Source organism: Manis pentadactyla, chromosome 17 (assembly GCF_030020395.1).
Source record: "Manis pentadactyla isolate mManPen7 chromosome 17, mManPen7.hap1, whole genome shotgun sequence".
Classification (NCBI taxonomy): domain Eukaryota; kingdom Metazoa; phylum Chordata; class Mammalia; order Pholidota; family Manidae; genus Manis; species Manis pentadactyla.
The window spans coordinates 34,602,436-34,890,793 of NC_080035.1; the positions used below are offsets into that span (position 1 = coordinate 34,602,436).

At 39.1% G+C, this 288,358-nt stretch overlaps 1 long non-coding RNA gene across 1 annotated transcript; it reads left to right on the forward strand.

Annotated features, from left to right (window-relative positions):
• Nucleotides 1-56,330: 56,330 nt before the first annotated feature.
• LOC130681389 (uncharacterized) lies at nucleotides 56,331-196,556 on the forward strand. Its single transcript, XR_008994513.1, has 5 exons — nucleotides 56,331-56,591; nucleotides 82,658-82,758; nucleotides 118,778-118,914; nucleotides 124,691-124,766; nucleotides 196,466-196,556. It is a non-coding gene; the product is annotated as an uncharacterized LOC130681389 (long non-coding RNA).
• Nucleotides 196,557-288,358: the final 91,802 nt, after the last annotated feature.

Consider the following 288,358-nt stretch of genomic DNA (forward strand, 5'->3'; position numbering starts at 1 on the left):
CATTTAATTGCTAGTGTGAGGCCTTCTGGAGCTCTCTTTCCTTTTGATGAAGTGATTTACAATATTTCAGAGAGTGGCTTCTTTATCAATTTATATCTTGAAGTGAGAATAACAAGAAGCAGTTTCTATAGTCAGCTTGTGATGAACATGAAGTAGCGTAAGAAGCAAACTTTTTAATTTTAAAGAAATACTGGGGATGTTTGTTACTGCAGTGCAACTTAGCCTATCCTGCCTGAAGCAGTAGCTCTGTCCTCTTCAAATCCATGGAGATAATTTTTAGTATTCTACTGTTAGGAACTGAGGTGCAGTTTGAGAAGTACTGCTTTATGGCATCTAGCTTAGTGCCCTTTTTCTATTAGATGTTCAATTAATGTTTCTAGAAGAGAATTAATTCTAGAATGGCTTAAATGTGACCTTTTCTGAAGTTGGGACGATATGTTTTGGCTTTTCTATTGATTACAAATGAACTGTGATACATTTTATTTCTACTTTTTCCTTCACAAATGGTGAATGCTATTTTTGGAATACACATAATCACAATCCAACACGTATCCTAATACTATTTCAAATTCATGTACCAGAGTCTTTTTCTAAGTTTATGTTATGAATACCTGACAAATTCTTAGTGCATTTAAATGTATTTCCTTCTCCATAACAGAGATGTCATGCTTCCAACTCTGTGAGAAACATACAAAATGACTACCAGTGGTTGTATGCGTTTCACATATATTACAATGTCTGTGTTTGATGCTAATCTTTTCCTGACCAGGTTTAAGAGAGGTCTAAGTGAATGCTTATAAATTTAAGTCAGTGTTAGAGAGCAGTAAAAATCAAGTAAGGAACAAGTAGATTTTAATAAGACAGGTTTTTATTGCTATAAAACTACTCTATGCCTAACACACCCTAAAAATCATTGCACTAGCCAACTATGGGACTCATAAAGAACTGCAAACACTTATACTGAACTACAGCAAATCCTCTGATTAACAATGCTGAGACAGGTCATAAGATTTCCCAGGGCTGGCCAAGTTCTCCTTCAGCATAAGTAAAGGTTCTCTCCTTGTCTGGGTTTGCTAGGTTTGGCCCCTGAGAGTTGAACACCCTGTATTGATTTTGTTTGCGGGTTTGTTGATTCATTCATTGATGGAAGGCAAATTCAAGTTTTAAAGGCATATCTTTCCAGTTAAGTATGACAAGAATTTCTAACTTGGAATAAGTGTAAACTCTGTTAAGGTATTAGTGTGTGCATTTTCCGTATTGCTTAAATAGTCAGGTTCTTATAAATGCCTTTTGAAAGAGTGCTTCAGTAATAAAGATACACTAGTATGGAGAAATATCTCACTTAACCTTCAACTTAAACTTGTATGTACAATTTTGATTATAGGTATGGTTGTTTTGGAGTACTACTATTTGTTTTATTTCAAGGCTAGAATTTGATTCAGAAGGAAGTGTCCATTTTTATTTACTTGGAATACTGATTCAATAAATATTTGACTGATACTTTCTCCAACAAGTTTTCTGTTTCATTATATCCATATGCTGATTAATCAGATCAATTTTATGTACACACTTTTTTTTCTCTTTCTTTCCTTCTACATATATACACACCTAGTCCAAGTAACAGAAATGGAGATGATTTTAACTTAATTGTATTAGTAGTAAATGGTGTATGTACTAATAAGACATATTCATACCAGTGTCTTCAGGAAACCCAGATTTTTTCAAATGTTTGAATCCTCTATTTTTTGTGGTATAGAACTGTTCTTTTATAATGGGTGCTATCTCATTCATCAAAAAGATATTATAAAGCCTCTTGAAGGCCAAGACTACATCTCATCAATTTCATAGCCTGTGATATAGAATTTCAGACACTTAATAAATATATATTTTCATTAAATAGAATATTTCAACATTTTCTCATGAAGCTCATTTAAGTGACACATAATACACTAACTTTAAAATTAAACTACAGTGCATTATATGTCATTAAAGTGATTTAAAAATAAAATCAAGCTTTCATAATTTCCATAAGCTCTGTATTTTCATTGATATTTCTCATCATTATTAAAGAGAACACAAAGTGGTGTTCATAGTGTCTAGAAATTAATTGAAGAATAGTTCCTCTTCTGTAGCAGAGACTGTGAGGGTAGGGAGCGTGGAAGTGGTTCATCCTGGGTGAGGAAATAAGCAGTGCGATGTCTGTGGAGAACTTAAACAATTCAAAACCAACTAAACATCAGTCTGCTTTTCTTAGACCACACACCAGCATTTCTAAACAATGTCAGTGATCATTGACTCCTTCCCACTGGGGTGCACTCCTTCAAAGCCTTCCCCAAACCCAGTCTTGGTATGCCTGTGTTTTGGACCACAGTTTTTTCAAGGTAAATAGTTTATTATTTTATAGAGGTTAAGTATTTCAGTGCTCTACCATTTTTGTAAGAAGAATTCTGTAGACTCTTTAATGTTCTTTAGTTTCAAAGTCATCTCAAGGAAAGAAAAACTTTTGTCTTCATTTGGTGATGATAAAGAACAGCCATTTGCTGTGATTCTGGGCTCAACAAGTTGAGGGAGTTTTTTGGGGTGGCTTTTTGAGAGGTAATTCAGCCCTCAAAAACTTCAAAAGACTTTTGAGTGTCTTCTCTGATCCCTGCACCGATCTTCTCTTCTCTGTGTGCCTTACTGTAAATGTAGGCAACTGTACTCGGCAATTAAAGATAAGTGGAGGTAGTGGGCTAGAACTGGGTTTCTGTCCACAAAGAACACGTACCTGAGTAATGAAGGTATCAACACATCATTTTTATAGTTCTCATAATGTGTTTGCTTAGCACATCACGAATTATTCACAGCATGTGATTTCACTTCATTGAAATGTTAAGGGAACAATCATAATAAATTTTCTCTTTTTCTCTCACAATTGCTCCATCATTTAGTATCCCTTTTAATATTTTAATAAGTATGTATGAAAACTTAAAGCAACCAAGAACAAGGTGATTGAAATACATTTACCCTGCATCTGTTTATAAAGGCAGTGTTTTATTGTAGAAAAATCTTGACTCTAGATCCAATATTTACTAATAATGTGGGAATTTTCAGCAAGGCAATTGACACCATAGAGGTCGCATTTCTTGGTTTGAAAAGGAAAAATTATAGCAGTTAATATAACCCCCCTGTGGGGCTGTTGTGAAGAGGAAGGGAACAATGTATATGAAATGAATGAAAATTCTAAACCAAGGTTGGCAAACTCAAAAGTCTACAGGGGCCAGCAGATGACACAAATGTGTGCATCAGGCTCAGTGTAACAAAAAGGCCAGTGGGTATATGGTAGGGCTGAAGAGTGTGGCCCATGACTATAGCAATAGCTCAAATGTGCTTATTTATACTGTAAAGTATGCCAACCAAGCAAAGCAGTCTGAATATTACTGGTTGTGACTTTAATTCAAGAGCTTAATACAGATGTGGGGGCATATTTATAGGGATATGTATTATGCCCATTTCCTGAAATGAAAAGAAACAGAATTCGTCATTGAATGTGCTTACGTAGCAGTGGAAGAGATTTAGATTAAATATTAGAGAAAAGTTACAAAATACTTCAAAATTATATCATCCACTTATCAGATTGGAATACAAATACGGTCACAGAATCCCAACATGTCTTATTGGCAGCTCTTTATTGTCCTCTTAAGTCTTCCTCATTGTCTAATCCCTGAGAGGTACCCCAGGAGAGAGAATGATCAGGAACTGCTGTTCTGGCTTTTCACTATGTTTTGGTTGGTATCCCATGTTATTATTGTACACAGTAAAGTACTGTTGGATACCATGTGCAGTAAAGTCCTGCATAGTCAGGTCAACATTTATCTGTTGGCTGTTCTGCCATGTGCTGGCTTGCTTTAAGACCTCTAAAAGTCATAGCAATGCCCTATTGTTGGTGGGCAGGTTTTAGCTATTGTTTTTCACATACAAACTCAGCTCTTTTTCTTCCCATGTGCAATTCTGGGTTGGTGCAAAGATTCCAACAAAGACCTGAATGGAACAAATGAGCAGTAACAAAAAAAAGAAAAACAATGGATGAGAATGAAAACGTCATGTATAAGATAAGGCAGAACAAACTTGAAAAGAAAAAGGATAGGGGTGGAGTGATGACAGAGAATATGATTACTATATAACTTAAATACTGGTTACTTTTGGGGGATTAGCATAATTAGAACAGAAACCAATAATCAAAGATAAAATGGAAGAAAAGTTTTCTCAGCTAAAATAAGTATTGGTGTAGAAATTGAAAACTTTTACAGTATCCTACACAAAATTATTGAAAATAGTTTCATATCTAGAAACTCTTGCAACATTTAAAAGGATCATTTACATCTTGGGTAAGTAAAATATTCACATAATAAAAATTCAAAAGGTATGAAAGTGTTTGTGGAGAAAAGTCTGAGGCCTATCCCTGTCTCCTCACTTTTTGTACCAATGTCAGCATTCTACACACACTGTTTTTTCTGTGCTTTTGCACTCTTTTTTTCTTATTAGCATATACTAAAGAGTGTTCCATATTTCCCAATGAATGAGCTTGTTCCTTCTTAATCCTTCTTTTTTGCAATTACTATGTAATTGGCTTTATCTTTCCTGTAATCAGCACCGCTAGCTCAAAGTCAGTAAACCCATTCATATGTTCAAAACTTTTAAAAAGGTTATAAGTCCCTCTTAATCATGAGTAGACAATCAAGGATTACTACATATTGAAATAATCCTTCTGACATGAAAAAAAAGCACCAATAGACAAATAAACAGACAAATAAAAATAAGCAACTTGGAGGAAATGGAGATTATTCATGAAGAAGAAAAAAACTAAAAAATGTATAGCATTTATAAATTTAGAAAGACAGGGGAGGCAAAATGCATCCACAAAATAATAATCACATGATATAGAAATGTAACAATCTAGCTAGAAGAAGAACAGAAGTCTCCAAGAGGGATGTTTAAAAGGGATTGGCTTTCTGGAATACTCTACTGGAGTCCATTGGAATGTGTTTGACACAAATGAACTTGGCTCTAAGTAAAAGGAAATTTAAAAAAAAAGAAAGAAAAGAAAAAAGAAAAACAAAGCATTTACTAACTCCAGGGAAGAAAAAAGAAAACATGATAATATGTTAAAATGATCAGCTGTGAATAATGTTTGCATGGTTTTAATTATATATAATGATCAACATTATATTAATTTGAAGATGCAGAGGGCATTGTAGAGGCCGAAAGATACTCCAGAAATACAAAGCTAACAATATGAAGATGGCATATATTTGAACAATTGTCCTTCCTAATGATCAAATTCCCATAGAGAAATTAAAAATTCAAAAATTGCACCTTTTTCTAGTTGGACTCCATAAACAAAGCAAAATAAAAAACTCCAAAAGAGTCAAATATATCTTTCATATCTGTGAATTAGAAATACAAAGAAATCAAAGTCCTTGTTAATTTCATATTCTCCTCAGCTCTAGCCTGGAGGGTTCCAGGGTAGGAATCCAGCTCCATTCACAGCCCAACTGAGGCTCTTTCCGTAGGTTTGCCATGGGATTTCTTTAAGACCTTAGAAATGAATTCAGTTCAAGGCCAAGTCTCTGATCCATGCCTCACATTTAAGATTCTAAATAGTTACCAATCCATGAGATTCAGCACAGTTCTGGCCTCACACAAATGTGTAAAATAAGCAGTGCACAGACTCAAAATCGGTCACTCCGGGAAAAACTGCTCTTAAGTATCCTTCTCTTCGGATTGCCAAAGACCAGAGCAAAGCTGAGGGTATTACAATAAAGAAAATATTATTGGTTTTATTTTCAACATTGCAGGGGGATCAACTAATTTATGTGGATTATCTGGAATTATAACCTAAAACCTAAAATCAGTTGAGAGAAATTTTCATGAAGATCTGGTGAATACATAAGCCAAAGGAAACCTGCTCGGTGGCTCCTCTCTTAAGGAGGGATGTTTGAGACACTGTTCTTGGAAAAGTTAGATTTGCCTTCCTGGTCCCCATGTTTGTTTCAGCTTGACAGTCTCCTCAGCAGATATCTGAACTGAAGCCACTGCTGTTGTTCCTGAAGCTTCTGCCCCTGGGACCTGGTTAGGAAAATGACTTCTGCCTCAAGATGCTCTCTTTCCTCTGCTTTTGAATATTGTGGGTTGCATGTAGTATTTTTTTTACTGTATCATTTCCCACAACGGTAGGATAAGCCTCTCTGGTTTTCTTTCCTCTCTTCTCTTTCATTCCATCCAGAAAGGTCCAGCTGAATTCAGAAACTGAGCTACTACACATCTTTCCTGTTTTTTTTTTCAGAATTTCCAGTCACTACACCCAAATGTTGAGGTTTTTAGGGGCCCTGCCTAAATTATGAATCAACTGAGACATAAGTCAGCAGAGGACAGGGGGAGCACCAATATTACCTTTATTGCTGAAAAGTTTAAACTGGATATCATTTAGTTTCCTAAGGCTGCTATAAGAAAGTATTACAAGCTGAGTAGCTTAAAATAACAGAAATGTGTTATTTCACTGTTTTGGAAGCTAGAAATATGAAGTTAAGCTGTCGGCAGGGCCATGTTGCCTCTGAAGACTGTATGGGAGAATTCTTGCCTCTTCTAGCTTTTGGTGTTTGCTGGCAATTTTTGGTATTCCTTGGCTTATAGATGCATTACTCCAATTTCTGTCTCCATGGTCACATGGCCATCTTCCTGCATGTCTCTTCTCTTATAAGCACACAAGCTATACTAGATTTGGGTCTACTCTAATGACCTCAACTTAGTTATATCTGCAAAGACCATATTTCCAAGTAAGGTCATATTCATAGGTACTGAGGGTCAAGACTTCAACATATCTTTGGGGGGCACACAAGTCAAGCCATAACAATCAGTTTGAGTGACAGCCAAGTGGACCCCCTACTAAAGTAAATGTGGAAAAGTTGCCTTTACAGTCACAGTGCTCTACTTTGGGACAGGGCTGTCCATGTCAAGTACTACATACAGCATGGGAAGCACAGAGGGGCTCTTATTTCATTGGCTAAATTAACACTCAAGAAGGAAAAGCATGGAGCACAGCTGAGCATGCCAATTATTTTGCAACAGACTAACTTGAGCCACTCTCCTTTTCTAGCGGGATGACAGTAAAGAGTGGAGAGAGACCAGGAGAATTTACATGGAGGGAAACATTAGGAGTGGGTCAGAAGCCTTCCCTCCACACAAATGCCAAAAGTAAATTTGGAAAGGAAAGCCATAAAATGTAAAACAATGATAATTTCATAACAATAACTTGACTCTGAAATTCTGGATTATATTAAGAAGAATAGGAAGTCATGAAGGAATTTCTCGTCTTGTATTGGTGAACTCAAACTTAACATCATTCTTAACTTTGATAACCAGAGAAATACACATTTTTAAACTGAAATCTAGTCATTATAAGAATTAAGCCATTGGGTGTAGACCTTCTAAAAAAACTCTAAAGAAGGTAAAAATAAACAAAGCGCACAGTTCTTGTATTATAGAATAATAACAAAACATCCAAGATATAGGAAGCATCAAAAGGATTTACAAACAAGATTTTAAAAGATTAAACACGTTTGTTTTATCAGTAAATATAAATGATTTAATGACTTCATTAGGTGTCCAAAATACTCAGTTAATTAAAGCACAAAATAACAATGATCAAAGGTTGATCAACAAATAAAACAAAAAAGAAAACAAAGATAACGTATTTTACACAACAGAATCACAAAGATTAAGTTTATACTGCTGAATAACAATGGAGAAGTGTGTATGAAAAGAAACTTTACTAATAAGAGGAAAAATTAACAGAAATGATAACATAATCTCTCTACCTCCCCAGAACCTCCTTCCTGTCCCTTACTCCCAAAAATAGGGCATACAGAACCTTAACAATGTAATTAATTAGGATGAACTGATAATTACATAGTACATAAAATATACTATAATTCTTTTCAGATGTTTATGGAATACTTCCAAAAGTTGATCATATATTCATTCATATTCATATACAACATGCCCTAATAATGAATGGACCACATTCTCTGACTGCAAGGTAACAAGCCAGAAATAAATAGCAAAATTTAAAACAAAACTAAACCCTTTCCAAAATATTTAGAAACATTTCTCAAATCACCACTCAAATTATTACAGTCTGAGTAAAAAATAGTGAATATGAGCCTATTTGGGAAATTGGATGGTGCTAAACTCCTACTCTGAAGCAAATCCATAGTCCTGCATTATGTGACAAGAAAAGAAGGAAATTTATTTTTGTTCAACTTATGTGGGAGAAAAAGAACCATGAAACAAAAATTAAAGAAACAAAATCAAAATACTCTGGAGAAAAAGATTATTATTCTAACACTGAATATGTCTAGTTACTAAAAATAATTAAGAATCTAAAAATGAGACAGTAGAATTGACAAACAATTTTACTTACTACTCATCTTTATTCTACTAGTATTTTTTAAATAAGATTCCATTGTGTGACCTCTGAGAGTATATTCCCCTAGTTAGAAGATGGGTTCTGGAGCAAAAAGGAAAGGACAAGGTAGTTATGTTTTAGGGGTAGATATGGTCATTTGCAGGGTAGATAGCATTTCTGGTAGTCAATCTAGTCATTATCTATTGTAGGGAATGTGATCCAGAAATCTCTTGCATTGCTGAATGATGTGTTCTCCCCTACTTCCCAGCTTTATTAAAGTATAATTGACAAGTAAAGTTGTATATATTTAAAGTGTATGCCATGATGATCTCATTTATGTATTCATTGAGAAATGTTACCACAATAAAGTTATTTAACACATCCATCACCTCACAGTGTTAGCTACCTTTTTCTGTTGTTGTGAGAATACTTAAGGTCTATTTTCTTAGCAGATTTCAAGTATACAATATGGTATTATTAACTAAGTCACCATTCTGTATATTAGATCCTCAGAACTTACTCATCTTACAATTGAAAGATTGTACCGTTTAATCAACATCCTCCCATTCCCCACCCCCAAACCCTGGCAACTACCATTCTATTCCATTTCTATGAGTTCAACTTTTTGTTTTATTTTATTTTTAGATTCCAGATATATGTGATACCATATAGTATTAGTCTTTCTCTGTTTGGCTTATTTCACCTAGCATAATGCTCTCCAGTTTCATCCATGTTATCACAAATGACAGGATTTCCTTCCTTTTTATGACTGAATAATATTTCAATGTATGTGTATACCACTATTTCTTTATCCACTCACCTGTTAACAGACCCTTAGACTGTTTCTGTGGCTTTGGCTATGGTGAGTACTGCTGCAATGAACTTGGGGGTGCAGATAATTCTTTGGGATACTGATTTTACTTCCTTCAGCTGTACCAGAAGTGGGATTGCTGGATCATATGGTAGCTCTCTTTTTAATTTTTTGAGAAACCTCCATACTGTTTTCCATAATGGCTACACAAATTTGCATTCTCATCAACAGTGAACAAGGGTTCCCTTTCTCCACATCTTCACCAACATTGTGCTAACTCATATCTTTTTGATAACAGCCATTCTAACATGTGTTTTTGATTTGCATTTCCCTGATGATTAATGATATTGAGTATCTTGAAAAGATGTGCTTCAAATATTGAAAATACTTCACTGGAATTCTAAAACAAAAAAGACTAAGAAAACTTGAAAACAATGGCAAATTTCATTTTATGTTCACATTCCTAGTGATCAGCACTCCGTGTGCTGTAACTAATTATTGAATGAAGACCTCTTCAGAGTATGTTTATTTATTTCTCAAACAAAGGAATAAATACAAGTATGGAGAAAAGACAAGTGACAGTATAAAACAGGGAAGAACTTTGAATGGAAAGAGGCACAAAGGATCTTTTGGAGATGAAAATTTTCTGTATCTTGATCTGGCTGGTGGTTACAAGATGTACATATAGGTTAAAACTGCTTGGACTGCACTAAAGGTTTGTACATTTTACTGTATGTACATTATACCTCAAAGGTAAAAACAAACGAGAAAAGCTGAGTGTGTGAGAAAAAGCTTATTCTTGGGAATGTTTGACCAATTTTTGCTTTTTGCTTCTTTTCTCTTAGTAAGCAAAGTGCTTTAATTTTTGTGTGTGTGTGTGCATATAAAGGTTATATTGAAATCAAGATGAGGCACTGGAAAATACAAAAGACTTGTTTCTCTGAGTGTTTTTTTTTATATCATTAATGTACAATTACTTGAACAACATTATGGTTACTAGACTCCCCCTATTATCATCAAGTCCCCCCAAAATACCCCATTACAGTCACTGACCATCAGCACAGCAGGATGCTATAGAATCATTACTTGTCTTCTCTGTATAAACTGCCTTTCCCGTTTGTCCCCCCATGATTTTATGTGTGCTAATCGTAATACCCTGTTTTCCTCCTTATCCCTCCCTTCCCACCCACCCTCCCCAGTCCCTTTCCTTTTGGTAACTGTTAGTCCTTTCTTGGGTTCTGTGAGTCTGCTGCTGTTTTTGTTCCTTCAGTTTTTTCTTTGTTCTTATTCTCCACAGATGAGTGAAATCATTTGATACTTGTCTTTCTCCGCCTGGCTTATTTCACTGAACATAATACCCTTTAGATCCATCCATGTTGTTGCAAATGGTAGGATTTTTTCTTCTTATGGCTGAATAATATTCCATTGTGTATATGTACATCTTCTTTATCCATTCATCCACTGATGGACATTTAGGTTGCTTCCATTTCTTGGCTATTGTAAATAGTGCTGCAATAAACATAGGGGTGCATATGTCTTTTTCAAGTTGGGCTGCTGCCTTCTTAGGGTAAATTCTTAGAAGTGGGATTCCTGGGTCAAATGGTATTTCTATTTTGAGCTTTTTGAGGAACCTCCATACTGCTTTCCACAATGGTTGAACTAGTTTGCATTCCCACCAGCAGTGTAGGAGGGTTCCCCTTTCTCCACATCCTTGCCAACATTTGTTGTTGTTTGTCTTTTGGATGGTGGCCATCCTTACTGGTGTGAGGTGATATCTCATGGTGGTTTTAATTTGCATTTATCTGATGACTAGCGATGTGGAGCATCTTTTCCTGTGCCTGTTGGCCATCTGAATTTCTTCTTTGAAGAAGTGTCTGTTCAGATTCTCTGCCTATTTTTTAATTGGCTTATCTGCTTTTTGTTTGTTGAGATGGGTGAGCTCTTTATATAATTTGGATGTCAACCCCTTATCAGATATGTCATTTATGAATATATTCTCCCATAGTGTAGGATGCCTTTTATTCTACTGATGGTATCCTATGCTGTACAGAAGCTTTTCAGTTTGATATAGTCCCACTTGTTCATTTTTGCTTTTGTTTTCCTGCCCGGGGAGATATGTTCAAATGGTACTTCTATTTTGAGTTTTTTTGAGGAAGCTACATACTGCAAGAAGTTGCTCATGTTTATATCCAAGAGACTTTAGCCTATATTTTTTTCTAAGAGTTTTATGGTTTCATGACTTACACTCAGGTCTTTGATCCATTTTGAGTTTACTTTTGTGTATGGTGTTAGAAAATAATCCAGTTTCATCCTCTTACATGTAGCTGTCCAGTTTTGCCAACACCAGCTGTTGAAGGGGCTGTCATTTCCCCATTGTATGTCCATGGCTCCTTTATCATATATTAATTGACCACATATAATTGGGTTTATATCTGGGCTCTCTATTCTGTTCCACTGGTATGTGTGTCTGTTCTTATTCCAGTACCAAATTGTCTTGATTACTGTGGCTTTGTAGTAGAGCTTCAAGTCAGGGAGTGTAATTTCCCCTGCTTTATTCTTCCTTCTCAGGATTGCTTTGGCTATTTGGGGTCTTTTGTGGTTCCATATGAATTTTAGAACTATTTGCTCTAATTTATTGAAGAATGCTGTAGGTATTTTGATAGGGATTGCATTGAATTTGTAGATTGCTTTAGGCAGGATGGCCATTTTGACGATATTAATTCTTCCTAGCCAAGAGCATGGGATGAATTTCCATTTGTTAGTGTCCTCTTTAATTACTCTTTAAGATTTTCTTGTAGTTTTCAGGGTATAGGTCTTTCACTTACTTGGTTAGGTTTATTCCTAAGTATTTTATTCTTTTTGATGCAATTGTGAATGGAATTGTTTTCCTGATTTCTCTTTCTGCTAGTTCATTGTTAGTGTATAGGAATGCAACAGATTTCTGTGTGTTGATTTTGTATCCCACAACTTTGCTGAATTCAGATATTAGATCTAGTAGTTTTGGAGTGGATTCTTTAGGGTTTTTTCTGTACAATATCATGTCATCTGCAAACAGGGACAGTTTGACTTCTTCCTTACCAATCTGGATGCCTTTTATTTCTTTGTGTTGTCTGATTGCCGTGGCTAGGACCTCCAGTACTATGTTGAATAGAAGTGGGGAGAGTGGGCATCCTTGTCTTGTTCCCGATCTTAAAGGAAAAGCTTTCAGCTTCTTGGTGTTAAGTATAATGTTGGCTGTGGGTTTGTGATATATGGCCTTTATTATGTTGAGGTACTTGCCCTCTATATCCATTTTGTGGAGAGTTTTTATCATGAATGGATGTTGAATTTTATCGAATGCTTTTTCAGCATCTGTGGAGATGATCATGTGTTTTTTGTCCTTCTTTTTTGTTGATGTAGTGGTGATATTGATGGATTTTTAAATATTGTACCATCCTCGCATCCCTGGGATGAAACCCACTTGATCAAGATGGCTGATCTTTTTTATGTATTTTTGAGTTTGGTTTTCTAATATTTTGTTAGGTATTTTTGCATCTATGTTCATCAGGGATATTGGTCTGTAATTTTCTTTTTTTGTGGTGTCTTTGCCTGGTTTTGGTATTAGAGTGATGTTTGCCTTGTAGAATGAGTTTGGGAGTATTCCCTCCTCTTCTACTTTTTAGAAAACTTTAATGAGGATAGGTATTAGGTCTTCACTAAATGTTTGATAAAATTCAGCAGTGAAACCATCTGATCCAGGTATTTTGTTCTTAGGTAGTTTTTTGATTATCAGTTCAATCTCTTTGCTGGTAATTGTTCTATTCAGATTTTCTGTTTCTTCCTTATTCAGCCTTGGAAGGTTGTATTTTTCTAGAAAGTTGTCCATTTCTTCTAGGTTATCCAGTTTATTACAGTATAATTTTTCATAGGATTCTCTAATAATTCTTTGTATTTCTGTGGTGTCCATAGTGATTTTTCCTTTCTCATTTCTGATTCTGTTTATGTGTGTAGACTCTCTTTTTTTCTTATAAGTCTGGGTAGGGGTTTATTTATTTTGTTTATTTTCTCAAAGGACCAGCTCCTGCTTTCATTGATTATTTCTGTTGTTTTATTCTTCTCAATTTTATTTATTTCTGCTTTAATCTTTATTATGTCCCTCCTTCTACTGATTTTGGGCCTCATTTGTTCTTCCTTTTCTAGTTTCATTAATTGTGAGTTTAGACTGTTCATTTGGGATTGTTCTTCTTTCCTGAGGTAGGCCTATATTGCAATATATTTCCCTCAGCATGGCTTTTGCTGTGTCCCACAGATTTTGTGTTTAATTATTGTTGTCATTTGTCTCCATATATTGCTTGATCTCTGTTTTTGTGTGGTCATTGATCCATTGATTATTTAGGAGCATTTTATTAAGCCTCTATGTGTTTGTGGGCTTTTTTGTTTTCTTTGTGTAATTTATTTCTAGTGAGGGATCTGAGAAGCTGGTTGGTACAATTTCAACCTTTTTGAATTTACTGAGGTTCTTTTTGTGGCCTAGTATATGATCTATTCTTGAAAATGTTCCATGTGCACTTGAGAAGAATATGTATCCTGTTGCTTTCGGATGGAGTGTTCTGTAGATGTCTGTTAGGTCCATCTATTCTAATACATTGTTCAGTGCCTCTGTCTCTTTACTTATTTTCTGTCTGTTTGATGTGTCCTTTGGAGTGAGTGGTGTGTTGAAGTCTCCTAAAATGAGTGCATTGCATTCTATTTCCCCCTTTAATTCTGTTAGTATTTGTTTCACATGTGTAGGTGATCCTGTGTTGGGTGCATAGTTATTCATAATAGTTATATCCTCTTATTGGGCCGACCCCTTTATCATTATGTAATGTCCTCCTTTGTCTCTTGTTACTTTCTTTGTTCTGAAGTCTATTTTGTCTGATACAAGTACTGCAACTAAGTGCTTTAAATTTGATTCAGTTTTGATGTAGAATAGATACAGTACTTATGTGAAATTAGTATAGGTGTCTTTTCCAAATAGTATATAATTGTTATCACTGGCAGTTTTGACAATAAGTGAAGGGTAAATAATCAAAGTCATGCTCTCTTTTTTAATCTTACAAATTATTCCCTTACACAAGAAGCAATCAAGCTGTGTTGAAAACAGAGAATACATCTAATCAATTTTCTAGACACTTGTTTTAGTTATATTTCTGTAATTCCTTTAATACTAGAAGCTCCTTGAGTCATATTTATGAGAAATATATAAAGAGCAGAAATTAAGGCTTTAAGTGACTTGAACAGGGTGATATTTTTTTCTCTAGATGTGGCTACTTTACACTCTTTGTCAATTGTGAGTACATTTAAATCATCTCTTGAAAGAGATGTAACAGATCTATAGTTTACTTATAGAGGACTCAGATTTTTCATCTGTTTCTCATCTGTAAGGTCCAGTTATCATTTGGAGGCAGCAGCATAAGCTGAGAAACGTTTTTCCTGTGGTCAAACTAGATTTCAATCACATTTGTCAAGTCTTAGAAACTGACTTGCACTTTGGCTGTGGGATGTGTGGAGCTGCCTGTACCCCTGCTCAGCCCTTCGGTATGGGGTTTTCCTTCGAGCACAGGGACCCAACCGAGCTGTGCCAACACAGAATATCTGTTAAGGTTTTTTAACTATGGACCTGATCTGCTGAAAGGTAATTTTTCTGTTTTGAAAGGGTATGTTGGTGAAAGCAGGAGGACAGGAATGGTACAAAATGATTTCTTAAAATTAAATAGCAAAGACAATCTCTGGCTATTAATCAAAGCATTCCAAACTTAGAATCCACTTATCGAGTGAGTATAAAAAGAAAATCCCTAAGATGATTACCTCAAATTGTGGACAAAAAATTGTCCAGCATGTTTAAACACACACGAGTTTAATTGTGGCATTAATGTGCTCTTGTGAAGGCAAAAGCATTTTTCTACTAAGAAATTTAATGTACTTCATGCCCTTGGTGGTCATTCCTGACACTTCGCTAATTCACTTATTTTACCTTGATCAAAACTCAGCTCTCCTTTACTTCTTGCACTAGGATCCATTTGAATAACCGCACTTGAGAGTTTTCTAATCCTCCAAAAGATGAATATCAATGATGTCATCATTTTTACTTTACAGATTCAACACTTTCTACTGTGTCTGTCAAAGTAGAAAATAAACCAACTGTATCTATCAAGGAGATTAGAGAAGCTATTTCCATATTGGGAAAGTTGTTGGACTAGCCTTCCAAGATCATTTCAGACTCTAAAATTTTAGTGCTGGGTACTCTTTTGCCCTAAAATAACCAACCAATAAAGGCAAGGCTGTTGCCTGAGTATCTTTCAGGCATTTCCCTTCCTGTCTTTCTAATCCTCAAAACAATGTAGTAAGGTTGGTATTCTTAGCCCTGTTCTACAAATGGAGTCATGGAGACTCAGAGAGTTCCCTTTAACTAGTTCGTGTACTGTTTATCTGACATCTAGAACTAGATCAGTCTGATTCTGGAGTCTATATTCTTTTTGTTGCACTTGCACTGGGCACTGGAAGGATTCTGTGAAACCACAGTGGTGTGGAAAGATATATTTTTCCATTATTTTGTTATTCTCTTTTATGACATGGTTTATAACATGGTTAATGCAAAAAGCAAGGCTAGCTTGTGTTTAAGGACTTCCTCTCTTCTCACCCACAGGCTGCTCCCCTGTTTCCTCTCATGACCTATGATTCAGTGAGGCTCCCATTTTTTATGATGTTGATATCCTAGTTTCTAGTGTTATTGGTTTTCTGAGCAGCAACAAGAGTCAGGAAATAGCCAACCTACGATGAAATGTCTGCATGTGAGTGGGTTCCTGAAGAGCACAAAGGGACCATGGTACCTTAGTGAGGAGTCCAGGTAGCACTGTCCTGCCCTTTCTCTCATGGGCTCAACCTGTGCCCTCTTTGCTAAATTATGTCCAAATGCCTCATTGGCCCCACATGTGTCTCAGTTGGGACCACCTTGTTTTCTGCCTCACACCTGGGAGCAACTGGGCTCATAGGTAACTGATCATCATAAAATAACGTAGGTGGAGGTGATATTGGGCTTGAGGACACCATAGTTCCAAGACTCTAATTCTCTTTTTCCTGATGGCAAACAGACAATGCAGATTTTTCACAAACAAACCCAAACAATCAACAAACAAGCAAACAACAACAAAAAAACCCTATAGACCATGGAAACAACCTATGATATCTTTGCAAAGGAAAAAGATTTTGATATCTTTACAAAATAAAAAAAGCAAGCAAGCAAGAAAGAAAAATGTATGATATCTTTGCAAAGGGTATCTTTCAACAGTATGGAAAGGGCACAGAGATTTCTGAGTCAGGTAGGCCAGTCTATATTTGAACCATAGTTCCCATTTATCATTTTATAATCTCAGGCAACTCGTTTACCCTCTCTGAATCTTTGTTCTTTATCTGTGGGGATAATAATTTTGACCCTATAAGGCTGTGAGGAAAAGTGAGATCTATATATCACGCACCTAATGGGAGGCATGGCAGTGACTCTTCAGTATACCCTGGCTTCTCCTCACCCTCCCTCATGGGACCTCTGGCTTTTCTAGGGAGAGGTCATTTTAGAAGGCGAAAGGCTCCTTTCTTCTTATTCATTTAGGGGCATCTAATAGCCTTTGGCTTTTAAGAATCTTGAATTGTTCATTTTGTATGAGCTTGTAAAAATAACTTAGCAATTCAGGAAACAATTACAAAAGGATAATCTAGACTCTACAATGACTGTAGTGGAAAAAGAATAGAATGAAAACACAAGAGAAAAGGCAAGGAGAATGCTGTATGCATTATTTACAAACAGGAACACTTTCTACACACAAACTCCAGGAACCTCATTACTTTGCAAACTGTATATTCTTCTCAAGTATAGGGCAATGTAAGTTAATGATGCGATCTATTCATCCTGCCATGTTTTATTTATGTTTTCTTCAACAGTGAAATGAATAGTCAAAAACAATGCCCTGCTTATTCTGTGAGCAAGAGGAGGTAAGGGAGGTGTGCTGTGTGTGTGTGTGTGCGTGTGCACATGTGCACATGAATTCTCCCCACGATTTAGGAGACACAGTGATTTTAACCAATCTAACCACAGATTTATTTTTAAAACATCTTAATCATATTTAGAAGCGATGCCTAATATTAAGCACAGCAAATGGCAAAAACTCTGTGGGTCTCTCCAAAGATCGACACCGTTCCTTTCTTGCTTCAGTCTGATCACCTCTGGGGAATGTGCTGTTCCTTGGAATGAATCAGCCCTGTACGAAAAAAGAGAGGTTGCAAAGTTTAGGACGTGGAAAATATGTGGAATTTGCTCTTGAATAATGATTTGTATTTTTCTTTTGCAATAAATATGACCAATGACCCAGATAGGAGAATGGCAAATTACTTAATGAATCAAGCTTCAGAAATGTAAAAACACTTCATAGTGAAAATGAAAGGCATAATGGTAGGAAGCTAAGTAAACAAATATAATGCTCCTTGTATCTGTAGATGTACATTTACAAATTCCAAAGCTCTGACTGGGAAAGGGGTTAGTGTAGTGATATCAGTGTTCTCAGTTTCCATTGCTCATTGAATTGTTTTTCTGAATTTGCGAACAGATGATGTTCCACGTAGACTTTCCTTACACATCTGGGGGTCACTTGGCTGGGAGGATGTGCCATTCGGGTGGGACTGATTTAGCAGCCCTGCAGCCCTGACAATCATTTACCTGCATGCAAGGCGATTACGCCCTAACTGTCTCAGGTCTTTCAAAGTAAATCATTTCCAAATCTGTAACAGCCCATGTAGAAATTCTTTTTTTTTTTCTTTCTCAGTTGTATATTTAAACTGCAGTCCGTGTGAAGCTGTCCTGGACTGCTGACCATTCTCTTAATTTGTGAACTGGGATTTGTTTCCAAACCTTAAAGAAGAGGAGAAGTTGCCTTTATAAAGGGGTGAGGAGGAAGAGGAGGCAAAGCTGTGAATGCTCAAATTCTGGCCAGTGTAGAGCTGCATCTTTGTGGAGCCAGCTCTGGAAACATTTTTGCCTTTTAAAAGAGTTGGCAGCTCTTTACCTTGAGGTGGATGGTATCACCAGGTTGGCAACTTTGGGAAAGTCACAGCATTCTTTAAAAACAAGGGATTGAATTAGATAATATTATTAGAGCTGTTCCAGTCCCAAGACACCAGGAGAGCAAAAAGAAAAAAAAGGAATTTCAAGGGCGAGAAAATCTTTTTAAAAAAAGAGTTATTTAGATGGCAAAAAGAAAAATGGCATTACTTTCCTCCCTGAGTAAATTGTAGTAGATAGGAGATTAACCTGGGTTATTTGATGGCTGGATCTACAGTTGTGGCTTTCCTCCATGCCAACATTTCTTAAATATTAGCATGCATAAGAATCACCTGAGAAGCTATAAAAAGACAGTCACACTGTAGGGTATTGGTTCAGGAGGTTAAGGGTCCAGGAATCTGCATTTTAAAGACATTCCAGGAAATTCTGATGCAGGAATCACTAAAAGTTGCAGTATGCTCAAGGGAAAGGGTGAAAGCTTTCTGGGATTTAGAGGAGGTTATCCAGCTAGAAGGAGGGAGGGGCATCTAATAGTGTATCTCTGCTTAGTGATTCAATCTCTGGCCTTTATGTTGCAGGTGGGGAATGTACACTATTCCTCATGTGGGTTGAGGTTGAATCACTGCCAAAGGCTACTGGTCAGTTTCAACTAAAAGCAACAAATAAACAAGCCCATTGAAAAGATAACTATTTGAGAAGAAAACAGTTCTAGTATCCAAGCAACTAGTAGACAGTAAGGGAATTGATAACAAGCATGAGAATAGGAAAGAATTCTTACCAAATTTCCAAAATGTGCTAGGTGCTTTGCATATATTATCTCCTTACAACAATTTATGAACAAGGCATTAGTCCTAATGTAAATGAAGAACCCGAGGCTGATAGACTCAGTAATTCTCAGCCTGACTGCCCATTGGAGTCTCCTGGGGTCAGGGTAGGAGGAGGGAACTTTGAAAAATTATCTGTCGTGGCCCACACCCCCAGAGATTCTGACATCATTGGCTGGGGATACCTTTGTAAGTGACCAAGAAACGCTACTGTGCAGCCGGGGCTCAGCACCAGGTATAAGCAAAGTTCATGGGATTATTATGATTTCCAAATGAGCATTCACAATGCACCTCCCTCCACCTATTCTGGGAACAATTCTCCCTTCTGGCCGGAACCTCCAAGGTGAGATTGTTGCAGGAAGATCTATGTTAAAAATGTGCTCAGGTCACAGAAACAAAATCTTGAAGGAAAATTTTGCATAATGTAACATGTTATTTGGTTATTATTATGATCCTGAGGGGTCTGTATTATTATTATGACCCTCCCTATCCATGAGGAAACTGGGGTCTGGGTTGTTTGTAACTTTAACACTCTCAGGGACAAAAATTAGCATTAAACTGAAGATATCAGAGTCTTCAGAGGGTACCAAATTCTTTGGAGAATACCATTCTTCTTAGAAGTTACCTTGAGTGATTGCCATCTAAGTAACAATGGTTTTACTACCCCCAGGAGTTGGGAATTATCTGTCTTCAAAGACTTTCTGAAAGAAAATGAAATCTTCAACGTATTTACTGACCCTATTGCAAAGTCATTTAACCTCCTGAAAGTCTTAGCTTTCATGATTGTTAAATAGACGCAATGACATCAAACGTATTTAGAGTTGCCATGGTGATAAATAAATACGTTTTAAATGCTCTTGGGAAAGAAATTACCTTTTACAAAAGGAAGAAAAACAAGTCTTTCCACCTGTATAGAACACTAATATTAGTATTATAGTGACACCTTAACAATAAAATAAGTAATAATTAACAATTTTCAATATTTTAAAATTACGACTAAAATAATAAGAGCAGCATTCATTTATGTGGCATTACACACTTTTTCTCCATAAGTTTCTAGTGTCTTTTTAATGCATTTAGTCCTACTGTAAATGCACCAGTTTGAGGAAAGGTTAGTAAAGTTTTCAGGCAGGGGACAGGTGAGAAGAGGACGTCCAAATAAAGGGATCAGCATATTCAAGGAATGAAACTAGTACCGGGTGACTAGAGTGTTGGGTGTATATGACTGTGAGAGAGGACATGAAGCTAGAAAGGTCAGCAGAGGGAGATCATAAAGGGCATCCCATGCCAAAGAAAGAATTTAGAAAGAATTTTGAACTTTTTCTTCTAGATCTGCACTGTCCAATACAGTAGCCAGTAGCCACATGTGGCTATTGAGCACTGGAAATGTAGTTAGTCCAAATTAAAATATGTTGTAAGTAAATGTAAGTAAAATAAACAGTAATTTTCAAAAGGTCTGGAAAATAAGTGTAATATCCAATTAATAATTTTATGTTGATTACATATTGAAAAGTAATGTTTTGTATACTTTGGATTAAGTAAAGCACACCATTAAAATTATTTTCACCTGTTTCTTTTCACTTTTTAAAAATGTATCTTCTTGAAAATTTAAAATTATGTATATGGCTAGCTTTCTATTTCTGTTGGCCAGGGCTGCCCTAAATCAGGTCAGCAGTAAAACCTGTAGGCCAGTGCTCTGTTTTGAAGACCAATGAGCTAAGAAGGTTTTTACATTTTCAGAAAATTGCTTTAGAAGAAGGAAGAGGAGAAGAGACAAAAACTGCACAAGAATTAAAAGCCTCAAAAATTTACTATTTGGCTCTTTACCAAAACAATGTGCTGACCGCTGCTCTAGATTCTTGCCACTGTAACAGTGTTCTATGGAGCAGGAGCCTTGGCATCACCCAAAGCTTGTTAGAAATGCATAACCTCAAACTCTACCCTAGATTTCCTGCATCAGAATATGCATTTCAATGAATGATCCCTAGGTGATTCATATGCACGTGAAAAATGGCAGGCACGAGGGCCGATGATAATCAATGAAAGATATTAAAGGAAGAGAGCAAAGGGTCTATTTTCCCTTTTGCACTTAGAGTAAGTCAAATTATCTAAGTCCTTTGTGCTATTTTTGTTGAGAGTATAGATAAATATTTGATTTTTCTAAGGGGAATGTCTTCTAAGAACCCCAGTGGATGCCTGAAACCATGGATAATGCTGAACCTTATGTATTCATAATACTGAGCTGCTCCTGTGACATATACCTGCAGACTGCAGGGAGGAAAGCTCAAATTCACTATTACTGATTATTAACCTCTGCTGTATGCAAAGTGTGGTCCATGTAAAAATAACAGACACAAGCTCTGCCCTCTCCAATTCCTCATGATAAGCTGTGTATAAAACAGCTTTGCTGTAAGAAGTATTGGGAAATAACTCTTTAGCAATCACATTACCTTTATTCATTTTATTTTTTTCAGAAAGACTGTTTTCTCTGACAGTCATTTGTCTTCGTTTGTCTGACCTGTGTGAAAGTCCGTAAGCCAGCTTTTGTAAGGAGGCACAGCGTAAAACTAAAACAAAGCAAAACAAACGAAACAAAGCTGTCTTTTGAGAAATAATCTCCAAGGCCTTTTCTGTGCCTCCTTGAATTCTTTCAGATTATTCATTTTTTTTCTCGCCACAGTGTTCTTAATTTTGGTTGGAAGGATAACTTCAAATATAATGCTAAGAAAAAAACTATCATTATTTAAAAATTTCAGTGGGGTGGTTTTCTGCCTACTTCTGCCGCAGCATACAGTGGGACTGTTTGCCACAGGTGGGCCTGGTGACAGAAATAACATGATGTCCTTAGGTCCCACCACTTTGGTGCAAAAAACTCAAAGTGAACATAAATCACTTAAATGATGAATCCCAGTCCTTTTTTTTTTTTTTTATCGTTTTCATACTTATGAAAAGGCTGTGGATTTGTAGCATGTAAGAGAAGATGATTTTACTTTGTTGGAATAATTCAAACATCTGCTGCCTACTTTGAATAGATGCTGATTTATGTGCCTGTACAAACTTGATATCTGCAAAACCGACTAGCAATGTAACATTTTGAAATTGTATTCACTCTTTGCTTTAGGGAGCTCCAGAACCTAGGAAGTGACTAATGATATTGCATGAGATAGATTAACTTAATTCTTTCATCATCAATTTTTGTTTGTGGCTACATGGTAACAACCATAAAAATAGAGACTAAATGCTTATTGCTTGGAGCAGTTGTACTTTCCTGCTGCATAGCAGTAAGATGTAGCTATGCTCCTTAATTTAAAGAAAGCCTATATCCTCCAGGAACATCATGATGATTCAGCAACTTAATCTTATGCAAGGAAAGCAAAAACAAGTAGAATATTCAGTTTTTGACTTAGCATGGTGTGGATGGAGGGATGCCCCAAACAAGCCAACTGAAGCCTTAAACTTGATGGAACATCTTAATGAAGAGCTATCTATAATATTGGAAGGATGCGTGTTAGCATGATCGGTACTGTTTTATCTTGACAGTTTAAGAGAGAAATTCTTCACTCTTTCTTCTTGCCTGCTATCCTTTACATTCTTTCCCCTTGGAAAAGGATATTATTTTCCTTATGTTGCTAACTCTAATAACCTGTGCTTAAGTGCTGAAGATTTTCATTCCCACTGTAGATCTATTTCTCATATTATTTTCCAAATCTAATGTTTCATAGTATCTCAAAGGAGCAGGGTTTGCAAGTCATTGTACTTTTTTCATCAAAATAGCCACAGTTTCTCCCATCCTTTTCCCCATTTGTCACTCTTTCTTCCATTCTTTGCTTTCTCATTCTGAGGAGACTCACATGGACTATCTTTAGTTAGGGAACAATTGAAGTCTGATTTCATAAGCCGATTACTGTGGGACCAGATGACAGAAGGACCTCTCAAAGGGCACACTTAATACAGGAAGTGAGGTTAATGATTCAGTAGGCGAAACTCTTACTTCTGACTCATTGTACCACCCAATAAAATGTTAAGTTCACAATGGAGATTTAGCAAATGTTTGTTGACTGATTACTATACCACTGATAAATCCTAAATATAAGGAAAATGTCATGTAGAAATCATCTATTTCAGGTCTGAAGATTAGGTAATAGAAGCACCAAGAAATCAAGACATGTCTGATATAATAAGTGAAGGAGTTTGTGGTGGAAACATTTCTATAACTGGCTCTGTTTTCTGTCCCTGCAGGTTTTCCCTTCACCTCTACCTTTCTCATCTTTGAAAAATGTACATTATGTCACTGTGTATACTTATCTTTGAAAGTCTTCTTAGATGGTTTTTGGAACAAGGCAGCAAAGAAGAGTAAGTCCTAAGCAGGTACCAAACTTTAGATTCAGAAATATGCCTCTGCCACCTGACTACATTGAGAACACAAATCGGAGGCCAAGTTTCATGTAGCTGATCAGAAACTGTGTGGTAATCTGTAATAACCAGTTCAGTCTGTCAAACACAAAACCAAATCTGCTATTGTGCAGAGGTTTTCAATTATGCTGGCAGCCTTAGAGAAGTAGTCCATTCTGTAAAACATACTCTCTGAATGACCTTGTGTGATCTAGTAGTGGATCTTAAACTTTCAGGAGGTCTGGGATGTCATGAGAATGCACATGTATATATACCTACCCACAATACTTGACAGCCAATTTCAGCAAGTTTATAAATCCCTGAATCCATTTGAGGACTTTCCACAGTACCATGACCTATAGAGTAAGAATCTGGTAGAGAACCTGTGTGCATATCTACTCTTGTTGGTTCATTTGCCGTTTTTTTTTGGAGGAGTGGAGTTGGGACCAAGTTATCTAATCTTTAAATTTGTTTTATGAAATCTTAGTGGAAAAATTATTTCCTTTCAAAGTAGAGAATAAGTTTTTAAATTGGAGTATTGCTGGTATACAATGTCATGTTGGTTTCAAATATACAGCACAGTGGTTCAACAGTTACTCATATTATTAAATCCTCACCCCCTCTAGGGCTGTTACTATCTGTCAGCATGGTAAGATGATACAGGGTCATTGACTATATTCTCCATGCTTCAAATTACAGGATAAAGTTTTAAAAATTTGTGACTGCCATTACACAGATTTAATTTTCCTGCTAGAACTTAGAGATGTTGTCTTATATTGGATGTGATTCCTAAAGGTAGACTCCTGCTATCAAAGAGGCATCATGATCATTGAAATTCTTTCTACTTCCAGAAAGGAGAAAGGACTTCCATCAGGAGTCAGCAAACCAAAGCAGGATGCCAAATGGGTCCTACTGCCTCTCTTTTGTAAATACAAGTTTACTGGCGGAGAGCTGCATCCACTTGTTATTGCCTGTGGCTGCCTTTGTGCTGGAGCAGAGCTGAATAGTTGCTACAGAGACTGTAAAGGCAGCAAAACCTAAAATATAAATGTCTGGCCTTTTACAGAAAAGGTTTACCTACCACAATCCTGTGTCATTCTAATTGAAATCATCTCAACCTCAGTGCCACTGACCTTTCAGGCCAGACACTCTTTCTTGTGGAGCCCGTCTTGTGCACTGAAGGATGTTTAGAAGCCTCTTTGTCTCTCTCTACTCACTAGATGCCAGAAGACCTCTCACTCCACCACAGTAGTGACAATCAAAAAGGCCTCCAGATATTCCCAATCGTCCTAGTTAAGAACCAGTATACTAACTAGATAGGTCTGTCTTCTTGGCTAGACGGGTGAGGAGTCTGTACCTTCTCCATGGTTTAAAGATCTCTTGCATTAGGAAACTTTCCACTAGAGTATTCTTTCTTTCAAAGAAGTGATCTATTCTGCTGTCCTGTTAGTTTATCTCTCTGCTTTCAGATTTTAAAAGGGGTAGAATATTACTGATCTCCATCTCTTGACTAAAAATACCTTAAAAAACCTCGTGCTTCATAAGAAGTCACTTCTGCCCTCATTATCATTAAGTGCTACCATGATTTCAAGCCCAAATAAATGGAATAATTTTAATTTTCTACTACAGGAAAAGTTGTAGTTGTGAAAATGCAAGATACTGTCACTATTATTAGTTTATTATTAGTTTCCCCTCTGATATAGCTTGAGGCCAGTGTGTAGAACTATCTGCATTAAGAAATTTAGTGAATGAGAAAGATAGTATCTCAATCAGAACTCAGTTCTCTCTGAGAATGTGAACCTGCTCCCCTTTCTAAACTCTTCAATTAGCTGATTCTGTTTCTCTATAAGTATTATGACCATATTATATTACAAGTATTTTTCTTTTCACATCATAACTTATTTAGCCTTATATATATGAAATCCCTAATGCTTCTCTACCATTTAAAAAAAAAGTGGCTTAACAGAGAAACTTGCTTTAAGGATTTTCTCTTAAAAGTTGACATCTAAAAATTTTGTCTTTATTTTTAGTTAGGCAAACAGGATTATAATTTTAGCCATCTAAATAATATTGTTGAAACTAATGGCCTGTGTGCTTCTCTACGTAGATGTTATCTTTTAATATTTATCTTAAGCAGATATGGGTGAATTGGTTTTATGAAAAAAACCTTGTAGGAATCAGGCAAGAAATATTTATTTCCTCCACAAAGTCTAATCTAAGGTAGATAACATTTACACAAAGAAAATGAAGCTATTTCATCACTTCAGAATGAAGTGACATGATTTATCCCTGCAAGTATATATTTTAACCACCTCCCTCCCCGGCCCCCCATAGATTATTGAGAAAATGAAACTTAGTGATTAGGGCTAAATATTAATTATTTAGAGGACTAAGAAGTGAGTTAAAAATCAACTAGTTAACTCCTATACTCTAATGATCTGCAATTATGTTTTCTGACCTTTACCTGATGAGGTAGATAGGAGGACCTCATGTGCTGAAGGTTTGTTCCATACATGCAACTGTGACATTGCCACGGATCCGAGCAAAATGTTGTTTCTTGGGCATTGCCCAAGTTGTCATTACCATTATGCAACCTTAATGTTTTCCATATAGTTTAAATTAGAGAAACATCAGAGTTTAGTCAAGCTCCTGTAAAAAACCCAACAGATCATTTATGGTTGTATTAAAATTTTTTGTCAGAAAAAAAATATACATATATATATTCCTTTCTTATCTGGATATATAAGAAATAACTTTGCAAGTGTCAGGAAAACAAACATTAACAATGTTTTCTCCGATGTGAATGCCAAAGTGATCAAAATTCCTCTGACATGCAAGTTGGAAATGTGTAATGTTTTCTTTATTTCATCTTCAGTGATACAAGGTGGTCTCCTTTTTCTTCTGTTCAACAATCAAGTTTCCAGAGCCGGAAACTATTACCCTTTCATACTTGGGTTGATAGTCACTCTGACCTCTTTACACAAAGAGTGAAAAAAAAATCAATCCAAACCCACAAATCAGTGTTTTTATTTTGTAGAAAAACAAAGTTTTTTTTTTCCACAAAGGGGGTCAAAAAAAAAGAAAAAAGAAAAGAAAAGAAAAGAAACCACAGCAAGCAAATGTTTTGTGATTCACATTGCATGCTATTCGCAGTTACGGTGGTTATTATCCAATTATATGTGGTTTCTCCTGTATCGTCTTGTCTGTGTATTTTACGGGTGTCATTTTGTTTATTTTTGCTTTGATTATTTTAGAATTAATACAACATATAGTATGTCTGAGTGCACCAGTTAATTTCAGGCCCAATCTTGTCAATCTCCACACCCATTTTGCATAAAAGCTTCCCCAGATCAGATAAATCATGTTTGACGACTTGCATGAATATGGTTACTTGAAGGAAGTTCTAACATTCCTCTTTCCTTCTTTTCTTCCAGTTGCTTTATTTATATTCCCCACTCACATAATCAAAAATTATTTGGGTCATCATAGTATGCCAGGTGTTTTCACATGGTCTCATTTCTTTCATAGGTCAGTTCTGTCGTGTCAGTGTATTTATTCCCATTTTACAGATTAGGAAACTACAGCTCTAGGGAGGTGGAGTTATCCAAGATTACATAGCTCATAAGTAGGCCTTTATAATCTGGTAATTCTCTGCAAAGTATATTTGTTTATCAACTCAAGTAGTCATATTTGTGCATTTAAGTGATGAAAATAAAACAGGTTCATAAATGAGCTTTAGTGTTCCCCAACTGAGCCACTGTGAAGGAGAACCGTAAGGTGAAATGATTTGTTGTGCCTCAGAGTAAGAGCATACATTTCTTAATTCTTTGGTTGTTTATTATTCAAGACAATGCAGCAATAGCCTGGAAAGTGAAATATTTGATCAGTCAAAAAAATGTTTCTATGTGATGTTGTTGTGGCTTTCCCTGATCTTCAGAGATATTTTGACTCTGCAGAGTCCATGACCATAGGCCAGCCTATCTCTGGCCCTGAGGTTCTCCAGCTTCCTTCTGTGTCCTTTCTTTATGCAACAGATGAAGAGACTAATTAAGTATGTGGCATTTTGCTTAATTTTGGGTAAGCTGCATTGGATTTCTTTAAAATACTACAGCCATTTAATTTTTTTATTGTTTAAAATATACTTAACACTCAATTTACTACTTTAGCCATTTTTAAGTACCCAATTCAATGGAATTAAGTGCATTCACAATGTTGTGCAACCCCCACCACCATCTAGTTACAGAACTTTTTCATCATCTCAAATAAAAATTCTATACCCATTAAAGGGTACTCCCTATTCCCATCTCCCTGCAGCATCTGGTAACCTGCATTCTGTTCTCTGTCAATATGAATTTGACTCTGTTAGGTACCCTATATAAGTAGAATCATATAAATATCACCTTTTGTAGCCAGCTTGTTTCACCTAGCATTATGTTTTCAGGATTCATCCATGTGTAGCATGCATCAGAATTCCATTACTTTTTAAGGTGGAATATTTCGTTATAGTAAATCATATTTTGTTTATTCATTTATCAATGGACATCTTTTGGCTACAGTTCCTGAATAATTCTGCTATGAACGTTGGTGTACAGGTGTTTGTTTGAGTCCCTGCTTTCAATTCCCTTGGGTATATACCCAGAAGTGGAATGGCTGAATCATATAGTAATTCTTTAACTTTTTGAGGATCCTCTGAACTGTTTTCACAATAGTTGTACTATTTTACATCTTGTTGACAATGGACAAGGGTTCTCGTTATTCCATATCCTCACCAATACTTGTCTTTTCTTTTCTGTCTTTTTATCTTCTTATTTTTTTACAATAGACATCTGATAATGTGTCTTCAAATTTTTAATGAAACATTTTCCATGACTTAAAATAAAAATATACCCGTAGATTTCTAGACCCACTTATTTTAAATAATGTACTCTCCCAATTTGCATCTTTTGTTTCTGAGTATATGCTAAGGGCTTATTGGGAGAATTTTCTGGGGAGCTACATGTTTTAAAGTATTGAGCCTATCCAGTCTAATCAAATATAACCTTGAACCCCCTGGAGTTAATTTATATAGTTCATGACAATCTAATCTTTGGGTACTAGGCATAAATTGTATACACTGTTAGAACACTTTTTGGGAAATAAAAATAGCACTACCTTTTGAAGTGTAAAATTCTGGAGTTAAGTAAAGATAGACAAACTGCTGATTTTTTTCAGGCAAATCAAATTTCACTGTCCTTCTTAAATTACAACCAGATATGGAAGATCATAAAAACAATCAGCAACAGCCTTTATAATTATGCAGAAATGTAATGCAAGGAATGTCATCCATCCTCACCCAGAAACAGGCCTGAAATAAAATAAATGTTGGTAGAATTGCTCCTCTGGCCTCCCCTGCATGTACCTTCCTCCCCAGTAATTTGTGAATAGGGAAAAGCAAACAAGGTTTTTTGGTAAAATGTCCAAAGAAAACCAAAGGTAATAATGGTTTCCTTCTCATTACACCTAGGTTTGAGGAAACTGTGCTAAGAAAAATGTTCTGACTATAATGATGCTGTTTTCATCATACTATATGTTTTTTAAAAAATGGAGTTTTTAGCAAACAATGTCTATGACTTTTTACCTTATTCACCTAAGTTGCATAGAAAAACTCTTGTTTAAAAGCATAAAAAAGTTGAAGTGAAAATAAATTCTTGTTTGACTCACTTGCAAGAAGGTATTGAAGCTTAGACTTGGAGTTTTCTTGATTTCCTAAGTGGAGGGCCACATGTAACAGATGTTGGGCCAAGGTTGTTTTATATTAGAGACTTTCTAATGTTTTTATGAGTCATAATGATTTTGAAATTTCTGTAATACCATTTTCTCCACCTTAGGAAGAAATCTGCAATAGAGACAGAACTTTAAGTAGTAAGATATAGTACTTGCTTTCTCCAATAATTGAAATTCAAGTATCAATTTGTCTGGGCATTGCATATATACATCAAGTCCTTACCAGGATTTCATGATAACCCCAGCTAACACAGAGCCTGGTGTGTGGTAATAGTATATGTGGGAGTGAAAACTTAATTTAGGCCTAGAAGTTGAGGAAGGGAAAACAGTACTTTCCAGGCTGTAATGATAGGCAGAGGGCAGCATTTGGGGAGCGTCTGGGACTGGGGAGTGATTCCGCAAAGACTGAGTTGAAGGAAGGGCATTCATAGGCACTGCTTCGGGGTTAGTATTAGAGTTGATACCTTCAGCAAAGACTGTTTTTCCTCATCAGTTTTTTCTGACCCAGCTCCACTACCCAAGTTTCCTAGTCTGATGTATATGCTCCCTCCTTTGCTCCTCTGTCATACCTGTACATTCCCTGTCATGACACCCAGTTTACTGCCCTCCAGGCGCAGGTCCTGTGGGGCAAAGGTAACCTTTGGAGTAGCACGTTTCTCCTCCAGAGCATTCTATGGCCCCACTTCTCAGCCACCACTGCACAGTGGATAAAATGATTGATTCTGCAGTAGGTGGATATATTAAATGCATCTAAGAATAGATCTGTCATTGGACACCTGAGATATCAAAGACTGTGGCTGGCCATAGGCATTTCATCACAGTTACTAAACCTCTCACACAGTCTTGGGCTAGTACTCCTGGAGGTTTGTGCAGTGGCGACAAAGGTGGGGAAGAAGTTGCTCCAGCATTGAGATGTTTTTTTCTTGTGTGAAAAAGAAGGAAGTCTTGAATTACTTGGCTCTACAGCTTGTTAGCTTTATTATCTCCATTTCTTCATAGGTATTTTGCTCTTGTTGAAATTTCATTTGGAATTCTTTGCAGTTCCATACCATTTCTGTCAGGGTTGTCAGATGACATGCATTGTATTTCCTATATCCTTGTATCCATGTGACTTTCTCAACTGACCCTGTACATTGGTGACCTGGCAGACAGCCTTAGCAGAAGGATGCTGAGTTTGGAACATCAGGTGTCATCTAATGGCCTCCCGCTTGAAGTATCATCTTCTAGACTACGCCCCTTCATAATAAAAAGTCTTTAGAGAGAGATTATGCTCAGAAATATGCTATTTTAATGAATAGTCTTTAAGGTATAGCCATATGGCCATTTTAATCAAATAGAGTCACTAAGATAAGGCATATTCCACTGAGAATATGAGGGACACAGCTAATTAGGTATGGCCCATTTCTGTGGTACTTGCCATGTGAACATCTGCCAGGTCCAGACTGCTGTACAAGATGATCTTAAGGCTATTAATAATAGTAATGGAAGATACTTACTTAATGCTCACCGTATTGCACACTATGCTAAATGATTTATAGGTCAATGTCATTTGGTCCTTTCAATACTTTATATGGCAAGTACTATTTTCATCCTCATTTTACAGAAGGGGGAACTGAGACACAATAAGGTTAAGGAGCTTGTCCATGGTCAAGCATGTAGTTAGAAACATAGCCGGGCATTGAACCCTGATTCCTGGCCATGTCCTTACTGTAATACTGTGTTCCTGGGTACAGCTGTGCTGCGGCTTCTGTCCCTCTTTATCTCACCTGCTTCCATGCTCTGTTCACTTTAATCTGTGAACTGAGCTAAATCCGACCTTCTTTATATCAGATACCATAGAAACTCTCCCCATAGCTACAAGCAGCAGACTTTCATCTAAAAGGAAGAAGGTTAAATTTTTGCCAAGATGAATGTGTATAAACTTGTAAAATAAGTTTATTAGGTGAAAGGCTCTCTGTAAACCCATGGTCTTTTTTCTTCAATTTTCAGTATTTAAAGTTTATTCGTTTCTACAAAAGACTTAATTGTATAGTTTTAAAATGGATAATGTGTTTTTTTTAATTTTAATTTTAATTTTTATTTTTTTAGATAATTATTTTTTATTGAAGGGTAGTTGACACACAGTATTACATTACATTAGTTTCAAGTGTACAACACAGTGATAAAACCTTTATATACATAATTCTAGGTTCCAGCTATCACCCTACCAAGCTGTTACAATATCTTGACTATATTCCTTATGCTATACATTACATCCCGGTTACTTATTTATTTTACCATTGGAAGTCTGTCCTTTTTTTTTTTTTTTTTGTGAGGGCATCTCTCATATTTATTGATCAAATGGTTGTTAACGACAATAAAATTCTGTATAGGGGAGTCAATGCTCAATGCACAATCATTAATCCACCCCAAGCCTAATTTTCGTCAGTCTCCAATCTTCTGAGGCATAACAAACAAGTTCTTACATGGAGAACAAATTCTTACATAATGAATAAGTTACATAGTGAACAGTACAAGGGCAGTCATCACAGAAACTTTCGGTTTTGCTCATGCATTATGAACTATAAACAGTCAGTTCAAATATGAATACTCATTTGGTTTTTATACTTGATTTATATGTGGATACCACATTTCTCTCTTTATTATTATTATTTTTAATAAAATGCTGAAGTGGTAGGTAGATACAAGATAAAGGTAGAAAACATAGTTTAGTGTTGTAAGAGAGCAAATGTAGATGATCAGGTGTGTGCCTGTAGACTATGTGTTAATCCAAGCTAGACAAGGGCCATAAAACGTCCACGTATGCAGAAGATTTCTCTCAGAACAGGGGGGGTGAGGTTCTAAGCCTCACCTCTGTTGATCCCCAATTTCTCATCTGATGACCGCCCTGTGACTGTGCCTGTCTTAGGTTGTTCCTCCCTTGAGGAATCTTACCTGTCTCTGGCTAACCAGTCATCTTCCGGGGCCATACAGGGAAATGTAAAGTTGGTAAGTGAGAGAGAAGCCTTATTGTTTGAAATGGTTAGCTTTTTATTTCTTTGCATATTTATGCCCTGTAGCTTCTATGCCCAGCATTTGTCTTGAGGTATCTTTACCACTTGGAAGAATTATGATACTCGGTAAATTTGATATGAGGCATGAATTCTATTTAAGGGTTGTAATTAGGAAGGAAGAAGAAAAGCTATAGAAGTAGCAGGCGGAAGAAAACATGGGAAGATTGATTATTTCTTTGACATATCTTCTTGTAGAGTAACTTCAGCATGTATAGGTTTTAAGCTACTACTTAAATTGCACACACACATTAACATAATAGGAGTATAGTTACATAACCAAAGCATATCTGTAATTACCAGCCATCTCCAGTGAAACCAAGAAAACCAGTCAGGCACCCCAGGCACCCGTGAAAACCTATCCATGATATGGTGGACACCGTCCAACCAAACTTGAACAGTCTGAGAGACATCAGACAAATCAAAACAACCCATTCCTGGGGAATGTTCACATCCCTTATGTTCTTTTAACAGTAAATAGTCTGTAGTTGTAAAATTTTGGAGCGCTACAATTTGCACTTCTCCTAATTCTTGGTTGAGTTCCAACAGTATAGATCCAGTCAAATTTGTTGTTTTACTGTATGCACAGGCCAGCTTAGATATCTCCTTCATTCCCATGGCAAGTCCAGGAACCGGTGGGATGAGTGCATCTACAGCTGTAGCAGTGCGTGGATCTTTGTTGGGGTTTTTTGATGATCATCTTCTGGCATGAGTCTTCCAGAGAGTGCTGATGTTGGAAGTTCTCTTTCATATCGTATCTTAGTTCATTTTCGGGGTAGCCCAATTAGGTTTTGATCTTCTGTATAAACGCAAACAGACCCTTTGCCTACACTTTTATATGCCCTTTATACGCTTGTGTAGAACTCATTGGAGGTTACCACACAGGAACTGCCCTTTTTTATTTTGTTTTGTTTTGTTTTTGGTATCACTAATCTACACTTACATGAAGAATATTATGTTTACTAGGCTCTCCCCTATACCAGGTCTCCCCTATAAACCCCTTTACAGTCACTGTCCATCAGCATAGCAAAATGTTGTAGAATCACTACTTGCCTTCTCTGTGTTGTACAGCCCTCCCTTTTCTCCTACCCCCCCATGCATGTTAATCTTAATACCCCCCTACTTCTCCCCCCCCTTATCCCTCCCTACCCACCCATCCTCCCCAGTCCCTTTCCCTTTGGTACCTGTTAGTCCATTCTTGAGTTCTGTGATTCTGGTGCTGTTTTGTTCCTTCAGTTTTTCCTTTGTTCTTGTATTCCACAGATAAATGAAATCATTTGGTATTTCTCTTTCTCCGCTTGGCTTGTTTCACTGAGCATAATACCCTCCAGCTCCATCCATGTTGCTGCAAATGATTGGATTTGCCCTTTTCTTATGGCTGAGTAGTATTCCATTGTGCATATGTACCACATCTTCTTTATCCATTCATCTATTGATGGACATTTAGGTTGCTTCCAATTCTTGGCTATTGTAAATAGTGCTGCGATAAACATAGGGGTGCACTGATCTTTCTCATACTTGATTGCTGCATTCTTAGGGTAAATTCCTAGGAGTGCAATTCCTGGGTCAAATGGTAAGTCTGTTTTGAGCATTTTGATGTACCTCCATACTGCTTTCCACAATGGTTGAACTAACTTACATTCCCACCAGCAGTGTAGGAGGGTTCCCCTTTCTCCACAGCCTCACCAACATTTGTTGTTGTTTGTCTTTTGGATGGCAGCCATCCTTACTGGTGTGAGGTGATACCTCATTGTAGTTTTAATTTGCATTTCTCTGATAATTAGCGATGTGGAGCATCTTTTCATGTGTCTGTTGGCCATCTGTATTTCTTTTTTGGAGAACTGTCTGTTCAGTTCCACTGCCCATTTTTTAATTGGGTTATTTGTTTTTTGTTTGTTGAGGCATGTGAGCTCTTTATATATTCTGGACATCAAGCCTTTATCGGATGTGTCATTTTCAAATATATTCTCCCATACTGTAGGGTTCCTTTTTGTTCTATTGATGGTGTCTTTTGCTGTACAGAAGCTTTTCAGCTTAATATAGTCCCACTTACTCATTTTTGCTGTTGTTTTCCTTGCCCGAGGAGATATGTTCAAGAAGAGGTCACTCATGTTTATGTCTAAGAGGTTTTTGCCTATGTTTCTTCCAAGAGTTTAATGGTTTCATGACTTACTTTCAGATCTTTGATCCATTTTGAGTTTACTTTTGTATATGGGGTTAGACAATGGTCCAGTTTCATTCTCCTACATGTAGCTGTCCAGTTTTGCCAGCACCACCTGTTGAAGAGACTGTCATTTCGCCATTGTATGTCCATGGCTCCTTTATCAAATATTAATTGACCATATATGTCTGGGTTAATGTCTGGATTCTCTAGTCTGTTTCATTGGTCTGTGGCTCTGCTCTTGTGCCAGTACCAAACTGTCTTGATTACTATGGCTTTATAGTAGAGCTTGAAGTTGGGGAGTGAGATCCCCCCTACTTTATTCTTCTCTCTCAGGATTGCTTTGGCTATTTGGGGTCTTTGGTGTTTCCATATGAATTTTTGAATTATTTGTTCCAGTTCATTGAAGAATGTTGCTGGTAGTTTCATAGGGATTGCATCAAATCTGTGTATTGCTTTGGGCAGGATGGCCATTTTGATGATATTAATTCTTCCTAGCCACGAGCATGGGATGAGTTTCCATCTGTTAGTGTCCCCTTTAATTTCTCTTAAGAGTGACTTGTAGTTTTCAGAGTATAAGTCTTTCACTTCTTTGGTTAGGTTTATTCCTAGGTATTTTATTTTTTTTGATGCAATTGTGAATGGAGTTTTTTTCCTGATTTCTCTTTCTGTTGGTTCATTGTTAGTATATAGGAAAGCCACAGATTTCTGTGTGTTGATTTTGTATCCTGCAACTTTGCTGTATTCTGATATCAGTTCTAGTAGTTTTGGGGTGGAGTCTTTAGGGTTTTTTATGTACAGTATCATGTCATCTGCAAATAGTGACAGTTTAACTTCTTCTTTACCAATCTGGATTCCTTGTATTTCTTTGTTTTGTCTGATTGCCGTGGCTAGGACCTCCAGTACTATGTTAAATAACAGTGGGGAGAGTGGGCATCCCTGTCTAGTTCCCGATCTCAGAGGAAATGCTTTCAGCTTCTCGCTGTTCAATATAATGTTGGCTGTCGGTTTATCATAGATGGCCTTTATTATGTTGAGGTACTTGCCCTCTATTCCCATTTTGCTGAGAGTTTTTAACATGAATGGATGTTGAACTTTGTCAAATGCTTTTTCAGCATCTATGGAGATGATCATGTGGTTTTTGTCTTTCTTTTTGTTGATGTGGTGGATGATGTTGATGGACTTTCGAATGTTGTACCATCCTTGCATCCCTGGGATGAATCCCACTTGGTCATGGTGTATGATCCTTTTGATGTATTTTTGAATTCGGTTTGCTAATATTTTGTTGAGTATTTTTGCATCTACATTCATCAGGGATATTGGTCTGTAGTTTTCTTTTTTGGTGGGGTCTTTGCCTGGTTTTGGTATTAGGGTGATGTTAGCTTCATAGAATGAGTTTGGGAGTATCCCCTCCTCCTCTATTTTTTGGAAAACTTTAAGGAGAATGGGTATTATGTCTTCCCTGTATGTCTGATAAAATTCCGAGGTAAATCCATCTAGCCCAGGGGTTTTGTTCTTCGGTAGTTTTTTTATTACCGCTTCAATTTCGTTGCTGGTAATTGGTCTGTTTAGATTTTCTGTTTCTTCCTGGGTCAATCTTGGAAGGTTGTGTTTTTCTAGGAAGTTGTCCATTTCTCCTAGGTTTCCCAGCTTGTTAGCATATAGGTTTTCATAGTATTCTCTAATAATTCTTTGCATATCCGTGGGGTCCGTCGTGATTTTTCCTTTCTCGTTTCTGATACTGTTGATTTGTGTTGACTCTCTTTTCTTCTTAATAAGAGGCTTATCTATTTTGTTTATTTTCTCGAAGAACCAGCTCTTGGTTTCATTGATTTTTGCTATTGTTTTATTCTTCTCAATTTTATTTATTTCTTCTCTGATCTTTATTATGTCCCTCCTTCTGCTGACCTAAGGCCTCATCTGTTCTTCTTTTTCCAATTTCAATAATTGTGACATTAGACCATTCATTTGGGATTGCTCTTCCTTTTTTAAATATGCTTGGATTGCTATATACTTTCCTCTTAAGACTGCTTTTGCTGTGTCCCACAGAAGTTGGGGCTTAGTGTTGTTGTTGTCATTTGTTTCCATATATTGCTGGATCTCCATTTTGATTTGGTAATTGATCCATTGATTATTTAGGAGCGTGTTGTTAAGCCTCCATGTGTTTGTGAGCCTCTTTGCTTTATTTGTACAGTTTATTTCTAGTTTTATGCCTTTGTGGTCTGAAAAGTTGGTTGGTAGGATTTCAATCTTTTGGAATTTTCTGAGGCTCTTTTTGTGGCCTAGTATGTGGTCTGTTCTGGAGAATGTTCCATGTGCACTTGAGAAGAATGTATATCCTGTTGCTTTTGGATGTAGAGTTCTGTAGATGTCTATTAGGTCCATCTGCTCTACTGTGTTGTTCAGTGCTTCCGTGTCCTTACTTATTTTCTGCCCAGTGGATCTATCCTTTGGGGTGAGTGGTGTGTTGAAGTCTCCTAGAATGAATGCATTGCAGCCTATATCCCCCTTTAGTTCTGTTAGTATTTGTTTCACATATGCTGGTGCTCCTGTGTTGGGTGCATATATATTTAGAATGGTTATATCCTCTTGTTTGACTGAGCCCTTTATCATGGATAATGTGTTTTTAACCTAATAAAAAGTTAACAAAGAACTTCACAATTCTTTGTTTAGAAGGAAATATAGCTTAAATAGTGACCTATTTTTCTGGAAAAGAGTAGGTGTAAACAGAGTTATTTTAACTATTTCCTTCAGGATAGGATTGCATTAATTATAAATTCGTTTTGGCTTTAGAATATAGCTGTCAAGTCAGGAAAAAACAGAGAAAAAATGGGCAGAAATAATAAAAATAAGTGTCTCTCAATATCTATCTCCAAGTCCATCTCTATCTGTATATCCGTAAGTAGAATAATGGTCATCATTGCAATGTTGCTGCCTCATCAATCTGATAAGTCTTAAGAGAAGGGTATGTTTTCCTTTGGTTTTCTTTCTGGCAGTCATGACATTGATAAAATAGGGGAAGGCTGAGTTTGCTTTTGAGAAATTACTAACTGTGTGAAAGTGAATATTGACCATCGCTGTGATCTGTAGGAATTCCATTCAAATTTGTTTGCCAGTGGAGAATATAGTCAATGATTCTAAAACATCTTTCTACATTGATAGATAGTAACTGCCCTGGACGTGGTGAGGATTTAATAATACGGGTTTTAAACCACTGTGTTTTACATTTGAAACTAGTATAAGATTGTAGATCAGTGATACTTTGATTTAAAATGTTTGTTTGCAGGAATATCTGATAATCTGGCCCTTGGTTGCCTGATTATATAAGCTATGAACATAAGCTGTACCATTTTCCTCTCTCCCCAGTTGCATTTGGGATCCTTTGGAATTAAAATGATTGTAGTATTGTCTTCTAATTGATTTAAAAACTTCCTGCTTCATCTTTGGTAATGTTCCTCTTCCATTTCTCATATTACTTCTTTTCCAGAGTAATCATCTACCATTCTAATCTATATATTCTATATATCTGTTCAGCTGTCTTGAGCTACTCATCATTTCCAGAATCAACCACACGCTTCCATTATTCCACCTTCTCTACCTTGGAAAATAACCCAATTTTACTTCCTTTGCCAAGTATCATAAAACTTCCCATGTTGTCTTTCCATTCTCTGTGTCCCTATGATAGTTTAATCAAATTCTTATTAGGAACTTCTGCTTTCAGATGAGATTTGCTCTTTTGTGCGACACAACCAAAAAAGGACAAAATACACAAGACCACACTTTTCAAGACACTGAATATTGAGCAAGTAATGACAGTGATTCCTTAGAGACAAGAAACAAATGAGATGAGCCTATGATCGTCCCATCATACTGCCTTGAGACTGTTTTCAGGCTGTTGAAAAGGGAGGGAGAACCAAGGTGGAGCCCATATGACTTCCTGAGTTGAGGACACATCATTGAGAGTCAGGGACACCATGTGGCTGGAGTTCTCAGCACAGAAGAGTAATCAGAGAGGAGAGACCTGCACAAAGGGAGAATTCCAGAGCCCTACAAAGGATCTCCCATGAGTATGCATCTGAGTACTGATTGGGAAATGACTTGAAGCTTGGGGAAGAACTACCTGAAAGGATTAGAGGTGACAGTGCATTAAGCTTACATGGGACAGAGAATAGTACTTGTTCCATTAGCCAGAGTGGAGAACCTCATGATTCATGGAAGATTAGGTAGAATACACAAAAAGGCCTCCCATCATATTGATGAATAATTAGTCTTAGACTGAGCACCACTCCAAGCCCACATAACAAATCTTAAAAGAAAATTTGAGAGGGGCAAACTGTGTCCTAGAAGAAAGCTCAGGGATGTTTATAGGAAAACAAAAATGTCAAACTAGGTAATATCTTCACAATATCTACCAGTATCAATAACAGAAAGCCCTCTGGAAAACCACTCAAACACTTGAAAACTAAAGAACACACTTGTAATGTGGGTAAAAGAAATCAAAAGGAAACTGAATGAAAATGCAAACATGGCACGTCAAAATTCATTGGATGACACTAAAGCAGGGTTTAGGGGAAAATTATAGCACTAACTACTTATTTTAGAAAAGAAGAAAGGTCTGAAATCAATGATCTCAGCTTCCACCTTAAGAAACTAGAAAAACAAGAGCAGATTATGCATACAATAAGTAGAAGAAAAGAAATACTAAAGATCAGAGTAGAAATAAATGATCTAGAAAACAGAAAAACAACAGAGAATATCACTCAAACCCAGAGCTTTTTTTAGATAAAAAATTTCAATAAATCTCTAGTCACGCTGATCAGAAAAAAGAAGAGATGACATAAATTACTAATATCAGGAAGGAGAAAGATAACATTAGTAGAGATTTTAGATATTAGTAGGAATATAATAAATAACTTTGTCAATAAATTTAACAATTTAGGTGAAACATATAAATTCCTTCAATGACACAAACTACCAAAGCTCACTGAGGAAGAAATAGTTAAACTGAATAATTTTATATAGATTTTTAAAAATTGAAATTGTTTATAGTTAACCCCCCAACTACAAAGAAAAATAATAGGCCTGGATGGCTTCATTGGCATATTCCACCAAATATTTAAGAAAGAATACTAGTTCTACACAAAGTCATTCAGAAAATTGCAGAGGAGTGAATATTTCCCAACTCATTTTATGAGGCCAGCTTATCCTGATTTCCAAAACCAGACAGGCGTTATGTAAGAACTAGAGACTAGATCTCTCATGAACATATATGCAAAATTGCCCCCCTTTTTTCTTCTTTACACAGACTATTTTGTCGACTTTCAATAGATTACTGTGAGGTTGCTGCTTTGCTACATACCAAATGAAACCCCAAAACCCCAACCTGGAAGCTTGTGTCTAGGAATGGTTCAGCACCAGGTTCCCCACACACGTGTGTTGCCTGACAGGCGACAGGGAGAGCCCCTTTCTGGTTATGCTGTTTCCCATGAGGAGCATCTCCCCACCAGCCTGGTCCCACTTTGGGTGGGGCCTGCCAGGCCAAGTGGGGTGTGGCTGGCAGTCCAGAGGATTGGCTATCCAAGGCCAACCTAGGCTCTGCCCAGTTGTAACAAAATGCAAGAATTCTAAACAAAATTTTAGCAAATCAAATAATACATCATAACCAAGTGAGGTTTATCCCAGGAATGCAAGGTTGACTTAATATTCAAAAATCAATCAATGTAACACATCATATTAAAACTTAAAAAGAAAAGGCATATGACTGTTAAAATGAATGAAGGAAAAACATTGGACAAAATCCAACACCCATTCTTAACAAAACTCTCAACAAATTAAAAATAAAAGGGAACTTCAACTTTTTATTAAAAGAGCATCTACAAAATCCTTACAGCTAACATCATATTTAACAGTGAGAGACTGAATAATTTTCTCCTAAGATCAGGAACCAGACAGAAGGATGACTATTTTTGTGACATTGCTTTTATGACTTATATTCAATATTGTGTTGGAGGTTCTCATCAGTGCAATAAAGTAAGAGAAAAATAAAGAGCATCCTGACTGGAAAGGAAGAAATAAAACTGTTTTTATTCACAGATGACATGATTGTCTATGTAGAAGATCCAGTGGCAGATTCGATGAATAAGCTACCAGAACCAATAAGTGAGTTTAGCAAGGTTAAAGGATAAAAGATTAACATATAAACATCAATTTTTACTTCTGTATGATTTTATTTCTATGTAATAGAAACAACAAGAAATCAGAAATTGAAATAAAAAAGATACTATTTAAAACAGTATAATGACTGAATGTTTGTGTCCCCCACAAATTCATATGCTGAAACCCTTATCCCGATGTGATATCACAGGTAAGGTCTTTGGGATGTAATTAGGTCTTGAAGATGGAACCTTTGTGAATGAGATTCGTACCCTTATAAGTAGAGGTCAAAGAACTAGCTAGCTTTTTTCCCTACATGTGAAGACACAGCAAGAAGATGGTTCTCTGTGGTAAACCAGGAAGAGGCCACTCCCAAGGCTTAATTATGACACAAGGCTGGAGACTTGACTGTACCCTTAGGACAGTGAAGGTGTATTGCTGGTCTTGCCAGGTGAAAGTGAACTGCTTTCGGTGGTCTTCACTAACAGGTATTGAGAAAAAAGCACCTGTCAGAGCCATAGCTGCATATCAGGTACCAGGAAATGTGTTAACCTGCTCAAGCAATGAAACCACATATGGTACACAGTAGCTGCAATTACAGTCTCTACCTGGTCAAGCTTATTATAGTTCACTGTCATTCTCCAAGATCGTTCTGTCTTCTGTGCAAACAGGTGACTTGAATGGGGATTGGTTGGGAAATCACCACCTGTGCATCTTCCAAGTCCTTGATGGTGTTACCAACCTCTCCTACAATCTCTCTAGGAATGCAATATTGCTTTTGGTTTACTCTTTTCCTAGGTAGAGGCAGTTATTGGCTTCTTCTTGGCCTTTCTCACTATAGTAACCCTCACTCCATAGGTCAGGGAACCGATACGGGGATTCTGACAGCTGCTAACTCTATCTACTCCAATTATATGTTCTGAAATGAGGAAATAATCACAGGATGGTTTCAGAGATCCACTGGACCTACTGTGAGATAGACCTGAGCTAAAGCACAACTGATTTGACCTCTTATGAGCCTCTTTGGGTGGTGGGCCACAGTGATGTTTTGGGTCTTTTGGAATCAGGGTCTGTTCAGAGCCAGTGTCCAGTATTCCCCCTAAGGCACAGTCCCTTGATAAAAGGCTCTAGGTCCCTTGGGGAAGGCTGAGAAAAAAGTTAATGTGTAAATTTTTGTCAGTGTACCTTGGTCCTTCTGTAAGGTGTTCTGGGGGTGTAAACTGGCTCAAGTCTGGGAACTGATTGAGAGGCTGTGACTCTTTGGTTTTATAATTTGGATTACACTTTTGTTCACTTGACCTGAAACTTTTCTGCTCATACAAACTGAGGAAGAATTGAGTCGGCTTCCTACCTACTTCACTTCTAGAAACACCATGATCAACTAGCCAAGGCCAAAGACATGCTCAAGTCAGACTACCCTGTTCGCTGCTTAGACTCTGCTGTCTGTCATGGTGACTGCACCTGTCCTGCCATTTGGCCCCTTACTCCCATTGCATTTAGGTTTCCCAATTCAGTGACTGCGGTCTCTAAGGTCTGGCTTAGAGAAAAGAGTGACCACAGAGCTCTTCAAGGATGCCAGGGTTCCCCACACAAATTTATTTGTCACAGTTGTGGTAAATGGTATGTTTTCTAGGTTCAGGAGGGGAGAGTAGGCCTTAAATGACAAATCCATTCTAACATTCCAACCTTCCTGAGCCTTTGAATTCCTTCCTCTTTATTTAACCAAGGCAGGCTGGGCATTCTTAATTCTCTCACTGTGGGCCACATTTTGGCCCATGTTTCAGCCAAACAACTGTACCGTTTAGAAGCCTTCCTAACTCCCTGAGCTGCAACTCTAAATGCAGAATCTAAATGTAGTGAGCCCATATCAATAAATTTAACCAATCCAACTTTATATTCCTTCCACCATTATCTCACACCCTCAATGTTCATTCCCACACATGTTCTTCAGCTTTCTGTTTGTATCAATTAGAAAACTCAAGTAGTTTTTTTGGACTATAGCTCACCTGCTGATGGGTCACACTTTGTAGCTCACCTCTAGGGGTCTGCTATGACTTAAGTCTACTTACAGGTCTAGAGAAAAGAAGAGTGGTATGGGTGGGTTCTGAAGAGAATTAGGATTGTCCTTTATGGCAACTGCCTCAGAAGAGTCCATTAGTTTCTTCAGGCGATGCAGGGTTGATCCTCTCAGACAGGGGTGAGGGGGCCACTACCAGGGAGATGGGGAGGGCCCTGCCATTGGGGGTGGGAAAGCTGCTTCCACAAAGAAGACTCATCAGAATTTAGGGGCTCAGTGACCCCAGCTTTGTCAGGGTGTTCCCACACATCCCCACCCCAGTTTACAGAATCCCATTCTTTCCCAATCAATGCCCTCAGTTTAACAGTAGACACCCTGTGAGGCTGGGAGTTCAACTTGCATGTGATTCAGCCAGTCACAGAGAAGATTCTGCGATCGATTTTCAGCCATCTTCATCCTGTGGCTTCAGGGGATGAAGTTCTCTTGAGGGCATGCACAGACGTTTTCAAGTCATTTATGCAATGCTTAAGCTGGGAATTTGAATCTCTGAGCTTAACGTTTTCTTTCACCACTTTGTCCACTGATACGAGGAGCAACCAGGCACTCTCATTATATTTGTTAGTTTTCCAAAAATGTTCAAAAGTGTCATATACATAGTTACTTAGCTCCTTGTTTCTTACATGTGGTTGATTTGGAATATCCAATGGAGGTGTTTTATGTATCTGTACTGCCAGATCACTCCATGTATAATCAGTGCTTTCTTTACTACTAGAAATAGAGTAATTAGCATCTTTAAATCGAATCTGATTAGAGAGTCAATTCCAGAAATGCTAGAAACAATTTAAAAACTCATCCTTAAAATACCTAAAACTACTTTTGGTACCCAAACTGTAAGTCTGGGTTTTCCAGAAGGACAGAACCAATAGGGTGTGAGTGGAGAGGGAGAGGGTGAGAGAGAGAGAGAGAGAGAGAGAGAGAGAGAGAGAGAGAGAGAGAGAGAGAAATTATAAGTAACTGGTTCATGCAGTTGTGGAGGCTGAAATGTCTCAAGACCTGTAGTTGGCTTGCTGGAGACCCAGGAGAGCTGCTGGTATCGATCCATTCTGAATCTGAAGGCCCGAAAAGCAGGACAGCCAATGGTGTAAGTTGCAGTCTGAGTCTGACTCCAAAGGCAGGCAAAGACTGCTGTTCCAGTTCAAAGAGATAAAGAGGAATTCTTTCTTATTTGTGGAAGGGTCAGCCTTTTTGCTCTACTCAGGCCTCCAAGTGACTGGGCGAGAACCACCTACCCTAGGGAGGGCTATCTGCTTTACTCAGTCTGTGGATTCAAATGTTAGTCTCATTCAAAAACTCCCTCACAGATATACCCAGAATAACATTTGACCAAATATCCAGGCACTCTGTGGCCCAGTCAAGTTGACACAAAAATTAACCATCACAGATGGTGAGAGTTAAACTTGTCGTTGGACCATGAGATGGAAGCTACCTGTTAAAGCTGGCAGAGCCCTTAGATGCAAGATCCTGGATTCTCAGGACACTGGAGCAGACATGCTAGTCCTGGAAGCTTGCATGGGGATTCTTACATGAGGAAACTATATTTATAGCTTGTTTAAACCATTCTTATTTTGTCTTTTGGTACAGCCTTTTAACTAACACCTCAATTATATTTTGCCTTTTTGGTTCTTGAATATTTGGGCTCTGTTTGGAGGAATTCAGAGAGAAGGGAAAATATTAAGTTCTTTTGGAAATGTTGTAGATCTTTTTTCTTATATGTGACAATATTAGGGTTGAAGTTATGGATAAAAAAGAAAACTGTGGGAAAAAGGCCTATGTTTTCTTTATAGTCTTTTAGACAGTCTGTAAGGGTATTTTGCTAAATACATAATAGAATGTGACACATGGGCGGCATTCTGTAATTCCTTGATCATTCCTTCTTAAACTGATGAGAAAGCAGCTACAGGAGCACCACGTTGTGGTCCTTGAGCCGATTCAGGCTCTGCCTTGGAGATGAAATATTTATTCTGAGTAATCTTACCTAACAGTGTTGAGTTTACATGTGTGTTTACATTTTATTAGGCATGTACTGATCTGACTTGTTTGAGTTTTATTGGCACTTACAACTAAGAGATGATCACTGATTCATGAGAGCAGAATTTTAGGTGATTCATTCAATTCATTAATCAAAATGATTATTTCAGCAATCATTTCCATCAGAGAACCAGCACCTAACTTCTCTTATTTAAGGGTCCCTGAATTACTTGGTATTAAGCTACTTAAATATTTATAGTTATTGAAGTATAATTTACATAAAAATAGAATGTATACACCTTGGGTGTTTCAGTGCCAAGAGTTTTGACTGTTGTATAAATCTATGTAACCTTTATCTATGTCCCAGAGAATGAAGTGGAAGGAAGGCTGCAGACATTACTTAGAGGGCATTGCTTGAATTAAAATGGTGGGGCTTGTGAGAGGGGACTTGAATTAAGAGAGATTTCAGAGTGATTGCTTCAGGCTTTGGTGAATGGTTGTCAGTGATGAGGAAGAAAAGTAACTTGAAGATTTCTTCCAGATTTCTTGTTTAAGCAACTGGCCATATGGTATACTATTTCCTGAGCTTGTGAGTTCTCAGTAGACTATATGTGACTGTGTATGTATATGTGTGTGCATGCATGGTGGGAAATGTTGTGGGAAATGCTGTGGGAAAGCATAAATGGGAATGTTGATTTCAAATTTTGACATAAAGATTTTTTTTGGTGTTTACAGGACATTCAAAAGCTAATGTCCATAAGACACATGTCTGGAGCTCAGGATGGAAAGAACTTGACTGGAGATATAAATTTGCTCATATCAGCAAATAAATGGTTATTGAAAGATGGCCATGAGTGAATTGCCTATAAAGAGGTACAAAGCTCTTGGGAATAATTAGTATATTGTTTCCTAAAGTGGGTTCCTTGGTGGACTAGTTCGATTAGATAGGTTGAATTAAATTACTTTGTGGTCAAAAAACTTCATAAAATGCATCCAATAGTAAGTACCCTTCCCTTGAAAATGTATAAGCACCCTATTGGCTCAAAGATCAGGAAGTCCGGCAGTATCAAAATATGTTTCACTTTTCATAATGCTGTGTTTGCCAAACACCCCCAACTGTCATATAAAACTGAATCCTACCAGTCTTGTGCCTTCTGGTTTCACCCTGTGGATGACCCACATCCAACCAACTTTGCCCTGGGCAATTGGAGTTCTGCTTCACCTTTCACTCACAGCAGGGTGCAACAGCCTTTGTGCACAGAGTTGCAATACAATCAAGTATTTTTGTTTGCTGAATGCTTACCATCATACTTAAAGCAAATTCTAGGTACCCAACCCAACATATACACTCATTTTAAGTCAGTTTATAATTTGATGTTGGTATTACTGTTTGAATGCTAAGATAACTAAAATTTTGCTTTTTGTAGTATTATAGTGGAAGACACTAAATCATTTAAAGATGGTTCTGAATATAGTTAATATCTTTCTTTCCTTCTTGCCTGTTATATTTATGGCTTTGAAAAGACTGTAGCAGCAGGATGTTTGCTAAACCTTTGCAAAGGTGCAATGAACCCAGGCTGTGAAGATGGGCAGTGCTTATTCAATCAAACAGGATGGATATTTTATAGTTTAACAAGGGAAAAGGCATCCACATATGGTGTTTTACAATAAAATTAACTGGATTATTCTTATCTATTCCATAGGCTCATAGAGTGCCTTTATGCTGCTGGTCTCCAATGTTGTCAGGCTCTCTTAGCTAAGTATTGGGCCTAACTTTCTCCAAAGAACTCGTGTTCAGATATTTTTCTCAATTCAGAAATTCAGTCAAGTATCATGTCACCTTGATGGTCTTCTCTTTGTTTTCAAATCTAGTGGGTCACCAATTCAGTTGGTCTGAATTGCTTTTGCACCTCTGGGCTCCACCTCACCCTCCTAGGAGAGATTGTGTTGAGGCAGATCACCATCTCTCACCGGGGTTGTTGCAATACCATTTATCTGGTTTCTCTGCCTTTATTCTCTCTCTCTCAGTCCCTCTCCTGCCTCCACCCTTCTGCTAGGTTATCTTTGCAAAACATAGATCAAATCAAGTACTTCTGCTTTAAAATCTTTAAAGACCATCTATAGGAGACACCTAATCTTTGAATGGATGAGAAATCCTAATCTGATTTCATGTCCTTTCTTAATCTTATCTCCTACTTCATTCTACAGCAACTACAGAACTTTTCCCAGACATAATATGGGTTTCTGATCTCTGTCCCTATGCTTTGTTCCCATTCCCTAGGTCCTTGCTTAGAATCCCTTTCACCATCTTCACTGCCTTCCTTCCCATTAAATGTACTCATTACATTCAGACTTCTGCAAATGGAAGGAATAATTTTTCCCATTCTATTACAGAATTAGTCACATTCTAAAAACTAAGTGCATATGTGTACCTCTTGCGAGCTTCTCAAGCAGGGTGGGCAAATTTTTTTCTGTAGAGGACTTTGCAAGCCGAATCATGTTTGTGTGAACTACTCAAGCATCCAAGTGCTGAAGAATCCATAGATAAAATGTAAAACAATGAGTATGGTTGTGCTCCTATTAAACTTTACAGACAAAAATTTGAATTTCGTATAATTTCGCATCATGAAGTATTTTTCTTCTTTTGATTTTTTTTTCTCTCAACCATTAAAAAATATAGAAACTATTCATAGCTTGTGGACCTTAACAGGCTTGGCCCATGGGCTGTAGTTTGCTAACCCTGTTCTAAATGGTAGGGCTATTTCACATTTATTTTCATACAAGGCTGGCTGCTAACTGGCACTGAATGAATGTTTGCTAAAATGAATCATATGGAGACCAGTGATTTTCATTTTATCTTATCTCTTATCACAAACTGCAGTGGTATGATAGAGTAACATTTTTTTAATTAACTGAAGATTAACTAGAAAACCATTTTAAAATTGTAACCTTTGTTTAAAAAACCTTTCCATAGTATGTTATTCCAATGTTCTGCCCTAGTAAGTACAGTTTAGTGAATACATTTAATGATTATCTTGCAGTGCCCCCAGGTTATGATTAAAGATAAGAATTCTCATTGTGCAGCCCAGTAAGTGTAGATACAGAAGGTATAGCTAATTGAACCCTGAATGCATAGAGACTGGGATTTACTCTAGAAATTGCCTTTTTGATTCAGTGGTTAAATCTCTGCTATACACTTGTTTCCTAGTGACCTCTTTTCTCTGCAAAGTGGGGCATAAGAATCAAAACTAAGCTAACAGAATTAATTACTGAAAGGTTATTAGTCGGGTTCCAGTTCACTGCTCCCTATACAGGGCACTCTGAACACTGGTGTCATTGATTTTTTTCTGTCTTTTCTTCTTACCCTGTCACACAAAGAAGTTAAAAGTGCCATGTTGGTTGCAGAGAAAACATTGAAAGCAAGCAAGTTAGTAACACTGATGTGAGGAAAAAGTCGTAGGTATCTTTGGCGGTGATACCTTTGGCTTTGATGATCTAGTCGAGGTTTTCCTTTAATTAGAGTGCCCAAATGGAAACGCAGAAGAGTCTAATCCCGGACATTCTAAGAAACTCTCCAGGCGGCAAAAACAGAGAGTCTCGTGATTTCTTCCACCCAAAGTTCCCCTGGACACATTCCTTTCTTCTTTCTACTCATGGTAGATTCTCTACCTTAGTTTTTAGCATGGTGCAGGGGAAAAAGCACTCATTTGGATCAGAGGGACTGGAGTCCCTATCTTTGTTCCATAAATTCTTAAATATATGCTAATATTAATAGTTATTCCATAAAATTACAAAGACATTTAATAGTATAATGTTGGATAGTATCTCACATATGGAATGCTCAGGAGGCATGTGCTCCCTCTACCTGCCTACTTAAGCATCTAATATAGAACAATAACATAACTCTGAGTTACAGTTCACTTTTCTGTCTATTGAGAGACGGTCTGGTGTCGTCAATCCGTTCTGCTGAAACAGTCATTATTTCTACTTTCAGAGATACAACCATTTCACAAACACAACCAAGAGGTAAGAAGGCATTAATCACCTTGGCCTCAGTCAGTCATGTCCTTCTAGTCTAGATGTCTGTAGTTAAGGGCTATTCTTGAGAGAGGTGTCTTTGGGAGAGATGGATTTGACTGACAAACCCTGGTAAGATAAATTAAGGGAAAGGAAATTGTAGGCAGAGACCAGCTCGAGCTCTGCTGCTCTGCAGCTCTTCCCGACTAAAGGCCCTGAGTGTGAATATTGGCACTAGGGTGGTCACCCAGGTAATGTGTTCCGAGAGGCTTCAGGGAGGACCTTCTGGCAAAATCTTTTGTCCTAAGTGCTATTGTATTTGAAATTTCATCAGAATTCAATCTTTTGGGTTAAGAAGTACCCTTAAACATTTTCCTTCTTTGCTCTATTCATTCAAGCATCATGTATTGGGCATAATGATGTACTCATGAGTCCTAGGTATGGTAATAAAAGAAAACAAAACTGTCAGCTATTAAGATGTTCATAGTCTATTGAAGGTAACAGAAAAATGATAATGACAATAACAGCTAACATATTCCATGTGCTGGACACTGTGCAAGCAGGGTGGGGGACGGAAATGGGGTCTGGAGGGAGGATCAGTGCCCAGCTCTGAGTTTTCTGAACTAACAATTGAGGGAACACTGAGTGGTGCTTCTCTCAGTCTGTTAGACTATCACCTTGTCCTTTCTTTAGAGCATAATTTTGTCTTTAAAGCTTTCACTTGGCAGGAATCTGATTCATCAAGGAAGATAGAACTCTGTGTTTGCATGCTTCAAGGCAGAGTTAAAGTCTACTTTGGCAAGCCTTACAAGGAAAGAGAGAAAAGAAAATAAGAGCCATAAATCATCTGGAGGCCAGAATATAGGATTAAAGATACTCGATCCATTTCAGAAAGGACCTCTGCTAGCATGCGTTTACCTAGTGACCCTTCATTCTCCTATCAGATCCTCTCTTTAGGTCCTCCCACTTCATCTGCTTTAGGGAAGTGATCTCTTCTGTCAGGGGCTGCCGAGGGGAAAGATGAGTCTCCAGTAAGGCTTACTCCTCAGTACCCTTCTGAGGGTCCTTGTTCTTAGGCAGTGTCCACTTGGAGAATTTCACGTTTATGTTTATGTGACAGCCTGTCTTCAGAAATAATAAACATTGGTAACCGAACCCTTGTTAGTTTGTGGTAAACAGAGAAGGATGGCGTGATTCCCGTCTGGGAACTAATCTGCTCCCCTTCACATGACTAATTTAAGTTGTGTATTCACAAAGACTTGGTGAGAATCAGATTTTAAGGGAACATATGTTTCATGAAATTGGACAAGTTTTAAAAACCTAAGCTTTCAGATTTGTGTTCTGCACCATCTGAACTTTAATGAACTTTTCTTCCTTTTTAGATAGGCTAAGAAGAGTGCTACACCTCATCATGAGTCACCTAGGTAATTATTACCTGTTGTTTTTGTAATAAAATGCTCCTGATCAAATCTATCAGGTCCATGTCACTCTTTACATTACTAAGAAAGAAACAATTTATATATGCCAAATTACCCTTAAAGACCAAAGAGAAAAAAATGGTCGTAATTTGTTTTTAAACTTAATGATACTCTGTGTCAAGAAATACTATAGGGAAACTTCAGAGAGTATAATGAGCTTTACTTCTCACATACAGAAGGCCGTCCTACCTTAATGCTAGTTATCAGTGTCCATGTGGAGATGAAGTAATTTGAAAAAGAATGAACACTTTGGAGCCTCCCCTAACCCTTTACGTTAGAGCTTGAATTCAGTTAAAGGCAGCCCTCAAAGAGTCGCTGTCCGTTCTTTGTTTTCAATTCAAACTACTTACCCAGACAGAAGAAAGAAGGAAACGAGCATTTATTTAGCTTGGGTTTCCAGCTACAGTGTTTCTGGTGTAATGATGCATGTACCAAGAACTTAGCATACTGTGAATAAATATTTGTTGACTGAATAAATAAGTAATTAGCCGATGGCAAAGTATTCTCTTTGATTGCTGGGACCAGGGGAGCCTTTCAGGTGCATTCACCTATTGTTCCCTGGTGTTGATACTGATAACAATGGGGGAAGTTCCCCTGGGCCTTCCATGGGTGGCTTCTCTGGTGCCCTCGCATCTTCCTGCACGCTGTGGCGAACTGATCACAGCAGTGATCATAGCTGGAAATAGAGGGCCAAGAGTCGGAACTGTAATCTTTCTGGGACTCTAAACTGCCTGTGCTGGTCTATGGGCCAGAAGTCTCCAGTTCCTCCTCTCCTCCTCCCAAAGTTTCCCATATCCACTGGAAATTTGACTTCAGAGTTGTGTTTGAGAGCATTTGGCTTGGTTTCAAAATAGACATTAGCAATCAGTATTATAGCCATTTGTTTACAGTTTATGTGATCAGAACAGCATAGGTCAGAGCCATTAAGTAGCCAAATAGTCTTCATATCGTGCATGTGGAACTCTTGGAGTTTAGTCACCTTCTTTACTTGTATAAACCACAAAGACAAAGGCTAATCCTGAATGGTTCAGTTCATCCATGATAGACCCCTGAGAAGTGAGCCTTGGTTTCAGATATGTTTAAGTAAGCCAGGGAGATTGGTTGACGGCATGTCCTGTGGATCTGTTGAGTAAAGAGTGAATTCATGTGTCTGAGGTGTATTCGGTTACTTCAGGTCAAAGAGATTTGCATGAGAAATTTGTGCACCTGGAAATATAAATTGCATGCTGAATAATTGCATGTGTGGTAAAGGAAGTTTTATTAAGGCCTCAGGGAAGATTGGATTTAGAGGCTACACATGCCAGGCCCAGTGAGGAGCAAGCTCAGGGGCTAGTTGAAAGGGATTACAATCTGAGTTTAGAGCAGGTGGGCATTCAGATTCACAGCAATGCCTTGTATGGCGGTACCAGGCTTTAGAGCTGAGAAATGCCTCTGAGCTAAAACAGCAGCAGCAGAAACCTAGGGCTCCTCTTTTTTATATGGAATATAGTTTTTCTTTTTAACTTCTTGTGGGGAAGATGAAGCCTGAGAAATCTAAGAAAAGTTTCAGTAGTTATGCTCAGGAAACCTGGCAAGATGAAGGGTGAGTGAGTAAGGTGGTTTCGGTGTAAACCGTAGTGAGTGCTCAGCACTCTTTGGCAGGGCTGTTTGGTAGGATCGTCACACCCTTCCCAGGAGAGAAGCTTGGGGCTGAAAGATAAAGGGCATTACAGGTCAAAGGTTAACTGTGCTAATGTATTTATTTGGGAAAGTATACCAAAGCCCTTATTAACCTTGGCCTTTGAAGACTGGGTTGTCTGTCGCTCACTTTCATGATCGCATTTTCATCTAAAAATGTTTTTAAGCAGTAGTCCTGTATCAAAAAACGGAATCTATGTACCTCAGGTAGAAACATGTCGAACTGCACAGTCCCTGTAATACTATGTACACTGGCAGCTTCTTTGGTTAGATACCTATCATGTGAGCTATTCTTTTGTTCCTATAAATTTAGTTACTATTTCAGGAGGGAAGGTAATTTATTTGAAAAAAAAATGGGGTGGAGGGAATGTTCTCTATTATTTAAAAGAAGAAAAATCCTCTTTAGAAATTAAGCTCTGGGCTCTCTACTCTTTTAGGGGAATACTTACTACCTGAAAAATAATGCTAGGTGTCTTTTAGTCTTACGGTGGTTTAGCAACAAACCATTATTGTTTGCAGACCGATTCTTTTGTGAGAAGGCAAGCTGCCTTAATGACAGTTTAAGCAATAACAATCCGTGATATAGTACTTACCTGGATGTAGCAACGACTGTGCTCTAAGCCAAGAAGCAGCAGGAAAAAAAAAGTCAGTATCTTGTGCGTGAGAAGCTTGTAGATACCCTGAGGTGACTTCATATAATTCTAAAATAGCAGGTAGCTTCTTGCATAGCTAATCGAGGCATCAGCGCCTGGAGCAAGTGGAGGTGGCTGACAGCGTACTTTGGTTTCATATGCATTCAGCTCTTTTTGAGTGATATGAGCTTAATTCATATTCTAGTTTCTATACTAAAAGTTTATGTGCTCTGATTTGGCAAAAATCTTCCCCCTTAACCTGACAGCTCTGTGCTTTGATAAAGCTGCTGATCTTAACGTCTTACTTGTATTTGTTCACTATATGTGGTGAGAAAGTGTACAGCTGAATAAAGGGAAGAGGAGTTTTTTTTTAAGCATTTGAATTGTACCCCCTTCCATTTCTCTTCATTGCTTAGCAAAGGATGCAGGGGACTCTTCTGAACTCCTTGAAATACTCATGGTAAGCAAGTGGAAGGAGCTCACTTGGAAAGGAGTCATAAAGTAGGCAGGTCATTTCTGGAGAGAGCAGACCCTTTGTCAGAGCGAAGGTCACAGGGTGACATGCTTAGACAGTTTAAAATGCCAGTGTCTTGAGGTTTTCCAAAGAAAGTCTAACATCAGCAGATGGCTTTGGTTTTCATTATATCCACCCAAGATCTGAGCTACCTTTTAGGCTCTGTGAATCCCTCTGGTTTAGGACACAGAGGAAACAGTTTCTTGTAGACCTTTGACCACTTGCTAGGCAGTCAGTGGCATGAGGCAGGTCTGCCTTACAGAACAGAGGGTTCCAAACAGCGTTCATTTCTTCGGTGCTCAGGAACTACAAGTGGAAACTCCACATGCGAAGAGCCCATAATTTTACTCTAATAGATATTTAGCAGCTTGAATGAAATAACAAGGAATACATTTACTCAGGCACCATCCTGGAGGAATTGGTGGGTATTTTACATTCCACTGTGAAAGGAAAAACATATTTTTTATACTCTCCCAAGATATATGAATATTTTGGTATGCAAAGTGATAATGCATACCATACTTTAAAAATTGAACCACATTCTGTTTGGCCAAAGGGATTTACTGCCATCAATATAATGCAGACCAGTCAATCACGTTGACTTTTTCTTCCAAGTCAGTTCATTAGAGCTCACCCAGGCAGCTACTTGCTTTTTTGCCTTGTTTGTTCACATGCTGCCTGATTTTCTTGTGCAAGAATCAACACATGTCTGTGTGGTCCTTTCAATCCCTGGACACCAGCACTCAGGGATGGTTTACGGTCCCAGGAGTTTTCCTTTCTAACCACTCGGAGTGCCATGGGTCTAAGCAGAATTTATTATCCTTCCCTACTTCCAGTCTTATACTTCTCCAAGTCACAGCCCTGAGTCTTCTTTTGATCCTGATGTATCCATTCTGTGCCCTCCGTCCACGACGCTTGTCTTCATGCAGCACATCTGTATTTCTAGGCTGAACTATTGCCATGTGGACAGGACTCTAGTACAATGGTCACCCTGGCTAAGCACTCAGGCTCCGCAGTTAGAATAGCCTGGGGTCAAAGCCTGCCCGTGCACTTAGTGTATGACTTCTGCCACTACCCAGCTGTAATGAGGGAATGACAATAAGAGCGTGCAAGAACGGTACTTAAATAGGAGCATTCAAATGACATACTTAGCCTGGTGCTTGGAAACTGAGTGCTCAATAAATGTTAGTTATTATGAGTATCCACTGATCTTCCTGCCTCGCTACCTCACCTTCCAACAATCAGTAGAGCTGTCTTCCGTTCACCTGGAATAGATCAAGTAGCTGCACTCCTCAGATATACCAGGTCATTGCTAGTCCTGATGGCTGAGGTTTGCATGCACTCAAAGCCATTCCTGCCATATGTACTTCACACCCAAGTCTTCTCTGTGCCCTTCATCCCAGCCCTACCAGATGCTGGCCCTGCCCAGTCCACCCTCACACCTCTTTGCCTTTGGTCATGCTCCACCTGGAATGTCACTTCTTTCTCTGCTACTTGTTCAAATTTAATTTATCCCTCCAGGCCCTATGCACATACTACCTCCAGGAAACCTTTTTTTATCTAAATATATTTTGAAGCCTTCCCCAGCCATCTAGTTAGAACTGATTACTCTTTTGGCCAGAGTCTCAGAGCACTTTTCTTGTACCTCCTGTTAGACTTGCCCAATTGTGTTTTATAACAGAGTTGGTTGCTCATATCTGTCTCCATTGGGGGATTCTAAACAACTTCAGGGCAAGAACTGTGGCTTTTAAAAAATCTCAGTGTCCACATAGGGCTTTATTCTTACTATGCAAGTGATACATGTTTCAGAATTGAATCAAACTTAGGTAACATGGATAGCTTCTAGATAACTGTAAGTGGGCTGGAATTGCTGGTCTGGGTACATTTATTAGAAAATTTAGGTAAGTGTGGGTCTCCTGACATAAAGAGTACAGTACAGTGAAAGGCACAGGGCTTCCCAATCTCTTTGACAGTTGTCAGCCTAGGGAGACCTCACCTGTCCCAGACCCTTGACAAGAGACAGTGGATGGGATGTGAGCTGGTGGGCAAGAGTCATCTTTCACTTGAATTTACAGTGGAGAGCTTCGGGGTCAGGAGTTTCCTTCTCTACTAAGAGGGCAGAGATAGGGAAAGCTAGTTCTGCTTGGCACACAGTCCTGAAATGTGGCTCTTGGCCACACTGTGGTGAGATCTGGGCAGGGAGTATTGAGATTCATCCCTGGATTACAAGAGGTTGACATTTCATGGAAAGCCTGATTCCAGCATTGAGGAGGACACTCTGTCATTAAATAAAAAAGTTCACTAGCTGTTGCAGATGGGAAAGGTGCCCAGAGTGTCTGGGTTGAGGATGCCACTCGTCCGGGGAAACCTCTCCTCCCCTTCTTTACTGATTGCAGAGTTGCAGCTGGGACGTGGCTGTTAACTCGGGACTGCAGTTCCCAGCTCCCTCTACAGCTGGGTTTTAGGCAAAGAAATGTGCTCAAAATTTTTGTGTGCAACTTCTCACTCATTTCCTGAGGGAACGACTCTGGCACTGCATCTTCCCTTTCCTTCTCTTCCTACTGGCTGGGATGGAGGCCATTAAACTGACCTTGGGAGCCGTTCGTTGAGGCGGCGGTGGCGGCGGCGCCTTGTCACCCGACTCTCCCTGCGCACCAGCGGGGAGCAGAGCGGAACGTGCCAGCCGCCGCCCTGCCTTTGCCAGCAGCTCTTAGGTAGGTTCCTCAGGAGCCTTGCCTCTCCCATCCATATAAATCTACCATCAAACACTTACTGAACACCGACTGTGTGTTAGGCTCTCATATGGTGGCAGAGTAAACACACGAATGAGTGATGCTTAGTCTCTGTCTTCAAGGAGTTTATAGTTAGTTGGACAAAGCACATCGGAATAAAATTAAGTGTACAGGGATGCTATCACTCAGACCACAGGCAAGATACGTTGGAGGTTACGGGAGGAGAGATGCCTGCAGGCGGCGGCGAGCCAGGCAGTCTCATGGAGATGAGCCTTGAGAAATTTCTGAGGAAGGCTTTCGGGACGGGCAAGTGCAGTGTGTGTTTTGAGGTTGGGGGAGGCGATAGTGGAGCGGCCAGTTCGGGCGAAGGAAGCAATTTGTTTGCATCAGGGAGTAGCAGTAGCTCCTCCGAAAAGTTGTTGGCATGTGACAGCCGAGTGCAGAGCCCCGAGCGCCGGGCAGCCTTGGGTTGGGCTCTTCCCGGCAGCCAGTGCGGGCAGGAGTGGCGTCACTGTGCGCCTGCGCGAACCTTGCGTCGGCGCGCAGTAACCCAGGCCGCCTTGTTTGTTCTCAGATCTGTTGTCCTGGCGTCTTGTAGGAAGCTGAGAAATCTGGCTGTGCCTCCAAGATACAGTTTTCCTACATACAGTTGGTTTGTGTACCAAGGGCCTGAGGCCATTGCACAAACTTCAGAGGAACAAATACGTGGCTGGTTGGTCACTGGTTCCTCCCTTTCCTTTGAACCCCACCTCTAAAACAAACTTCCTCTCATCTTCCTAGTGTCCCGCTTTCTACTCCAGTGATTTCTCGTTACACCTGTCTTTGTGTAAGTACTTCCTTTAAAAAATGCAAGTAAACGTTGCATGTTTAATCTCATTCTTCTTACCTCACTAACTGGCATTTTGTTGATATCCCTAAGAAGTCATGTTCAGACACGGTTCCTCGGCAGTTAACCTTGTTTGTTTTTATTTATCAACCACCTAGCAACACAGTCTTTAACGGATCCCTCCTTAACAATTGGTACTGTACATGCATTTCTCCAGTATTGTGTAGATTTTTCCAGCTACACATGAACTTCTTTTCCAACCAGTGTCAATTAACTCAAAACGTGAGAAAGTCAGGCTCATGGAAAATTTACTTCTAGGTGTTTTTGCCTTATCTCCAAAGAGTTAGGCTTCTGTGGTCTTGAAAGGGCAGAAGTTTAGATGAAGCAGCATTTGATTGCAGCTGCCAGAATCTCAGTCATAGCTTTCAACTTGGGTGGGCTAGCATTAACTCTGACATGCTTCTTCAACATGTGAGGGTAGAAGGCCAAGATACTGGAATAGTATTCCGTGACCCTTTGTCCAAGAGTGACTTTTCTTAATTATTGAATCAGATGTAGGAGAAGATGGTGGAAAAATGAGTGGAAACCTTCTCAGATGTTTGAATGGGGTGAGACATTATTACTGTCAATATGATGGAAAATGTTGTATAACTCATTTTAACATTGCAGAAAATCAGGAATAGAGACTCCTTTTGGGCTATTGAGAAGAATTCTCAACTTGTAAATTTTGCCCTCTTGATAACTTTTTTTTTTTGGTATCATTAATATACAATTATATGAGCAACGTTGTGGTTACTAGATTTCCCCCATTATCAAGTCCCCACCACATACTTCATTACAGTCACTGTCCATCAGTGTAGTAAGATGCTATAGAATCACTACTTGTCTTCACTGTATTGTGCAGCCCTCCCCGTGCCCCCCTCCATTATACATGCTAATCGTAATGCTCCCTTTTCCCCTTATCCTTCCCTTCCCACCCATCCTCCCCAGTCACTTTCCCTTTGGTAACTGTTAGTCCGTTCTTGGGTTGTGTGAGTCTGCTGCTGTTTTGTTCCTTCAGTTTTTGATTTGTTCTTATACTCCATAGATGAGTGAAATCATTTGGTACCTGTCTTTCTCGGCCTGGCTTATTTCACTGAGCATAATACCCTTTAGTTCCATCCATGTTGTTGCAAATGGTAGGATTTTTTTTCTTCTTATGGCTGATTAATATTCCATTGTGTATATGTACCACACTTTCTTTATCCATTCATCTACTGATGGACACTTAGGTTGTGTCTATTTCTTGTCTGTTGTAAATAGTGCTGCGATAAACATAGGGGTGCATTTGTCTTTTTGAAACTGGGCTCTTGCATTCTGAGGGTAAATTCCTAGGAGTGGAATTCCTGGGTCAAATGGTATTTCTATTTTTAGTTTTTTGAGGAACCTCCATACTACTTTGCACAATGCTTGAACTAATTTACATTCCCACCAGCAGTGTAGGAGGATTCCCTTTTCTCCACATCCTTGCCAACATTTGTTGTTGTTTGTCTTTTGGATGGTGGCCATCCTAACTGGTGTGAGGTGATATCTCAGTGTGGTTTTAATGTGCATTTTTCTGATGATTAGTGATGTGGAGCATCTGTGTCTGTTGGCCATCTGAATTTCTTCTTTGGAGAACTGTCTGTTGAGATCCTCTGCCCATTTTTTAATTGGATTATTTTGTTGAGGTGAGTGAGCTCTTTGTGTATTTTGGATGTCAATCCTTTATTGGACATATCATTTATGAACATATTCTCCCATACTGTAGGATGCCTTTTTGTTCTACTGATGGTGTCCTTTGCTGTACGGAAGCTTTTAGTTTGATATAGTTCCACTTGTTCATTTTTGCTTTTGTTTCCCTCACCCATGGAAATATGTTCGTGAAGAAGTTGTTCATGTTTATATTCAAGAGAGTTTTGCCTATGTTTTCTTCTAAGAGTTTTATGGTTTCATGACTTACATTCAGGTCTTTGATCCATTTCGAGTTTACTTTTGTGTATGGAGTTAGACAGTAATTCAGTTTTATTCTCTTACATGTAGCTGTCCAGTTTTGCCAACAGCAGTTGTTGAAGAGGCTGTCATTTCCCCATTGTATATCCATGGCTCCTTTATCATACATTAATTGACCATATATGCTTGGGTTAATATCTAGACTCTCTATTCTGTTCCATTGATATGTAGGTCTGTTCTTGTGCCAGTACCAAACTGTCTTGATTACTGTGGCTTTGTAGTAGAGCTTGAAATTGGGAAGCGAGATCCCCCCTGCTTTGTTCTTCCTTCTCAGGATTGCTTTGGCTATTTGGGGTCTTTGGTGGTTCCATATGAATTTTAGAACTATTTGTTCCAGTTTGTTGAAGAATGCTGTCAGTATTTTGATAGGGATTGCATTGAATCTCTAGATTGCTTTAGGCAGGATGGCCATTTTGACAATATTAATTCTTCCTAGCCAAGAGCATGGGATGAATTTCCATTTATTAGTGTCCTCTTTAATTACTCTTAAGAGTGTCTTGTAGTTTTCAGGGTATAGGTCTTTCCTTCCTTGGTTAGGTTTATTCCTAGGTATTTTATACTTTTTGATGTAATTGTGAATGGAATTTTTTCCTGATCTCTCTTTCTGCTAGTTCATCATTAGTGTATAGGAATGCAACAGATTTATGTGTATTAATTTTGTATCCCACAACTTTGCTGAATTCAGATATTAGTTCTAGTGGTTTTGGAGTGGATTCTTTAGAGTTTTTTATGTATAATATCATGTCATCTGCAAACAGTGATAGTTTAACTTCTTCCTTACCAATCTGGATGCTTTTTATTTCTTTGTGTTGTCTGATTGCTATGGCTAGGACCACCAGTACTATGTTGGATAAAAGTGGGCACATCCTTGTCTTGTTCCTGATCTTAGAGGAAAAGCTTTCAGCTTCTTGCTGTTAAGTACGATATTGGCTGTGGGTTTGTCATGTATGACCTTTATTATGTGGAGGTACTTGCCCTCTATATACCCATTCTGTTGAAAGTTTTTATCATGAATGGATGTTAAATTTTGTCAAATGCTTTTTCAGCATCTGTGGAAATGATTGTGTGGTTTTGTCCTTCTTTTTGTTGATTTGGTGGACAATGTTGATGGATTTTCAAATGTTGTACCATCCTTGCATCCTTGGGATGAATCCCACTTGGTCATGGTGTATGATCCTCTTGATGTATTTTTGAATTTGGTTTACTAATATTTTGTTGAGTATTTTTGCATCTCTGTTCATCAGGGATATTGGTCTGTAGTTTTCTTTTTTTTCGTCGTGTCTTTGGTTTTGGCATTAGAGTGATGCTGGCTTCATAGAATGAGTTGAAAGTATTCCCTCCTCTTCTATTTTTTGGAAAACTTTAAGGAGAAAGGGTATTATGTCTTCTCTAAATGTCTGATAAAATTTAGCGGTGAATTTAGGCCTGGGAGTTTTGTTCTTGCATAGTTTTTTTACTACTGCTTCAATTTCGTTGCTGGTAATTGATCTGTTTAGATTTTCTGTTTCTTCCTGGGTCAGTCTTGGAAGATTGTATTTTTCAAGAAAGTTGTCCATTTCTTCTGATCCAGCTTGTTAGCATATAGATTTTCATAGTATTCTCTAATAATTCTTTGTATTTCTGTGGTGTCTGTCATGATTTTTCCTTTCTCATTTTGATTCTGTTTATGTGTGTAGATTCTCTTTTTCTCTTAGTAAGTCTGACTAAGGGTTTATCTATTTTGATTATTTTCTTGAAGAACCAGCTCTTGGTTTCATTGATTTTTTTCTATTGTTTTATTCTTCTCAATTTTATTTATTTCTTCTCTTATCTTTATTATGTCCCTCCTTCTGCTGACTTTGGGCCTTATTTGTTCTTCTTTTTCCAGTTTCAATAATTGTGACTTTAGACTATTCATTTGGGATCGTTCTTTCTTCTTTAGATAGTCCCAGATTGCTATATACTTTCCTCTTAGAACTGCCTTCACTACATCCCACAGAAGTTGGGGATTGTGCTGTTGTTTTCATTTGTCTTCATATATTGCTTGAGCTCTGTTTTAATTTGATCATTGATCCATTGATTATTTAGGGGCACTTTGTTAAGCCTCCATGTGTTTGTGAGCCTTTTTGTTTTCTTTGTACAATTTATTTCTAGTTTTATACCTTTGTGATCTGAGAAATTGGTTGGTACAATTTCAATCTTTTTGAATTTACTGAGGCTCTTTTTGTGGCCTAGTATACGGTCTATTCTGGAAAATGTTCCATGTGCATTTGGGAAGAATGTGTATACTGCTGCTTTTGGGTGTAGAGTTCTGTAGATGTCTGTTAGGTCCATCTGTTCTAATATGTTGTTCAGTGCCTCTGTGTCCTTACTTACTGTCTGGTTGATCTGTCCTTTGGAGTGAGTGGTGTGTTGAAGTTTCCTAAAATGAATGCATTGCATTCTATTTCCTCCTTTAATTCTGTTACTATTTGTTTGACATACGTAGGTGGTCCTGTATTCTGTGCACAGATATTTATAATGGTTATATCCTCTTATTGGACTGACCCCTTTATCATTATGGAATGTCCTTCTTTGTCTCTTATTACTTTGTTTGTTTTGAAGTCTATTTTGTCTGATACTAGTATTGCAACAAGTGCTTTTTTCTCCCTATTGTTTGTATGAAATATTATTTTCCATCCCTTCACTTTTAGTCTGTGTATGCCTTTGGATTTGAAGTTAGTCTCTTGTAGGCAGCATACAGATGGGTCTTGCCTTTTTGTCCATTCTGTTACTCTGTGTCTTTTGATTGGTCCATTTACATTTAGGGTGATTATCGATAGATATGTACTTACTGCCTTTGCAGGCTTTGGATTCGTGGTCACCAAAGGTTCAAGGGAAGCTTTTTTATTATCTAACCATCTAACTTAACTCACTAGTTATGCTATTATAAACACAGTCTGATGATTCTTTATTTCCCTTCACTCTTTATATGTTAGGTGTTTTATTCTGTACTCTTTCTGTTTCCCTTGACTGATTTTGTGGAAAGTTGATTTTATTTTGCATTTTGTTAGTATTTGGTTGGTCTATTTTCTTTGCTGTGGTTTTATTTTCTCTGGTACCTTCTATTTAGCCTTAAGCATACTTCTCTAGAGCACTCCCTTTGCAATACATTGTAGAGATGGTTTGTGGGAGGTAAATTCCCTCAACTTGTGCTTATCTGGGAATTGTTTAATCCCTCCTTCTAATTTAAATGTTAATCTTGCTTCAAGGCCCTTCTGTTTCATTAATGTATTCATTAAATGTATTCTTGATTCAAGGCCCTTCTGTTTCATTGCATTGAATATATCATGCCTTTCCCTTCTGGCCTGTAAGGTTTCTACTCAGAAGTCTGTTTATAGACTGATAGGTTTTCCTTTGTAGGTGATCTTTTTTCTCTCTCTGGCTGCTTTTAATACTCTGTCCTGTCTTTGATCTTTGCCATTTTAGTTATTATATGTCTTGGTGTTGTCCTCTGTGGGTCCCTTGTGTTAGGAGATCTGTGGAGTTCCATGGTCTGAGAGACTATTTCCTTCCTCAGCTCAGGGAAGTTCTCAGCAATTATTTCTTTAAAGACTTTCTATCCCTTTGTCTCTCTCTCCTTCTTCTTGTACCCCTATAATGCGAATATTGTTCTGTTTGGATTGGTCACACAGTTCTCTCAATATTCTTTCATTCCTAGAGATCCTTTTATCTCTCTCTGCCTCAGCTTCTCTGTATTCCTTTTCTATGATTTCTATTCCATTAACAGTCTCTTCCACCTCATCCTTTCTGCTCTTAAATCCTTCCTTTTGTTTCATTTCTGTTATCTCCCTCCTGAATTCATCCCTTAGCTCTTGAATATTTCTCTGTAGCTCCATCAGCATGCTTATGACTTTTATTTGAATTCTTTTTCAGAAAGATTGGTGATTTCAGTCTCACTAAGCCCTCTCTCTGGTGTTTGAGGGACTTTGGACTGAACAAGTTTCTTCTGCCTTTTCATGGCAATGGGAGTGGTTGCTGGTGAGTGGCACATGTGTCAGCTGGGAGAACAAAGTCCCTTCCTGCTTTCCGGTCGCCTTGCCTGTCTCTGCTGTCTGTGCTGGTCAACTGTACACAGGTAGCAGCTTCTGGGTTAATCCCCTAAGCTTCCGTGTGTGGGGCAGCCCTCGGGATGCCCTAGGGCCCTCGCGGGGGTCGCAGGCAAGTGGCTTGTGTTCAGCCTCGAGAACAGAGCCCCTTCATGCTTCCCAGACTCTGTACCGGTCTCTGCAGTCTGTGCCAGCCAACTGTGCGCAGGGAGCATCCTTTGGGTTAATCCCCTAAGCTGCCGTGGGCAGGGCAGCCCTCAGGATGGCCTAGGGCACTAGCTGGGTTGCCGCCTAGCAGTGCGTGTTCTGCCATGAGAACAAAGCCTCTTTGTGCCTCCCGGAGTCTGTGCCCATCTCCACTGTCTGTGCTGGTCAACCGTGCATGGGGAGCAGCCTCTGGGTCTAGGCCAGTTAGCTGTGCACAGGGAGAAGCCTCTGTGCTAAGCTGTGTTGTTGCTGCAGGCGGTGTTACTTCCCAGCTGTTCAGCAGCAATGGCAGGTCAGCTGATTTGCTTGCATTGCCACCCAGGGTGTTAGGGCACCTGAAGTTCCTTAAAGTTCCCAGGCTGCTGGGCTGAGTGTGTGAGGTCAATTTTGTCCACCTGTTAAACCCTTGTCCCTTTAAGACTTTTAAAGCACCTGTTTTTCTTTTGTCCCAGGGCAGCTGGCTGTGGGAACCTGTTTGCAGTCTCAATCTCGGACCTTGCTTTTCTGCTCCAATATCCAGTGCACCATGCAGTGTGTGCCTGTGCTCCTGGGACAGGTTATTTAGCAGTTCTGTGCTTCCACTCCCTCCCCACTCTGATTCCCCTCCTCCTGCTGGTGAGCTGGGGTAGGGGGAGTGCTCGGGTCCTGCCGGGTCACGGCTTTGTATCCTACCCTTTTCCGTGAGATGTTGGGCTCTTACAGATGTAGCCTGGCTTGTGTACTGTATCTTCCAGTCACTCTTAGGAATAGTTGTATTTGCTGTATTTTCAAAATATATATGGTTTTGGGAGGAGATTTCTGTCACCCTGAAAAATCTTGATAACTTCTTAAGTTCTAAAATACTCTGTGGCTTTAACCAACAGAATTGTGGACAATAGTGTTGTAATTTAGCTTCTATTTATCATATTCTGGCAAGTTGTGTTAAAACTGGTCATGATATTGTATTCTTTAGCTTCTATCTTTACAAGAGTGTGGCTATACTTTAGGGAAGTGAGCCATACTGGAGCTAGCATCCCTGAGATGCTTGCGGAAATGTTTGGAGTGAATAGAATGACCATTTGTTTATCTCAATCCACACATGGCTTTGCTGGGGATTTCCTACCACTCCCTGGCAGTTGCAGTTTCTTCCTTTAGTTTCTCCCCATCTTTTGTTCCCCAACATTACTTTTCTTAGTTTCTACATATTCTTGTGTTTGTTTTTAAAGCTAATGGTTGCACCTGGAGGAAAATAGGGAATGACCAATTATGGAAATATAATTTCTTTTTGGAGAGACAAAAATTTTCTAAAAGTGACTGGTGATGGCTACATGACTCCAAATATACAAAAAGTCATTGACTTGTGTACTTTAAGTATGTGAATTTCTTGAGCACCTGGTTGAGCCAGATTTGGCTTAGGCCTGGGATCAGTGGTAAGTAAAATTAAGTTCCCTGTCCTCAAGGGATTGACATTCTAGTGATGGGCATAAGTACTAAATAATTTAAAAACGATTTCATTTAGTAACAAATATTCAAAAGAATGTTTAAAGAGAAAAATATTGTAGATAATTTATTTTTATTTAAGATGGAATCTTCAGGAGAGAGCTCTGAGCAGGTAACATATCAGGGAAACCTAAACGATAGGGGAAAAACCCAGATCTGTGAAGACTTGGAGCAAGAGCATGCCAGGCAGAGGAAGCATGTAGGGTAAAGTTCTAGTCTGGCTGTAGCACAGCAGGGGTCTCATCATTGCAGGTTTTGTAGGGCAAGGCAAAGCCTTTGTGTTTTGTAATTAAGATGGGCAGTCATTGGAAGATCTTAAATAAAGGTATGCTGTCATTTGATTTCCACTTTCAAAAGACTTCGGAGACTAGTCAGAGGCTGTTGCAGTGTCCTAGGTAGGATATGATGTTTGTTTATACAATGATGAGATTAGTGGAGATATAAGAAGTGGATGATTTTTGAGGTATAGCCTGTGTTTGTCTTTTATATTTTCTTGCACAGTGTGGCATACACAACAGATACTTGATTGAGTGAATGAACCTTTGGAGAGGGCCATTAGGGGAGATATATCTAATCAACAATGAAAGGTTAATGATGCATTGACCTTTGGGGTGCCATGACATACTGACTTTTGAATTTACCAGTAGTTGTTGAGTTCATGAAGGATGCTACTATACACTGTAGCCTAGACTTGTAATATTAGTTAGAGGTAGTAGGAGGTTATTCTTATTCTTCTGTATTTCACTGTCATCACAATGCAATACTTTAAAGATTTCATTTGAAGTTAGAGATTTTATGCAATGGAGAAACCAGAGTGGCTTTACTTTTAAGGTAATCACTTTTCTATACTTTGATATCTTCTTATCATTGCCTCCATTTGTCCTGGTGATATTTGTTGAGTTATAAACACCTTTTAAAAAAATCAAACCTGGAATATAGGGGATCAGTATCACCATAACAATCCACATTAGGGAATGGAAATGGAAACCGTGAGATGTAAGGCCTATTCTCTGCATGATCCATCTCATTATTGAAGATATAAGGAAGCCATAGGAGTTGCTGAGAATCAATTTCTGTATTTAGATTTCTGGTTTGCTAGAAATTACCGGCATCACAATAGGCCTACGCTTCTCTTCTGGGAAGCAGCAGGCTTGGAAGGGAAGGAACATGTTCTTTAAATATCAGTTTGTATCCTGGTTCAGCTGCTTACTAATTGCAAGAGCTTGGGCAAAACACCTCAATTCTGGGCTTGGTGTCTTCACCTGCAATATGGTGGTAGTAATCCACTGCTTTAAAAAATAACTACTTTTGAGTATTATTTACATGGGAGATTACTTATATAAGGTAACTCAAAGCTTGGTCTCTCTACTTCCTCTCTTTTCTTTTCTGGGGAAGTAGTTGGCAAGTATAACTTTACTGCTTACCAATATTGCAATTGTCATGAGAACATAGAAGGGTGAGAGTTCTGTGCTGAAGGCCCGCCATAGTGCTAAGTTGGGTGCCGAGGCCTGGCTTCCCTTTAAGGCATTCAGGGAGAGCTGAGAGTAGCCAAGGATTAAGTGATCTGACAGGTTTCTGTGATTATGCCAGAGTCTCAACCAATGGTAAAGATACACAACCCGGGAGAAATAAGAGTGAAAGCTGGCTATATTATATGTGCATTTGGATGAAAGCTACTGAGCGGGGAAAAGCACCGACTCTCCATTCAGATGCAAGTGTTTGACTTGGTTACATTTTGTTTCCTCTCCAAACTGGCACTTTATTTTCAGCCATCAAGTAAAGAGCAACCATTTGATTTTGTAATGTAAAAACTATTATTGCCCTTAGGAAAAGGATTACTGAACTTTCTGTACCTAGTGTTTATGCCTTTAATAAGCGCAGTGTTTCCAAGAGAATTGAATGCCTTTTTGTACTATGATGTTTTTCTCCCACTGCTTCTGAGTTTTGTACCTTAATGTCTGGGTAACTTGTTTTTATAAAGTGACAGAAAGCTGACAGACAGTAGGAATTTGTTCTCTGTCCTGTGGAGATGGGCAAATCCCTAAAGAGTATGTTGATTTCCTGCCAGAGACTTTGCTGTGAGCCAGGCACCTTTCTTTCCTAAGGAGAAGGTTTATAGAGGGCAATAATGTTCATGGGAAATACCAGACTCCGATACCACTGTGTTAGCAAGCAGCACTGCATATTGGAGGTTCAGCCACCTACATGTGAGAAGGCTTACCTGTGCTAACATTTAATGGAGCTCTACAGTTTACGTATAATATTGCCTTTCATTCCAACTATGGCATGAGAAAGGGCAATGGCATAAAATACCTAGTACTCTCCAAGACATTAAAGGCCAAAGCATGAGGAGGGAGAATTTCATGTGGAGAGATGAGGCTGGAGAGAAAAGCGGGAGTCAAATAGCAAAGTGCTTTGTGTGCCAACCTCAAAGGTTTACATTTCATTGTAAAGAAACTTCAGTAGGATAAGGGGCAACCATGGGAGGTTCGTAAGCCAGGAAATGGTATTTTCAGACATATATTTTAGGAAGGTCCCTCTTGGGGCTTTGTTTGATGGGGAAGTTTGTTTTAAGGATGAAACCTGATGGCAGGGAGACCAAATGGATAGTTGTGGAGAAATTCCAGTGAAGAAAGAGGAAATCTTGAAGTAAGGCCATGGTAGTGGGCAGAGAGCGATTAGGACAGGTTTAGGTGAATGAATGAAGAAACAGTGGTAATGAAATAATGGCAATTGGAAGATATGGTTAAGTCACTTGTTTGGTTAGACTATTTCTTAGTCAGTCAATTGATTAGATTGTGTTGAAAGAAACATTTCTATAGTTGGTTTCAACAACAAGATGGTAGCATAGGAGATACCACCCTTCATCTCCCTACAAAGAAAAAACAACCATTAGGTAGCTAGCCACAAATGGAAATAGCCCTAAGGAGGGCTCAAGGGTCTGGCTAAGAATGCATTGGCAACATAATGGAGCAAAAAATGTAGGCTAGCCACACAGAAAGAATCACTGGGAGGTCCACTTAGCTGAGCTATGTGGAGACAGCTGAGAACCAAGAAGGGGGTGGGAGTCAGTATCTGCCACACAGCAGGTGCCCTCATGGTCCCAGGTGCCTGCTCTGTAAAGGCCCCTGGCAGCCTTTGACATGGAAGACCTCAGCCGCCCCCACAGCAGCCAGACTCCCCACAGCTTTCACAGAGGAGAAGCTGGAACTTCTTTAGCACAGCCCCCAGTGGCCTCTCCTCAAAGGACATGGGCACTTTGGCCGCTGACATAGCCAACAACCCCTGCTGTCACAGACTTCCCGGAGAGGGAGATGCTGCTGTGTGTCCCACAGAAGGAGCTGCTCTTCTGCCACTCTGGGACCAGGGCTGCCTCCCCAAACCTGGTGCACATGCAGCACCCCAGAGCCACAGCTGCCCTGTGAGCATCCCCATTTCAAACTGTGACTCTGTCACTGCTTCTTGTGCACAGACGCTGCAGGGCCTTCAGCCGCTCTGCATTCCCCTTGCCTTGGTGTTAGAGCTAATGTTGCTGCAGGTGAGCTGGCGCCCCGGCCCCTGGAGCCAGTGTTGCTCCATGAGTGCTTGTGCTCCAAACCCCAGCTCTGGGGCTGCTCTGTGGGTACAGTGCATCAGACACTAGTGCCCCCACCACTGCTAGGGCGTCTGTGAGCCAGACACAGCACCAAGAGGGGTCCCCTTGGCCATGACATCTCCTGTGGGAGATAAAGATTGAATTGTTCCTAGCAGCCTTTATAAAGAAAGACCACTTGCCACTGCTGAGGAACCCAGCAGTCTTAGCCACGGAAGACCCCTGCAGTCATACCGACACTGCTATCAGCTGACCCTTCTGAACAGAGACAACACCACTGGGCCTTCCACAGATCAAAATGGCCACAACCCACTCAGTCAGCTCCTCTGCATCCTCTCACCGGTGAAGGTCTCTACCCACCAACACCAGTCCATAAAGTTGGGAAGAGGTAACTGCCCCCCAAATGTGTAGACATCAGCACAAGGTTACATGACAAATCAAGGAAACAAACATCACCAAAGGAACAAAGTAAGTTTTCAGTAACTGACCTCAAAGAAGTAGAACCTATTTGTTTGAAGGAAGCTCAGTGTTTGAAGAAAGCTCAATGAACTACAAAAGAACACAGATATTTGACCCAAAAGCAAAGGCAACAAAAGCAAAAATAAACAAGTGGGAAGGAAGACACCAAATAAACTTCTGCACTGCAAAAGAAATAGTTAACAGAATGAAGAGGGAACCTATGGAATGGGAGAAAATATTTGCAAACCATGTATCAGATAAGGGATTAATGTCCAAAATATATAAGAAACTCATACAATGCAAAAGTAAAAAAATAAATAATCATATTTAAAAGTTGGAAGAGGACCTGAAAGATACTTTTTCAAAGGAGACATACAAAGTGGCTAACAGGTACATGAAAAGATGCTCATCAGTAATCATGAGGTAAATGCAAGTGAAAACCGCAATGAGATATCACTGCGTACTTGTTAGAATGGCTATAATCAAGGATATGGAGAAAAGGCTACCTTAGTGTACTGTTGGTGGGACTGTACATTGGTGCAGCCACTTTGGAAAACAATACAGAGTTCCTCAAAAAGTGAAAAGTAGAACTACCGTCTGGTCTAGCAATTGCACTACTGGGTGTATATCTGAAGCAAATGAGATGATTATCTCAAATCAGTATCTGCACTCCCCCATTCACTGCAGCATTATTCACAATAGCCAAAGCATGGAAAGGACTTAAGTATACACTGATGGATGAATGGATAAAGAAATATGGTATAAAATGGAATACTTTCTAGCCACATAAATGAAGGAAAACCTGCCATTTAGAAATCTGTGATGTGGATGAATGTGGAGGGCATTATGTTAAATGATAGAAGCCAGACAGAAAGAGAAATGCTCCACACTATCACTTATATGTGGAATTAAAAAAAAAAAGTTGAACTCTCAGAAACACAGAATAGAAGGGGGGGTTGCCGATGGCTGATGGGTGGGGGAAATGGGGAGATGTTGGTAAAGGGTGCAATTGTTCAGTAATAAGATAAATAACATCTGAGGATCTAATATATAGCATAGTGACCATAGTTAATAATACTGTATTGTGTGCTTGAAATTTTCTGAGAAAGTAGATCTTCAACATTCTCACCACACACACAAAAAGTAACTGCAGGAGGTGATAGATGTGTTAATTGTCTGTGGTGATCATTTCACAATGTATACATATATCAAATTGTCATGTTGTGGACTTTAAATAAATACAATTGTACGGGATATAAAATTAATACACAGGAATCTGTTGCATTCCTATACACCAACGATGAACTAGCAGAAAGAGAAATCAGGAAAACAGTTCCATTCACAGTTGCATCAAAAAGAATAAAATACCTAGGAATAAACCTAACCAAGGAAGTGAAAGACCTATACTCTGAAAACTACAAGACACTCATGAGAGAAATTTAAGAAGATACCAATAAATGGAAACACATCCTGTGCTCATGGATAGGAAGAATTAATATTGTCAAAATGGCCATCTGCCTAAAGCAATCTACAGATTCAGTACAATCCCTATCAAAATGTATTCTTCAATGAACTAGAGCAAATCGTTCTAAAATTCATATGGAACCACAAAAGACCCCAAATAGCCAAAGCAATCCTGAGAAGGAAGAATAAAGCAGAGGGGATCTCGCTCCCCAACTTCAAGCTCTACTACAAAGCCACAGTAATCAAGACAATTTGATATTGGTGCAAGAACAGAACCATAGACCAATGGAACAGACGAGAGCCTTGATATAAACCCAACCATATATGATCAATTAATATATGATAAAGGAGCCATGGACATACAATGGGGAAACGACAAGCCTCTTCAACAGCTGGTGTTGGCAAAACTGGAAAGCTACATGCAAGAGAATGAAACTGGATTATTGTTTAACCCCATACACAAAAGTAAACTCAAAATGGATCAAAGAACTGAATGTAAGTCATGAAACCTTAAAACTCTTAGAAGACAACATAGGCGAAAATCTCCTGAATATAAGCATGAGCAACTTCTTCCTGAACACATCTCCTTGAGCCAAGGAAACAAAAGCAAAATGAACACATGGGACTACATCAAACTAAAAAGCTTCTGTATGGCAAAGAACACCATCAACAGAACAAAAAGACATCCTACAGTATGGGAGAATATATTTGTAAATAACATATCCGACAAGGGGTTAACATCCAAAATATATAAAGAGCTCATATGCCTTAACACCCAAAAAACAAATAACCCTATTAAAAAATGGGCAAAGGATATGAAGAGACTTTTCCAAAGAAGAAATTCAGATGGCCAACAGACACAGGAAAAGATGCTCCACATCACAATCATCAGGGAAATGCAAATTAAAACCACAGTGAGATAACACCTCACACCAGTAAGGATGGCCAGCATTAAAAAGACTAAGAACAACGAATGCTGGCAAGGATGCGGTGAAAGGAGAACCCTCCTACACTGCTGGTGGGAATGTAAGCTAGTTCAACCATTGTGAAAAGCAATATGGAGGTTCCTCAAAAAACTAAAAATAGGAATACCATTTGACCTGGGAATCCCACTCCTTGGAATTTACCCAAAGAATACAACTTCTCAGATTCAGAAAGACCTATGCACCCCTATGTTTATTACAGCACTATTTACAATAGCCAAGATATGGAAGCAACCTAAGTGTCCATCAGTAGATGAATGGATAAAGAAGGTGTGGTACATATACACAATGGAATACTATTCAGCCATAAGAAAGAAACAAATTCTACCATTTGCAACAACATGGATGGAGCTGGAGGACATTATGCTCAGTGAAATAAGCCAGGTGGAGAAAGACAAGTGCCAAATAATTTCCCTCATTTGTGGAGTATAACAACAAAGCAAAACTGAAGGAACAAAAAATAGCAGCAGACTCAGAGACTCCAAGAATGAACTAGTGGTTACCAAAGAGGAGGGGTGTGGGAGGGTGGGTCAGGAGGGAGGGAGATGGGGATTGAAGAGTATTATGTTTAGTACACATGGTGTGGGGGATCACGGGGAAAACAGTGTAGCACAGAGAAGGCAAACAGTGAATCTGTGGCATCCTACTACACTGATGCACAGTGCCTGCATTGGGGTTGGGTGGGGACTTGATAATATGGGTAAATGTAGTAACCACATGGTTTTTTCATGTGAAACCTTCATAAGAGTGTGTATCAATAATACCTTAATAAAATAAATAAATAAATAAATAAATACAGTTGTATTTGTCAATTTACCATAAATCTGGAAAGAAAAGAAACATTTTAATGTAATATTTATCAAGAGTTTCCCTTTGGTTGTGGACACTCTGTAGCCCCTAGACAAAGCTGCTTTGCCATTCACCTCTAAAACACTGCTTCAGTGACCATCAGAATTGCTTTTTAGGAGATTCTCCATGGAAATATCAAATTTTATTAAAACCAACCAAAGAAAAATTAAGAGAGATAAAATGTGTATTTATTTTACTTCCACTGTTTGATCCCCTGAATCATAATGATTTCTTTTAGCTCAGAACATTTTTAATGCTTGAAATAGAGTTCATCTCATTGGTTACTTTCATATCAGGAAATAAAGGAGGAGATTTAAATGGAAAGATTCAATACTCGTAGTACATTTTCTAAATTATAAAATTTATAGGATATTAAAATAGATCTGGTAGGCTTGGCGTGGAATTGTATATATTCTGGATGTTTTTTTACCTTGTATCCTCTTTAGGAAGTATTTACACTTCCTACTTTACACCCTCTTGAGCCACTAAATTGCAAATGCAGGAGCCATGTAGCATATGAAGAACACAGACTGCTCGTGGACATGGGGAGATGTTAGTCAAAGGGTACAAAGGTTCAGTTTTATGGAATGAATAAGGTTTGGAGAGCTAATATATAGTATGGAGTCTATAGTTAATAGTATTGTATTATATACTTGAAATTTGCCAAGAGTTGATTATAAATGTTCTCACCACACACACAGACACACACATACACAAACGTAACTATGTGAGGTGATAGATATGTTAATTAACTTAATTGTGGTTACCATTTCATAATTCTTCATATATCAAAACATCATGCTGTGTACCTTAAATATACACCATTTAATTTCTTTAGTATGCCTCAGTAAAGCTGGGGGAAAAAAGCACTAACATCATCAGAGGCTACATTATGTACCATAAATGCCTGACAGAATGCATAACTGCATGTGAATAAATCACAAAAGTAACAATAAATTTTAAAGGAAAAAAATAACATAGACTGGCACACAAATGGTAGGCATTAAACAAAAGCATATCATTATCCACATAATAAGTATGTGCTGTGCGCAAATTATTGGGTCAGGGTGGTAGAAGGTGAGAGGTGGGTCCAAAAACATACAAGAAAAATTCCTTTACTTAACAATGTAGTTGATGAGACAATGCACATCGATGTACATTATTTGATTGACTAGTGTGGAATAGCAACACAAGACCACATTACAAGCCACCTGTGGTTGAGAACCAAATGAATGATGGTGACAGTAAATGTCCGAGAGGGAAAGAAAGTTCTGTGGACTCAAGTGGTCTAGGATGGGCCCCAGGAGAGTCTGTGCAGGTGAGGAGGAAGAGGAACACACAAAGGTAGGTGCATGCCACTTACGTTTTTAAGGAAAGGGAAAAATGGAGAATTGCAGTCTGAAAAGTAGATTGGCATTCAAGGTAAAGACAATACATCCTAGGTATTAAGAGCCACTTTTGGGTCTCAGGTTCAAATCCAAAAACAGTTACCTACTCACTATTTTTCTTTGACAAGAAAGCATCTTTGTAATCCTCAATTTCTTCACCTATAAAATATAGCTAATTATTCCTTAGAGGTGTGTGTGTGTGTGTGTGTATATTAAATGACACAATGCATAAAGTGCTTAGTAGTGATGCTTAGTAAATGGCAAATTAAGGAATGTGAGCTGTGTGTCCATACGTAACCAGTGTTCTGATATGGACAGTGACATAATGAAAAACTTCCATAAGAATGTATGATAGGATAATGATGTAAAAGATGGACAGGAGAGGGCTGGAGCTATGAGCAAGGAGAGTGCTAAGGAAGCTATTGTATTAAACCTAGCATGAATAATTGACTGTCCAAACTATGATGGTGATAATAGGGATAAAAACAACAATGGGAGGTTAAATTTAAGGGATTTTGTGCAGAAAGAAAATAGGACTTTGTGACTGATTGAATACAGGTAAGGGAGTAAAGGAAAGAAGAAATCTGCAATTCTGATTCTGAAATTTTGAAATCCTGTGATTTAGAATATGGTGATCCTATTAGTGCAGAAGTGTGAAGGGTCAGCCAGTCTTTAGAGAAGTAGGGTGGAGTTTAGTTTTAGATGTATTGTTCTATAGGCAGGATGTAAAATAAAGTTGTTGAGGTACCGTTAGGCCCAGAGGGCAGAGGCTACACCTGGGAGAACCTCATCTTTGGCGAGTGAGCGAAGAGGGCAGGTAAAGACTGGCAGGTGCAGAAGGAGAAACCAAGGGATGTCATAGCAATACCCTATGGGGAAGGGAGCTTCCAGCTTGGGGTGCAAGGTCAAAGCTGTGGTTGGCACACAAAGTTGCCTGAGGAATATACCAAGGCCACTGACTTTACAAAGAGGCTATTTCAGAAATGTGTGGGTTGAAGAGAGACCAGGATTGGAAGAGATGGTGGCAGGAGGGGTAGACGTTTCGTGTGTGTGTGTATGGAGGGGAGTGTAGAAAATTTTGAGAGCAAAAAGAAGTGAAATGAGGGCAGCAGGTGGGCAGGTGGGCTTTCAAGATGCCTTCTGGATGCCTGAAGAGACAGATCTATTCATTGGGGCACTTAAACATGCTAAAGGGGCAGAGATTCAGAGAAGTAAGTTCCTAGAGCGAAAGATGATAGAATGGAAAGAAGGCGAGGAACTGGGATATCTCAGCCTACTAGATAAGAAGGTAGGAAAAAGTGATAGATAAAGAAACAAGAATTTTTCAATTGGAACTTGCATTGACCTTGAAAAATGAGATTTGGAAGTGTCTCCAAGTTGGGACCTTTTGAGAAAGCAGGAGCCAATGAAAAGAAACTGAAGGAAGTTTTTTAAGGAAAGAATCAGGGTATTTTGGCCATCTTTAGGATAATAGAAGAACAACAAACATCGTGTCAATATTGCGGAGTGGATAAAAGCATGCTCAACTAAAGAACTATAATAAACTGTCATAATTCATTAAGACATCAGCACCTTGTTGTAGAATTTTTAAATAAATTAATGAGGGCCATGGCAAATTCAAGGTAGAGGGGTAAGAGGGAAAGAGACTGCTTTCAGTGATGGATGGTGCTGTCTTGTGAAGGCAGGAAAACTGACACTTTCTGATCATGTGGAACTATGAGAAATCAAGAAACAAAACACAGTGAGATGCAACAGCTTAGAGTGTTTTGACGTCAGCCAGAAGCAGAGGGATTGCCTGGAAAGAATATTGAAATAAACCGTGGAAGTGATCCAGAGAATAATAAACTGCTATTTTCAAGCCACCCAATTAGAAAGTGACATGACAGCATATAAACAGGCAATATGTCAGCATTTTATCACCAAACATCCTAAGCTGACAACCCAACTAACTGAACAAAATGTTATAGAGTGGGACAGGCCATTGTGAAGGGAAACTGCTCTGAAGCCAAAATAAATACTATTACATGTGGCATTTCAGAATGGCGAGGCTTCAAGAGAATATCAGGTAAAATAACCCTTACTAATAATGAATGAGAAGAGAGAAATACCCTGGGATGATAAAGACAAATAAAAGAACGTGGAATTTAAATCAATAGTGGTTTAAGAGCATGCACTGCATCTCAAGAAACCTGTCATCTATGCAGTCTTTGTGCCTGAAGGTCCAAATCCGTAACTGGCAGTAGGATTTATTTCCTCTGCCTTACATGTCAGCCAGGCCCTATGCAATAATTTCCCCATTTACAAAGGAACAGAGTTGAAATGGTGATGATTAAGGTTGTACTAGTTTTGAAGTCCTGTAATAGTTGGTATTTAGGCACATATTCTCATGAAAGAATTTGAACACTATCAGGTATCAGAAAGCACATTTCTTTAGAAATCAGGAGAATCAGAAGTCTTGGATCCTAGTGTTGGCTCTGTGTGGCTGTGTGGCTTACGAGTCACTTGACTTCTCTGCATCCCAAGTTCCCTAGGTAAGGTAACTAAGAGAGGTTAAGTGCTCAGTAAGATCTTTATTAAGTTTTTAAAAATCTATGTTTCTAGAAGGTGGGGCACCACACTACTGGCAGCCTAAATAATCAGGTTGTTTTTGCCAAATAACACTAGGTACAGAAACAACTAGGCTGTGGGTGACAGAGCCCTTCTAGAAAGCAAGGAGTTCCTATGAGAGGGGATCACGTGCCCAGTGCAAAAGCACATAGATGGTATTAAAACTGTAGGACTGAAGAAGGTGACTTAGGGAGTGAATGTAGATAGAGGCAAGGTCCCAAGATTGAGTCCAACTGCTTGACCTCCAAGATGGTAAGGACCTCACAAGGGAGGCTGAGAGCAGCCTGTGAGGGTGTAAGGAGAGCTAACAAAAAAATAAGTCCCGGAGGCCAAGGAATGAAAACATGTTATAGAGGAGGCACTGATCAATGTTGCCAAATACTGTTGATTAAAGAAGATAGGGTTGAGAAGGTCCATTGGTTTTGGCAATGTGGGGGGTCACTTGCGACATTGATAAGGCCGGTTTCATGTAGCAGTGGGGCTGAAGGCCTAAGTAAGTTCAAGAAAGAATGGGAGAAAATTAAGCTAGCAAGCACAGAAGCCCTTCCAGTGAGTTTTTCAGTAAAGGGAAGAACAACTGAAGAGAGATGTAAGGTCAGCAAGTTTTTATTTTATTGTTCAGTGGGGATGGGAATATGCAGTAGAACAGAAAAAAATGATGATACAGTCTCTATTGAAGAAATAACTAAACAAAGGAATTTCAGATTGCAGCAAGGACTGTGAAGAAACTAAATGCTGTGGGCTCCAGAGAAACACTGGGATCTTACTTTAGTTTGAGTTGAGATCTGAGATTTTTTAATGTCATGGGGTGGGGTGGGGAGAGATTAGCAAGGGAAATAGGTAGTTCAAGTGACCCAGTTCCCCTTGTAACATTTGGGGTGTAGGGATAGAGGCCTGTGTAGCTATAATAAGTGAACAACACAGATAACTGGTGCTGAAGTGTGGGCAGGTCCCAGATGAGATTTTATTGTAAGTACAAAGTGAAGTCTCTGGAGGATTTTAAACAGGAGAAAGTTTTAATATGATCATTAATAACATTTTAAATAATGATTTTATCATCTTGCATTTTCAAAATACTTTATGGTTTGTAAGTGCTGAATGTCATAAATGGAGGTTCTCAAGAGTTTGAATTATTCACCTAAGGTCTTAGTACAGACCCAAGCGCCAAGCTCAGTGGAAGTTCAGAAGACAGACTCAATCCTCATTCTAACCACTTGCAAAGCCAGTGATTTTTTCCCCACCACTCTGCAGTCAGCTAGTTTCACCTTCTGTTCATACTCCTCACACTCAAATCTGTCCCATCACTACCTCTTCTTAACAGAAACTCTTGTAATGCTGTCCCATTGCTCTTTTCTTTGATTTTTGAACACATCAGGATTAACCCCAAGCACAGAAGAGACTTGAGGAGACTTGTTTTTAACAACATATTTATTTTTATTGGTAAACAAAAAAATTCAATATTTCAAGCAGAATGGATTAAGAACTGTGTTATATGTGACTGGGTTAGTAGAGATGGATATATTTTATTTATATCAATAAGATCTATGATTGAAACACATGAATTGTATTTCAAAAGCCTGTAGTATAGGTCTTCACTTTATTAAATTGTCTGGTTAATTTGCCAGGCATTTTGATCATTAGTGTTTGGCATAATTCAGTGAGCAAAAGGATCTTCTTAAATTTTTGAAACTGAGAAAGGACTTCCAAATTAAAGACTCTATTTTAATTGATGTATAGTTGAGAAAAAAATTGCTTATTAATTTTTTAGATTTCTGTTTGGAATTAGTTGCATATGTTTTGTTTTGAAATACCAAAAGCATTTCTATACAATAAAGTGTGAAGATAAATATCACCTTCAGGTCTTCACTGAAGTAAAGGGCTGATCTGGTAGGTGAAATTGCCATCTATGTGATGTAGGGACAACGTAGGATTTACCTGTAAGGTGGAAGTTAGAGAGTCAGTGGCTGAAAATGTTCTGTTGGCTCAAATGACCCAAACCCATTAAGATGTCCCCAAATTGAAGAGCTGAGAAATCTAGGTCATCACCATCTCTACCATGGAAATGGTCCTACCTAAATCAGACTTCCCTAATACTTCGTTTCCAGTCAGCTGCAGCCACAGAGAAACAGTGTTACTATTATGACTATTAATTGCAGAAATGGTTAAGTTGTTGGAGATTTATTGCCGGATATGATCATCTGTATCAAATCATTCAGTTTACCTGCAGAGATTATTGAAACTTTATTTTGGTGTGGGCCATAAAATAGATGCAGCACAGAATTCATCCTCGATGTAATTTTTATCACCTGTATAGGAATTAAATCGTTCCTTTTGTGTTTAAAAGCCTGACATCAAGAGGCAAACGAACCTTACTGCTTTACTTGTTAAGAGAGCTGAGTAGTGCACAGCTACAGCCTTTACTGTTCAAAGATTACAAAACTAAGGAACACTTTTACAGTAGGTCAAATTGTTAGATCACAATTTTACACCACTAAATCCTAGTAATGGAAAAAATAACCTGTCAGGAAATCTACAAATGATTCAACAGCAGGTTAAGACTTGGAAACAAAAAGAATTGCATAGTACCCACCTATAATTAGGCAGATAAAAAATTAAGTTTTTTTCATTCAGTATTTATTCAGTTCAATTCAAAGGTAATAATGGAGAGGCAATCACATACAAAGCACTGCATTAGGTACCAGTAGAGGGGCACAGATGACATATGGTCCCTGTTCTCAAGGAGTCTGTAGTCTATCTAGTAGGGAGATAGGCAAGTACACAGTGAAGTTAAACATAGGCCTGGCTGTAACAAGTGCTATGTGATATGGTACTATAGAAGAAAGTGCCTTTAATTTGCCTGGAGGATTCAGGGAGCCTCACAGAGGGGAACGGTGAGTAGAAACTTCTACAGGCAGAGAAAATAAAGGGCATTCTGAGTAGAGGAGTGATATGATGGAGAGTATTTAAGTTTGGACGGAACTGGAGTCTTGCTGACGAAAGGAGCTATGTGGGGGATGGGTTGGAGATGGAAGAGGCTGGAGCTGAGGAGGCCATTCTGAAAGCCAGTGAAGACGTGACGGCGGAGACCAAAGTACAGTATTGCCGGTGGGAATGGGCAAGGGTCAGAGGACTTGTGATTCTCCCTTGATCATGTCCTTTTTTTGTGCCTGAAATTACCTCCTTGGGGCTTTCTGCTCATCCTTCAAAAGTCAGCTCCAATAAACACTTGCAGAAGCCTTGCTCCACTATCCTAGATGGCATATGTGTCTCCATCCTTGGTGCCTCCACAGCCTTTGGATCAAACCACACTTGGAGTTTTTAGAGACTACATTGCATGTGAGCAGCAGATTGGGAAGAGAGCTCCATTTCGGATCCATTGTTGGCAAGGGTAGTTTGAGGGGGAGGTGGGCAGCAGGCAGCTGGAGTCCCCGTCTGCGGCTCAGGACAAGTATAGGGTTTAAGGTAAATTTGGGAAGAATTTCCATAAAATGGCCATAGAGTTAGGTAAAACTTAGGGAAAAGAATAAAGACCCAGTTTAGTACATGTAGAATTCCAGAAGTCTGCAAGATATTCATATTTTATTTTTTAATCTCAGTACAAGCCATGGACTTACGTATTGATGAACTTACAATCTAGAAATGTATAACCAAAAATGAAGTATGTTATTTGCTGCAGGCTCAAGGTTTTTATTACGGAAATTTAAGACATGATAATTGAAAGCATTATTAATAAAAAATAAAACCTTTTCTAAAAAATTCTAGATGTCAATATTTTAATAAGATAATTGAATGCCTCGTTGAGGCATATACAACTTAGGAAGCATAGGTTACAATTAATAGCAGAAAGATGCTCCTTATGTGAACATCAACAATTAACTTTCAAATGTACTGAATAAATCCTGTTATAAGATAAACCCAGATGTGTGTGGAAAGTACTATCTTCCACCCAATGTCACATGACTAAGTCAGCTCAGGAAAAGGGCAAAGATTAATGTAAAATGATAGTCTGGAAGACACGGTGAGTATATGGAAGAAAAATTGTGAAGCCTCACAACTTACTAAAAGTTACAATTTAAAGAAAAAAATATATAGAACGTATTCTGCTGCCAGTTCTGTTGGGGAAGCTGTTCAGACATGACTTTTTCTAAAAAAAAAAAAAAAGCTGTGTTTTTGCTTTTGTGACTTGCTGTTCCAAGTACTGACATGTTTGGAGTTAGGATCTCTTTCCATGTTGAATTCTATGTAAGAGGTGAGAGAAGGAAGGTTCTGGGGAAACGAAGATATAAATCAGATCCTACAATAGAGGAAAGGAAGACGAGAGAGTGAAAAATGAAACCTGGAAAAGAAAAACTCATTCACAAAGTTCAAGAAGCTAATACTATTGGGAACAAAGGGCCGAGGGCCACTCAGGTACTAAAGGAGTGAGCACAGAGGCAGAAGGCTATTTGGAAAAGAAAACAGTGCAAGTGGCTGCTAGAAAAACAAAAGTAGACAGAAAGCAGGTAACAGCGTCCAAGGGGATGTTACTGTTAGACAGTTCCCACCCGTATTCATGGAATGTATTAATCTCTTGGCGTGATGAGGAAGATAGCAAAAAACACTAAGAAAATTTTTAAAAGGCACAGGTACAAACAGAGAATTTGATTATGTGAAGATTGGAGGTGGTCAAAGGAAAAGAAGCAGCTGGGGTGAGCAAGAGAGACTAGTTGAAAATAGAGCAATGGGCTTAAATGGTGGTTGTGTTGGGCTTCCTTTTGTTTTAGCCTGGTTGACATCACAGACCATTCACCGAAGGCTGTCACGTAGCCTCAGAGGAACCGAGATGGCCTGAAAAGAAGACCAAGCAAACTGCCTTAAATAAGAAATTACAACTTAAAATATAGAGCAAATTTAATGAAAATCAGCCATTGTAGCATGCCTCAGCAATGGCCCTCAGAATTTTTCCACTGGACACACGTGGTTGAGAATGTTCACATATTCTACAATCATGAGAGTATATGACTTCCAGCAGATTCATTGTAATTTCACCTCGTTCTCACCCACTCAAAAACCGATCAAAGAACAAACAAGAACGGGTGACTCTGAGTCCCCTCTCATTTAGATGGCTCCCTCCAATGCATGAGCCAGAAGGCAAGAGAAAGAAGGTCCAGAGCTGCGGGTTAAGGGATGAAGTGCTATCAGGGAAATGGACGGGGGGCTTTTGTGTCTCAGCTGCTTCAGGATGAGAAAGGGAAGGGCCCTTTGAGACCCTGGACTCATGAGAACCTCTGATGAAGAAATTGGTCAAAGAAATGACTCTTGGCAAGTAAAAAATTTGGTAAAAAGAAAAACCTTGGGTGGGGGTGAGGAGCTGAAAACTGGGGAGGATTGAAAAGATGGAGAGAGTAGGATCAGAAAGCCAGGCGGTGCTTCAGCGAAGAAATGGTGAAGAGCGAGGGAAGCTGACGCGGGGAGGGGGCTTTGCGCAGAGGTGGGACAGTGTGCCGGTCTGTCAGCTTACCCCTGTTGGGTGGAGAGCAGTCATCCCCCAAGATCTAGGGGCCAGACCAGGTCCTGAGGGCCGGTTGCAGGGGGCTCCGTGAAAGCAGTCTTTTTGTTCTCTGGGCGACAGAGAACCCCCACCCAAGGTTTTTCTTTTTACCAAATTTTTTACTTGCCAAGAGTCATTTCTTTGACCAATTTCTTCATCAGGGGGCTCCATGAAAGCAGTCTTTTTGTTCTCTGGACGACAGACCAGTGGGTCAGATACACCAGTTTCCCCCCACTCTGTTCCTTTTCTTCAGTTCATGAAAGCTTCATGGGCAATGTGTATTTTTAAGTTTTTAAGCACCACTCAATCAGAAGGGATTTTCCACAAGGACTTACAAAAATGCAGATTACACTGTAGAAATGCTTTTCAGCCAATAAAAGTCCTGTTTTACTGAGCAAATTTCTTTATGATGTTTAACTTTAGTAATCAGGTCCTGATTCCGAGAAGTGAAATTTGGTGGAATGAGAAGTAAAAACAACATGCAAAGAGAAAACCCCAAGATAGCCATTTAAAACCCCACAATCAGACCTTGTTTGTGTGATATGGACTCAAAGCTTTCTCTTAAAAAAAGCAAGCGATTAAGAAAATACTTTGAGAACCTAATAACAGGTCCCTGAAACCTGAGATCCACCTCTCATCTTTCTAACTCTTGGGAACGTAGTTAGTAAGAATGTATGTTTTTAATACACTGATTCTTAGCAACAAAGTTGTTCTCTAATTAGTACAAAACTTGAATAATGCCTTGCCTATTATTGTGCACAGCACATAACATTCGGCAACTTGTTCTGGCAGATTCGTTTACATATGTCACTGCTGTACCTGTAATTTAGTTTAATGCCGGGTCAGTGTGCCAAATGTGTGTGTCTGTGTGTTTTTAAAGCTTTTCCAACAGTTCCATGGGGCTTCCCTGTAATAACTGAAACAGTGTCTATATTAGGAAACCATAATCAGTCAAAGTGACTGTCTCTTGCAGGTATCCACAATATTCCTCATTCACACTAGGGCATTGAGTGGCTCACTTTTTAGGGAATTATTTAAATTATCTTAAACAAGGGGAAATACTGGCTGAAGGTGTCGTCAGTGAGATGTCCATACTTTTGCCAAGAAAGGTGCTATCTTTTAAGTGAATTAATTCAAAATAAAAGCAGAGGACTTCAAATAAACTTATGAGATCCTCTCAGATGGTTAATTTGTAGGAAATATCAGCTGCAGATGATCTGACAAATCTTTGATTTTCATTTTCCTAATTTCTCACATCATGGCATACAGTTTTCTGATCTAGGGAATCATTTCTTGGCAGAGAAATCAAGTTTTTCCCATGTGCCCAATGTGCCCAAAAGGAGGATGTCTGAAAAAGAATGCATGGGAAGCCCTTTCTGCATCAATGTCAAAGTCAGCTTGTCTCCACAGGTGTTGCTGCTAGAAGCTTCAGAGGAACAAGGACTCCAAAAACACACGAGGTAACCTCAGCTCACAACTCTTCAAGCCACTCTCCTCTCTCCTGCTGAACTGTGAGTAGGAAGTGTGTTGTTTATTCCCTCACTCCACACCAGATTTAAATGGGCAGATAGCAGCTGGATTTTAAAAGTTCTTCATCATGACTTAAGTCCCTAAGATTTAGGGTATTTTATTTGTCTGAATGTCTAACCAGTATAAACCTTAACCATCGATATTAAAATGGAGAATTCCTTCCTTTGGTTTTCACAAGCATAACATACATAATCCTTTATCTCTGGCAAAGCTATTAGCTTTTTGGCCTTTGGCTGGTCGATGTATACAGTATCTATCGTTATTGCATGCAAGTGTTCTCAACTGACTTGCAAACCCTTTGATCAAACCAGCTAAACTTGATTTTCCAGATTATTCAAGAGACAAGACACACATCTTTCAGCTTTACAAGTCCTGGCAAGCCATCAGGACCCCATGCTCCCCACTCCCTTCAACAGAATCAAAGGTAAACAGGGAGCAGGTTCTCATTTAAATATGTAGCATTGGGATCTTGCCTCAGTGTAGCGGCAGAAGAAAAACAACAAAGTAAGAAAAAGGTTTCCTTGGCAAGGATGCCAAACTAAATAATGACACCCAAAGCAAAAACATGCTTCACTGAAACTAAACTTTAGTCAATTCAGCCTGCTTAAAACAAAGCTTTTTTTGTGATTTCAAAAGTGAACATTGTACTTTGCCCTGGCAGCCATTTCTGTGTTTTTGAATGATCCAATTATGCATAAATCCCCGGCCTACAGGCCTTTCAGCACCTCAATCCCGTGAATGATTTGAAAACATGACTGAAAATTTCTACATACAGTGCTGCCCTATTCTTCCTCTTAACCTTTTGAAAGATACACTTCAAATGACAATGTTTTGACATACATTGTCACCGTGTATTCTCTCTCTCTCTTTTTTATTACTTGGGAAATATTTGTAGGAGATCAAGGTCTCTACTTCCTGTTCCCTGGAAGCTCACGTTCTTCGTCACCTTGTCAAACATTTCTTGCTTCGTTGATGCCACCGTCCGATTGACTTCACTGAGGCAGAATTATTTGAATTGCCATACTTGTTTGCCTTTGTAATTTGTGCAGTTTGTAGTACAGAAGCAACAAACAAAAATCAGAGATTATTTTGTGTTTTTTAAAAAATAATTGAGCCACCATGTCAAGGACTTTATTTGAACACTGACTTGCATCTTGGTGGGTGAGTTGCTGAGGAGACTAACCGAGTATGGACGGAATATGTCTGAGGACACACCGTGGCTCAGAAGGGGTTAAAGGGGGCACTTTGTCAGCCCTACTTCTCTTTGGAGGAGTTCAGAATTAGCTGTGCTGGCACAGCCTTTGTGGAAAGCACCCTTGTAGAGGTGACAGTTTTGGTACATGCTGAACTAGGGCATAACGCAATTGTTGGTTAACTTTGTTCTTTCTAAAATTCGGGTGATAGCCCTATCGTTTGGGCTACATTTCTAAATTTGCCATCACATTCCATGCCTCAGGAATTTGTACTCCTGTTAACAGGATGCTCTTCTTACTTCTCCCTACAGCCTCATCTGGTGGCTGTCTGTTAACTCTTGTTCGGCTCTGCGAGCTCTGCAGGGCAAGTGGACTGAGGGTTGCCTCTCCCACGGGGACCATGCCAGTGTGAGTGACAGGTGTGGTGAAGCCAGGAATTATGCTTTCCAGGGCTGACCCTCCTAAGAGCCTGCAGAGATTGCAAGGCAGTTTCTCCCCTAGTCGCCCCAAAGTCCCCAGGGGAGCCATACGTCGATCTCTTAAAGCCAACTCTAGGATAGGGTAAGTCCACAAACCGTCATGGGACTTCCCGGAAAAGTTACTGTTGCCAAGACCACGCTTTAAGAAGAGCAGATAACTATATTTAGAGAGAGAAAATTCTTGTGGCTCTCAGCAGCTGCTGACACTTGTTGCTTACTCTGTTCTTGTGTGTACGTGTAGAACTGCGCTCTTCCTGTTTTTTTCTCCTACCCGTCTGACAGCTTGTTCTCAGTCTCCTTTGCTTTTTCTCCTCATTCTAGATGTTCCAGCTAGGTAACATTATCTACTAGTAAAGTTTCAATTGCCTACTATGTAGTGATTCTCAAATCTAAATCTCAAAGCAACCCTGCTCATTATAGTTTCAGAGTCATCTATCCAACTAATTACTAGACAGTTCTTGGATGTCCCCCAGATACATCAAACTCAACTTGTCCAGAACTGTCATCATACACACCCCCTTCTGTCCTGTGACCTATAACCTACGTGTCAGTGACTAGCGTCACCTTTGCCACATTTGTTCAAGCCATAAACCCAGGAGTCCTTCTGATTCTCCCCCTTCCCTTACTTTGCACATGCAGTCAAGCCAGGCCCTATTGATTCCACCTCCCAAATCTCTTAGATCTGCCCATTTCACTCTGTCCCCTCCGGCATTCTCAGTGCACAGCTCCACACCATTTCCTGCCTGGATTATTAGCTGGGTTCCTTGCCCTCAGCCTTAGAGAATGACCTTTTTAAACTATAACCAACCTGCTAACTCCTGCCTTGAAGTTATCAATGGCTTCCCCTTGCTGTTAGGATAAAAGCTAAGTCTTTTAACATAGCTTACAAAGTCTGTATGTTCCTGGACTCTGCATGCCCCCATGGCTTTACCTCTTCACCCTTCACCTCTTGAATGCCATACTTCAGATCCTCTCTTTTACTTTTCCATCTCCCTTCATTCTGTTTGTTGCATTTTGCCTGGTTATGTTGCTCCTCTGTAAACATGGACGAAGCCAGTCGACCTTGAAGTCTTTGGAGGTGGCTGTGTCTAGGAATCCTCTAATGTTTCAGCTCTTCTATTGCCCTTATACCCTCCTACACATCATAATGTTTATCTCTGTCTATATGATCTCTTTAGGAGATTCTGTTTTTCACTCTCCCTCCACTGTGAGGACACTGACTTGCCAAATGTCCAATATATAGTAGGTAGTTAATAAATATCTGGAAAAAACACAAAGGAATACATCAAAACAGGGCCCATCTGTACCAGCAGGTCCTGACTCACTGGGTGAGACAAGTACGTCTCCTTCATTCCTGAATCCAGTGCTAGTAGAAACGTATTTAATTGAACAGAGAGGAAGTGAAGGAAATGTTAGGGCTTTGAGGATTCTCAGAGATCATCCTCATTCTCTAAATGGAATAACAAAGGCCCATAGAGGGTAAGTCACTTGATTACCCTTCCATAAGGTGACTTCTGTATGCTCTGTCCCAGTATCCTCTTTTCTCAGGCTTTAAATTTTTGCCCCTTTGAAATGTATGAAATAGGAACCCATTTTTTAGTTTGTTTTAATGTGCATTTCCCTGACTACTACTGATTTGAGCATGTTTCTAGTATTTATTGGCCAAGTGGGGTTTTTTCTTTATTCAGTTGCCTATTTATATCATTTGTCCATTTTTTATTGGATTACTTTTTTCTTATATATTTTTAGGAGTTCTTTATATATTCTGCATACTAATTCTAAGTCATCTATGTGACTTGTAAGGCCCAGTAAATTCAAAGATATGTATAATCTGTGACCCAGTAATTCCATACTTAGGCTTACACCCTTTGGAGAAACTCTTGTATGTGGTGAAAGAAACGTTTAAGAGGATTGGTCTTGTGGGGCTATTTGTAAAGGCACAGACCTGGAAATAGCCTAAATGTACATTCAGTAAATAAACGAGTCATTAAATTATGGTCTGTTCACATAATGGAAAAAGAAGCTTTAGTGAATGCACTGGCTCTTCTTGTTAACATAGATTATGTCTGAAAATTTGTTCACTGAAAAAAAGCAAATAAATCAACATAACAACATTCCATACATATAAATTTAACAATGCCACAAAACAATTCTAAGTAATGTTTATAAGCATATACATATAAGGTCAAAATACAAGATACGATGCAGAATAGTGCTGTCTTCTAGGGAAGAAAACTGGGTAAAAATAGGATGTTCCACTGGATCTACAACACATTTCTTTATTAAAAGAGGTTTTTAGAAAATACAGTAAAATGAACACATGTTAATTCAGAGTGTGGCTAAATGGATGCCTGTTGATTATTCTCTATATTGTGTATGTTTGAAATATTTCTTAATTGAAGAAAAAAATGGCAACAAACCTTCTTGCAGACGAAAGTGACAGAATACGTACATCTGTGAGGCCTGGTGAAATGGGATGCATCCTTGAGGATTTTGGAGAAGCAGCAAAGGCTTCTCGTAATGGAAGAAGGTTCTGGAGAAAGGGGTGGTAGAAGAAAGGCGGACCGTGAATACCTTCCTACCTGACCCACAGCTGGATGGAGTTGTAGGCCTAGGAGCATTATAATTTCTGCAAGGAAAAAACATATCAGTGAGAGTAGTAATGTTTGAGTAAACCTTTACAACCCTTTTATACAAATAGATTGTAGGAGCTGAAAAGGAACCCAAAGGTCATCTACTCTAGCACCTTCATTTTCATCACAGAAAAACGAGGCCCAGAGAAGTTACACTGTAAAGAAAAGGCAGGGCATTTTGAAGAAGGATATTGGGATATAATTTATTCAATCATTCAATATATTTACATTGAATATATTTATATCACTGATCTGTTTCGCGTATATATCTATATATTTATTTATATTGGGTGACTTCTTAATTGATGTGACAGCTAATTATACTATAGAGTTAGTAGGTTTGAAAGAGTGGTAGAGGATAGATACATTTTAATTAGGAGGTAGGGGTATTGTTTTGGCTAGTGGGACCTAACAATGTAGACTTTTGGACATCAAACTGATAATACCAGGGGGTTGGTTACCTGTATAATGGTGTGGTTACAATGGAGAGACACAGGACATTGTAGGGAGACACTGGTATTTATCTCACGATCCTGGATACATCCTGCTTGCTAGCTGATCAATATCATGCTGGATCCCTCTAGCTCTTATGGCTCCAATAAAGACTATCTCATTTTCTAGCCCAGGGCCAAGAGATAACTGTGAGGTCCTTCCAGGAGACTCCACAAAAGGTGACCTAGGAAGGCACCATCATCAAGGTGGATCACTATGATTTTTCTCAGGGACTTTTTTCTGTTGTGGGCAGGGTAGTCTTGGGAAGCACCAGTGACAGCCATCTTTGTCTCAGTGAAATCTACCTGAGGCTCACTATCAGTTCCAACCCTAGGTAAAGGTAAAGGAGGCAACCTGAACCACTCTGTCCAAATGAGCTCATCCATCTGCAATGCCAGTATAATTGACTTCACATTCCCCCACTTAGATATACTGGTCTATGGACACCAAAGGGGCTTGATGTCTCCTTTAACATGAAAATATGGGGATGGTCAAAGAAGAGGTTCCTCTGAAGGTACCTCCAGGAGCTTTTTCCACAGCATATCAATACTATAACCACTACTATGGTGAATCAGATTAGCTAATTGAATTTTAAAAGGAATAGGGAGCTCTGTCCTAAAGGGGCGAGATACAAGACTGGCAGGTTTCAGCATGTTGATGATAGGCTAGGCCAAATAAAAAACATCATAACCTTAAACTTCTTGGTCAACTCCTACTCAGACATCTTCAGACATCTTCAGGTTAGGCCCCTGTATTTTACATGTTCTCAGAACTCTGCATTTTCCTTTGTAGCTCTTATCAGTATTTTAATTAAATATTCAATTGAGTAGTATGTGTCTAATGTTTGTCTATCTAGGGAGACTATAAACTCTATGAAAACAGGGCTCACATCTTACTGTTTGCAATATCCTGGAGCCCTTGCCTGGTGTCTAGTTTATAATAGGTATTCAAAACATTCTTGTTGAATATATAAGTGATTAAGTGGGTGAATGGATGAGTGTCGGAAAGAAAATAAGTGAATGAGGGGTGAAAGAATTAATGGATGGTATTGCTGGAGCAGCAGGAACAAAACTAAAGAGGGTAGGCACTAAGGCAGCCTTGAATGGGGCCCTGTCCAACAAGTAATCAAGTTGAGGTGGGGCAAGGAGCAACAAATGTTTTAGGGGCAGGAAGAAAAAAATCCCTGAGTAGTGGCCGTACCAAGAACCTGTTTCAGAGAATAAAGGAAATTAGTTGTCCCTGGAAGTATTCCAGGGTCAAATTTGACGTATTTCTTTATTTTTCCTGGGTTGGCCACATCAGAATGCTCTAAGTGATTACTGCAGTGTCACCCGACAACCTCAAAAGACAGTGATATCTAAAGAAGGACCATGAGAATGTTTCTTTAAATATAGATTTAGTCATTATGGAGTTTGTAGGTTTTGGACCCTGGTAATCCACAAAATCTTAACACAATAGTTCCTTGTAACTGGCATTGTCTTTTATGATTTAATTGGACTATCCATTCATGTGATGACTCAGGACATAAAGGCATTGCACAAATATGAAATATTATTGCTACACCATAACCATTTGATTCCTCATGACTTACCTTAAAGAACAATATATTCACTTCCACTTTCCCATAACATTTAAATCTTGGCTCATGAGATTCCTGGAATAGAGAGTACAAAAAAATTGAGAAGAACATAGAATTCAGTTGTCTATGTGATCTAGCTACCCCTGTTTACCTGATATCTACATCAGTCAAAATACGGAAGTCTTACATGAGGCAAAATATTTTGTCTTGGTTTCGGGGTTGATGGATAGAGATATGGGTTTCATGGTGACCATCACTGATCCTTACTTTAAAGACTGGTACTTCAATTAATTTATTGGCTCAGAATAAACTTAAAACCCTGTGTTAATATTGCTTCTTTTAGACATATTACATGCACTTACAGGTGAAAGCAGTAGTTACAATCAGGCTTGGTTTCAATGTACTGCTTCTGTAACATGGAGATACAGTGTTCTCCAAAAATATAACTTCCTTGGCCTCCTTTTGTGTGAATTGAATGTGTATATAGCAATGTGAACACTCTCCTTTTTTTTGGGAACAGACAATGATTTAATTTTTTAAACATTAACAGGCTACTTTTAAAAGCATTTTTAGGTTTTCAGAAAAATTTTTAGGTTTCAGCAGAAGGTACAGAGTTTCCATTACTTTCTCTCCCCTCTACTCCTCAGTTTCCCTTATTATTAACATCTTACATTAGTGTACATGTTTACAATTGATGGACCAATATTGATATATCATTATTAAATAAAGGCCATAGTTTACATTAGGTCTCATTCTTTGTGTTACCAGTTCTATGGGTTTTAATTCATGTCTAATGCCATGTATCCACCATTACAGAAAATACAGAATAGTTTCACTACCCTAAAAATTTCCTGTGCTCTGTCTATTTACTCTTCCTTCCCTCCACAAAACCCCTCAATTATTTAACATTATTAGGAGTAGAATCACATTCTTCTAATAGCAACATAGAGTAATTCTAGAAACATGATAAAAACTAAAGGAGCATATATAATATTTTATTCTCACTCTGTTATTATTTTCATCTTATTACTCCAAGTTCTGCTTTTGAATGGATAATAAGAATTTAATTTCTCAGAAAGCTTATCAATTAATTCTTTTCATCTATTTTTGTCTCTAATGTTGAACCCCTCCCCCCACACAAAAAGGACTTGCCTGGAATAAGAATAGAAATTTTCTTCCTTCCTTCGCTTTCTCTTTTGTTAAAGCTGAAAGGCACAAAATTGTACATGGTTCATTGGTGAGTTCAATTACCTCTATCCCCAAGTTGTCAAAATCATCATGCACCCCTATCAGTAACACCATCTTCAGCATCACCATCACCATCATCAAGAATCTTTATTAAACACCTACGTGTGTGTGATACTCTTAGGCTTGACCTATCAGAAGGAACAATTTGAGAGTCATTCCCTGGATCCCTGAGACTTGCCAGAGCTTTCCCTGCCTACTACAGGGTACTAGGATTAGGGAAATGTTACACTTGGCATCAACAAGCAGTCAGGCTTAGAGCCCTGGAATGGATTCCCTTTCTCCCAACATTGCTGTACTATGTTGTAGAATTAAAGGATGTATAAAAGATGGCAGAGGCAGCATCTCTTTATTCTTGATCAAAAGAATAGGAATGTCCCACCTCTGTAGCAACTGAAGTCTCTGAAGAATAGCGTGCCTAAGTCATATGAATACTATATTACCTTAGATAGCATTCATAGAATCCAACGTGTTCTCTAGAGCATGGTACTTAATTGTTTTTCTTATTAGTTCAAAAGTAAATCCTGTTGGATACATTGCCAGGGCTACTCCTCTAATTAATAAAGACTGTGTTGAGTTTAAAAACAACTAACTCTTTTCATGTTCAGGTTACTTTTAGTAGCTTTTATAAATGATTACCTTCCTCCACATCAGAGGTGTCTTATGACTAAAGAACAAGACAGCCCCCATGATGCTCTTTAACAATGACTCTTATGTTTCTTTTGGTAAACTCATAATGATAATTACACTCTGCAACAGATGGAGTGCCTTCCATCAAGGACCTCAGTGCACCTTACAAATGTCGTGAGTCATCAAAGCCCTTCTATAATGGAGGTTAAGTTATCCATGGTCACAATTTTAGAGTTAAAAAAGCACAGAGGAGGTGTTTTTGTTTTTTAAGGTAGAATATGTTTTAGTCCAAAGATTTAGTCATCATTTAAGAAGGCAGAGAAACTCAATGAGTATTTACTGAATGAAACAAAATGAATATAAATGAATGAAATGGCCTATCAACAAGATTTGGTTAACCTGGCAGTGAACACCTGGACCATATTAATCATTTTTAAGGTTAATGAATTGATCAGAAATTATCTACTGCTAATGAATGAATCTTCACAATGATTAGTGCAGAAAATGGCAATTTAACCATCATAATGATAGAGAAAATCTAGAAAATAGAAATAGCCAATTTAGTAATGTTGATACAGACACATTGAAATTTAGAGCTAAAAGATTCCAGAGATTGTTTAGTCAAGCACTTTCATATTTCAGATAAGAAAATTGTGCATGAAATCATTGAGCTTTTAAAACCTTAACGTAATTTCCTTATACTTTCTCCTGTTTCAGAAGGGGTTTGATTTGCCTCACTCAGCTAGTTAGTGGTATCGCTACGTAGAATCTAGGCTCCTGATGCTCAGTGGTCCATCTTCCCACCAAATTCCATTTTGAAAATTTTTCATGGGTGCCTTTTTATATTCTATTATAGGACTCAATGGATGTAAAAATTGTAAGGAGGTCACTTTTGTTGATCTTCCTCTTTTAATCAGTAAAGAATCCAGTATTCAGGGAATTTAAGGAAATTGCTCAAGGTCCTATGAAGAGTTACTGGAAAACAAAGATCTGGAATCTCTTCTTTTCCCTTTTCTTTTACTATTTCAGAATCATATTTGATCTATTAATCAGACTCCCGGTAACTAAAACCACCAATATAATTTTGTCTTGACTTTTCTGAAATCCTCTTTTACTAAATACAAATGAAAAATAAGCTAATGTTGAGGATTTTAAATTGAAAAAAAAATGTCCATGTCATTAGGTCAGTAGTAATCAAGTTTCCACCCATTTTTTACATTCTAAGCCTGTGAATCCAGACATTGATGACTATTATTTCTCAAAAGGACACTGAGGTCCTGAAGATTCCAAAGTGCTTACTGAATTTTCAGAGACTCAACTATCTCCATCAAGGTTTCAAGGTTGTGTATTTTTATTTATGATGAAAATTGGCAACCACAGGTAAAATGTGTGGCAACCCTGGTTGAACAAAAACATCTAATTAAAACAACACATTGATTCTTAATCATCCTCATTAATTAAGAATTTCTAGCATTTTTATGTGTTTTAAGCTTGTATCATCTCTTTGATTAAATGGGCATCACAAAATAAAACAGAAGAGTGCTTGACTGAGTTTTCAAGATGGCTTTTTCTCTTCTCTTAGATAGCCTTCCTTCCTGTAGAAGTTGTCACACCATCATACACTTTGGATTGTTTCATCAATTCTTTTTGAAAGAAAAAATTCTGCAGTGAAGCATCCATATCAAATAAATCTTGAATGTAACAATACTTCCATTTGTATGGTGGTTGTAAGTGAAGAAAATGGGATATTCTTCAGAGATCACTGTGAGCTAGTGAAATAGACCAGTCCTATTATTGAGATGAAAAAGGTGAGGACTGGGGGCAGTGATCAAAGACTTTCTTGGAGTCATATAGTTACCAAGTCATCACAGGCCCTGCTGTGTCCTCAGCTTCAGGCACAGCTGACCTAAGGAGGGTGTACTGGGCTCTGCTGCTGAAAACGCTCACTCCTGGCTTTCCTTGCTGCTCCTGATATTTATTCTGCTGCCTTGTCATCTTGTTTCCTTGACACACGTAAGCTCACCATATGAAAATGATTCCCTGCTATTATTTGCATAGGAAATTAACCATAGCGCTCTCCATTACTCTGTTTATCTCTCAGTGCATACTAGGGTCTTTGAAAGGTTATAAATGGAATTTGTACTGTGGGTTGAATATTAATAAGATAAGGAGAAGAAACAAGTTTCTCCTTTCCTTTAAAGCCCCGAACTGACCCTGTGAGCAGGAAGATCAGCTCACATGGGTAGGCCTAGTTGTTCTACCTCTACACCCACTTCCCCTTAGAGGAATTACTTCAAGACAGTTTGGATATTCTAAGTAAAACAGTCAATAAATCAACATCCTCTATTTAGTTAAATGCTTTGTTCTATTAGAACAATGAAATTTTAACATGCAGCTCTTCTTTTTATTTTCTTTCTGAAGTAAATGGTTAGCAATGACATTGAGCACAAGAAGCAAAGCATTTCTAGCATTTATAAGTATAGATGTCTGTTTCTGTAGACTTTTTCCTCTGGCAGGCTGTTACCTTCCTTTCCTTGTTTGAGCGGTTAACTTCAGTGTAAACGAGGCAAGGGATCATAGAAAAATAGTCTAGGCTTAGGTGGAAATGACGAATAAAAGGAGAACACTGAGGTGGCAAAGTTGAGACTATGCAAATATTTCCCTTTTCTTCCCAGAGCTGATTGATAGGTAAACCCAGAGGCAAAGTTTTAATCACTGGTTATCACACTTTGTGCTCTTACATCTTCTACGATCTGAAAATACCGAAGTATTTAACAGTAGTTGAAATGGAATCCTCTTAACATCTTTTTGAATTACATAGATGGCTTGAATTATAGGCTTCATTTGTTAGAGAAAGAAATAGTGATATTAATGTTTATTACCTGAACCCCAAAACATTGGTAGACTAACTAGTAACTGGAAGTCTAACTTCAAGTTCTTTACCTAAGAATTTGAATTCAGGTCAGTGCAACAAACAAGGAGTTCTCAACCACGTGCCATCACCAGGCTAGTTAAAAATTGTAGGATAGGTGAGAAAAGAGAATAGGACTTAAATCAAGGTTAGTTTTCAGGCCACTGATTTTGGCTTTTAAAATTGTGATTATTTAGTTATATACTTTTCAATATATTGTGTATTGTACTTAGAAAAAAGAGTGTAGAGAGCAATGTGATGTCCAGTAAGTCCTCAGATAATGGGAATGGAGTAACTTAGTTATCCCTAATTGGAATAAAATTCAACATTACTTATAATATAATAAAAATTTACAAATTTTCCAAAGCTCCTGAAAATTACTATAACTTCTAAGAGCTAGTCTATCAATGATAATAACTGAATCTTTATCATATGCAAAGCATGGTCCCAGGTGCTGAGAGGATCCAGAAATAAGAATCCAAGGAATTACTCTGAGCAGTATTGACCACTAGGTGCCAACATGGAGTATGTGCTGTGGAGCCGTAATGTCTTTTACCAATGACATCATTTTTCTGTATTATCCGATCAATAGCTTTGGCTTATACAGCCTCCCACTTTTAGTACAATCTGTAGAACTTGGCCATTGACTGTTTTTCACTGAATCCTTTTAACATCCTTGTGATTAAAGCAGTGCAGTTATTACTGTCTCCATTTTATAGACAACAAGCTGAAGTTCTTGAGAAGTTAAGTCAATTGTTCAAACTCAAGCAAAGTCTCCTGGCTGCCCCATTCATTTTCTTTTCATGCAACTTCCCTGCCTAAGGAAGGACTATTTGAGCTTTTCAGCAAAATGTTGAAAGACGCATGATGCATTTTTTTCAGTAAAACTTGCTCTAATTAAAATATTTTATTATAACATTATGAAGAAAAGAAGGAAAAACACATCTCATCTCTCACCCAGTTTCTAGATAATCTTCTATGCTCATATAAAATTTTTAAAATGAGTTCAGATGCCTTGTGTCTAATAAATGTTGATGATTGTCATTACTAACTGTATGAATGAATTATAAAAGAATTTTACCCTTCCTTGTGACACATATTCTCTGCCTTTCATCATTTATTTATTACATTTCCTATTTTCTGAATGAAGTCTTAATGGTTTAGTGGTAAAATCATGCCTGATTCACCTTTATTTTAAATCTCCTAGGCACTTAACACTGCTCACTGAGCAGAGTATGTGCTCAATAAACATTTGTCGGATGAATAAATGGTTACCTGCACTGGGAAAAATAATACAGGAACACATTATTGACAGTAGATTATATACTCACTGAGCACCCTGACGGCTGTGGCTGGATCTTTTTCTATTGCTAGTGGAATAGCATAACTGAAAGCCTGACTTCCAATTCTGGGCTGCATATTTCTTCTGCAGTAGCTACTTGGTTCTGCATAGGTACTCCAAAAATGTCTGTGGGATGAAGAGAGTAAGGAAAGGCAGAAAGAGAGAGAGCAAGTGAATTAAGCATCATGCTCATGCTTAACAATTGTGCATGTCTGAGGGCCAGGAAGAGCCCTGTGTCTTACCTAGATCGTATCATTTATTCCCCTCTATAATTCCATAAGGTAGATCCAGTCTGTTATCCCTATTTAACAAAACCGAAGCACAGAGAAAGCAATGCGTCCAGGCTCACATAGTTGAGGAAGTGGTAGAAGCAGGATTCAAACCCAGTGATCTTTATCATTGCCCTATACTGGCTTTTGATACAGCCATGCAGTATATAGCACAGGAGGAAAGAAGAGAAGGGTTACTAGCAGAGCATTAGTGGCAACCAACATACTATGTGGAGGAAGCACTGAGAAAAATCCCCAAATCCTATGGCCAGGAATAATTTTTCCTGATTCACTTAATTTCATCTAATGTCTCTGGACTCCCTAATCTGCTAAGTGGGTCTAATTATTCTAGAACTGCTTTACTCAGCGTTGTAAATTTATGTGAACACAGTTTGAATTGAATGAGGTAAAAAGTGCTGTGACTATGTACGCTGAAGATTTTGAGAGCTCATATACAGGGCATGGTGTGTTTTATCTGTTATTCGCAACAAATCTTGATGTAACAAGTACAATTAACTGTATTTAGCTATGAGAGTCATCAAAATAAGCATTATTAGACTCTGTATAGATTCCTTACAAATGCAGTTTGATAAAATATGAAAAAGTTTAATATTATCAGACTTTTTATAAAGTCTTACAATGGAGCATGGATGGAGTCTCGGCTTAATATCTGACCCATTCGGCATTACCCGGCTACCTCACAACAGTGTTGAGGTAGGTGGCAGGGCAGGGGGTACATAGTTAATCAGAGGAAAGAGCTCCACCTACTGATCAGCAGTACCACTTCCTACCACACCCTTGGAAGTGAACCTAATACAAAGTGTTAGGAACACGACTCTACCCTCCCCATCACACACACGGACAAACGCACAAACCATATCATTTATTGAATATTTATTATTTGTCAGGCAATTGAAAGTTATTTCCATTAATCCTAATGACAACTCGAGCAGCTGGGGTTAAAAGCAGACCCTGAATCTGCCATTTTCTAGGGGTGTGGCCTCAGGCAGTTAACTTAATCTCTCTGGATCTCCATTTCTCCATCTGTAAAACAAGGTCTGTAATAACTTCTGTCTCACTGGGTTGTTACGAGGATTAAGTCAGTCTGTGTTTGTAATGAGCTTACAGATATGCTTGACATATAATAGGTATTTGTGAGATAGATTTAAAAAAAGAAAAGAATGGATGAGAAAGCTGAAGTTTACAAAAGTTTGTCACAGAACTCTTCGATAGGCAGTGAGGAGTTGAATGCGGATTGGCTGTACCTCCAGTGCCCATTCTCTTTAGCACTAAGCTATGCTGCCTCTTGGTATGTGACTATATGATGGAAATACAAACTAAAGGCACCAAGGAGGACATGTGTTTGGGTTCTTATTTACTGATGATGATTTGATATTTCAATTAAATCGAGTTTAGCCTTTTCCATCTTATTTTTTCTATCCCTATCTTGGATTTCTAATCATTCTCCAATTCCTTAGCTTCATCCAATTGTTGTGGCAAGAATTGTCATGAAAAATAGCAGTAATTCCCCCAGATTATGATGATCATGGAGCATTTCTCTTTTTACTTTCCCTATAATTTTGAGAGCCATTCCTAAGCATCTCCCTGCTACTGTTTACAAATTTCTTATTTCAAGGTTCTGTCTCAACACGATTTTAAAGTCACTATTCAACTTCTGATACGAAGATGTGCAGTGCTAATGATAATTTGTCCACTCTCTTGAAGCTGCTCATGGGAATGTTGACAGAGGTCATCAAGAAAAGACTTGGTGCTTATTATAAAATTAAATTGGCACCAGCTGCTGAGTCAATGACTTCAGACTCATTGGAAGAATCCGGGATTTAGGTTGAAGGGTGGGACACAGTGTGTTGGTTTGCCTGATGATTCCAACTAAGAGAGGCAAATAGGCTAAAGGGAAGAGGAAATGTTAGAGGACTTCTCTGAGCACTACCAACACCAAAATGAAGATGACTAGGAGACAGAGCCATAGGAAGGCCAGCAGCAGTTTCTTTTCTTCCCTAAATCAAAATATTAGAAGGTATAGTCACAATTTAATGATGTGTGAGATGGGATACTACATATTTGGGAAAATTATTGGAGATATATTACAGCATTTTAAAGTATGCTTGGGTCTCTCTATATTTTATATGGGATTTACAAATTTGTTAAGTATCCAGGGAGAAACAAAGATAATTAAAATGTTGGGAAATAGAATAGATGAAGAAAAATTAAAGGACTGTGGGGAATTTCATCTGGGGGAAAAAAGCAATTAGGGATAACTGAAGTGTTTTCAAGTCTATGGAATGTTATTCATTAAAGAACCAAGTATTTGTTCTCAGTGTCAATAGAGACAAGAAATAGAGGCCTAAGTTGTTGTAAGAAAGCTTATGTTTACATGCAATAAAGAACTTCTTGATTAAACTCTAGAACTTACTAGGGAGGGAAACTGTGGGTCTATTCTTCAGGAAATCTTTAAGAGTTGAGGAGGTAAACCTTGGGTAATCTGATGTGGTGTTGGGTTAAACAGAAGGCTTAACTGGAATTTCTTTAGGTCTCATCTAGTACTCAAATGCCATGATTACATAAATATGAATTTGTACACAGAACAGGAAGAGAAACAGACAGAACAATCAGGCATGACCCATTTAGCAATGTGATTGCTACTCCTGAGCAAAGATTTTGGAAACCTCTGTTTTGACGCAGATTTACAATGTTATAGCCAAAATCTGGTGAACAACTTGGAAGTTCCAGGTCAGGCACTCATTTTTTTAGCCTTATGGATAGGGTCACCTTGAGTAGCAAAGGATATATCAGCACTTTCCATTTGTGCAGAAATTTGTGACTACTTTGTGTGTGCATGTGTGTGTGTATATGTGTGTGTGTGTTTCTGTATATCTAAAAGATAATGTTATAATAAATACAACATTTTAGATAAACTTGTTTGAGGTAGACACACTTCATCAATTACTTTTTGATAGTTTTTAAATGGTAGATCTTAAGTTGAAATTAAAAGCTGATGTTCATATCTGGAAGTGATGGTGAGGTGTACCGCAAGATTTTGGAAATAAAGTTACCCTTATTTACATTTTTGTTAACTTTCCTTAAAGTTGAAATTGGAACATTCTTACACAGTGGGTATGATTAGACATCTGTCTATGGTGAATGGAGACTTTGGGAACAAGTAACACTTCAATCAAGGTCAACTGAGGAGGAATGTCAGAAAGGAGAGGCTTCCTGCGGTTGTAACTTTATAACTCAGTATGTGGACATGTAAACATTTGCTACCTATCCTGTCTTGGGAAAAGCCTCTGTAAATATAACCAGACTCATTAACAGTGGAGTCGCAGAAGCCAAAATTCTCAGAGGAGACTTGGTAGGACTCTTCTGAGTTGGCTGAGTGTCTCATGCTACCTGGATTCCCAGTCCTCGTGTTCTGATTGCATCCATGCTCACCAAACCACTTTCAGATGATTAGCTTTCCACATCGCTGGATGACAGGAGAAAGTGTATTGATCTGCTAACTCAGTCATTCCAACCTTCCCGACAGTTAAATTTTTCATTGTAAATGACTTATAAATCAGTCCCTTTAAACTGAATCAATGTTAAATCTACTCAGGAGAGATGACTCACTGTTAACATGCTGATATTAGTGGTCTGAGTCTGTAGGTTTCATACCCTGCTATATTCACTAAGGTAAATGCAAACATGTAGGGATTCGAGCAATCTCTCCCCCCTCACCCCCTCATTATTTACCTTTCTCAAACTGAAACAAAAATATAATCTAACAATATTTTCATGCAAGTGACTATCCTCCAGTTCATACAGAAGAGAGCTCCCTCACTGGTCCTGGAGGGTGGAAGTGAGGAGACTGGGTTAAGACTCAGGGGAAGGAGGGCACTTAGAGACTCTCGGGCTGTCTAGCAAGTAGGATAATTCTCATGCCAGAACTGTGGTGCGATAGATGACTCACAAGTTCAGCAGGCATATTTATCAGACACTTGTACCTCAACTGTTTTGAAATAGAATAGCCCCAGTATTTACTCAGTCATAGGTCAGCCCTTTTCAGCATGCTTTCTGCTTCTCCAGTAGAATGGCTTTGTCTAGATGACTGGGAACTACATGGTGCCATCTATCATAAAACTGCACAGACACATGTGTATTGGTTTCAGATGGTTGTGGATTTCCTGACTTGCACGAGCACTCTAGTGAATCTCACTACCACACTGCCTCTGGCTGTGACCTTATCAGATTTCATAAGCTAAATAGGCCTTGGCTGAGGCAGTTTGTGAATGGCAGTGCTCCAAGGAAAACCAGGTGCTACAGGAAGTGGAATTGGTGATTCAGTCAGGTGCATTCTTTCTTATGATTCAGGCTGACCCACTAACTCATCACTGTGAGTGGGCACTGTGCTCTCAGGGGTGCTTGTGAATAAGATGTATGGTAAAGGTCTTAATCACTGTGGTGACCAAAGAGCTTTCAGAGAAAATGCTCTATGCAATGGCTTTGGAATTTCAAAATGGAGGAATCGATTTTATTGTGGTAATAACAGTTAATGGTCATACCATTTTAGGCATGTGATATGTTCTACTTACTATCTTTACCCAACGTTAAAATGTAGAATATGGTTTTAAGTACTCATGGCATTTTGCTTCAGATCTAGTTATTCACCTGGCAGTGAGAATATTTATTCTTGTTTACTTTTCTGAGTTTGTTAAATCTTTAGATTTTAAATCAATATATATAAGTGAGGTAACTTGTTTATTTCATCTCTTTATGCTCTCTTTAGGATCTAGAAAGGACTAATAAATAGAAGCAAACAAATTAATAAATAAGAAAACTGAGGCAAGAAGAAAATGCAGCTGAAAAAGTAAGGCAGGATGGGAGTGAGAAAACAGATGTGTGTGTGTGTGTATATATATATATGTATGCATGTGTATGTGTGTGTGTATATACATCAAAGTATCTTATAGCATATATTATAGCTAACCTATAATATACAATGTAACAAAACAATTCTTGCCAAATTCGGGGTAATGATTAAACTCTTGCTCTTTGCCACAAGACAGATCTGGGTACACATCTTGGCTCTGCCATTTACTAGCTATGTCACTTTGGGCACACTACTTGGTATCTACACTATAAAATGGATATAATACTACATCAAAGAGTTACTCATGAGTATTAAAGAAGTTAGCAATCTTCTGTGGCATCTTTAGCATGATGCCTTCACACAGTAAGATTTATCAAATGGTAACTTTTTATTATAATAATAATTATTATATTAATTCCCATAAACTTATGATTGAATGGAAGAGTTCCCAGTTTTTTTTTTCTTAACAGCTTTATTGAGATCCAGTTGCCTTTTAAAAACACATATCCTTTTGAAGATTGGAAGAGACATGAGTCCAGCAATCCATGAAGCATAGGACATCATTCGAGTCTGTTTTCTTCTTAAGCACAGAGCAGGATCTCTCAAGGGCACCCCTGACTGGCCTTTAGGGCTATATCCAGGTTTCTGCGAGACTTCAGGTGTCTCCTTGTCACTTTCAGCTTTTCAAGGGCTGTACCTGTGACGACTCAAGATATTGATGGTCAACACAGGAATCAGATGACAATCTATTTGTTAATTTTATAGGCAATGTAAGTTTGTAGGGACTGTCGTTTTCTGGTTCGTCTTCACTCTGAGGTAACCAGGAGATAACTTGGTTGCCTCTCATTGGCCATGGCCTGAAGAAAATGGGATCTTCCTGGGGCTTTGGTAAAGACTGTGTACAGCCTTCAGAGATTCTCACCTAATTCTTCTGTCTGTCCTGTCTTATTGCGGAGCTGTCCTGGATTCATGGCCACAGGCACAACCATCTAGTTATTTAGAGTGAAACTTTGATCTTGAAATGTAAGAGTCATCTTAATGAAGCTGAAGTTGCCTTGGGCAGGTCATGGCTCACTACACGTTTGGGGAAATAGAAATCTGCTAAGGAAAGTACAAACAAAAAGGTCAGAAACTGATGACAGGAAAGGAGGAAGGGGTCCTCACTATCTTTTCTACAGATATTTTATGACATTAGGGAAAAAAATAGTCTAAGTACCATTTATTTCTTGAGGGTGTCCATTGTGAGGAAAAGAAATTATCCTTTGAAAGCATCTTTTTAGGCACCTCATACTTTCTTTCCAACATTTCTTCATAAAATCAAGTAATTAAAACTTACATATAATTCATGTAAATTGAACATCAGCAGAACATTTTATCTGAAAACAAGTCAGTCATATTTGCGGTGACAATGTATGTTCATATTCTAGAAATGAGCTCATCAAGCACTCTTTGTGTCTTCCCAGCATCTTGAGCCTTTGCCCCTAACAGATATTCAATTAAGAAGGGTAAAGTGAATTGCTAAAATAACATTTCCATACTGGACTTATTTTTCCTAGTATATTCTCACTTGAGTAAATTCAGATCTTACATTTCAAACTTTTCTATGGCCTCTGAACTTGTTATCTTCTCAAATTACTAAATATTACTTTTGATCGGCTTGGAGTCAAAGGTAGGTTCAAATTCCCAGTTCAAGAACTGACTAGCTGTGTAACTTTAAGCAGGTCATCTCATCTTTGTAATCCTAAATTTCCTCATCTGTAAACTGAGTATTAATACTAAGGTTGTGGAGATTAATACATGTCAATTGCTCAGTGTACTGCCTAACACAATTCATGTTAGCTACTATTACATTACAGTCATCATTTGTTCAGTGTTAAATGTTGACTTCAAAAATCAATTTAAAGGATGTGAGTGTACAATTTACCAAAGGAAAAATTCAAAAGGCACATAAACTTATGAAGAAATGTTCAAATTTATAAACAATTAGATAAATACAAATTAAACACCAGTAGATAATTTTTTACTATAGGATTGGAAAAGGCTACTGAAAACTATAATATTCTCTTTAGGCAAAAGTATAGTCAAACAGGCAGACCTAAGAGTGAAACTGAAACTGAAAATTGGTGTCACCTTTTAGGAAGGCACCTTAATATGTCTGAGGGATTTTAGAAGTTTTTGTACTCTTTGACCCTATAATTGGATATGTCCCTTAAAAAGGTAGTCAGTGAGGCTGTCAAAGATTGTTATTAAAGTATTATATATAATGATAAATGTGAAGCTAATGTGTGAAAATAGATGAATGGTAATATATACCAATGGAATATTGTGAAGTTTTAAAATACCATTGATCCTTGAACAACACGGGCTAGGGCTGCTGACCCCCATGCAGTCAAAAACCCATGCATAATTTTTGACTCCCCAAAAACTTGACTACTAATAGCCTGCTGTTGACTGGAAGGCTCACCAATAACAAACAGTTGATTAAAACATATTTTATATATGTATTACATATTCTATTATACTGTAAGAAAAAGAAAAGAAATTTTCAAATTGTCTTAAATCTCCAAAATATTTTCCAATATATTTATTGAAAAAAAATCTGCATAGATGTGGACCTGTGCAGTTCAAACTTGTGTTGTTCAAGGATCAACTGCAGTGTTCTCAAAGAACACTTAAGGTTAGTAAAAATACTTCTATGATGTTACAAAACTGAATAAAGTATATGATCTCATTTTGTTACTAACATGTTTTATATACATGTATTAGTAATGTCTTTTAGATATTTCCACAGGGATAACCAATAGGCATCTCAAACCTGACCTGTCTATATCCAGATAGTTTTATTCCCAGCCACCAATAGTTAAGTCTCTCTTCTAATTTTCCTCATCTCAATAGAAGGAAATTCCATCCTTACAGTTCTTCAGGTGGATTGGTTCTGAACACTCTCTCATACCCACAGCTGATCCAACAGTAAACGCATTCACCTCTCCTTTCAAGCGATCCTCAATCTAACCATTTACCACCATCTCCAGCTGCTGCTTTTCTGGTGGGAGCCTCTTTCACCACTGGCTACATCAGTATGGAGATCTTTTAACTGGGGTTCTTGTATCAGCCTGTCTGCCCATTGTGCTTTTTTTTCAGTACAGTAGCCAGAGTGAGCCTTAAAATTTGTCCAGTCATGTTACTCCATTGCTTAAAGCCACCAAGTAAAAGCTAGATCTGTGTGTCAGCCTGCCAGAGGCCTTCCTGATTGGCATTTCTGTGCTCTTTTGGAACTTATTCTGTACCACTCTTCTCAAACTTTTCATTTTGGCCATGATAGCCCCTTGTGTTCCTAATACCCTCCAGACACCCTTCCTTCCCACCAGGCTTTCCCACCTCCTTTTATACCTCCTGCATGGATCTGTGTGGCTAGTGCCATTGCTTCCTCTAGGGCTTTGCTTATGAGCCATCTTTCCATGTGACTAGTCATGTTAAAAGACCCCCAAGCCTTACCCCAATCTCTTTACTCCTTTAGATAGCCTTGAAAATAGCACTTACCACCAATGACTCACTTATACTTTCCTTGTTCACTCTTTCTTCCCCGTAGAATGTAAACTCCCTGAGAAATGGCAACTTTTTCTTTTTGCTCACTATTGGAGCTCTATTACTTAGAACAGTGCCTGGCTTATTTGTTAAATAAATTAACAAATTGACAAATGGGTGATATATCTAGATAAGTCTGATGCTTTTTATTTCCTTGTTTATACACTTCTATACTTACATTTTTAAAAAAGTTTTTTTCCTACTCTTACTATCAAAAAAAGCCCACTATAAATGTTATTCTTTTTATTTTTAACTTGGTAATTGGTGGTATTAAAGGGCTAATATTACATGATCTTCCAGTCTTTTCTATATTTTGTCTTGCATTGAGCACTATAAAGTCCAAATCAACTTGATAAAGGGTGAAGTTCTTTTCCTTTCATTAGCTCTTATTTTCTCTTTTTCGTAGCATCATTGAAAAATATTATACAGGCATACCTCATTTTATTGTGCTTCGCTATATAGTGCTTTGTAGATAATGCACTTCTTACAAGTTGAAAATTACCTTGCATCAAACATTTCTTATCAGTGCCATTTTTCTAAAAACTTTCCTCATTTCATGTCTCTGTATCACATTTTGGTAATTTTCACAAAATTTTGAATTTTTCATTATTATTATGTTTGTTATGGTAATCTGTGATCAGCAGTCATTGATGTCATTACTGTAATTGTTTTTGGGTTTCATGAACTGCAACCATGTAAGGTGGCAAATTTCATTAATAAATGTGTGTGTTCTGACTGCTGCACCCACTGGGTGTTCCCCTCTCTCCCTCCTCAGGCCTCCCTATTCTCTGAGAGACAACAATATTGAAATTAGGTCAGTTAACAACACTACAATGGTCTCTAAATATTCAACAGAAATGAAGAATTACAGTTCCTCATTTTAAATTAAAATATAGGAATGATTAAGTTTAGTGAGGAAGGCATATCAAAAGCTAAGACGGGCTGAAAATAGGCCTCTTGTGCCAGTTAACCAAGTTGTGAATGCAAAGGAAAAGTTCTTGAAGGAGATTAAAAATGCTTTCCCAGTGAATATGAATGATAAGAAACTGGAACAACCTTATTGCTGATGTGGAGAAGGTTTTAGTGGTCTGGATAAAGGATCCAGCCAACTGTAACATTCCCTTAAGCCAAAACCTAACCCAGAGCAAGGCTCTAACTCTCTTCAATTCTGTGAAGGATGAGATTGGTGAGGAAGCTGCAGAAGAAAGGTTTGAAGATAGCAGAGGTTGGTTCATTAGGTTTTAAGGAAAGAAGCTGTCTCCACAATAGACGTGCACGGTGAAGCAGCAAGTGCTGATGTACAAGCTGCAGCAAGTTATCCAGAAGCTCTAGCTTAGACCAGTAATTAAGGTGGCTACACTCAACAACGGATTCTCAATGTAGATAGAACAGCCTACTATTGGAAGATGATGTCATCTAGGACTTTCATAGCCAGGGAGAAGTCAATACCTGGCTTCAAAGCTTCAGTGGACAGGCCAATTCTCTTGTTATGGGGTAATACCTAGTTATAGCTGGTGATTTTAAGTTGAAGCCAGTACTCATAGACCATTCTCAAAATCTTATGGCCCATAAGAATTATGCTATATCTACTCTGTGCTCTATAAATGGAACAACAAAGCCTGGATGACAGCATATCTGCTTACAACATGATTTGTTGAATATTTTAAGCCCACTGTTGAGACCTGCTGCCCAAAAATAAAGATTTCTTCCAAATTATAACTGCACATTGACAATGTACTTCATCACCCAAGAGCTTACTGAAGAAATACATTTTGTAAGGCTGTAGCTGCCACAGACAGTGATTCCACTGATGGATCTGGGCAAAATAAATTGAAAACCTTCTGGAAAGGATTCTCCATTCTAGATGTCATTAAGAACATTCATAATTCATGGGAAGAGGTAAAAGTACCAACATACACAGGAGTTTGGAAGAAGTTGATTCCAACCCTCATGGATTACTTTGAGGGGTTTAAGACTTCAGTGCAGGAAGTAACTGCAGATGTAGTAGAAATAGCAAAAGGAGAATTAGAAGTGGGGCATGAAGATGAGCCTGAATTGCTGCAATCTCATGATACAACTTGAAGGAATGACGAGTTGCTTCTTATGGATGAGCAGAGAAAGTGGCTTCTTGAAATGGGTTCTATGGTAAAGATGCTGTGAAGATTGTTGAAATGACAAGTGATTTAGAATATAACATAAACCTGGTAGATAAAACAGCAGCAGGGTTTGAGGGGATTGCCTCCAATTTTGAAAGATGTTCTATTGTGGGTAGAATGCTATCAAACAGCATCACATGCTAGAAAGAAATCGTTCATGAAAGGAAGAGTCAACAGATGTGGCAAACTTTATTGTTCTCTTATTTTTAAGAAATTGCCACAGCCACCCCAACTTCAGCAGCCTGATCAGTTAGCAGGCATCACCATTGAGGCACGAACCTTCACCAGCAAAAAGATTATGGCTCGCTGAAAGCTCAGATGATGCTTAGCATTTTTTAGCAATAAAGTGTTTTTAAGTTAATGTTTGTACATTTTTTAGACATAATGTTATTGCACATTTAGTAGACTGCAGTAAAACAGTCTTTTATATGCTTTGGGAAACCAAAAAAATTTAGTGCAACGTAACTTTTATATACTATGGGAAACCAAAAAAATTCATTTGACTGACTTCATTGCAATATTCCCTTTATTGTGGTGGTCTGGAACTGAACTTCAGTGTCTCTGAGGTATTGCCTGTATTATTAGGCTGGTGGGTTAACTTGCCCATCCTTTAACTTCTTACTGCTACTACTAGTACTTCAATTATTTTGCTGTGTGCAACTTTTTTCTTCTCTCTCCACCTCTTCCAATAGAACAAATCTTATTTTGAGGTTAGTGTCTTTGTGCACATTGGAAGAATACTTATTATATCTGTAGGGCAGCCCAGGTTCTGGGAATCTGGCCAAGTCGTTTTACATATATCTTTTCTTTTCATTCCCAGAGTATCCTCTTTAGGAGCTATTATTGCTTCTTAGAACAGTGAGAAAATTGAGGCTCTGGAAGCTTAAGAAAATTACTGGAGAGCACACAGCTAGGAAGTGGCAGAGAGCACATCTATCTGACTCCAAAGTCCACACTCTTCCTACTTTTCATAATACTCTGTGGTTGTGATTTTATTTATTTCTACATTTACACACTCCTTTTCAGAAAGGATGTGAAGGAGGTGATACTAGTGCTATTTTTACTAAACTCTGGCTTCTGCCACCACACTGCCTAAGCCTAGGAGGTTGGGGAGGATGGCATGGACTAGAGGTGGAGTGCTGAGAAAGTTAATCCTGCCACCACAACTCAACAGCAGCTACCAAGGGTTGTGACTGGCAACCGAATCTGGGATATTTCTCCCAAGGGCAGTGTTGGGGGTGTTTGCTCTTGGGCAATTCCAAGCTCAGCTTGGTGAATTTAGTTTGGTAAACACTATGTTAACAGGTCTTTGATCTAGAGCTTTCATTAGTCCTTTGGTGATTATTTTTCCTTGGAAAATTACTTACTCTTTAGATTTCTTTTGAAAAATGTTAATTATATCCTTATTCAATCAGTTTCAAGAAGGGAAGACGATGATAACTAACATCTATGGAGTAGCATTTTAAATCTATTATCTTGTCTAATTGTTACAAATCCCTGAGAATAAATGCCATTATCCTTTTTTTTTTTTAACAGATGAAGAAATTTGGGTTGAGGAAAATTCAGTAACTTACATAGCAGGGTCCTAATGTAATTCTATTTAAATTCTCTTTTCTTTCTACCACTCTATGTGCTCATTCTACTTTTAACTATGCAAACATTGAGATATGTTGGACCATGGTTCTGACACCCACGGTCTTTTTAAAAAAGAAAAATGCATAGAGCAGTTTAAGAATGTGAGAACACTGAGGAAAATGGCAATATTTCAACCAAGTAGAAAAATGCGGCCTGGCTTCTTGGGCTTCACCATACATCTGAGCATCGGCAGGCTACTGCTGCATCTACCTGACTTCTTTTGTGATTTGAAATATGTCTCTACATGTTCTTTTGCAATATCAAGATGTTAATGTTAATCAAAATTAACATTCCCAAGCTGCTCTGATGTATAAACATCTGTGTAAGAAAGTTTAAATATTCACTTGTCTGGGGACAACATGGGAGTTAACAAATGCTTTCTCAGTTCCTTTTCTGATTTTCACTGATTTAATTCTATTGCTACACTGATACTGAGGTTGTATATTATTAATGGTATATCACTTATCTAGATTGTGATCTTCTAAAAGCTGTTTGTACTTGGGAAGAATCAAGTTCACCTCTTATGGTATTTAAGGGGCTGGAGAAGCAAACTAGTTCCACCAGTGTCGGGAAACTGTGAGTCATCTCAATTCTCATGTTATCTGACTCTGAATGAAGCAGGGCAATGTTCACATAGAAACCGAACGATTTGTCATGTTAAGAACAGACTGATCCTGTTCTAATGCTTTTGCAGAACTCCACATATCTTTATATGAGGAGAAATTTTCAGAAATTCGTAAAATAAAGTTCTGCCCTAAGGAATGTGACTAATACATCTGAGATGATGATTCAAAACATGAGAAGGGGGAGATACTTGTAGTTTTAGTGTTTAAACAGTTCTGAGTTACTTAAGATTAAAAAAAGATCATAACAACTCGTTTCCACATCTAAAACATATGAAAATTTATTTTACAGATTTAGAGGAAAATTAACAATTGGACATAAATGATAAAAAATTTAGTCCCTAAAATATAATATCTTACTATTGTTATCTCATTAAAAAAGGGCAAATACTTGATGGAATTATTTGCATATTGACCCTAATGTATGATCTGAATCCCATGATATTTATCTAGATAATTTACTTATGTGCATATTTTCCTGAGTGCTTTGTGCCACCCCAGGCATGTGTGTGTGTGTGTGATTAGCTCGGTTTACTTGTGTGGACAAGTGTACATACAAGTGCATGCTGGGTAATAGCCAGCTCTTTAGGGATGTCAGAGGTGCTGAATGTTGGAAATGGACGATGTTTGATGTTTGATGACCTATGCCAAACTGAGAACTGAAAATGGATGAAGTGAGTTTTATCACTCACAATCAGGGTTTTGGAGATGGGAGACACACATAACTATCTAGTCAAATCCTTAATTATATGGAGCCACAACTGAGGGTTTTCTTATATATATATACCTATTCTTTTATAATTAGACTCTCAAGAGACTGTTTACCTCTCCACTCTGTGAGGTTCATAGTGTTCTTTATTGTGTTCTCAGCACTTATCGCCTAGCACATAGTTCCTACTAAATACCTGTTAAATGATGGAATAGATGAACAAATGAATGAGTGAGTAAATGATGGAATGAGTCTCAGAGAGATTGTGCAAGCACACAACAGGAAAAGAAGCCCAAGTGTTTCTTTCTGTTATACAGACCCAGAGAGTTCTCTTTTTAAATGAGTTAATCGACTCCTTATTCTCTTTTAATTCTTATTCCTGGGAATACCACCTATTCTCAACTGAACGAGGCTTCTTCCTTCCCTATTTTCACCACTTTCCCAAAGCTTTGCTGAGTGGGAAAAAAGTGATTTTTTCCCCTCAACTCTCGCCTTGTCTGAACATGCAGCAACACGAGTCACTCAGCACTTCTAAGACACAATGGAGCTTTCTATTGCTTGTATTTGCTGTAAATATTTACTACCCTGATCTGATTTAAAGTTAACACAATGTCTGGGTAGTCTCAGATTTTGATGTATCTATACTAGTCTCAGGAGTTAAGATCCAAAGTTACTTTAGGTTCTAAATTTGGTAAGTATGGGATCCAGTCCAATTAAAATTCCTGACAAAGTTGAAAACACTATGTCTTTTTTTTTTATCTGGAATGCTTGGTGTTGTTCTAGAGAATGTCTGTGTAAATGTCTGTGTATCTATCACTTATCCTCAAATCTTTTAATGATCTTGCAGCATAAAAGATATCATCCCCATATTTTTTTCAGATGAGGAAGTTGAGACTCCAAGAAATGGAGTGACTTTTAGCAAGTACTAGATTCAGGATTCAAATTGAGATAATCTGATTCTTCAAATCAAGTTCTTGCCATGACATTATGCCCTTACTTCTTCCCACTCCATAATTGTAGAGACTACTGGGACCACTGGGAACTGACTGCCGGGTGCCTACCAGGGCAGACAGCTCTGCCCCATTACCCTGCACAGGCTTACAGATGCTGGGAAGGCAAAGAGAACACAAAAGAACAATGGTGTAGAAAGCTGTCTGTTGCCACATCTCTCAGACCAGTTTACAGGGTCAGGAAAATGGGAAGTAAAGAAATATGACCTCTTCATATTCTCAGAACAAAGGCTCATCATCTCTCTTTCAAATCTATGTGGACACATTTTTTTTTAAATTCGGTTCAAATAACAAATTGAGGTGGAAAGGTCAGGGCAGTTGGTCAGTTATGTCTTAGAAGATATTCGCATATTCTTTAACAGATCTTGCTAAAGTAATATTCTCACTCTTCACCTTTTTCACAGGAATCATTCACTTAGTCTCTGTCAAAATATTTCAAATTATCTTCATTTCAAATTAATAGACATGCACTGAGTGTCTGTTTTGTGGGATTTGCTCTAAAAGGAGCCAGGAGGATCTAAAAATGCATATTGGCATCTCTGTTGTCTTTCCTGTGGAGGAGAAAGAAATGTAACTCTTGCAAGCCAAACCTAGATGAACACTATAAATTCACTTATTCATCTAATCCATCAACAAACATTTATTAAGGTTATTATGTGGAAGACATAAAATGTTAGAATAAAAAACAGACTGATAACTAACTTGAAGGATGTACAGATGAGGAACTTCACAAGAGACAGAAATGACAGAGAAGAGAACAGAGAGGGTTTCATGGGGAATGTGACATTTTTCCTGGACCTTTATGAGTGGGGAAGGGAAAGAAACTTACGTAGAAAGATTCATACAAATATCAGGAGGTGGGGTCAGGTTACAGAAGGAAACAGCAAGTAGGCCAGTTTGAATGGAAGAAATTTGAAGCAAAGAAGTGAGGAATGAAGTTAGAGAGGATTTAAACTCCTTCTGGAAACCAGCGTCCATGTCTGGCAAAATTGCTTTATGAGGACTCAGTATATACTTGTAGTGATCAAAATGCCAGAAAGTACATTTGTAGAGGACAAATGATGGCAGAGGTGGTGATGATTGATCTGGTGTAAGGGGTGATGGAAGAGGAAGAGGATTTCTTCAGTAAGAAAGGCAGATTAATGGAAAGGGAATGGAAATGCCACAATTTCCTACCACATTATTGGTGAAAGTGTATCCTAATCCTGCTTGAGGAATGCAGCTTCAAATATGGTATTAGGCCCAGGGGAGATCATGGAATTGATAATGTAGTAGATTTAGTAGTCAGCTAAACTAATTAAAGAAGGCAACGAATCTAATGAGAATAATCAGGCCTTTTTCAAACAAAAGAAGAGCTAATTAAAGACAAGTAGAACTGATAACAAGGAAACAAGCTAAGATATATAATTAACCTGTAGAAATTAGTGTTAAGGATAGAATTAATGGATAGTGTTAATTTAAGTACAACTCTAAGATTTGAAAAGCATTTGGCACTTAACATGAATAAGCAATGTTAATATCTAATATCCCCAGAGATAAGCATCACTATCGTTGGTTAATTTCACTTAAGATTTTGAAACATATATTCTATCACTTGCCCTTATGAAGTTCAGTGACTATGAGAATCTCATATAGCCCTGAGTTAATTAGGAACCACATGAAATCTATAGTATAACATCACGGAAATAGAACTGACATAACAGTTAATCTATGTTTTTGCTGCCAGGATTGTTCATTTTTCAAAATTCTCATTAATATTATTTTCAGTTGTTTTTCAGTGTTCCTATGATGGCTTCCTTTACTGCTTTAGGGAGATTATCTTTTTTTGTTGTTGAAGTATCACTGATATACAATCTTACAAGATTGAATTCTGTAGTGTAATGTAACTACTGTTCCTTTTCTGCACTACTTTTTGGGTTCCCAATGAATTAATAATTGTCATTAATTCAAGCCCAAACTTGTGCCTTTAGTGCATCAGCTTATTCTATCAGTTTCATTTTTAGAAGATGTCTTTCTTGGGTATGATTGACCTCCCAAGACAGACCGGCCTCCTGCATTTCTGGTGCTCCACTCATTTTGGTCTCTCTCTGCATTATAAATCCTAAGGATCCCCTTCTGTCATTCTTGTGTCGGGTCCCTTCCTTCCTGGACACTAGGCCTCCATTGTTCTTTACATGGAGGGCATCCTCCAGCAGCTCCCTGCCTAAAACACTTAGGCTGGAGGCATCAGACTTTATTTTTCCCAGCGATGAGTCTCTAGCCATATAGCATTTCTCAAAGTTAATAGAAGTGAGTGACTTTTTAAGATCTGAGATTTTCCAGGTAGTTTTATATTATTCCTTGATTATACTCCCCTGAAAAGAACTATCCATTAGAACCTATCTGAATTTAGAGCATTTAACCTACAATCATGATTAAAAACTCAGATTTAATAACACTGCAAGTTCATACACACACACACCCCTTTGCCTTTGAAAATGCCAAAGGAATGACCAGTTACACAGTGTATTATCTTCCTATTGCAGCTGTAACCAATTAACACAAACTTCATGGCTTAAAACAACACAAACTTATCTCACAGTTCTGGAGGGCAGATGTTTGACATGGCTTTCAGTGGGTAGAAGTCAAGGTGCAGGCATGGCTGCATTCCTTTCTGAAAGCCCTAGGGGAGAATACACTCTTTGCCTTTTTCAGCTTCTGAAACCTGCTTGCATTCTTTGGCTCATGGGACCCTTCCATTTTCAAAGCCAGCAATGGCCAGTTGAATCTTTCTCATGATGCCCATCTCCCTGGATTTGGCTCTTTTGTTCCCCTGTTCCCCATTTAAGGACCCTTGTGATTACATTGGGCCCACCCATTTAATCCGGGATAATCTCCTTATTTTAAAATCCGCCGATTAGCAACCTTAACTCCATCTGCATATTTGATTTCCTTTTGCCATGTCATATAACATAGTCACAGGTTCCAGAGATTAGGACATGGACCTCTTTGGAGTGCCATTATTCAGCCATATATGCAGGAACTCTTCCTTCCCTTGCAGTCTACTGGTTTGGAATAGATATGACAATCTTTAACTTTGAACACCAAAACTATCAGTTTAACAGTTTAGGACAGAAAGTGAACAATAATTCCTCCAACCCAAACCTGAGAGGCAATTTAAATCGGCATATGGGCAGTTGGGGCCCTACATTTGTCTCCTCTTTATCAGCTTCCTTGGCATTGATAGAAACAGATACATTTCTGTCATCATAATTTAAATGGAGGACACATTATTTTCAATCACTTGGTCCTAAAAGATCTCAATATTAGTGGTTTGTCAATTATATAGAAATAAATGTTTTCACATTCTTCATGCTGTTTCAAGTGGTTCTGCTTACAAGTTTATTTCATATAATTGATTTAAAATAAAGTCGTTAGTTTTTTCTAATAAGGTATCATTGATATGCACTCTTAAGAAGGTTTCGCAAAAAAACAACGTGGTTATTACATGCACCCTTATTATCGAGTCCCCCCCATGCCCCACTGCAGTCACTGTCCATCAGTGTGGTAAGATGCCAGAGTCCTGATTTGTCTTCTTTGAGCTACATTGTCTTCCCGGTGACCCCACACACACCATGTGCACTAATCATGGTACCCCACAACCCCCCTCTCCCTCCCTCCTCACCCGCCCTCCCCCATCCCTCCCCCTTGGTACCCACTAGTCCCTTCTTGGAGTCTGTGAATCTGCTGCTATTTTGTTCCTTCAGTTTTGCTTTGTTGTTATACTCCACAAATGAGGGAAATCATTTGGTATTTGTCTTTCTCTGCCTGACTTATTTCACTGAGCATAATACCCTCTAACTCCATCCATGTTGTTGCAAATGGTGTATCAATGATACCTTAATAAAAAAAAAACTTAGTTGGAAAAAAAAAGTATAGCACTGAATCATGCTATGCAACATATTTTACAGCTTTTTAGCAAAGCTTCATGGCCATTTTCTCATGTCTCGCATAACTGATGCATACACTTGATATGCAGAAGTCTCATTTTGACATATGAACAGAGTAAAATATCTCAAAATTAAATAAAGTCATTAGTGTCATTATACCAACACTGAAAGGAAGCCTAGTAGGAGTATACACCATACAATTAAAGAGATAACACACACATATATACACAACCACAATCTGCCCTATTGTTAATGGTCTAGATATCAGAGTCAAAATGGAGAGATTTGTTGTAAAGATATTAGCACACTAATCATCATGGATTATTGCTTCAAGAGATACACTGAAAGTTAAAATAGCAAGCATTTTCAGGGAAAATGAATATGTAACATTCTGAAGGGCTGCATCTTTCATTGGTCCTTCTAATAGGCTCAGGGCTTCATTTCCTTTGTTTTGCTCAAGGCAGTAATGCAAATACTAAGCTCCCTCTCTCTATTAGTGCCCCTTAAAAGTAAGTTGATACTTTGGAGCTTTTAAATGGACCTAAATGGTTTTTAGGCATTTTCATTTCTGTTTTCTACTAGCCAGGGAGACCCTAAGGGTGGGAGTCATGCCTTCATTGTAACTCCTCACAGCTCCGGTACAGTCCATTGTGGGCTTAGTAGGATTTTTGTTACTCACTTGGGAATACAGTAGTTGGCCAGTAGTTGTCTATAGAAATGAAAAAGAAATAAACATTGTTTGCATGTGGAAATAATGCAACTTCTAAGCTATTTACTTAAAGTACATTTTTGAAGCCTATTTTTGACTTGAGACTCAGAGTACAGAAAACTAAGGGTTCCATAAGATACCTTTGTACAGGATCATCTTTTGTAAAATTAGTGATGTTGTCTCTTTGACCCCAATGGTAAAAGAATCAATTAAGTTTGAATTGATCTTGAAACCATTCATTCCCTCCCACTCCCCAAGTTTCTAATTGCTTTGGGTGCCTGATTTAGAGACAGCCAATAACACATTATGGTTTTCTAAGCTGTAAATTAATTGGCAACTCAAAAAATGTGTGTGGGTCATCTTCCATTTCCAAACTTTGTAGCAAATTGCAATGGATGACTCATTTCTCACAGATCCAGCATGTTAAATCAATGAGCGTGTTTGCTCGAATCTTGTCTCCTAATGAGCTGAAACAGATAGAACATTTCTCATGCATCCAGATGGGATTATTTTGGAAAGTAAACTAATGCACATACCCACACAAAATTCCTCTGCTATCTCTGGCCAGATTCTGTTAGCTGCTCACCAAGATGATTTACCAGCAATATGAGACTGAGCTGCTCCTTAAAATTATTGGCTCTATAAGAATGCTTCCAGGAGACACATTTTTCTATTTTGCCTTGCTCAATTAATAATACTATGTTCAATATTTTCCAGATATTGTGAGTTTATGTGTGTATCCATGAATGTGAGGTGGGGGTGGAGGTTAAGTTTTATTACAATAGGAAGAATTCACTTAATACAGTTATTTGACTTAAGATTGTTTATGTCAATAATTGCTGACAGTTAAAATTATTTCATTAAGATTATTGCCTTTAGTATGTGAAACTCTCTTACAAGTCTCTAAGAAAAAGTATAAACAATCCAAAGGACAAAAGTAATTTGTTTTGCTTATGTAAGTCGGAATAACTTCTGGAGGCCAATTTTTCAATGTGTATCAAAGCCCTAAAAAATGTATTTTCTGTGTCACCAGTAATTACATATCTAAGAAGAAATACTATGAAATTAATTAATAATGACCATGTATCAGATCTCTCAAAAAATTTCATTGCCGTGCTATTTACTAAAAATAAACAAATGCAAAAGACTTGAATTGACCTAATTGTCCAAAAATAGGGAATCCGTTTTTGTTAGCTCAGGTCCTCCAAAAAACAGAAGCCAAGATAAAATTAGCAATACAAGAGATTTATTAGGGTAAATTCCAGTGAGGGAAAATAGGGAGGGAGAGCATCGTACTACAATGCATGTCTCACCTTTGTGAAAGAGAGAGGGAAGGAAGGAAGTCTGGGTGAAGAGTCTTAGAGTGGCGCAGTTGAGCAGTTTGGCAAGATCGGTAAAGAATCTCCAAGCCAAAGTTGCCTGTCAGAGAAGTCCTGCATCTCTTAGGAATGCTTGCTTATAGGAAATGTGACTTTGCTCAGATTCAGTGATGAGTTCAGACAGCAGCAGCTGAAGCCATCAGTCAGTTATACTCTATGCAATAAGAAGTTTGAGAGGAGCATTTTCAGGGCCACCATGTGTTAAGTTTTGGAACAACCACACAAGGGTTTAATCACTAAGGTGAAGTACATGAGTAATTGTTGACAAGCAAAAGTACTTATGATTTATTTTTATTTATAATTATGTGTTTAAATACATAATTACCATATTAATTTGCTTAAGATTTTAATTAACTTTATATTGATCATATGCATGAAGTAATCACAGATCATTTTTATACCTTCTACAGTTTTGGGAAAAGAAGACAATTGAGATAGGAAAACACACTAATCAAATTGTCACTAGAAAGATGATTCATTTTTACTAAACTTCACACTTGTTATCATTTTTGCTTTCCTAACTTTTGATGCTAAGTTATAGTCATAATAAAGAGAAACAAAATTCAATATTGAGCATGGGTCAGTCATACACGAGTATTTGGTTGAGTAAACTATTCTAGTTAAAGTATAAGGTGTAACTGAGGCTATAGTTTTAAAATATTTAAAAATGAAATGTATTTTATTTTCTGGAAAAGAAATGAAAATATATGTAGTAGATACAATGCTGGGTACAGAAACAGAGATTTTTGATTACTAAGACCTTTGTATTGCCCCACAGGGAAGGCAAGCAGAATAATAGGGTGCAATGAGTAATACCAGTGATGAGTAATTCCAGTTTACATTTTGATGAGTCTGGGACTTTATCTCTATGACCAAGGCTGTGCATGCATGCATGGGAGATCAGCCCCCTGAGGGTGAGGACAATAGGTAGACATAAAGAAAACCCTCCCACTGAGTAGAATTTTATATATGCCTGCTCTGTTCCATGTTCCCACATATCCACCTGTGAAGTATATCATTCAATGATGATTAATAATTGCTGTGATGATGACCTTTGTATACATGCCAATTTGCAATTAGCTGGTTTGGATTGAAAAATGGAATTTTACAGCTGGGAGCCACCTTAGATTATACTATTCCCAAGATGGTCTATGAATAAGGGTCCTGTGGTCAAATAAGTTTAGATATTGCTACACATTCCAACTCCCCAATTTTGGATAGTAATTAGTATATTAAAAGATGTAAGGAATCTTGTCATTTAATTTTGTTTAAAACAGCATTTCTGAAACAAAAATAAAAGTAAAACTCTTTCTTCACATAATACCTACTAATCCAGTGTGTTAATGAAAGTCACTGTGGAAAACCAGGATCTTATCCTATCTTTTCATTTTTATGTGAGAACCTTGAAGCTGGCAGGGGTTAAATCACCTGCCCAAGGTCACACAGATGGGTACCCGAAGACTGGGTTCTGAGACCAGGACTGGCTTACTCAGTAGTTATGATGACTCTATAGCTCACTCTTCACACTATTAAAATTGATATGGCCATTTTGCCATCTTCTGTAGATAAAGGTTGGAAAATTAAGCAGACCTTTGGGAACTTGACTAAAAACATTCAAAATAGCTACTTCAGAAAATATCCAAATGATTTTGAAATCTACCAAAGGACAAGTGGAAATAAGATTTGTTATCTTTTTCCTTCTTCCGCAGCTACTGTTTTTAGGATGTGTTTTTGATTTTTGGGCTGAAGAGCAAGCTTCCTTGAGGAGCTGCTTCTGAGCAGCAATTTATTAATTGCTTCTGAAATGCTTTTGAGTTCTGTTTCTTTTACTGGATTCCATTGTGGAATGCTACAGAGTGTGCTGCTGCTTCTTTGAAGCTTTTAGAGTTATGATGGAGGCATCCACTTGGCCAAGTGGAAAGCAGATTAAAAAGCAATCATCTCAATGTGTGCTTTGGGGTGATTGTAGATTCTTCATCTCCTATGGGAGACTGAGCAGCTGTACCCTCAGGTTGCCCCTTCTCCTGCCTTGAAGGCTGAACTAATTTCCCAGAAGATTAGAAATAGATTGATGTAAGGGTGTGAAGGCTGGGGGTCAAACCATAGGCTAACTGGCTCTTCCAGTTGTTGATGTTTTTGTTAAAGTTTCCAGTGATCTTGGTGCCTCATGTTGAGTAAGAGATCCAAGAATGTAGCCAGGTCGCTGGACTGAAACCAACTATACAAATTCTGAAGCTCTGCTGGGCTTGCACCAAGAAACACAGGTGGTCTTAGGGAGCCACTTCAGTCTTAGCCTGGCCTGAGCAGAGCAGCAAATACCTGGGTGTGTTTATTATTCTCTAACAAATATTTTCCCATTTGTTTCATTTTTAAAACAACCAAAGACAAAGCTTATTCAGCTGTAAAAATGAATTTATGTCTTGATTTGGTTGACTTTCTTTTGTATTTTTCTCAGGAAAAGGGAAAGTGCTGGGAAACAGCAATTATTTATACAAGGGCATCAGTGAGGGAGTCCTTAAAATAAAGTGTAACAGGGAGGAAGGGGTGGGGTAAGGGTCTCTTGGCTTACTCAATTATTTCTGGACTATTCCACAAAGAACCCCTGAATGTTTGTTTCCACAGAGATCTCCACAAACACTAGAGACTCACCGACTGGAGTGAATTCCCTCAGTGAAATCACTCTCCTGTGCCAAGAATCAAAGGTCACCCCAGCGGAGTGCCGTCTTCATGTTCGGCCGCTACGGAGTGTCTGGAACAGAGTGAGAACAAAAATCATCCTAGTTCCATGCCCCCTGACTCTTTTGGGAAGAATCCCAGTGAAACTGCCACTGGGAAGTCAGAAAGCACATTTGGAGACTGGGAAAGGGCCAGCCTAAACAGAAGAGAATGGCCATGTAGACAGTAAGATAAAGGAAATCAATGACTCAAAGAAGAGTTCTAAGCCAATATTTACACCCCTATTGCCATATTTACAGCTTAAACACCATGCCTCGAACATGCAGGAAGTAAGTTTTTATGAGTCTCCTAATGAATGTTAAGTCAATAATATCCCAAACAATGGGCCCCAGTGAACTTTCTTACAAAGGCCATAGAGTGAGTTATTCAAATGGGTCTGTTGCATTCTGTAATGCACATTTTTAGAAAAGAGGTTTCAAACTATCCATTCCTAATATGATAGAATCCTTTTAGATTTGTTTGTTATTAAAGGAAACCATGATACAGAATTAGAAGACTTCCATAGTGCCTGGCTAAAAACATCTGTACAACAGGTCTTATTGTCAACAAAAGCAATGGTCAAAGAGCAGGTGCCATAATCATCACTACCTTAAGATAATAATTACCCATGCAGATAAAAATAATTAAAGGGCTAATTAGCAAGCTAATATACACAACTGTGAAGTCCATTGGCAGCTGGGCAACTAAGCAAAGAGAATGGATTTTATCAGTTATTGGGTGGTGCCATGTAATCAGTAACTGCTTTTTTTGTGGGAGAAGGGGTCTTAGAGACATCTTAATATTGGCTGATTGGCAGGCCCAGATGAATGATCAATAAGGTAGAAACACTGTGATATGATAGAACACAAGCCCAGCAAAAATACCACTGAGCTTTTTGATCTTCATGAAATGCTTGGACAGCACATTTGAACCTTGTGTCTGTTTTTTGGGCGCCCCATTGTTTAGCGGCCTCTGGTTGCATTTACAAGAGTAGTATACAAGATATAAAAATATCTTTATGCACAAGGATCTCTCCCTGCAGAGAAAACGACATTCTCACCAATCTTTCTTAAAATGTCAAAGACCATGTAAAAATAACCTTATTCAGAGACATTCCCCACTTGAGCATATATGCCAGATGCCAGTGTTACAGAGTGGACCTCATATTTTGAGAGTATTCAGTCTTGGAAATTCTGACTTTCTTTAAAAAAAATCCTTCTGATCAGAAGAAGATAGTATTCTAATTGGTGACTTGCACATAAATTACTAGAAAATTATTGCTTCTACCAACCGGAAGGGTACCACATCCAATTCCCTATCTGTAAAGACTCACATAGTATTATAACACAATTTAGAGGGAAACCTCATTATCACATGATGTAAAGAGAAAGTTGTTTATATAGCTGCTATCCCTTTCTTAAAAGGAAAATAGTGTAATTATTCTGGCAAATGTTAGGGGTAAAACCATTGGTGATAATACATAGGTTCTAATTCTGGCTGTGAGAAATATGGCGCCACGCAGATCACCAATGTACTTGCCTCTCTGAATTTGTTTACTCATTGGCAAAACTGATATAGTGTCTGTCTCCTATGGTGGTGGTAACAATTAAGTGTTGGTATATATAAAATTATGTTGCACATTGCTTGGCAACTTCCATTAACTGAACCTGGACAACTGGTTCCTACCATCAGAGATTTCTATTGATAGAAACCTGTGGTAGGTTTCCAAATGTGAGCTCATGAAAAAAATGTGAGAGAAAAAAAGCAGTTAATGATGATCATTTTAATAATATTATGAAGATAGTCTTGGCTTCATGGTCTCCTGCAAGAGCTTCAGCTTAGCTTCCCCTTTTCTAGGGTTCCCACACCAACCTTTGAATGTCACTAGGCTAGGCAAAACATCTGAACCTGTTGGCCAGGGAGAAGCCCTAATAGAAGTGCTAAGAAGGAGACATAAGAAACAGGGAATTGAGTCCCTTTCTGTTGGGTATTTTTTATCAAAATCTCCAGGCAAAATGTAACATGGTGGGCAAATGCCAAGAGATTATTGCTAAGGAAAGACAAATTAAAATATGTGTCGATGATTCTTAGAGAGTTTAAATTAGTTGGCAGGTAAGCATACATAGTTCCCCTCAAGCTCTAGCCCTTTATTTTTTCTTTTTAGCTTTATTTATCTTGCATATTTATTTATTTAAATTGACATATTATTGATGCACAATCTGATGTTGGGTCAAATATATAACACAGTGATTCAATAGTTACCCACATTATTAAATCCTCACTCCCTCTAGTGCAGTTACTATCTATCAACATAGAAAGATGTTACAAAATCATTGACTATATTCTCCATGCTCTACTATCATTCCTGTGACCAACTTATATTTTGATTATGAATTATTGTGTCTCTTTATCCCCCCAACCTGCCCCTTCCCCTCCCCCTTGGTAATCACTAGTCACTTCTCAGTGTCTATGAGTCTACTGCTGTTTTGTTCCTTCTGTTTTGCTTTGTTTTTATATTCCACAAATAAGTGAAATCATAGGGTATTTGTCTTTCTCCATCTGGCTTATTTCACTGAGTATAATACCCTCTAAATACATCCATGTTGTTACAAATGGCAGGATTTCTTTTCTTTTTGTGGGGGAATAATATTCCATTGTGTATATGTACCACATCTTCTTTATCCATTCATCTATTGATGGACACCTAGTTTGCTTCCCTATCTTGGCTATTGCAAATAGTGCAGTGTTATTAATCATGTGTTTTTAAACCAATGTTCCTTTGAAATCGACCCCAGTTAATATTATTAATTTACTGTTGTACTTGTGATCTGAGACACTGTAGGTACAAGATATTTAATGAGAGGCAAGCTCTGTCCTGGAGGTGAGTGAACTGATCAGGGAGATACGTAGGAGGACTCAGGTGAGCAGAGATGAGAGTGGAAGCTGGAGCCCACGGGTGGGTATCAGAGGGGTAAAGTGATCAGAAGAGCCCAGCCAGCCCAAGGGGCAGGAACACACAGCAGGGTGAAGAGAAGCAAAAGTCTCTCCTCACTTGTGTAATAAACCAGGAACAATTTGCAAGTTAGAAGGACTCATCATGAGTAAGCAAAAGTTTCTGTTATTGGGATGATGGTCAATACATATCTAAAATCTCTCTGTGCAGGAATCATTGTGTTGCAGGTGTCAGACTCTCAGTTCCTCCTAGAGTTGCAATTGATGTATTCAAACATCTTTATTCTGAGTGAAGTAAGCATGACTCTATGGTGGAGATCCTGGGAAAATTTCAAACTCCAAAAGAATTTAGGGCAATGTGCTCATGGAACATCTGTATTTCAATCATGAGAATTTAGAAGAAAAGCAATTTTTTTCCATCTGAACTATTTTACTAGGTCACAGAATGAAAATCAATGGAAGAATATTGGCCTGGTGTATAATTTCACAGCATCACAAATTAAATTCAGTATTGTAGTTTCTTAATTTTTTAAGTACTGTTTGTACTCAGTATGGTAAATCCAAATGTAAATTTAAAAAAGGAAAACTATTTTTATCATGTTATTATTCTAAGAAGAGAATAAAGTATATGAAGAGATCTTTATATATGGGTATTGCTCGTATTTTGTTGTTTGATTTCTATCACTTTGCTCTTATGAAAGACCTGCATTAGCACCTGTTTTCACTAAGTGAAGGAAATCCAAAGATTGTCCTTTTTACAAAAAAAGGCAAAAAAAAATGCAGCTTGCGTTTAGTGTTTGCTTGGCAGTGAGTCATTACAGAAGCAGCGCATTCCTGGAGCAGTGACAGTGGCCCCCCCCAGCCCCTCCCGCAAGAGCCGGTCTCAGCATTTCTGCATCAGCCACCATGGCTTTGAGAGTCTGTGATTTATCTTGGTTATTTTGTGCGTTGGCTAGCACGATGTGTCCTAACGTGTCAGAAAATCCTGAGGCAGGTTGATTTTGGTTCTAGGAGCCCTAAAAATTGCTTCCGTATAAATGAGTGGGAACTGCTTCTGTGCTTTTTTGCCGTTTCAGCTTAGGAAAGGTCCCATAGGAACGAAGACTCTACTTCTGGATAGTGAGGGAAACTGGGAAGCCTGTATTACATTTTCATTCAAAACTATAATCATAATATTGCTTGCTCACAAATTCACTTTTCTAGTGACTTTTAATGAGTTTTTTTCAACATGAGTATTGAAGTATTATTGAAACACTGCTTTTTGTGTGGATTTTTTGGTTTTGCATGTAGTTATAATAGTTCTCCTACTCCTGTTGTTCTTTAAACAATAGTGCTTTCCAAAAATATGTTTTGTTAACATTCGTTCTACAAGATGCTTGTGGGTATTTCTCAAAAGAAGTTTGTCCAAGAAGTTTAGAAAACCATGAGTACAACAAAGCAGATGCTTTATATAATACCTTCCTAAGCCTTTGTTAGGAGAATGTTCATAAAATGTTTCTTAAGAAGGTTACTCAAAAGGAAATGCCTCCAAACTTATTTCTTTTGAAAATCTTGATTTTGTGGTATATCTATTAATATCTCTTAGAACTAGTTTTCTGAGCAAAGGGGCTTAAGAAATCCTGCTTTGCACTAATGAACAAAAATGACTTGTTTATATTTAGTATCTTTGTGGGTTCTGACATTCTGAACGAGCCTTCTTTAGCATTAAGGAGAATCAAAATGGGACAAATGGCAGACCTGTTACCTTGTGTTTTGTTACTTTTCAAAATGAATATAGACATTAAAACCACAATGAGATATCACCTCACACCAGTTAGGATGGCCAATATCCAAAAGACAAACAACAACAAATGTTGGCAAGGTGGTGGAGAAAGGGGAACCCTCCCACACTGCTGGTGGGAATGTAAATTAGTTCAACCATTGTGGGAAGCAGTATGGAGGTTCCTCAAAAAACTCAAAATAGAAATACCATTTGACCCAGGAATTCCAGTCCTAGGAATTTACCCTAAGAATGTAGCAGCCCAGTTTGAAAAAGACATATGCACCCCTATGTTTATCACAGCACTATTTACAATAGCCAAGAAATGGAAGCAACCTAAGTGTCCATCAGTAGATGAATGGATAAAGAAGATGTGATACATACACACAATGGAATATTATTCAGCCATAAGAAGAAAACAAATCCTACCATTTGCAACAACATGGATGGAGCTAGAGGGTATTACGCTCAGTGAAATAAGCCAGGCGGAGAAAGACAAGTATCAAATGATTTCACTCATCTGTGGAGTATAAAACAAAGAAAAAACTGAAGGAGCAAAACAGCAACAGACTCACAGAATCCAAGAATGGACTAACAGTTCCCAAAGGGAAAGGGACTGTGGAGGATGGGTGGGAAGGGAGGGATAAAGTGGAGGGAGAAAGGGGGTATTACAATTAGCATGTATAATATGTGGGGGGCACGGGGAGGGCTGTGCAACACAGAGAAGACAAGTAGTGATTCTATAGCATCTTACGCAGATGGACAGTGACTGTAATGGGGTATGTGGGGAGACTTGGTGATGGGGGAGTCTAGTAAACATAATGTTCCTCATGTAATTGTAGATTAATGATACCAAAAAAAAAAAAAAGAATATGGACAGAAAAGCTTAAGTTAGAATAACCAAGATAGGACACTGTCTTGGTAGAAATTTTATTCTTCCTGCTCTCCCACTCCCAGGGTGAAAAGGAATAGATAAGAGGGAGACTCTGCCTCTGAAAAAGAGAATGGTCTTATTGTGTGTGTATTTGTATGTATACATGCAGTCAATAAGGTTTTGACTGTCTACAGGTCAGCTGTCCATGGTCACTTTCTCGTTTGCTTTTGCTCAGATTAATGCCCGTGCCACACTGACTGGCAGCGTTATCCGTTTCTCACGTGAAGTGAGGAGCAGGGAGGAGTCATGTGGTAAGTCAATGGGATGGGGAAGCTGGCTGGTCCTCCCTTTTGCAGAAATGGAGCTTCGTTATTTTCTTTGAAGCATTTTGAATACCGAGAACTCGAACATATGTACAGTTAAATACAAACCCAGAAACACTTTTTAAGGAGAAATATCCAGAATTGTTCCAATACCTTCATTTTCAACCATTATACTTTCATTCTCCTTTATTGACACAGATGCTCCAGAATGGGCTATACTTGGTTTGTGCATGCGTTCAAACACCAAATCAACAATCCATTCAAAATGTAACTCTTCCATTTTAAATGGGCTTAACTAGAAAAGAATATATATTAAATATAAAAAGCGCTGTAGTTTGTAATTTAGTTAAATCATTGTACCTTTTTATAGAATTCCCAACTGTTACATGACCTCAGTGCTCTCTGGATCCCTTCAGCCACTCCAAAAGGGCCTTAATTCTGTAACACACCTCAACAGCTGTATGAACCCTCTTGGTCTAAAGTATAAGAGAACACGATTCCAAAAAAAATAGGAGGGTAGGAGAAGAGAGAAAGGCCAAAGTCTAAAATGCATTAACTGGTTCAGAAAATTGCCAGCACAAATGAGTTAATATCTTCTTCCAACAGTGAGAGTGGTTTTTCTCTATTTATATTCCTGTATCCTTGTGTGTACAATGTAAGCTTTGTTATGCTGTGTCTGGCGGTGTTTTGCATCCTTTTGCAACAGGCTGTAATTGTAGCAAGTACGTAATGTACCTGGGGGTGAAAAGTTGCTGGAGTCTCCTTTCGGGCAGGATTCTAGCTGGCACAGCCATGATATTTCTCCCTCCCCATCCTCTTCGGTTTAATGACAGTCTTATGTTTTATTTGTTTCCTCTGATCCGACATGTTTATGTGAGGGCAGTTCTAGAACACATAAAAGTCAGTTGCAGGGTGGTAATTATTGACCATGGTTTTACATAGCACCTCATGTGGTAAGAAGATAAATGTATAATCACCCAGTAATATGAAAAACTGAGACTGAAGGACCAAAGGACTTTGTCATTTTACTCCACCCTCTGTGAGTCAGTGAAATGGATTGAATTATAAACCAGAAACCAGCACTTCAGTTTGATGAAACTCCTGCTGAAGTGGAAAGTGTCACTACATGTTGGCAGTTTATAAAATGTGATGAGCTGCCCTAATCCATTGGAACTGACATGTCCATAATAATAGCAACATTCTTTGTAAATTAAATAGCTCTTGATTTTTTTTAAAAACCTGTCAGGATTTGCTTATGCAGTGATGCACATGTGATCATAGGCCATTTCCATTGTGTCAAATATGCAGAAAAATATAACCCATTTGGGAATATCTAAAATAGTGCCAGCACCTGGGTATCTAAGGAAACAGACAGAACCTGATCTAAAACTCTGGAGTGATTTTCCACATCTGAAAGAACTCAGTCTGATGGTGATACATATCACAGGTCTTTGTGCATCAGACCCCCAAGTCAATCATTCAGGGAATTCCCATTGAATGCCCATGCTATTCCAGGCCTCGTGGGAATGTGGAGCATGGAGAGCGAGGGGTCTTTCCTAGTCATTTCCCCTTCTCTGCTCCTCATTTAACCCTCTCTAATCAGCAACAAGATACTCTGAGTTCCTTCTTTACCCTCATGTGAGGTGGCCCCTGCTTCCAAGGAGATGACCTTCTCTGGGCCTTGTGCCTTCAATGAGGCTATCCCTGCGAAGGACACAGGAAAAGGTGTGGGTTATGTTGGTGGCTTAGCTGAAAACTGATGTATTTCTAGCATGGTGCTGCATTAACTTTTCTTTTCTTCTTGTAACCATCATGGACCTTAAGAGAAATTTCCTAGGATTAAATTACAGCATATTAACAATTCTTTTGCAAGGTTATTTAATGGCCTGATGATTGGAACAGATAGAGATTGTAACACAAAGTCACCCAAGACAGGCTTAAAATAATTTGATAATGTAGAGAGATTTTATGACATGTCTTACAGATAAACCATGGCCAGAGTCACCTTAAAGTAAGGCTGTATCTTTGATATATCTGTTATAACCTTGGTAATGATGTGTCTGAAGCAGACAGGATATGGCAAACTGGGAAGCCAGGGGTGTAATCAGGAGTCTTATTATCAGCAGATCTTACTTAATGGAATGTTACCAAGGTACTTCTGAAAATTGCAAATATGGAGCTTGAAAAACCTGATGGTTGCTGTTTTGTCCATAATATTTGAAGTGAAAACAGCAAATGCACAGTGAAAAATCAGTTATTGCATGTAGCTCTGCCCTGAATAAGGGTATCCAACAGAGAAGATAGTCGGGTGGGGGTAAAATCCAGGTTGAACCATGCTCCCTGGGCCATTCACCCTGAGATCAGCTACACATGCCCAGAGAGGCTGCCTTTTTCATATTTGCACAAAGGCGCTATATGGGGTGGCTCTGGCACTGGCACACTTGTCTCCCCAAAGCAGATTTTTGAAAGCTGTGTCAGGCCCATGGAAAAGGAGACAGGCCTGACAGCTAAGATGCAGGAAAGGCTGTCTGACTGCTAGTGGCAGGGATTGATTCCAGCAAGGGTCAATGTTCTTTCTCCAAGCAAGCTGGGCACACTTCAGTGATTCCAAGTTACAGGCAAATCTGGGGGTTGAAGAGTGTTGTTGCTCCACCCACCTCCTTTTCCTGGAGAATTGTTAAGAACCAAGATTTCTCCAGAGCTAGAATAATTACTGAATAGAGTCAGCCCTGATGAGAAATTGCAGAGTAAATTTCCCCTGAAGGCTAGTCTCCTGCATCCTGCCACCTGAATTAGGGTTGTAGTTTAAAAGTCTGGCCCAAAAGGACTGCAAAAACATAGAGCTGAGATGTAGAGCTACTCTCTCACAGTGCGAACACTTTAGCTCATAAGAAATCCAGGTTCCAGTGTTATCACACAACACTTCCATGAAATTAAGTTGGATCTCATTGACTTTGTGGAATGTTCCATGTCTTAATGCAGTCCTCTTTTGTATGTGTGTAATTTGAGAGTGTGACAGCTCAAGAATTACCACATTGCTCCCCTGTACATTTCCTAGCTCAGACACACACACACACCAACCACTGTCAGTACCAGTAAGATTAAATGAGAGAAGCTATCAGGAAATAGAGAAAGAGGCATACAATAGGGACTTTTTTTTTTTTTTTGAAGAGAATGAGACCAGGCAAATAGACTTTAAAATTCTGTTTCTATGACTGCACTACATTTATAAGCTGAAGGCATCAGTAGTTGACATTGCTCATAGAATACCAAGGGAAAATTCTGAAAAGGAAGTATCTATTCTCTTATTACCCAAATGTAAATTATATGTGCTCTTGAAGCATGCCCTTTATTTAATTTTAATGCATTTTAAATTTTAATATGGATTGCTCTACATGAATCACCCTCTTTGTTTTCAGCACCATTAGCACACAAAAACTGAGGAACGGTTTCTATTTTCTGGCAATTCAAAGTATTTTATGAAGTGTAGCACATAATATTGCATCTTCCATACAGGAAGGACTCAATATTTGTTGAAACAATTTCAGTGTGATATGTTAGCTATGACTAATGTGAGTAGGTAATGACTTCCTATATTTCCAGCTTAAAAGGATTCTTCTATTGTCATTCACATTTTTAAAAATCTTTGGTTTTCAATAAAACAAGATATAGTTTTACTAGAAATGTTGGCTTCTCTCTCAAAGACTTACACAATTGAAGAGATTCAAAGTTAATTGTTCTGAGCCAAATTATTTTCTCATCCTGTAAAGACATTCTGTAAGTCTGAATTCTTTTCCATTTGAATAAATCCAGTGATTGAAGAACCTACATTTGATGTATGGGTTATTTAAGTTAGTGGGCTAGAAAGAGGAGGAGACAAACATATTTAAAAAATGGACAGTAAGACAAAAAAGATTGGTTCATGTTTTGATGTCTTTCTGACTTTGTAAAGGAGAAAAGACAAGTATACTAATAACTGTGATGCAAATTAGGATACAAAAAATGTCAGGAAATAGCCCCTAACATTGGGACAGAAGTTTGGAAGGCAAGGCCAGAGTAGGATGGAAGACACCGTGGAGAAGGTCAAGAAGATGGCATGAACAAAGTCAGAGAAGTAGGGTGGCTTAGAGCCATCGGGAGAACACAGAGCAGCCTCATTTGATCAGAGGAGAAGACACATAAAAGGGAACAGTTGGAAAAGCAGGCTGCAGGGCAGGTTGGAACCGGGTTGGACAAGGCCTTGGATCCTGTATATAGGCCAGGACAACCTGCTGAGTGCTGTGTAACCAGATGTGTGGTGGGAGGAAGGGCCGCTGATTTGCAGTGTTTGCCAAGTCCATCCCCAGGTGAGGCCACTGTATGCCGAATGGGGAAGAGGTGCTAACATTCAGCTTTTGTGAGCTGGAATGAGACCTATGGGTAGGTGTCAGTTGGAGATGTGAGAGGGGAGGCCATTGCAGAAGGAGAGTAGAAATAGAAAAAGAAAGGGAACAAACAAAAAGGCCAAGACACAGTGAAGCAACGTGGAGGCAGAGCAGGGAGAGGAGATAAACGTAAGGAAACGGGAGCTCTGAGATGAGCAAGTAGAAGCCAAAGGAGGAGAATGAATACCACGACTAAGAATTACTGCTGAGTACGGCAATTAAAAGAAATTTGGGCATTTTAAGAGAACAGCTTTAGGAAACTGGTAGTGATAGAAGTCAGAAAATGAGGGATGAAGAATCGAGTCAGTGATCTATGGATTTATATTTATAGGGTCAAAGTCATAGGGTTTCGCTATCTAAAGGAAAAACAGTAGAGAATTAAAATAAACATATAAATTAATTCAAAAAGCAAAGTTAAAAATTCTCCAATAAAGATTTTGGCGAACTCTGCGCCACTCAGCTGGTCTGAGATGCTTCAGTGACTTTCACCTCCATTTCTTGAACTTGCCCATTCCAGAGAGCCTCCTCAAGGCTTATCCGTGAGCAGTTAGACATGCTACCTGAGGCAATTTTTGTGTGTGTGTTTAATCCCACATAGGAAAGGATTTTCAAGATGATTAAATCCAGAGAGTCCATGTAACTCTTTCAAGCTCCTTTGGCGCTGCCCACATTTACCTGCCCACTTCTCCCATTACCCTCCTAAGCCTCTAACCACCGTCCGTCTTTCTAAATGGTCAGAGCACAGGAACCCCAGTCTGCAACAAGAGCTCTCCCAGTGCTCTGGGCCACTGAGCTGTCATAGGCATCAGGCTCTTGGCCCCTTTACCCAGAGTGCCCATGAGGTTTATTTCATAAACCAAGACACTGGAGAGTGAAAGAGTACGTAATAGTGATTACACTGGCACTCTACACTGGCAACCACCTTTACCCCCTGAGAAGAATTGCCAGATAAAATGCAGAACACCTAGTTTGAATTTTACAGACAATGGATAGTTTTTTAGCTTAAGTAGGTCCTCTGCCAATTACCCGAGCAACACACTATCTATACACAAAGCAGCAAAACTGTTCTGACCCCAAATTGGCTGCAAAATTTCTAAGACCTGGTGCAAAATGAAAATGGAGAGGAGGGGGTCTCCTTACTCAAAAATTATGACACACTTTAAAAAGATGACAGCAGGGAATTAAATTAAGTATGAGGCCCTTCTCAGTGTGGGCCATGAGTAACTGCATAGATCATATGCCCATGAAGCTGGCCCTGTTCTTATCATTTGGTATGGTGTGTTTTGCTGCAATGAAATCTGAAAATATTTCCTCTTACATGTAAAAAATAAACAGGTTCAAACTGGCATGCTTTGAACTTGGCATTTTGGTAAAATATGCTGGGTGAAAATTGCATCTGGAATGGGCCTTGATTATAAAGTGCATGAGAGTAGAGAGTGATATCTGACATGCTCACCTAGTTCTTTGTATGGTGCCTGACACATACTTACTATGTAATCATTTAGCAATACACTGAATGAATGTCTTATAGGCACACATATGGGGTGTATTTACCTTGAGGTGGCATTACAATTAAGTAAAGGACATATTTCAAGAACAATTATAATTTCCATTTGAGTAATAATAGATCAAATGGCAAAAATGCACCATAATATGTGAATTGTATGCATTCATTATGCAGTGTGCATGTATGCATATTATGTAGTTTTATGTGTTCCTGGCTTCTTCAGTTGATGACTATATGATCCCATTTGCAGTGAATGCTCACATCTCAATGCTCTGAGCTCACCTACTGATGATAGATATTTCCACAGGTTCCCTCCCTAAATATCTCTGGGAAGTCTGAGGTGTGCTGTGTGTGAGACAAGTGTCCCCCCTGCCTCCTTGGTGTTAGACAAGTCTCTTGACCTCAGAGCCCCAGGAGGGGGACACTTAGAGGCCACTGTTGGGTTTTTAATTGACCTAATTTCAATACTGTTGTGTGTCAGGAAATAGGGAGGCCCAAAGAGAGGGAGAGAGACGGGGGAACAGCCAGTGGGTGGAGCAGTCAGAGCACACACAGCAGTTACTGATTAAATTTACTGTCCTATATCGGCACAGTTCACGGTGTCCCAAACAATTACAGAGGTGACATCAAAGACCACTGATCACAGATCACCACAGCAAATATAATAATAATGGAAAGCTTGAAATATTGGGAGAATTACCAAAAAATGATATAGAGACACAAAATGAGCATATATTGTTGGAAAAATTGCATTGAGAGACTTGATGCAGGGTTACCACAAATCTTCGATTTAGAAAAAAACAGCATTTGCAAAGTGCAATCAACTGAAGCATAATAAAATGAGGTGTGACAGTGGTTATGAAGCCTGACTGCCTAGTACACACGAAGGACATGGAGGTGATGGTGGTGTCTGTTTTCTGAGGTGGCAGTGACAGGGAGAGGAGTGCTCAGCTGGCATTTCAGGAGGATGAGCAAATGTCGCTGTTAAATATTTAACTTTGGGAAACTTCTTTTTTGTACCATGCTAATTTGCTCCTAATTTGTATCACATAATTTTTCCTTGATTTTTTACTAAGTAACTTTTTGTTTTTTAAACCTTTTCACAAAATAATCATCTCAGGTGAAACCAAGTAGGCAGTGATCTCTTATTTCCTAATCCAGTCAAATCAGGGATTTACTCAGGAATCAACATCAGTGCAGGCATTCTGTCTTCTGAAATATGATTTATAAACTCTTCAAAAGCTATAAGCCTACTATAATGGATTGTTTCTCATTTATACAACTTCTTTAAAAGTTTGTTTTTAACATTTCCTGGTGAATCATCACTGACTCAAGATGGCATGAAAATAACCCTTTTATGAAATAAACACACAATATTGTTAATTCTATATTGCATATTTTTAGTTTCCTTGGGTCTATATATTAATAAATCTATATAGATAATTTACTATAAATACAGTTTTCCTTTTTTAAAATATGGACTAAATGAAATGAGTGTAGTAATAAGTTATTAAATGCTGATCAACAATGTCAATGTTAAACAGTGATTTTCATGGTACACTAAGGTTTTCTGGTGAGAGAATGCTATGTAAGAAGTGACACAGATATCACAGAAAAGGGACATAGTGGATCTCTGGCAACTTGCTGCACTGATGGACAGTGACTGCATTGGGGTATGGGTGGGGACCTGATAATATGGGTAAATGTAGTAACCACATTGTTTTTCATCTGAGTCCTTCATAAGAATATATATCAATCATACCTTAATAAAAAATTTTAAAAAAAGAAGTAACACAGAGCATAACTACTAATTTCCAAACTAGATACACCTGAGCAATAGTGCATAAGGCCAACATAACTGATTACTTGTCAAGACTGCATCATGAATTTAAAATGCACCCTGAATTGGACACCACACATTTGTCTTAGTGGAATGCTTCTTTTTCATTTTACCAAAAAAAAAAAAAGATTTTGGCATTCTCAAAGTTTGAGGTCACAGGATATGGTGAAAATAACGTTGGTTTGAGAGTTGGTAGCCTGAGCAATAATCTCTAGCAACTACTAACTGTGTGAACTTGGGCACATTACTCATTTCCATGAATCTCAGTTTATGAATTTGTAAACTCAAAGGTCTTAAGGACTGAAAGAGCTAATGCAGGACTCGTGGCTCTAGGAATGAAACGTGCTGATGACTGAGTAACCAACTTCTCTTCAAATTTGTTTCAAAAAGTTTATTTCCTGTAAATGTTACCCCACCCTTCTTCACGGCTGTCAGTTGTCCTGGCCTCTTGTTATTCCTTCCCAGATAAGCCCATAAACTGTGGGGCCAGCTCAGGAATACAAATAGAGGCCCATATACCATATGTCTAAATATTTACAAGCTATAAATCCAGCTAACATGCTGCTAAATTAAATATATGCTGTCTTCCAACTTGATGAATTTACAGTCACAGTGGCCTGGAAGACTAGTTTGAGTTTAGAATTCCCAGACTCTTTGGCTGATGTGATGAAGTGAGCAGAGCGGGCCCCAGCCTTTGGCCATTGGTCTGTCAGCTTTTTCCTCCCACCCCCAGGTCCCAGCAACTTTATGAGGATTCTTATGCATGCCTGTATGGATACCTCAGCTCCCCCCTCCAAGCTCCTTCCACACTCCCCATGAACACTTCTGGACCACAAGTTGGGCTCACTGCCATTTACACCAGAGGGCGGATACTCCTACCTCAGGAGAATAGACCATATCAAGGACCACCTAGGTCCTGAGTGCAGATTTAGGGCCATGAGGGCAGCAAATTCTAGGATCCCAGATACCCAGAGCATGGTCTAGCTGTGGGGATAGGGGTAGGACAAACACCCTGTGGACATACCTGGCTGTTTTTGTGGGCTTTGCTTTCCGTGGGAAAGGCAAAAGTTATGAGAGAGCCAAGGCAGGGTCCTCAGAAGCAGAGCCCGGGGCTGACGCAGTCTTCTCCAGATCTAAAGGCAATACTTTCCAGTCTTTATGGAAAAAGACTTTGATGCTGTATTTTCCAAAATGAGTTATTAGGTATTACCAGCCTTTAATATGGTAATGTATATTATGAATCTCCAGGAACACGTGTGTGTGTGTGTGTGTGTGTGTGTGTGTGTTGAACACCTCTGTAGGACAGGGTTTAGAAAAACCTGTTCTAATCCTAATGTCATGTAGTGTTTATTCCACTCCCTCCAACTGCCTCTTAAATGTAGTGGATTCTACCTTCACCTCCTTTTAGTTTCTTGTTCGTATTTTTGCTGCATGATTTTAACCATATCTGTGGCTTTAATCACTGACTATATTCTAATAATTCCAAACACTGCGCCTCTCACCTCTCTCCTGAACTCCATACTTACTACTGAACAGCTCTCCCTGGATACACAAATTCCACGTGTTGACACCTCAACTCATCATCTCCCTCCAGTTCTGCGTGTCCCAACCTGCTCCTTTAGTGAGTTCCTTTTCTCAGTAAGACCTTCATCTTCTAACACTGTTCCAGTTGCCCTGGCCAGAATTCCAGAGTCATCTTTGATTCTTTTCTTGACCTCACCTCCTCCTCAATTTATCTTCAAATTTTGTTGATTGTCTCCTTGATATATCTCCATTCTCTCAGATCTGCTCTTTCACAAGGCTCTTATCATTTCTTGCCCTGGATTTCTGCGGTTTCCCAGGTCCCCAATCCTTTTGCATTGCGATGAGAGTATTCCTTTATAAATGCTAAGCAGTTACAAAGGACAAGAAGCCTTTTACATGTTGGTATGGAAAAAAATCTCTGAGATATAGTACTAAATTTTTTAAAAAGGCACAGAACCAGACATAGATGTTAAACTTTATGTAAGAAAGGAGAAAAATAAAATACATATTTATATTTATTTAAAATTTTCAGCAATTTAGAAAAGTGGCCCTCTGTTGGATAGGGGCATTTGAGATGGATGTTTTGGGGTGGGGATGGATTATGAGATAATTCATTGCAGATATTTTGATGGTTTTGATTTATGAAACTGTAAATGCACTAAATAGAAAAATTAAAATTAAAAAATTATTCAAAAATGTAAAAATGTTACAAACTATTTTATGTATTGCTGTGTAATTTTACATGTTATAGTACATAATACATAAAAATGAGAAAAATTAAAGGGAAAGCTAAAAAATGATATAACTAATGATGCCATTGCTCTGCTTAAAATATTTCTTGGGTCTACTGTTATACCTTCAGTACTAAGAAAAGACCATTTAGAATGGCATGGAAATCTCTTCAGGATATGGACTTTGTCTATTTCGTAGCCATATGGTAATACTATGGCCATATGGAATACTGTGATCATTCACATCGTGTATCACAGTGTCTCATGTCCACAAGTTTCCATTATTTGAAGTCCTACCCCATCCGACTTGGTCTGCCTGTCATCCCAACTCAGCCTTCAGGACTTAGCTTGGATATCACCTCTTTCCCTTAAACTGAATTAAGTTATCTCTACTGCTTTATCACTCTGTACCTTTCTTCCTTACTGTACTCACCTCTCTGTGCGGTATTTGCTCATATGATTCTTGCTGTAGGCTGTGCATACCTTAAAGATGAAGATTATCTTGTAGTCATCTCTGTATCTGAAGCATAGAATGTAGGGCCTGGTTTAGGTCTTGTTCAATCTATCTACACATGGAAAATGAAGGAAAGGCTAAAGGAGTGAGTGAGTGACTGAATGGGGGAAGAGTATTTGCAGTGCATTCATCTCTCCTGCAGGACCCTGCTGTGGACCCAGATGGAGCACATGAGATGATGTGGTTTGCATCCAACTGTTCAGTGCTCTTCACTTATGTAGTCTGGCTTTTGGTACAGCTTCCACATCTGATTCACGTTGTTGCCAATTCCTCATCCCCAGATCAGAATTATCCTCTGCAAATTAGCTCCACGTGTTTTTGGCCGTGACCTGAATAGTTCATATTTTCATTTCAGTTCAGCTTTCTGAGAAAGGGTCAATTTCCCTAATTATCTTTCCAAATTTTCCCTGAAGTAATTGTCGTTGAGGGAGTTTACAAAATTCCCATCTCCACATTAGGGGCTTTAGCCATGGAATAAGAAGATAGAATAAAGGAAAAAAATAATGTGGGCTTTTTTCTTTATACATAATGCTTATGTTTAATGATCAAACACAGTATTTCATTCTCTGTATAAAACTGCCAAAGAGGAGGGCAGTTTGATGTTCTGGGAATTGAGATTTAAATTATTCCATAGGTCACAAAACAAATATCCTCCTAAAATAAGCAATTTCTTTTATAAGTTTTGAGAGTGCATTTGAATTTCTTTTGGATGAATTTCCATGAAAAGACATCATCTCTCCAAATAAGGCCAAAAAAAAATGAATTTTGATTAGCAGAATTTAAAGTAAAAGAGATCAATACCTAACCATTTCCACCATGTTCTAAGAACCTGGATTCGCAGCTGGTGGCAAGTTGGTCTGGAGCCCTGAGCAGTGGGGCCCCCTCATCTGCTTCCCAGCCAGGCGGCCCCCAGGGCTCAGGAGAGGTGGCTGCTGCTCGTGGGTGTGGTGCAAAGGGCCCAAGGGACCGAACCCCAGGCCATGGGCCGCCTTTTCCAACCGTCTTGTTTTATTGGGTAAAATTTCCTACTTTGATGTTATTCCACTTATTTGAGCTCTGGGCCTAACAATACCACAAGTTCATAAAGATTTTAATATTAAAAGGGATTCTATTCATGGACTACAATGAGGAAATCATTCTCTCGGACCAAACTCTGGAACACAGCTGCTTGCTTTCTGCATTTCAGTCAAAGTCTCATGCTCTGCTTACCACTGCTCTGTTGAGACATGAAGATATTAGGCCATATTTTCAGAAATGTTTACAACTGAGTTAGAGAATATGCACTCTGAAAGGTGTGTTAGTATAGGATTTCCAACCTGTGACTGAAGTAACCAAAAACTCAATAACTTGTCCAAAGCCACTAAATGAATCTTTATCAGTGTTAAACCTTAGAGTTTTGGACTGAGATTTGTGTGCTCATTAATGGGGTATATAAGCTCAAACAGATTTTTCTTTCTCTCTCTTCACACACACACACACACACACACACACACACAATTATGTTGTACACAATAAGGACACACTTATTACAAGCTGAACTAAAAATGCTAACTTTATGTTTTTAAATGTCAAAGTGCCCAGGAATGTAAAATTCACAGTTAGAGCATTTAAGACTATTTTTCTAAAGATTAAAGGGTAATTTTAATGTTGATGTCAGTATCCATAAAAGATATCAGATACACTGATACAATAACCAATTTCCTCCATTTATCAATAGAATGGCTATTCAGGTCCTGCTACTACATATTTTTCTGGTAAAATCAAGGGTACTTGAGACATTTTGGGACCCTCTGTGTAGGAGATTGTGTTTTAGTAAAGGTGCATCTTTTGAGGAGATGTGGACTAAGAAATTAATGTACTTTGAGTAGAATTTTTAACTAGATCCTCCCTGGGCACAGAAGCTGAGATGACTGTTAAAACAGTAGCTTTATATGACAAGCCTATTTGTTCAGCTTTTACACTTTGCCAACTTCATCCCTCTGATTTCAAATCCTTGGGCTGGCACTGGGGTACACCTGTCTGTGTGATTTGGCTGGATGTATTTGTTCTGTGTTTCAGTAAAGTTGGTCTATTAATCGTGGATTTCAATCAGCCATTTATTAATAATTCTTCCAGTGGCTCATTATAAACCTCATCTGTAATACTACTTTAGGCCATTTCTTGAGTGGAACGGACCCGTGAGACAACATTCATTAGGTACTCTCTGGCAACATCTGACCAGCTTGGGCTCCCAGTCCTTGGGTGTGATATTGCTGCTACAGGCCAAGATAACATGGATTGGAAGAGGTATAAATCTGACAGCCAGAAGTCAAGAGAAGGGAAATGAACATACATAATAGGTTTGTTTTGAGTGAAGACAGGAATAGTCATAATGAGCCCCAAAAAGGACATTTACTTAGAAGCAGATTTGAAACCTGACATGTGAGGAGAGTTCTAGAGTTAAATATAACTCCACTGCATTATCCAAATGTCGATTTATGAGTCAGTTTTGAGAGTTAAATGAAAAGCTTTTCATAAAACAGTTATTAGAATATAGAATCATTAGTGTTCTCTATGCATTCCACTGAATTATTTAGTTTGCATGCTGTGGTCCAGCAGCATTCTTAGACATAAATACAGAACAAGCATCTGTCTAAGCACATTTAAAAGGCATTATTGATGCTTTAGCCTAGAAATTTGCTAGTTTTGTTAATATCCCAAACCTTTCTTTTCAAACTTACAATTATGGGGCGAGCTTGCACTGAAGCTAAAAATGCATCTCTGAGGGGTAAGATATTAAAAAGACATGGCACTGCTTCCCATGATGTGAAAAGCTTCAATTCAGGGCTGAAGACAAGAAGCAATGGGGGCATTTTGGGGTAACAAAAAAATCAAGCCGTGAAGAAATCTAAGGTAGCCTTCTCCTAGTGACTGCCACCATTAACTTTGGTCAACCCAGATCTCAAGCATTCTCCTAGAGTAAGAAGGGCTGCCAATGCTCTTTATAAATGGGCATCTTGCAGAGAGGAGAGCTCACTTGGAATTATGAACACCAACCAGCTTTTTGGTGGGCAGCCAAAAGCCTTCTTGTTGGAAATGCCCATGTCTTTCCCAAACCATTTGGCTCACCTCCTGACATAATTGCATCTGAAAGAGAAATATTTAAATGGGCTGGAGTGAGGGTAATGGAAGGATTTCAATTACCAAGTGCATACTGGATTACTTTAAGTGGCACAAATCGGTCGTAAGGCAGACTCACGGATCAGGCCCAGCACAGCTTTCCAATGTAATATGCACCTACCCTCTCTGAAGGTAATGCCGTGTGCTCTTAGGTAATGTAAAACAAAGCTTAGGAGTCAAGATGTCATTTGAGCGGAAATCTATCGGGAAATACAAATCATAATTTCAAATGTGGAATAAGGCCAAAACGATTGAGCATGCTGAAATAATGGTCAAGGGGCTTTAGGTAAGTTTGAAATGATATAAATGATTTTAAAAATTCATGTAAATACATACTGAGGAATATTTGGAGGCACCAATAAAAAGCAGTTCCAAAGTTTTAGAGCAAAACTTAGTATCTTGAATATCCAGCCAATAAAAGAAATCAGTAACTTTGCATTTAAACACTTAAGCAAAATAGGCTAGACCTTAGCGATAAATGTAGATCCATGTTTTACTTCATGCCACTGGCTGTGTATGAGCAAAGCCTGCTGAGTGAGTGCTGAGGGATGTGCTTGGACCCGTTTCCGTTCACAGAGGTAACTGAGCTGTGTAGATGGAGCAGTGCAGTTCTCTTTGACGGGACTTACTGTTTTCTGTTCTTTGCCTTTCTTGCCTCCTCGCTTTCTTCTCACACAGATCCTGTCCTGTGAAACCTCCTCCTCCCTGTCTAAAGCTCTACCTCTGTCCCAAGGTTGGTTTCCTCTAGGAAAGCATCACATGTGTTTTGCCTACCTGCCAAGGCCCATGTGACTGCAATGGCATCTTTCAAACTCTTCCTCATTTCCTCTTTCAAGTCAACTCAGGTTCTACCTACTAAGCTTCTTTGCTGCTTGGTCAAGTCAGTCGTGCAACCATATGCATTTCATATGCGATGTTCTGAAAAGGGGGTATTGAGACAAGCCTCAAAATAGCCTATACCTGGAAAATAACCATAACTAAAATAATATGATTAATAGGCAAAAAATAATATGATTAGTAAGATTAATAAGTAAAAGAGGCCAGAAAGGGAATCTAATGAATTTTGAAGTATTACATAGCTAACATTTACTAATCACTTGCTGTGTGCTGCATGCTGAACTGACTCATTTCATTGTCACAGTGAAGCTGGTGAGCATGTTATTAGAAGATAAAGAAGCTGAAAGTTAGGGTAACTTTTCTGAGGTCAGCTAGAGCTGGAGCTAACATTAAATTCAGGCCATTGGGCTCCAAAGCCTTATCTTAACCTTTACACTCTACTGCCTCTGAAAAATGAAGTTTAATGAAGCAGTTGGGAAAGTAATCATTAACTAATAAGTATTTGGGATATAATTAGCCTTATGATATTTTATACCATAAGCCCAAGTGAACCAGGGAAAGTGTTACATACTTTTTAAGCCATGGAAAACCACTAGAAATGACAGTGTAACATTTATCTCAATTCTGTAGGAATGGTAATTTTCTAATTATTGAAAATACAAAATACTGAGACAAAGTCACACATTTGTCTACAATTTATTACATATTATAGTATTGACTTTAAAATTCATTCCAATTAAAAGCAATAGGATAAAACTTTAAAAGCCAACAGAACAAGAAAATATTGGAGATAAATTTGATTAACAGAATTCATACCTCCAGTGTATAAAGAACTTCAATATTTATAAAAATATCAAGATCTCAAAGAGCTAAACTGGCAAAGATGATTTGCACAAGAGGAAATACAATTAACAGTGAATAAATTTGTACTGATCAGCCACACACAGTGTTAAAATTAGTTATGGAAACTAATCACAATATAAAGAAGATATAAGAAAATAAAATATGCTGCAGACCTGTTAGAATGATAAAGAGATTTGAAACCATTTCGAATGAGGAATGGGGGCAGAAAGGCTACCAGGGAAAGACAAGTTGGGGGCTTTTGGACAAAAGCAGGAGACGATGCTGAGCATGACTGTTGGGCCACCACATTTGTCTCACAGGGACTGCAGACTGAGCTTAGAGGAAGGCTCAGAAAGCAGGTTGTAGCTTATGGCAGTGGTTATCAAATTTTAACATGCATCACAATCAACTTTGAGCTTGTTAACGCATAGCTGGGCTCCACTCCTGAGCTTCCTGTTCATTAGTTTTGGAGTGGGGCCCAACGCCAGCATTTCTCAGCAGTTCTCAGGTAATGTGGGTGCCACTGGTCTGGGCCCCACTCTGTGAGATCACCAGCTTATGGAAGTCACCTGCAGACATACAGCTGAAGATAAGAAGTCCAGTGAGACCAACAATGGATAAAAGGAGGGATGGAGGGAGAGAAGGAGGCAGGGAGAGGAGACAAAGAGCAAAGCAGTATTTGAGAAGGTTGCAATGAAAATGGAGATTTTCTTCTCACCAGAAAATATCTATCTCAGGCAGTGGAGTGGGGCTAGAGAGGGTTACAGGACAGAGCAGACTGTTAACACTCAATTTATGCCTCACCTTCCCTGCCAGCTAATGATTTTGAATGACTAATAATGTACTACAGCCCAATGCCCTATGGTCCCCTGCACCCCTGCCTTCACCTCTTAACTAGCTCACATTCCTTAACTCTCCAAATTCTGTCTCCTATCTTCACCTTGCTACTGAAATTCTCTTTTTAAAAAGTCACTGAATCTATAGATCTCCATCCTACAGCTTTGATATGTTGGCAGTGTTTCATAGCTCTCTGTCTTCACTTCTCCCTTGGTTTACATGACACTAACTTCTTTTTCCAAATATTGAGTGCCTGTCTTGCATCTCTAGTTTTCTCCTGCTTGCAATATCTTGTATTTTAGAGTGAATCTTCTAGAATAAATTCTTCAAAGATTTTCCAAAATTCCTTTCTTGTATCAGAGGAGATATATGTGTTTTGCCCAATTTGGTATATGAAGATAGTAACACTCAGTATTTGTAATTTAGTAGATATGTATTGGGTATCTAATGGTATGTCATGCACTGAAGACACTGCAGTAGGCAAGCTTGGTAAAGCCTTTGTACTTACATTCTAGTGGTGAAGATATAGGCAATAAACTGATTTACACATAATATATGAGAAAAATTATATTCTAAAAAACAAGATAAATTGATAAAATAGTGTGCCAAAGGGGCAATACTTTGGGTAAGGAAAGTCAGGAAGGTTTCTCTAAAGATGTGATATTGAGCTGAACTCTGAATAATAAAAAGAAGCAAGCCATGTGAAGAGTTGAGGACAAAGCCTTTAAACTACAGACAGGAGGTCAGTGTGGTGGGAGTGTAGTAAATAAAAGGGGGTGGGTAAATGATGGGGCAGAAAGATATAAGGAATCAGATCACACGGAGCCTTGAAGGCCATAGTGATGTATTTGGATTTTATTTTGAATGTGATAAAAATTAACTGGAGACTTTTAAGCAGAATTTTAAATTGGAGAATTCAAACATTAATTTGGTTAAAAATGTTAAGGATGAATGGTTGACCACATGTTTTTTTCTCCTTTTATTTTAAGGACTTTGCTGAAATAATAATAAAGGAATAAAAAAGGCATAAGAACAATGATAAAAGAAGAGGAGACAGCAGGAGCTAAAGCATTACCACATATTTTTGGAAAATGGAAACAGATGGACAGAGGAATGATAAATGACTTAGATAGAAGCAGGTATTTATAATGTAAAGTGTGTGTGAGGAGAACACCAAAGAGGAGTGCGTCAATTCTTACTTCTAGGACTTGAAGTCATGAGGTAGCACAGAGGGTGGAATAAGGCAAAGGTCTGGAAATAAAGGGATTGGATGAAAGTTAATATATGAAACTGTTAGTCTCCAGGATGCCCATGCCTAGTCATGCATGAAGATGATGTCCTCTGTAGCAAGCAAAGAGTGTGCATTCTATGAATCTGAACTTGAGGGGCAAAGAAATCAGTGGCACATAGCAGAGTGAAGGACAGGTATGTGTGGTGTGGGGATGAATATAAATTAATTTAAAGTTCGCAAATTGAGTAAAGTGTAATTTCCATTCCTTTTTACTTGCTTATGGCATGAATGTTGGTCTATATGCCAACAGGCAAGAAACTGTAGGAAACTTTTCTCAAAAGGACCTGAAAATTCCCACAGAACATACATTCACATACTTCCCTGATTATCTGGCCTATAGTGAAGTCCACCACTTGATCAGTCCTGATCATGGACTATATATATGGTTTCTAAGCACTATTAAATATAAACCATATCTAGTTTCTATAATAATAAATTATATTTATTATTAATAATAATAGTAATAATCAGACACTTGAGAAAAACCTCCAATTTACTTCTCCAGTAGAAAGAGAGCTAAAGACAAACATGAAAGAAAATCCTGGAAGAAACAGGTAAATCAAAGAACACCATAATTATTATCTTTTAATCTTTACTGTCATTAAGAAGATAAAATATTGCATATCTAATACAAGAAAGGAAACAAGAAAGGAACAAATAAAAGATTAGATGAAATGGAAAACACAAGAAAATAGTTGGGAAATAAAGTTGAAGAAATCTTCCAAAAAGTAGACCAAAAAAAATGATGGAAAAAAAGAAGAGAAAAAACAAGACTTGGAAGATCAGGGTGTATATCATTTAACTCAGAGTATTTGAGAGATCCAAGAATTAGATAGGAGAAGACATTAAGAAATAATACAAAAACACTTCCTCCAATAAGAGGATATGAATCTTTAGATTGGAAGTTTACAGAATTCCCAGGAGAATGAATAAGAGACCTACTTCAAGACCTTATTATGATATAGAAGAGCACCATGGAAATGAGGCTTCTAGAAGCTTCTAGAGAGAAAAAAAACAGGTCACAAAGGAACAATGTTTAACATACCATTAAACTATTCTAAAGTAATGATGCCACTGACAAAAGGCAATGGAAGACTGCTTACAGAGTACCAAAGAAAATTATTTTCACCTAGAATTTTATACCCATTCAAATGATTAAGTTTGAAGATAAAATAAAAACTATTGTCTGACATTTGAATTATCCAAGCTCTCAAATAAAAATTACATCCACAAGTAAAACACAAAACACATGAAAAGGGACTACCTAGCTCTAGAATTAATAAACACTTAAACAACAAAATAATGAAAACCCTGATAAATTGAATAAGAAAATAGTAGTATTCCTATTCTGAGATAAACAAGGGAAGAGAAGTGGGCAATGGTGGTATAGGAGAGGTAAGTTTTCATCAACCATAAAAGGAAGCCAATAGATAATAAATCCATAAATCAAGAAATAGCAATCATATTATTTAGAAATATGGATGCAAACTCAAAGGAAACAAGGAAATTAGGAATAAGGGGAGAGATCAGGAATTGCTATTTTTCACTGAAGTTTTTAAACTATCATATATTTAAAAATTATGTGTATATTTTACTTTGACCAAAAATAAATGAAATTTAAGACAAAACTTCCTTGTGACAGGATGGAGTCTAGATTGTAGAGAGGCAAGAATGGAAATTGGTGGCTATTTCCATGGTGCAGGTAAGAGATGACAGTGGCTTGGAACAAAGTGGTAGTGTAGAGAGAAGTGGACAGATTCAGAGCGTGTGATGGAGCTATCTTACTTTACTGAGGTATTGGCTGTGTGGCATGAGGAAAAGAGAATCATGAAGAATGTTATCTAAGATAGTAGACGGTGGTACTACTTGTTGAAGTAAATAAGCCTAAAGAAAAACTCTGTTGGCCAAAGCATCAATCAAGATTTTTGTTTTGCACATATTAAGTTTGACATTTCCATCCAGGAGGAGTATCAGGGCAGCAGTTAGATGTTGTGGTGGATTGAATTGTGTCCCCCCAAAAGATGTTGAAGTCCTAAGTGCCAGCACTTGTGAATATAACCTTATTTGGAAACAGCGTCTTTACAGAGGATCAAGTAAAGATGAGGTTATTAGGGCCCACCCTAATTCAGTATGAATGTGTCCTTATTAAAAGGAGAAATTTGGACATAGAATCAAAAACACAGAGGGGAGATGATACGAAGACACAGGAAGAATGCTATCTACAAGCCAAATAATGCCTAAAGCTGTGAGAAGATAGGAAAGAGTAATGGAACATATTCTTCCTCACAGCCCTCAGAAGGCATCAACCCTGCTGACACTGTAACTTTGGACTTCTCACCTCCAGAACTGTGAGACAATAAATTTCTATTTTTTAAGCCATCCAGTTTGTGGTACTTTGTTACAGAAGCTCCATGAAACTAATACAGATAAATATGCATCTGGAGATTTGGAATAAAAAATGGTGGACCCTAAGAATGCAGGAGCCCAGTTTGAAAAAGACAAATGCATGATATTGTAAATATCGCAGCACTATTTACAATAGCCAAGAAATGGAAGCAACCTAAGTGTCCATCAGTAGATGAATGGATAAAGAAGATGTGGTACATATACACAATGGAATATTATTCAGCCATAAGAAGAAAACAAATCTACCACTTGCAACAACATGGATGGAGCTAGATGGTATTATGCTCAGTGAACTAAGCCAGGCAGAGAAAGACAAATACCAAATGATTTCACTCATGTGGAGTATAAGAACAAAGAAAAATTGAAGGAACAAAACAGCAGCAGAATCACAAAACCCAGGAATGGACTAACAGTTCCCAAAGGGAAAGGGACTGGGGAGGATGGGTGGGAAGGGAGGGATAAGGGGGGAAAGGAGCATTATGATTAGCACACATAATGGTTGGGGGGAGCACAGGGAAGGCAGTATAGCACAGAGAAGACAAATAGTGATTCTATAGCATCTTACTATGCTGATGGACAGTGACTGTAATGGGGTATGTGGTGGGGACTTGATAATGGGGGAAATCTAGTAACCACAATGTTGCTCATGTAATTGTATATTAATGATACCAAAGAAAAAAAAGAAATGATGGAGATACACATTTTGTGATCATTTGCATATAAGTGACATTCAGAGCCATACGTTTGGAGGAAATCACTTCAGTAGAATAAGGCTCAGGAAGCAGGATGCCTGAGTGCTGTCATATTTAGAGATTGAGCAGAAGGGGAGAAGTCTCCAAAGGAGAATGAGAGAATAAGTGGCCAGGAAGGCAGGAGGAAACCAAGAGAGAGAGGTGTCATGGAAACCAAGGAAATGAAGCTTTTTTTTTTTTCTTAAGAGGGAGTGGACATAGGCTCAGACAACGAATAAAATGAAAAAGATGTATCTCTGATTTTGGAAACGAGACTCAGTATTGACTAGAGAATACCACTTTCTTCTGTTTGAAGAGGGCTGAGGGTAGACTTGTCTTTTTGAATCAGGAATCTTGTTTTCTTTGGGTAAATTCCTAGGAGTGAAATTACAGGGTAAAATTTTGTTTCTATTCTTAGTTTTTTGAGGAACCTCCATACTGCTTTCCACAATGGTTGAACTAGTTTACACTCCCACCAACAGTGTAGAAGCATTTCCCTTTCTCTGCATCCTCACCAGCATTTGTTGTTCCTTTGGATGTTGGCCATCCTAACTGGTGTGAGGTGATACCTCATTGTGGTTTTTATTTGCATTTCCCTGATAATTAGCAATGTGGAGCATCTTTTCCTGTGCCTGTTGGCCATCTGAATTTCTTCTTTGGAAAAGTGTCTGTTCAGATCTCCACCCATTTTTTAATTGGGTTATTTGCTTTTTGGGTGTTGAGGCATGTGAATTCTTTATATATTTTGGATGTTAACCCCTTATCAGATATGTCCAATATATTGTCCCATACTGTCGGATGCCTTTTTGTTCTGCTGATGGTGTCCTTTGCTGTACAGAAGCTTTTTAGCTTGATGTAGTCCCATTTGTTCATTTTGCTTTTGTTTCCCTTGCCTTCCCTTGCCTGAGGAGATGTTCAGTAAGAAGTTGCTCATGTTTATATTCAAGAGATTTTTGCCTATGTTTTCTTCTAAGAGTTTTATGGTTTCATGACTTACATTCAGGTCTGATCAATTTCAAGTTTACTTTTGTGTATGGAGTTAGACAATAATCCAGTATCATACTCTTACATGTAGCTATCCAGTTTTGCCAACACCAGTTGTTCAGGAGGCTGTCATTTCCCATTGTATATCCATGGCTCCATTATTGTGTATTAATTGGCCATATATGTGTGGGTTTATATCAAGGCTCTCTGTTCTGTTCCATTGATCTATGGGTCTGTTCTTGTACCAGTACTAACTTGTCTTGATTACTATGGCTTTGTAGTAGAGCTTGAAATGAGGGAGTGTAATCCCCCCAGCGTTGTTCTTCTTTCTCAGGAATGCTTTGGCTATTTGGGTCTTTTTGTGGTTCCATATGAATTTTAGAACTATTTGTTCCAGTTCGTTGCAGATTGCTGTTGGTATTTCGATACATATTGCATTGAATCTGTAGATTACTTTAGGCAGGATGACATTTTGACAATATTAATTCTTCCTATCCATGAGCATGGGATGTATTTCCATTTATTGATGTCCTCTTTAATTTCTCTCATAAGTGTTTTGTAGTTTTCAGGGTATAGGTCTTTCACCTCCTTGGTTAGGTTTATTCCTAGGGATTTTATTCTTTTTGATGCAATTGTGAATGGAGTTGCTTTCCTGATTTCTTTTCTGCTAGTTCATCATTAGTGTATAGGGATACCACAGATTTATGTGTACTAATTTGGTATTCTACAACTTTGCTGAATTCAGTTATTAGTTCTAGTAGTTTTGGGTGGATTCTTTAGGGTTTTTTTATGTACAATATCATGTCATCTGCAAAGAGTGACAGTTTAACTTCTTCCAACCAATCTGGATGCCTTTTATTTCTTTGTGTTGTCTGATTGCCATTGGTAGGATCTCCAGTACTTTGTTGAATAAAAGTGGTGAGAGTGGGCATCCTTGTCTTGTTCCCAATCTTAGAGGAAAAGTGTTCAGCTTTTTGCTGTTAAGTATGATGTTGGCTGTGGGTTTGTCATATATGGCCTTTATTATGTGAGGTACTTGCTCTCCATATCCATTTTGTTGAGAGTTTTTATCAAGAATGCATGTTGAATTTTTTCAAATGTTTTTTCAGCATCTGTTGAGATGATCATATGGTTTTTGTCCTTTTTGTTGGTGTGGTGTTTGATATCGATGGTTTCTTAATATTGTACCATCCTTGCAACCCTGGAATAAATCCCTCTTGATCATGATGGATGATCTCTTTGATGAATTTTTTAATTCAGTTTGCTAAAATTTTCTTGAGTATTTTTGTATCTATGTTCATCAGGGATATTGGTCTGTATTTTTTTTTTTTTTTTTTTTTTTTTTTTGTGTGTGTGTGTGTGTGTGTGTGTGTGTGTGGTGTCTTTGCCTGGTTTTGGTATTAGATGCTGGCCTCATAGAATGAGTTTGGAAGTATTCTCTCCTCTTCTATTTTTTGGAAAACTTTAAAGAGGATGGGCATTAGGTCTTCTTTAAATGTTTGATAAAATTCAGCAGTGAAGCCATCTGTTCCAGGAATTTGTTCTTCAGTAGTTTTTTGATTACCAGTTCAATTGCATTGCCCATAATTGGTCTGTTCAGATTTTCTATGTCTTCCCTTGTTTGTCTTGGAAGGTTATATTTTTCTAGAAAGTTGTCCATTTCTTCTAGGTTATACAATTTGTTAGCATATAATTTTTCATAGTATTCTCTAATAATTCTTTGTATTTCTGTGGTGTCTGTAGTGATTTTTTCCTTTCTCATTTCTGACTCTGTTTATGTGTATACACTTCTTTTCTTGATAAGTCTGGCTAAGTGTTTATCTGTTTTGTTTATTTTCTCAAAGAACCAGTTCTTGGTTTCACTGATTCTTTCTATTGTTTTATTCTTCTCAATTTTATTTATTTCTGCTCTGATCTTTATAATGTCCCTCATTCTACTGACTTTGGGCTTTGTTCTTCTTTGTCTAGTTTCTGTAATTGTGAGTTTAGACTGTTCATATGGGATTGTTCTTCTTTCCTGAGGTAAGCCTGTATTGCAATATACTTCCCTCTTAGCACGGCCTTTGCTGCATCCCACAGATATTGCAGTGTTGAGTTATTGTTGTCACTTGTCTCCATATATTGCTTGATCTCTGTTTTTATTTGGTCCTTATCCATTGATTATTTAGGAGCATGTTGCTAAGCCTCCATGTGTTTGTGGGCTTTTTTGTTTTCTTTGCATAATTTATTTCTAGTTTCATACCTTTGTGGTCTGAGAGACTTGTCGGTATAATTTCAATCCTTTTGAATTTACTGAGGCTCTTTTTATGGCCTAGTATATGATCTATTCTAGAAAATATTCCATGTGCACTTGAGAAGAATGTGTATCCTGCTGCTTTTGAGTAGAGTGTTCTGTAGATGTCTGTTAGGTCCATCTGTTCCAATGAATTGTTTATTACCTCTGTATCCTTACTTATTTTCTGTCTGGTTGATCTGTCCTGTGGAGTGAGTAGAGTGTTGAAGTCTCCTAAAAGGAATGCATTGTATTCTATTTCCCCCTTTAATTCTGATATTATTTGTTTCATGTATTTAGGTACTCCTATATTGGGGAAATTTTCAACAGTTATTTTCTCAAAGAGTATTTCTATCTCTTTTTATTTCTCTTCTTCTTCTGGTACCCCTATAATGAAAATATTGTTCTGTTTGGATTGGTCACACAGTTCTCTTATTATTCTTTCATTCCTAGAGGTCCTTTTTTCTCTCTGTGCCTCAGCTTCTTTGTTTTCCTGTTCTCTAATTTCTGTTTCATTTACCGTCTCCTCTACCTATCTAATCTACTTTTAAATCCCTCCACTTTTTGCTTCATTTAAGATATTGTATTTTTCAAAGTTTCTCTCTCTTTCTTGAAGTCCTCCCTGAGATCTTGAATATTTTTCTGTAGCTCCGTGAGCATATTTGTGATTTTTATTTTGAAATATTTATCAAGGAGATTGGTGATTTCAGTTTCACTTAGCTCTCTTTCTGTTGGTGTCTGTTGGATTCTTGTTCGTACAAAATTTTTTTGCCATTTCATATTTCTAATGATTCGTATGGAACAATAACTTTGTGTATGTAGTGTCCTCTAATGCTCAAAAGATATACTCTCTGGAGCCGCAGAGTACCTGTAGCAATGGCGGGGATCACAGGCAAGTGGTGTTGGCACTTGCCAGGAGTAAAGAGCTCTTTCCTGTTTTCTGTCTGCAGTGCCTGCCTCCACTGCCAGGTTCAGTGGGCCAAGCATGGAGGGAGGAGCCTCTGCATTATACCCCTGTAGCTGCCCTATGCAGGGCCTCCCTCCAGCTGGCCTGACGTGATGGTGGGGGGCAGCAGGAGTGTGGACTGGTGCCTGCTGGGAGGAAGGAGCGGCAGGCTGCGTGTCACAGTGGCGGGCCTTGGGGCTGCATTGCCAGCCAGGGGGATGGAGCGCCTGAAACTCCTGAAAAGTTTCCAACCTGCTGGGCTGAGTGTGCCAGGATGATTTTGTCCACCTGTCCTTTCTCCTGAGCCGCAAGCTCTGTGTAATCTCTGTCCCTTTAGAACCCCTCTTACTGTTGGGAAGTCTTTCAGAGTTCCCGCCTTACTTTTGTTCTGTAGCCACTGCTTGCAGGTACCTGTTCTCCACAAGCAGCTGGAATCTCAGTCTTTCCAAGTATTTTGCCTTTCTTTGCTTTCCAACCCCACTAATCTGCAGAGCACCATGTAATGTGGGTTTGTGCTCCCAGCACAGATCTCCAGGGCTGGGTTTGGTGTTTGGCAGTCCTGGGCTTCTACTCCCTCCCCACTCTGTTTCTCTTCCTGCTGCCTGTGAGCTGGGGTGGAATGAGGGCCTTTTCCCACCTGATTGTGGCTTTGCTACTTTACCCTTTTCTATGATCTCTTCTCTTTTCCTAGATGTAGGCATTCTGTTCTGCAGTCTTCAGGTCACTCTTTCAGGATTAGTTGTATTTACTGTATTTTCATGTTATATGTGGTTTTGGGAGGAGGAGGTTTCTGCCTTACTTCTCATGCTGTCATCTTTTTTGCACAAAAGCTTGGGCATTTTATATTTGTCATTTTTACACCCATTGCCCCAATTATTTTGTATGATGTTATTTTACTTATTTTCTTTTCTTTAAATGGGCTTCCTAAATTGTATACATTTCAGGACTCTATAAAACCTAATAAATACCCATCCCCTTGCTTGGGGGATAGATAGGGTGGCAGTTAGTTTAAGAGAGTCAAGAGAGCATATAGAAAAAAGGTTGACAAATAAGGGAATGTGCCATTGACTCAGGGTGCAATTCAGAGAGTTTACTAGAAAGACAGAATCAACTTCTCAGGGGACTTACAAGTTATCATCTGCAGAGAAAAAATGGAACACAGGTCTTTAATTTTTCCTGACTTCCTTCATGGACATTGTATTTTAAAGAAAGGCAAGTCACCTTATGACTCTTTGAGTTTAGTACTTCCCTTGGTCCACCGGTTGAATGACTTGATGCAAAAAGATGAAGATAAAAATAGCTTCATTTCTTGGTGTAGGCAAAGATTTCTTAAACAGGACAGAAAGAAACTGTAACTCAAATAAAAAAATAGTAAACTGATCTGCATTAAAATTAATAGCTGTTCATCAAAAAGAAACATTAGAAGAGTAAAAAAATCAAGTCACAGATTGGGAGAAGACACTACCTGCAATATTATATTGACCAAAGACTTGTATGAAGAGTTATAGAAAGCTACAATCTTGTGATTTTTGTTGAATTTAATTCCAGCCTTTGCCTTATCTATATAAGTTTGTGTTTTATTAGTGCATTTCTGCTTTATTTTACAAAAATGGTATCATTCCATACATGTTGGTTTGTACCAATCCCCCCACTCTAATTAGTAATGTATCACAAGTAATCATATATTTGAACTATAAGACACAAATAAAACTATTCAGTCTACCATTTTTTTATGTCAATGCCATTATGAGTTTGTTGGGTTTTTTTGAGATGTAATTGACATACAGTATTATATTAGTTTTAGTTGTACAGCATAATGACTCGATATATGTATATATTGTGAAATGACCACCAAAATAAGGTTTGTTAGCATCTGTCACCATACATAGTTAGAAATTTTTTTTTCTTATGATGAAAACTTTTAAGACATACTCTCTTAGTAACTTTCAAGTATGGGGCATAGAATTGTTAACTATAGTCACCATGCTGTACATTTCATTCCATGACTTATTTATTTTATAACTGGAAGTTTGTACCTTTTGACCCCCATCAGCCCACACCCACAACACCCTTCCTCTGGCAAACACCAGTCTGTTCTCCATTTCTTATAGAGTCCTGGAACAGTGAAGGGACTTGCTGTGGATTGCATAACTGGTTGATACTGGTAGAGTCCTGAGTCCTGACCCCTGGTCCACTGTTCCTTGTTATGGGACAGAGAGCCTTCCAGAGGGCCTGCTTTATTCTTTTGCACCCACCCCAGGTTGTGTCCAAATGGGTGCCTGCCCCTTTTAAAAAAATATTTGTGAAAGTAAGTTTCATAACTTCTTTCACTAGCTCATTTTTTGGGGGTGTCCAAATTCCTGTAGGGATGAAATTTTGATGAATTATAATATCCCTTTATCCCCAGGATAAAAAAGAAAAACTCTTCAGGGTAAGAAGGAAGAGAAACATTCACTGCTAAGAAATGTTCAGGTTGCAAACTTCTCTTGCTTATTTATTGAGGTTAAAAGTTAAACTGGATTAGGACAATCATATTTTTCTGACACATTGACTTGCTTCTTAAGAAAACATATTTAGCTTTTTTTTTTTTTGTTTAATGAATCATTTCAGTAGAAGAGCCAGGAGTTATGTTTAAGCTGAGTAGGAACACTGAAGGCCCCTTTGTGAGGCATTTAGCTAGCTACATGTATTTATTTTGCTCATTTTTCTCCCCTCCTAGTTAAATTTTGACTTAAAGTTTGTACTTGGAGCAGAGGAAAGACATTTGGGCTCATTTTTATGATTTTTCAATAGACAAAGTTAGCACCAAATTTATGGGCCTGATAGCAGTATTGTCCAAGCTGTGGTCAGGAAGGTCTTCTCATGATCCCTACCATTTCCCTCTTTCCCAGTTCCTTCCAATTACTCTCCTGGTTCTGACTCACTTTGTGCTGGTATGCAAGAAGAAATAGGGCTGAGAATAAAATCAAGAGGTACCAACTTTTGGAATAACAACACTGCAATACTAGGAAACCTCCCCTCCAAGTGGACTGCTTCATAGGGACTGCCCCACCCCCAAAGCCACTTTACACCTTAACAAATGTGACTTTTCATTTCACATGACCCTTCTGTTGGTAGAGGTCACAACCTCTGTTTGTAAAAATTTCCCCTATCATTGTAAATTTCAGGCATGAAGCACACTTTCCATTTAGGTTTTCATTAGGATATAAATATGTCTGTTTTCTGGATAGAGAATTTCACATCCACCTAATTGAAAATGGCCAGAAATTACTCACAATGACCTTTCCCCTTTCATAGTGGGAAATAGCTTTATTATTTTTATTCTGGTTATAAGTAATTTAGGGAATGTAGACATATAAAGGAAAAAGTAAAAATTCTACATAATCCTACCACTGGAAGATGTTTATTGATACAATTTTGGTGTATATTCTTCTTTTTAAAAATGGGATCTTACTATAAACATTCTTTTTATAACTAGCTTTTTTTCAATTAAATGACATCAGCCTTTTTGTCAATAAATATAAATTTATATCCTTAATAAATGGATAATATTCCATTTACAAATGCATCATATTTATTTAGCTAATGACAGACAGTTGACTCTAATTTCTAACAATGTGTGAATCCCAGTGACAAGGTATATATAATACCCTGTGCTCTTCTCTAATCAATTCCTAAGGAATAGTCCTTAGAAGGAGAATTTCCATATCAAACAATTTGTACATCACTAAGGTTCTTAATACATACTGCCATATTTCTCTCTACAACAGTTTTTCTGCTTTACATAACATCATTATAAAAGGGACTTGTTTTCTTCATCCTCATCAGTATAGATACTATCACTCTAAAAATCCTTTCTCAGTCTACTATGTGAAACCACTCTATCCCATTGTTATATTAATTTGATTTTCTTTCATTATCAATGAGATAATATGTTTTCTTATTTTCTATTTGGATGTAAATTCCCTTTTCAATACTTTGTCCATTTTTTAATTAATTTTTGAGAACTCATGTATGAAGTATAGTGAACTTTTATTCACTATATAGTTTACATATTCTGTGTCTGGGTTTTGTTTATGGTGGATTTTGTTCTACTGAAGAATTCATTCTTATGTAGTCAAACCTTTCAATCTTTTTCATAATGATTTCTGCTTTTGTGTGTCATGTTCAGTCAGGCCTTCTAAACTATTTTTTAAGAAGAAACAAATATGCACTACCCTCCTTGTACCCTCAGTAATGGAAAATATTAATAGATTAATAACAGAATGGTCTCTGAATTACTAGAGGACTTGAGGCTGAATATTTTTTAAGCATAGAATTTTCAAAATTTTTTATTCATGGGGATTTACTTGTGGCAAGTTGACAAAAGACAAAAAAAATCTGCAATTCACAGTTATTTTGTGATTATAATTTCCTATAACTCATTAGACTTAACAATCTACATTCTCGTATTTGGCATTGACAGCCACCTATTCTTTCTGTCTTTATTCCATGCCAAGGTAGTCATTTTGTCTTCCTGGTGAGTTATAAGTACAGTAGAGGTAAGGTTGAGTAAATAAATAATATTGAAAATCATAATGCTTAAAACTCCATTTGAAGTGATACAGTGACATCATAACAAAAAATAGTGTATTTACACTTCATAAACTAATATTTCAATTACCTTAATTATTGTTTCTATAACTTACTTAAGTTACAAAAATACTTGATTTGAATTTTCTCACTGGCTAGAATTAGTCTAGGAATATCAGTATTTAGTGGCCAAAAGCATAATGCTAGTTTCTCTCCCTTTCTTGGAAATACTATAAATTTTTTAGATACCCTCGTGAGGGGAGAAGAGGAGGGACATAGTGGGAAAAGGAAGAACAGTCTAGACACTGGGTATTTTCCATGTCACATCATTTTTTAATTCTATGCAGTGAACTCATCTCCAGGATGCAGGACTTCAGAATTCAAAATGCTCAAACTAAGCTAGATTTCTAACTCTGATAAGCCAAATTTTTAGCTCTGACAGCATTTTGGGGGGAAAAATCCATAATATTTAGATTTAAAAAAATAACTTTGCAATCAATCAAATTCCTCTCATCTTTTTTATCAGTTTTGGAAGGAGCCTCCAAAACGTCCTTGGCATGGTATGAGTGTACGTCATGTCCCAAGTTTTCTGTACTGCCCTGGCCACCAGGAGCCCTGCCTACCAGGCACCTGGCATGGGTGCCTTGGTCCTGTGAAATTTTTTTTGCTTCATCTCTTTTGGTATATTATGACCTCATTAATGTCAAGTTAACAAAATCTTAACTTGAAAATTTCCTGGGAGAACGTCTCACAGCATAGGTGGTGATGTATAGAATTTATGGGAGTTGAAGGTAAAATATTCAAAACCTTCTATTGCATTGCATCTAACTTAGGGTCTCAGGAAAATTCAAGTGTAAAATGCTTTTCATAGGATGACTGTTTTTATTGTCCAAGTTAGAACCTTTAAAAGTGAAAAGATTGTAGGGACTATTAATAATTAAACCAGAATAACAGGAATAAACTGAAAGTGTCCCAGGTAAAGCAGGACAAAAAAATTCACCCTGCTGGCAAGTCCTTCTAGGTCTGCCCATTCCACAACTCTCTGGCATCACCTATTTTCTTTCTTTAAAACTCTAAATCTCTAAATAAACTCTTAATGCACAATGGCAAAAAAAAAGAAAGAAAAAATCACTCTATACAAATATATATATAAAATAAAATAGAAATAGAATTACAAAATATGGGTATGTTGTCATAATTGAATATAAATCTTTTTCTGATTGCTTATTTAGACACTTCTTAATGCTCTAATATCTTAAGGAAGGAGGAGATAGATTCTATACCTAACTCTTTAATCTGGTTATCTTTCACTGAAATTAAAGCTTCCTAGTCTCCATTCCCAATAAAATATAGTTCCTTTTTTTTTTATGAGGTTGAGGAATGGCAGCAAAAAAAACTATAGGAAGAAACCTCCACCTCAAACAGCTTTTAAGCCTGTGTTTTGTTTTTTTTTTTATCTGTATGTTTGCTTGTTTGGGATGGTTGTGAAATGTTTGTAAGCCTCTATTAGGGACTTAGTAAATTAGAATGTAGTTTGCATATAGTAAATATAAAGAACAGAATTAGCTAATGAGCAGTATACTTGGGTGTGAGTAAGCAGATAAGAGTAATATTCTACATATATTCTCTTTAATCCTTATAAAAACCCTGTAAGGTTCCATTAGCTCCATTTTACAGAAGAAGAAAATGAGGTTACTAGAGGGCTTCAGGTCACAAAGTTGGGATGAAAGAGAAGCTCTGTCTCAATCCAAGCCCCATGATCTTCCCTCTACATGTTGTCTCTCTTTTAAGAAAGACCTGGAAATTGCCCTCTCCATCATCTCAGATTTTCTTTGTGATAATTAAAGACTATAATTATAATGTAATATTATGTATCTTTTCCAGCAAAAATAAAATGTTATTTATGTCATCTATGGAGTGGGTTCCCTAGTCTACTTGTTATGCTGCTTTGCCAACTTGTTTTATCAAACGGAGTTACACAGAACCCCACCATTAATGGTTGTATGCCAGTGATAGGAATGATATTATTTACTCAGCCACAATACTTTTGGAGGTTATGATGGACCAAAAAATAATAATCTTTTCCTAAAACAGCTTACAGCCCTGTTCATTTCATCTCCTGAGATGACACTCATCCTTTAATCAGTTAGAGACACTTCTTATGTAGCTTTGTTTATTGTACCCCATAGCCACAGACCTCCCCATCTCCCTGAGCCCTATTTAGATAACACGTAGTAGCAGGCTCCTAATTACTGTGGAACTTTTCACAGGAACACAGTGTGATGAGTAGTAATAACACACTGATGAGCATAAACACAATGCCATTGATACACATAACAATGGTGCTGCCACGAAGACCTGCCTTGGTGTGTTGGTAACTGGGAGGAAGGCTAAACCAGAGCTTCCTGTAGAAGCCAAGGAGGTCCAGGAGTACTGGTGACACTGGCCTAAGAAATTCTAGCAGCTGTTGTGTCCATGCCCAGTAAGACAGACCTGCAGTCTGCCTACTAATACATTCTAGAGACTCTCTGAGGTGAAAGGGTGTATGTTCCTGATCTGAGTCATTTGCATTACATTTTCCTGATGGCAAAAGAGGAGACTATTGGACTCTGCCAATTACTTTGTTTCTACTATTCTTTAAAATTTAGTGTACTGGATTGATGGATTTATTAGACCAGGCTCTGGTTGTATTTCTCTTCTAACTTGATCTTTGTCCCCCTGCCTATAAACGTACCAACATTCTCCTGATTCTAAGAGCCAGAACCAAGACAAAAAGCAAAAAACACCCACAACAAAAACCTCACATTTAACAATGCCTCCCATTCAGGTACTTGCCCTTCTCTAGGTATTTTTTATTGATATTATAATACGTTTTACAACTTCCTTTTTTATTTAAAAACATTTTTAATGGTATTTTTAAAAAAATTGGAACAATCCCAGCCTCTCAGAAAATGGGCAAATAGTACAAAATAATTTTTCTTCCCAAACCATTTGAAAGTAAGTCTCCCTATCACCCCTAAGTGTGATTTGGGACAGAGACCTTGATAATGTTCATCTCTGTATTCCTGGTTGTGAGAAACCACTTCTCCCTAGTTCTGCCGTTGGAACTGCTGAGCTGTAGGATGAATGTCTATCATAGGATAGACAATGTCAAAGTCTTCTCTAAAGGGTATGTCAGATTTTCTGAAATAATTTTGTGTCCTCCACCTTCTTCATTATGTATCTTTCTTTAAGCTTACTCAGACTGGCCATTATTTCTGGCCTTCTGGAGGAAGGGTCCTTTGAAGATCGTATCAGACGGCTTACTATTCACACTCTGATGTTGAGATTTTCTATTCTCATCTTCCTTGGTTGCTTTGTAGCTCTTGCCATATTTTATCTCCCCATACTTTTTGAAACTGCCATCAGGATTGATTTCATTCATTTGTTTATTCATTTATTCAACAAATATCTGTCAGCTGCTAGTCATATAAATTTGAAACTAACACCTGTTAGGATCCAGGCTCTGTTAGGTGTTGTGTGTCCAGTGGTGAATATGACAGAGAAGCTCTTGGCCCTTGAGCTAATATCATACTGAATTAATTTTCCTAATCCACACTTGAGGTCATGCCACTATGTGTTTAAAATTTTTAAATACCTTCTTCTAAATCAAGAAAAAATTTTATAGTCCTTTGTTCAACATCCTCCTATAATAATATCCTAGCCTACATTTCCAGCCTTGCCCTCTGTTACTACCATATGTGACAAGTGACACCAGTGGTTTTTAAATAGAGAGCCAAAGTGACCTGCCCTGGGGTACCAAATTATTGTGCCAATTGATCCATGAATCCATATATGCCTTCATATAAAACTGAATAAATACTATGGCTTGTACTTCTAATCTCTGTATTGTTCAAATATGTAGAGATGCTGTGGTAAATTTATTCCAGAGAGAATTTAGAGTAACTTTTTTTCATGTATTATTTTCTATGAAGACTACTGAAACTACAGTCATTACCATGTTAGGTGGTGAGTAAGCTTTCTTGATGTTTACAATTCCTAAAAGCCTTAGTTCTAGCAAACCTGGACAATTTTTTTTCCCTCAATTTCCTACCTTCAAGATTTTGCTAGAGTTTGGTTTCCTGTGGCTTAGTTTTTTCTTTATAAACCTTATCCAACATTCAGTTTTTATTTCAAAACTTCCCTGCTCTAAAGTGTATTTTCCTGTTGTAATCATTCCCAGGGCCATCCTTCCCTATGGTCGTCCTGGTTCCGTGTGTAAGAGACTATGTCTTAACTTGCCTTTCTGCACCTTGAAACACCCAGCATGGTTCTGGCACATGATATGATTGCCAAATCGTCAGGTTGATAGAAAAGATTGTTCCATGAATAATCAACACCAATAAATGTAGAATATATGATTTCTATGCTAGAGTCAGTGGAGATAAAGCATACGTTTCAAGTAATATTTACTTTATTGAAAAAATATTTATGAATACATTATGCTCTTTTAGAATTCATCCTGCTTTTAAGCTATTTTTACCCCTTAAGCCTAATGCATAAGAAACTGAATTAGCTCATGTTTATTCCATGTGCAAAATAAATTTTCTCTTACAGATGATTAATATAATAATCTACTTCTAAACATATGCCTAATTAACATATTTCTGTTAAGGACTAGCTTATGAAAGTTGAGGCAAGAACTCAGACTAGGCACGGTGTTGTAATAGAAATCTTATGAACATCATTTAATCTATAACTCTGATAGATTTTTAAGTTTTGGCTGGGGACAACATGCTCTCTCTTTCATCTTGGTATTCCCTACTCCTAGAAAACCCACACTGATTCACACATAATGTATGTTCAAATATTCAGTACGTGAATATACACATGGAGCAGCCGCAAGAAAAATTCTGTGCTGACCAAGAGACTGGGTCCAATTCAGTCAAATAGGGCCCTGTTGGTAATGACTTACTACCAAGGCCCAATCGGTGAGCTAGGCTTTCATTTACATTTATATAAGAGAAAAATATCAAACCCTTTTATTCCATTTCTTTCTCCCATTTTATCAAAATCATGTAATATACCTTTTCTCACTCTGTTCACAAAGAACTGTAAGAAATTTTGGTCAGAAAAGATATGTGCCTTCCTTGGTAATCAGCTTTCAAACTACCTAGTACTTTTAGACCTGTTATAAAGGTGTACACCTGAGATTAGGACTGCAAAGCAATCCTGAGAGGCTTTGCAAAATTTCAGAATATAATTTTGGCCCATCAACATTGGTCCAGGGAAATTGGCAACGGCAAGTTCGGAAATCAGTGTTGCCCTTGCCCTTCATCTGTGATTTACATTTGTGACAGGATGGGTTGTTACCAGTTGAGACTCAGGATATCACTTCTCTGCTGATGTAAAGACTAGTAATTGTGGCTTTAACTAGGAAATCATCTCAAAATTATAAGTGATTCTTCTGCAGAAGGAAAAATCTCTTCTTACCATAGTGCTCATAGAGTAGTTTAAAATAAGTATGAGGCTCAAATAAGAGAGACTTCTAGGGAAGGGTTAGGAAGACAAGGACTGGTGCTCTTCGTACAGTTGCGACCCTGATTCAGAGCAGCTTGGTGGGACTCCTTGGGGTGATCCTGCATCTCACAGCAGAGCGAGGAGCAGGACTGGGGAAACCTCGAAGGAAAGAAATGGGGCTATTGTCAGAATGATAGTTGTATAAATTTGGAAACTTACACCTCATGGCAGTAGGATTAGGAAATAGTCAAGTTCAATTGATTATCATCAGACAGGCTATTTTTAAAAATGTTTTTAAATCTCCATATAGTCTTCTGAGGTGTGGTGCTTATTTCCTCCTTCCTTTATCTTGGCAGAACATCCCCAGAATTGGTTTCCCACAAGGAAATGCCAAATCCTAACATCAGACAGTTTTACTCAGAGCAAATAAAAAATTATTCCACATTTCTTTTTGCTGATCAATCATTATTGCTATTACCCATTATATTTGTAAGAATGTAACCAATTGTTTATTGTATTTCTAGCCACTTGAGCGTTTATTTTTAAAGATCTGAGCTTTAGTAAAAATCCAACCAGCCAAAAAAGAAAAACAGGAGATAGTAAAGCCTGACACTAAATGAGACACACTTTAAACGTCACTGGCCTTATCAGAAAGGAAGGTGTTTCAAAACAGAGCCCTGTTCCTGAAGCTGCTCAAGTCCACATGTGGACTGGGAGGGGCAGGGGCAGGCAGTCCACATGGCGCCCCTGTTCTGGAGTTGAGAGGGTCCATTTCAGGTCTAATCATAGTAGTTGAGAAGATGCCCAGCAAGGAAGGTGATCTTCCAAGTCATCAGGATTTACAGTTAAGCTTAGCACCTCCTCTCACACTGAGCATCAAACAAGAATCAGTGCAGTCCTCTGCCACAGACGTGAGCTCCAGCAGCCTGAACTCGCCATTGTCCGCCTTTCAGATCTTCAGACTGCTGTTAAACTGTTCCCTATCGTTTCAGCTTAGTCCTAGCACAGTGCTTGATTTTTCTTTGTTACTTAAAAAAAGAGCGAGAGAGGCTTGTTTTTCTTTTAAGGTTTCTCCCTGAAGTGCACTCCACACTGGATAATCCAGAGGTTAATGACACTGTCTTGAGTTTTCTAGTTGGGTTCACAGCAAGATGAACTAAGCAGAACATTGAGATTTGCACTTTTCGGCAGTATCGCTGCTTCCCACCTGCTTTGGAAGGGGCAAAAAAATTTTCTACCAAACTGTTGCTTTTTCTTTCTCATTCTTGCTTAGAAAAAAAAACAACACTCCAAATACCCATGCCATTTATAATAATTAGTATTATTATTATGTGAGAAATGAATTCTACTTGATCACAAGAAGATCCAGATGTTTTCTTCACATTTTATCCTGTATTCTCAAAGCCCCCAAACTCCAAAGCATAGTTTGACCTCATTTGTGGTTTCAAAGAGTTAGCAAGTTTAAACGGATTCATTTAAGAGTCATGGGTATTTTTTATGACAAATCATCATTTATTTAAATCCAAGTAAATATCATCTACTAACCTGTGTCAGAACAAGGTGTTCATACTTTTCCTGATTCTTTAAGCAAATCACATTAAACTCAAATAATGCCTCCCAGGGGTTGTGCTGAAACACCTGTTTTCTTAAGCAGCATGTCCTTTGTGAGAAATAGATTCCAAGTAAGTAAATAGAACGTGAGGCCATTTTATATTTGGTGCCAAGGTAAAACCAGAAAGTACCTTCTACGTTAAACAAAAGGAAAACAGAAATATGTGACAGGTTTGTCTACTAGTAACTACACTGTTAATTCAGGTTATCTCTATTTGTCTAAAGCTGTTTGATTTAATCTGGTCTTATGAAATGTATGTTACTGAGTTGATGCCAAAAGCTACTTCATGATGTACTCTATTTTTTTAATATTGGAAGAAATTCAGACAGAAAATATACGTTAAATATATTAGTATTATTGTTATTTTTGGCTTATGTATTTATTGACTGCTATGGCAAAATATGAACACAGAAAAGGCTAAATTTTAAGACTGCTGTGTTTAACATCTAATATAAGTTATGTTACTTTTATATTTTGCATTTTATTTTTTAAAACATTGAGGGCAGATTGACCTACAAAAATATATTCATACTTAATATATACAACCTGATCACATTGGTGATCAGAATACTCTGTGAAATTTTCACCATGATCAAGGCCTTAAACAAATTCATTACCTCCAAAAATTTCCTCCCTCTCCCTTGATTTACTTATTTATCATATTTTTTTTCTTTTGTGGTAGAACACTTAACGTAAGATCTAACTTCCTAGCAAATTTGTAAGTATGCAGTATAGTGTTGTTAACTAGTCTCTGTGTTGTACAGTAGATCTCTAGAACTTAGCTCATTTTACATAACTGAAAGCTTTGTACCCTTTGACCAATGCCTCTCCATCTCTCTCTTCCCCATAGTCCCTGGAAACCACAGTTCTCTGGTTCTATAAGTTTGACTATTTTCGATTATTCGGAAGAGTGGGATCATGCAACATTTTGTCCTTCTGTCACTGGCTTATTTTACTCAGCATTGTCTTCCATGTCTATGTCAAAAATGGTAGGATTTCCTCCTTTTTTAAGGCTGAATAATGTTGGATTGTATCACTTAATTGACATATAGCATTATGTTAGCTCTCAGTATGCAATATAACAGTCTGATATTTGTGTATATTATGAAATGATCACCAAAGTGAGTCTAGTTAATGTCTATTACCATATGTTGTTTGACTTTTTTTTCTTGTCTTGAGAGCTTTTAAGATTTACTTTCTTAGCAACTTTCAAACATGCAATACAGTATTATTAACTATAGTCATACTGATGTACATTACATCCCCAGGACTTATTTATTTTGTAACTTAAAGTTTGTACCTTTTGACCACCTTCACCATATTATCCACACCCACTCCCTACCTCTGGCAATCACCAGTGTGTTCTCTGCATCTGTGAGTTTATTTTGGTTTCAGAGTTTTATTTGTTTGTTTTGTTTTAGATTCCACATGTGAGGTCATACAGTATTTGTCTTTCTCTGTTTGTCTTATTTCACTTAGCATAATGCCCTCAAGATCTATGCACACTGTCACAAATGACAGGATTTCCATCTTTTCTATGGCTGCATAATAGCCCTATATATTTCTATTTCTATACCACTATTTCTTTCTCCATCCATCCACCAGTGGACACTTAGGTTTCTTCCATTTCTTGGCTATTGTAAATAACACTGCCAATATGAGGTCAGATATATTTTCCAGTTATTATTTGCCTTTTCTTTGGAAAAATGCCCAGAAGTGGAACTGCTGGATCATATAGTAGTTCTATTTTATTCCAGTTATTGAGATATAATTGACATACAACATTGTGTAAGTTTAGGGTGTATAGTAATGATTAGACTTACATAATAAAAGGAAATGATTCCCACAATAAGTTTAGTTGACATCTATCATCTCACAAAGATACAAATATATATATGTATGTATTTTTTTCCTTGTGATGAGAAATCTTAGGGTCTATTTTCTTAACAAGTTTCATATGTACCATATATGTCAATGTTAACTATAGTCATCACATACATTGCATGCTAGTATTTATGTTATAACTAGAGATTTGTATATCACATTTTCTTTATCCATTCATCCTTTGATGAACGTTTATGTTTCTTCCATAGTTTGGCTATTGTGAACAACGCCGCAATGAATATGGGTGTGCAGAAATCATTTCAAGGTCATGATTTCAATTCCTCTTAAATACCCAGGAGTAGGATTTCTGGATCAAACAGTAATTCTATTTTAATATATTTGAGGGACCTCCAGACTGTTTTCCACAGTGGCTAGATCAATTTACATTCCTACCAACAGTTTTCTCTGTATCCTCACCAACACTTCTATGCTGTTGTTATTTCTAACACCCACTCTAACAAGTGTGGCGTGACACCTCCTTGTGGTTTTGATTTGTGTCATTGATGATTAGTGATGTAGACCACCTTTGCATCTACCTGTTAGCTGTTTGTGTATCTTTTTTGATGAAAAGTATCTGATTTTGTTATCCATCCAAAGAAATCATTGTCAAGTCCATTGTCTAGACAGTTTTAATGTTGCTTTAGGTTTATGACATTATCCCATGTGCTCCTTAAGCATCTTAGTGTGTTTATATTTTGAATTTCTTAACTATTTTTTGAATAAAGGTCTGATTAACTCTATATTCTTCAATACTCAGTCCACTGTGAGGCCAATCTAGAATTCTTCTCTGTCCTCCAATTGCTTTTTGTCCTTATCTTGTCACAGAAGTTGTCACACGAATACATATCATTACTTGCAGACTCTTCTGAGTCTTTTTTCCCAGATGGTCATTTCTGGATGTCTCATCTTTTGTGTATGTCCCATAACACCTTACACAGTGCCTGGCTTATAGTAGATTTTCACTAAAACTTTTCAGTGAACAAATGAATGAACAAATTAAGGTCTTAATTATTTAAGGACCTGAAATTCAGCCATTTAAAAAAATCTCACAAATAGCAGGAAAGAAATTTTTAGGAGCATGATATGGAGATACGCATTTCATAGATAGGAAGCTTTCTTGCTGCTTATGACTCTTTCAAAAGGATGGAAAGAAAGCAAAATAATAACCTATACATCAAAACGGTAATTTTATTGGATCATCAGAATGATTTGGTTTAAAAAAAATTAAACATAAATAGCCAGAGCAAGGAAAATTCTTTCACCCCTAACAGTTCCAAGTGCTTGATATCAATGTTCATGTTCTGAGATGCACATCGTTGCTGATGGCGTGTGTGTTTTTGTTGGTACAGAAAAATGTGCTTCTGTAACAAATCATGAAAGTCTGTGTGAGATGGAATCTTGAGTATCTAAAGGTATTTAAAATAAATATTTCCACCCTTGAGTTTAGCAATTTTCAAAACAGATGTCTTCTATCAACAAAAGTAGCAGATCTTTTTCTTTCTTTAACTTGGCAGGGACATTTGTGTGTTCTGTATCTCGATTCCCTGATAGGGAAGGGTTTTTGTTTTGCTTTCATTTTTCATGGTGTAGAGTTGTCCACTAAGAGACAGAGGTATATGTGCGCTGGTAAGGTCACATGGGCGTTTTAAGGCCCGCAGTGCTGAGTTCCAATCTCAGATCACATAATAACAATGGCTGTTGTTTGTGGAGAGCGTCCTAGGTGCCTAGCTTTGGGATACTTTTCTTTACATGAATTATTTCATTTGATTTTCACAATTTAGAAGACAGAGTTATGCATATTTTTACAAGGGCAAGCTGTTGAGACCATTAAGTAAATTATCCAAATACACTACACTGGTAAATGGAAAGACAGCATTTGAATCCCGGTCTATTTAATTCCAGAACCCATATGTTAATCATTACACTTTTAAATACCTACTAACTCTGACCTTGGTCTAGTTCCTACACATTTCTGCATCTTGTCGTGTTATTGTGAGGATTATATAAATTAATATTTGTAAAACAGGGTGGTGCTTGGTACAAAGTAGGCTCCTAGTAAATTATAACCTAGAAATAATTATTTTTTATTTTAATGGCCTATTGTCTATTAGACAATTAGAAAAAAAGGAAAAATAGTCTTATATTGACCCATAAACTTATATTTCATTTATTCTTCAGTCCTTCTGTAATTCTAAATCTCCATCTGGTATTATTACTCTTCAGCCTGAAAAACTCCATTAGCTTTTCTTGGAGATAGATCTGCTGGCAACAAATTTTCTCCCCTTTTCACTTTTTAAAAAATTTCTCTTTTTTTTTTTGACTTTATTGAGGTATGATTGACAAAATTGTAAGATATTTAAAGTGTATATCATGGTGATTTGATACACATATACACTGTGAAGGGATTCCCACCATCTAGTTGACACACCCATCACCTCACATTTTATCATTTTTCTTGTGTATGTGTGCACATTTAAGTCCTACTCTCTTAGCAAATTTTAGTTATATAATACCATGTAATCAGTTATAGTCACTATCTTTTGCGTTACATCCTCAGACTTTACTTAGCTGATGGTTAGATGTTTGTACCCTTTTACCAACCTCTCTATTTCTGCCACACCCCAGTCACTCTTCTATTCTGTTTCTAAACATTTGACTTTTTTTTAAGATTCCACATATAAGTGATAACATGCAGTATTTGTCTTTCTCTGTCTTACTTGTTTCACTTAGCATAATGCTCTCAAGTTCCATCCACATTGTCACAGATGACAGGATTTCCTTCTGTCATATCTGGATAATATTCTGTTGTCTGTACCTCCATGGATGGCCACTTAGGTTGATCCCACATCTTGGCTATTATGAATGCTGCTGCAGTGAAAACAAGGGAGTGCAAATATCTCTTTAAGGTCCTGTTTAATTTCCTTTGGTTATATATCCAGATGTGGGATAGCTGGATCAAATGTTGTCCTGCTGTTTTTTATTTTTGAGTAATTTCCATATTGTTTTCCATAGTGGCTCCAGCAGTTTACATTCTCATGAAGTTTTCTTTTTTTTACCTTTATTTTTGAAGGCTATATTTATAGAATGTAGAATTGTAAGTTTATACCTTGCTTTTTTTTTTAATGTCAGCACTTCAAAACACCGTTCCATTCCTTTCCAGCCTCCTTTGTTTCTGGTAACAAGTCAAATACATTCTTTTTGTTGTTCCCCTGTATATGTAGTATGTCTTTTTTTTTCTGGGTGCTTTCAAGACTTTATCATTGTTTTTCAGCAGACACGCTTAGGTTTGTAATTTATTCCATTTGGGGTTTGGTGAACTTTTTGGATCTGTATGTTAATGTTTTTCATCAGATTTGGTAATTTTTGCCTAATAGTCACTCACGTATTTTTTTCTCCCTCATCTCTTCCTTCTTTCCTTCTGGGCCTCTAGGTACATATGTGTTTGATCACTTGATACTTTCGTATAACTTATTATTACTGTTCAATTTTTTTTCGATATTTTGCTGTCTATGCTTAAGTTTTATTAATTTCTACTGACCTCTCTTCAAGTTTATGGATCCTTTATTCTGCATTGCTTTATCTGCTGTTGATCCCATAATGATTTTTAAACTCCAAATACTGTATTTTAAGATTCTAGGTGTACATTTTTTTTTTCAGAGTTGCCACATCTTTCCTGAAATTACCTATCTCTTCATCTATTTTCCTGAGGGTCCTTTAATCTTGACTAACAAGGCTTTCACTAACAATTTCAGCACCTGAGTGATCTTTAGGTTTGTTTCTATTGATTGATCTTTTTCTTGACTATGGGTCACATTTTCCTGTGTTTAATAAATCTTAATAATTATTTAATTTTTAATGCACATTTAATAATTAAAACAATTATATTGGGCATTGTGCACAATGATACATTATAGAGAGTCTATATTCTGCAGTTGCCTTTAGAGTGTTGAGCGTTTTCTTTTTTAAGTAGGCAGTTAAATACTGGTGGACCACCTTGATTCTGCCAATATTTGGTCTTCATTTGGAGATTTGTTAGGGTGGATCTATTTCAGTTTTAATCTTAGTTCTAGTTTGTGATTCTTCTTCCTATGGGGTGGCCCTTCTGGGGTTTTAATAGAAAATTCAAGATGTCCACTAAGTCCTGTCATCTCAGTAGGATTTGATTGTCATATTCTGCTTCCCCAAAAGTAGGTAGATGTTGAAATCTCTGCTCAGTTCTTTCAGACATCCTGCAATTGATTCCCACTGGGAACATTATATTCTTACTTCTCATTTGTGCTGTTTAGGAGTTAGCTAAGAATCTGAAGGTAGCCTGTGTGTGGATTTGAGAATCTGCTCTCATTGGTGATGGCTTCATTTACAGAATTTCTTCCTCCAATTTCCAGTTCCTTGTCAGTCCTGAACTCTGACTCTGGCTTCTCAGCATGGAGGACTTCTACTTTGTGATTGAGTTCCAGATTCCACATGCTCATGGACAGGGGACTGCCCTAAAAGGAAAAGCCAGAAAAATATATATCTCACCCAATTTATTTCCCTTATTTCAAAGATCATATCATCTCCATTCTCTGCCTACTTTTGGTTGATCTTTAGTACCTCAAACAGTTGTGTTTTCTATTTTGTCCAGAGATTATAATTGCCAATGGCAGGAGGATTATTCCAATATGTGCTAGTCTGCCATTACCAAAAGCCAGAAGCATGTATTTTTAATAAACTGTTACAAATATTAGTCATCTTTTTATCAATGAGGTACTGTCAACATTAAATTTTTTTGGCATAGGACCATATTGGGCCACAGAAAGTGTTTTCCTATTGTAAGCCATCATCATTAGAGGAATGGCTTAGAGCTTATCAGACAGCTAAAGAGTAGGTCACAACTACAGAAGAGAAAAATCACAGTACTAGCGGAGCCCTACAGCAGTTTGAACTCACAATAACCTGCTGTCACTTTGTACAGCATCCATTACAGCTGTCTGTGAAGTCCTTCTTATAGCCAGATGTTGCTTCTGAAAAAGTCATTGTAAAGTTCATAAACTTGAACAAAGACTTTTAGTTCTGACCTGGTGTGACTAATAAAATAATCACTTGGCAGAAGGAGAAATCAAAGAAAAATAGAAAACCAATGAATTTAAAAATTATGATATTCAACATTGGAATAAACAAAACCCATTGGCTGCAGATCATATTCATAAACCTACTTCAGAAGGATGGAGGAAATTGTATCACATAATCTGCTCATATAAAACGTGTCGCATCACCTACTTATGGCATTCTTTCTAATGTTTTAGATGACAGTTGCCTTTAAATGCATCCATGAAAATAAATACTGACTCACAAAAACACCACCAGAAAAAAAAATCAACAAATATTTATCAAATGCCTACCATGAAAAACTTATGCAGAATGCTTTAAATGCTGACTTTGTTCTAAAATGTATAAATGCAATCAAACTTTGTGAAAAATGACTGGACAGATAAAAGTTTTAGGGAGCACTACAACTTGACCTAGAACTTTAAAAGTGAGACCAGCAACTTATAGGAGAGACAGAAAATATGCAGATATGGTGACAAACATAACTGAAATCTAGGAAATAAAATGGCATGAGACTAGAGAAAGTCAGTTTAACTGGAATGGTGTATGTATGGAAAGGCAGAGATTGAGTTTATAAAGTGGAGTCAGATAAGGGTAGAGAGTGTCAAGTGTTGGGGGAGGAGTTGGATCCTAGCAATAGGACACTTTTCCCATCTAGAAAAAGTATACGGAATATATTATTCTTAAAGAAAATATGTTTAATGGGGAGGGAAGGCATATTATGATAATATTACACATCCAGTATTACTTGGTATTATTTCTGAGGATTTTCTTAATAAAAAAGAGTATACTTGAGCAACAGAAAAAAAGATAGATTCTTCATTCAATGGGAGGTTAATCAGTATGATCATGATGGAGATAATATAATGAGATATGAAAGGAAAGGCCTTTGGCACAGCAGGGCCCCTTCTTCTTGCATCTACCCTTTTAGGAGCATAGTTCCATTCTGTGTTCTGTCTCAGTCACACACTTCCATTATGAAGCACTCCTGAAATTGACATGAAAGGGGCAGGCTTCTTGTGTACAAGTTCAACGATTTATTATTTAATAAGTGTTCATGGAGCATCTACATCACGCCAGGCATTATCCTAGGCATTACTATTGTGGGCAAACCGGATGATGAGTCTCTTCCTCCACGGAGCCTGCTTCTTAGGGCTTGCTCCTCCTCTGCTCCCTCTGCCTCCTGGAGGCCACAGGATTGCCACTCGTCCTTGTTTCTTCAGAGCGATACACAGTCTAGCCTATTTCAGTTTGAAACCTCAGCTTGCTTGTCTTCTCTCTTCTTGTCTTTCTTTCTTAGGCTCACATAATCTTGCAGAACTTTCCGGTAAGACCTCAGCTTTCAGAGGTACTCCTTTTATAGCCCTGCCTCTGTGAAAAACAATTCCAAATTGGTCTCGGCCTCCTGAATCGTTCCCAAATCCAACACTTTGTTAGGTGTTGGGAAAAATAAGCCAGAACTTAACCTACTTTACTTTGAGCAAACCAGTGATAATGTAATTACTAGATTTTACTTAAGACGAAGTAGGGTTTTAATGCATATATAATATAATGCCCCACACACTTTTCTCTTAGTCTGTTTACTTAGTACCTCCTCTTTCATGTTCTCTCTTTTGTTACAATAAAGCAACAACCACTGCTCCATTATGCAGTTTCTTTGCTTTATTATTGCTCTTTCATTGGAAGGATAAATGATGTTAAAATGAATCCTAATATTCTCTTTCATGAGAAGAATTAAATTATTTCTTGAGGTTGAATTTTTTTTATATATGATACTGAATGGCACCAATTCTAGACAGATCCCAAAGTGGTAGAATCCATCACCCGTCCTTTGATCTCCTCGTATTCCGGTATACCAGGGACCTGCATGCCAAGAGTCAAGAGAGGCTGTGGGCCAGGCCAGTCCAGTGCTGAGAGCAGAGCAGGCGGCTCATGGCTTATGAACCCTGTGTACTGTTAGCTTGGGCTTTAGAAATCACTTTTATCCTGGGCTGACTGTAGTGATATCCACAATTTGAAACTTTTCAGTACTTTGCTTAGAGCCTTCTAGATGTATTGAGAAAATGAATTCATGTAGTGTTCATTGACAGGTGGTAACATTAATGCATTCAGTGGATTTTCTATTACTAGTAGCAAAGAAGTTCTCATGGCAAAAAGAAACATGCCTGTAACTGTCATTTGAGTCCGAATATCTTAACAAAGTCTATAAACATATTATAAGTAATAGGGGACAAGCTAAGAAAAAGATTTATGAGAATGAGAAACTGTATTTCACTTTCATTCTCATTTTTTAACAAAAGGATCAAGAACAAATTCTAGAATAAAATGTCTATGAGTGGAACACTTAACATATTCTGAATCTTAGCTAACACAAGGGCTTTCTAATTTATTTTTCATGGTGGGCCTTATATTTCCCCCTTTATATCCAAGATCTTTTAAAAAACTCAGCTGCATAGTTAACAATACAGTGTGATGTACTTTAAAATACATTAAGGCAATGGATCTCATGTTACAAGTTCTTGCAAAAACAACAACACGGAAGAACACAAGGGAAGTTTTGGAGGTGATGAATACATTTAGAACCTCAGTGGTAGTGCTGGTATCACAGGTGTGTATGTATGTTCAGACTCATCAAGATGAATACATTATATATTGCAATTTTTTGTATATCAATTATACCTCAATAAAGCTTTAAAAAAATGCAACTATGTTTATGTCTACTTGACTTGATCAAATGATAGATTCAGTAATTGGTTATTCAGTAAGAGCAGTAGAAGGTGACTGAAGAGTCCCCTCTAAGAAAAGCTCCCAGAACCCTCAATGCCCCTATCCTCCAGTTCCAGCACACAGGCTACCTCAGCCCTGTCTTACTGGTATGACTGGGCCACAGAACATGCTATCCTGCTAACAAGGACTGTATTTCATGGCTTTCAAATAATCTATTAGAGCAATCTAATTCAAAAAACATTTCACAGCTATCTTAAGAGTGAATCCAGTGGAATTAGAATGAGAATTTAAATATGTAAGTACAGTAGACACGTACTCGATTATCGGACCTCTCTTCAGGATTCATCCTGGACCTTCATCTTTTCAGTGACAGAAGCATGTTTCCGACAGATCATTCCACATGGTTAGAATGGCCAACAGGCTGCAGTTTTATTGGTCCAGGGGAAAGCATCTGAAATTAACTGAGCCTGAACAGACCCAGCCAGCATGCTGTTCTTGCTTCTCCCTCTAACTACCTGGACATATTATCTTAAGGAGATAGGGGTTAAAAATTAACAATTCCATTTTTGCTAATCAATATTTGTGATACTTTTGAGACTACACACATACTAAGAATGACAGAGTCCCTTTCTTGACAATTTGAATGGAGCCCAAGAGATTTCAACCTTAGTCTGGGCTGATAAAAGAAGATATAAACACTTGGGTCATATTTTCTGCCACATAGATCAAGGGGCAGAGAACGCAGTCTAGAAAGATGGATTTAGAAAAAGAGATGCAGAAAAATGGGAAGAAAACTGTGGCAGTGAGGTGAGGGCTTTGGAGAGGTTCCCCATGATACCCCTTTTCTGGCATGTTGTGAATGTCCATTATATATATTTTTAGATTCTCTTAGACCCTTCAGGGTTCTAGGGGTTTCACAGTATCTATATAATAAATCCTTTTTTTAAAACTTTAGCTATGTCAAGAGTTAAATGATTTAAACCCAAAAGTCCTAACTAATACAGGAAGAAAAGTTAATCTTAAATTTCAAATGCACTTAAACTAGAAGTTCATTAGCTGTGTCGATTTTTTCCTACTCTTGTCATGAACATTCCCTTTGCCTAATTAACTTGGGAATTTCATGTTCTAGGCTTGCTAAGTCCTTCTTGCCTTAACATGCCCTTCCTTCTGCTTGTAATACCTCCCCTTTTCTACCTATCAAAATCTGGGTCAAAACTCCAGTAATTCCAGGAAGTCATCACAATTTAACCCAATCCATCCTGGTTTCTACTTAATTCTCTTTCTAGCATCTCTTCACAGTCCAGAGACCACACAATGTAATTTTGCATGTGTTTAAATGTTGCCTTAAAATTATTGTTAAATCACCTTTTTTTGCTAATATTTTTTCTACAAAGAGACAACAAATTATTTGACAAATGAGATAAAATATTTTACTCCCTAGTTTACTATTTAACTATAAATAACTCCAGCACTATGAATTGTGTAACACAGGTGCCCATAAGTATGTGTGAACTGCTTGAGCACATCCCAAATGAATCATCAATATCCCAATTGTATAATACTGGAAGCAAATATTTGGAAATTATTCACTTAAAGAAAATAAAATAGGGGGGGGACATCTGGAAAGGCCAAAATGTTAACCATCTACAGTTTACCTATAATACATTACTTCACTCACACATTTCCATTTCTAAAGAGAAGCAGTGTCAGAGTTCTAATGCAAATTCTTCTATGCAAAATATATTTGGATGACTAACCATGAAGGTCCCTCCTCCTAAATGAAGCAAAGCAAAGTGCAGCTCTCCTAAGAGTCCAGTGCCTTGGATTCTGTTTCCAACGTCTCACTCATCAATAAATGCAGTGAATGATAAGCTCTGTAGAAAGAGCACATGCTTGCCAACAGAACACCAAACCTAAAGAGAGAAGGAGATATCATGACCTCTGAAAAAGTGTTTGAACAAAAAGTAAGGCGAAATTTTTAGATTCTACTTTATAATCTATAGTGGCTCATTAAATGAAATGATCAACACTACTGATTAGACTATTCTTTAATTATAAGATGTGTCCTAAGACATTTTTTAAATCCATCAGCAATTAGGAAATAATACAATCTTCAAGAATTCTTATCGTAATCTTTTCAGAGGATCAGAAGGAAACTGTTACATGAGGTTGCAATATAGAAATTTTTTCTAATAAGTCTCAATTTTTATATTGTCACATGCCCTGAAGCTACTAGGATAAGAACATTTTTGCAAATCTAAAATAAATAACTAGAATAGGTCTGTTGCACACAGAAAAACACAGCATGTTTACATGAATACCTCTTCTGCTTGATTCCTTTGACCTGAGAACTTGAGTGAAACTCTGAAAAAGCTGCCAAGTTCCAAAGCTGGGAACAGACCCAGCCCAGCATAATTTTTATTCTCTTCCTCTAACTACCTGGATATATTATCTTAAGTAGTTAGGGGTTAAAATTTAACAATTCCATTTTCACCCATCAATATTGGTGATACCTTCGAGACTGCATATGCATGAAGGGAACAAATTGTTCTGCTTTAATTATCTGTCAGGTGTGAACCAGTTGTCTTGCTTTTTCTTCCTATTTCTCCACCTCTGTCTTCTTGAGTCTAGGACTCCTTGGATTTTTTTATCCTGTGTTTGCCTTTGCCCAGACATATTTTGCTCTGTGAAATCTGCTTCTGCTTGAACTTGCAGACCACCTGTTTTCCTGCCACTATGGCCCTGGCAGGATGGCATCTCTTGCTATCTTGAGACCAATGGGCTTTCAGAAGGCTTGTCTGGATCAGAAAAGCCAGTAGGGAGCAAGGGAGGGTATCACAGAGGGGGAGCAGATGAGAGAGCAGTGGAGAAGCTGTGCTGGCAGCAGGTTCTCAGGCAGGGTGACGGCCACACCTGCTCTTACACTCTTGCTGCCCCGAGACCCTCCAAGCCTTTCTGGAATCTGCTCAAGCAATGGCCACTTTACCCACAGGCATGCCAGGTGCTTCTTCTTCTGTTTTACCTCAACACACTTGATTTCATGATCATCAAGGTAGACATACTTGCTTTCTGACTCATCAGGTGCTTGACTGTGTTTTAGAACAGTAAATCATTACTCTTCCCACCTTACAGACCTACCAACTAACTAGGCACCCATCAGAAGTCTTGCCTGGTTCTTATTTGGCCATCTATAGGTTAGGCTTTGACCAGCCAAAGTTTCACATGAGAAGCCATGAGTTGTCGGGCAAGGGCGTTTCACTGCAGTTTGCCAACTCTTAGTCAACATGTGGAAAAAGCTTTCAAGTAGACTGGTCCTCCTTTCAAGAATCGAGCCCCCAGATAGTCATTACTCCCCACTCCTTTCCTCCATGACTGTCCTTAACATGTCTCATGAGAAGGTCATTAAAAATTAGACATTTCTTGTGAGTACTTTTGGCTTAGGATCACAGTAAGATACAATAATGAACGTGTAAGCATCAGACCTTTAAAACACCTAAATAAGCAAATGTAACTTTGGCTTCATATACAACATCTATTTCCCTTTTTCTTTTGTGATATCTCCTTATATTGACCCACATCACAACATCATTTCAGCTGAAATATTTTTTTCCTCATGGTTCCCATATTTTGTGAATGACCTGCCACTTTTGGGGGTATGTTGGATTTCAAATTTTTTAGAAAAATAAAATTATCAAATTTGCTCTTTTAATACATTTTTGACCTTAGCATGCCTGTAATAGTATTTTCCCATGTGGGTCATTACACTCTTCATAATATGAAGAAATAACTTTCAGATGGAGGGAGCCTTTGAAATGGAACTTTGAGTCTTTTAGAAATTCAAATCACCCCAATTTTTGGATGCAAACAAAATACAGAGACTTGCAAATGTTTGTAACTCATGAACGAAATGTGCCCTTTTGTCCAAAGAATTTTTCAGTGTTTAAAAAATGCTGGTGAGAATGCAAAATGGTACAGCATTGTTGAAAGACAGTGTGGTGGTTTCTTACAAAACTAAACATACTCTTTATCATGCCACACAGCAGTTACGCTCCTTGGTACTTATGCAAGTGAATTGAAAACTTCTGTTCATACAAAAGCCTGCACACAAATGTTGATAGCAGGTCTATTCATTACTGCCAAAACTTGGAAGCAACTAAGGTGTCCTTCAGTAGAGGACTGTATAAACAATCTGTGGTATCTCCATACAATGGAAAATTATTCAGCACCAAAAAGACTCGAGCTATCAAGCCACAAAAAGACATGGAGGAAGCTTAAATGCATATTGCTAAGTGAAAGAAGCCAATCAGGAAAGGTTAAATATTGCATGATTCCAACTATATAACATCCTGGAAAAGTCAAGACGGTGAAACAGTGAAAGATTGGCAGGAATTTGGGAGAAGGGAAAACGGGATGAAATGGTGGAGCCCAGGGGATTTTTAGAGCAATGAAACTATAGCTGCCTACAGTGGGTACACATCACTACACATTTGTCAAAACCCACAGAATGTACAAAAAGAAGAGTGAATCCTAATATAAACTATGCTCTTCAGTTGCGAATAATATATCAATATTGGCACATCATTTGTAACAACTATATCACAGTAATGCAAAATGTTAATAGTAAGAGACATTTTGAGGAGTGGGAATGGACTTGGCAATAAATGAGATCTCTCCATACTTTCTGCTCAGTTTTCTGGTAAACCTAAAACTGCTCTAAGAACGAAGTTCTATTAACTTAAAACAAAACAAAACAAAAATGAACTTGCTTCTTCTGGATGATGACGGTAAGGAAGCCTTAAAGTCTCTCAAGGACACTTTGCGTAACTTTGCAGCAGCCCTTCCAAAGAAGGCAGGACAGCACGAACACAAATCGTTTAGTACATCTCTGGTGCCAGCCTCTTTGCTAGGTGCTTTCCACACATCACTTCAGTGGGGCCCTGTATGGTAAGTAATTTATGAGGCTTTGAATCTTAGCAAGAGTAAATAATTTGCCATGGTGACAGGGAAAGATAGTGCCAAATTTCAAATCCAGGTCTTTCTAGTTGAAGGAAGCAAAGAAGCAGTTCTCCTTTCCACTTCTGAGGGTGGGGGTAGGGGTGCAATGATCAGCAAGAGAGGAGCTTTTCACTATCCTGCAGAGAGCCTACCCTACTAAAAGCTCTGTTTGCCTTAGAAGCCAGTGCCATCACAAGCCAGGGACAGGCCTGCCCCCATCCCAAGGTTCTTGTGCTGGGCAGGGTGCTCCTGAGATTTGGGGGTCTCTCCTTGAGGTAGCCATGGGCTCCTGAGTCCGAGGAAGAACAGTAGGGGACAAAAACTTATGTGGAAGGCCTGCGTAGATGATCTGGCATTAATATTCTATAACACAGAAAAACATTTGCAACCCTTGCAACATCCTTTATGATCCTCTCAGGATATTTTTATTTCAATTACGGTTAACAGCCCTTGAAAGGTAATGCCTGCCCACAGTTCTCAATTTACCCAAGCAACTACCATATTCTTTTCTTGACTTCTGCTCTTACATGAAAAAAAAACTTCCAGGGCTTACCTATTACCTTTGCTAATTTTGAAAGAGAAGGAAAACCTGCAGAATTGAAAGCTCAAATAGCTCACTTTAAAAGCACTTGAGAACAAGAGAAAGTTTTATGTGATTACATTAATAGCAGTGACAAATGCATGTAAAACACTTAACCATGGTCTGTGATGCAAAGAAAACCCATTTAGGTGTCATTCATCTTTTTCACATTAGTACAATGAGTACTCTCTGCTTTATCTTCTTCTCAGACAACACCTGAATTAAAATGCTGCATTTTCCAGAAACCAGCCTCTGAACATTTCTTCCTAGCACCCTTTTATAGAAAGGGTTAAGATTCTGACATCCAAATATATAAAACAAAATCTTTGTTTCCCTCCAAGCCCATCTCTCTAAAAAAAAAAAAAAAATTCTTTGGAAACACGTTGTCTTTGAAGGGACATAACTTTATTTACCAATTAGTTATCTCCGGTATTTTTCCTCCAAAAAAAATAAACTACACAAAATGAACTACGACTTCTGATAAGTATTTCCAAACTGAGAGTCATAAACAGAAGGAAAACAGGGGATAGAAAAGAAATCAATGGAGAAATGGGGTGGGGAGGGAGGAGACCTATGGAGATGGTTCAGAAGAGTGAGAAATGGCTGCTCTGCTCATGCTTCCGGCGTGCCCTGAACCCAGCTTGCCACAGTTGTGGACCCGTAGAGCAAACTTCAAGAAACTAGCTACTGTCACCTCCTTTGCCCCCATCCCGCACACATACACATTCATGTTTTACAGGTGAGAGAAACTGTATGAGGTAGTGAAAGAAAATTATTTATTGACAGGTGGCCGGCATCTAGCTAACCATGACCTTGACAGATCATTTGACGGCTCCCACCTTCCATTTCCATGTGAGATGAGAGCAGGAGTTGGACCTGAGGAGTCCATGTCCCTTTCACCTCTGGTTTATCTGACAAATTGGTCCTGGAGAAGTTACTGGTGCAGTCATATGGCTAGTTAGAGGCAGGGCTGGGCTAGATCTAGGGTCTCCTGAGGAATCATTAATGTTTTTATAGCTTCCTGTGGGTGGAGAGGTTTGGGAAGATGTTTATTCCATGGTCTGAGCAGACGCCCATCTTTCCAAGCTGCCACTGTGTTTCTCCAAACCTCTCTACAATCTGTCCTGTTGTCAGATATACTTTGGTGGGTTAAGTCAAGCTGTGTAAGATATCCCAGCACTCATAGCCCGGCTCATTTTTTCTGTGAAAGTGAGAAGGGCAGAGAACAACAGGCCACTAACTAATGGGAGCAGTGAGGCAGCCCCTCACCAGAGCAGAAAGGAAATCAGCCTGGTGCGTTCGGAGCTCAGTGGTAGAGAATCAGACCCTCTGTCTCCCCACGCCATCCCCATCTCATTCCCCATAGCTCTGCAGAGGGACTCTGAGACTCGGTGGACAGGAGGTCCAATGTTGGCTATCTCTCCTTTCTGCCCTCCAAACATACATTTAAAGACTCCAAAGGGATTTCTTGCAAACTTGAATTTCTGATGTGGAAGGAAATGTGTCCAGATATTTTTTTAAAAAATCACAACAAGTGCCAACATCACACAAAAGAAAAGAAAATACTTAGGTCTCAAACGTTGAAGGAATATTAAATAAGAGATACAGTTTTGGTTATGCCAGTTATGAATGCCAGTACTATAGGAAAGAACCTCATAAAACATATCAAGCCCAGGCAAAAATAAAACAAGCAAAAATAGAGTATCATTTGAACTCTAGCAGGCCCATAAATTCAGCTCCAAAATTACAAGCCAACACACATACCATATTGTACAACAGAGCCTGAAAAGGGGGAAATTAGCAATAAACCAAAAAGCTTTTAAAAGTAACTTAGTGAAGTAGAAAAAAACACCCTGCAAAGCTTACAAAAGTCGGAATAAGTACTATCTGGGAAGAAACAGCAACAAAATATGTGATTTTCCTTTTTAAAGGTTCTGGATTGCAGAGCCCATCTAGGACAGTGCATGAGTCAATATGGGTGGGTAGGTTCAGTGTGTTTGACAAATAAGTTTTGCTTCTCACCAGGACATTTGGATGGTACATAAATAGAAACGTTCTTTTCATCTCGAGAAGCATAAGGAAGTGCTTTCTCGGAGTGAATATTTTCCTCAAATCACTTGGAAAAGAGAAAGAACATTTATTTCCATGTTCCTCCTATCTAGCAAACTCTATTGACCTTAGGTTGAACTTGAAAACATTGTTCTAGTATAGCCTCTCTATAAATTCCAAACTTGCCTTTCTTTACCATCTGTCCATGGTCTTAAAAACATCCTTTCTTGCAGCACCTCCCACATTTAAGAATGCTTTTTTGTTTTGTGGAGGGGATGGTAGACTCCACTCTGGTGTCAGTGCCCGTGTGTGAAGTTGGTGCGCGCAGCCAGCTTCCTCACACATGTCGGGTGGGTGCTGGGATTGCGCGGGCTGATCAGGCTGTGGAGCTGAACACTGGGTCTGACAAACTGTTGGCCATCATGGCAACTACTTGTGAAATTGCGATATTCTTTTTACTTGGTTGAGTCTACTTTCTGGGATGGAGAGAACAAGAGAACCGTCTGGCACTCAGGTGGGCAGCAGCCCCAGAGCAGTGTTCACTGTGCCAGGCGGTTGTGTTCCTGGAATGCTGAGTTACTCGCACCTCCATTTCCACCCCGTGCAGAAGCAGTAACAGAGGGCAGACCCGGGGCTGCCGTGCCACCAACGCCCCATTGCCAAGGGCCCAAAGCTTGTAGTGGGTTCTGTTTTCGGAAGGTGATACTCTGCTCTCCAGTTGCTACCAGGTTTTTAAGGGCAGCATTCACAGCCCATTGCAATTTAAAATTGGAATTTCCCATTTACATCTGGTGTTGCTAGACTTGTTTATTACAAAAGGGGTGGGAGAGAAGATGAATATAAATATGCCCTAAAGAGCAAAAGCAATTGTCCAAAGGAAACAGATCAGGGGTTTGTGTTTTTCAATTTGTTTGTTCCTCTGCTGGTATTCTCTTTGAGTTTCTCTTATTTAGTCTCCTACCACAGTTGGATCTAGAATACAGATCAGCAGCCTTAGACGGAAACTGAATAATTAAAGGTCATTCAATATACCATCATTCTTTCATATAACCTGTGAGGGAAAGGCACTTAGAGCTAACAATGCAGTATGGTTCCATTTTCTAAAAGCAGAATTATCATTGTAACCCTAGAACACCATGCTTTCTCCTCAGCATAGGCCCTGTTGCTCATTCCTAAATAGTTGCCTTTATATTTATTTGACAGCATCGGTAATAGTGTGGACATTCTAAGATATTTTATTTCTTCAAAGAGCAGTGTTTGAAAATCTCAAATATTTGTACTTATCTTAATTGTCAAGTATGTATAAGTATGTATATATAAAAGATACATGTAATTGGCAAATATATACATTTTATTGCCAAGTATGTGTGTATATATATTTGATTACCATGCACACATATATATATATATATATTTTTTTTTTTTCCGCCACAACACATTCTACTTTCAAAAACTTCACTGTTCTCTATGTTTTCCTTTAGATCCAATTTTAAATAGAAGATACAGTAGCATTTAATTGTTACTCACCTATTAAATATAGAAATTCCAGGAATAATAAACATTCCATGAGAATGTTATTGGGCACAGGAATCCCATGGATTCTGTATGGCAGTGCTTTCTTGCCTACCTGTAGAAATATTGGAAAAAGGTCAGGACTTACACATTCATATTCTTCTATTGGGAAAGGTCTGGTTTAATAGAGTGGCAGGATTTCTCAGTTGTGGGGCAGAGAGCGTGGGCTGAATTAGAGGGGAGCTGCGATTTACGTTGCCCTAACAAAATCTACATGTTTTCACTCTGGGTTGGGCCATGTTGGGCTTCCTGTCTGGAGGGCTTCCCAACACTTTTCACATGATACTACATCACCGAGGATCCTCTACATTACAAGTGACTTACCCAGGGACTTGGACTATCTCTGACCCTACCTGGCTGCCTGGAGACTGCCAGCATCCTTACCTCGCAGCACACCAGTTGGAAGATGAACCCTAATTTAGCAACCCTGCCTAAGCAGGGTGCAAAACAGGCAAGTGTTGTCTTTTCTCCCAGCTTGATCAACTTTCTTCAATTACTGTATGGTCTGGCCTCCCTGCATCTCTCACCCAGGCTTGCCACCATTCAGAAATCATGCTATATTGGCTCCAGTTAAAACTTTCATTCTCTGATAATTAAAGTAATTTAGGTTAAGAGGAGAACAAAGTTTGCCTCCATCCATTTAAAAGAGCTTGTGACCATAAATCCATCTTTAATTACTGGGACACACAGTGAAGCAGCAGGCATTCTTAAATATCCTCACCAATTCTTGGGGACTCTATTCCCCTATTTACCTCATTTTTGGGGGAGTAGAGTATAGGGAAGCAGTTTTTCCATGTCAAAGAATCTCATGAATTTCCCTCCCCTTTCTTCCTGGAATCTCTCCCTTTCTTCCCAGGTTCAGGAAGAAAGGAGTCACCTGTTTGAGAGAGTGTGAATTGACACAGGTAGCTGACTTCTCAAAGCTGACGTCTGAATTGGGTGAGAGGTGTTTCTTTTATCTCCATTAAATTATCTTGAAACGTTTACTTTTGGCTAAAAACACCAAAATGCTTGAAAGCTCAGCTCCACGCTCAAATCTGGAGATAGTGATCCCAACACCATGGAAACAAACCTGTTTGCCTCCAGCTTGCAGGCGCTGCCTGATGGCTCCCTGGCAGCATGGTGAGATGGTGAGGGTAGTTGCACAGGCTAGTAGGGAAAAAAAGACTTGGAATCTGAAAGACCTGAGTTTAAATCCTCATTTGGCCACTTCCCAGAGGGTGATTTTGTGCTGATTACTGAAGCTCTCTGAATTGTCTCTGTTTCCTCCTCTGTAAAATGGGCTATTACCCCTAGTGCAAAGAGGTTGACGTGCCAGGGAAATGAGGTGTGAAGGTTGCTGGGCACACAGAATCCCTTCCACAAGAACTTGTCTGAAATCAAATGGATGATGCGAAACCGTAGTTTCTCTAAGACATTACTTAGACCTCCACCCTGATTTTGATTTGGGAGAGCTCAGAGGTAACTATTTCATTCCATCCCAGTTTTGGGGATGGAGAAGAGGTAAGGTAGGACTTGTCTCTACATTTAGTCTGGCCCCAAATCTGTAATATCAAACCAGGCTTTCCCAGGAAGCCAGACATCTCTACAGGACTGGTTACACTGTCCTGATACCTGCTGTCTCGGAAGCAAAGCCTGGGGTCAACATCTGGGGGATGTCTCTTGTTCCTTCTTGTCAGGACTAGTCTCCATCCCTGTGGCACATGAGGGTTTCATATGCAACTTTAAAAAATATTACAAACAATGCACTTAACCCCAGATACTCTGATTTAAATGGTCTGGGCTAGGGTCTGAGCAATAGTAATTTTCTGTCTCAAGTGATTTTAATGTGCAGTGAGAGTGAGAACCATTGCTCTACATATTGCAAATCTAAATGACCTGGAGATGTTAGAGGTCAAGGTTGGAGTGGGATGTGTCTGATGATGTGGTACTGGAGAACCCTGCCATTTTCAGGTGCTTCAATCACCGAGTCAAGGGCAAGAGAGAAGGAAGTGGGGTAAAATTGGTTCTGCTGAGAGCAAGTCCTGTGCAGTGATAAGCAGCCCTTTCTTGTCTGCTTGCAGGTTCCAGTTTTCTAAGTAGCTGTTGAATAACCGAACACTGTAGACTATTTACAACATAACTCCAGAAGCCTCATTTAAGCTGATATCATTATAGACTTTTAAATCTCTGCCTACATTTAGTTCCTTTATTTCTGAATTAAGAAGTGCTTAAAATGTAATGACTTACTCGAATTGCTTGTTCTCTAATGGTGGTTACAGAGCTCTGCTCTTAAACCACTGCACAGAGGATATTTTGATCAAGTCAGAAAGAGCAATGTGAAAGCATTCAAATTATGGGAACAGAACCAAGAAGTCTTGATTTCCAGCCCTCTCTATCAATTAAACCACATAATAAAACTCAGAGAGGGCTACTCCTGTCCTTGAAATAGCGAGATGTCCAGGCTTTTTCTCTTTCATTTACTGACATGGATCTCTGACCAGCCATTATGATCACATTTCTTTTCTGCCTCATCAGATGAAATCTGTTCTTGCCCAGTGAAATCCAATTTTTGCTTTCATTCTTATTTGTTCACACCCCAAATAAACTGAGGGTCCTTTTGTTAGATACCATGGCTTCCCTTCTCCTTCCTAGTGAACAAAGCCTCAAACGGAATAAATAGTAATCTTAAGCATCTTAAGGGAACAGAAACTGTATTAACCTTGTCTTTGTTAAATAATTAGTAGCTACCTTAACGACTACATAAAAACTAAAATCTAATGCAAAAATAAATATTTCTGACTTAGATATTTACGCAAGGAGGAGATTCACTTAATTACCTGATCCCAAATCAATGTCAAAGAGCTGCACTGACCTTTTACTATCCCCTCCCTCCCCAAAAGATATTAATATCATTGTCAGGGAGCAAATTTATAACACATGGTGTTCTGGTGTAACCAGGATGGATTTAATTACCTTCAGTCAATTTGGGCAGTAGAGCATAAGGAGAGTTGTGAAAATAAGCTCCTGCAAAATCAGAACCTGTCTCTAATCCTAATGACAGTAGGGCTAAAGAAAAGGAATTTTTAGTGTCTAACTTGCAGGTGGTGGCTGTCTTAGGAGCCATGAGCGATATTCCCATAGAGGAGAGCGCTTCAGAAAGCAAGCTCTCAAGGTTAATTACTGGTTCACTCTGCATAGTAGATTCCTTCATTCCACAAATATATATTGAGCGCATTTATTAGACACAGTACAGTGAGTTTATTGGTGGTGTAATATCTTGTTAGGCAGGTGTGGTGACTCTGTTAAGTAGATCAGTTGGACCTGCTTGGGCTTAGTGTACCCTGAATTTATAATGATCTCTCTCCATCCATGGTTCCAAGGCAGACTTATAAATTATTTACCAGTTTCTTGGAAAATCATCCATTTATTTCTACTTTCAGCTTCACTTGTATGGAGTTGGTCTCCACCAGATTAAAATTCTTTACCTTTTCTTTCTCTTTATCAGTACTTCACTGGTGCATTTCCTTCATGTCATGCTCTCTTCTTGTATTTCCTAGAGGCTTATCAATATGTGGTAGTATTTATCACTACAAAAATTAGTTATATATACAGATTATTGTTACATATCATAAACCTATAAAGCTTATGTTATTAAGTAAAAAAGCAAGATGCAAACAATACATATGTTGTAAAGGGAAGTGTTGGTAGACTGGAGAAAGAAGTCAGTTTTTATTCTCACTTTTTGTACCATTTACATTCTTTACCACAATTAACTTCAACAGTAATAAAATGCAACTGTTTTAAATGAATTAGAGGGTACAGACTGATATTAAATTGGGTTCGTTTAGCACACGGGGGGCCTGTTTTCAGAGTCCGGTGGTGTCAGCCCTGTGTGCTTAGGCTTCAATCCTACCGAACTTGATTGTGCTTTGATAACTGGCAGTGTGTCATCGGCGTGGACTGCCAAAACACTTAGGGGAAGTCACTTGATCAGCTTGTCCTTGGCACAATGGCCATTCTGAAAATAGACATACTTAAGTGAAATGAGTTACACAAAAAACTTATTCCAAACCTTCAGTTAACTGAATGTGTGCTGTGTTTGATAAACATGTTTTAAAATGTGGAATTGTTTTACACTGAAGTGAAAAGCCCTGCCTGAATTACTGTATTCCGTTCTGAGACATGTCTGCCTGTCATCTGGAGCGCCCTGTTGGGCTGATTCTCCCTTGCCCAGGCCCATTATTTCCAAGCACTCCAGGCATATGCCAAAGCAGGAAAGATTTCTGTGACTGGAAGTGAGAGAACAAGAATATGTGGACAAATTTGTTAATACAAATACACACACACATACACAAAACCAGAAAAATTACTGGCAGCAAATAGCGTTGCATTTCCAATTACAAGATGAGATTTTATAAATTCATTCAATACACACAAAGGTAAGTGGACAGAAGCTTTGTATAAATCAACAGTTCTCTAGTGAAGAAATACGGCTCATTCATTCCTTAATACAATTCTGTTTGAGTCCTTGACACAGGAGGAGCCTCACATATTTGTCACGAGGTTCCTAAGTGAGACTACCCAGTGTTGACCCTGGAGGAGTGGCCCCACCTCCTACTCTAGGAGCCTCCACCAATATTCCTGCCCTTGTGATCACAGAGAGCATCGCTTTAATGTAAAACAAATGGACCTTCTAGAATCACCATGGATACCTGCCCAGCACAGAGGAGTATCGTGTACTCTGCTTACTTAGTTTGTAGTTTGCAGAGCTAGATGGTTAAAACTACCAACACAAAACAGCAAGTCATACCTGGTGCCAGTTCTTTACCCTCTGGATCTCACTTCCCACCTGCACCATTTTCACTGGGCCTCACATTCCTGTCTACCCCCTCCTCACCTTCTGCTGCCAAGTTACTACTCAGTAATTGAGGACATAGAGATTAAAGACATAATTTAGGGCATAAGAGTGAGGTGGAAACACCAGGGACAGGTAAATTCATGACCTATGTCTGAGACTACCTTGGCAGAACCTGACAATTTATTGGATGGGGGCTGTGGGTGAGAAAAAGAAAGGGGTCACGGACGGCATCCAGGGTTTTGATGAAAGCACCTGGGGAATTGTAGTGCCAGGAACCAAAACAGGAAAATCACAGGAGGAAGAGTAGGAGAAGGAGATGAATTCAGTTCTGAACATGTTGCGTTTGAGGTATCTGTGAGATACCAAAAAGGAGATGTCTCAAAAGGCTTGGTTATATTTATCAGGATGTGAAGCAGAGAGATCTGGGCTGGAGATACATATTTAGTTGTCATCAACATAAAAGATGGGAAACAAGCCATCCCTGGGTGTGGATGAGATTGCTTAAGACTCGTTTGTAGTGTGAAATGATAAGTGGGCCCAGTCTGGAGTCCTAAGAAATCCCAATTATTTAGGGATGGGTCAAGGAGGAAGAGCTAATAAAGCAGTGAAAATGGTAGAAGGAAGACTGGGAGTGTGTCTTGGCTCTTACTGGTCCCTTTCCCTGGAGTGACCTCTGCTTCTTTGCCTGGTAAAATACAGCTAATCCTTCAAGATATCTCAAATGTCTCTTTGATGAAGCAAAGCTTTCTGGATTCATTATCTACTTCCCCAAGTGTCATAAAAACTGCTCTCTTTTCTCTATAGCACTTCAAACAGAAGCAGAGTTGTGAACATAGGCACCAAAGACACCTGCCACTAATATAGAATAAGAATATGACAGGTGATTCTAATTTATCTTTGTTGCCTAGTAGAAAGCAATACATATGAGATGGTCAGTAAATGTTGGATTACTATTGCTTGGCAGTGAAAAATTTGTTCCTCACTCTGACAAAGACTTCAGCCCAGTGGGACACATTATTCAGAAAAAATATCCATAAATTTTAAAGAACTCTTCCTTTATTAATGAAATCTATTTCTTGTAGGATGTTGCTAGTTAATTAATTATCCATGCCACACCTACCTCCAAAAAGGATTTGAGATAGCTTGCAATGAGTCACATGAGCAATTACATCTTTAAAAACAGCATGAAAGCATCAAGCAATGGCAAAAGATAACATTGCCTGGTAAATTAGATCAAGGAAAGTTGCTGCAATTGAGATTAAGGTGTAGTTTTGCACTTCTTAGCAGACAAGGTGATACATTCTCTTTGAACAGCCCTGGGAGTTTTGTGGAACTCTGTGTAGATGGAGGACAGCACATGGGTATTTTACACAGACTGGCTAAAATTCTGCTGGGCCTAATTATAACCGTAAGCTACTTATTTACAAAGTCATATATAATATGTATATAAGTGGCCTGTGAATTAGAATGACAAGAAAATAATTTTCTCTTGCAGAAAAAATTAAACAGGGCTTCTGCCCTGGAGAATGAAGATTCTTTTTCTGGAGGTGAAAACATTTTAAGCTATGTCATAATTATACCTCTACAAAATGTTGCCTGAGAACATGATAAAAAACTACCATGAGTTTAGGAACCCTAAAATGTTTTCTATTTATTAAAACATGATACTATTCAAATATACATTTAAGAGGTGTCACAGATGGCTGCCTAAAGTTAGGTGTATAATACAGAGAAATTGCTTTGTGGGCACATGGATTTTCAATGTTTTTTCAGGAGTTTCAGGAGTCAGAGATTGGGAGTCACTAGGTTAGTCATTTTTCATGTTATTACTGTGATTTGTTTGTTTAGTTGTAATTTGCTGTGTAGTTCTTTGTTCAAAGAACTCACAGTCTGAATATAAGCAAATCACAGCTCTGATTACCATTGGAACTGGAGTCCACCTGACTGGGGTCCAGAAAGGAATTTCTCCAAAAGCCTATTGTCATGCCACCAAAATAATAGTAAAGAGAAAATATTATTAAATATCACAGATATTCCTGCATATTGATGAATAGTTTGGCACTTAATGTTCACTTAAGCGTATTCATTTAAATATTGAAATAGGCACTTCCTTTATCTTTACATGTCCAGAATAGCAACTACCTTCTTAGAACTTGCTCAGAATCATAGAAAAATCCTTAGAAGATATGTTAGTCAAACACATGGATTCTGAGGGGGAAATGATACTCTGTAGTTATTTGATAAAATCAGGTGGGATTCAGTTTTCAAACTTCTACCAAAAGAAAGGGAACTTTGAGGTAAATTCTTTCTCTTAAGTTTTTTAGTTTCAGGAGCTGCTCTTGCATCACAAAGTACATGCTGAGATTTTATTCTGTGATAGAATTCCCTCTTCTCAACATTTCTAGTATTTAAGAGATGACTTTGGTCCATTATTTCTTTAGACTGCCTTCATTTCTTAATAGTGCGGGCTGCAGGGAAATGGAGAATCCATTCTGATGTGTTTTAAATGTATACACGTGCGCACCCTCAAGTCACAGCTACTGTCCACCCAAGAGAGGACAGGATGATTCCTCCTTCACAAGCCAGCACTTCTGAATCAGTGCTTGGTATCACTGGAGGACATCTCCATCTCTGTGTTTGACACAGATCCTAGGCCCTGAGAATTTGCTACTGACTCAAGCATCTTAAGGGCAGAAACATTTTCCTACTGAGCTTTGTATTTCTGGCTGCAGTTAGCATGGTCTGAGTTTGCAGAATTTAATTCAGTTAAACGTAGAGCGTTATCCAAGTAGTCCTCTCCACCTTCCCAAACCCATCCTCCCGTCTCTCAACTTCAGCCCCACCTCCACCCCCAGACATCATGAACTTCCTTTCATTCCCAGAATGCCTCTGCTTGGACTTGCCTGAGGCCTCTTGCAAATTCTAGTCCCTTCAACTGGAATATCTTTTCCCACCTTTTGTCTACCTAGGTCATACTCATTTTTTTAGGACTTTGCTATTTTGCATCTTCTCTGGTAAAACTTTAAAACTCCCCAGGTCTGATTAAGCATCCTTCAAAACTTGCTCCCATAACACACTATGACTTCATAGCCCTCATAGCCCACGTCAGACTAAAGCGAACAGACGTAGCCCCATTAGACTGTAAACTTGAGGAAGGCAGATAGGGTGTGTTACTCTGTTTACCTGCGTTTCCTCAGGACAATGATTGAGCAGCTGCTCAATAAATACACAGATGACTAAATGAATGAACCAAAGAATGAATAAGTGCCATGACCAGGAATCCTTTCTCAAGACTCCTTTTTCCCAGAATCTCTTCAGCATTTGCAGCTTCATTGTTAGCACAGTGGTGCTGTTTTGGGGAAAGCTCTGTTAACAGCGTTTGGAAGAGAAATTGCTGAAATTGCTCATGACGTTGAAAGTGCCACAGGATCAAGTCTTGCAGCCATGTTCACTTCATTCTTCTGTGTAGACAAGGGTGGAATTTGGGCTCCTTGCCTTCAGCTGAATCTGCCCTTCCTCGTCCAGTTCCTACTTTGTCAGTGGGTGTTCATTGGATATGGGGATGTGGTCGCTTTATTTTCATTCACCCAACAAGTATTGATTAAAGGTCTCTTGCAAGAAAAAAAAAGCTGTGACATGGTAGCTATTCCTCTGAACAGTCATGAGGCAACAAACAAAAGTCATCAGGCAGAGAACCGGGAGAGGGAAAACTCTTACAAGCCATTCTGAGAATGCTCTTTAAGTTATAAATATGTATTGCCAAAATCCTTTGATCATGTCTCAATATGTGCCTTTCCTCACACTAAGGAACTATCTCCACCCTCTCTTAAAAATACAGACTAAGGCACACTTAGAGCCATCTGGAAGGAGATGCTGGTTGATTAGGGTTCACTCCCTCCTTTGAGAACAGCTTACACAAAATTACACTGAATTGAGTTTCAGAATCAAGCTGCTTTTCCCTTTTCCTTTTACAATATGTACTTTACGGAATGCACAGTGATCTCTCTGAAGACATTTTTCTCTTTTATTTCCTAGTCTCTTTCTGACAGAAATTCTTTTCTTGCCGAGAAATAAGGCTTTTCTTTCATTACCTCTGTTCCCTTGATGACATGAAGTATTCAATCACAACCAGTTTGCAGATGAAGTTGTGTGAGTTTCTTGTGTGTGTTTGTCAGTTTCGTCACCTGGGCCAGATTGTCAAACGCATGCCCTAGATAACGTCTATACCTTCGTCAACAAGTTCTGTCATGCTTCTGAATGGAAATGTGGATATTTTTCTCTCGGCTCTTTTTTTATTGCCTGTACCTCTTTGGATGACTTTGAATTGGATGTTCCTTGCTTGGCCAGTGCCACATGCTCTGTAGTCCTTCCAGTGATAGAGTTAACCCTGTTGTTAGCCAGGTATTCAGTCAGCTTAGAAATGCAGTGTCAAATTAATTCCCTAAGTCACTATAGCTCATCTGCAGGGAAACACAGAAGAGGTGAGAACAAAGCAAACCTTCCGTCAGCAGGTGGGAAAGGTGTCTGGAGGGTCTTCCCTTGGTGGATGTCTCCTGATCTTGTCTGTGGCAGTCTGCTGAATGAATCTCTTCAGGTGCTTTCCACTTTCCCTGCAAAGGAAAGGAAAATCCAAATGATAGGAAATGCTGCAAAGAGTCTAGCAAACAAATTTTCCAGTGTCGTTTAGATAAACTAACTTGGTAAATTTTACTTGAAAATGCAGGTTGGGAATAATTTGGGTTTTGGGACGGGAGGGACAGGCAGAAAGGAAGAGTTTAGTACCAGTTTGTTGATCTCATCAACATTAATGGCCTAAATTACCTTGTTAAAAGTAAAAGGAAATATAAGAGGTACGGACTACAGATTTTAATCTCCAGATCTCTACCCATATATTTAGGCAGCCAGATTCTTGTTTTCTTAGTCCTAGCAGGAACCACGTGGGCATGCCTGTTGCCTCTATCTCAGGGTAAGTTGACAACTGTAACAGAAAAGTTGGCATATCTTAAGACTGCAGCATGAAGTTCTATGATTAGCTAAGGATCAGTCACTAGGCAGCAGCTACGGCTGGGAGAAGAGTCAGAGGCAAAAGTACTGAGTCTTTCTTCTCCAGACAGGGCTGACTTCATGGGCAGCCACTTAGAAGGATCCTACACTTGGTTAACTACTCTGCTGTTGTCTTCTTGAAATTCAGCTCTCTGCACCTGTGCTTTAACCACTCCCTCACCCCACTTACCAACACACTCTTCTGTATGTACTGGGAGACACGTTTGAGAGGTAGTTCTGAGTAAAGACCCTGAAGATGGCCTGGATTTGAAACTTACAGATAGGAAATTTACTATACGATTTGGTATTTACTATCCTATGCCTGTCACATTGAACTGCTGTAAAGATTAAGTGACTTATTAAATGGAAAGTCCTTAGAGCACAGCCTGGCCTTAGTAATGCTACATTATCTATTATGTTATTGTATTAATTTAGATTATGTTATTATTATTTAATTAGATTACCACTGAAGGGCTGTACAATAAAGTAGAAAAAGTAGCACCCCTACGGAAAGGGACGAGGAAACCAGAGTAGGAACAGAAGTGGATTTTATGACTCAAACTTACACAATTTTAGGAGTTCCTTTAAGAACAGCAACATAAATTATAAATAAAAATAAGCACAGAAGTGATTGCAAGCCATGTAACAAATATCTCACTGAATTCAGCTGAAAGCATCCCAACTGAGTTTCCCCTAGCTGGAACCCCAAAATGCCTGCGGCCACTGCAGTGTCAATGCAAAGAGAGAAAGTGTGACAGAGTAGGACTGGAAGGAAGCAATTTTCTACACTGATTATGAGTAAATCATTGAAGTCTACACATATTATAAAAATGTTGGCTGTGTGAACATGCTGCTGGGTCCATCTTAGAGTCTTGGAAGGGATCTGTGCAAATGAGGGAGGGGTTCCAAAGCTCACTTGAGGAGTTTCGTGGTAAATGGTGGATCAACCTCTGGGTAGAAGAAAGACTGAGTCCCAAAAGTACTGGGTTCCAAACCTCCCTCTCAGCCTCTTACAAGGTGTGTAACTGATCTATTGAATAAAACTTCTGGGTTTTAATCTCATGTGAAACAAAATTAGCAACAGCAATTGTTGACATTTATTAACCACTTCCTGCATGCTATACGCTATACCTCAATTCTCACAACCTTTTGAAATAGGCTTTCTTAAAATCCTCACTTTACAATTAAGGAAACTGGGTAACTTTCCAGAAACATACTAATGATTACCTCATATCATTGTTCTGTGTGGTAAATGTGAAAATAAATAATAAAGGTGCCTTGTACTCTCTGAAACATTACACCAGTCCCCATCAGAGAGAGAGCCCTTATAAGTGAGAAATTTGCCAGCTCTCCTGTAAGCCAGGGAACCATTAAATGGCCAATCGGACTGAATAAAGTCAGGTCCTGGAGCATCTCCAGCCTATGACAACTGCTTATCAAGATAAAAGTCTGGTGGGCAGGATAATGGATGGCTGCACACAGCGCAGTGCAATGGTTTTCAAGCTTTATTCAACACAAGATCATGAAGAGGGAATTGTGCTTGTTGAAATAAAAATTCCTGGGACTTCCCTCCAGATATTTTGATTCAGTTGATCCAGGATTGGGTTTCAGGACCTGCATTTTTATAAAGTATTCTGGGTGATTTTTGATGTAGGGGTTATTGGTTTTTAGATTAAGCACAGAGGAACTGGCTCTAAGGGGAGGAAGCTACCAGCTTGTTTGGTGGTATTTATTTATCTTTTTCTGTGTCTTTATTTCCTGACCTCAAAAAGAAAAAATGGAAAATAGTTTGTTTACCCCATTTACTTTCTGATGTTTCTAGGACCTTGATCACTCTGGGGAGGTGATCTTGCTTAGTTACATACCATTTGTATTTTACTGCGAGTGAGTTTCATATGTTTCTTGTGAAGGCAGGTTTTGCTAGAGTATGAGGACACTAGGCCACTGCAATTAATGTGATCTTTCTAAGGAAAAAAAGGAAAAAAGGGCATGCATCCAGGAGGACAAAGCTGACAATTTCTTCATTTTACCTACACAGAGTAATGCCATGCAGGGCCAGGAAGCAACTCGTTACTTTATGGGACACCTATGGGCAGTCCATGGCAGTAATTCTGCCAGCACAGAATCTAGTTAGAGGAATAGGAAGATCTGAAGCTCATGACCAAACAACTCAGAGCCTAAACAACAGGCTGCAAGTCACCATCAGATAGAGACTATGTGTCAGATTTCACCAGATTATGGATATTGCTATTTTCTGTCAAATTTGCTCACAGATATTACTGTGAGCAGATAGCACTGAGGTACCTTATCCTTTGAGATGTACACAAAACTCAACTGGACCATATTCCAGGTGAATTTAGTGAACTGGGAGCCTCAGAGTTCTCTCTCTTTCTGGAGCAAGGATCAGCAAATTTTTTCCTTACAGGGCCAGATAGTAAATATTTTCAGCTTTGTAAGCCATATCATCTCTTATTCAACTCTGCCATCAAAACCATAGACATTATGTAATCAAATGAGCACAGTTGTGCTCCAATAAAACTTTATTTATAGAAACAGGTGGCATCCAGTTTGGGCCTAAGGGCATAGTTTGCAGACATCTGCTCTAGAAGGTAGAGATGGCTTGCTACTTACCTGCATTTCTCTGGTTCTAAGTTCCTGCTTCTGCTGAATTCATTCAGTTTATTGGTCATTTTATCATCCTGTGAATCTCTCCCTATTCCAGAATTTGCAGGGCTAGAAATGGAGCTCAAGTAGCCTACATGGAAGCTTACTTACACTGAGATCCAATCAGGCTCCCATGTCTAACCATGAGACATGGTTCTTGTTGGTAACTTGCTTGGCACACTCCAAACTCTTATGTAATTCTCAGCTGACTCACTCATTTTGATATGGAAAACAGGTTGAACCACCTCATTCACACTAGAGGAAGCAGGCATGAAACTAATGGCTTCTCAGCAAATTCCTGGGGTAGGAGAGACATATGGACTCCATATATTACTCAGTAAACCAACAGTTGTCAAGCCAGTGCCCCAGATTAGGCTGGTCTGCTATTGAATTGTCTTCTCTGAAAAAATTATGGGTTCCTTCATGACACCTGGAATGCAAAAAATGTCTCATTTCCCCATTTTACTAAGTCATAATGAAATACATCTTGAGCTTTTTCTTTTCCAAGATTTCAGAGACATCCAAATTCAGTGATTTTCAGTGCTCCTCTCCCTACCTTGGGCTATGGGAGGACCCCAAGATTTGTGGGGGAGCAGGAAAACAAGAGGACAGCACCATTCCTCAAGCTCTGTGTGCAGGTGGCTGATGTAGCATACGTTTTAGTGGTTTGCTCAAATATGGGCAGCTGCCAGGCAGTCCCAACTCTTCCAGCCATGAGTGACTTGAGGACCTTCACCAAAAAGTTCCAAGATCACCAGACTCAGTTCTCAATTCTTTCAGCTGCAAGGGAGGCATTTTAATGGACTCTGATCTATGCCATTTGTGCAAATGGACCCTTTCACCCTCCTCAGTAGCTAGAATCAAACCAATTCCCTAGGAACTTGATTGCTCCCTTATCAGATTTTAAAATCACCAAGCCTCTGAACCCCTTTCTTTCTCAGGTGATGCAGTTTAAATATTTTTGTTGGGTCCAGAATTTCAGGGGTACACATTGTTGTCTTACATAGTGATTTATTTTGTTTTAGTTGAACTTCAGTACCTTTAGAGCAGGCATGTGGTCCCCAGTTCACAATCCCTACCACCCTCTGTTATCCTGCTCCCGCTGACCTTATTTGTTGCTACCAATATGGTGGAATAATTCCTTTTGCTTCTTTCAGAAGAGTTTATGGTAGTAACATATGATAGAATTTGATTTCACTTTTACTGCATAGATTTTTAAACAAACCATTCTGGGGTAAAGATTCTGTTTGTTATAGCCAGTGGTTCTCAAGCTAGGCCTTGGACTAGAAGTACCAATGTCCTCTGGGGATTTGTCAGATATGCAAATTCTCAGGCCTCACCCCAGGGCACTGAAATAGAGTCCTGGGAGTGGTGCCCAGTCACTTGCATTTCAACAAGCCTTCCAGGTGATTTGGCTACATGTGCAAGTTTGAGAGCCACTGTTTTAGAATATGTTATAATTTGAGAGTGATAATCCACTAGAGGCAAATCTGTCTTTTAGAATCAGTGGTAGTCTTGATTAGTCGTTAGTCCCCTGTTCTTTTCTTCCCATAATCTTGGAGTGCATATTCTCTCAAAAATGTTAATTGATGCCCTCTTGTGGCTATGAGAATTCCCAAATGTACGTACAACTATATCCCTGACCTACTGTTTTCCTTTTGCCCTTTTATCATCATTTCAGCCCAGGATAGTTCAATTTTAATGTTCTGACATTATTGGAATATACTAACATATTCTTCCTCTTGGCCTCCCACTCAAATTTTTCTTCCCTCTTTTCCTCCTTTCTTACCCCTGATGCTGTGGCAGGAGTGAATCTAGCTTGGGTAAGTTGAATGAGTCACTGACTTCAGGTGCAAAATTTAAGGAGGTACCAAAAATCTCAGTAATCAAGACAAATAATATTTTAAAGCAATATTTTGTCAAAGTAAAATTAGTGCAAGAAACTCCATGATGAACAAAATAAAAATTTTTTGACAGGATTAGTACCTGGCTATACCAAGCTGGAAACAAAAGCAGAAATCAGTAATACTGATCCTGTCTTTATTTACAATTTTGGTATTTTGTTCAGTGTGGATATTTTTGCATAAATTTTTATTTGAAAAAGTATTTCATTAAAATATTATGTATCTTGGTTACTGAGTTTTTTTGGTGCCAATTTACATTTTGTGTGTCACTCACCTCACCAAATCCCTAAAGGTTGGAGTGCCTAGTGGAAACTTCACATAAAAGCACAATTCTTTCAGAAAAGGTGCCTTTCCCTATCTGTTGTTCTCAGAAGTCTGCTGATTACAGATGGAAATCAGCAGGCAGGAAAGAAAGTTGATTGTATGAGGTGATTTGAGAGGGACTAAAAAGCCAACTGACCTGTCAAACTCGTCATTTGTTTTAAATTACTATGATACAGTTCATACTTTGGTCCCAGAGGAAATAGACACTGTGGTTCCTGGTGCCAAAGGGAATACAGGGAAGAGTCTTGGATCCCATAAGTCTCCATTGTACTTGTTCAACAAGCTATGGGGTCCTGGAGAGGTTCTAGGCAAGTAGGTTGATGGAAGGGAGGAGCTTGGAGGGGAAGAGAAAGATCGCCAGCTGCCCAGGGATGACTCAGGCTGTCCACTCCTCATCCCTTTAACAGTTGCACAGTCAGTGTATACTAAACAATCTTATACTTGCTCACAGGTTGCTTTGTAATTAGTCTCCAGATTAATCAGTTGTGCATATTTATCTTCAGCAAAATTGTACTTTTGATTTTAGGAATCATGTTTTCTTTGTTCTTTTGTATCCTATTCTATAAAGTGCCATCCCCAAAGCATCATCTCTGCTACACTGGACTTCATTCCGTCAGTCTCTTCTTTGTTTAGTTCACAGCTCACTTGAGATCAAATAGAACTGAGGAGATGCCTTTCAGGGAAGTAACTCAGCATTAGAAATAAGCTAAAAGCCTAGTTACCTTCGGTATCTACTAACTGCTGGCAGTTACAGGGATAATCTCAACTCTCCAAGAGCTTCTAAAGCACGGAGGTAGATGCCTCCAGTGCAGATATATATAAATAGTACATATAAAATAACTTAAGACAGTAAATCAAGGTATCAAAGTAAATTGACAGTTAAATCACTTCTTTTTTTTAAATTGAAGATTGATACACAATCTTATAAATCACATTCTTAAGGAACAGCAGAGTTTCTTTTATATGTTTCCAAACCAAATGCTACATGCACCCACAGCCAAACTCATGGGTCTTTGAAGATGCAAACATTACAAACACAAATTCACCTTTCATGCAAAAATTCCAAAACTCAGTCCACAAACATGCCCTTCATAAATCACCAAATAGTTCCTTCAGTTGTAATAATATACAAATTAAATTGTCGAGTGTTTTCCTTTTATAGCAACTGATTCAGTATCTTTTAAAGTCCTCAGAGCTGTTCAAAGTCCTCTACAGTTTGAACTCCAATAAATAAATATATGCCCTTCTTTGTATTTAGAAATTTACAACATAGAACTTCAAGCTGTGACCTGTTAAAAAAGTTACCTTAGTAGAGTGAGATTTTATTACTATGGTAATTTAACAAGATAGAGAGTATTAAGAGTAATTTTCCCTAGCACTTTCAGGAGAATTTGCCATTTATGACTTGAAATCACTATCTTGCATTAAAAAAAACTGGGAGATTATCTTTAGATGGAGCATTTATTTTTATATTCTTTTATATTCTAGAATGAATTTACAAGTGTATTGAACAGAACGAGTATCCTCTGGAACATTTTTATGCTACTGAAAAGCTGTGGGGCTTTGTGCCATCAAGACAGCAAATATACCAATCCTCTCTGCTTGGCTCAGCGACCGAGACTGGCACGGAGGAAATTGGCGTCAACTGTGTGACGACTTAATTTATTTTGAGGTGATGAATGGTCATGTGAGATGCCAACAATTGACAGAGGAAGCAGTTTCCACGTCACTGTGAGGCCCAGAGATTGACCTAGAAAGCCACGTGTATAAACATCTTCTAGAGGAAAATGCCCTGATTCACTCAGATGTGGGGTACAGAGACCTCACTGTGGTTGACCCCCAAATCTGTGACACACAATAGCACAGGCATTCAGGTGAAGGATCTGATCTCTATTTCTACATATTATGTTTACAGAAGATGCAGCAAAGGATACCTGGATGTCCGATGCAATGGTTTTATGCACCCACTTTTCAAGACCATGAAGCCCTTGGCCTGACAGACAGAAGGTATCCTCCAAATCACAGGACTGGTCTCCTGGGGAACATCTGAGTCACAATAAGCAGGCCAGGCCTTCAGAACCATGTAGCACAGTACTTTGTATAAACAAGTCATGAGGCAACTTAGAGTAGTATGAGGTTTAAAGGAACTTTGTATTTAAAAAAATTTTTAATGATCTCCAAGCAGTCATGGAAAAGAAAAACTAATGTGTGTGTGTGTGTCTGTGTGTGTATGCATGTGTGTGTTTTGCTTGATTCTTGGTAATTTCTCAGAATTTCATTCTTCCAGTTTGTCTGCTCCTACAATATTTGCAAGGGGAAGTCAGTTCCCTTTCAGTTGGATATAATTTGCAGCCACATTATCCTTTCTAATAGGAACAAAAAGCAGCCACAAAGATTTCCTGAGGAGCAGCTGGCACATGCAAATGTGAGGCTGCTCATTTTAATTTCGGTTGTCATGACATTTCCTCAATTACCTCATTGACCTGAATCACACTTCCTTATCCTGCTTTCAGCCTTACTGTCTATAAGAGACAGCCTTGTTTTCTTATTTGGAGAGCCCAAAGGAAAGCCATGAGCAAGTCTGAATGCTATGGTTCTCTCAAATGTTGGACATATGCAGAAAATGTCACCTGAATTTGTAATGTACCAAGAGTATAATTGATCAAAGCCGCCCATCAAACACGCATTGGGTTTATTTCCTTGCCAAAAAGTCATTCCTGGATGATAGCTTCAATTTACAAATTGAGAAAGATAGGCTCATAAAATGATAAGTCTGGAGGGTGCAAAGCACATTTGGCTCAGAGAAATAATAAAACCCAAAAATATTCATGTGAAACCTACTGGACAGCATGGACATGAATTTATGCATGTTCTATAAAGCAATCTGCCCTCATTTCTCCAGGTAGATGCTTAAGAAATGCTATTCCTCATTTCAACATAGTTAGCCTAGTAAGCTTGGTAACAGTGCTCAGTGTGTTTCTAACATAGAGCAGAAAGATTGGTCAAATCTTTGCAATCACTGTAATTTGTCCGTAGGAAGACAGTTAGTACTATTTAGCTCTTTTTTGATGATAAGTATCAAAAATTTTAGTATTCATTACACAAATAGATTAACCAGTCACACATAAAAACATGAGAAACAAAAATAGAAGAGTTGTTCTCATAGCAAGAAAAATGGCATGGTTTTCAGTAATAAAGAAAGAATTAGCTCTGACTGAAAGCTACATGGCCACATAGTTATATATAATCAGCCTTTTGGGGAGGTACTATGGCAAAATAAATTAAATCAATGATTACAGTAATAAGTATCTGCTTATATTATGAATGCATATGAAAAACTTAAGATTTTTTTCTTATTAGATATTTTCCACCACAGGTTGCTAATGAGTAGAGTGTACCAAACCAGGTTGGGTGGAAATGCGGACAAATACAAGTGGAACTTCTGTTCATTTTCATTACATCCAACCTATAAAAAAATTCAGTCTGGTCTTTCCCAGAAGTGTTGAGGGTACATTGAGTTTGAGGTCAGATGGTCAGGTGAGCAGCCTTTGTGAATAGGCCTGTTCTGCTAATATTTACCAAAGACTCTAAGTTCCTGTAGCTGGAAGATCTAGGGGCTAGCCTATTGTTTGAGCAAACTGAAGCTTTCTTTGGGAAATCTTGGCAATGGGATGTGTAGTGGTGTATTTATTTATAACAACTGTCATACATTTTTCTCTCTAAAGGAAAATAAGTCTTTAATTTCCGATTGAACTTGTTCAGTTGACAGAAAATTTTTTATGCAGAAGCCTCATGTATAAAACATGAAACAGGAACAAACTACCAGTACTATATGGAAATCTGCAAGAAAGGTCTTTCTGGTTTGAGTCATTTACATTGGAAACACAAAAGTGATCTTATTGAATGTAGTGCTGTATGAAGTACATGACTGAAATCATTTTCAGGTTTCATCTCTTTAGAGGCCAGATAATATGGTAGTAAATTAAAAGAGGCACATGGTGATAATTTTAGGAATGGACTTGCAACCCAATTATGGCAACATTTTTTTCACAGCATTTCCTAGTGTAATATTTCCCAAATATTGGAGAATACTAGAAAACTCATCATAGAGATATACAACCTACATTATCTGCATGACTTTTAGTAGCTCACAGGCAGCTACTAGCATATATAGTTTCTTAGACTGTCTTGGTACTTCAGCAATGCCTTAACATAGACTCTGCTCATATGGAAATGCTGTGTGAGGAAGGAACCTGCTATCAGAGCACTCCATCCTCAGTTTAGCTTCTGGAAGGCTACTGAGCCCCTTTATTTTCCAGACTCCCCTGCATTTGCCTTCTGGGCTATGTCCTGCTCTCTGGATTCCACAATTACTCCTTTAAAGCTTTGGGACCGGGTCAAGTCAGAATATCCACAGTTTGACTAGTGGTCCTGGTAGCCTGAAACATTTTTGGGAAATTCTGAATGCTGCTTACTTCCCCTGCCCCCTGCCCCCCTAGTTATTTGGGACCAGAAGAGGAGCTCAGTGTTTTTGACCCAGAGTAAAAATACATTTCAACAGTAAGCTGGACACCTTTAAATAAACCTATATCTTCCAAAATGGACCTTTTCTGAGCAGGTCTTGGCTAGCTTAAGCAGCTGTATAAGAACTCTCTGGAAGCAAAACAAAACAAAATTAATACAATAATTTGTCAGCTGATTTGCTTTCTGATTGCTGATAGCGAATTTTAAGTTTCTATGTCTTCCTCCTCTCCAACATGCTAAATTGGTCTGGGATTAGTTTAGCCATATTATGGCAAAATACATATGTGTGTCTTAGCCTATCTATATAAAATATATTCTTTCTTTCTGAGTCACCCAAATATTTTGATCGGGCTCCTCCTATGGCTAAGCACTGTGTGAGGTGTTCTGGGTTATACAAAGAGGGAGAAAATACAGTCCTGAGTTTCAGGTTTACAATTCAGTTGATAAGATCAAATTAATGGAAGTCAAAAAAACAATGTATTGCTAAGTTATCTTGTACTGAATCTAGCAGTTTACAGAAAAATTAAGTATTTGTGATTGCCGAGTGGGCAAGTTACAATGAATAAAGTAACACTGGAGCTGAATACTAAAGGATGGTCTCAATAGGCAGAATGGTGGAAGGCCAGCCTTCCAGAAGAGGACAACAGCATTTAGCAAATGCCCCAAAATGCAATGAGCATCATGGAGAGTAGGGAGGAAACCTATTTCATTTTTAGCCCATATTTATAAATCTGAAAGACAAGTCATACATTTTCTTCAGACATAATTGTCTTAACTCAGTAATATTCTTCTAAAGCAGTATGTTACTCCAGATATAAAATGGTCACGTGACAGAAGACTCTTTTCCTTGGCTTTTCTGGAATGTAAATGCAGTACTTTCTTTAAGGCCAGGAAACTGATGGGTTAAGTATGCTGAGTTTTCTTCTTAATGTAGAGTGAGATTTGGGGGATGTAATCTTAATAGAACCAACACTTGGGAACTTATTGTGTCAGGTTTTAGATATAGTGATACAAAAGAAAAACATTTCTTAATCATTATGTCAAAATAAACTACCTTTAAAAGTAACTTAACCCTCTCAGGGATCTAAAGATGCAGAAAGATAATTGTGATACAGTTCAAATCTAGTTTGCCCCATAGAGTCCACCAGGCACGCACTATGCCCGAGTGTTAGCAAGTCCTGGGTTTAGTAAAACCATGGCTGCCTTCCTATGACCAGAAACCAGTTTTTTGTACAGGAGCAGTGCCCAAGAAAGTAAAAAAGGCTGGCTTCCCACAATTTTTCCGCAATTGCAAAAGTCATGAGAAATGTCACTAAGGACACTGTAGCGTCATAGAGTTTTAGAGCTGGAAGATACCATAGAGATCATTGTCCAGCCTTTTAGGTTACAGTGAAGAAAGTCAAGCTGTTATCTGACATACCAGCTCATCTCTGCTTTGCTATAGACTCTCACCATGCTGGTCAGAACTTCCAGTCAAACTTCCTCAACTGTAGACACCCCACAGACACACCTGGAGTGCTTCTGAGTCCTGTCAAGGTGTGGCAGGACTCCTGGGAGTGGGAGACTTCTCGGTGCCAGTGGGGATGGATAGAGAGTGACACCACAGGGCATCCAGGCAGTCAAGAAGTGAGGGAGCAGCTTAAGCAAACGCATGAGTGATGGTGGCTGTGGTAAGTGTGAGGCCATGAAGGTCCTGCTTTACTCTCTTCCCATGTGAAATTCCATCTTCTGACTAAAATAAAAAAGTAAAATAAAATCTTAATAAATACAGAAGTGGAGGAACACTATCATTTAAAAGTTGCAAGGCATGTTCTACCTGTAGAGATAGAGGCTCAAATTTACATAGCGAACTGGGAGAAAAACCCATAAGAGGCATTTTTTGTTATGTAAAAGAGCAGCACTTTATCCTCCTTCTTAAAAGGAAACTTGAATACAATAAAATAAATTAGATGTATAGTGACATAAACAGAGTTTCAAAATGAGAAGTTACTTTCTCTGTTTAATATAAATTTAGTGTATGTTTTTCTGTTGCTACCTAGGGGCCAGTATTTGTGTTCTTTGTGCTAAATTAGGCTCTTCTGGCTATTTATTATTGAGTGTCCTTGAAGAGTGATTTCTTGTTTAAGGTTCCTCCCTGTCCCCCCACCCCCCAAGGAAAGGTGGAGCCATTTCAGTGAAGAGTAGTTTCAAATAAGGAAATATCAAACCAGGGAGAAGTCAATAAATTCCCTGGGTCTGGTCATATGCACCTTGGTCTATTTAAGACTGACTAAGCCACACTGGGGAAATACATCAAAGTTCAAGTGCCATACATGGGTCAGGTTGAGGCCACAGGAACAGACCACACTCCTAAAGGGGGAAGTTGTGGTTTCCCCTAAAAGTAGTGGATACTCTGCTGTCCATCACCCTGGGAAGGGAACGAATCTGCAGACTGCAAGTAAGAACTCAGGGCTTTAGTCAGAAGACTGGGCTTTAGACTGCTAGGTTTTGGGGAAGTATGAGAGTCTTTCCCCCACTCTCTGAATCCCAATGGCTCCAAGGACAGCAGACATGCCAGAGGACAGAACCTATTGAAGGGTGGCTGGTGGACCTTTTCTAGAGGCAGAAGACTGGGAGGAAGGCAGAACAATATAATTTAGGGACTCCTTGAAGAATGTCATCGTGACCTGGGGATGAGGGCTCTGAGCACACCCATGCATAACTTGTAATTTATTCTGGATGTGCAGAGTCCCTTTTATTTTCCATATACTTTCAATAAAATCTGATCAGAAGTGTCCACCTTGTCCCTTCTTTGCTGGAAGACAAGAACAGTGTCCCCTCTCAGAGGCCACAGGGCTGGGAATGTAAGTGGTCATCAGCTGTTAGAGACTGAATAAATGTGCAAAGAGGACGATACGGGACCCGCACCCAAGCAGAAGTCGGAGAGCACATTAGCTCCTCCCAGAAAGAGCCACTTTGAAGTCAACTAATTTATGGTAAAGTAGTAGATAGGATTCAAGCTATCATTTTAGGAGGGAAATACAACCTTAAGAGGAACTAAGACCTTATTTTATATTCATATTATGACGTTATTTTATATTCATATGAATCTGAGGCTTGAACGTTTAATTATACATGACAGAGCCCAGACAGGAGTACCGCCATTTTGAATAAGCCCTCAGATTTCATTTTCCTTAGGCCACAAGCATTTTCCACAGGACACGTCAGTAAGCCACAAGCTGGCCCTGTCCCTGACCTGCCCCCTCAAAAGCCCACCAAAAAGACGCTATAAAAAGCCTCAGCCTAGAGAGACCTTCTTTGTTCTGCTCGCCAGAACAGAGAGGTCCCTCTCAGGTATAGCAATAAACCTGCTTGGACTGCTGTGTTTGCGTCCCTTCTTTCTCTTTTTTCTGGTGCCGAAACCCAGGAGCAGGAGCCGAGACCAGGAGCTCTTTTGCAACCTAGGAAGCAGTGGGCAGTGCCAGCTCATCCTGGGCTAACTCCTAGGTCCTGAGAGCCTCCTGTGTCTTGCCCCATTTTCCTTCCCTCCCAAAGAGTCAATTGCACAGACTCAACTGCCCTCCGCGGCGGAACTGTAAGGCTCTGGCCGAGGAGACCTTTTGATGAGCTCTCAAAACCCCCAGAGGCAACTTTGGAGCCCTGACCACCCGACAGGGTAATTGACTTTCCCTTCCCTCCCTCACCCAGCACCCCCCTTGCAAACTCCAGTCTGGGGACCGTCCTGCCATATCTGTCTACACACCCACCACCAGCCACTAATCCAGTGCCAGTCCCAGGAGGGTAAGATTCTGGCCTCACGGCTTTCTCTTGGCACCCACAGAAAGTCAATCTGCTGTCCTCTTCCCCTTTTCCCTTGTCTCCTTTCCCTTCCTCTCTGTTCTCCATTTGAGAACACCGTAACAAAAGGGGACCCCCTGCACCTGACTGGGGGGACGCTTGCTTTCAGGGTACAAGACAGTCTCGTCCAGTTCCGGGAGCCCACGGACTCCGCTTGGGCAGCCGATTTCAGGGAGACATCCTGGCAGCCCGTTTCCCAACTGGGCTACTTGTCTCACCTTCCCACAGTGGGCAATTCTTCCTCAGAAACATCGGGAGACACCTCCTTGGCCGTCTCCTACGTGATCTTTCCCAATTAGGATTAAAAGGAGACGTTAAACCAAAAAAATTGATCTTTCACTCCACTTCCATGTGGCCCCAATACAAACTCAGTGACGGGTCACACTGGCCAGCTGAGGGCACTTTTGATTTCCAAATTCTCAGAGATCTTGGTAACTTCCTCCAGGGGACTGGCAAACAGAGGTTCCCCGTGTCCACGCCCCCTTCACCCTCTCCTTTGTGCCTCCCCCTCCTCTCTTCAAATCCTCCTTTCCAATTAATGATCTGGGGTGTACTGAACAAAAGATAGAGTCCTTCTCAGGGAAACCCTGGTAAGGGAAAGAGTTCCACCGCATTACTCAAATGCATGACCTCACTTGAAGGGACGTTTACCTCATCCCCTTGCCCACCCTCATGGATGACGAGAGGGAGCGCATTGGCATGTGGCCAGAAATCACGCTGAGGGGCTGCCCCGCCAGCACCCTGCTGATGGCGCTCTGGCAGCTCGAGCAGTCCCCAGGGCCGAGCCCCGTAGCCCGAAGTGCACATACAACTCGGTGACCCTGGTACGGTAAGTCGTGATTACACAATCACTTGCCTCTCAGAAGGGATGGAAAAAAAATAAAAATAAACAGGTCAACTACGAGTGCCTCACAGAAATTACCCAGGGAGCAGGTAAAGACCCAGCCGTCTTTACGAACTGCCGTTCAGAGGCCATGATCAAATACACAAATACCAGCCCTAGCTCCCCTGAGGGCATTATTCTCCTACACCTCCACTTTATTTCCCAGTCTTATCCAGATATTCATAAAAGCTCCAAAAAGTTAGAAAATGGACCCCAAACACCCCAAAAAGAGCTGTAGACCTTGCCTTTAAAGTTTTCAACAACTAGGATGAGGATCAAAAAGCTCAGAAAGAAAAATAGGCTAAAGCCAATTATCAGATTCTGGCCTCTCCAGTTCGACCTCCTGCTGATAAGCCTGCAAAAGGCTCCACCCCACACCCGCCTAGCAACTGTTTCCGCCGTGGCAGTCAGCGCCACTGGGCCAGAGCTTGCCTTGATCCCAGGCCTCCTGCAAAGCCGGGTCGGAGCTGCAGACAGTGGGGTCACTGGAAGTGGACTGTCCTCTAGGGAAGTCAGCGCCTCCCTTGAGTTGTCTCCCCTCCAGGAGACTGGACACATCTAGAGAGAGGACCTGGAGGCCCTCACGGCCTTGTCTTCAGCAACCGATTGACATGGCCCAGATCCCAAGGCCCTGTCTCCAGTGACACCAGCAGATCCACGGCTAACAGTGGTGGTGGCCGGAAGGCAGCTTTCCTTTCTGGTCAGCACGGGGCCAGCCTCTCTGTGTTACTGAATATTTGAGACCTTTGCTCCCCTCCTTTCTCTCAGTTGTTGGTATAAAAGGCTTAATAAAAACACCAGTCCAAACCCTCCCTTTATATTGTTCCTTGGGCCATACTACTTTCACTCACTCCTTTCTGGTAATCCCGCACTGCCCACACCCCTTCTGGGAAGAAACATCCTCCAGTGCATGGGGCATCCTTACACATTCCCTCTCTTCCCTCAGAACCCTCTCTCTTTCTCCCAGTCATACCCTCCCCTCTGAGGCGGTATAGCTGCTTAAATCACAAGTTGACCCTATCGTTCAGGACACAAAAAACCCTTCCTTAGCCTCACACCACCAACCCCTCAGAACAGCCCTGGGAGACTCTGCTCGAGCCGCTGCAGTTGACCAATACCCTCTGAGCCTGATGGCCATCTTGGCCTGGAGCCCAACATCAAGCACTTTCTTAAGGCCCAAATCCTCATTCCTACCCTCTTTCCCTATAATACTCCCATCCTTCCTGTAAAAAAAAACCTGATGGTTCCTTTTGATTAGTCCAAGATCTCCAAAAGATTAATGAAGGCGCTGTTCCCACCCACCCAGTAGTCCCCAACCCCTATACCCTCCTCTCCCATATCCCCCCCCAGTACTCACTACGTCACTGTCCTGTACCTCAAAGACACCTTCTTTACTATTCCCGTCAGACCTGATTCCCAACAACTTTTCACCTTCACCTGGACAGACCCCATCTCTCTGTTCACCCAGCAACTCACATGGACACGTCTTCCTCAGGGATTTGGGGATGCCCCTACAAAAGGGCCTCCAATCCCTCAACCTCATCCCTAGCTGCCTGCTTCAATATGTTGATGACCTCTTGCTTTGCAGCCCCTCAAAAAGTGACTCTATATCCCACACTATCTCCCTTCTTAGATTCATGGGGAAAAAGAGATGCTGTGTCTCAGAACACAAAGCTCAACTGGTACAGCGAAAGGTCACTTACCTTGGTCTTGACCTCACCCCTACCATTCACTGCATACCCATCTTCTGAAAACAGCTATTAATAATTTCTTTCCCCACCACAAAGTGAGATCTTCTTTCCTTCCTGGGGCTCCTAGCTATTTTAGACTCTCGACCCCAAATTTCTCACTCATTGCAAAACCCCTTTATGAGGCCTCCCAGGGGCATCCCCAAGAAAGAGTGCCAGAGACCGACTTAATTCCTGCTTCTCAAGTGAGCATTCCTCAAGGCACCCACTTTGGCTCTACCCAATCCTAACAAACCTTTCTATCTATTCTTAGCCAGCACAAAGGGACAAGCATTAGTACTACTTGCACAACCAGCCAGGGACTCCCTCCAGCCTGTTGCCTATTTGTCCAAACAACTTGACCTTGTGATAAAAGGCTGGTCTCTCTGCTTACAGGTCCTAGCGTCAGCTGCACTCCTTATCTCTGACCCCCCAAAATTGCCTTCCACCAGCCCCTACAGATAACCTCCTCACATAACCTCTCCAATCTGCTCAGCCACCATGCTCTAACTCTTCTCTCGGACCCGAGTTCAAGTCTTACACTCTCAGCTTCTATAACCCTGGGTTGCCTTTTGTCCTTCTTTTGCCACCCTCCTCCCAGTACCTAACTGCCCAGACTCCACCCCACAACATGAGTGCACTGAGCTCCTTGATTTCACTCTCATCTGCATCCATCACATAACCTCAGAACATATTCCAGGGTCTCCTGACTGGTTTATTGCTGGGAGTGCTTCAAAGGCCGCCCCCTCCCAGGCAGGGTGTGCCATCACTGAGGGCTATCATGATAGCCAGTCCTCCTACCCTCCCTGAGAAGTCACTGAGGCAGCAGCCCTCCTCACGGGGACCTCACAGCAGGCAGAACTTTTCACACTCACAAGAGCTCTTACTCTGGCAAAAGATGAAACTATCAACATCTATACAGTCTCCAACTATGCATATAATATCATGCATTCAAATGCCAGGTCTGGCACAAGAGAGGATTCCTAACAGCAAAAAGCACCCCTGTACAAAATGGACCCCTAATTCAAGATCTCCTAGAGGCAGCACTTCCACCCCATAGAGCTGCTGTCATTCATTGCAAGGGCCATCAAAGACCTGACTCACAGGATAAAAATCGCAGACACATCATTTGTGGAAATAATGAGACTGACAGAGTAGCAAAATAATCAGCTCCCAACCCTCTCTCCACTTCCCACTTCCTGTTCCCTCGTATACCCTTCTACTCATCCCAAGACTTAGCTCTACTCAAAGTACAGGGGGCACTACAAGAATGATAATGGTGGTACCTCCATGGAAAATTGGTCCTTCCTGAAGGCTTACAAAATAAATTCCTTTTGTCTTTCCATGACCAGTTCCATGCCGGATCATTCCCTCTGTTTCAATTCCTGCAGACCCACATACGTCTTACTCCTGTTCTTAGGACCTCCCTACAAAAGATTATCACCCAATGCTCCATATGCCAAACTTTCAACCCTCAAAGCAACCTCAGGCCTTCCCCCTTCCCTACCCATCAGTTCCGGGAATTCCTCCCTGGCACTGACTTGCAAATAGACTTTACCTATATGCCTCCAGTAAAGAAACAAAGATACCTCCTTGACCTGGCTGACACCTCTAGATGGAGAGAGGCCTTTCCTACATCAAACAAAAGATCCTCCATAGTGCACATATCCTACTCACTGAAATCATCCCCCACTTTGGACTCCCGATCTCTGTCCAAACCAATAATAGACCTGAATTCACCTCACAGATCATCCACAGGTGGCCTCTTCCTAAATATAACATGGAAGTTCCATATCCAATATCTACCCCAATTTTTAGGTAAGTAGAGAAAGCCAGTCACCTTCTCAAACAGAGCCTAACCAAGTTTTCCCTCCAGGTTCATTTGTATTGGACTAAGGTCCTGCCCTTAGCCTTTTTAAACTCAGGTCTCTCCCCACAAACCTCTTATGCTCAGTCCCTCTGAAGTTCTATATGGAAGGCCCCTTACTGCCTTCACTTCTCCCACCTCCACCTCAAACCTACCCCTCCCTCTCTCGAATTCTTTACTTAATACCCTTAGACATCTCATCTGGAACTATACTGACTCCACCCTCCCAAAACCATCCGAGAACCTACACACCCTCACTCCTCCGTCCCTATAACCTGGCAAATGGGTATATATGAAGCCCCTCAGCCCCTCCCAGGGGTTAAAACCAAAATGGACAGGGCCCTTCCAGGTAATCCTGACTACCCCAATGGAGCCAAATTTAAAGGTCATTCCTCCTAGGTCCACTTTTCCTCTCTAAAAAAGTCTCCCCTTTTCCAGTGCACACCAACCGGACAACATCCCTGAAGATCACCAAGCTGTCTCCCGTGGCTGAAGAGACCAAAGACACGGCAGAACAATCCCATGAGTCTCTCTCCTTATAACTTTGCCCATTTCTTGACCACCCTAATAGAAGAACTCCCCCATTACTCGCCCTCCACCTCTTTAGATACAATAATCCAGGACCTATGGCTATAGGCAACCTTTCCAGATTTCTCCCTGAGGCAATTCACCACCTGTACCTCCTCTGTTCTCCTGCTCCAATCCTTTCTTTCTCAGTATTACTCTCCCTCTTAACACCTAACACCATAACACAGACTCTTCCTAAATACCTTAGTCAGACCCTCTCCCACATGGTTCAAATCATCCAAACCTTTAATGGAACCATCCAGCCACCCTGCTGGGCCTGTTTCCACCTTTCCCAGGCAGCAGACTCAGTCACCCCTGATTCCTTTGGAATGTGGATCAACACTTCTTCAGGGCTACACTCCACAGAGACGGCCAGTCCCAGGAGTACGGCCCTAGCTATAGGATCTGACATCAGATTTCCAGGGGCACTAAAAGGCATTAGGCCTTAAAGGTTCACGGACCCCCCGCAACCCCACAGCAGGCCATAATCGGTCCCTCCCAAAGTGTACTCCATCTAACCCAACCTGCTCCTTTGTGCATCTTTCAAGCCCAACAGGATCACTATACCCAGTCAGCTCCTTAGATCCCTTCCTGTGCAAGTCCACCATTCAGGTTCTCATTCCTAAACATCTGGGAACTCTCTTATGGGTATCTGGGTACACTTCCCTCCAAGGCAGCCTAAATGCCACCACATCTAAATATTGCCAACACAGAGGAAAAGACCCCCTAAAAGATGCTCCCATAGCCCACGAGGAGCCCAAGAGTGCAAATGTCTCAATATGCCTGATGGCAGAATCTTCCTAAACCAAAAGTTTGCTGCTTTTAGCCAAGTTGTGGGGGGGGGGTCCTACAATATTGCAACCAGACTCATCCCTCTCTCCCTTGATGGCTTCAGCTTTTAGCTTCTTCCATATATGGCACAAATTTGAGGCAGTCCAACATCTACTCCCCAACCCACCCCCAGACCTCCTCCTCTTATCTCAGTTTGATCTTATGGGATGCCTTTCCCTGGAACCAGGCATCTTTTGGGTGTGCGCAGACAAGAAATACATTTTCTTGCCAACTAACTGGACCAGGGTCTGCACTCTGGGCCTCCTCACTCCCACGCTTTCCTTAGCAACATCGGATCCCCCCCGTCCCCATTCCCCCATAACCCATGTCAGGGCACAGCGCACCAAACAGCTAGTCCCCTTAAAGGCCACCTTGGGTGATCACGGGTGCTGGGACAGGGACCGGGGCCCTACGAGTCTCTCTTTCAGAGTTCACCGGGCTGTCCAAAGAACTTGCAGAAGGACTCAAAGAGGTTTCCGACCAACTGGGACACATACAAGATCAAGTGGACTCCCTGGCTTCAGTCGTCCTCCAGAACCGCAGAGACCTTGCTCTCCTGGCAGCTTCACAGGGCGGCATGTGTGCTCTGCTCCCGGAACAATGCTGTTTCTACGTCAACCAATAGGCCTCGTCAGGGATGGGGCAAAACGCCTCTGTGAGGAAGCTTCCTAACTCCTCGAAGGCTCTTCTAATAACCCGTTTCCCCTTCCTCTTCACTGGCTTTTACCTCTCCTGGCCCCATTAGCCTTTATCACCCTCCTCCTTCTTTTACTTCCCTACTTAATTAACCTGTTCCAGAGATTTTTACAGGATTGAATGATGTCCATCTCCCAGACAACTACTCAAGAACACCTCCAAACGGCCTTCCTGCTTCAAAATACCAGAAACTCCCTTTATCACCTCCTCTCAGCAGGAAGTAGGCAAGAAAAGAACAGCGACCCATCTTCCTATACCCCTTTAGAGCCAGGAGTGCTAGAGCCTGGACAGGAGTATGGCCATTTTGAATAAGCCCATCCACCGTCTCAGACAGACTTAGGTTTCATTTTCCTTAGGCCACAAGCATTTTCTGGAGGACACATCAGTAAGCCACAAGCTGGCCCTGTCCCTGACCTGCCCCCTCAAAAAGACACTATAAAAAGCCTCAGCCTGTAAGAGAAGCCTTCTTTGTTCTGCTCGCCAGAACAGAGAGGTCCCTCTCAGGTTCAGCAATAGACCTGCTTGGACTGTTGTGTTTGGGTCCCTTCTTTTCCTTTTAATACATATTCGTGTGGTAAGTACCAGAAACTGCTCCTGTCTTCTTTACAGAGGATCACAGTAAATTATTATGCAACAGAACATTTTCCAGAATCTCTTGAATGGTTTCCTTAGTTAAATAAGTATAGGGTGACTACCGGGCAGTCTTCACCTGCAAGAAGAGTATAAAGGGAATTCTTTGTAGCCTGACCAAGGTGAGCTTCTCACCATACCTCATAATTGCCATAGTGGGTCACTAGTGAGGAATCTAATGAATTGTAGAAGGAACCTAGGGACATTTGAGAGAAAGGACCCCCACCCTGTTCACCTCTTAGGGTAGACTGGGATAGATAGACCAAAGTGTGCAGGAAGCACATTGAGATTCTTCAAAGAGAAACACACCAAAAAGAAGATGGCATGTGGGATGGTTATCCTTGGCATATACCAGAGGAAGGCTGTTTTAGAAATAAAATGTGGCTGAGATTGGCACACCCTTGGTATCCAGCTATGCTGCACGTTGTTGGGGTTTTGGAATAAAGTTTGAGCATTTGAACAGAGGATACTCTTTGGTTTGGGGATGACATGTCACTGCAGGATAGACAAGCTTTTGTGGCATGGTGCAGGGCTAGTTTTCAACAATGAGATTCAGTGGTAGCAAAAAGCAGAGCAGCAAGGTAGGATCAAACTCTTTGCCCTGAGGTACTGAGTAAGCCTCAAGTTTCTTAAACTTCAACTTTAAAGAGTCTGTATGTGTGTGGGAGGGAAAGGCTTTCCAGGGGAGGTCTCAAGACTGAGATGCTACACTTCCCACTGACAAGTCTGTGGCTGCTCACTGGAAATACAAAAGAATATCACTGTTTTGTACCCTGGTGTTAATGAAACAGACATGCTTGCCACATTTGTAAAATTAAAGAGAAATTACAAAATTACATTGCACAGGGTAATTCCAAATCACAATACATACTACAATTTCTCCTCATATTAACTAATTTAGATGTGAGGTACAGGGAATCTTAGATTAGTAGAAATCCTAGAAACTTTAGTCAAAGAAGATTTGGTCTCTTCTGGGAGGTCTATGAGAATAAGTGACAGCATAGAAATTCTCTTGCATGGCTGACTACAGACTAATTCCTGTATCTTCCTTTTAAATGATTTCAGGGGAAGTCTAAAAGAATATAATATTAATGTTGTGTAATCTGTGAACCTGTGGCTTCTCACTATATACTTGATTCCATATTTTATTTTGCTGCATTCATATACTTTTTTATAATTGATAAAACACTTTTACATATATTATGTTATTTGTGCCGGATGGATACGTACAATAGTGACTACTACTACATTTAACACGTGAAGACCTGGGGGTCCAAAGAGATGAAAAATATAACCATAAATGAGTACTAGAGAGTTTAAATTTAAAGAATAGATACATTTATTGCAAAGGGAAAATAAGCAACTTTACTTGAAGACATATGGCAGAACCCACTTTACCCAAGTGATGCAGGTTAACATCACCAAGAATGATATCAATACATGTACCTCCTGATATTATGCACTTTGAAGGGCACAATATCACTTCTGTAGGATTCTTGTCAAAAAGTACTGACATGAATCATGAGAAAATATCTGAGACACTCAAACTGAGGGTGATCCAACCAGAATGGCCAGTACTATTCACAAGTGTCAAGATGATAGCAAAGACTGAAGAACTGTTCCAGGTAACAGGAGACTAAGAAACTATGATAACTGAATGCAATTTGGTAACATGGATCCTCGACCTGAAAAAAGGACATTAGTGGGACAGTCAGTGACATTTGAGTAAGAGCTGGAGATTTGTTAATAGTATCATTGTCAATGTTAATTTACTGATTTTGCTAAGTGTCCTGTGAACATGTAAAATGTTAACATTTGGGAAAGCTATGAGAAGGGGATGCAGGCGATTTGTGTACTGTTTTTGTTTGCCACTTATTTGTAAGTCTGAAAATTATTCCAAAATCAAAATTAAAGTAAATAAATAAGTAGGTTTCTTTCTGCAGCCAAACCAATTTTTATCTTCAGTGACAACTTACATAACCTTCAAAAACTCGAGTGGTAATCTAAATGTCTTATTCAAACCCATAGATGATGTCCTTCTGTGATTCTTCTGTGTTCTACTGCAAAGTTCAGGGGACATATAAAGCACAGTGGTAAGGACTACAGGCCTTGGATTTGGATAGACATCCCAGCCCTGCCCTTTTATACATAAGTGAAGCTCAGTTTCCTATCTGGAAAATGGGGATAAATCATGGTATCATAAGATTATTAAATGGGTATGGATTGAAAAAGAACCAATGCATGCCAAACCCTTACCACAGTGCTAGGTTCAGGTTCCAGCTTTTGAACTATAATTGAATTTAAATAAAAGGGTGAGAAAGGATAGCTTTCTGGACCAGTCACCAATTTGTGTCAGAATGGCTCCTTCGATTGATATTTCACCAACTTAAAAAGACATGCTTACTCAAAAGCTGTTTAAAGCATGGTCACTCCTTATAAAAAAGGGAGAGGATGTCATTTACACAAACTCCTCAGGGATATTCTGAAAATGATAAGTGAATCGCTAAAAGCGAAAAGCTTGCTGTGGAAAAGATGTCAGCCCTCCCCACCGCATGAGCTGTCTGCCGAGTATTGTCGCTGGAAGAGACAGTGGAAAATGGAAGCTCAGCCCAAAGTTCCAGCGCCTGGGAGAGCAGAGGAGAAAGAAGGACTGTTCCAGAGTCCAGCACAACCTGCCCAAGTGGGCGGACAAGGCTTTCAACAGTTTGGAAAGACTCTTCAAAGAACAATTAAAAACAACCTCCCATGGTGGGGGTTGAATCTGGCTGGGAAACTCCTGATCTCTTTCCCCAGGGTAGAATTCCCAGGCTTCTGGATCCTGGTGGAGGCCCTTGGCAGTGGTCACTGAAGTATGTTCCCTTTTCACTTTCCTGGGGCTCAGAGTGGTGGATCTGAGAACACAGGGTGAAGAATATCTGGCTCTTCCGACACTGAAAGAGATTTGCAGTCAGCAGGTGGGGGTTGGAGGTTTATGAAAAGAGTGGGGTGAAGTTCATTTTGTGGACAACTCTTGGCCATGGGTGTTATTTATTTCAAATTTTATACTGCTGAGCTCCTGTGGGCTTATTAGAGAACAGTCCATAAACAAACACGCATTAAGAAGTGTCCTGGGGATAAATGAGTTTATGTGACTTTGGGTTTGTGTTAGGGGTAAGAAGGGAGCCACAGCTAAGGACTTGGTGTAATAAGTTGAAATTCCAGGCTACACCCCTATTTGTGTAAAAGACTGCAGAGAAGTCCATGAACTATACACAAGTTTTAAGGCACTGAATTAATGTCTTCAACATTTCTAAAAATAATTACTGTGAACTGAAGTCAGTAAATAATCCCACAGTGTACCTGTTCTATAAATTAACTTTAATATGTATTTCTGATAGCAATCATCCCAAATCATCATTTATTCAATCATCTCACAAATGTCTATTGAGTGTCTACTACATACCAGAACTATATATGAACCAAGATTCTAATTTATGGTCAACATTTTTTGATGCCTTGATTGTTTCCCCTTCATAAGAAAGGTCCTACTTTTTGATGTAACGAGCATCAAGAGACACCCTTTGCAACTCAAAATAGATCCCGATATAGCAATTCTGTGCACACACTGTTTATCTTTGTGGGCTTAAAGTGGTCGAAACTCACGGGACGAAAGGATGAGTAACCGTGAGAGGGCTATGGATGGCAGTCCTGTCTGAGCAGAGCCGTAAAAGGGAGGCTGTACATTCCCAAATTACACATGAAACAGAAAGATGTTTATTTCTCACTGTGAGGTCAATGTCAATGAGATCTCGAGGAGGAAAGCCATCATCAAAGAGAAAGAATCATAGCGATTCCATGAGCTCATTTAGCCTGCAAGTCCAGAGTGTGTTTTTTGTGATACAAAATGTATCAAACAGGTAGGCAAAGATGCCATTGCAAGAGAAAAATGAAGGGGGAATAATGAGGGGGAAATTATACTGGAGAGGGAGAAAATAAGACAGAAGAGGTTAGAAATTAAAAATGAGAGGGAATAGAAAAGTGGTAACCATGGAAGGACAGAAAGCCCTCTCCGCCTCCCCAGTGGAAGGCAGCTGCGCTTGCGGCATGAGCTGCCCTCCTGGCTTCATTCCGCCCCCCACCCTCAGGGCAGGTCCCTGCAGGAAGTTAGTCCAGCCACCGCCAGGCTGGGTTTGGAACCTGGGAAAGGGTTCTTTCTCTCTACCTCCTTCTCTCGCCGCCTCTTGTATTTCAGCCGTATTCACTTTCTTCCTGCCCATACAAGTTTGTGGTCTTCAACATCAACTAAGTATTCTCTGACCATTTTTCTCTTTGCTCTTTCTAGCTCAGCACAGAAGTTTCTTGCTCTCACCACCTCCATAGAGTTCATGACTCCGACTCCCTCTGCTCTTGAACTACCCATCCTCTCTGGGAGCACTCTAACTCCTTAGCCAGCGGGTAAGGCCTCGTCTTCAGTACCCATTTTGCTTAAGTTTTCTAAGGTATTTAATACAATGATTTCTGAAACTCTCCCATAATTTTTTTTCTGGAATATTGCTCTGTTTCTCCCCTGACCTCGCTGACTTTCCAGTTGCCTGTAGCAGATTTCGCTACCTCTCCCCCACCACCCACCCCACCCCACCCCCGACTCCCCCAGCCCAGTGTTACTGTTTGCTAGAGCTCCACCCCTCCGCCCACTCACTGTATCACCAGGAAACTCATCCTTGTCCCCTAGTTAACTGCTATGTAACTGACCTCCAGTGTCTTCATCATTGCAGGCCAAAGTAAGCAAAATTCAACACGTCTGAAAATAAACCTCCAAATATGCTCCTACTATCTATCTTAGCTTGGTGAGTATGTCCATCCACCAGGTAATCAGAGCCAAACTTGGGTTTCTTAGACTCCCCTACTCCCACGTTCAGACTTCATACCCTCTTAACATTTCCCAAATCGGTCTACCCCGGTCCATCCTCACTTCCATGCTACAGTTCAGGCCCTTATGACCTTTTCATATGTGGGAATTTTAATATTTTCCCAACTAATTTTCTTTCTGCTTCTGTTCTTTCTTACCAGTAATTGATTGTGTACACCTCAGCCAGACTGATTGTTGTAAAAATAAAATATAAGCACATTGCTTCTCTAACTTATAATCCGTTATTGACTTCTAACTGCTTAATGGCTCTCAAATGCTCTTTGCATGATGCACAAGGTCTGATACAGCCACCCTCTGTCTAACCCCCAGCCTCTCTTCTCCCCACTGCAACAGGCTGTGGTCTAACATAGCCCAGAAAAAAAGTTATGAATTGAACAACTGGAGCAGAAGCACCTATGGGGCTTAAATCATATCTAAGAAGATGCTATTAAATGGCTAAGGATAATTAGGCTTGATGGCGCCTCTGCCTCCACTACATATGCTCTGATATTGTTGAATTTTTTCATTTTTGGTGTTCTTTTCATAGCCTTCCATCTTATCTATACTGGCTGTTGAGGCCTGCTGTGTTGATTTCTTACCATATCTAATTATTGCTCCCACCAGGCAAAGGAGCCTGCTTTGTGTTCTAACAAAAATGGAAACATTTAACATCGCATTGCCAGGATCTGCGGATCTCTAGCAATGGCATGTGTCATTAATTTCAGCCTTTGATGATCCAAGAAATATGGAAAGTTCCCACCTCCTACTCTTTTGCAGGATTCACAATGCTGCCAAGTGTTGTAGCTCATCAGGATATCTACAAGCTAAATGTTGACCTGTGGAAAAAAAGGAAACCTTCATATGTTTAGTTAGAAGCTTTAGAACATTCAAATAAGGCAGTGTGGTGAGGGAGGCAAAACTGGATTCCATTTCCGGCTTTTCCAGGAACAAGGGGTGTGACCATGGATAAATTCCTAAACTTTCCTAGGACTCAGTTTCCTCATTTGTTAAACAAGAGTCTTGGCTGATCTCTAAGGTTACTTGCAGCACTAAACAAAACACAACAACGCAAAGCAAATAAAACCTTTGCCAATTTTCTTTAAAATACCTGCCCATTTAGGTGACTATAGAGTGTTGCCTTCACAGGAAGGGGAAATACAAATAGGCATTTGCATTTTTGAAAATGAAGTGGTCCTTCTTTAGTAGCCCTTCATTGCCTACAAATCAAATTATGTACATTTTTAAGCATTTTTAAGTAGTTACTGAGGAACTGTGGGCTGACCTTGTGGATGACATCCTTTCCCAAACACTGACAGTGTCCTGTAAACATGAAGAGAATTTCTTTTCCTTTCTTAAAAAGGAAAAGCAGCTTTTCATCTAAGTAAGAAATATCCTAGAGGTTTTACTACCCTGAAGTTAGTATGGAAAGATGAATATTTAAAAATTTTTGACAAGTTAGTGCTGGCCTGACAAGGAGTCAGATCAGCGTGAGAGAAGAAGGGGGAACATTATGCATGGAAGGTGACCTTTGGGAATGAGTTTCCTATGAAGGGACTTACCATGTCGCTTTAATAGCCTCAAGTCTTCAACACTCCCCCCAGAAGAATACAGGATTCTTCTCTTTCCTTTCAGAAGTATAGCAGATGTATAATGTTTGGACTAAAACCAAACAGAAACCACAGCCAGCATTTCAGCTACACCCAAGTTGGAAATCATTAACATGCTCTGGGTGACTATGTTTCCTGTCACCCAGAAACACTATCACATTGCAATTAAATTATAAATTGCTAATAAAAATATTTCTTTAAAAAAACCCATACATGTGGAAGCTAATACATATAACATAAGTGGATATAGGGAATCATAAATCAGAAAATACATCAGAAAATTTTAAAATTACATATCAAGATTGTGGGAAGAAACAAAGCAGTAATAAAAACAATTAGTTTCAAATGTATATTAGGATGAAAATTAATGAATTAAACAGAAGTTGGGAAAAATACAACTGAGTAAACCCAAAGGAAAAAAAAGTAGAGAAGAAATTACTTAAAATGCATTTAATGCCTTAGAGAAAAACAACCAAATCAAAAGCTTATTCTTTGAAATGTTAATGAAATGGCAGATCTTTGATGAGACTTCTCAAGAAAAAAAGGAAAAAAGAAAGAAAAACACTGTTGGAAGTAAAAAATGGTAGGGCATATCTACAGATGCAGCCTAGATAGAAAATAATTGAAAAATACTATTGATAATTTTGTACTAATAAACCTACATATTTGAATGAAAGGATAATTTCCTGGAAAAAGACCAGAACATATTAAAACTTACTTTGTTCCCAGGAAGGCTACAAGAGCAGCAGCTCCCCTGTACTTCATATGGGCTCATGTAGAATTGATACTTTAATCGGAAAAAGATAGTATGGGAAAGAAACATACATTCATCTCTTTGTCCACATAAATGTAAACTTTCTTTTAAATAGAGTAAGCCAAACTCTACATTGCATTTATTATTTAAGCGCATTTCACTATATTAAAACATTAAAATAAAAATTATACGACTATCTTATTAGTTACAAGAAAAAATGGATACAATTTAGGAACTTCTGATTTGATAAGTACTTCTACCAAACTAGGAATAAGAGTGATTTCCTCAATCAAGGAATGTATTTCAAAAAAATCTTACAACAAGCACCGTCTCTTCAGTAAAGATTTAAAGCATTTCTCAAAATGTGGAAATATAGAGGAAGAAAACGATGCTCACTATCAGCAGTTAAACTGACAATCTCATCCAGGGTAATAAGAGAGAGAGAAACAGATGGGGAGAGAGAGATTAAAAAGAAGAGAAGTCTGCATTATTTCAATGATATGATTGTCAACATAGAGAATACAAGAGAATATACAGAAAATTAGAATAGGGGTGCTCAGAGAGGTTGTGGGATAAATGATTATTCAAAAAACAATTATTTGACTTTGTTATCCACAAACAGAAGATTTAAGAAAATGTAATATTGATAATAACCAAAATATAACATACCCAGGGATAAATTTAAGAATGATTACAAGACATTTTTAGAAGTAATTATGAAATGACTGAAAGATACTAAAGAAGCTCTAACCACAGAGAGAGACAGTCTGTGCCCAGAGGTAGGAATAATGAAACTGATGTCAGCTTTCTCATTATGCAGTTGCACATTATGCAAAGCATGGCCCGTCATCTGATTCATTACATTACAAAGAACCAATGTGCCAAACACTTACTTCGTCCTATTTTGTATTTAAAATGGCATCAATGAACAGCAAACCCAGTCACGTCTGGTTTAAGTAGGCACTGACAAATGGAGGACACTTGTTTTTCCCCACCAGCTGACCCTGCTGGCAACCACTTCACAGACACAGGCAGTGTGACGTACAGCCTGAAGGTAGTATGCAGCCCTCTTTAGGCACTGCTTTCCCTGGGAGATTTTATCAGTCAGGGAAGAATCTTGGTGGCCAACGGGATCGCAGAGTCCCCTTGCCGGGCTCGCTCTCCTGCTTTGGCCCGCCGAGTACTTGCTCCACCTCTGCTCTCCAAGTCCGAAGGAGACAGTCGCGTTTCGCTGCGCTGGGTAGTCAGGAAGCTGAAGATCATCCGCTCCTCTGTGCGGCTGGTTTTCTACCCCGTGCGGAGCAGGGTCGCTTCTAGCCAGGTGTGGTCCGCCTCAGCTTCCACCTGACTAAGTCTGGAGAACCCTGTCCCGTTCCTGAAGCGTCCAAGTAAAGCCATGGGTCATTTTACTTTATTTCATTATTCTTTGCCTTTTCCCCCTCGGTTCTCTCTCCTTATCCCCATTTTCTCTTTTTCTATGCTCTATGACGTCTCCCTACCCTATTTTCTTCAATTTCTCTGTTTGTCCCTGGCCCTCACCAATTTCCCTAGTTTCTCTTCCTCCTCAAACCTATTCCCTAACCCATCTAGCATTCATTCATCTACAACCTTTTTACTTATCTCATGGCGATGTGTAGGCTACCATTATAATAAGAATAATTAGCAAAGCTCCCAACACAACCAGACGCACATTAATAAAACAAAACATCACCCACCCAGATGAGGAGTCCGTGCTCCATGAATTCCAAGCCACCTCCTCTCTGGCAAACTTCTTTCTTTATTTTCTGTTTTGTGTAGGAAGATAATGTTTCAGATAATACTCCAGAGATTAATTATCATGAATTAGCTCAATGCAGTTTTTACAGTTATGTTTTTTATTGTTTTATAGTTAAATATTGGCTTAGCTAGGAATCCGGAAACTCACCAGGGCTCTCTATACCAACGTATCAACAAACCTATTTCACAAATAACTGGATACTAATGTGTGCTTAGGAAAATTGTAGTTATTTACGTGTGACTCAAGAAATTAAAGGCCAATGATTAGCCTGTGTTTCAGAGGGAAACAATGTCCTGGTTGAATGATTTGGAGAATCATTTTCATCTTTTTGTCCTTGGTACCTAACTCAACTCTGGGTGTCTAAGAGAATCACAGAAAATGCTTGTGGAAACAAATATAGGTATTCATCCAGTGTATCCTCCTGGGATCTCTAAATACATAAGTGAAAGGGTCTCACATGAATATATATTTCCACTCCTGCAACAATTAACACAGTTTGCATGTAAAAGCTAAGGATGATTGAATTATTTCTTGTCATTTGCATAATCGTTTACAATTGCAAGCCACTTGGTAGTATTTACAAACTGGCTGTCCATCCTAAAAACTGTATCGAAAGAGACTTGTATAGATTTACTGATGGAAAATCCAAGGAAGAAAATGCACATAGGTCCTCACAAGGGACAGTTTTTCCCCAGTTTAAAACAAATACTAAAGGCAAAAATGAAAATGATCTATTGTGACATATTATACAAACCTACCTTTTCTGAGTAAAGAAAGAACATGAACAAATGGTATAAACATGGAAAGAAATACTGAAGAAACCCAGACTGACCTCAAAAAGTCCCTGCATTTGCCCAGTTCGCTTGAGCCTCCAGCTTTCTCCCAGTTTCCCTGTAAAGAGAAATAACCAAAGACATAGAGCCCGAACAGCAAAGCCCAGTGCTGGCTTATCTGGTGAACACTGGGAATGCCAGCAAAGCAGAGGCATTTTTAAAAATAATATTTCAAAAAGAACTTCAAAATAGACACCCCAAGGATCAGAATTTTGGCAGGGGTTCATCTTTTATATTATAGTTTAGGCATTAAAAAAAATTCTGAATTATATAGAGCAGAGGCTTGTGGGGTAGGGGGGAGTTGCAATAGGTGAAAACAGGGTCTCCCAAAGGCCAACCCAGGCAGGATTCACTTATAAAGTTCAGCCATTGAAACTCCTCTAAAGTCTTTACCAAAATTTTTATGTTTTGAGCAGACAGACATGAACAAGGGCAAAAATGAATAGGCCAGGGAGGCACAAAAATAGTAATTAAAACTGCCAAAAATACCAATCTGACCCATACTGTACATAATTGTTACAGCACTATTAAAAGCATTGGGCATACCTAGTGTGAGATGTTGGTTGAGTCTAAAACAATCTTGCTCACAGTTATGCTCGGGACAGTTTCCGGCCCCCAGCTCTCTCCTCCCCACCCCACTAATACAGGGCTGACGCTGGACATTTGTTACCAGAACCGATCCTGGGTTTCTCACTGACCAGGATGGTCAGAAGGAGAAGAGCAGAATAGAGTCATGAAGAGCAATGGTCTTCAGGGGGCAGACAAATGTCACTTTGAGTCCTGGCTCTTTTGCTTACTAGCTGCATAATCCTGGAAGTCCCTGATTTTATAGAGACCATAATACTGAGCTCATAAGATATGGGGACTACTAAAGCGATGACTTAGTGAAGACCTGGAAAATATGTGAAAGCCATAGTAAGAGGCTGTTCACTGAATGGTAGCTGCTGCCACACAGTAATCAACAGCTTGGTCATTTAGACAAGAAAGTATTCTTTATTCAACCAGTATTTATTGTGCACATACTGTGGGCCAAGCACTGAGTTAGCTACTGAAATGGGCTGTGGACTATTCTTAATGAGAGGGAAAAGGAAGTATGGAAATTGGAATTGAGGAAAAGATATGGAATGTAACAGAAAGTTGCTCTCAGCTCCTTGATGGAGAAAGCTGGATAGTCCTGCTTCTACAGGTGTATCTAAATTTTCAAAAACCACAGGTCTGCAAAGTTGATGAACTCAACACCAGGCGAAGTTAAAACATGTATTTCCAATTCATGCATGGTTTCCTTATTTTGAACTCCTCCTCCTCTCATGGGTGAGTTGGCTCTAATCATTTAGACGCTAAAGGCAGTCCTCTATCAAGACCGCTTGGATCTCAGCTCCAAACAAAATTGACCAGGTGGGGAAGAGAAATCAAAGTAGTTCCTTCCCCTTCTCTTTGGTAGAGAAAAGTCTGCTAAGATTTTAAATTTATTTTTAATTTTATTTTGAGATAACTCTATTTCAAAGAGAACAATCTGTTTGAAATAAAAAAGTATGTATTTACCCCTGATACGGCAAAAAATTCAACCTGTTAGAATTTTTTTAAGTTTATAATCCAATGCTGCAAGAAACCATAGACTCTGTCAGTCATTCCAATCTTATGGTGCATTTGTTTATTTCACTACTTTTTCCATAATTCCCTTAGCCATCAGCTGAGGGAGTGAGAGTTTTCCTGGGGGTTACAGCGTTTAATTCTTTTGTAAGGATCCTGAAAGGTCTAGTTACTCCTAGGAGTACAAAGCAGGAGACAAAACAGTAGCCACCAAAGATTGTCCTAATTCTCAGAACCTGTGAATGAGGCAAGAACCCTTACATGGCAAAGTTGTTTTGCAGATGAGAGTGAATTGAAGATCTTGTGATGGGGAGATTATCTGGGATTTGCAGGTGAGCCTAATCTAAAGGTGAGTCTTTAAAAATTGGAGAAACTTTCTCAGCTGTGATCAGAGACAGACATGTGACAACAGAAGCAGGGGGTAGGAGATGCTAGTTGCTGACCTTGGAAGAGGAGGAAAGAAGCTGTGAGTTAAGGAATGTGTGAGGCCTCTAGAAGCTGGAAAAAGCAAATAAATGGATTCTCTCCCAGACTCTGGAAGGGATGTAGCTCAGTTGATGCCTTGATTTTACCTCAGTGAGACCTATATGGAATTCTGTCCTAGAGAACTATAAAGTAATACATTTTTGTTGTTTCAAGCCAATTAATTTGCTGTAAGTTGTTACAGCACCAATAGAAAATTAAGACACAGGAAGACAAGAAAGTAGGAACTTCAGGCAAGAAGCAAGGAAGAAGAGGGTTCAAGGCAGAGCTGGGGAGAGGGATCCCCTCCTTGACCCAGTCGATCCCCTTCCTTGACCCAGAGACTATACAGCACGAACCACACACTGGCTGACTGTGGACAAAAACAGAAACTGGGCATTGAAATACAATAAGTCATATACACATCTTTGCTCACTCTGAAAGAACTTGGTTCTCCATTCTGGGCATTTCTTCTCTCAAGGTCTCTGCCCTTATTGCACATCACTGTTGCTGTTTATTATCTTCCCAGAACTCCTGGGGAGTCACCACTTTGTTTCTTTTCTGGATAGTTTGTATACTTTATTTCATCTTGGAATATAAATTCCTTTATTCCACATTAGATTGCCAGCTCCAAGAACAAAAGGACTACATGTGTCTGTTCATCATCGTGTTTATGTCGCTTGATTCCCTGCAGAGTGAATGGGGGCATTTCCCTCTCTCTTCTGAGGCTGTTGTTCCCTCCAGGCCTCTCCTGTCCTCTAGCCCGCACTGTCTGCCATGGAAATCTAAGGGGGATAAGCAGGAACGAAGAAGGAAGTTTGTCCTTTGGTGTTTCGTGGCCAAGGAATCGATATGTGTACAGCAGCTAAATCATCTATTAAAGTTCATTTTGTTTTTTTTCTTTGAGGCTAACCCCAGTTTTCAGATATGTGAACCACTGAGTGTTAACTTTTAATATGATCATGGAGCAATTTTGAGAATCAAAACACTAAAATAGTTACCATACAACAGCAAGAAAATATCTGGTTTCATTCAGTGAATCAGTTTGACATACAAAGTCCGTGAAAGTTACAAGGAAACTGATCCTACGGGGAGCCAAAGGCTAGGAGATTGGACCAGCCAAAGGTCATATATAAAAAGACTAGGTGGAGCTAGAAAAAAATCCAGGACTCATGATTTTCAGTTTAAAAGTTTTGGGTTAAGCACCATCTTTCCCCAGCAGGCCCATCTGAAAGTGGGTGAGACCCCAGACAAACCCTGGTTGCTGCTTTATTTTTTTCAACACATCTCTCACGCTCCTCCAAAAAATGTGTTCATACTGGTGAAATCAGGTAAAAAGATTTGCGAGCCTCAGTTCTTATAAGCACCAACTGGCCAGGGTGCAGAGGTGGAAAGGGGCCTCGCCCTCATCTGTTACCTCCCTCAGTTGACCTGGGGCACCTGCCATAAGGCCCTCACGGCTTTGCCAAAAAGACCCATGTTTGGCCCTTAAAAAGATGCCCAGGACAGCCAGACTCACCCCCAGGAATTAAGCGTCCTACTCCCCCCTTCTCCATCCTCTCTCCCCATTTCCTCCCTACCTTCCTGTTGGTGTTCCTTGCTTGTCCTCAGACTGCAGCTCTGGGACCCCCCTAACTCAGCTCTTGGCCTCTCAGTCCTAACACCCAGAAACTCACTCTGGCCTTGCGGCACTATTCCACCTCCTGCTTCCCAGACAGGACCTGATACTCATCCCTGGCTTCCTAGCCAAGGACCTGCTCCAAGTTTCAGTCTCATTCATTTAGCATGTGACAGGCTCGCTGTTCTAGGGACATCTCTCTTTCCCAGTTTTTTGTTCTTGTTTTTCCACCTTCTCTGATAATCAATGGGTGAGGTATTTATGACAGAATTCTTCGCATTTCTTTGCTTTTTAAAATGTTTTCTCTTTATAAACAGATAATAGAATGGAAGTTATCAAGGGTTAGGGGAAGGGGGGAAAAGGGGCTGTTGTTTAATAGGTGCAGAGTTTCAAGCTTCCCAGTACAAAAAGTTCTGGAGATTCACAACAATGCAAATATACTTAACACGACTGAACTATACACTTTTAAAATAGTTATGAAGCTAAATTTTATTATGTGTGCTTTTTTCATCATGATTTTTTAAAGAAAAGGAAATGAAAATTAATATTTTTTTTCTCCTGAGCTCTGCTCTTTATGCTTTGGGGTGTTGTGTAGGGATCAAATATAATTAAATGCTTATTAACCTGGATTCTTTTAGAAAAAGAATCTACCAAGTGGACCTGTCTTTGGGTTTGCCCAAATCATTCACAGAGCTAATCCCAACAATATGGAAGTATGCATTCCATGAATAACAGTTGAATGTCAACTGTTTGCTAAGCACTGGCAGAAATTCAAAGATGAATTGCATAGAAGCCATTACTTACTGAAGTTCATACACTTAAACAATAATAATGATAACAGAGCTGCCATTTATTTGTTATTCTGTGCCAAAAACCATACTATGTGTTTTATATACATTATGTCTTTTATTCTTTTAACAACCTAATGAAGTAGGTAATTTTTCATAGTCTTCCAGTGGAGTTGATATATACCCATTTGGAAAGTGAAAGTAAGATTACAATCTACTGAAAATGAAATTGATATATATTAATGTCTATGTGCCAAGCAGAGTACTAAAGAATCTCACACATGACATTTATCTCCATTTTACAGATTAGTAAATTGAGAATCAACCACATTAAGAGAATTGCCAAAGGCCATTTAGCTAATAAGACAAAGAAACGTATTTGAAACTGGTGTCTGGCTGTCCTTTGGTATTTTGTGGACAAGGAGTCAATATGTGTACAGCAGCTAAATCATCTATTAAAGTTCATTTTGTTTTTTTCTTTGAGGCTAACCCCAGTTTTCAGATGTGTGAACCCCATAGGCTGCATGACTCTTCCACCACATCATGTGGTCTTCCTATGTAGCAATAATACAAATTGGAAAGTGGTTAAGTGCATTAGGAATTCTATGTGAAATAATGTGGGAGACGAGAGAAGAGATTTACCTCTAGCTGGAGTTGGAGACGTGAGAAAGGTGATCTAAGAGGGAGGAACAATAGAAGCAGAGGGGCAGAAGGAGGGAGGCAGGGTTTGTATATAGCAAGCAAGCAGTAAAGTTGGCCGGGTCTTCTAGGCAAGAGGTAGAGCAATAAGGGGTCAGACTGGGAAGCCACACAAAGGCCCAGGCCTGCAGGACCCGATGACAGCCTCAGGAGTTTAGACTTCAGTATCAACATGGTGGAGAACCATTAAGATCTTTCTAGCAGAGAAACTTTCTAGCAGGACCAAGAGCTGTGTTTTATGTATGTTCATTTAACAAAAGTGTGTGAGATGAACTGGGGAAGGGTTAGTGGAATGAAAAAAGAAACTAGCTAAACTTTCTTCTCATTCTCTCTCTTTTCAGATTAACATTGGCCTTGAGACTGGAAATATGTCCTCAATTGCTGAAATCAAGGATTCAACAGTGTATTTGCCTGAAACAACTTGTTTTTTAAGTGAGTTAATATGACTTTCTTAACCTTTTCCCTTAAAAGTCTGTAGGTTTAAAACATAATTTGAAGTTCATTTTCCAGGGAGGAATCCAATTTGGCTTTTGTTATTTCTGGTCGATATTATATGATTTTATTTTTTTATTGCAAGCCTTTAGAATGGTTCACAGATGTTGCTGCTAAAATAGATCCTCCTGGAACTATTTGGTTTGAGAGAATCTCTGTTGCCATGGATTAAATTAATAGGAGACCTTGTTTAAAATTCAAGGCTATTCTCAAATTTAGGAAATAAATATTTTCTTAAATTTATATAAGGCAGTCATGGGGATAAGTGACATTTGGAATGCTAATCATAGGTCCACATCTTACAGTTCAGTTATGCTGTGCTCAAGTTAAAGACCGTCTCTTCCAAAGAGGGAGAGATCAACAAGGTGAATTTTTTATAAGTTAAGGAATTCATGCTCCAACTTGGTTATTTGCACTGAATAAATATGGTTATTAAAGAATACCTATGGCTTAAATCATACATAATGGCCATGCTGAAATTTAATGCACCATTCACCATTAGAAATAACTTAACAAACTACAATCAAATGTAAATGTCAACTAAATATCAGCGAAGTCCTATACAAACTGACATTGTATGTAGGCAGCACCCAAAATGTATCCTTCGGTCCTACTCTCTCTCACTCTTCCCCTTAATGAGCTCATCCATTGCTACTATGCTCATGTCTTATTGTCGTTCACATATGAGGGATTCACAGGTCTACATTTCCAATTCTGACCTATCTCTTAAGATCCAAAACTATAACATTCTATTATGCATCTCCCTGTCATATATCTGACATTCAAGCCATCCATACAAAAGTTACCATTTTATCTAAAATATGGTTGCTCCTGCATCGGGCGCCCAAAATAGGACATCTACATCAGCATTTCCAGATTGTATTCCAGGAACATCAGCCCTCCAAAAGCTTAAATTTAGAAAGAGATTTAAGGTCAAATAAGTCTGGGAAATTCTACATACTATAGCACACTTTCTTGGAGATGCAAATGAACATTAAACTACTAAAGGATCTTAGTTCTCCTTCAGCAGAAAACATGTTTGTTTATCCCAGTATTTTATTTGATGTTGGATCCATTTCATGCATAACATCTAGTAACATTCTGAAAAACTAGTGTTTACAGAAAACACTTTGAGAACAGCCAAACTATAAATCATTTTGAGTCCTCCTATCCCTTAATTGCTACATAAAATTCATCACCTCTTTGCATAGTATACTGTAGGGTACATCTAGGGACAAACTGCATGAATCTACTTCCAGTTGCCAGTTGCAAGATCTGGGTAAGTTACATAGGTGGTCATGGGGACAAGTGACATTTAGAATGCTAACTATAGGTCCACATCATTGCACCTATGGTTTAGTTATGCTGTGTTCAAATTAAAGTCCATCTCTATCTTTTTTTTTTTTCTTTTGGTATCATTATTCTACAATTACATGAAGAACATTATGTTTACTAGGCTTCCCCCTTCACCAAGTCCCCCCCACATACCCATTCACAGTCACTGTCCATCTGCATAGTAAGACCATCTCTTTCAAGGAGAAAGAGATAAACAAGGTGAATTTTTTATAAATTAAGAAATTCATGCTCCTACTTGATCAGTTGCACTGAATAAACATGGTTATTAAAGAATCTCTGCTCAGTTTCCAGATCTTTCAAATGGTCAACTCTTCTCAAAGGACTGTAAGGATTAAATGAAATGTGTGCATGCACTTAGAACAGTGCCTAGGACATAGTATCCACTCAACAAATCTTTACTTTTTAACCATAATTGTTCCCTCTACAATGTTTCTCAAATACTTGCTGTTTCCCATTGCCATTGACAATTACATGGTTTAGGTATTCATCATTTCCTTCCTGTATAATAATAGCAATTAATACTCAGTTTGATTCTTTATAAATATTCTGGATACTTTCATGTACATTATCCAATTAACCTAATAAATGCTTCATGACTGTTCACAAATTCCCTACTTAGCAATTCATTCACCACACTGCCATTTAATTCTTTGTAAAGCACAAACCTAATGATGCCATTCCCATGCTCAAGGACTCTTACTGACCCCCTCCAGTATCTATGTAATAAAGTGAAGTAAGAGCTCCTCATCAAGGTGGACAAACTCCTGACTTCACATTCGCCATCACAGAGTTTTATAATCTAGTTGCCCTGCACCACTTGAGTTTACAATATACAAGGGGCTCTTGGTCCACCTGAGTTGACTGGTACTGCTTTTTCTTTTGCCTCGAATACCCATCTTTCCAAAAATTCTACTCATTCTTTAAGGTCCACTTCAAATTTTACCTACTCTATGGTTATTTTTCAGTTCTAACCAAGTTAGCATTCTCTTATTGATTCTAGATTAAATAATAAAATACATACATATATTATATAGTATTATGTTCCATCTCACACAATTAATTATACAGGGACTATCTTCCCCACTAAATTGTGAGCTCGATAAGAGGTGATATCTGATTCATTCTTTTGTACAAGTCAAACACAATGCCTTACATGTAGTAGTTGTTCATACAGATATGTATTGACTAAATTTGCCTACGAGAGGGCTTCGTCACACCTTAAACAAATATTATACCTAAAACAATCAATTGATGGGCAATTCCCTCCTTGCCAAATGTTTCTATTCCTTACAAAAGAATTCACAGTAGGATTCCTTAAATAGGGAGGTGAGCCAATATCTTTAAACAAAAACGCAGTCACCTGGAACTTTTGTAAAACACGCCTACAACACACACCTGTGTCCACCAACCCTCCCAGGATCCTGACTTCTTGGGATAATACCATGTTTTTGTTGGGATTCTCTTAGAATAACTATAAGGGTCAATTAACCTACTGGCCCTAGGATAATAATATACATATCTTCATTTTTCCAGTGGAGACTTCCTGGTTGGCTCTCAGAGAAGTGATCTAATCTATAGTCTCACTCCCTAATCTAAGTTCACTTTCAGGTCAGAGGGCCCCAGCTTGTTTCTGATTCAATGACCTCATCTCCTTCAGGGGACCTAGTCTTCCTTCAAAGGCTGTTATTGGAAAAATCACACTGAAGACTTACCTAGTATGGAGACAAATTTTCCAGATCTGAAGTACTCTGTTCTCTACCATGCATTGCTCTCAACACCTCTTTTCTGGGCTGTTGATTGGTCCTAGAAATAGTGGCTAGAAGCAGGAGGAGTAACTCTTTAATAAACCTTCCATTTTCCTACAGGGCACTTAATCAGCCTGTTTCCCAAAGAAGTTTAAATGCTTATGCTTGAAAAGCATATTTTCCATTTTTCTCTTACTCTGTGACCGCCAAAGGACTCATGCCAGGTGTACACAGGAGATGTTTCTGTAGTATAAAGAAGTTTGGGACCAGTGTCATGTGTCACATTCTTTGTTTATCCCAGTATTTACTGACTCACACCTACTACACAAAATCTAATGCTCTGAACCTCTTAGCTATTGCTGCTTCCCATGACAAGGATTGTGTGATTCCATTCTGTCGGTTAATGATAAACTATTATCTATGGCTGCTACACCTCTGCCAAGAGCTTTTTTCCAGAAATCACTTTTATAGTTATTATCTAATCTTTATAAAACCATGGAGGAAGTTTTCCCATCTAACAGATGGTAAATGATTAAGAAGACAGTTAAAGAACCTGCTCAAGGTGACTCGGTAATTTAGTGAGAGAATAATACTGAATGTTCCCAATGTTCATTTACCAATTGCCCATTTTCCATAGTTCAATATTTTCCATACCTCCTAATATTATCTGAGTTCAAGTTTATTTATGGTTGCCTTATTTTTCTTAAACATTGTTGAGTACGAAATAAAATGAGAGATGCATATAAGGATACAGAATAGAGTTAAAAATGCTCTACAGAGAGTGATATGCTGATTCTCTAACTGTTGCTCCCCAGCTCTGGCTGGCTTTCACATATTTTTGAAACAACTGCTTGATTACAAAAGCAGTTACAACCATAGGTATAAATAAGAACATAAAACTATTAAGACTTTCCTTGAAAATTATGTAAATTATCAAAATAATTTTGTAAGTTATATTGTACATTTTTTTAATTAAAAATTTTTAATATTCTTTCCTAGAATATGTTTGTATTGAGTTCAGTGGTACATTCTGCCGGTTATTAATGGTTACAAATTTATTGTTAGTAGCAACTGGTTGGAAAAAGCAAGAAAAAAAAAATGAAGGGTATTTTCACAATTTTGATAGCTATTAATTATAACAATACTTTGTGCATTAGTACAAATTGCATAATTAGTAAGTACTAAGTGTTTTCACTTTTCTTTTTTCTTACAAATTTCATTTTTATCAGATTCAACGATCTCCTTTTTTCCTGGAAGTTTAGAAAGCCTGAAGTCACCTTGCATTTTATAATTGAGACTAATTCAGTTCCTTCCCATTTTGCAAGTGTTCATCAGGTTTGAAACTAGGTTACGTACTGGAGGGTGAGCCTACCAAAACTAAGGTTGGCAATAGAGCATAGCTTCCACGAACAAGGTGGCTGGTTGTTCCTGATGGACTCTCAGTACTTAAAAAAGCACCTAGAGTATAGTAGGTGCTCAATAAATATTTGTTGTATAAATAAGTAATGCTCTGTGGAGGGAGAGAGCCTTGGAAAGGAGCATACAATGACTTCTCTATCTTCTCACATGTGTAAGGAGCATTTGGAGATGGTTCTACTATTGATTTCAAAAGCAACCCAATTTTCAAAATAAACATTTCATTCTACTTTCAAAAAAAATCAACAAAATTTTGGTGTGTGCAGTTATCTTCTAAACAATGTGTATGATTTTATTTTCATTTTAAGACACCTTATAAAAAACATAAGTGATGAGGATAGGAAAATTTTGTCTTTTCCGATGCATTCCCATACTATGTAAATCTTGTTGCTCTGGAGCTTCCTATCCTTTGTTGCAGGCTGTTTCAGTACAAGCCCTCAACTGTGAGTGTTAAAATAGAGTTTTTAGAAAACTTACTGTGAGAAAATAGGCTTGAAAGTCAATAAAAACTTTCAAGAAGATAGACTTTCATAAATAATCTCAGCTCCTTCTGCATACTGTATCAATAGGAGGGCCTGGCTGACCTTATCACAGAAGGCATGGTGACCTCTGCCCACAATACCCTAATGACTCCAAAGATGGCCTTGGAATCTACAAGGCAGAGCAACCACCAAACTGAGTCCCTGAAGGACTGCATAGCTTATTTTAGTTTGCTCATACTTCAGTCCTTCCCTACCCATATGTACGTGCCATTCCCATGAAGAGACAGAGTCTATTCCTAACACACCTTCAAAATCTAGGCTACTTTTATTGACTTGACTATTCATCAGAATGAGGTGACATTCTAAGACTGCCTTGAAGTTCCCACTGAAGCTCTTGGAACCCAGTCACCATACTTTTAGGAATCCCTGCGGAGATACCCGTAAACACTAGTTTCAACTTGCCGGCCATACATATAAACGATCCTGCCAGGCTATCCTCCAGACCGAGTCGGGCTGCCCGAACTGATACCAGGCAGAACAGAAAAGAACGCCTAGCAGAGCCTTTCCCAAATTCTGAATCTGCAAAATCATGAAATATAATAAAAATAGGTGTTTCTTTAAACTGCTAAATTTTGAGGTGATTTATCATGTATCATTAGAAAACTGAAAACATTATCTTCCCTCCTCTTGTGCAGGGACAGAGGGACAGGACCAGTCAGGTAGAACCTCTGTCTCCAGTCCAGGCATAGCCAAGAGCCACTGAGGATTTGCTCTCCCCTCTACCAGCATGAGGTCACTTGAACCATATTTCCTTATTTGTCCAAACACCATCCTTGAGAGGAGCAGAGGAGAGTTCAGAAAAAAAGAGTCTATACATTTGGTCTGACTGAGACTGAGACTTTACCTAATAAGACCGTTTAAGTTATAAAATCAGGGAGCACTTACTGAATTGGTCTGTAATACATCACTACCTAGCATTGTGGGGATTTATGAAGAGTTCAGTTGCAGGAAAAAAATGAAGAGAGCACATTCTCTTTACATATTGGAGTGTAGTTTGAGGGCATTTGTGATCCCACTGGATATATGTTGTCTTTTCTATTTTCTAGATAAGCAAATAAAATTATCAATGTTAGAATGATTTCCATGACACAGTAGACGCTAAACCTCTTTGAAGTTCAGCCCAGTGCTTTTTCTGTAGACTCTTCTGCCTCCTCTCTCCGGATCCCATGTTTATTACCTTGCTTATGCTTTACACCCTCGATGTAAACTTTGGACTTTGGGGACTTAGTTATAACTGCAATGGGTGAGATAAAGAGTAAATGGTGTTTTTAAGGATTTTCCCACAACACACACACACACAAACTCACATAAATCTGAACGGTAACTTTTTTATGTATTTGCACTCACACACACAAACGTCACAGGGTACATGTGTGCATGTGTGCAAAGTTGTGTTATAGAATGGAAAGAATTTACTTTGCATACCTATTCTGGGGAACTATGAGTCCCAGCTGATCTTTCTTCAGTACTTGCTGGTCCTGTGCCCTGTGAGGAATGTCTGAAGAGGAATGTGGCTTGTTTGCCAAATACTCTAGTCTCCTGAGGCCCACCTCTTCTAGGAAGAAGTAGAGGGTTCTACATTGTCTTTATACTTCCTGGGCAGGGCAAGCAAAAGCTCACCCCAAGCTGCAAGAGAGTTAGGGAATCTCTGCTCTGCCTCTAGGAATCCTAAGTGAGCATTAAAAAGCTGTTAAATGTCACCATGTACGCTTGCTTCCCCAGGCAACTTTAGAAGACTGGGCATTCTTTGTAAGCATTATGTGGTCCAGGTGGGCTCCTCAAGTACGGATGGCTCTCTTCATATGGTGCTGTCACACCCCCAGAGAGTTCAGGCGGTTCTTGATACATGAGGACGTGGGAAACAGTGGAGACCCTACGATACAGAAGATGTGGCTGAGGGGAAGCACTATTATCAACCGTTCCTGCAAGGAGCCCACACAGAGGAGAGCAGCTGACACAGGTGCTGCAAGGGGGGACCAGTGGGAGTGACTAAGGACCGTCACAAGAAGGGGTCTCCTAGGACGGCTTCTTCCCTGCAGCCGCCCTTCAGGGTAAGATTTTCTTAAGAGAGAAAGGAAGTCAATCCACATTTTCTACTTATCATCAGATAGGAGTAAAAAGTGAAGTTTCTTATAGAAAAATAAGTGGAGCTGGACCCTTAGAAACTCCAAGTGAGGGCTTAGTCAGCACAGAGACCCCACCCACAGCTGCTCCGCCTTGAGCGTGGACTCAGGGTAGGAACGCTGCAGAATACAAGGTGCTGAGGGGCAAACGACTGCTCTGGTCACCCTACCCTGAAATCAACAGGACTCCAAATAACAGTGTAATAGTCCCTTTTTTCTCTATTTGAGGTAGAAAACTGAAAAACGGTTGAGGTTGATGGGCTTATTTTGAACATTGCTGGCACCTGTGAAAGAATTCATTTAGAGTATCACTCCTGAAACAAAGCTGAAGAACAAACAGCAGGCTCCTGGGGCCTTTTAAGAAGCCCCAAAAGTAATGGGGAAAAAGAAGACCAGGATATAAGAAATTAGTATTCAGTTAATCTTGGGTCTTATTTGATTTTTAAGGCTTAAATACGTATGCAATTCATCTGCTAGAAGTTGTCTCTGTGTCTCTGATCTTTGTTCTTAGGTATAACCACAAGTCTTCAATTATACTGAATCTCTGTTCTCTAATTTATCTATTTTGATATCTTTGACCCTCACACATTTTAAATGTTAAGTTAACCTTGCCCCCAAATGCATTTTTCAGATATGTTTCTTAAAAGTTAATTTCAGTTATGACTGAATAAGAAAATGATACATTCATGCCAAGTACAGTAGTAGTTTTGCTACTTGATAGGCAGTCTAACCATTTGAAAAGTCTCACATAATCTTTTCTTTTCTTTTTTTAATATCTTTTGACCTAATAGATTAGTCAGTAGATTAGAACGACACCTTGAGTTAAAAAGAAATCTAGGAACAAGAGGAATGCCCCTTTTGGAGGAACTTAATACAGCAGAGACGAAGAGTCAGAATCGATCTGGAAGATTGCTTTATGTCTATTTCAGAAGTTCTCTAGTGAAATAAATCCCTGTCCATATTTCTTATGAAAAATAAGGAAACTGGAAACAGTAGCTCTTTTCAGTTATGACGTTGGGTTTGCTGAGTAGTTGGAGTCTATCATCACAGGGGCCTGTAAGTTCCAGAGAGGGCAACCTTCATAACCTGTTGCCTATGGCAAATATTCTCCAGCAGGACCCTTTTTAAAAAAGAGAAAATGAGAAAATTCAGCCATTTTTCATGAAAGGTCCCTTTTATTTTTCCCTTTGCATCGATGACTGACATGTAGAACAGAAGGGTACTTGATCCAGTCAAATGACTCCTATTGATTTTTTACTTCTCAAAATTCAAGGGAGAAATTAAAAGTATTGCTCATCTATCTGATTACATATGGTCACAAGACTATAATATGGTTTATAATATGGTTTAAGATAGAGCAGATTTTAGAACTAAATAGATAGAAAAGCACTTTAGGATTCACTGGAAACAGGAAGAAACACTCTGGCCCAGACAGGAAATGGAGATGGAAAAATAAAGGGAGAGAATATAGAAAACCATGGGCAAGGATTTTAGCTTCCCTTCATTCTGGCAACTTGGAAGACGTGGGTCTTGGGTGAAAAGTAGCCTATGCAGGAAAACAGCTACCATGCAACCTACGCCTTCCTAAAGGACAGGAAATGAAGCTTTCGCAGGAGTTGACTGGCAGGGAAGGAGAAAAGGCTTGCCAAGAGAAGAGAGTTGACACAAAGGGCGCTTATAGAATATCCTTGGACACTTTTAAGACTTAGCGTATGCAGTTTGGTCTTGGGAAACCGGCAGACTGAACACAGAAGTAAATATGTCTTTAGGTCATGTGTTTGTCCGAGAAAACAAATGATATGTCTTTGAGAATGTGAATACATTTTTTGCAGACTAAGATTTCTCAGAAAAATTCTTGGGACTCAGAAAAATTCTTCCTTCGTGTAGCTTATGTTCTTTTGGGAAAAGACAGGCAATTAACCAAAATAAATAAATAATTACTATGTCAGTTGGTGATATATGTGATGGAGAAAAGCAAAGCACCAGAAAAGCTCTCGCTGGTAAGGTCATGCTTGAGCTCAAACTTGAAAGAGGTGAGGGAGCAAAGCATAGGGATAAATGGGAGAAAAATGTTCTAGGCAAACAAAAGAACAAGCACAAAGGCACTGAGGTAGGGGAATGCTTGACACATTCAAACAGAAGTTCAGGATAGAATAGATGAAAGAACATGTAGAAGCGCTGAGATCACAAAGGCAGCATGGAGTCATTTTATAAAGGATCTTGTAGGTCACATATAGCAGTTATCCATTTCTACATTAAAAAATGACCCTCCAACCCAGTGACTGAAAGCAAGAGTCATCATTTATTTCTTTACAAATGTGAATTTAGGCAGGGATTTGTGGAAGGGTCAATCTTTGCTCCACATGGTACCAAATGGGGCTGGAGCACCACTTAATGGATAGCTTAGCCATGTGCGTGGAGGTAATCTGGGAGCTCAGCCAGCATGATGGGCCATGTGCCCCGTTTCTTCTCTCCATGACCTCTCTATCCATGTCCTGGGCTCCCTCGCAGAATGATGGCTGGGTTCCAAGTATGGGTCTCCCAAGAGGGCTATTTATTGATGGGGGAATGACAGGGCTCTATGAAAGCATACGGGACAGGAGATGTTATGTGGCCATCTTTGAAAGACACAATCTGTTATATCTCAATAACAGCTTTGGAATTTACTCTGAGTGAAATGAGTGGCCGTTGCAGTGTTTTAAGCAGAGGAGAGACATAAAGAGAGCACCAAGTGATTAAGCCACATGTCCAGTAAGGGGCAAAACCAAGAATTGAATCCAAACTATCTACTCTCAGAGCCCATGTTCTTAATTCTTTACTACCTATGAACCACAGAAATCACAAGAGAAATCCCCCATGTAAATTGATCATGAGGTGGGATGAGGGGGATGTGACCCAGCAATATGGCAGCATAAATGTTTTCAAAGCCATTTTTGCCATTCTGGAAGGTGGTACAGAGACACAATTCTTAAAGAAGGGGACACTTCTCCTGCCATTGCAGGGAGGAACTTTATCCATTATAGCATCAGCATGAATACCTAGACTGTCTCTGGATTGTCTTCCAAGTCATGGATAAATTTTCCGGTTCAAAGGAATCTGATTTAAAGGAGCCCTTGCCTCAGTGCAGTGCCACACCCAATTGAAGTAGGTGGTTTTACGTGTCTGTGGCATCAGTGCTGGGAACAGGTGTGATGTCCCTAAGCAGATCCCGATATGCCTTCAAAATAGGCCACCCTCGAAGGATGCTTTCTTTTACTTCCATCTGTTTTTTAACTTGGCATGGGATGGGAACTTTGGATTTGCTTCTGGAGTATCCTTTGTTTTTAAAAAGCTAATATTCATGTCCTCATTTTCCTTGGCAAAAAATAAAACAACAATAATAGTAACAACATTTGGCACTACCAATGAGAACCCCAAGAAAGATTAAAAGTGGCAATTAATTACGCTTCTCCAGTGGATGGCTGCCATCCAGGGACACTCACAAAATTCACTTAAAAGACCCATCTATAAATAATCTCACACTTTCCAGTTTTCATATATTTATCACAATTTTACCATACTTCAATAAAAATTAGATAACAGATGATCTTATTCGGACCTGTATTCAAGATGACCTGTTAAACTTGTGCCAAGCACAAGCCTTTCTCTGCAGGGACCAAATGTATGTCACTTGCATGGTGCTTCCTGCCTCACCTGCCAAATGCTTATGAGTTTCTTAGGTTTTGTGCTAGCATAGTCACACAATGTCTTCTTTAAAAAGGAAAAACAAAGGAGCTGGAACAAAACAAACAGTTGATATTGATCTAAACTCCCTACAAAGGAAAGTAATTAAAGGACAGATCATTATGTCTCTGATGCCATTTCTAATCACCCCCACAATAAATTCTCTACTGTGATTTTCCTGCAACATTCAGAGATGTGGGTTCTATTGTGTTCCAGGTTTCATGCAGTCTAGTTCAATTGAATTACCTCATGAATGCGATCAAGGCAGGTTTGTTTCTTGTTTTAGTAAGTACTGTCTTAGTCATCAGCTGCATTTTTTTTTTCTTTTAAAGATCCTGGACAAATAACTTCAATAATGGGAAAGAAGTCACAGAAATGTAGCTGTGTCAACAAGAAATGAGTTTCCATTGACTGTTCATCTAATTATGGCTTGTATTTACTACACTGAATTCAAATGAGAGGGAACAAAGTCATCTAATTTAAGCTCTATCTTTAGTAACTTTCCTACAATCAGTGTAGTAGAATAAAATGGAATAGTTTTAAGTTCTAGAAAGCAAATGAATTTTCAGTATGACTAGACTTCAGAGCATATTCCTCATTTAAGAAAAATAGAATTAAAATATGTATAGATTGCTATTGTCATTGCATTGATTTTCTATTTATTGCATTCTCCTGTAAATATTGAGCAACTCATAATTTTGGAATGATAGTGGTAGATATTGTAAAATGGCATTTTGTATTTAGCATGGTTTCACCTCTCATTCCTTTATGTGAAAGTCTTTTCTTTCTATTTTTCTCATTAAATTATTTCATTTCTAAGTCTAAGCATGGGCATGTTCTGCCACTCATTATTTTTTTATATGTTTTGCCTCCCTAATTAGATTATAATCCCCTTGCAGAAAGGGAGATACATCTTTCCCTCTCTGTATCTTTACCATTTGGTTCAGTCCCCTAGATATGAGATAAATAAGAAATATTTATTGATTATAATTTAGAATTTGCTCAATGAAAGTCATAAAAAATCAGAGTGAGAAAATATTAATGTAATACAAGCAAAATAGTTTTAGAACAAGGAGATCAGTATTTATGAAGCAAGCATTATATACCAGGTACTAGGTGTACATTATGCAATATAACTCTTGAGGTAGTTATTTATTATTAGTTCCACTTTTCAGTGTGGAAAGAGAGACTCAGGGAGGGTGAGGTTCAGGACCTTAATCAGAGCCAATCAGTTGAAGAGCTGCAGAGCCAGGTCTTAGGCCTGGCTGACTCCAAAGCATGACCTCCTTTCCACTGACCCATGATGCCTTTCATGAAAACATTAAAACACAGACCTCTATACAGAATTAGATCTTACATTTGGTCTGCAAGAACTGAATGATGTTTTCTGCTGGCAAAGGTGGTGGTTTCTACTCTTCGTCCATGGAAGATTAGAGGTGAGAGCAACATGTCACCATACTATGCAAAAGTAGACTCTCAAAGTATGGTTTTAAAAACTGAGAGAGTAAAAACTTCTGATCCCAAATCAGAGAATTTCTATGGGGAGTTGACTCAATGAAGAAAGGAAATTCCCAGCAGAGAGAATGTGAAAGTAAGAGGAGGCAATGATGTTGGTATAGGAAGGAACTGATATGACATTACATTTGGAACAAAAAAGGAAGGGCGAGGAGAAGGGATATATGTGAATATGCATAGAATATTTCTGGAAGTATCTGTAAGTAATATTGGGTGCCGCCATAGAGGAGCACCAACTGCTGGGCAACTGAGGGGGAAGGGACTTTTTACTATATACTATCGTGTATGTTTTGGATTTTATAGAATGAGAGTTTGTGAAAAAGAAATTAATGAAAAATAAGTAAAAGACTGACATAGTTTCATAAATATCTTTTGAACTTAGAACTGAAAGGATGTCTAATAATAGTAATAACAATAATAAGGTTTTGTATATATCTGAGATACCTAATTTATAAAGTGTGTTTTCATACATTATATAATTTTACCATAATTCTATAAAGATTTCCCTTATAGGATGGAGTCATTTTTAGCTATGAAACTCCGACTCAACAACCTGATCGAGTTCACAAACAAAAGAGGCACCTAATGTTTCTGGCTCTGGAGTTCAGTGCTTCCATCATACAAAAGATAGAAGGAGAGACAGACGGTCCAAAAAAATATGGAAGAGTGCCTCCAACCTGTTACAATAGGGCAGGTAGAGTCAAGCCCAGATTAAGACCAAGCTAGCAAAAATTCTACAGACTACAAAATCAAATGTGTTCAGAGCAAGAACAAGAATTTCATAAGCCCACTGCTTGTGAAAGAGGACAGAGAGATGGACTTGCCCACATTCTAAAAAGCTTTTATCACCTTTGTCCACCTGCTCGGCAGAAAGAGGGAACACACTTGAGAAGAGGCAACTGAAGCCTGAGATTGGTGAAGGGGTAAAAAGAGTGTCCGTAATTACTCTAAATGAGCTTGAATCTCATTATCCATACAGATTACATCCAGGATACAAAAAAAGCTTGTGTTGGTGATCTGTGGTGGACAACAGAGGTGCTGAAAGGCTGTCTACATGTACAACCCAGTCTTGGAAGGGGTGAAGGAAATAGATCTTGCACACCACACGGCATAAGCTGAGCTATTGATTCTAGACATAATTCTAGACAGGATTAACAAACAATAGCTTGGAAATTCTTTAAAATACCCTAGCCACAGAGTAGAATCAATTGGATTATGTGTTAGTTTGGTAGGGCTGCCATAAGAAAGTACCAAAGACTGGGTGACTTGAGCAACAGAAATTTATTTTCTCACAATTCTGGAGGTGAGAAACCTGAGATCCAGGTGTGGGCAGGGTTGGTTTCTGTGAGACCTCTCTCCTCAGTTTACCAATAGCCCATCTCTTCCTGTGTCTTCCTGTGGTCCTCCCTCTTCACCTGTCTTGTGTTTAGATTTCTTCTTCTAAAGATACCAGTCAGATTGGATTAGGGCCAAGCTTAATGACCTCATTTAATTTAATTACCTCTTTAAAGATCCTATCTCCAAATATAATCACTTCTAAGGCATTGGGGTGTTAGGACTTCAACAAATAAATTCCGAAGGGATGTAATTCAGCCCATAACTGATTAAGTAAGATTTCTTTTCATTTTTTAATGACAATACAGCCAAAAAGAGAACTAAATACCACTGGTTCTTAGCCAAGATGTAGGAAGATGTAGGAGTGGTGTGTTAGAATTAACTGGAACATTTTCCCAAACTATATTCTCTGTCCTCATCACCCCATGAAGATTCCAATTTTTTCTCCCTACCATTATACATTTTAAAACGCTAACATTTATTGGACACTTGCTCTCTCTCAGTGACTGTTAAGTGCTTTTTGTGGATTATTTTTTCTAACCCTCATGAAAACTCTTTGAGAAAACTCTATGAGATATTAATAGTATCCTCATTTTGCAGGTAAGAAATCTGAGTCACAGAGAGCTTAAGTAACTTGCAAAATGTCTCAAAGCTAATAAATTGAAGAGCCAGGATTCAAAAACCAGTGTATCTGGCTCCAAATCCCACGCTCATAACCACTGCTCATTCTCTCTCATCACAGTGGAGCTAAATTTCAGCAAAGCATTTCTCATAATACTTCATAATAGTTCTAATGATATAATGGAAACTGAATTATAAAACAGTTAAGTGGGTCTATAACTTTCGAGCGACTCTTTCTAAAGCACATTAGCTAGTGGATTGATTATGATATGGAAACATAGTCTCCACTTTCATGCTGCAGGCCTCTTTTCCTTGATCCTGTTCTAGTCCATATTTGAATCAATAACTTACATAAGATACTCAGCAAACAAGACTGTCAAATTAACAAATGAGATTGAACTGGAAAGGATGGAAAATATTTGTGTTTTAGAATTAGGATTTGTATTTCAGCTGTATGTGTGAAACCACTGTGAAGTGATACACAAAGGTAATAATGTCTTTAAGGGCTGAAGGAAGGTCTGTGAACAGTCCAGGACTAGGAAGAGGGCACCCAGGACAAAAAAGGAGAAAATCCTGGCAGGGCCTCTAGTAACTGGAGTTATTCAGTGACGGACAGCTACATTTTTAAGGTAGTAAGTTTCCTGCAAGTTGGATAGAGTTGTAGAAGGGATCTGTATTGAGGATAAGGGGTTGTTGTGATCTATTAATTCTATTATCTATGATTTTATCACTGAGACATGGAAATGAAATATAGATGGATTATTTCAAAGCATATTTCCAAGTCTAGAGGCTTTGCCTTAAAGTCTACCGTATAATTGTATACAAAATATTTTTGTAGACTTTATATCCAATGTTTACATCATCTCCTTTAATTATGCACTGGTAAAGTCATTCCAATCTAGTCCCACTTCTGCCACTCTGTTGAATTGTTTTTAATAAATGACCTCCTATTTCCCACATAAAAATCAATGCTTTTTCATCCTTACTTCAGTGGACTCAAACTCTTCCCACTCCGGCCTTCCATTGGCACACAGTTCCAATCACATTCCTCTCTCTGGCCATTCGTTCTTGAGCTCCTACTGCTGTTGCAAACTTAAAAAGTTGGAGCTCTTTGCATCTTAACAATTGGGTCTCCTTAGGTTTTATCCTTGGCCCTGTTTACTTTCCCATCTCCAATTTCTCCGTGGACAATCGCATCTAAACCCACGGCCTCAACCAACAACTAGTTACTGATGTCTCCCAAATATCTCCAGCTGAGTCAGTGTTCCTGAACTTCCAACCAGTTTTTCCTACTGTATGCTGAACATCTCCACTTGGACCTCCCAGAGGATTTTCAGATCTTATGTGTCTAAAATGGAATGAGTCATCTGGCTTTCTAATTTCCTTCTGCCCTTCTCTCAGTGTTTCCAGTGCTATTGTATTACATCATTTCCCAACTTCCAAGCCATTAACCTGCAGACTGTTTTGGAGATTTCCCTATTTCACACTCAGTCAGTTACTGACGCTGTTGCTTCCTAATCATCTCTTGAACTTGTTCCCTTTTGCCGTCCCCTGTGTTATTGTTGTAACTCTGATACTGACCATCTTTTGCTGGACAACTGTAATAACTCCCTGCTGCATTCCCAGATTTCATCTGTCTAACTTCCACATCACGGCCTAAGAGGACTTTCCTAAGACACAAACCTTGTGGTGCCACTGCCCTGTCACGCTTGCAAGCCACTGCCTTCGGGATTAATAAACAAGTATTATACCTCAGCATGGAGCACATTCTGGCACATTTCTACCTTTAGAGTTTATCAACCCCTCCTCCTTTCTAGACGCCCCATGTGCAAGTCACACATGCTCTCAGTAGTTCCCAATCACATCACCCTACCATGCTTCTGTGAACATTATCCCCTCTGTCTTGACCATGTTTCTCATTCTCTCTTCTACTGAGCTCAGGGATCACTTCTTTTCTGACATCTTTCATGCTCCTATGGTACCCCATGCAAAGTTCTATATTTGTACTTATTCTGTACTTTAACAGCTCATATATGCATCTATCTCCTTCCGAGATATAAGCTCCTTAAGTAGGTACCATGTACCAAGCCTCTTTATGTCCCAGCAGCTAATACAGTGCCTGACTTGTAGCAGGTTGCAAACATCAGAGCATGTTTGGATGAACACAGCATGTTTCTGCCTGGAAAAGAAAAGTAGCCAAAATAAAATAATCATGAGGAGAAACTTTAAAAAAGTGATGGATTCCCATTGCAGAGGATTTGAGCATTAAGGCAGTTCATGCACCTCTGACAGGCACGCCTAGATCACCTGAGATAAGTGACCTCCGACAGTTCTAGCACTGAAACGACCACTGCTACTGCCAGGACTGCAGGACAAAAGAAACCAGTGAGGCTTGCGGGGGCTTCCTGGCCTTTTACGGTCACCTGTATATTTAAAGACATTGACTGGCCTCCTAGATAGCCCAAATTCCACCCTCATAGGCTTTACCAAGAGATAATGAAGAGGATAAACAAGGACAAGTTTATAAAATGTGGTGGGCAGGGGGCTCCGGGGAGGCCACATGAGCCAAGTGGCGGCAGAAGCTCAGCTCTCTGGAGAAGCAAGGGAACCCCGCGCCCTACGGCTCTCAGCTGCAAGGGGAGCTCAAGAAATAGCCGATGGCACCGAGTCACAGATCTGACAAGGTGCCGAGGGAGACACTGTGCATGTCAACTCCAAGCACAAGAATCAGAAACAAAAGGTGGCCTGTCTCACCTGAAAGTGGGTAATTTGTCACCTTAAGGAAAATTGTCAAGCAGGTCGGCCAAGGCAGGCTGAATGCCTGTGAGAGACAGTAGTAAGTTTATGCTGCAGTGATCAGCTGTGTGTCCGGCCACTGTCAGCTTACTTTCTGTGGACAAACAGTATCCTAACTCAGGGCCTGTGGACAAATCCAACCCATGGCCTGTTTCTGAACAGCCTATGAGCTGAAATGATTTTTACATTTTTGAAATATTGAAAAATATTGAAAAAAAAAAACAAGTGTATGCAACATAGACCACATGGCTGCAAAACCTAAAAGATTCATTATCTGGTCCTTTACAGAAAAACTTTCCTGACCCCTGAGCAGGGGGCCCTCTGCACAGCTAAGCATTGCATTCTACTCACTTCTAGAATAGTTTACAGAACTGCTTGCCTTGGGATGAAGTTTTTGAAAATTACACTCTTATTACATTATTCTGACCAACTTGGATTTCTCCATGTTAGAGGTTAAAAAGTAGACGATATTATCCTGCTTCTGTGGATGATTTCCATTTGTTAAGAGTCTTTGTGTTCTTGTGGGGGAAAAGCATAGGACAAGAAGTTAGGAGATCTGGTTTCCAGTGACAACATCAGGCCTGGTTGCATATTGCAGGCAGCTCACTTAACAACATCACCGCATTCTAATTTCCTAGTCTGCAAATGGGCATAATGCCTGCTCTAATCTCCTCATGTGGTGTGAGCATACAGTGAGATTAGTAGATGTGCCATGCTTTGCAAAGTTGAAAGGGTGATACAAATAGGGGTATTATTATAGATGATGACATCGCCAACCTTTAATTATGGCTACTTTGGGGAAAGATGAAAAACAGATAAATTAAGTCTTTAGTTATTAGTGGAACTTCCTACTCATTTATTCTTTTATCTCTTTGATCATTAAATCTTTAATAAAACTAACAAGTGTCAGGGCTGATTGAGTTTAAAGTTCTTACCCCTTAATTCAGTAAGATTGTGTATTTGTCAGTTGTGTATGATGTGCTCAGACCTTTGGGAGTAGTGAAAATGAGCAATGAATGGCCAAAGGTCTCCTGAGAATTAGAGAAGGAAGCGTGAGAGAAGGCTCTGAGAAGGACATGAATTTGGAGCGGGCACTATTCAACCCAGTTTTGATGTTATTTCATGACTCCATTATTATTGTTGTTTTTCTCCTTTATCTTCCCTCCCATTTTTCTCCCATCCCTATTGGCAGCAACTTCTAATCATATTTAACTTAAGTCCATCCATTCCACATTCCTTCTTTATTTAGATAACATGCACCCCTGAAACAGAGTGTTGTTAAATTTATGTAAATGGTGATTTAAATGGAAATAAATGGAGTTGTGCTATAAACCTCATTCTGTTTCAAACTTACATCACTCAGTATTTTATTTTTGTGATCTTCCATGTTGCTATGTGTCCACCTAGTTAATTTCTTCTCACTGCTACTTATTCCATCAGCAGCAAATCCCACAAAATGTGTGCATGCCTACCTTAAGTGATAGACACACGTAGACTACTTCCAACTCTGCAATCAGTAACTACCAGATACTGTCCCATCTCACCTCACCCCTACCCCCCACTCCCCCAGCACTCTCCCTCTCCTCCAGAGATTCTCATTCAGGAGCTACATTGGGACCAAAAAATATCTGCATTTTATTTTTAAAAATGCCTCAGGCAGTTCTAATATAGGTTCTCTCACAGCACTTTCAGAAACAGTTTTGTAGATTTTTCAAGCTTTAATGTGCCTATGATCCACATAGAGTCTTGTCAAAATGCAGATTCTGATTCTCTGTAGGGCTAGAATGGGACTTGATTTCCAGCATTTCTAACATGTTCCCAGGTGATGTGGACCCAGCTGGTCCATAGACAATCCTTGAAGTGAGAAGCTTTTAAAATCTGGTGCCTCAGGAGCATCACTGATCAGTGATTCAGAATCTCTGGCATCAGTATTTTTCTAAAGCCCCCAGAGGATTCCAGCACAAGCTGGGCGCTAGGCTGCAATGCCAGTAGCCACTTACAAGTGGCAATAGTGGTTTCTAACTCACAGCCTTTCTCCAGATTAACAGATTAAACTGATATTTCAAAAGAACAGATGACTGACTTCAAAGGAGTGAAATTTAAAGAAAAATAAAGCCTTGGTATAAACCATATTTTTTAATTTAATAAAATCATTATTTTACAATTATTTTAGTGCCTCAAAGAACACTGGGATTACTCTCAAATATATTATTTCCAGCTAATTAAAAACTGACAGTTGTGGATAGACGTTCTTATGCATTTGTCATAAGATAGTGAGAGGTTATTATGATATTTTTCTTCTTTGTGTCTGAATTTCCTCTGATTTCTGAGTCTCCTTCTGTCCTGGCTAAGCTGTGGGGTAGTGGTGGTCAGACAAGGCTAGACAGCCCTCCATATACTCCTGTGGGTTAACACTGATTTGCACATAAAAGATATCAGGGCAGTCGCATCCTCAGCAGCCTTCTCCCAGCTCCTCCCAACTTGCCCCAGGTGAACTCATCTCTGGTCGGGGGCTGCTGCCTTGAGCAGCAAGTACTTGATTGCTCTGCCCAAACCTGGAATCCGAGTCCCAAATCTGCTTCTTCTTCCTTCCTCTTTGTGACCTTTCCTTTTCATCAGATGACTGAATAACAAGAAAACTATTCAGGTAATTCAATTCTCGTTTCTGTAAGTCCCCCCTTGCTTCTGTATAGCTTCAAAGGGGCTTCATCCAGGACTTTTGCTTACAGGAGCTAACCTTCTCTCCTCCAGTTTCTGATTATTCCAGAGGATGATATGTGTGGAAAGCACATTGTAAATTGTATTATACTAGGTCCTCTTATTGTTGAAAGTACTGGTAATTCAAGAGAAGTCTTCTTCTGAGGTAATCTGGAGCAACATTGGGCCAGATAATCAAAACATATGCCTAAAACAAGGAATTGTTTTAAAGTGATGTAAACTATCAGACTGTTGTATTTTAACCTAAATCATCAGAGACAGAGCTGACATTCAGCCAGCATGTGCTTGCATGGCTATATAACTAACCATTTTCATATCCTTTCTGATGGGACAGGCATTTGTTCTGATTGGTCAATTTCAAAACCATACTGGTTATTAAAATATTTGGATATAATCCCTCTATACTCACTGATCTTTTGACATAGGATTAAAGTCATTTCTTTGAGTACAAGTCTTGTGATAGGAATTCTCATTCTTTCTTCCCACAAACCACACCCATAACATATTCTGAATTCCAGTTTCAGTCACTTTCGAGTACAGTGAGAATTAAAAACCACTTAAAATGCAGTGTAGACTTCTACAGTTTTAAGATCCTCCCCATCCCAATCATTTAGAGTATCTCACCCAGACCTCATTTAACAGTAATTCTTAAATCTCACCATACTGAGTCTTGGCAAAACGATCTATCTAGTTTTCACAGACTCAACAACTTTCTTTTCCTATTCATATCTACATTCCATGGGTTACATAATATCTCATTAAGTTATGCAATTACAAGAGCAAGTGTAACTGTCGTAAAATGGGAACAAACACAACTGATTCTGGTCAACATGAAATTCAACTGTTGGGAGTGGAAGTTTGCAGGCATACTAGAATTTAGTGCACTAGTTCCAAGGATTCAATCTACCAGGGCATTGATAATAAATAGAAATACATGGAAATGCTGGTATCCCATCATTTTTTGACCTACAAAACCCAAAAGCAATTTGATATGGTTTAACCAGTATATTTTACAGAGTGAGAAAAAGCTACGAGTTTAGCGTAGGTCAGTTAAGCCACCTTCTGCAATAATATTAAAAGAGCAAAAAGAAAGAATAAAAGAACAGAGCTTCCTTCTAACACTGTGCTTCTCCTTTGAGACTTTTGAACTACACTGAACTTATTAATGGTGCTTATCCTTCTGCCAACCATTTCACAAACATTTTCCTCTGACCCCAGAAGTTGTTTTTTTTTTTTTGACTATCATTAAATAAGTTTGGGAAATACCACATATCATACTCATCTAGAAGATTCATAATGCTCATTAGCAAATTAAAGGTTCTGAGAAATCCCCTAGCAAAGGCTTTTAATTGTGTTTACTTTAGGGTTTCATAAATTTATTTGACAAAAGCAGGCCGTTTTGTGTAACAGCTAATCCCGAAGAGCTAATATTTAATGAAACAAACATACGCTAGTAAATGCTACCCAACTGGCAGTAAGGAAAGTATTATTCAGATTTTACCACAGATTAAACAAATACCATCTTAATATCTGTTTGAAACAGCACAATTTGTGCAGGTGTCACAAAGCACTATACAAATTTTATTTAGTGGTAATGTTCTCCCCTGTACAAACAGAGAAACAAAGGTATAAAGAAGCATTAGGTTGCTTGCCAGAATACACACAAGACTGAGACAACCTGGAACCAAAGCCCACATGTCCGAACAATGATTTCGAAGTTGTGTTTACAAACAGAACCAAGTTGAGAATTGTAGCTACTCACTGTTTCTAACTGGATTGCCTGTTTAAGTAAAGTTCCGCATTGGTGGTTGTATTTTCACTTAGTGAATTTTATTTGAACACACCCGTAAAATTCAACTATAATTTTTTTTCCCATGTATTTACCTCTTTAGGGATAGCCAACAATCCCTTTTGTTGTGTGGTTAAGAAGATGAAAGGGACACTACCTCTTACTTAGACATCTTATTGAGGAGTAAATAATATTTCATCATAGTATTTTAACACTAAATCAATTAAAATAAGAACTAAGGTAAAATGTACACTCCTTGACCCACAAGTAGAAGACAAGAGCTCAGAGCTCATGAGACAGAGTGGCATTGACCTATTTATTTGATCACTGGTGATGTCCAGTGAGCTGGGGCTCTGTTAAATCTCCAACAGCCACGGGGATTCAAGGATCTACCAACTTAGCTCAGAAGTTCTTTGAAAAAACAAGACCTGAATATGTGGCTCTCTGTTGGCGAGATTCCGACCTTAAGAGAATGAATCTCAGTCATTAGTAGGGTTAAATAGATTTATGTGTTCTGAAGCTTGTCAGAATAATAGATGTTTCCCAGTACTTTGGAACTGCATGCTACGTGACAGGAGAATAACTTGTAGAGCTTTAGAGTGAACCTGCCCAGCCCCTCTGCCAGGCGTGGGAGGTGAGGAAGGTGACGTGTGACTTAAGAATCAGATTTATAGACATCCTATGCTCTGTATACCTTATCTTGGAATACTCTCCCACACCACAGGGCCTCACTGCCTCTGTCACAAACGATGTCTGTTATTTCAGAACCCTGCAGTGCTTTACCTCAAGGCCGAGTGAGGATTGTCAAATAGAGATGAAGAGCCTTTTGGCAAAAAAAGTGCTCTTAAAATGTTTACCTTCTCATACCTAATGGTTTTAGATCATATCTTATTAGACTAGGAGACCATTATATAAAGAACAATTAAGATCTCCTTGACATTTTCTAGGAGTTCCAATTCAGCTTTGCTAATGGCTACAAATTCATTGCTTTTTTTTTTTTTTAATTTAATGCCACACAGCGTTGGAAATGCAGTTTGTAATAATGTGGACTACCCAGGGTGCACTTGCGGTAATTACACAGAATGTCAACAGCCTCTCAAGCTGGGTCCTGTTTGATTGCTTCTCATGACATTCTTATTTGGTCAACTTGTTGGACTCACACCTCTACCTACAGGCTCCTGCCCCTCCAAGACTCAAAAAATATTCTCCAAACTTTTAGTTTGATCTCATCTATTGAGTTTATATTCCCCAGATGATAGGATGAAATTGGAGCTAGGCCAAAGAATAGGGTAATTATTTCTATGGCCAGTATCCCACCAGTACCATCAGCAACTTTCATTCAAGAAACATCTACTGAGCATCTTTATGTATTCACCTGTTCTAGGTGCCAGGGTGCAACATTGAATCCTCTCCCACTGTCACTCACGTGTTGAAGTAAGAGTTCAGAAATATCCCTCTATCCATAGAAAATTTCTTCACAGAAAAGAAATCCCACAGGAGTTAAAATAAGCCACAGAATTCTATTCCGTATCCTTCTCCTTCAAAATTTTTTTCTTCCCCGGCTATCAGAACTCTAGTTATAAATAGGCTTTATGTGGTCCATGATTTGATAATAGCTAAAATTTGCATAGTGCACACACTGTACTGGCTCTGTTACAACCTCTTACACATAATCCCCACAACACATCTATATAGCATCCATCTATACAGTATTATCTCTATTTTATAGATGAGGAATGGAGGCAGAGAGATGTTTTCTTTTTTTAAGTTTCATGTAGCTCGTGAATGGAGACTCTGAAGTTTGAACCTTGATTATTTGCAGTTAAAGAGCCTGATACTGCTCTGCCATTAAGAGGGAAGTCTGATAATGGATCAGCATGGTAAATTAAACAAGATAGTCCCCAGGAGATGATCAGTGCATGTCATAAAACAAGGCTGGCTGAAAACAGAGAGGGTAAGGACCGCAACAGAACAGAGCCTCTCCCCTTCACCATCCCTGCTTCAGTACTTGTGGCACTAAGCCCTTCGTAAAGAGGGACAGGGGTTAACAAGAACAGCTGTATATGTGATTTGTGTCTTGTTTCAAATATACTAACCCTTAGATTAACTACTTAGTGTACTATATAGTTGATCCCTTAGGAGAGATTCACTCAAACCAATTTTGTTCTATTTATAAAGTCTTGAAATAAAGGAACTTCTTCCAGTATTATTAAAGTAGAAGCCTGAAAAGGTAAGGGACACCCTATCTAACAACTGCTGCAAGGGTTCAGGAAAGTGATATGGGCACCTCTTCCAGAATATGATGGAACCAGGCTCGTTCAGGTATAGGAGTATTCTGTTTTATATCTGCAATTTATTATTTTGGTAATAATTTAAAGCAGGAAGCCAAAGAGGGTACAAATCACATTATGCTCCCAGAAGACTAAGTGCTCACCAGGAGTTTTTCCTGAAACACTCAATATTTTTCGGCCCATTCTAAATCTGAAAAGAAGGGGTGAACAGGCAAAGAGGTTAGCTGGTCAGCTTTACACTAGATCTCAGAAAGTGTCAAATTAGATGCTGGGAAGTGTTAAACTGTTGATCAAAGAGATGCCTTCCTGATACCCAAGAATCAGTTTCATTCTCCAGGCCAGAACTGCTGGGGTTAGATTCTTCTCTTTTCAGTATCGATCATATTTTTACTTGCTTGACTGGTTAAAGGACAGGTTTGGTCTGTCCCTAGATTTTTTCAGGGTTAAGATGTGAAAAAATTGTAGGACGGTTGGGTTGTGTTTATTTGAATGGGCACCTATTTAGTTCTCATTGTCTTTGAATAAAGTTTATTGTATGCAATTTATGCTCCTTTCAAACTATTTGATTATCTTTTTTCCTGACTACAAATCCATTTGAGTCTGACTAAAATAAACTCCAACATTTATTTATAATTCTCTTGGCCATTGAGTTAGATTTCTTTATGTCGTGCTTTAGATATCATCATTGTATAAGTTATTGGTTATAAAACTTTTATACATTTTTATAATTGTGTTGGCTAAAAAACATAATGTTCTATCAATATATTTGAAAGAGTCAGAGATATACAGAAAGAAGATGACATATGTTTGAGAAGTTTATTTTTGGCCATACATTTATGTAAGACAGACTTTTTACTGTGTTTTATTATGCTTGTTACAACTGACTTTACAATCAGATCTATGCTGAACAATGAGGTTTTAGCTTAATGAGATCTCTGAAACCCTTTATAAATTAATATAACGTGGATATACTTACAGTAGTAAAAATAATGAAAATGTGGGATCTTATTACAGATGAAACAGGAAAAAATAAAATACTACCTTGAAGCATTCATTCAGATAAGATGAATTAACTGAGACTGTTAAATTACTGCCTTTTATTCTTGATTAAATGATAGAATATCTAGGACAAATAAACAGATAAAATAATGAGAAGAAAATATGATTTCATGGCATCACTGAGATGTGCTATCATAGCATTCATGATGAAAAAAATGACACAAAGAGCTATATGTTTCTCAAAAGAAACAGATCTAGAATCATATGCCAAAGGTTATATATGTTATATTTGTCAAAATCTGACTGATAAAATTAAAATCTGAGCATTTTACTATGCTAACTATTTCTCAAAAAACTATAGTGTTTAGAAACTTACAAAATGATGGGTAGAAAGAAGGACAATAGTGAGCATTGTAGGAAATTTTCGTTGTATTTTAAAGAGGAATACACAGTCAAAATGACTGTTTTATGCCCCCAGTGTATGAATTTTAGCACATGGACAGATGCATGTAATCATTACTACCACAATCAGGACACCAACAGTTCCAGCACCTCAAAAACTCCTGTGATCCATTTACAGTGATAATTTCTCCATACCCTTAGCCCTTGGCAATCACTGATCCCTCTCTCTTCCTATAGTTTTGTCTTTCAGAGGATGACCTATCAATGGAATCATACACTACATAACCCTTGAGACTTGTTTCTTTGGCTCATCATTGAAGTTGAGCTCATTGAAGTTGTTCTGTGTTTCTATAGCCCATAGCTTTGTGTTGCTATACAGCATTCCATCATCTGGATGTACCACCATTTGTTTATCTATTGAAGCCATTGAAAGACATTTAGTCTGTTCACCATTTGGGGCAATTATGAAGAGAGAAGCTATAAAAATCTGTGTTCAGGTTGTTTGAGACCACAGAATTTGATTTCTTAAAGCTAACTGCTTCTGAGTGGGATTGCTGGGTCATATGTAAGTATGTGTCTAACTTTCAGAAGAAACTGCCAGCTGTTTTCCAAAAGTGGCAGTTCCAGTTCTGCATTTTCTCCAGTCCCAGTTGCTCCGCATCCATACCAGTGCCTGGTATGGTCAGTGCTTTTTAAATCGTACGTATTCTAGTAGATATCTGGTGGTAGCTCACTGTGTTTTACTCTGCAGTTCCCTAATGGTCATGATGCAAAGGGTTTGAGATTTGTCTCCTGGGTCAGAGACAAAGGACAGTGCGTTGCTCAGAGCAGTAGCAGTAGATAGAATATCAGCATTTGTTCTGGTTCTCTAAGCCTTATTTCTAGAGGGCCATATGAAGAACACCAGGTGATACCCGCATATGCATATGTGGAAGACTGAGTGATGGGAGAGGAACCTTGAGCTTAGAGAACCTATATCTTTTACAATGGGCAACAAGCCTGTCAACTTACTGTAAGGGAGATACTATCTCTGCCTTCCAAGGCTGTTTGTGTAGCAAACAGCCTTGAAAAGATTGCTTGTAACAAAGGTAGCCAGTGCCTCTGACCCATTGCTTGGGGATACAGCAGAGAACAAGATTCTTATTCTTGTGGAAATTACAATGTAAAAGAAGAGCTGGGAAGGAGAGGTCCTAGAGGGATTTTGGCCAGTAGTATGTTGTTAAAATAGCCAAGCCTGAAGTGATGAGTATAGAGGTCAGGCCTGGGCCAGTCAAGATGAAGAATAGGTGGGTGTGGCAAGGGGGCATTTAAGAGAAATAGAGGGACAGCAGGATTCATAACATTAGCTAAGGATGACAGAAAAGGACCATTCCCAAGCTTCGTGTTTGTTTTAAATAAAACTTTATTTTTAAGTTTTTAGGCTGTGTTATACATTTAAAACCTGTATTAAATAAGGTCATAAAAGTATGATATTAACTATGTATTTATACAAAAGGTATTTTGCAGGTTCATCCCTGACATTAGACTGTTCAATTTAGTGACTTTGATCAAGCCATTTCATTTTTTTTTTTTTGGCAGTTATATTTCCACACGTAACATTGAGGCAAAATTCTGTGTTTCTAGTCCTTTCGCAGGAAGCTTGTGCCCATGGAGGTAAGGGCTGCAAACTTCTAGCTCTGTCAAAGTTCCCATGATAGTATTATGAAAATCTTTAATGTTAGAAGTATTTGCATCTTGTAAATGTTTCCAACTGAAACTCCTTCCTGGACTCCTTTTGAGTTGTTTAGGGGGAGTGGTCCTGGCGGGAGCAAGCATCCAAGGGTTCTGCTGGAGGAGCATCAGGGACTGTATGAGCCAGAGACATCTGCCGGGACAGGGTTCATGGGAGCCATCAGTACTGAGAATTCGGAATCGCCACGGTGAGTTCATCATTGCTAGGTCGTTTGTCCCTCTTTTTTGCCACATGATAGCCATTATCTCCTTCTCTCCTGTTCTGGGTTCCCATAGAGATATCCTTTGATTCTCCTGCTGCCATCCTATCAATTACATTGCCGAGGCCCATAGAACATGATCCCCGTCCATCCAGTGGCCACTGACCATACCCACACGACAACTGATGTCAGTGTCTGTCCTTTGCTAGTAACATCCTTCAAGTCTGGCTTTATCTTCCGGAGCCCCAGGCAATGTCTCCTGTCATTGCCAGAGCTGCTAGACTGGGTTTGCCACTTTGCACTTTGAACATTTCAAGCAAATTTCAGTAAATTCCTCCCCACTTATTTTGTTTTGTGTTGAGTTTTTTGTCCTTTTTATTGCCACACCATGCCTTTTGGTTAAGGATTCTTTAGGAGCTCAGCGGAGACACGGGGTGATTCTCACAATTTCTTCTCTCTTTCCGACATCAGCCCTATGCCTGTGAGTCATTTTCCATTACTTAGGATGAGTGTTTTCATAGGATTCCTCGTAATCTTCCACACAGTCTGAAAAGGCTCACCTCCGGTGTCCTTCAGACATGTCCAGATTTGCTGAGTCCTAAGTGCACACAGCATCATTAGCTAGATATACATATATATTCTCCTGAGGTTAGTCACATTTCACATTTCTATTAGGCAGTCAATAACACTCTCAAAAGACGTGCTGCCTACATTTTTGAGTAATAGTATTAGCTAATATTTATTTAGCACCTCCTATATGGCAGGCATTGTCCTAAGCCCTTTATAGGCATCATCTCATTTAATATTCTCAGCTTCAAGTGAGAGATGTTTTTGTTGTCCCCAGTTTACAGATGAAGAAACTGAATATCTGAGAGATTTACTATCTACCCAAGATCACACACCAAGAGTGACAGAGCTGTTTCCAACTCCAACTGTTTGCCTCCAAACCCTGCAGCGTGAAGCCCTGCCCTCTCTCATGCTGCTGGAAGGATGCATACTGCAGCTATGAACTGAGTCTGGAAGGGGATCCTCTAGGTCAGATTTTTTTTTAAACATTGATTTTGAAGTGGCTTCCTTGTGTCCAGTAACGTTTGGTCTCGGCTCAGCTTAGTCATTCTCACATTGTTTCTCAACTTGTGTTCTTCTGCAGAACAAAATTTGTTAAAGAAAATATTTCATAAGGAAGTTCATACAGTAACATTATATGTGATCTTTCCAGAGTTTTATATCTAACTTGCTCCCATTTCGGTTGATGATGCTGGAAAGTGTTCTTATAACTGGAATGAAATCGCTCTTTTAAAAATCAGACACAAATCCGGACAAATAGTAAAGCATTGTTTCTCTTTAGCCTGCTAGTAGGAACTTCAGGTCACCCAGGAGCACCTCCCTCTCCAGCTCCATGGGGGAAATCATGCACTGTGGGGTTGAAGAGGACGGCTGCTCCCTTGAACCAGGCGATGGGAAGTTCCACTGCCTACATCTGCAGCTCTGCTGTCTAGCTGTTTGGCAATCCTTGTGTGTTAATCATTCACCTCAAGGACTTCTTAAAGAGTATTTATTCCCAAAATAGAGATGTGGAAGTCAGCCTATACCACTGGGCAATAATTCCACCTCCTGTAACTTCCCCATGGGAGTAAATCTGATCAATGTCACTGTTGTTGAAATCATACAAGTGAATCAACTATAGAGTGCAGTTTCCCCCTGGCGCCCTCCCTCTTGTTTTCATATACTTTGTAACCTGAGGAGAAATTTCCATGAGGAAGCAGAGTCTCTGCTGAAGTTACTGAGTGATGTATGGAAGAGCTCAAACATAGAAGCTGCCTTTAGACTTTGAAAAAAGAATAAAACTCTGTTGTGTCCGTGGTTGACCTGTGCAAGGAGAGCGCTAAATGCTTTCCCTTGCAGAGCAGCTGGCAAGGTTCTTTCCCTCACGTGAGGATCTTACAAGATGCCCACTGTTCTCCATTCTGACATCCCCATGGTGACCACTACCTAAGCAACACTGCCTAGGAGGGATTTTCATCCCTTGGCAATATGCTCATTCATAACCATGTGGGCAGCATTCTTCGCTTGACTTAGGAAAAGATTTCCTACTGTCTTGATGGCTGCCTAACTATAAGCTAAACTGAAATAAAAATGAGAATTGCATTAATCATCTAATAATTCTGCTTAATATTTAGGTTAGATGAAACAAAAACAAGGAGTCTCTTCTTTATTTTTTCTAGAGCATTGCTTCAAAGACATGTAACTTTGTGAATGTAGTTATGCCTGAGTTTAAGCTGGTGAAGTTTTTCCTCTACTTTTTCTTTTTTCAAGATGGTTTACTTTTTTATCTTTCCCATTTCAATTTTATTAATGAAATTAGTATGATCATATGATCATTTCCAAACCATGCCATTTAATAGAATTGAATCAAGAATAAAATTATTTTACCTGGAAGTTTTTCACAATTGACAGATGATGTTTATTTTCTAAGAGAATTACCTGAAATCTAACTTAAGATCTAATTCTGAGGGGAGGGTCTTTTTTTGAGGGGGGGTGCTGGTTGCTTATACTCATAGGATGCATTAAATTCATTTAATCTTCGTCTCTGGAGCCAAACTAATTTCAAACTTAGGAGAAATTCTCATCATAAGCAAAGTCTACTACCATAGAAACAACGTCCATTAGGAACAACTGGATTCCCACGTCCATTACACCAGGGACTTTCCCCTTCTCCTTACATGTAAGATGAAATTGCATAAAAGGGCTGTGGAGAAGGCTAAGGTGGCATCTTGAATCTCTCATTGATCTTAAAAAGGCATCATGTGCTGGGTTCAATCTCTGACACAAGAAAATAGAGGGTAGTTGAATGAATAGGTAAAAGCTAAAACCATCTAGAGAAACAATCATTCATTTATTTAATCTGTTAGATTTTGCCTACAGGCATTTTTATTCTCAGATGAGCGATTGTGTTGTTAAATGGTTGCTGTTATGCCCACTGGGAGCTAGTGATTCTGTGGAAATATTAGAAACAGTACTAGCCAAGTTACTGGGTGCCCCAGTGCGCCTGCCGTACCTGTAATCATTCATCACACCATACAACCACCCTCCAGAGGTGAAGCGAGTTCTACTCTCCTCATTTATAGTGGGAAGTTGGAGTCACAGAGAAGCATTTATGTTTGGAGGGCTTATTAAGTTTGATCAACACGGACCATAGACCAAAATGGAAACACAACATATATTGAGTTCCCAGTATATGCCAGGCATGTTATACTCATTGTTTAATTGAAACCAAAAGAATAACTTAAAAGAAGGATTTTCAACCCTCTTTTAGGCTGGGAGACTAAAGTTATGAGAAATCAAATCATTTCCTGAATATACTCGGTAGAAAATGAAAGTAATATAAATCTAGGATTCCTCAGAATCTGCCTATTCAAGATGAATGAGGGATCCAACTAACAGACTCAGTCTTCTATGTGCAGTTTCACCGGATTTTTATAGAAGCAGATGGAGCTTACAGTTATAAATTTCTCCTCTACTGGAAACCAAGTTGGCTACAGAGATAAAGCTTAGATGGAATTTGTATTGGTTTCCTCCGGCTGCTTAATAGCGTGCCACAAACAGGCAGCTTCAGTAGAAATGTATTGTCTCTCAGTTCTGGAGGCTGGAAGTCCGAATGAAGGCATCAGCTGGATTAGTTCCTTCTGAGGGCTGGGAAGGAAAGAGCTCTCCAGGCCCCTTCTTGGCTTGCAGATGGCCGTCTTCTCCCTGTATCTTCATACTGTCTTTCCTGTGTGTGTGTCTGTTTCTGCGTTCAAATTTTCCATTTTATAAGGACACCAGTCATACTGGGTTAGGGTCTAATGGCCTCATTTTAACTTGGTTACCTCTGTAAAGAGCCTATCTCTAAATAGCGTCACATTCTGAGGAACTAGGAGTTATGATCCCAACGTATCTTCTTTTTGGAGAAGAGACACAATTTAACCCATAACAGAATTTAATCTCAGACTTTACAGAAAATGAGATATGGTAGCTATGGTCGGTCCCAGGACTGTGGATGCTTATGAAGCATTTCACTTGGCATTTGATCCTGATATCCAGGCTTGGTTGAGAACTAACCACTGGCTAAGGAAAGAAAACAAGAACACTGAGAGTACATGACTCTAGACGCTATAACAGGTAATCGTGAATTTCTCTCCTCACTGAGAGGCATGTTGCATCTCCCGTATGGACAGAAAAGGACATCTTGCTTAGGTCTCCTCCTCCCAGGCTTCTGGTCCCGTTGACACGGGGCACATCTCTTCACTTGAGGGTAGGTTTCTACTGTGATCGGAGGGGTGCTGCTGGTCAGCGCTTAAGCAGGAAGATCTGAGCTGGCCTTTCTTCCTCATGTTCTTCATAGGCAGCACCATGACAACTGGTTTCCACACTGCTTTTGCTTATCTTTCAAAGAGTGACAAGCTTTACTCCCACTTTCCTTACAAAGTTTGCCTTCAATTTTGCCCAGGTGGCATTTAAGATAAATAATGTAATTTTGATATTCATCTGGTCTACTAATGTGGGACACAAGGAAGAATCCAGGAGACAGTTTGAGGACAAAGATTTCAGGTACAGTTTTATCTGGAAATATTTCCAGTGGTCAAGGACATGTTCTCTGTAATGATGTTCTAAAAGCACACAGAAAAAAAGGTAAGAAAGATCTCTGAGGCCAAGCTGGTGGTAAATATGACATTGCTATCTCTGCTGATAGCTCATTTGCTGCTTACGATGGGATACACACTACAGTGGTGGTGGCCTGAGTGAGGAACTGACAGAAAATTGGTAAATGCTAAAATCAATGAAGGGTTATTTTTTTGCACACACATATGTGTCCACATGTGCATGTGAGAGAGCATGCAGGAAAGTGAGAGCAAGAAGAGGAACTCTTTACAAGTATTTTTGACACATTCATAGCCTGTTTCTAGAATGCACAAAGGTATAATTTAAAAAATCTCCTGAGAGTCTCTAGGAAAATCCGGCTTTTTTTACTCTAAGACCCAAGGTGCCATAGTTATTAAAGGCAGGGGGTTTCCTGGTACTGGGAACACAATCATAGATTCCCATATCCCCCAATGTCTGACCTTCTCTCATTCATCTAATGCTCACTTTCTTGGACCTGGAGTCCTGTCTGGATACCCATCTCCCCCTGGTGATGGACAGAAAGAATAACTTTATCTTTCATTTTTATTAAGAAACCCACTCCTGACTCTGATTGGTGAGGATGGACCTTTGTATGTCCCACAACCTAGTAACTTAAACATTCACACACAAGATGTACACTAACTGTGCACGTGGGTGTGTTGACACTTCACACACTCAGTGTGCTTTATTTCTTCCATAAGGGTTGTTAGTAGTAGGGATTGTATCCATTAAGTTTGTGGTTTTATGAATCTTGGGACATAAGTCCTGCTAAATGCTTAGGAGGGATAGAAATATGCTGAGATTGGTATGGAAAGAGCTCACAGACCAAGGTCTGAAGCCTCAGTGGACCAGGCATTAGTGTCCGGATCGCCCTCATCACTATCTGCAGCTATCACCAATTACCAGAAGGGCGAGCCTAGTTAACTCCCATACTTCCCAAGACCCAGCCCCAGCCACTCTGTATCCAGGCCTTCCCACTTCTGAAGAGGCTCATTCTCATGTGTAAATTTTCAGAATTGCATGAGACAGTACGAGATGCAGATTTTACTATTTCAGTGTTTTGTTCTAATGCAATGAAAACAAGTATTCATCTTTTTAATACAATGCACATCAACACATATTTGTATTCTTTGAAAAATGATTCCTCACAACTGTACAGGTTTCCCCCCCCCCAATAATAACTCAATTGTCTTATGTTTTCGAATGTTTGAAAACACTAGCTGGAGTATGAACTGATTCAGAAAGAGTTACACTATCCCAATTTTTTAATCTACAGGGTAAAAAAGATTTTGCTTTATTTACCTAATTCTCCAGATTTCAATACTTTTTACTTCAAACTCTCTGTTAAGTCATGAGGGTATGAGAAAACTGTGTGGTATAGAAAAAAGTACAGCAAAAAGAAATAGTGAGATGTAATTGGCAATATGCTAAATCGTAGTTCCTGGGGGGTTTTATGAGTTTCTGTGTCTATAAAATGTTTATCCATATTGTCTTCTCACACACGTTCTGGGGAGATTAGGGACTCTGATTTATTATGCATTAAAGAAACTAGCACATTATGGCGGCAGAAAGAATGCACACTCATTTTCTTGTGTATTTTATCTAGCTAATAGGAAAGAACCTGGTTTTGAAGGAGATGATATTATTTACAAAGAAACCATATATTAGATTTCCCTTAGGGGTATTTTTGATAACACACACCACTCCATCTGGGCACACAGCCCTGAAGATGCATAAAGAGATAGTCAGTCTTGGCATAAGTTGTGATGAGTTGTAAATACTGAACAAAAGCAAAACTTCTAAGTGGTAACTGTCCAACAGTATACAAATGAAGGAAAACCTTCACTAACTTCCCAGAAGGAAAAATGTTAAGGATTTAGGAAAAGAATTAACATACTCTTTCTTAGGTCTTTTGATTGAGAAACTTCTATTGAAGTAGAGTATGGAGAATCCAGAATATTTACACAGCAAAGGCCCAGACTGACTCATATGTGGGGTCAAACAACGCTCTACTTCTTACAGAATGAGAGCCAGGGCATCCTGTCCCTCCAAGGATCAACACAGAGAAGGATCAACACAGGGATTAAAGAAGTTGTAACAACTTGATATTTTTTTAAATTGTGTAATTTAATAAGAGCTGAATTAACTACACATGAAAAGTGAGGATAGATTTTAAAATTTAGGTCTGTGTATACAATGGTCTCAATCCACAGTAAGGGGACATTTGAAAGGATAGCCATAACAGTAATAGTGGTAGGACCTTAAGGTTGCAATGCAGTGCTGGCATGCCCATCTCCCTTCTCCTCTGTACATCATCCTAAACCAGGTTACCATAACATTGATCAGTGAACCATTTCCACAGATCTCTAGTGGCAAGCCTGGCAGTCCTTGCTGTTAGTACTGCCTTAACAGCAGAGAGGAGCAAAGCACCCCTATAGAATGTAAAGCTACAAGAAAGAAATTTGGAGCTAGGCAAAGGCAAAAAGAACAGTGTCCAGGAACTATAGCCCGAAACAAGCCTGGAATTGTTTTTAAAATAGCTAATTAAAAAGAAAAAAACAAAACCTTGAATCTGAACTCTGCTTATGAAACACTCCTAGGAGTAGTCCATTAAGACCATGGGGATCCCAGGGAACCCCACAAGCAATTCAGTGTCAATGCCCCATGCTTTCTGGCCCCAGCAGCTCAGAAATGAGATCTCACCCTACATCAAATGGGGTGTACATTTCTGTAACAAAATGAGTTCCCAATGACTGAGCACACAACCACTCAAAGGAAATCAGGATGTGTTGAAGGCCAGAGGCAGAGAACCTGTACTTAAAAATCTGAGATGTAAAAATTGTCCTCTAAGCAAGGAAAAACTAGATCATGGAGACATTCAAGAAGATGTTGACAAGCCAGCTGTGCTGATTGTTTGAACGCTTCTGGAATCTATTTTAAATTAACTGCTACCTAAATGCACTAAGAGCTTGCTTCATGTGGCACTCTTGGTTTATGAACCACACTCAACACCAAGAAGAGTAAGAGATCAGAAAGGAAATGCTATGTTTCTTGAGGAATGTAGTATGCAGGGAGGAAAAGGCACCCACACAGTGTGCACATCATTAATTAGGACTTCATTAAAATACTGTGCTCACTTTGAGGTCTCATAAGTGAGATGTAATGTGGGAGACTGTGTAGTCAATCCTTAAAAAAAAAAATTCCAGTGAATAAAAACTAACTGTAAAGCTATTAACTGCAATGGAAGCCTTTTGATTTTACTCTGTTCACTGAAATAAATACAAGAGGATAATTAAGTCAATGAGATTTTAAAAGTAATATGAAGTAAAATGGGTAGGCCCTAGTAAGAATACGCTTGTTTTAGTAGCTGTGAAATCAGAGGCTTTTAGTAAGGAACCTTATTTTCTGGAGGCTATTTAAGAAATAGCTACTCAGCTAACTTAATGGTTCTTGTATAGTTATGGTTTAAGGGAGGATGGTCAAGATGACCTCTTATTTCCAGGCCCATATGACAAGTATGGTTTAAATAGAAGTAAAATTAATAACATACATTGTAGGAAATAGAAACATATGCAAATGTCCATCTGGCCCTAGTAATTCTCATTAATATGTTAAATACAAACCAAAGTTATGCCTTAATATTGCTGATTCATTTTAATAGGACTACTCATGGAAAATGTATTACTGTAGAAGGTTGAAATGGCCTGCTTTGCATGAACAATTTAATACACAGTCTAGGAAAAACCAACTACAGTCAATCTCAACTGATTTGGATATTGACAGAATTATCTGAGTATGCTGCAAATGCATATTTGAAATCTAGATGGTTTGCCTAAAGAATTAGAGGATGTCTGGACATGCTTTGGACTTTAAGTAAAAACAGGGTGAAGGCTGAAAAAATTCTGTACTGTAATGTTCCTTGTTTTTCTAAAGACTCGCATACTCAGGTCAAATCTTATCATCTCTGTTCATCCATTTATTCATTCAACTAGCATTTATTAGAGTTTACTGTGTGCCAAAAACTGTTTGCAGCACTGAAGATTCAGTGGTGGAGGATGGAAAAAAGATGGCAGAGCAGGAAGGCAAGTTGAAAACCTCCTCCCACAAACACACTAAGGAAGCAACTACAGCAAATACAACTAACCCTGAAAATGACCTGAAGATGGCGGAACAGATCATCTACACCTGGTGAGGAAGAGAAGACCACTGTGTCAGAGTCATGATCAACTGGGACCCCAGCCCTTCCCCGATCCTAGCCCACAGGCACGAATAAGAAGAATGGAGTGGGGAGAGGATAGGCATCAAGGAACTCTGCACACTTGGTCATAGAGATCTGCTCTGGCAGCACAAGCCCACATTGCACTGGATTCTGGTGATTACAGGGATTGGACACCAGGGAGTGTTGGAACACTCTGGAAGGCTGAGACACCTGCCACATGTGGAGGACAGGCAAGTTCCACCAGTCCCACTGAGACCCAAAGCAGAGGTGGCAGTTTGAATGACATGCCAGTAGTGGGAGGGGTGCCAGAGGGGTGAGGGTTGGACAGAGGTCTCTCCACAAGTCAAAGTACAGGTGAATGTACCTATCCAGCCCTGCCTTTGCCCAACTGTTTGGGCACTCTTGGAAGCCCCTGACACCCATTCCCCCTTGCTGGTGGCTCACTCCCAAGGTACTTCTCTGCACACTGCCAGTGAGTCAGCCCACTCAGCCCAGCAGCATCAGACTTTGCTGCCTGGCAGGCAGAGGGCGGTTCTCCCAGAGTTCTTGACTCTGTCTCAGCCCAACTAGGGAGGCGCCTGCTGAAGCCAGCTCTGAGAGCTCCTTCCTCCCCAGGGGCACCACACCCAGTGCTGTGAGTCTTGCTGCCACTAGGAGGTGCCCGTGCAACTCACTGCAGCAGTATGGCCTGCCACCATGCTATTCCCCCAAATCCCACCTTGTCCTAGAGCCATGCAACCACCAGCCCCCATTAGGACAGGCAGAGGTGGCCCTGCCCACAATACTCCAAGCAGAAGTCACAGCTCTGGTAACAAAGGGCTAGCTGAAGCAAACTGCCAGCTGCAGTGGACTGAGACCACCGCCAGCAGACAGAAAGGCAGTCCCACCCATTGCCCATCAACAGCAACTGGGGCTCCACAGCAAAGGAGAACCATGCACTGGAGAGTAAAATGTTTTGAGTTTCTGGGCACCACAGCATGCCTTCTTCACGAAGTCATTACTCTCTAAATCAGGAAGCATAGCAGATCCATCTAATACAAAGGAAGAAATTCAGAAACTCTGGCAAAATGAAGAGACAGAGAAACTTGATCCAAACAAAACTACAAGATAAAACATCAGAAAGAGGGCTAAATGAAATGGAGATTACCAAATTTAGTGATAAAGATCTTAAAGCAAAAGTCATAAATATGGTCATGGATCTGCAGAAAGTGTTGAAAATCTTAAGGAGGACTTCAACAAAGAGATATAAAAGCTGAAAAAGAGCCACTCAGAGATGAAGAATACAGTAACTGAAAGGAAAAATATAGTGGAGGGAATGAATAATAGATTGCTGCAAGTAGAGGAGACAATCAATTAGATGGAAATTAGAGAACAGGAACACAATGAAACTTAGGAACCGAGAGAGAAAAGAATTTATAGGAATGAAAAAAGGATAAGAGTGTGTGTGACCAATCCAAATGAAACAATATTTGTATAATAGGTGTACCAGAAGGAGGAGAGAGAGATAAAGGGATAGAAAGTCTCTTTAAGGAAATAATTGTTGAAAACTTCCCAAATCTGGGGAAGGAAATAGACACTCAGGTCATGGAAATACAGAGAGCCTCTAACAAAAGGAACCCCAGGAAGACAATGCCAATGCATGTAATAATTAAAATGACAAAGATTAAGGATAAAGAGAGAGTATTGAAAGCAGCCAGAGAAAGAAAAAAGATTACTTATAAGGCCGACCCCATCAGGCTCTCAGCAGACTTCTCAGCAGAAACTTTATAGACCAAAGGGAGTGCATGAAATATTTAATGTATTGCAACAAAAGTCCTTCAAACAAGAATCCTCTACCCAGCAAGATTATCATTCAAATTTGAAGCAGAGATTAAACAATTCCTAGATAAATGAAGCCTCAGGGAATTTATAACCACTGAACCAGCATTACAGGATATGTCAAAGGGACTTCTTTAAATGGAAATGTTCCTAAGGCAAAATAGTTTTCACTAGTGCAAATAAAACCACAGTAAAGATAGTAGACCAATTAATTACCAAGCAAGTACAAAATTAAAACAAAAATAGGATAATGAAATATACACAAAATCAGTCAAGAGATACACAAAAAGTGAAGATCATAACACTGAATACATAAAGTATGGAGAAGGAAGAAGAAGAAAAAAGAAGTTTAGATGGTGTTTGAAGTAGAGCAACCATCAACTTAATATACAGAGTTATATAGTCAGGAAGCTATCCTTGAACCTTATGGTGACCACAAACCTAAAGCATATAATAGATACACAAAAAATTTAAAAAGAGTGACCTAATCACAACACTAAAGAAAACCATAAAATCACAAAAGAAGAGTGAAAGAGAGGAAGAAAGCAACAGAGAGGAACTATAAAAAAACAGAAAACAATAAAATGGCAGTAAGTACATACCTATCAATAACTGCCTTAAATGTAAGTGGACTGAATGCACCAAACAAAAGACATAGTGGAGCAGAATGGCTAAGAAAACAAGACCCATCCATATGCTGCCTACAAGAGACTCATTTCAGACTCAAAGACATACACAGACTAAAAGTGAAGGGGTGGGAAAACATATTTCATGCAAATAATAGGGAGAGAAAAAGCAGGAGTAATGGTACTTATGTCACAGAAAATAGATTTCAAAACAAAGAAAGTAACAAGAGACAAAGAAGGACATTACATAATGATAAAGGGATAAGTCCAACAGAAGGATATAACCATTATAAATATCCATGCACCCAACATAGGAGAAACTAAATATGTAAAATAAACAGTATCAGAATTAAAGGGGGAAACAGATTGCAACACATTCATTTTAGGAGACTTTAATACACCACTCACATCAATAGACACATCAACCAGACAGAAAATAAATAAAAAAACAGAGGCACTGAACAATACATTAGATCAAATGAACTTCACAGATATCTACAGAACATTCCACCCAAAAGCAGCAGGATACACATTTTTCTCAAGTGTACATGGAATGTTCTCTAGAATAGATCTCATGCTAGGCCACAAAAAGAACCCCAACAAATTAAAAAAGATTGAGCTTGTATCAAGCAACTTCTCAGAGCACAATGGTGTAAAACTAGAAATAAATTACACAAGGGAAACAAAAAAGCCTACAAATGCATGGAAGCTAAACAACGTGCTTCTAAATAATTAATGGATCAATGACCAAAGTAAACAGAAATCAAGCAATACATAGAGACAAATAAAAACAATAATTCAATGGTCTAAAATTTCTGTGATGCTGCAAAAGCAGTATTAAGAGAGAAGTACATAGCAATACGCCCCTACCTCAAGAAACAAGAACAATCACAAATAAACAGTCTAAACTCATGATTAAAGAGACTAGAAAGAAAAAATAAAAAAAGAAACCCAAAATTAGAAGAAGGAGGGACATAATAAAGATCAGAGCAGAAATAAATAAAACAGAGAAGCATAAAACAATAGAAAAAAAACAATGAAACCAAGAGCTGGCTCTTTGAGAAAATAAACAAAAAAGATAACCCCATAGCCAGACTTATCAAGAAAAAAAGAGAGTACACAAATAAACAAAATCAGAAACAAAGAAAGAATAGTCACAATGGATACCACAGAAATGCAAAGAATTATTAGAGAATTCTATGAAAAATTATATGCCAATAAACTGGATGACTTAAAAGAAATGGTTAAATTCCTAGAAAAATACAACCTTCCAAGGAAGAAACAGAAAATCTAAACAGATCAATTACCAGCAAAGAAATTGAACTGGTAATCAAAAAATTCCCCCAAAACAAAATTCCAGAACCAGATGGTTTCACAGATAATTCTACCAAACATTTAAAGAAGAGTTAATACCCATCCTTTTTAAGGGTATTAGCAAGGGTACTACAAAAAGAAAATTATAGGCAAATATCCCTGATGAACACAGATGCAAAATTCTCAACAAAATGTTAGCAAACTGAATTAAAAAATACATCAAAAGGATCATCCATCATGAACAAGTGGGATTTATTTCAAGGATGCAAGGATGGTATAATATTCATAAGTCAGTCAATACCACATGCCACATTAACAAAAAGGATAAAACTACATGTTCATCTCGATAGATGCTGAAAAACCATTTAACAAAATTAAACATCCACTCATGATAAAAACTCTCAACAAAATGGGTATAGAGGGTATACATACCTCAAAATAATAAAGGCCATACATGACAAAGCCACAGCTAACATGTACTTAATGATGAAAAGCTGAAAGGTTTTTTTCTAACACTGGGAACAAGACAAGGATGCCTACTTTCACCACTTTTATTCAACATAGTACTGGGGGTCCTAAGCACAGCAATCAGACAACACAAAGAAATAAAAAGCATCCAAATTGGTAAGGATGAAGTTAAACTGTCACTATTTGCAGATGACATATTATACATAGAAAACCCTAAGACTCCACCTAAGAACTATTAGCACTAATAACTGGATTGACCAAAGTTACAGCATACAAATTTAACACACAGAAATCTGTCATGCTCCTATATACTAGCAACAAACTAGCAGAAAGAAATCAGGGAGACAATTCTATTTACAATTGTATCAAAAAGAATAAAATACCTAGGGAATAATCCAAACAGCAGAGGTGAAAGACCGGTATTCTGAAAATTATAAGACAATCATGAGAGAAATTAAAGAGGACACCAATATATGGAGATGTATCCCATGAGCATGGATAGGAAGAATTAATATTGTCCTAATGGCCATCCTGCCAAAAGCAATTTACAGATTCAATGCAATCCCTATCAAAATACCAATGGCATTTTTCAATGAACTAGAACAAATAGTTCGAAAATTCATATGGAACCACAAAAGACCCCAAATAGCCAAAACAATCCTGAGAAAGAAGAACAAAACTGGGGGGATTACATTCCCTGATTTCAAGCTACACTACAAAGCTACAGTAATCAAAGCAGTATGGTATGGTACTGGGACAAGACCAGACCCATAGATCGATGGAACAGAATAGAGAGCCCAGATATAAACCCACACATATATAACTGATTAATATATGATAAAGGAGCAATGGAGAAAAGACAGCTTCTTCAAGAACTGGTGTTAGGAAGACTGGACAGCTACATGCAAGAGAATGAAACTGGATTATTATCTAACTTCATACACAAAAGTAAACTCAAAATGGATCAAAGACTTGAAACCATAAAACTCTTAGAAGATCACTAGGCAAAAATCTCTTGAACATAGTATGAGCAAATTTTTCCAGGACACATCTCTTTGGACAAGGGAAACAAAATAAAAAATGAACAAGTGGGACTACATCAAACTAAAAAGCTTCTGTAGGGCAAAGGATACCATCAGCAGAACAAAAAGGCAACCAACAGTATGGAAGAATATATTCATAATTTATTTATCTGATAAGGGGTTAACATACAAAATATATAAAGACCTCATAATCTCAACCCCAAAAACAAATAACCCAATTAGAAAATGGGTGGAGGACCTGAACAGACATTTCTCCAAAGAAGAAAAACAGATGGCCAACAGGCACATGAAAAGATGCTCCACATAGCTAATCATCATGGAAATGCAAATCAAAACCACAATGAGATATCACCTCACACCATTCAGAATGGCCAGTATCCAAAAGGCAAGAAATTACAAGTGTTGACGAAGATGTGGAGAAATTGGAAGCCTCCTATACTGTTGGTGGGAATATAAACTGGTACAACTGCTATAGAAAGCAGTATGGAGGTTCCTCAAAAAACTGAAAATAGTAATACCATCGACCCAGTAATTCTATTTGTAGGAATTTACCCGAAGAAAGATTCAGTGGTGTACAAACCAGGCAAAATCCCAGTTTTAGACTTGTAGCTTAACTGGATACTCAAAGAGAGAAGACAGCCATAAAAAAGTAAACTAATAACATTATCTAAGGGTCTAATAGGTTCAAAGAAGGAAATAAACAAGGTAATTTGATAGGGAACAACTGGCTGGAGCTGAAAGGGGTAAAGTCAAGGGACTACTAGGTAGTGTGGTTACGGATGGTCTGGGCCAGAAATCAGAACCGCCAATCATTGATTGGCCTTAGACAAGGGTCATCTGTCAAATGAGTAGGTTGATTAGACTAAATCATTCCAGAAGTGTTTTAACAGCCTATAGTAAGCAGAATGGCCTCCTTAAAGTTGCCCCCCTGATCTTTAGACCACCCTAATCCCGTCAACCTATGCATATATTGTATTATATGGCAAAAGGGACTTGCAGATGTTATTAAAGTGAAGGACCTTGAGATGAGGAGGTCTCCTACTTTACCTGGGTGGACACACTTTAATCCCAGGAGTCCTTAAAATAGAAATGAAGGCAGAAAATAAATGCAACAGAGATGCAACAAAAAGGGAAGATGAAGAGATTTGAAATATGAAGAACTCCACCCACAGTTTTTGGAAGTGGTCCATGTGAAAAGTATGAGAAAAAGTTGGGGCAGCCTCTAGGGGCAAAGACTGGCCCATGGCTGACAGCCAGTGAGGAAAGGGGAGACTCAGCACTGTAACCTCAAGGAATTGAATTTAACCACAACCTGAATGAGCTTGGAAGCACATTCATCCCCAAATCTTCCAGAAGGGAACTGAATCCAGCCTTATGAGACTAAGCAGGGGACCCAGCTGAGATGCACAGTATGATAGTAAATGGGTTTTGTTTTAATCCACTAAACTTGTGATAATTTATTGTGACATAGAAAATCACACACAGCCACTCAGCCAAAACATGGAAATCATCTTCCCTATCTTCCAACCCTCACACTCTCCCACCTCCATCTCCACACGATCAATAGTTCCAGTCAATTTTACCACAAAAGATTCATCTTCTCATCTCCACAAAATTCAACTTCATCTCTCAACTGGACTGTTCCAAAACTGGTCCCTTACCTGTATCTTATTTTGGCTCTTGACCTTCAATCTGTCCTCCAAATTATAGCCAATAATTTACTTTAAAAAATGTATTCATGACATTTCTTTACACAAAAATCTTTCAATGTTTCCATTAATCCAACAGGTTCAAGTTCAGCCTTTGTGGAATTATAAAGACTCATGTGGTGTGGCTCGTATCTACCCCCTCCAGCTTTTTAACCCACTCTTTGCCTTATTCTTTGTACTTTCATGATGCAGAAGTGTCATTTTCCTTCAGTATCATGCTTAAACTGAGTCACATATGGTGTCTGTTCTAAGACCTCTGCTCTTTGAGGCACCCGGTTCTGGTGCTCCCTGGTCCTCGTCCCAGGTGAGTCGTCCATGAGACTAACGGGAAGAACTCATTCAGAGTTCATACTTCCTCCTTGTAGACCATCCTACTGATGTCTGTCTGGTCTCTTGAATTCCCTGGACAGATATCCCAAAGGCCTTCCAGGGGCCAGATGGGTCTCCTCCCTGAATTTATGCTCTGAATAGACCAATACTCTAGGCAGGTCTGAGGTGGATGGGCCAAGGGTCAAATGTTAGCATTACTGCCAAGGAAAGAGGTGGGTTATGGAGCCAGAGGGGAGAAAAGAGAAAAACTGGGTCATGGGCTTAGGACTGGGTCTCTCATCACCACTCCATTTCCAGCCTGGAATTCCAGTAAGTTCTAGGATTTCCACTTTGTAAGCCATCCTTCTAGATTATTAGGAAGGTATATTTGTCAAGGTAGGAGGATAAAATTATTTTATGTAGCAGTGTGTTAACTTGACTCATAACATCTAAATATTTAGGCATAAAGAATGCAGTCCCCATTTGCATCCTTGCCCTGATCCCTGCAAACGTAAATGGTGTTTTTCCCCACATACCATGTCTCCACGTTGTTTCCTCCTGTCTTCAGGCTCTTTTTGACTGCCTGGAAGGACCTGCCCACCATTCTTCATCCGACTGTCTCCTGCACAGGTTGTAGGTCAGTGGTTGCCTCATCCACGAAGCCTTCAATAACTGTCTAGGGCTCCTTCCCTGTCAATGTGTGCATATGTGAAGTTACTAATTAAAGTCTCTCTTACCCTGTAAGATGAAGAACTGAGACTACATTTTATTCATTTTATTGTCCTACTACCATAATGTCTGGAATAAGGTATGGATTTAATTAAAGTTTATTCAGCTGAAAACTGAAAACAAATGGTTCATACAGAATATATACAACAAGCATTTATGTAGGAATAAAATAACACAACGTGGGGGAGAAAATTTTGTGTGTATATGTGTGGGGGGATCAGATGTGCCAAATTCCTTGTTCTGGGTCACATAATAGTAATAGTTAACATTTCTTGAACACTAACCATTTGCCAGAAATAGCAGTAGGTACTTTATATGGGTTACATTTAATTCTTGCAACTCCATGAGAAGGAACAATCATTATCTTCCTTTTATAAATGAGGAAGTGGGGGCAAGTGACTTGCCTGAAGAGCCCCAAGCTTGTAGGTGCGAGAGCCTGGAGAGGCACCCAAGTCTGAGCCTAAACCATCAGGCAACTGCCTCCCAACACCTCCCACACAGGAGAGGTGAACAGACCCACAGGGCCTTTTTGAAAAAGACAAGGTATCAATGGTTAACTTCAAAGGCATGTGTAACTCTTAACTGGAAGTTAATTGCAAGCACTTCAGGAGCAAATATAGGAACAGCTGAAATGTGTAAATAATAACATTGCAAAGTAAGAAGGACAATTTGGATTAAAATAAGAAATGATAATCACTACTCTCCTGAGAGTGATCTGGGGGTGTGTCCCAAAGGAAGCTGGGAGGTCTTGTGCAGAGGCTCTTACTGCTGTAGAGTTTCTGGAAGCTTCATAACACAGGATGTTGGAGGGAATGTATGGGGGCTGAGTTGGTCTTCAAATCCAAAATGCAATGCCAACACCAGTTTTACATTAAAAGCCTGAAGGCATAAATTTTTCTTTGCAACCGTTTTTCATTTAAAAGAGTGGCCATGTTTTCTAAAATGTTATTTAAGACCATTTTATGTGTCAACTAATTGGATTAAATTATTTTTTTTTTAAGTTGCATTCCGAAAAATAACTATTTTGCCATTTGGGTAAACAATATTCAAGCCAAACAAGCAATAATATTTATAGTGGTAAAAAAAAAAAAACTCACCCACATCTGTACAAGAAATTTCTCTATTTTGTTGTAACTGAACTTACTGTTTATTTCTATTTCCCATTTGGCCAAATGGTTGGAAATTGGATCTCAGTCTATATAGGGTGGCTGGCCTCTTATCCCCACCTTCACCTACTCTCTGCTTCCTCTGGGATTAGGTCTCAGCTTAGGGTGGTTTACAGGCTGCAGAGATATGGGGAAGGCCAGTAGGAGGGGCAGCACCACAGTGACATTCATGAGCCACCCGTGTCTCAGTCTTGCCTCCAGTCATCCTCTCTCCTTGTAGGTCACTGATGCATCCCCCCTCCTTCACAACCTCAGACCCCTTCAACTCTCCCAGGTGAGAGAGATGCCCATCCCTGTTGCGTACGGAAAATCATTCCATTGGTTCTGAGATGAGGAGTTGGATGGAGAACTTGGTAAGGCTGTTTGGGGCCTGTCTGCCCAGCACTGCTTCTGCACCCCAGCCACGACAGCAGGAGATGCTGCACATGTGCTCCCTCTCAGGGGGCCAGGGATGTTGAGCCACTTTGCTCTTGGGCCTTCCTGGGTTTCAGTGGCACACTCTGCCCACAGGTGTTTGGGTAAAGAAAAGCAGGTCAGAGCCCTCCTTCCCAGAAACCAGCAATATCTAAGCTCTCCGCATCTGTCCTTTGAACTTCTTTCTCATCCCAGATAATTTTATCTAGCCTGGAGCAAGAAGTCTCACTCTGACATCATGATGCTTTGTTTTAAATCTTCTGTCTCTTTCCAGGGTCTAGGCTTCTGAAATACCAAAGCCAGGAATAGACTTTTTTTTTAAAACTGAAGTATCATTGACATACAATCTTATAATGGTTTCAAATATACCACACAGTGGTTCAGCAGTTACCCATGTTATTAAATCCTCACCCCACTAGGGCAGTTAAGGAATAGACTTTGACTTTGCAATTTCTTCTCTCCTTTGACACTGTGAACAAGAAATTTCCAACTTGCCTGGGCTAAAGGAACAGCCAAAGGGGTGGGGAGCCGGCAGTGATGCCTTAAGACGTACAAAAATACTATGCCACTGCCATAGTTCATAGAAAACACTAGAAAGGGAATTAGGAGGTGAGCTTTTCCATGCGATCACAGGCAGGTCATTTCCCCTCTGGGCCTTGGTGTCTTCATCCATACAATAAGAGGTAAGAGGAAACGATTTTCCATGTTTTGTTTTGATGCTAGAATGCTATTTTAACGGACTTTTTTGAAAAGTTTTTAAAAAGCTTGCTCCTTGCGTTTGAAACTGTGATCATGTATTCATAGTAAGTAAATGCAAGGTGCCCTGATTTACACTCCACACCTGCCCCATTTGTAGGATCCCTATTAAGCCTCATATCTAATTTTCATAACTAAAACAATTCACATAATGGATCTGTCTGATGTAACTTCAAAGTTGAATTCCCTAAAATGCATGACCATATGTGCTTCTTGTCACCCTCTTTTAGTATGTTCTAAGTAGCAATGTTTCTTATTTACTTTCTATGAACTTCTTAGCTTCCTTTTTATTAGAACTGGGGAAAATAATTGACAAGGTTAATGAGTCCCTGACTGAGAAATGTTTTACATAAAGAATCACAGTGATAGTCGTATGAACATTTGAAGAATGACTTGTTCTCAAACATTGTGGACCCCCTTAGACAAAGTTTATAATTTTAAAAATAAATGACTTATCATCCCAGCTATAGTCAGCATGAAAAGAAAATTCAAGTGAAAATGTAATTTCGGGTTTGATGTTAATATACCCTGTGACTTTAAGAAAGTTCTTTAACTCCATTTGCATTAAGAGTTTAAGGAAGTGATTTCTAAGACCAATGCCAGCCTTCAAATTACTTGATTCTGTTCTTTCCTCAGCTTTCAGGTAGGGACCATAGTATTTGTACTATCTATCTCACAGAGTTGCCGTGAAACGTAAGGGTTTTACTAACAAGTGGATGTACTTTTGCGTTCATGTCATTACTTGCTTAACGCCTATCACCCAGTAGGCCATTATCTCCGTGAGAGCAGGGAGAGCGTCTCAACCACTGAGGTATTTCTAGGACCTGGCACAGAGCCTGGCACATCACAGATGCTCAGTTCATAAGTCTGCTGGGATAGCAGCTCACCCTAAGTGGGTGCTGGTATAGGGCACTGAAAGCAGGTGAGCAATGGCTTGACCCTACTTTCTCAAAAAATAATTATAGTAACATGTGACCATGTTTTCTATTAACCACTGATAAAAGCCAAGCTATGTTTTGGGAGGAGAAATACCCTAAATTTGTGCTGCTCTAAGTATGGCCTGCAGACCAGTCACAGCAACATCCACTGAGAACCAGTCAGAAATGCCAATTCCCTTTCCACTCTCCAGGCCTACAGACAGAAATGCTGGGAGTGGAAGCCTGCAATCTGTACCTCAACAAACCCTTTAGAGATTCTAACGTTCGTTAATGTTCAAGAACAGTTGTCTCCAACAATCATCTTTACATGTTTTCTTTAGGTATTATGTGCATATTCTTTTACTTCTCTCAGGTTAGCTTAATAGTGTCAGCTCAAAGTGAACTTTCTAGTTTTATCTTAGAAAATAGTAACAATGACATCACCACCAATTATAATAATAGCTAATGCTCTTGAATACTTACTGTGATGCAGGCTTTGACTGAAGAACCTAAGTCTCATACAAACATAGGAGGTAACAAATAGTGTCCTATTTATTTTACATCAGAAAACCAAGATCTTATTAGATTTTCCTGTGGTCAATAAGCTGGTACTTCAAATCTCAGTGGCTTGGTGCCAGAGCTGGGCTTTTAGCTACTGCATGACACAGACTGAGTGCCAGGCTCCTGGCTGAAGGTAGGCCCCTATGTTTTGGATTCCAGCTATATATGAGGGGCACCTGTGAGCAAGTCCACGCAGCTGACCCGACTCCACGTTCAGTTAGAGTAAAGCACCTTTCCAGAGATGGGTCACAGAATGCCTGACCTTGAGGCCGGCTTTCTCCTTAAAAATTATCTTTGGATCTTTTCTCATGCAAGGGTGAAATTGTTAAGCGTTGTCTACATAAACCACGGTGAATGCCAAAAACTATGCTTATTTTCAGTTTGGCAGAGTTGATGTTAATCAGTCATTTCTGGAAATACTTAGACAATGGTATCCATTGTCTGCTGAGATTTATTTTCTCTCTCCTCAGCCTCCAAAGGGAACTTAGAAAATGGAAGAAAGGCGTCAGTTGTGGTGGGAGGCAGGAAGGGAGTGGAGGGAAGAAGTTGATCTTGATGCTTTATCCTCAGTTTTGGACCATCGGCATAGGAAGTGTCACCTCTGATATGTCAGGAGCAGGGAGGTCGACTGACACTTGCCTGGCCAGAGGATTGAGGCAGAGATGTGCAGGGGGTGGGGGGCGTGAGGGGCTGCCCAGCAACTGGATGCGTGGGCCTGGGGAGACCTCACATACTCTTCTGGGTGGAAGAAGTCTGAGGCTCCATGGTACCTGTGGCTGATGCTGGAGCAGAAGCAAAGAAGGAAGCAAATGGCTTAAGCTCAGGGGCACCAGCGGATGGAGCTGCCAGCTGCAAGTGATGCTAACATTGCCGGCAGCCACGGGCTTCCTCGGAGAGCTCTCCTCAGGGCCTCGCCTGCTCAGCACCATCCAGGGAGGCCTCCTCCAGGGCCCAGCTCAGGGCAGTGGGAGGGAGCAGAGCACTAGGGTGAGAGAGTCTACAGCGAAAGGCAATGTGCTGCCCAGTTCACAGATACTCACCTGGCTCAACCTCCCGACGTATCTGTCGGGTAGGTGGTGCGACAGCCCTCATCTTACATATGAGGACACTGAGATTCGAGATGTTCATTAACTTGTCCAAGATGACCACCTGGTGAGCAGTTGAGCCCTTCAGTTTCCTGGGTTTTCCTATCAGATGTTGCCTCTTAAAATCATAGGAGGGAAAGAGGAGAATAGGGAATTTTAGGAATCGGTGCTGTTTCTTTCTCAGGCTAAATAAGAAACTCTTGAGTGAGATTAGACCTCGCCAACTATATGAGTTAATGCTTTTTTTTAAAATTAAGGTATCATTGATATACAATCTTATGAAGGTTTCACATGAGCTACATTGTGGTTTCAATATTCGTGAGTTATTGCTCTTTTAAGTGATTTTTTTGGAGCTTAATTAGGTCCCTGGTCAGAAATAATCAAAAAGTAGCCTAGGAATATAATCACTATATAGAATGTAATTGTATATTATAAAAACAAATGAGGATTCATGTATATGTATTTTCTTTTGTTTATAGAACTTAGCAGTGTTTCCCAAGAGCATCAAGTCTGGGAGTAAAAATGAGATCACATTGATAATTTTTCTCTGACTCTCATGCTCATATACTATTATAGGCCCCCTCCAGACCACCTCCAGTTATTATAAAGAATCTCCAAGGATTTCTTGTGTGGGCTCACTAATAAGTCTTCTCATCTACAGTGTGTCAGTCACCATTTTCTTCTCTCCTGCCCCTGATAAGGTTGGCTGCTGGGTCCTCTCAGTACTGCAGACAGAGTTGCTTGAACTGGGATCACAATTTTCACGGCTCCCCTTGCCCACCTGGAGAGCAGAGTCGGCCATCTGGGATCTCAGAACTCCCAGCTGCTTGGCACCAATCCTCCTCCATGGACCAGACTGACCACAGCCAGGAAGCACGACCATGCCTGCATTTGGCCACCAGTGGCAGCCTTGCTAGACCAAGTCCATGGCTAGCATCTGTTTCAGGACGTACCTCATGCTTCCACGGAAGGAGACATTTTTCTTGGTGGGTTTTGCCACTTGTGAACAGATGTGTTGGAAATCACTAATGTGTACTGCATAGGTTCAAACTGGGGCACATCTGCACACCAATACATACATTCCACTCTGTATATAAACAGTCCAGTATTGTTGGAGAGGGAATCTACGAGGGCAAATGAAATACATAACGAGAAAATGTTCAAAGGGTATGTGCTTTTTTGCTCTTCTTGTAAGTGATGTTTTCTATAGGAGGTGCAAAGCCTTTGTTTCTCTTACAACGGGGTATCCTCTGAATGCTGTTACTAGGTAGTGCAGCCGAGATATTCTAGGATACCCAAATACCCAGGTGGCACGGCCAGCTTCCACGGCAGGTCCCCCGATATTGATGGAGCAATGGGAACGAAAGCAATGAAAGGTATAGTATTGGCCCTTGATGTCCTGAGTCTTGGATTCTGAGCTCTAAGGCTGGCTTCTCATGAGCTGGACAGGACCGCACCGAAGACTCCTTTCCCCTAAACTAGTAAGACATACGCATTATGCTAAGCAAAGAAGCCAGTCCCAGAACACCGCATATTTTGATTTGGGTTTGTTCAGTCCCAGGCATTGAGTGGAACATATCTTCTGAGGGACGGGTGTCGCCATATACATCCACACATGGCCATACTCTGAAATCACAGAACATCATGTGATTTCATTCATACGAAATGTTGAGAGTAGGCAAATCCATGGAGACACCCAGCATATTAGTGATTACCGAGGCCTGAGGGAGAGGGACCTGGGAAGTGACTGCTAGTGGGTAGAAGGTTTGGGGTGATGGAAATGTTCAGGAATTAAATGGTAATGTCGGTTATAGAACATAGTAAGTTTACTAAAACACACTAAACTGTACACTTTAAAATGATGAATTTTATGTTATGTGAATTATATCTCAATAAAATTTTAAAAATTAGAGAGCTTTGGTTTAAAATAGTCCACAAAGGCAATTTTGATTTCTTCATCCTGTCCCCATTCTAAAGCCAAACTCAGCCTTACCCCTGTACTGGAAGGAAGGAAAGGCTAGAATCATGTCTTTCTGCCAGCAACAGGGACACATGAATTCAGAATGAAAATAAATAACACTAACAAAAAGAAAGCTTAATTAAAAACATGTTTACTTCTAGTGTCTAAGACCATTAGCCTGAGCTGGGTAGGAACAGAACTGCTGGTTTAGCTACACAACTGGAGGAAGAGAAGACGTCAAAGGAGAGAAAGCCAGAACCAACGCAAGATCACAAGATGCTGCATCTTTCCATAAGCGTGCAGGCCTGGCCCTTGGCAGGAAGGAACAGGGAGAATATGGCCATGTGTGCGTGTATATGGCGACACCCGTCCCTCAGAAGATACGTTCCACTCAATGCCTGGGACTGAACAAACGCAAATCAAAATTTCTCTTCCTTCAGGGGAGATTAATAGAAGGAGCCGGCATAGATCACTTCCTTTCTCCAGAGTCAAAATACATGTTACCAGCTTCCTCAGGTAAAATAAATGAAGACACTGTCACATAGTAAGTGCTAAATAAATATTTCTTATATAAAGAAATTGGGAAGAAAGCTCACCTCAGTATTTTCTGTTATCCTTTAATTCTTCTCTGTATTCAAGAGGCTGCCATGCTGGACTTCTCTTATCAGAGAACGGTTGTTAGCAGCAAATTTTTAAAAAAGCTTCTGCTTTTGAGAAAAAGAGTAGGTTCTAAGGGAACCTGATAGATTCAGAGTTTAGGCAATGAATAAAAAAGAATACTTAGTCATAGTAAGTCTCCACCCCATTATTCTTCCACTAAATAAAGACTGCCTGCATTCTAGGAGAGGTATAGAATTGGAAGCAAAGGAGAATTTAGAGGCTGGTTGGTCTCTGAAAAGGACCCCGAGCTTCACTCCTTCCCAGTTTTGAGGACCTTGGGTAGGGAATAGCTGCCTTCTGGATGGGTTTTGGAAAGCCCAGACAGACAGCAGTGCTTCATTATATAGGCTTACTGCAGAAGATACCTTAGGACCCTCCTAAAGAAATGGTTTCCTGTTGTGTCTGGATAGTTAGAGTCTTAGCCTCACTGGACCCAACACCCTAGAATGGCTTGGAAATAGGTTGGTTCCTGGAGCTGCACAAATGTAGCCCACAGATTCAGTGGAAAAGAAGACCCTAGTAGAGGGGGACCAGTGTGGAGGGCCAGGGAGGCAAATGCTATCTCAGAGAGGACATTTAATAGATGGTCAATGCCCAGCCCTGATTTCACTCCAACTACAAGCAGCATGGATTACAGCTTGTCGTTCGTTCCCTTCATCTTCAGGCACATTCCGCACCAGCTGGCCAGCTTTCCACGTCTTCTGATTCTCCTCCTACCTTCCTGTTCTCTTCCTAGTATTCTTTACTGACACCTTCTTTTCCACTCCATTTGGAAAGCCCCAGGGCTCCCTCAGATCTTCCCTTTCCTTTATATCTGCATATCTTTGCTCATTCCTTCGCTGCACTCACCTTTTCCTGTGGCTGAGATGTCACCGTGTCAGAGAGGCCTTGTCTTGACTAACCCATCTGAAATAGCAGCCCTACCTGGGGTTTCCTGTCCCACACACCCTGAGCTATTTTTGCTCACACATTTATCACCACCTAACAGTATATATGTAGATATGGAAAAAAAAGGAACAAGCCCCAAATGGAGTCACTTGCCCCTGTGTGACCAAGGGCAGGCCAACCCAAGATGTGCCCCTTCAACGTACAGAATGTTTTGGGCTAAAAAACCATCAAGGCCCAAAATACTCAGGATGGTATTTTGACTTGCCCCCTCCCTCCACACTGCATAAAAAGAATTGAGATGGAGAAACAGTTCCAAGAGGAGAGTTATCACCATAGACAGCTACACTATAATGTAAACTAGGTGAGATAGACAGGAAGGAATGCTGAAGTCTTAAAATTTCCCTCGGTGCCCCATTGCTTCTTTGTGGCCCATCAAGTATTTTGTTTATGGAACATTCACTTTTCATATTCCTGTGAATCACTTCCCTCTCCCTTTTAAGTCTCAGACCCCTACCTCCTTCTCCCTGGTTCAGGATGACAATTATGCTTCTGTCTTTGGAACCCAGGTCTGTGGCTTCCCTGTATGTACATAACTGAACTTTGTTTTCTTCTCCTGTTTGATTCTTAGACCAGCTAGAAAAATTTTGAGGGGCAGAGGAAATTTCTTCCTCCCCAACACCCCCACAAACTGAATTATAGCTTCAGCCACTCCCAGGAATGTGACTTTAACCAGTGAATCTGGAATTACCCGATGGGCACTAGTGAGGTAATTTGCATGACAGACTCCCACCCCCACCCCACCCCACCCCAACTCTTCCCCTAAAGAAAGGTGACTTGGCCTGAAATAATCCTTTCTTTTCATGACTTCCTTGTCACCCCATTTTGGCTTTAAAAACCTTCTGTTTTGTATAGCAACTTGGAGCTCCCTTCTATTTGCTAGATGGGATGCTGCCTGATTCATGACTCATTGAAGAAAACCAATTTAATCTTTAAATTTACACAAATGTTGTTTTATAACATTTACTTATATGTATGTATGTGTATATTTGTTTCTTGAAAGCAGAAACTTCGTTATGTTTCCTGCTATATCCCAGAGCTTGAAACCCTGCTTGTCACATAGTAAGTGCTAAGTAAATATTTTTTGTATGAAGAAATGATGTCAGAGGACCCAAAGCCCATCTTCAAATTATGGAAAAAAAGAGGATGGAGCTCCAAAGAGATTGTAATCGATGTCTCACTATTCCTGGTGTAAAGGAACTTATATTAGAATTAAACAAAGGAAGTTTTCTGTCTTGCAAATTTGAATTGCGATCTGAGCTTCAGAATCACTTACAAATAAAATTAAAGTTCACTTGAGAGATTTATATAGTACTGAGTAGTTCTCAGTGTTTTACTTTTTTAGTTTCAACACACTTGATCGATATAACAAACTTTAATCTGCAATGGTGGCCAGTTCGAAAATAAAGGTTGGGTTTGGGGAAGGGAGGAATCAGAATTCTTGATGAGAATAGGTCGCTTGAAGGAAGCTTAATGATTTGAGACAACTTACTATACTGGTTGAGGACACTGGTTTCAGAGTGATTAGTAGATTAAGATATCAGGAGAAAGTAAAGACACCCCTCAAAATGCTTGAACATATGTAAGAGGAGAGAAAAAAATGGATGCTGGTTTGAATTCCTTTAAAAAAATGACTTTAAGAGGGAAAAAGACGTTGGAAAAAGGTAAAAGTAAGAATAAAGGAAGGGCCTGTGTGGGTAAAATATTTAATATGCATCATCTAATTTAATGCTAGCATGATAATGAAAGATGAAGAAAGGTACCTATTTAATAAGCATTTATTCAGCATCCACTCAGGCTCAATCATGAGTCAGTGCTAAAGAGACTTAAGGAACCTCAGTGGGGGGTCATGATCGATTTGGGAAGAGGACAAGCCCAAGGACAATGGAAATACACTACTGGGCCACTATGGAGGATGTCTGTACATGGATATGAGGGCCAAGGGCAGGCCACCCCAAGATGTGTCCTTGTGACACATGGAGTATCTCAAGAGCTGAAAACAGTCAAGGGCCAAATACTAAGAAACTTTGACCTTCCTCCTAAGTGCATAAAAAGAATTTAGAAAGAGGGCCTGCCTGCGGAAGAGATCTATCACCTTAGACAAACTACATTATAATATGAACTAGGAGTGGTAGAAAGGGAGGAATTTAGCAAAGTCTGTTAAAATTCCTAAGTCACATTGTTCTTTGTGGCCCAGCAAACATTTGTTTACCAAACCTTTACTCTTTCATATTCCCGTGAATTGCTTCTCTTTCCCTTTGAAGTCTCGGAGCCCTGCCCCCTCTCCCTGGTTCAGGATGGCATAGACACATTGTTCTCCCTGACTGTCCTCGGATCCCATGTCTATGGATTTCCTGCTATTAAACTTTTTTTTTTTATCCTGTCTGTCTATTTCTTGTCATTTTGATTCTTAGACCAGCTAGAAGAACTTTGAAAGATAGAGAAAATTTTGTCCTCACCAACACACACACACACACACACACACACACACACATTCTTCACAAAGGGAAATTGATGTTGAACTTAATCAGGAAAGGCTTCCCAGAGGTTCCAAAACCTGAGGACGAGGAGTTAGCCCAACAGAGGAGTGGGGTGAAGGCAGGTGTAGGGACCAAGGGAGGCCGCCCCAGGATGTGCCATTGTGACGTGGATTATTTTGAGTTGAAAACCATCAAGGCCTGGAGGACTCAGAAAGAAACTTGGGCCTCCCACCCACCAACTGCGTAAACAGACTTTGGATGGAGGCAGTGCTCCAGGACGGCTCTCACCGCAGCAGCTATACCACAGTGTGAACTGGGGGTGGGAGATGGGAAAGGATGTGGCTGAGTCTCTGAAAGTTCCTCTTGGGCCCCCTTGCTGCTTCTGTGTGGCCCATCAAATATATTGTTTACCAAACATTTACTCTTTTATACTTCTGTGAATGACTTCCCTTTTCCTCTGAAGTCTCAGACCCCTGCTCCCTTCTCCATGGTTCAGGATAACTATACATTTCATTCTCTTTGACTGTCTTTGGAACCTGTCTATGGCCTCCCCGTGCTTAGGTAGTTAAACTTTGTTTTTTTCTCCTGTGAATTTGTTTCACATCAATTTGATTCTTAGACCAGCTAGAAGAAACTTGAGGAGTGGAGGAAATTTCTTCCTCTCCAACGCAGGCTGGGGGTGGAGGTGAGCGGTTCGCAGTATTCAGCCAGGTACAAAGGCCCAGACAAGAGAAAGCAAGTGATTTGGGAGCAGAAATGCCTGCAGAGGAGCAGGCTCCTGGGTGGGCTGACACCGTGGTTGAATCCCTCCTGAAATGTTGCCTGCTTGCCCACAGCACCAGCAGCTCTTTTCAATGCAGAGAAAAAGAGAAGACGTCCTGTCTCCTGACGTGAGTGCTGTTTGAGGGCAAAGAAAAAGACAGACGGAAGGTAGGAGAAACAGATAGATACTGACGTCAGGGGATGGAGGTTTAGGGAAAACCAGGAGATATGCTTAAAAAGGAAAGGTGAAATAAATATTTATTATGGTTCAAGCAAGACAATGCTTTTGTTAGGTGATCGAAGGGTTTGCCTGCTGTGGTTGTAGAGCTTCCGGAATGCGGGGGATGGTCGGTACCACAGTGGGTGCAGTAATCCCTCTCCCAGTAGGAAACGCAGGACTGCACAAAATGGCCCTTGGCTCCTGACTCGGCTCCACGCACCCTCCCCAGAGCCAGTCTGAGAACACTGCCTGGGAAAGCCAAGGAAAGGGACTCTGGTGGACACACCCCCTTGCAGCTTTGGCAGGTGATGTCATTATGCATCATGTTTAAATACACACGGAAGTATATTCAGATGACAGTGACTCATGAGGTCAGGAATTAGTTAAGCCTAGGCAAGTCCATCAAAATGAGGGGCAATAGTATTGCAAGTGGAAGAATGCAGGAAGTGTATACAGTTCCTGGGCCTGTGCTTAATGGTGGGGGCACTTGGAAGTTGCCATAGAAAGGAGGGCAAAAGTCCATCTGGCCTTTTCTGCTGCCGGGTCACTTCCAGGACACCTGTTCTATGGCCTCTGCAACAAGAGGCAAACAGTAGAAGGGAGTTTGCGTGCCTGCACCAGGAGCTGGGAAATGAAGAGCGATGATTATGAAACTGTTTCATAGACTAATATGACTGTTTTTCAACTTTAGGGAGATAATTACAATATGTAGTAGTAGTCTGGAAAAGATTTTTGAATGGCTAAGAGCATCTACTGTAAAAATGCACTGACTACCCTCCTCTGCCTTTGTGCTCTAAAATCCATGTCTCCAGGCAGCACATCTTTCCTGAGCCCATATCCACAGACCCAGCCACAACCAGGGAACCATCTGGACATCACACACCTTGGATTCCAAAATATCTCATTATTTCCCTCTCCTGTTCACCAATCTGGCACCCTTCCTATGTTTCCTCCCAGAAAATATTACCACAATCTAGTTGTGTTGGCCAGAGGCATAGAAACTGTTTCTCTTCCACCCGTTCAATCCACACATCTATTAAACACTCCAGTGCCTTTCCACAGTCACTTAAAGCTCACACCAGCCATCTAAGATTTGTAGTTTTATACACATTTTAAAGATGAGAAAATTAAGGCTTGGGAAGTTTCAAGTTAAGTGCCCACGTATGGAGAAGCTAGTTAGTGATAGACGAATTATGAGATATGCAAAGCAGCTTCTATCGCTCTCAGAGTAGAAGCCAGAAGATCCTTTAAATGACCTTCAAGAGCTAGTCTCTAGATACCCCTCCTTGCTTATCTCCTTCGTTCACCACCCTCCTGCTCCCTGGTCCAGGATCAAAGCATTTGCTCATCCAAAAGAGGTGAACCTCTCGGCTTGGCACTTGTCGGCTACTCTTCCTGGAAATGTCTCTCTGTTGGTCCCCAAGGAGCTCCCGCATGGGCTCTTTGTGCCACTACAATAAAGACCCCATTCTATGTGACCCAAAAGAGCAGCTGCAGCCCATGCTCCTTCTGTCACTTCCCAGCTGCGTTATTCTCTAGCACATTTCTTACCACCTAGTCTGTCCCGAGGGCAGAACCTTTGGCAACTGTGTTCATGCTGTGTCTCTGGGACCTAGAACACTTACTGCTATGGAGCGGACACCTTATGCATCTTTGACGAATGTGCATCGAGTCCGGCACATGCCTCGGGGATCCATCCTGTCTCCTCCATTCACACTGGCCTGCTGTGGCTCAGGGCATCACCATCGCTTGTTAGGACTATTGCCACGACCCCAAATGATCTTTTACCTCCCCACTTCCCATCTCTCTTCACTCAAATCCATGATTCACTTTTATCTAATTTTTATGCTCGTGCCAATGATACCTATCTATTATGCACATTTGTCATGTCATTTGCCTCTTCAGAAAACTTCAAACACCTCCACTGCCTATAGTAAAATCTGTGCGTCTTACTCTGGGATTCATAGTCCTTCACCCCTTTGCCGTCTAATTACCTTTACCAAAAACTCCCCCAGGAATAGCCTGTGTTCCAGACGCAGGAAGCTGCTCACTGGTCTCTGCCAGCGCCACAGATGATCAGATCTGTGTGTTGCATTCTCCTCAAGAATGAGTACAGATGTCAGCCCCAAAAGAAGGACTTTATCAGATAGAATTCAAAGACAGTGAGAAAGAAAAAGAAAAGGAAAGAAAGGTGAGTCTACTGATCTTAGGGCAAAAGAGAACTCATCTAATGGATGGAGCAAGGGTTGGGAAAAACTATGTGGGAACACAGAGAGAAAATAGGCAAAGAACACATTGACCAGAAGTACTGAGGTTGAAAGAAAGCTGTGTTCGTGGGTTGGGTGGAAATTTTAAAATTTTATCTGGTATTCAATAACTACTTACTTTTTCTACCTTATTTCAAAAGGATTAAGGTTTATAATAATCACTGAAGTTTCTTGAATAGAACATATTCTGGGCCAGATACATGGCTTTGCATGCATTAACTTACAATATTTGCCACTTTATCCAGAAGGAGGTGTAACCCTCATTTTTCAGTAGAGAAGAAGTGCCATTTAAATGCTCTGCTCAACACCACAATTAGCAGTGGGCAAATCAGCTTTTGGACCCACAAAACCAGGAATCCACATCTTATGCTTTTTATCTACCACCCGAAGCCCTTAGAATTTGGATGCATGTCCTAAGTAGTTCCTCTTTCTGTTTCCACCACAATTCCTCTTCCTTCCCTGTCTTTTCTGGTAAGGCCATATCCTTCAAGGCTTACAAGAGTAGCATTCTAGAAGAACTATATCATACTATATTACAAAGTACAGAGACATAAACCAGAGAGGTTCCATTTCATTATGACGTGTTTTCTGGATCTCTTTGAAGACATTCCTGTCTTTACTGAGGTTGGCTTTGGTTGTTCTCTATTAGCAGAAAGAAATCAGAGCTCTTCTGCATTATATTCATAATACCTACATTTTAAGCAAAAATGCTGACATGTATACCTCATGGAATGGCTTAAATTTAGGGGCAGAATACAATGAGGCCAGTAAGTAAATGAGCTTTGGTGTCAGAGGGCCTGGGCTCAAATCCCCGCTGTGCCATATATTTGCGTTAAGATTTAGGGCAATTTTCTGAATTTCTTTCTAAGCCTCAGTTTCCTCATCTACAAAGTGGGGCCAATAGCACTTATCTGAGATTCAGACATACCTGACTATGTTTGGTGGACTGCTGATGTTATTCCAAGGAATCTATAGAAAAAAAAAACCTACTCTCAGTAAAGGAAGGAGCCAGGTGGACGAGACATAGTCACTGGATAGGCCACCTAGTGATGACTTGGCTATGAACTCAGATTCATCTTCTGATTCAGTCTCCCTCACAACTCTTCCTCTATAGCCAATGGACCTGTAATTGGCATAAGTGGCAGGTAGGCTGTAGGGAAAAGCTACAAGTGTGTTTTCAAAACACTAAAAGACCCTGAGGCACAAGCAGTACTAGTGTTCCATTAACCAAAAGTGGAATTGGGAAAGGGGAAGAATGGCCTTCTCCCAGCAGTGTCACCAGACTCCGGTAGCTTTGTGCCTGCAAGACTGCTGCGTCAGCGGTACAGGCGCTGCGGTTAGTAGCGGCGTCAGCGGTGAAGGCGCTGGTGTTAGTAAGGAGATCAAACGCCTACGAGGAAAGCAGCGCCTGGCAGATCTGGGACACACCATGAGGGAAAAGGGGGCTGATGCAAATGGGGAAATGTCCTCAGGTGGGAGGTGACTGAGAATGATGAGATACTCTTTGGGGAACCCCAGGATGGCCCCTCAGGACTTTACAGGAAGTTGCAGATCCTCTAATAGCAGGGATGTGAGTGGCGCAGTCATTCAATAATAGCTTCCCCCATTTTCCATCCACGATGACTCTCTTGCCAGTGACCATTTTCTATTCCTTTTATCATTTTTCAGCGCCCACCTCCCTCACAAGTTCCCAGTTAATATTGCTTCATCAAGACGGCGCAAACATCTCTGAGCATCCCAGACTGAATTAGGCCACCCATAGCACTCCAGATGTGCCTTTCTTAAAATTCATACTCTGTATCACATCTTACTTTCTTGAGGGAAGGAGTGTGCTTTATCCATCAGTCTGTCCCTAGCACTTAGCCCAGTGTGTGGCACAGAGAGTCATTCAATAAATATTTGCTGAGAGAAAGAGCAATTGTCTTCAACAGTAGCATTCCCAACAAATGCGGAAGCAGTGCCCATATTTGATTGGAAGAACACTATAAACTCTGGACCCAATTATACTATACATGGAAGTGATCCTATTGCTTCAATGCATAGCCTTTCAAGACCAAGTACAAAAAGGATACACTTTAGAAGGGAGGATTCCTGAATTTAGAAGCTTTCAGCTTTGGGTATTTTGAGATGTGATGAATGGAAATATGAGGTTTAATGTTGTTCTCCTGGAACATTCTATGTTTTAGAAAAATATTATGACATAGCTAACAAAACATGAGAAAAAGCAAAACATTAATTTAACTTGGTTCAATCACCTAATACTGGCATACTTCAAGTTTTTAATAGCATTACAACCTCACTTCCTGGGATTTTTTGTACCCTCAGTTTCAAAACACAATACTTTTTTTTTCCCATTAAGGTGTCATTGATATACAATCTTATGAAGAATTCACATGAGCAACACTGTGGTTTCAACATTCGCCCATATTATCAAATGCCCCCCTATGCCCCATTACAGTCACTGTCCATCAGCATAGTAAGATGCTATAGAGTCACAACTTGTCTTCTCTGTGCTATACTGCCTTTCCTGTGACCTACCTATATCATCTGTGCTAATTATAATGCCCCTTATTCCCCTTCTCCCTCTGGTTCCATGCACCCTCCCCAACCTTTTCCTTTTGGTAACCAGTAGACCCTTCTTGGGTCCTGTGAGTCTGCTGTTGTTCCTTCAGTTTTGCTTTGTTGTTATACTCCACAAAGGAGGGAAATTATTGGGTACTTGTCTTTCTCCGCCTGGCTCATTTCACTGAGCATAATACCCTCTAGCTCCATCCATGTTGTTGCAAATGGTAGGTTTTGTTTTCTTCTTATGGCTGAATAATATTCCATTGTGTATATGTACCACCTCTTCTTTATCCATTCATCTACTGATGGACACTTAGGTTGTTTCCATATCTTGGCTGTTGTAAATAGTGTTATGATAAACATAGGGGTACATATGTCTTTTTGAATCAGGGATCTTGTCAAAACACAATTCTTTTATGCTTTTTTGGGGTTTCAGAAACCACTTATCTACTGCATTTTAGTGACTACACTCCTTTTTCTTTTTTGCTTTCTTATATGAATCATGTAGACAAAATATATTGTACATGTATGTATGCATGTATTTAAATCAATAAAAACTATAGAACAACACAAAAAAGAAATCTCTGAACCCTCCTGGGAAGAGAGTACTTTGCATTAGCCACTCAGGTACTCATCCACTCAAAACCATATTTCTCAAGTATTATGTATGTTCTGTGACAAACAGAAGCCTCAAGGAGCTTGCAGCCTGAAGTTGTCCCAACTTGGGTTTTGATAAAACAAGAAATGACGAGCGAGTGAAGGAAGGTCTAAGAGGGGTTGATAGGTGGAAAAGGACTTGGTAATTACAAATCTTCTTGATCCAGTTAATAGGAATATTTTAGGTTAGGAAAATAGGAAGCCAGTTTTATAGTACTTACTACAGTCCTGAAAACAATACATTCTCAGTTTTCATGGAATGCTAAGAGACAGCAACAGCAGGTATGGTGAAGGAACACTATTGTGAGATCTGTCATAAGCGGATTAGCAGCTAAATTTCCAAACACTGAAAGCAAATTTTTTTTTAAAATTAAACCACAATGGATTCAAGAACACCGCTAATATAATGCTGCTCTCAATCATTTGCTTTGTTAGGCGTGGAGAGAAAGGGGCACAGTTACAGCTTGTGAGTGGGAATTGAACTGGATACAGTCATGGGAGGGTATCACGGAGATGAGCTTCACCTGTCATGTGCATGAAGGTAGAAGCAAGGTTGAGGATGCTGTCTTAGAGTGTCTTCTCCATCGTTTTTCTCACTCGGACATTTGACAGGGCTATGGAGATGACAGTTAGAAGTACACTCTCTAAAAAGCCTATTTCATACTGAGGCTAGATCCATGTGCTCTGGAAACTAGAA